Below are 288,358 nucleotides of genomic sequence, written 5' to 3' on the forward strand. Positions count from 1 at the left end.
CCTTACAGAAACTTTTTGACTCGATTAACTAAATGATGAGATGTGCAGGACCTACTGGCTGCAGGGCCAACATCTGGTGCCCGTGCCAGCCCATTCATGATTTCCAGTGGAGGCAGCAAATTTTCCCACTACCACTCTCAGCTGGGAAACTGGCTGCAGCATCCCTCCTTCCAGGCAGACAGTAGGGCCAGTGGGCAACCTCCAGAGAGGGAAGGAGGCAAAGGAACAGCTCAGGTGGGAGAAGGAGGTTCCCATTGCCACAGGACTCTGCCTGGGTGGAAAGACCTGGGTAGGAGCCTGACATTGAGCAGGGACCTGCCCTAGGCTGACTAGATTCTAGGCTAAGTAAATACTGTTTGCTAAATAATTGCATTTTGCAGCTAAATGCCCACAAGTCATCAGTTACCCCCAAACTTAGGGTAAAGTGAGATGAAAGAAGCCAGAAAGATGCAGAGAAACTGACATAATATTGGGAGAAGAGAGGAGGGAGCTCAGTTCCTGAGTGTGTCACCCGAGAACTGCCCTCTCGCAATTCAGTCCCCTTGGGGGATGTCAGAGGGCCAGTTTTGTCCTGATCCCTGCAGGCCAGGCCGAGGGACCCCGCTGGTGCACGAATCCATGCACCGGGCCTCTAGTGTCTCATATAAGTGTTTAAAGTATCATGTTATTTAATCCAATATCCTGTACTAATTTCTTACAAAGAAGAAGTTTGTCCCAAAATCTGAATGGACTGATGGATCCCAAATTTGATCACAGGGGTCCTTAATATGATATGAATGGATCAGTAAAAGACAAATCATTATTGTTAGCAAAATAACTAAAAAATGGGCAGTGGGTAAATAGCATCATGTTTTTTAAAGGATGGTACATTTATTTATTGTGTAAGATGTAAATGAATGAGTCAAATGACTTAAAATATTTAAAGCAAGTAGAAGAGCAATCAAAACTCTACAATGTAGTAGTTAATAGCATCTGTACTCTGAGCCTGGCTAAGTCCACTTACAATGTTACTTAATCTCTTTGTGCCTCAGCTTTCATATTTGTAAGAGGATTAATAAAAGAAACTTCTGCCTGGTGGATAAGATTAAATGAGCTAATATAAGATCTGAGTTAGAACAGTAAGGTCCATATGAAATGTAGCTCATAGGCTAACTAGCCTAAGACTAGTTTACAGAAACTTTCTATAAAGAAAAACAGAGTTATAACAAAGTGGAAGTCATCCTCAGCCTGGCTCTGTAGACTGGAGAGCAATCAACTCCTTGACACAGAGCATGGCTCCATTGTTCTTTGGTTAGAGTCAGACACAAGCTAAAATTGATCTGTGTATATTTCAACCATGTCTATATCCACCCAACCCAAGTGAAAATGAAGACTGCCATTTTGGAAGTAACCATGAGGAAAGAGTGAATAAAAAATAGGATTCTAACTTATTGAGGTGTGAGACCAGAAAGCTTTCCTAATCCATTATCTTCCCCATTCACCCTGAGAATACAAACACGTATAAATTGTATGTTGTATTCTGTATTCTCCTTTAAAATCAAAGAAGAGTCAGAAATGCACACACCCTTTAATTAAGAGGGTGTAACATGCTTCACCAATATCTCTATGAGCCGCCTTTGATCATCTTTCACTTCTGTTCTCTTTTTTTCGAATAGTTTGTCATGAATGTGTACACTATTGTAGCCCAGATGGTTTCCCCCACCAGCCTTGTGAAATCTGTGAGCATCCCTTCCCTACTCCCTTGCGCTACAACCATGTGCTTGAACCAGAATCGGGGTGGTGACTGCACTAGGAGGAAAATGTGCATCTCAAACTTTAGAAGCCAACCATTGGAAATTCTTCAATAATGCATGCTCATTGCACTTCTCTCTGTGTATAGCTTTTGATAGATGGAGTGCTTGGAAGTATTTTCCCTCACCTAATGAATTTTAAAAGGAACAGGCTATCAATGGTAGTATGATCCGGTGATGCTAATAGCTTTACCTTTCTGGTATACAGTAGATGCTCAGTAAATATTTAGTATAATAATAAATGATCAAGGCATGAGCTAAGACATTTCCAAATTATTGAAGACCGAAGTAGAAGAATATTTATACCTAATTATCTTCCAAGAGTAAATTTACATTTCAAACATGACTACCAGGTACTTCACCTTTGCTCTAGGAAGCTCACTGCCAATTATTCCCAAATGTAAAAACAACTTTTGGCTTTTCCTTCTAGTCTTACTCATTGAGCAGGAAGTAAATGTAGATATTATTATATCTACATTTAAATAATACTACATATTATTTTTGTTTCTAAAATCTACTTATAAACTGAACAGATTGGGACTTTTCAAGTGTCATGACTCACAGAAATTCTGTCCGTATTGTTATGGTCAATGATCATTCTGTATCTACTTAATAAACAGTGTTTGGGGTTAACTTAGGGTCTTTTAAGTAGAAGAGAGGCAAACATTTCTCTTTCACTTAGTTGGATGTAACTGTGGTAATAAATGACCGGGAGCCTCATCACGCTGTGAACTCTGACATTCCCAAGTCTTCCCACAGCAGGTACACAAGGTTTCACGGACTTAATGAAATTTTATTAAGAGAAGCTTTACATGCTTTCATCACAAGATGTTAGCTGTTTTATGCAAAGATCAGCTTTCCATGTACATAGTAGGAAATTAAAGGAGACATACACCACCTTTGAGTTTCTCAGAAACACAGTTTGGTGCCTAAGTTGCTCATATTCCTAAATGAATTACATTCCCAACTGCTGAAAAGTAAAGGTTTCCTTGAAGACAAGAGGGGGAAATTGCTAGTTTCTCCATGAGTTCCCCAGGGACACTTCACTTTACTGTAGTCAGCATAGGATAGACTGATTACAGAAAATAAGGTATTTCTTTTCTTATTTGGGTATTTTTAACCCATTTTTCCTGGAGACTTTACTTTCTCTGTCTGGATGAGCCAAGGCCCAAACAATCCAGATGCTACTAAGAGGATGTCACCCTTCTCAACTCAAGGACCAATGCAGAAACCCAGTAAGTTTCCCTTCGGATACCCTAGGGCCATGGTCAGCAAACCGCGGCTCACGAGCCACATGTGGCTCTTTAGGCCCTTGAGTGTGGCTCTTCCAAAAAATACCACTTGCGGGCGCGCACATACAGTGCGATTGATACTTCGTGGCCCATGTGCAGAAGTTGGTATTTTGTGGAAGAGCCACACTCAAGGGGCCAAAGAGCCGCATGTGGCTCGCAAGCCGCAGTTTGCCAAGCCGCAGTTTGAGACCACTGCTATGGAGTCACCAGTTTCCCATTCACAAGCATGAATCAAAAGAGCATAAGACCAGCCATACATTCCTTGCTGTTCTGTATACTTGACATAAAAGATGCAGTTAGCATGCTGTTGCAATGCTTTGCCCATACACTTTTTTTTCATTATTTACGGCATTCAGAGTTCACATTATTTTTGTTTGCAGACAAATCTCAAAGGCTTTCTCCTGAACTGATCGATGGATCTGACTCCTAAATAGGGGGTATTAGCGCTGAAACAAAATCATCAGAGCAGGGGTCTCTCTCCTGCAATGCCTCCGCCCCACACACTGAGGCTGACCTCTTGGACTCCAAGAGGTGAGAACCTGCTCTTCCATATCTCAACCTGCACACTGGGAGACAGGGCCAGCACACAAGATCTAGGCAAGCAATCCCTGTACCCAGAACTTGGCACCACACTCAGAAAGCCTTGCATTTATTCCCCAGACACTCTGGAATGTATTAAAATAGCCATGTCTCATGAGCACCACTAATTACCAGGGAAAGTTGCCCAGACCACTCCTACAAGGACTTTGTTAAGAGCAGAAGCACCAGGGAGGGTGAGGCCACTTATCCTGCTCTCTGCTCTGGCCTAGCCATGCACATTTGCAAGTCTGCTTCTGTCCTTTTCCCCCTGTTTTCATCTGACTTAGCAGAGAGTATTTTTGAGAGGCAGTAAATGTGAGATTGTATGTACTCAAATTCAATGCCTTATCATTTATACCTGCTGATACTCTGAAATTTTTGAGTTTGCATCTTGTAATTATTAGTCTCAAATTTAATCTTAGAATAACTCTCAGTTCACAACAGAAATTAGGAAATATTTTTTCCCTTTAGAGCCGGGTATGTAAGTTATTCAAAGGTCCATCTTTAACCAAATATGTATTTTTCCCAATTCTGCTCCCATGAACCCATGCTTGTGTCACAATGGATAGTGGTTATGTTAATTTCCAAAGGCTGCTGTAACAATTACCACAAACAACAGAGATTTATTATTTCACAGTCTGGATGCCAGAAATACAAAATCAGTATCTCAGGGCTGAAATCAGTGTCACGGGCCATAGTCTTCTCAAAGGCTCTAGGGAAAATTTGTTTCCTTCCTTTTCCAGCTTCTGGTAGCTGTCAGAAATCTCTGCCTCTATTCACATCACCTCCCCTACCTCTATCTTATGTGATGGCATTAAAGGCCTACTTGGATAATGCAGGATTATCTCCCCTTCTCAAGATCATTAATCACATCTGCAAAGACCCCTTTTCCAAGTAAGGTAACATTTACAGGTTCAGGGGCTTATAATTGAGCATCTTTGGGGAAAGTTGTTTAGCGTACCACGGAGGTATAAAGAAAGTGAATAAAAACTACAAGAGGAGATTTACAAAAGTCCCTTTGGGACACTGAAAGTATTGGTTGTCTTAGTGCAGATGTGTTTGTAATACAGGAGACAATGCTTGTGATTCTGGCAGCAAACACTTTGGCATCAGCTGGAGAGATTTCAGGTCCACACATCACACATGAGAAGCCTCAGAACAGCGATCAGCTGGAACGAGCACCTCTCATGTGGACAGCAGCAACCATGATTAGACTGGACATTGGCAATGGCTTCTCTTTTGTCAGACACTATTGTGGCAAAGGCATAATTGGTAGACATTAGTGGCATAGCTTCTGATTCAGACCTCAGAATGAAGAGCAGGTATCATGACAGTGATTTAGAGCAAGCAGAAAAAGAGAGAGAGAGAGAGAGAGAGAGAGAGAGAGAGAGAGAGAGAGAGAGAGAGAATGCAAAACAAAAAATGGTAGAGAAAGCTCAAAAGTTCTAAGGAGACCTTCAAAAGACATAAACTGTAAGTAAGAAGTTCTACACCTATTTGAAAACATTTTAAAGGAAGTCAGATTTCTAGTGGCAGGAAATAGAGCTCAAAAATTCTATTTGATACCATATTTATACCATTGGCTTATTCACTTTGGAAAACACAACTTATATAACTATTGTTCTGATCCTTTGTTTCTATACAGTTCATTATCAGCTCTCTATGTAACTTCATTCTTGGGGTTTTTATATGGTCCATAGACATTCATGATATCTTTAGCACAAATAATTTAGATTAGTTCACTGTGCTATCATGCTGTAAGTCAAGAGAATTTCCTTATATTTCCCGTTGGCTTGTTGCCAAAATCCCCACTTATAAGGATGTTCAAGTATATTTGAATTTCTCAGAAGGGATTTGAGAAATTGAGTTGTCAGTGTGTCCACTCAGCTAGGTCTCTGCACCTTTCCTCACATATGGACTCAACCTAGTGGGAGTGTTGTCCGTTTTGTTCATCCTGGGCATCCGTGACTCTCTGGACCTTGACAGAGTCCCCTTTGTGATTTAGCCATTAGTTCTACAATCTTGAAAAGCTCACAGATAGTGCCACAAGATTCCATAAAAAATTGTCCTCTTCATGCATTTAAAACTCTTTTCATGAAGCATAATATCCTTTCCATAATAAGAAATCCAACCCAAGAATGAGATTATTATATTTGAATTTTAATCCCCAGGGGCTTGCATATAATAGGTACTCAATAAATGTTTACAACAAAGAAATGATTGCACATATATGGTTATGTGCATTGCTGATTAATAGGCTAGATTCTGGAATTAGAAAATCTGAAATTTAACCTTTAGTTTTTCCAAATAGAGAACTATTTGATACCTGGGACACAATGTTTGAAATGGTTAATCTCTGTCCTCATCACAGCTAGATCATAAATAATAATATAAACTTTGTCACAGAAATGCTAAATAGTTCTTTGTAAATCTCTTTTTCTTAATGGGGAAAAGCCCCTTTATTTTTTTTTCCTCATTGGAACTGGTGCCAAAACAAAAGCAACAGATCAAATATGACTGGTCTGGAATGAAGGTGGGATATGAAGCCAAGGGTAGAATATAAAATCAGCCTGGAAACTAATTTGGAGATGTATAGCAAGCGGCAAACTCCACAAAAAAACAATGTGAAAACATAAGTGCACTAATGCGAAAGGCAGAACTAAGGTCAAGATTAGTGGAGAGAACAATACAGTTGGGACCCCAGTGGGACCAGGATTTGGGGCTAAGGAACTCCAGTGTCATGGTCTTACAGCATTCAAGTTTTCATCTTCATCAAGATGCAGGCCTGCCTTAGTAGTTGTGGCATCCTGAGTCTTAAAACTGAGGCCCCCCAGAGCCAACTTGTGATATCACCCACCTTCTGCTTATTTACAACACCATTTGATGACAGTGAGATTTGCTACCACCATTTAGAAAAGGGGACCAAATGACAAAATTTGCCCTGGAGGATGCTGGACCTATGTAAAATTATGGTCGGTCATTCCATTTCCATCCCATAATAACAACATGAAACCAAACATTTTGTTTTCTTTTTTCCCCCTAAAAGAGAAGTATGTAGTTTTAGCTTTTCTATGGGAAGAATCTGGATTAATAATGTAAGACATAGGGTAGTGTCACCCCAGCCTCTGTATCACATGCCCCTCGAAACAGAGCAACTGGTTGTTGTGGAGAAGTCTCTAAGAGGCCCCAGCTTTGCCAAAGCCGGTTTGGCTCAGCGGATAGAGCGTCAGCCTGCGGACTGAAGGGTCCCAGGTTCGATTCCGGTCAAGGGCATGTACCTGGGTTGCGGGCACTTCCCCAGTGGGGGATGTGCGGGAGGCAGCTGATCGATGTTTCTCTCTCATCGATGTTTCTAGCTCTCTATCTCTCTCCCTTCCTCTCTGTAAAAAATCAATAAAATATATTTAAAAAAAAAAAAGAGGCCCCAGCTTTACTATATCAGTATAATATAACTAGTGGCCCAGTGCATGGATTTGTGCACATTGAAAGGAAATTAATTAGAATAAATATTTTAATATCACTATTTTCCCTTTCTCTATAATAACAGTGTCAACCAAATTCATGATCAACAATGACAGATCGAAACACACACATGTGATTGGCACCAGTGAGAGCTTTATATGTATTGTGCATGTATGAGTCAACGTAGCCTTTTATATACATAGAATAAACTTGCTAAATTAGACCTGCTTTATGATTTAGCTAAACTTTTTCCAGCCTAGACAAGCAACTCAACTTCTCTTTCAGGTAATTGTCAGCAACGCAGCAATAAATATCAACATGAAGCAGATTATTATTGAGAATCATGCAGGGAGAACAAAGGATAAAATATTTAACTGCAGCAGTTTTTCGCTATATTCTGTGCAGTGAGAAAACCTAAAGACATTTTCAAGGTCCACCATTTCTTACTTCTTTTCAGTCAGGTCAAGTTTCTAAGCTTTCTAAATCAATGTTTTTTTGGCTAATGAAAAGAAAATAGGATTCCACCGAGTCTCCTATCTACCTACTCCAGGACTTCTGTGAGGATCAAATGAGATGAGGCATGGGAAAATGCTTCACAGACATTTGGTTAAAGTGTAAAATGTTTCCACCTGGCTGTAAAACAAGTTGTGTTCCTGGGCTGAAGAAACTGTAAGGAGGCTAGTCGTCTCTAGGGAGAGGAAGCTGGGTGTTGCTACGTGACATCATTACCTGGTGCCCACAGTGACCGTTTTTGGACTGGGCTGTGCTGTGGGCCACATTTGCGCCACGGGGTCTCAGCGGTGTCAGCTGCTATTTGGTGGGGTGTTGCTCTAGGGTGGTGGTGGGGCCTGTGTCTCGCTTGGGGGAAGCCATGTGTTGCTTTGTAGGCACCAAGTCCGCAGTGCAGTTTCTCTGTAGATGGCCAGTGCACGTCACGGCAGCTCCTGCATTGAGCATGTGCCCCCTGGTGGTCAGTGTGTGTCATAGCAACTGGTTAGATGGTCAGACACTTAGCATATTAGCTTTTTATATAGATAGATAGATGTGTTCCCGAAATGAGTCTGAAATGTGTTCTGATATGGACACAGGGAGGGGTTCTTTGATTGCCCAAACTTGTAGGGGGGTTAGGCTGAAGATTGCTTAAAGAATAATCTAGAGCCCTAGCCTGTTTGGCTTAGTGGATAGAGCATTGGCCTGCAGACTGAAGGTTCCTGGGTTCGAGTCCAGTCAAAGGCACATACCTTGATTGCAGGTTCCCAGCTCTGGTCAGGGGCAAGCAGGAGGCAACCAATTGATGTGTGCCTGAGAGACATGTTGGTGTCTCTCTCTGTCTCTCCCTCTCTTTTCCACTCTCTCTAAAAATCAATGGAAAAAACATCCTTGGGTAAGGATTAAAAAAAAAAAGAAAGAAGAATCTAGAAATGTAGATAAATACTATAGTATCACATGACACACCTAAATATTTAAATATTTAATTTTATGTAGACACCTGCTGTAGAATAAAAGTCTCTTATATCTTTGCACAAATATTACATTTAATATAAACATTGGAACTACTCATGTTACCTTAAAAACACTTTCCTTCAAAATGTTTCACTTTGACCATTGTTTTAGAATGGTCATGATATTGGCAGGTTAAATTAAAATCACAGTTGTCCGTTGTAAAACAAGGGCTAGGTTTGAATCGGAAGTCAGTACCATGTAAATTACAAAGCTTTCTACAATGCAGGTATTATGTTTCCTTGTGGAGCCACATGGACTGCCAGTGTCATTCAATGTGAAACATACCCAGACTGAGGCAGCGTGCATACCTGCAGAGGGTCATGGCAGGGTGTTACGTGGAATACCCAGCAATGCAAGGTAATCAGGCAGCAAGCCAGGGCTTAACTTGCAGTCCAACTACAGGGCGCACATCAACCTAATGGATTGGGAGTTAATGTGCTTTTAATTCCTATACTCTGTAATTTCTGCAGATAGCATTTGACCAGTTTGGAAATCTGTGAAATCTTGAGAAAAAGAAAAAAAGCAAATTAGTAGCTGACTGGAGGGTTGTTGAAGTGTACTTATTGCATTGCATACTGAGATAATTTGTGATTAGACTCCATACATTTTTCATAAATTCCATAGTAAAATAACGTCAAAACTTGTTTTATGTATTATTTTATTTCTGTGGGTTTTCTGATGGCCAAACATTACACTACTGAACCTAGCTGACTTCCCTTCACTAAAAAAAGTCTACTCCACTTGGGTTAGCAACCAAGTAATTCCTCTGCTCTAACTCTCCATGCTGAACTCACCCCTTACTACAACTCTAAATGTGCTTGAGGATTCAGGTACACACACAATCTGTATCCTTGTACAGTGCTGGTTCTGTATTCATGATGCTTTCACCAGCAGATGATGGTTTTCTATATCTTGCCGCAAATTTCAATTCAATTAGACACACATGTATTGATCCTAAGACCCATTATGGTGTGTGACTCAGAGGTAGTACACATTTGTATTTGTAAATAAATGATGAAATGACCATGTACAAATGTTTTCTTAAGTGCCACAGGGAATAGAAGGATACAAAGGATATGATCTTTAATCTTAAGGAAGACATAAGCTACATGAGACAATAGGTAAACAACTGACTATTAAAATCATATGAAATAAACTTCATAATCATGAAGGCAATAGATAAGGCACATTTGAAATTTAAAAGGGTGTATTGCAGGGAGATCAGGGAAGGTTTTCTAAGAAGGTGGCATTTGATTTCTGGGCTTTGACTTTTAAATACAGGAAAAGGCACATCAAGCTTCAGGAAAACTCTGAGCTGTGCTTTATGGTATAAGTATGTGAGACTCACCATGAATCTGGAAAAATTAAAACCCAAGGTATATAGTACATAACCAAGGAGCATTCTTAGTTCCAGCTCTCTGTGAGCACATGGAGCAGCATGGTCTAATTTAATTTCTAGGACCTTAAAGACAAAAATAACTATCCAGAAAACAAAACATTATCAAAGAACACCCAAGAATGTAGCTATTTGAGGAAAGCCAAGTGACAAGCTAAATCACACATTTTGTGTTATGATACATATCTGATGCTGTTAGATACTGGGGCTATAACTGTCAATCAAAAGAATGGGTCTCTTATTCCCATTGATCATAGGATTTATTGGAAAAGAAAGTAAATACATTGTACAGGAATTAATATATAGTTAGAAGTTGTAAGAAGTGCAGTGGAGAAAAAATAAAGGGTCAAACAATATTTCAATTGAGACATAATGAAAGCCTATAGAAGGAACTTAAATTTAGTATTTACTTTAAAGAATAAAGAGACTTAGGCCAATCGGTTTGGAAAAACATTCCAGGTGTTTATGAAGACAATATTTCTGAAAGGAGTTTATTTATTTATTCATTTTTTTAATTTTAATCCTTCCTAGAGGAATACATTTTTGAGTGAAATTCACTCCATAAATACATTAGGAGCAAAAGGCATATCTTCTGACCAGATCCTTGCCACTCTAGCCCAGATATAGTGTCTTAATGAAGGGAAACAAGTTCCATCAACTGTCAACTTAAGGATGTGTCTGCTTCTTGCTGAAAGCAGGATCTGCATGTGAGAAACCAGAAGGAATGAAAGAAAAGCCAGTATAGCATCATCTGTGAGTGGGAAAAGGTGTGGGAGGAATATCTGTATAGTTGGATGAAAGAAAGATTTTAGAGCGTCTTTCAGAAAAGTAAGGTCTTTGATACTAGGTATCATGCATGTCACTGAAGAGTTTAACATAAACAAGTGACATGGCCAAATATATTTTTTATTTGGTTATTTACCTGCACATGAAGCCTAGATTGGAAATCAGACAAAAGAGAAAAGTTAGGAGGTTATTACAAAAGGGGGCATGAGAAAGAGAGGAGGTCAAGAATAACTCCTAGTTTTCTGGCAAAAACAAGTTAAAAAAATTGGAATGTGAACTACAGAGTCAGGGAGTCCTAGGAAAGGACAGCTGTGTAGGAGAGTGGGAAATCAGGGGCTTTGTTTTTGTTGCATTAACATTGGAGATTTCTCTGAGGCGTCCCACACAGACAGTTAGCCAGTTGTAAATAAAAGTGGAGGTTAGGAATAAGGTTCTCAGCTATAGATAAATGTTCAGGGCCCATGAGTATATGAAATGATTCTACTAAAAAAGAACAGTAGCTAGCTTTCATATGAAAGTACAATGTGTATTCTAGAATTTTGATTGCACTCTTTTGATTCAAGATACGATATGTAGTAAATAAATTTGAAGTAAGAATGATTTCCCTGAGAGTTAATAAGCACTTCAAAAGAAATAAAATATATTCATTTTAGGGTATATTGAGTGAATTTTAAAAGCAAAAAAATACCAATTTTTTTCTAGAAAACTGTATTTTGTATGTGCCACTTAAAGGAGTATATCTATATTTTAATACAACTTATGTATATAAACATTTTTAAAAGGAATACTAGTAAAATAAGAAATAAATGAAAACTCTCAAAATGTAAGTAAATAATAATCCTGAATGCAAGAAATTAATTACCAATCAAATAGTATTTATGTTATCAAAGAAGTTGCAATCTGGACTTTTGTATGCAACTTATCTACATAATAACATTATGAAAATCTACATATTTAAAAACAAAATCCAAAATGTTTAAATTATAACAAAATTTTAATTCTGTACCTAATGATAAGTTTTCTTAATATCATGTTAACAAGACAAAAAATGACACTATGTCTATGGGCATATATATATGTCAATTATGTTAACAAGTTATACTGTATAATAAAAACCTAATATACAAATAGACCAAATGTCGGACCCCTGGCAGAACAACCAGTTGCTATGATGCACACTGATCACCAGGGAGCAGATGCTCAACACAGGAGCTGTCCTCGGCTCGCAGGCCTCAGGCCGGCCAAGGAGGTTGCCAGCAGGGGTCCCAGGATCGCCCTGCTGGTCATCCCACAGGCCAGCCCTGATCACAGGCCAGGCCTAGGGACCCTACCCATGCATGAATTTTGTGCACTGGGCCTCTAGTTTTTTAATAATGCTGAAGTCAAAATATTTATTGTTGTTTACAACATGAATACTAAAAATTATCGTGAGCTATGTTTAGTATTTCTAGGTATAAAACTATTTAACATTTCTGTTTGATAGTTTGATCATCCCCATTCGGAGCATTTTTTGGTAAATTTTTTAAAAAAAAATATGATTCATATAGATAAAATTTTGTATGTAAAGTTATACAAGATGGCCATAAACTCTGGAAACAAAATTAAACTAACTTGGTAATTAGTTATTGATATTATATTACATTGCATGATACATTCAACATGTTATCGCATTAAAAAATGCAGTTTCATGTTCTGTGTAAAATTTTAATGAACATGGAACATTAATACAACATTTTTAAATTTTTATTTTTTAATTATAATTGAGTTCAATATAATTTTATATTACTTTCAGATGTATAGCACAGTGGTTAAAATTATATAATTTATAAATTGATCCCTCCAATAATTCAAGTAAGTTCCCATTTGGTAGCATACATAGTTATTAGTTATTACAGCATTTCTATTAATACATAAAGTGTATCTGGCAAAAACAAGTAAAATATTATCTGATGTGTTGCTTCAGATAATTTTCTGTCTGACTTTCAGTGAATAAATATGGGCCTCTGATATATTCCACCAGATGTAAGCAAAGGAAATTTAATCTGTAAAATCAATCTATCAGTCAATAGAAAATAAATTAAAAAATACATATTTCAGGACTCTATGGCCATGCTGTATATGTTTTTATCACTACCACAAATTATGTAAGGTTCTTTTAAGGTTATTATCTATTGTTAAGATGGAATTTGTAATAGCTAACTATTTAGATCAGTTTTGAGAAGACCTGTTAGGTATGCAAAGACTTTCTTGGGCTACATAGGCATGGTGGGGCTAACAGATCTATCCCACACTCTTAACTTTCATATTTGATCTTAAAAGTCCTCTGTCTTAGAACTCCTGAGGTGTAGGTGCAATTCTTGTTTTGTCTTCTCACTTTTTTATAAGGGTCCTCTCTGTTGACAGAATAACATACTTTGATTTACAATGAGTGTTTACGCTCTTTGTTTCTTCCACTCATCACCATGAGAAGAGGATGACCAGTCTAGTTCATTGATCCATTGAGATGTATAGAAATAAATCAGAGAGCCCCACCGTTATCCTAATATTGTGTTCAAATGCATATAAAAATATAAATGTCTATTATGGAGCCTACAAGAGCTCTTCTTTCTCTTTATCTACCAGTAACATGTGCTTGTCCTAAGCAAATAGCAGTGAGAAATGTATTTCCTATTAAATGTTAGTTAAATAAAAAAGTGTTGGAGGAAAATAAAAGTCCAAGCTATTTTTAACTGTCAGAGAAATATGTGTCGTAAGAAAAAAATGAGTTTTAAGAGGGATAAAAGCATACACTCTGGACTTACTAAAATAGATAAAGATCCCTGACTGGGTGGCTCAGTTGGTTGGAGCATCATACTGTACACCAAAAGGTTGTGAGTTTGATTCCGGGTCAAGGCACATACCTAGGTTGGGGGTTCAATCCCTTCAGAGGGTGTGAACAGGAGGCAATCTATTGATGTTTCTCTCTCACATCAGTGTTTCTCTACCTCCCTTTTATTTCTCTAGAATAAACAGACAGAAAAAAATTATCCTCAGATGAGGTTTATAAAATAAACTAGAGGCCCGATGCACAAAAATTTGTGCACTCGGAGGGAAGGGGGGGTCCCTCAGCCTGGCCTGTGCCCTCTCACAGTCTGGGACCCCTCGGGAGATAACGACCTGCTGGCTTAGGCCTGCTCCCGGGTGGCAGAGGGCAGGCCCAATCCCTAGGTGCAGCCCCTGGCCGGGCTCAGAGCAGGGTCGATGGGGAGATTGTGGCGCCACCCCCTGTCATGCACAGAGCAGGGCCAATCAGGGGGTTGGGGCCCCGCCCCCTGTCACACACAGAGCCGCAGGGCGATCAGGGGGTTTGGGCGCTGCCCCCTGTCACGCTGATCCCGGTGCCGGGAGGCATATTACCCTTTTACTATATAGGGTAGAGGCCTGGTGCATGGGTGGGGCCGGCTGGTTTGCCCTGAAGGGTGTCCTGGATCAGGGTGGGGGTCCCCACTGGGGTGCCTGGCCAGTCTGGGTGAGGGGCTGAGGGCTGTTTTCAGGCTGGGAGTGACTGAAGTTCCCAACCGCTCCTTTTTTTTCTTTTTTTTTTTTTAATTCTGGGCCAGCTTTACCTTGAGGCTTGGCTCCAGCTCTTAGGCCTCCGCGGCTGAAAGTAGGTTTCTGGCCTTTGCTTACAATGTTGCGAATCTGCTGGCTGAAGTCCGGTGGTATTTGTTACAATGTTTCTTAAACTGCCCGCTCAGAGGCCTCCAGCCGCAGGCGGGGAACGTTGGTTTCCTCCAATGATCCTCCGTCACTGAGGCAAGCAAGCCTCAAGTTAGTTTCAAGCTGCCTGGCTGCCAGCCGCCATCTTGGCTGACAGTTAATTTGCATATCTTGCTGATTAGCCAATGAAAAGGGTAGCGGTCGTATGCCAATTACCATGTTTCTCTTTTATTAGTGTAGATAATAAATAAGGATAAATAACCATTTTACTAAGATTGATTTTGTGTAACTATCTGACACTCTTTGATGTCTCACCATTGAGAGATGATGATGCCCTAACCGGTTTGGCTCAGTGGATAGAGCATCAGCCTGTGGACTGAAGGGTCCCAGGTTCGATTCTGGTCAAGGGCATGTGCCTTGGTTGGGGGCACATCCCCAGTAGGGAGTGTGCAGGAGGCAGCTGATCAATGTTTCTCTCTCATCGATGTTTCTAACTCTCTATCTCTCTCCCTTCCTCTCTGTAAAAAAATCAATAAATATATATTTAAAAAAAATAGAGAGATGATGATAATGTGACTGAGGTATATATGCCCATATTCTGGAGTAAGAAAAATGGTAAAAAATGACTATAAAACCAAAGGTTATATAAAGCTCACAACTGTTTTTAGCAGCTGGGAGGACAACAAGCCCAGGCTTCCCCCAGTTACTGAGGGCTGCGGATAACGTAGGAAATGGTCAGTGTATTTGTAATATATTAAACTAGGGCCCATAAACTAGAACTCATGGCGCAGACAAATCCTGTCCACTGACTGTTTTTGTAAATAACATTTCATTGGGACACAGCCATGTCCATTGGTTCATATGCTATCTGTGGCCTCTTTTGTACTATTGTGGCAAAGCTGAGTAGGTGCAACAAGATGGTATGGACCAGAAAGCCTAAACCGATTTACTATTTGGCCTTTTACATACTATGTTTGCCCACCCTTCACTCTAATCTATGCTTAAAATGATTTCCAAAAATTAAACTTTGGTTAATGTCCTATATATAATTGAGAATATTTAGGAAACTAGTGGCTCCTTCTTTTGTACATTCTAGTTCAAAGCAGATTATTAAATAAAACTTTAACCCTATATCAGAACTATTAGCTTACAAAGTAACAGTTCAATGTTTCCTAATGCCGTCTCTAAAACAATGCTCACTGTGACATGCTCACAAGTGAACTGTGTAACCTGTGAGTCCTACAGCATTATCTCTAAACAGGACAGAGAGAAAATAATGCATGTGCCATTAATAATTCTTACATCCTGTCAACCAATATGTAGCAAATTATATAAAGCAAATAAAGCATATAAAATCAAATTTGAGTTAAAAGCATTTTCCCCTGTTCTCATTAAGAGCAAATTCTGATGGGAGAGACAGATATTGCTTAAAACGCCCAATAAATCTGAAGTTACAACTGTGCTAAGTTTAGCGATGGAGCAGTGTGTGTTACTTTTAGAACCATTGAGAGAAGCAACTATCACAGACAATGTGAATATGATTAAAGAGGGAAGTGGGTACAGCAAAATCAGAGTTCAAGCCAGAAGCCACTTTCAAGCAGGGGAAGGAGCTATGCACGGAGCACAGCCAAGCGCGAAGTTCAGGAGCCCACAAGAACAAGAAGGGTAGCAAAAGCAAGTACCTGACCCAAAGGCTCAAGACACTGCCTTTATTTCTGAGGAAAACCTCCTGGTACCATCATTAGAAAATAAATGATAACAGACCTCAGTGCTACTCCCTTGATAGGCAATGAACACGCTAGAACACTAAGTGTAGGTAACGGCTTATTTGCAGTATTGTTATTTCAACTTAAAAAAATCTAAGTTAAGATACTAACATGAAATAAAATATGAACTTTAAAATGTTCCATATAATATATGTGCTAGGTGGCATGACATAAGAAAAAGAACGTACTCTTTTAAGCTAATGGACTATGATTTAAAAGCCAATCTGGTTGTCATATGCATGTGATTTAGGTTCCAGGAGCTCAGGGACCATGTCTAAATTTCCCATGTGTCCAGTGCTCAGCAGAATGCCAGCCACATGGTGGGTGCCTGGGAAATATTTTTGAATGGTTCACTGGACAAGTTATTTGCTCTGGTCCTTAATTGGCAATAAATTCCAGAGCCAATATTAAAACCCAGGCCAGTTTATATCTACTCTAAATTAAAAAACAACTATCTTACCTATTCAGTTGTGATGGAAAATAGAATGGAATCATGCTTGGCTGGCCCAATTTATGGGAGTATAATAGGACCAAATATGATGTTATTATATGATAATCTGTTTTGTTAAATCTGAAACACTGGAAAAGTATAAGTCATTGAAAGATGGAAATGTAATAAATTTATATTCTTCTTTTATAGTTAGAGTTAATATTCGTTAGGAGTAGAGAAATAGAAAAAGACCATCTTAAAACATATTTTTCCTTTTATATTGAGAGGTTCTGAAATCTCTAGCATATTATTTCTTGTGTTCATAATTGAGTACTGTAGGTTCTTATTTAATGATATTTTTTTTACCATAAACCTGAGATATGTTTTTTTTTAACATATTTTATTGATTTTTTACAGAGAGGAAGGGAGAGAGATAGAGAGTTAGAAACATCGATGAGAGAGAAACATCGACCAGCTGCCTCCTGCACATCTCCTACTGGGGATATGCCCGCAACCCAGGTACATGCCCTTGACCGGAATCAAACCTGGGACCTTTCAGTCCGCAGGCCGACGCTCTATCCACTGAGCCAAACTGGTTTCGGCTCCTGAGATATGTTTTAATTTATTATTAAAATATAATTTTATATAAATGTATAATATATTTAATACTATTAAATATATCACATATGGTATGTAATTCATAAATATATGTTAATATATTTATTCAACATAGATCCCAACTAAGTCTTTTCAAATTACTTTTTCTCAACCTATTGATGTCTTACACAAAGAGAACATTTGCATTTTGGAAGCCTTAAAATCACGGTTTTTGTTTTTTGTTTTTCCTTTACCACAATATGAACACATCCTCCAGTTTCCTGGGGTCAGTCCTGATCAATAGACATATGACTTCTGAGAACACCACAAATGGTAAGAGTTATTTTTAAGTCATCCTCCATAGTTCACTAAAAATCTCTCTGCTTGAGGCTCTAGTCAGTAAAAAGAAAAAAAATGCTTATGCTTTGAAATAAATATTTGATAAAATATGGAGAAAATGTCTCAAGTTTCTCATCTGAAGTTGTATAATACTTAGTTTTCCTATCATTTTAAACCTATACTTCTTAATTAGCTAATAATATAGAATTTGAGTGTCAAGAAATTTGAAACACTCCATGTACCCAGAATAAAACAAACAAAAACCCACTAAAACTATAGATTTAACTTTTAATTTTTGAGTTGTTTTAAGATCCAAATATACAAATTTTTCATATGTTTGTTTGGGGTTGCTATAGTTTCAGCTGGGCATTATTAGAAGGGCACTTCATGTGCATTCATGATCCACACCATCATTTCAAATTTCAGCGTACACACAGATCAATTACCGGTCATCTTTTGGAACTGCAGCTCTGGATTCCATAGGTCTGCAGTAGGACTCAAGAGTCTGTATTTCTAACCAGCCCTCACATGGTGCCAATGCTGTTGGTCTACAGGCCACATTTCTAGAAGCAAAGACCCACATCAACTCTCAGTTCATTTCCAACCTTTAGACCTGAACCTAGTTCTCCTTGGAAGCTGCCTTTCCTCTCCCCGCCCCCGCCCTCCTCAACCAAGATCAGACAAAACACGGCTCCATAAGGGAAGAAGGCCAGGGTGGGCAGCAGACCCAGGAAGCCATGTCCTGCTGAGACAACACGAAATGAGGACCTCCCAGCACAGGACTGAGGCTACCAGAGGAGTGGGGGAGTTTGGATACTCAAGCGCAAAAAAAAAAAAAAAGTAGCAAATGTTGTTACACACGTGTAATCAACCTATTAAAGTACACAATGTTGTCATACAACTGTTATTGAACAAAAACGTCAGAAAATATACAAAGCTTTTAAAAAAAGAAAATAAATTGTAATCACCTGCCTAAATATTATAGGAGACAGGCTTTCATGGTTAGAGTAAACGGTCTAATGTAAGACCTTTAATTCATTGTTTTATCTTATAACAATTTCAGAATACACAAATGCCGCAGTTTCATCTGAGACTTTCTCCTTCAGGAACAGCTATCCTGTTGTGTGACATAATGATGCTAGGATGTGGGACGCACTGTCTCCTTTCATAGCACTTTTTACTTACTTCATTTAAATGAACATAGCTCCCCCCCACACACACACACACCTTTTTAGTGAATATAATAAAAAGAAAATAAAAAAAGTAGAAAACAGTTAATTTAGAAAAATCTTATAATTTCCAAGATATGGAGATACTTTTTTTAGCATGGACAGCAAACAGTAGCCTCATTGTTTGTTTCCGAAAAATAACAATTGAATAGACTTATTTGTATTTTTGGTAATTTCCTCCTTAAACGGAAACACTTTGGTTGTCTTTACCATGTCTAGTTATTTAAATTATTTTTTAATGTGGCAAAGGCCTTGGAATTAATCAGCCCCATCTGCATACACAAAAGACATGACATAAGGAACAAAAAACGTCTGAGGACAAAACTAGGCTTCCTTTCACAGGCAATAGGGGAAATTAGTGTCATCACTAGGTTGAAGACATAAAGAGATTCAAAATTAAAAATCCTTTGAACGCTTCCAACAAGATTCCTATAATCAGCTGAAAGATAAGTAATGATCAAAGCCCTTTAAAACAGTATTGTTCACTCCATTAGAACTGTTTAAATGTACCCTACTATTCACCAGAAATTATACAAGATTACTGCAGAAGCCATGCTATTGTTTCAGCAAGGCACCCAGATGTTTTAAGGATGGCTTCTCCCACTAACGTAAGGTTAAAAGCCAAGATACAAAAACAGCTGCAGTTATAAACCTTAATTACCAGGAACATCCCACCACATAGGTGCTCAATTGCCCTGACAAATTGATTTATCTTGAAGAGAGTGGGCTGGAGTTGGTGTTTAGGGACTGGGAATGGCAAGTTTGCTCCCTCCTACATGGAATCAAATGTTGGCTAATTCTTCAAACAAAACCTTCCAAAGCCTTCACTAACTTTGTATCTGGGAAATGTTAACCTCTTAAAGATTTCTTTTTCATTTAGTCCATGTTATCCCAGCCCCAGTATGATGGGTGGAAAGAGATAAGCACGTTTTTACACACCTCATTACCACTGTTATTTTATGCATTTGCCCAGGGATATTACACACAGCAGTGCCATGTTGGGATCTGAGAACATTCCTAAGCAGGAATTCAGAATAATGAACATCTGACAGATTTACTAACTCCTTTACTCCCTCATGCACTGTGAGGTTTTAATAACAACATTGTTATTCTTTTATTGATAACAATTTGGAGAGCACATTTTCTGTCTCCATCTTTAAAAGTACCGAAGGGTTCACATGGCATTGTTTATTACCACTAGCTCAAGATGGTAAAAGAATTAGCAGGATTTTAGAAAATGATTACTAGCCATTTTGAAAAAATATAGCAATTTCAATTTTATGTTCTAGTCAATATCAGCTTAAATGTCACACCAAAACTGAATCAATAATGCACAGAGAGAGGGAAATGTTACAAGCTAAGTAAAATCTCTAAAAGTGTGTGAACCAAATCAAAATCAAGTAACATGAGTTGAAATGTGGTGCTACTAAGGTCAGATTTTAAACTTCTAGCCCAGTTCTGAAGATATTTAACACTAGATGTTTTCACCCTCCCACCTTATCTTCAGCTCTCAAATATTATATAATCAAAGCAAGGGTAAAATGAACATAATTTATAACCTCAGACAAGGCAGGAATTCAGAGTTACAGGTAATACTACAGAAGACGGAGAAGTCCAGTGCCACTGGGTTTGCCTTAGAATGATGGAAATGGCTTTCAGAGGCTCCAATACATGCATATTTAACAATTAAACAACAACAAAACAGCCTGCAGCCATGACTCCTGGTAGGCCTCCCTCCCCATCCATCCCCAAGATGAACCTTAGGGGAATCGCAGGGGGATAGCCTCGGTGGCTTGTATTCTGAAGCAAGTCACTGTGAGTTTTGAATATGAGATGCATTAAATTCACCATCAGGAGTTCTGAACCCTAACAACCACAATAATCATCATAACTAGCATTGACTGAGCACCCACTCAGTACTTTGCTAACCACTTCTCAAGCATAGTCTCTTATGAGTATACACATGTTTTAGAAAATCAGAATCTCTGGAGGTGAGGTCCTGGCACCACTCAGATGATTCAATTCATGCTGTGGTTTAAAAACAGCTCTGAAAAGGACATCACTCTCCAGCTAAGTTTCCAAATCCTGAGGATGAGTACAATGAACAAAGCTTTAGGATGCCTCAGAGAAGACCTGGCCCACCCTCCCCCACACCCACAGGAACTTTTACCTGAGTCATAGAAGAGATTCCAAGGACATTTTTGAAAAACATTTTTTTTCCCTGCTATAACCCTGGGCTCCCATACTTCTCTCTCAGTGGTTGTATTTCCAAGTTGCTTAGAAACTTTTGACATACATTGGCCCAGGCTTTCATCCAGCAGTTCTCAACCTGTGGGTCGCTACCCCTGAAAATACATCCTGTATATCAGATATTTATATTACGATTCATAACAGTAGCAAAATTACAGTTATGAATAGCAACGAAAATAATTTTATGGTTGGGGGTCACCACAACATGAGGAACTGTATTAAAGGGTCGCGGCATTAGGAAGGTTGAGAACCACTGGACCGTGTGCATCCAAAACAGGCCTTGTGATTAGCATCTTTGTTGTGTACCAAGAAGACTCTAATCTTTGTTGTCTTTATCTCTAATTTTGTTGTGTTTATCTCTGATTTTGTTGTGTTTATCTCTGATTTGTAGTGTTCTTTGCACCAAGTAAAGAGTGAGCTTTGAATGAAGATCTGTATACTCTACGTTCCTGGCAAAGTACTTCTTGAAATTATTTTAAGAAATCATCACCTTTCAGGCCTTCACATGCTCTGGTTCTTCCATTTGAAATAGTTCTTCGTCAGTCCCAACCCTGTCAGCTGGTAAAATCTGAATAACTTTTCCTGGGCCCTGAATTCTCTTACTGTATTTTAGAGGTGAGATGCAAATTTTGCGGAGAAGCCACAATAGACGATGACTTACTCAAGGGAAGGCAATGATCTCATTTGCTTTTGAAGCAGCTATTCTGACAAGCTTTATTTTTAAACATCTAAAAGTAAAATTTCAAACTCTGCTTATTGAATGAATGAACAAAGCTTTCCGGAGTAACAATATTTTTAGACTCTGGAAACATTTCAAAAGATTGATAAACTTCATTAATAAATTTGCATTCTTTAAAAATATTTTTGGCAACTCTTAAAATTTAATTTTTAAATACAGTATATGGAACTTCATATATTTGAATGATCTAATGTCTATTTAAAAATACTTGGCGAATGTGTTAACTTCGAGGTAGTTTAATCCTTCACTTAGATGATGACAAGCTACATATACCTGTGCATTCTTCATGTATGCCTTCATTAACTAGACTTTAAAAGAATACATAAAATGTATTCAGCTGCATTGTTCTTACTGTTAAAATCACAGGTTGTTTCTAGCATTTATTTCCAGTTTTATTGAGAAATAATCGAAATACATCACTGTGTAAGTCTAAGGTGCATATGAGGGGGGTTTGATTTACAGATATTGTAAAAAGAGCAGCCCAATTGTTTCAGCTAACATCCATCATCTCATATAGAAATAATAAAAAAAAATAATAAAAAAAGAAAAAGTTTCTTATTGTGGTGAGAACTCTTAAGATTTACTCTCTTAACAACTTCCCTGTATATCTATCATTCAGCACTGTTAGCTACTAGTATAGTCACAATGCTTTATATTATATCCTAGTAATTATTTATCTTATAACAAAAGTTTATATCTTTGATCATCATTTTACAATTCCCTCTCCCTCACTTCACTTCTGGTAAGCATAAGTCTGATCCTGGTTTCTTTTTTTTTTTTTTCTTTAGATTCTACATGTACGTGCTTATAGAGTGGCTCTATTAGTTTACAATCCCACCAACAGTGCACAAGGATCTTCTTTTCTCCACATCCATCCAGCATATTGATCTTTCCTTTTGATGATGGCCAACCTAACAGGCATGAGGTGATCTCTCATTGTGTTTTTAATTTGCATTTCCCCAATGAAGAGTGATGTTCTTGACCATCTCTTTATGTACCTGTTGGCCTTTCAATTTCTGGTCATTTATTTCACTGAAATATACCAGCAACTTTAAAGGATTGACTTTGATGTGTACACTAAGTAATGTGAAGATAGCTAATCAAAGAAATCTCATATAACATATGACTAAATAATCTGGCAAAAACACTATGGTGAAAGCTGAAATTCTTTGGAGTGGAAGGCTTCTACATGATACTAATGTGCAATGTAAAGGGTTAACTCAGACTCACCTTTTCCGGCCACTTGTCCATAGGTAATATTGCCAAATCTAAAGGCACTGCTATTTTACTGAGCACCCACTCAGTACTTTGAAATAAGTCATATATTTCACTGCAAGTGAGTTAAAGTGTTTTCGGCATTTGTTCTACATGACAAACTACGGGCAATGTGGAGAGAGCTGGATTTTATTATATGCTATTCACATTAGGCCCCAAATTTTTGATTTTGACTCTTTAAATATATATACACTTCAGATAGCTTCATGATAGAAGAAAATGGCATGTTAAAATCTGTTTAAAGCATACCATATCAAAATGATTGCTACTGGCTGGGCACTTTCTTCATTATTCCATTTTAACTTAACCATGTCATACTCCTGCCTCTTAGGCATATTGGCAGGGATAGCTTAGTGAGCTAAAAAGGAAGAAAAAAAAAAAGAAAGAGGGGGAAAAAGAGTTAATGGGCTAGATCGTTTTGGTAGTCCTGAACTGAAAAAGGCTTTTTTTTTCCAATATAGATTTTAAAAAATAAATATGCTAACATGCCCTTATTCACCTTTATGGAAATCTTGTGTTTGCTGTTATCAAGTATCAGCATTGGCAGCATAATTTCCATGCCCAATTTTGAAAGCCAAACTCTTCTGTTCCTGACAACATTCAAATAGTCACATAAGCATTGAGTTCATAGTTACAAGTAAGATAATCGGAGTATTTCCCTCCATAAAGCACTTTTTCTTTAATAATAAGGAAGAAAAAATGAGAGTTTTATCTCAGAATGAGGTCATTTTTTGAATATTTGGGTGCAATTCCAACCACACCTAGGAATAGCAAACTCCATCACATGCATTATGTCTGCATGCATTTTTTTTTTTACTCATTTTTCTAAGGAACAAGAAACATCTGTCTTTTTCAGTCTCTTCACAGCATCCAACCCCACAGACAGATGTTTTCAAAACCAAGTTGTGTGTGAACATTTAAAGGAATACTATATTTGCATAAACGCTGGGAATTCCAAGCTCCGTGCTTTCCATACTGTTTTAGTTTTTCAAATCAATATTTTTTTGTTCTGTGCCCGTCATTTTGTTTTACTCCTCATAAAGCAGACATTGTGTGCACACATCTGTTAAATCTGGGCTGCATTTATTACAGTTCTGTTCTTCCAGAAACAGGAAGGATTAATTACCACAGGCCGGCTCTAGAAGCACCCCCGTGTTTCTTAACACACAAAATTAATTCAGAGTTGACAAAACTCTTTCAGACACAGCCTGCTTCCTGCTGATGACGCTTTATTAGCATATTCTTCCCAGAAAAAAAAAATGCCTCATAGACCCTTTTTACCTCTCCTCTGAGTTCAATTTGTGCAGCACTGAGTGACAGGCAGCAAAATGGCTTGAATATATCTAAGGCAAGTTGCCAAAATCCTCCCGATAGAAGCACTTTGGAGCCTTTGTTCTGAGCACATTAAAGTCACAGAAGGTCCATGTACTTTAGACAGTGTGGGGCAGGCAGGATGTTCTCAGTAAGACAAAACAGCAGGTGATAAATGACATTAAATAACAGTGAGAATTTGCCACAGACTAAATTAACTGCTGGAGTGAAATGTTCTCAGCTCTAAGGCTATATTAACAGTGAATTTATAATTAGGCGATTATCATACTTTTTAGTGGGTGAGGAAGTCTATATGTAAAAATGATGAAGACAGCTCTATTTGAGTCTGGAGAGACACCGCTGGAAGTGCCTCTGAAAACACTAGAGAATAATTCTTCTTTCAGGCCTTATAAAGTCATTTGTAAAAATAAGTGCTTGAAGTAAATTAGATGGCTGGATCTCTTTCTCTCTCTCTCTCTCCCTCTCCCTCTCTCTTAAAAAAATGCAGCCTCAGAAAAGAGACTGCCAGGAAATCAAACTCTCCAAAATATAGCCCTTGTAGGTATTCCCACAATTAATCAGAAGTTAATTACTGGCATGAGACTTTTTTAAGGTGAACATTAATTTGTGGTCTTCTTTTATTTCCATTAGAAACCATATTTTTAAAATTACACCATTTATTTTCTAATAAAGAATTTCTCTATGTTTCTTATGTGTGTGATTTTATAGGAGCATTTCACTTTGGATTTTACCCTAAAAGTCCTGAGAAGGTAAATAGTAGCAATGTAATCTTCCCCAAAAAATTGTGTCAGGGAAAGAAAATGAGCTGCTAAATTTACCATTGACTGGGTTCTCCTAAAATCATCACTCTGCAATAGTTCTGTCAAATACCCTTAAAGAAAAGGATAAAAACAGAAAACTACAATAACCTTTAAACTGTTTCAACCCGTTTCCCCTTACACGTTATTTTTCTCTCCCAAGCCTAGGCTTAGGTCCCATGAATAGTGTTTCACAGTTTCCTGCCTATCCCTAAGAATCCCTTCCTCAAAGGGGAATGGCCCACATGGTGCCAGGAGCACATATGGGCCTTTGGTAGACTTCTCACCATGTAACATCTTGTGCACTTTCCATGAGGATTGCTTTTAAAGCTAGAACACTTCATTTTTGGCAACCAAGACCCATATGTCTAGACACATTATAGTGCTTGGTTACAATTGTATTTCCATAATAAAGTAGTATCCATTCATTCATAACTTTCTCAAAAAACTCTCCTTTTGGGCTTTAAACACTCCAGGTTTAGCCTCAGCCAAGAGGTGAATATTTGGAAAGTTTCTGCTAAATCCATTTGATCAGATATTGGCTTATATGACTCAAGAAATCATTTTCCATATGTCCACAAGAATTATTAGCCAAAAAGTAACCCATGAGGAGCTGACTTTTATAAAGTTTTGAAAGTGCCTAGTCCTTTGAGAAACAAACTCAAAAGTTGGAATGAAAGGTTCAAATTTAAAACCGAAAATTTTCTGTATAAATTCATATTCCACTAAAGCATAAACACAGGCACACACAATTCCATTTAAAAAGAATTCTTTTGGATATGTCCCTCTATGTGTTTTCCTTTCCACCTATGATTGTGTCTTGAAAATATTATTAGTGAACTCCCACTTACACAATTAGAAGTTTAAGGCTGGTTGTATAACCCCTATATACATGGGGAAACTGTAACATTTTTAACCATGGCTGTATTTTCTAATAGCAGGTTAAAGTCCCCAGACATCCTGGTCCTGTGTGCTGTTCTGCATACGATGCCTCTATCATCCAGGTTACTGTTTTGTGGACGATTTTTAAATTTGTATTAAATTAAGTTCTCCCCTTGCCTTTTTTGACATAATCTAGGAAAATCATAAATATACCACATGTATGAAATAACTAAATATAGTGTTGCGGTCAATATGCTCCTCCAACCCATTTCTTCTCTTTTAATCCTCTCTGCCTCTTTTGGGCACCCAGTGTTCTCTGATTCTCAAGGGCATTTTTTATATTCTGGATAAATTAATGAGAGGTAACGTCATCACTGGATGTACCAGCCCTTCCAATTTGCTTTTGTTTAAAAGAATACAGTAGTTTTCCCCCTTAATCTATGTTTTACTTTCCATGGTTTGAGGTAACCAGAGTCAACTGCAGGTCTGAAAATATTAAATGAAAAATATCAGAAATAAACAATTTATAAGTTTTCAATTGCTTGCTGTTCTGCTCTGCCTCACCTAGGACATGAATCATCCCTTTCCCCAGAATCTCCACGCTGTATATGCTCAGTGCCTGTTAGTTACTTAGTAACCTTGGTTATCAGATGGACTGTCGGGGTATCTCAAGCTTACGTTCAAGTAGCTCTTATTTACTTAATAACGGCCCCAAAGCACAAGAGTAGTGATGCTGGCAATTTGAGAAGTTGTAAGTGCTTTCTTTATGTAAAGAGATGAAAGTTCTGGACTTTATAAGGATAGAAAAAAACGTGCTTATATTGCTAAGATCTACTAAGAATTAATCTTCTAGCCATGAAATTATGAAGAAGGAAAAAAGAAATATGTGTTACTTTTGTTCTTGCACCTCAAACTGCGAAAGTTAAGTGCTTAGTTAAGATGGAAAAGGCATTACCTTTGTAAGTGGAAAATATGAAAGAAAAACATGTTCTGATTGAAGGCAGCATGAGAAAGCACTGAGCCTATAGGAAGACTGCAAGTAAGAGATGCTTACATGGATTCAGGAATAGGTTTGACATTTTACCAAATCACATCAGCACAAGAGGAAAGGTAAGTACAATACATTAAGATATTTTGAGAGAGAAACAACATTCACATAACTTTTACTAAAGTGTCTTGTTATAATTCTTCTAGTATTACTTTTTTTGGTTAACCTGTTATTGTACCTAATTTATAAATTATATTTTATCATATATATATATATATATATATATATATATATATATATATATATATGCATAGGAAAAAACAGTGTACTATCTGTGGTTATAAGCATCTATTTGGGGTCTTGTAACATATCCCCCACAGATAGGGGGATGACTGTACTCATAAAAGCAAGACTAACTCAAGGTGAACAATAAAAGTGATAGTAGAATTTAAGGCACTTGGAACACTGACACTAATGACCCTTTGTTCAAACTGATTTCACAGCAAAACCTTTGTAAATTACTTATTCAATTTCTCTGTGCCTTAGTTTGCTCATCCATGGAGTAGGAAAGATGAGTGTCTACCAGTTTGGCTAATTGTGAAGCTTAAACAACATTATGCATGTTCGTCATCTAGAAGAGTTCTGATTAAAGATGTTCTCAGTATTTGTCAGCATTAATGTTATCATTATTTTGATTATTAAAGATGACTAAAAAGAGCCATGAAAATATCGCTTCTGGGACCAAATCCAGAACTAATAATTATAAAATATTTTTCACTTTTAAATTATGATAATTCTGATATTCAATAAATATTAATTCACATGCTCTGCATAAAATGTTGAGTACACTCACACATAATTCTTTTTCAAACTTACTAAAGCAGATATTAATCACCAATCCCTGTAAATTGCAAATGACCACATATTGCACTTGAACTGCAGTCTAAGGGTATTTCACTGCAGTCACATGATCCAAACTAGCTTGCCCTTGGAGTATATGTGGGAAAACTGGGGTGACATTGCTAATACATCCCAGAGCTCATGTCATTCACTGTAGTAAACCATATTCAATCTCTTCAATATTGACATTTTAAAATTAAAGGCCATATATTACTCATTTAAAAAATTAAATTCCTTCTGGACAGAAGGAGACTTGATTTTGGGGAGTGAACACACAATATACAGATGATGTATTATAGAATTGTACACTTGAAACCCATAAGATCTTATTAACCAATGTCACCCGAATAAATTAAATAAATATAAACAATTAGCCAATATGTATTTTTAGAATTTAAATTACTGCAAAAATAATTCCATATTATTTTTACTTATAAAGAGAAATCATACACAAAATGAACTTAGATATCTTTTAGAAATTTTTTATCTATTTCCAAACCAAAAGGAATCGTTGCAAAAGTTAAGGAAAATGAATTTTTTTTTTTATGATGTTGAGGGAATCTGGTTAATTTAGATTATTTTTATGTTTATAACAGAAGCACTGTATAGATTTTTTTTAGTGTGTAAGCAGAATAAAAGTAGAAAAGAAATACCTTATAAAACTATTTCATAATAGAATCAAAATGATAAGCCATTATATAATGACTCATATGATTATAAGGCAAGTTAGACAAGGATTACTCACTCTAGTGTAGTATATACAAAATTGTCTATATCACACTGTGTGATGCAACATATGTTGTTGTTTTTTTTAAAAGGATATCGAAGGTTTTCCAAATTTAAGAGACCTCTATAGCCTCTTATCAGCATATATATTTTCCTTGCTATACTTTTATCGGTGGCAATTTCTACACCTAAACCTAAACTTAAAATATAATTGAGCAAAAGTTATACATAAAATGTATGTGCCGGTTCTGTTTCGTTTTTGTTTTTTTTTGTTTTTTCCCCTATAGGGTCAGTAATGATGATACTTCAATAACTACCATTTACATAACACTTACTAGTTTATGAAATGTTTCCCAACTCAAGCAAATCATGCCATCATCACAAGAATCCTGAAATGTATCCATTAATAACTTCACTTTACAGCCAAGTTTATCAAACCCCTTCTATACATTACCAGAAACAATGAGAATTGCAATTGAAATGACTCTTTAAAAATGACTGGAGATTTTACCATGTGCCAGGCAGTGCTGTGCAGTTTGTGTCCATTATTTTGATAATTTTCAAAAATAACAAGGACAGATATGAACTTCATGTGTAGCATCTTACAAATAAGAAGTTTCTCAAGATTATAAAACTAATTCCAGAACTGGGAATAAAACTCCAATTTCTCTGTGCTCAGATTTTGTGTACTTGGCCACAATCTTTGAAGAATTACTAAAACATTTTAAACAATCTACTTCATGGGCCTTCATGAAAAATGTTTTACTAAATTCTTGTATTGAATGTGATAATGACTAAGTGTTTTTTGTTGTTATTGTTGTATTTTACTGCTGAGTAGATGGTGTTGGTAAGTGCTATAAGGTTTATTTTGTAGGTCCATATCTTCAGGGCTCCTAGTGAAGTGAGAAGTTGGATATGGGATCAAGGAATCCAAAGAGGAACTAGAATGACCATGTAAATTTCACAAACTATATAACTGCAATGTCATAGAGAATGTGAAGTTCTACAGGGAGAATCTGAGAGAAGAGGCAGTGTAGCAAAATGGTTGGGAATGATGCCACACTAGCTCATTAAAGTCTCTTCAGTGAGCAAATCATTCTGTAAGTGTCTGTTTGGGAGTGAATGTCATAGCCTGGGAGGACACAAAGCATACGGCAGGCTATGAAGAACAATTCTCTGTTTGGGGATCATGACAAGTGGGATCATAAAGAAATACTCAGGCGTGAATAAATAGAATTTATTAAAAATGAAGTACCTGGACCAGAAATAAGGCCAGGGCAGGGATGCACTTGGATGTAAGTAATGCTAAGTAGTAAAGAATAAAATAGTATCTTTATGATCATTTATCCCTTCTAGATTGGATCATGCCTAAGAGCAGGATTAGCTGGAAGTCAAAAAGGCTTGAAGCCAGCAAGTCAGTGCATAAGAGAAAGACATTTCATTAATCTAAATATATTAGTTAGTCTGGGTCTAGACGAGGATTTTATGGATAAGAAAGTAAAGAATGGGGTAATTTAACAAAACAGGACTTGGAATGACCTTTACGGATTTAAGATGAGAAGCATCAAATTTAAATCCTATTTGCATTTGGGAAGAAAATGTAATACATTTTAATAATAAATAAAAGCCATAGCAGCTTATTCAAATTATTCACCAGCCTGCCTCCCTCCTGGAGATTACACAAAAAAGTGAAATGAATGAAATTAGTTATTATTTCTAGTGCCATGGTATAAAGACACTCTATTTGCTGTGTTAATGATCAACTTAATTTCCAAAAAGAGTAAGAAAAGAAAAAAAGGATTTTAACAAATCTGTTCACAATGCTGATAAATTAAGATGCTGATTTTTTAAATATATTTTATTGATTTTTTACAGAGAGGAAGGGAGAGGGATAGAGAGTTAGAAACATCGATGAGAGAGAAACATCGATCAGCTGCCTCCTGCACACCCCCTACTGGGGATGTGCCCGCAACCAAGGTACATGTCCTTGACTGGAATTGAACCTGGGACCCTTGAGTCCGCAGACTGATGCTATATCCACTGAGCCAAACCAGTCAGGGCTGATTTTTATTCTGAATGGTAACTCTGCATTCTATGATCCTTAGATATACTTAGTAAGTCATTTCTAAAAGCTGGTTTAAGTGCCGTAGCCTGATAATTCCAAGGCATCCCAAAATTGAACTAATGCTATGAATTTTATAATACTCTCCACCACCATGTAGGTTTTTTCCTTCACTATTCAGGTTAGCATTTTCAGGTTTTACGGGCTTTTAATACCTGTGTCTGGGATCTCAGGCAGACTCAGCCCCTGGCACTCAGTCACGAGGTCATGTTACATCACATGCAATCTTTCATCACCTGGGTTGTATATGTACATCCTCCTTTCTTTTCTCTTTCTGATCTTGGTTTTCTAAACTTAAATCTTTCAACTTAACATATGACTGCACAAGAATGTGTTAAATGCTCGTATGTCCCAGTCACCTGCTAAACGCAGCTCTGCTCTATAGGGTTCTTAGGTCTTTGGTGAAGTGGAGGCATGCAGTTCTTTCCCAGGAGTTTTGGGAAACTCTATTGAACATGTGGGTAGCTGTTGGGCCTCTGGCACACATGTTCTGAAAAACATTGGAATTTCCCTTAACTTGCTACTTATATTTTTTGTTAAGAAATCTCACAAAACTATAGAGGAAATAATTCAAAGCCCTGTAAATGAAAGGTAGTAAAACCAGTATCAAAACAAAGAGGCAATAATAACATCTTATCTAATAAAAGAGAAAAATGCAAATTAACCATCCCTTTGCTATGCACAAGCCACGCCCACCAGCCAATCAGGAGCAGGTATGCAAATGAACCCAACTAAGATGGCGAAGGCCATGGAGCTGGAGGGAGCAGGTGGCTTGGGTTGCCCCCAGTGATGAAGGAAGCCAAGCTTCCCACCTGCTCTGGCTGGCCCTTGGCTCCGCTCAAGGCTACAAAGTTTCAATTATAGAAGATAAATAAATCCCATATACCTGCTTCCAGCTGGCCATGGCCTCCACTCAAGGAGGGGTTGGGAGCCTGGGTTGCTAGGGGCACCCTAGGCTTCCAGCCAGACCTGGGCTCTGCTCAAGACTACAAAGTTTCAATCATAGAGGATAAATAAATCCCAGTTTTAAAAAAAGGAGAGCCTGGGAGCTTGGGTTGCTGGGGGGCATGGCCAGCCTTAAAACGTCCCTCAGCCCCTCACCCAGGCTGGCCAGGCACCCCAGTGGGACCCCCACCCTGATCTGGGACACACTGATTCAGGGCAAACCAGCAGGCCCCTACTCATGCACCAGGCCTCTATCCTATATAATAAAAGGGTAATATGCAAATTGACCCTAACAGCAGAATGGCTGGGAATGACTGGTCACTATGACACACACTGACCATCAGGGGGCAGACACTCAATGCAGGAGCTGCCCCCTGGTGGTCAGTGTGCTCCCACATGGGGAGCTCTGCTCAGCCACAAGCCAGGCTGATGGCTGCCAGCACAGCGGTGGTGGTGGGAGCCTCTCCTGTCTCCTCAGTAGCGCTAAGGATGTCCAACTGCAGCTTATGTCTGCTCCCTGCTGGCAAGTGGACATCTCCCAAATGCTCCTGGGCTGCCAGAGAGATGTCTGACTGCCAACTTAGGCCTGATCCCCTGGGGAGGGGGCCTAAGCCAGCAGATGAACAACCCCTGAGGGGTCCCAGACTGTGAGAGGGCACAAGCCAAGTGCACAAATTTTTGTGCACTGGGCCTCTAGTTCTTACATAATTTTTGACAAGGGGATAAAGGCTTTTGATTAATCAGTGAATACCCCATGCCCACATTCTGATGACCAAGAAGTACATTAATAAGTATCTACTTTCTATCTGCAAAAAGAGAGAATAAGAGACAAATAAGGTTGTCAAAGTCAAATAAGAATGCAAGAAATTTCAAAATTAAATGTTTTTCTTGAAAACAAGCAAAAATGTTGTCTCTGAAAAGTAAACTCACTGAAAACCACATTGAGAAATGTGTTAAAGTACAAGAAAATACAAAACACTAAGTATATTAAACACTAAGAATATCAAAATTTTTCTTACAATTGCTATAAATACTCTCTATATAAGCATACTTATTTTTTTTATTATATATACAGGAAAAAGTACCCAAATGCTGTTTTAGTGCTGATGTTGGTCCTTAATTTAATTCTGTATTAATCATTAAAAAAAAGAATTGGCATTTTGGATCATATCTATAGTTCATAAAACCCAGAAGTGGGTCTTATGATCTATTTTGTATATGGCATTATTAAATTATTATAAATATACAGTATGGTAAATAGTATTATTTTCAGTTTAACCTGAGAAAGTGAAATCTAAAGGAAGTCAAAGCTTGACTAAGATCACAAAATGAAATTGTTGTAGACATTAAGGAGAACACTGGTTTCCTGGGATTCTATGTCCTTCTATGTCCATATTCAAGTACAGGACTATCACTGAACAAAGGCTGTGCTCCCTCCCATCCCTCACAGGAGAGTTATGGGAGATGAGACCGGGAATACAGTCTATGCTGGGTTCTCCAGCATATCTCCATGAAACTGCAGTCAAGTTTTTGTTTGTTGTTGTTTTGTGAGTGTATGTTTTCTTAATTTATCTTTAGTGTTGAAAGTATTACAAATGTCCCCACCTCCCCCCTTAACTCAGTCCTTCGCACTCCTACACCCTCCTCAGGCCTTCACCACACTATTCTTTGTCCATGGGTTATGCATACATGCATAAAAGTTCTTTGGTTAATCTCTTCCTGCCTTCCCCCTCCCCTGTATATATATTTAAGTGTAATAAATTCAGTGTGCTGGATGTTGTCAAGAACTGTCAGGAAGAAATGGGAATATATGAGTAGTTAGAGAGACACATTTTAGGGGGCCAATATTCTCCAAAATGAATTTATTAGAAATAGCTCAGCTATTTTAACCCAAGATTTCTGATCTCCTCTCTCAATTAGCTACAATCTTAGGAAGAAGGAAGAACATGGCTTACTGGTTACCTTTTCAAACCCTTCAAAACCTTAATAATAAAGCTAACTCTAAACCCAGATTTTATGATTTTGTGTGAAGGTACCTTTGAGTTATAAAATGTGCTTTAACAATTGTGTCCTTTCAGGCTTTAAGAAGACCTATATGGTCTCAAATTACATTCCTGATGTATTCATATTTTTGGAACAGTTACTGTGATTCCATAATTGGGGATAAAATTGAAATGTAAGTATTAAGGTGATTTCTGGGGAAGATGGTGATTTCAAAACAGGAGTGAGTTTGTTTCATCCCTCTCATTGCCAATCCTTTCCCTCAGAAATAAAAGGCACATTGGGGTGGGTTAAGGGTAGGAGGGTATTGCAAGAATGGTTTGATAACCTACACAGAAAGTTTGGGCTTGAAAAGTGGCTTATTAAGATGGGAAGAAGTGGGTGAATTTTTACAAATGAGTAGAAAGTAAAATAATAGTGAAAGAACATGAAGAAGTTATTTTAAAAATAAGAGTTAATTGGCTCACATAGAAAATAATTACAACCCCTTCCTACATATACATTACAATTAAGATATCAAGATACTGTTTTCTATGCCCATGAAATAACAAAGATTTTGAAAGCAAAGATTTGAAAAGACATAAAGGAAATAATATAAACTGGTTTAGACTTTTATATTGTTACTAAGAACCTGATGCATAAAATTCATGCAAGGGGCTTGGCCCTCGCAGCCCTGGCTTCCTCCTCGTTTGTTGTTTGGCTGTTTGGTCTAATTAGCATGTTAGCTCTTTATTATATAGGATTTTCATTATATAGCAAAACCCTTAAAGTGTGCATATTCTCTGATTTGTTTCCTCTTTCAAAATTCATCCTACAGAAATGAGCTGAGATAAACATGAGGTTTGTATATTTAAGAGATTTAAAAATTATCAATAGTAAAATTGGAAACAATCTCTATTACACAGGTTCTTAAGCATATAGAGGTATACACATACAATAGATGTGGTAGCTTTTAAAGATTCCATTGTAAAATTGTAGCTATTAAAAATAAAACAAAGTAGTAGTTATTGGTATCAAAATACTTACAATAGTTAAATTAAAAAATCAAACTGGCATAATGGTCTCTTTAATGTTATGCTTACAAAACAAGTCCTGGAGAGGGGATGAGTGCAGGATGGAGGGAATCAATGGATGAAAAAAGGGGACATCTGCAATACTTTCAACAATAAAGATAAATACATTAAAAATCATATGCAGACAGCTAGAGAGCAAGTGTAAGAGAGAGAAGGAGAGAGAAGGAAAGGTATGTACTAGTAATTAACTTGGTTTTCTAATAATCTGCATCTACATTTTATTTTATTATTATTTTTAAATATATTTTATTGATTTTTTACAGAGAGGAAGGGAGAGGGATAGAGAGTTAGAAACATTGATGAGAGAGAATCATCGATCAGCTGCCTCCTGCACACCCCCTACTGGGGATGTGCCTGCAACCAAGGTACATGCCCTTGACTGGAATCAAACCTGGGACTCTTCAGTCCCCATGCGGACGCTCTATCCAGTGAGCCAAACCGGCTAGGGCCTGCATCTACATTTTATTAATTTTACAATTAGAAGCATATTTTCCCCTTTAAAGTGCAATAACTTTGTGGAAGGCTCTTCCAGTTGCCCAATATCAATTCATGAACAACTTCTTTCTTACTAAAGATCTGCATTTTTTTTAAAGAATTTTCATTGTGCCTAGTTTAAATTACTCACCTGCCCAGAATCCCTTACAGAGAGGGTTTGCCACAATGTGTAAACAATAATAGGTTAATAGATAAATGACTAGTTACATATGCCTTTTGAGCCTTGGCATTTTACTGAATCTTAATTTTTCTCTTGTCTGGAACGCCAACAATATGTGCGAAGATGTCATTGTTAATGAAAACATTGTGAGAGTGAAAAGCTCCAAGCTAAGAAAGAGATTAGAAGGAACTTGGGCTCTTAAAAACTTCAAGTTGTTGCACAAGCCCTCTACTACCTACATTTGTGCTCCTTTTCATGTGAGAGAAAAAAAAATGCTCTCCACTCATGCAAATCACTCTGTTCTTATTTGCTTTGCATGCAACCAAAGGTAAACTTAACTGACACAAAGCAAGAGAAAACATTAATTTACATTCCACTCTAATTTGATGACGATAGAACATTTCTAAATCCAGTAAACTTTGAATCAAGGGATTAAAAATATTAAAGCATTTGGGAGATCTCCAAACTAAGACATTTTCCTCAGCATCTTCACCATATTTTAATGTTTGGGAAACCATCAAGAAATGCTTGATGGTTTAGCATTAGTGTTCTTTTCATCTTGGGGGATACATTTTACCCAAGTTTCCCTTAATAGTTGACTTTACAATGTCATGCAGTTGGATATATTTATCTTTTAGTCCAAAGATGGAAGATAGGAATTTTTATATAGTAAGTCATTGTATGTCAAGTTACTTTAAAAGCAAATTATATATCACCGCATTCAATTTTCAGCTTTTAAAGTAGAGTGATGAATACAATACTGTCAAAAACAAAAGAGAATTTTGACCCCTGAGCATGGAATAACTGAGGGATTCAACCAGGTAGAAATCATGCTTTTGATCTTTCTCAAGACTTAATCTGCCTCTTTGTGTGATTCTTACCTCCAGTCATTTCAAAAGTAACCTGTGTTACAAAAATCTCCATTTCCTTTTTCTTCCCTCACTAGATTATTAACACTAGTGTTTGGCATTGGCCTTATTTCGCAGTCCCTTCGGGACATGACTGAAAACACTCAGCAGCAGAAGCTATTGCGTTAAAATGCATGCGTTTTTCTAAATGATGGCCAATGAACCATAACAAACTAGAACCTCCCCTTTCTGGAAGTGATCAGACAGGTTCAAAAAGAATATTTGATGATATGCCAAGCCAGCACATTGCTGCGATTATAGAAGCAATGCCACCACCCCAAACAGCCAGACTTTCCTTCTTTATTGTGGGCCAGCTGCCTCCCATAGTAAACATGATTTAGCTCAAGATCAAAATCCCAACTCTCTCTTCATGGGTTCGGTGGCATTGCACATGGACCCAGGTAAAACCATTTTCATAAATGATTTGGGAGCGTATCAAGGAGAAATTGAGACCTAGGGCCATGTTTCCAGTATCATTAGACCTTTTCTTATACTACTCTGAGCTGTTCATTTAGAAATCTCACTGAAATGTTGCAAATATGCTGCCTGCTTTGTAAATCCTTCAGACATTCATCCATTAAACAAATACCTATTGAGAATATATACCTAAATATTATGCTAAATGTTTCCTGCTTTAGATGCAAACATTATGTTTTGTTGTTTTTATTGCTCCTTCAAGCAATTTTGTTTTCTCTAAATACCAGTTTTCTGAAACTATATAAGATGAAGCTAGTTCTGACTCACTCTATTGAATATTACATGTTTCATAATATCAGCATGTTAAACACCTAAATTGTATTTCTGCTATTGTATATAATTTAGAATAAAGAAAGTCTTGATTTCTTATGTAAGTGCTAATCAATCTTTAGAAACATACGAATATTATTGGGAAGGGATACAGCATATAATTAACAAAATACTAGAATCTCAGTCAAAATGGACTTTCAAGGTAATCCAGATAAAAAAATTGCATTATAGATTTTGTAATTTATAAGGAAAGCAGTGCTTTTAACTGCTGGATGAATAATGCAATTTTTAGAAAGGTAGTCATTGACATCTACACCTGGTTATTCTTGCTCTGCCTTCAAGATCGACAGAAAAGTCCGACTGTTCTTTCATATAACATTCCCCAAAGGTTTCAAAAATAGTTCCTTCCACACTTGTCAATCCTTCCCTAACCCAGTCTTAACCGATTTATCTGCTTTTCAAGAAAACCTCCTCAGTTCTTTTAACTAATTCTTATAGGCCTTACTCTCATAACTCATCTTTATTCTTTTCCTCTGGATGTGTTTAAGTTTGTCAATGTCCCTGGTAAAGAGTGAACACAAGTTGTAGGTGTAATGTGTTCAGTGGACTCCCCATTCTTCCAAAGGTTGGCTTCACTTATATTTGCATTTTTGGCCTCTGTCAACTAATATTGAGCTTCCAGTATATTAAGGTTTAGGACTTCTGTATAAAGCCTATCAATCCATATCAAACCCATCTAACTGAAATTTATCTTTTGGAATTAGAAAGAATTTCTATAATTTACATGTCACATCCTTAGGCTGACTCATGTTTCCACCTTTTCAAGATCCCCTCAGTTTCTGAAATGTTTTAATATGAGTTAGATAATTTCATGACTCTGCTCAAAAATTTTCAAAAATAAAACTTTTCCTGATTAGGTGAAATACTCCTAAACCTGAATTTCATTCCTTCCCACTATTCCATCACCTAATTTGTCCAGACTCAATTCCAGATTAGAAGCTGCACTTGTGAGTTGCATTGTGTGGCCTGGGTATCACTCCCTCCTCCCACCAGCCCAACCAACACCACCACCACCACCACCACACACACACACACACACACACACACACACACACACACACACACACACACAGCTATTATCAGTTAACTATCTTTTTAGGAAAAGTGATCTGCTCTTATAAAATGCTTCTCAGGCCCAGCTGGTATGGCTTAGTGGTTGAGTATCAACCTATGAACTAGGAAGTCATAGTTCGATGGTTCGATTCCCAGTCAGACCTCATACCCAGCTGCAGGCTCAATTCCCAGTGTGGGGCATGCAGGAGGCAGCCGATCAATGATTCTCTCTCATCATTGATGCTTCTATCTCATTCTCCTTCTCCCCTTCTCCCTTCCTCTCTGAAATCAATAATAAAAATATATTAAAAAATACTTCTCAGCTTTTATATTTTGGGACATCTAGAATTCATTATCACTGTATAAAACTGTTTATTAAGACTTAAATTATTGACATTTTACTTCCTTCATGGAAATGTTTTGCTCTAGCTTATTGTCTAATTTTTTTATATACTTTGTTTTCTTCTTTCATCTTATACTCAACCCTCAAACTATAAATTTACTAAAATTATGTGTTTCACCCTTATTTTGAACATCAGTATCAACTCACATGAAGTAAGTGTTCCATGGTTATTAGTTGTATTGAATTAAATCAGGTGCTTCCTTCATGTATAGTCTTTCACACACTAAGTCAGTCAGAAATCAATGTTTCTGAAAAAGATATTTTTCTATGTTGTACATCATTTTAGAAATGATTAGTTCTCATCTGAAATCCTTCTTTGAAATGGTAAAAATAAAATAAAGCAAAAAAGTCACTCTTTAGAATGAGTTTACCAGGGGCAAAATAATGACCTGAAAGGAAATAAAGAAGGACATGCTCAGTCTTAAAAGGATGACAATGCTCAATGCTTTGTGTTTTCTGGTTTTTAAGATGTAGAGGCAAATCAAGCTGTCTCTAAAATACTTGATTTTCTCTTTGAGTCATGACTCAAGTCATGACTCAAAGCATGATGCATAATGGCCAACTTTCCACTAAAACTAAGTCAGATCAACCAATACATCCCCAATGAAACTGCTTCCATGATCCAGGAAGATGAGAAGCAGAAGTGATGACAATTAAATTCCATCTGTCTATTTCAACAGTGTATGTAAATGTGGGTAAAAGCAGATTTACCTAAAGTAGAATGTGACATTTTCAGTTTGCCTTCTGGCATTGTCTTTCAGTGTAATCAATTTCTTATGTGGCTTATATACTAATATGCACAAGTTATAAATGCATGAAGTTCAGTATTTGTGTTTACAAATTGTGTTTACAGTAATTCACTTGTAACAAATTAATGTGGAAAAAATCCTAATAGAGAATTAATCACTATGCCTCTTTGAGAATTTGAGGAAATCGGGATAATGCATCAAGCCATTTATTTATCCAAAGACCTAAGGTAACATGAATTAAATAATGGAAAACAGAAAAGAAATGTTGGAAGGCTTGGAATAAGACAAGACTAAACATAAATGAGTAAAAAGGGAAAGTAGTGATTATATATGATCTGAAATTATTTCTGTTTACATCATCTGAAATACCACAGTAACATAGATATGCATACCAGTGACATTTTTCACACAGAATAAACAAGATGCCCAGATAATAGATGGTGACAAATCAACAAGAACATACTGGTGAGTAATGCTGAGACCACAGTATTACCTTAATGTATCCATTATTTCCATGTCTTCAGTGACAAGTTCTGTTCTTCTGTTTTTTTTTCTCTTTTCCTGAAATGTGTTTTTCATTATTAGTAAGAGAAGTATCATTTATATACTGTTTCTTCTACAAAATGGTCCTTAGGTTCAACTCCAAAGTCTTATGAATGGGTGTTGGACAGTTATTGATTACATCACTCTGCAGCTTACAGAAATGCATTAACAAAATGAAAGTATTAATGTTATTGAAGCTTCATTGAATCAAACAGAATTTTTAGATTTTCTTAATGTGATACATGGAAATAGAAATGTAATATATACATAAAGTTATTCTATGACTCAATGTCTATTTTAGTCTGGTGATGTTTAATCAAAAGTGATTAAAATGTAAGATTAGACATTTAGCAAGACGTTTCTAAAAATGAATTATATATATGTTAGAGGCCCAGTGCACAAAATTCATGCATGGGTAGGGTCCCTAGAAGCTGCAGCCTGGGGCTTTCCTTCATTCTCTGCCAGCCCCTGGTGATCAGCACACATCATAGAGAGCAATCAAACTCCCAGTATGTCGAACTCGCAAGGGAACACTTTGCATATTAGGCATATATATACTAGAGGCCCAGTTTATGAAATCCATGCATGGATAGGGTCCCTAGAAGCTGACTGCTGCCAGCCAGGGCTTTCCTTCATTCTGTGCCAGCCCCTGGTGGTCAGCGCACGTCATAGCAAGCAATCGAACTCCCAATGACAGTGACCGGTGCACCACCTTGGTCTGGGTGCCTCCACTCACCTGCTCCACCATCCCACCACAGCCAATGCCCACCATGTTCTATACATGCCGCCTAGTGATCAGCACATGTCATAGCAACCGGTTGTTTGGTTGTTCTGCTGTTCGGTCTATTTGCATATTAGCCTTTTATTATATAGGATATAGATAGATAGATGATAGATAGATGATAGATGATAGATAGATAGATAGATAGATAGATAGATAGATAGATGATAGATAGATAGATAGATAGATAGATAGATAGATAGATAGATAGATTTACTCAGCACAAATGGATGACTAAAAAATCACTAGACTTATGAAAATATAATCAAAATGAAAATCACCTTACACTATCAGAGGAAATAGCCCTCACTGAAATGTATTTCTTACAAGAAGGAAGAGTCAATTTAAAAACTGCTTTTTAAAATCTTTCTCACAAGATTCTAAAATCTACTATGTCTATTAAACAATGGTTTACCATTCAAATGAGTAGAGTAGAAAAAATATATATAATTATAGGTTATGAAGATGGCATAGTTATCGTGGTCTTTAAAACTTTAGGCATAGGCATGCATTATGTTTAAATTTGTAAAGAGTAAAATGTTTAATATGGAGGATTTTTTTCATTTAAATGTTGAGCAACATGTTATAAACGTAAAAATATTTCAGAAAATAAAAGAATTGGAAAAGGTGAAAGAGCAATAAATAAATAAACTTCTAATTATTCATTTATCTATTTTTTAAAAGGTTATTTGATAAGACCTTTATTCTTATTCAATTGCCTTTGATTGGAGATGAAGTAAAGTTTTTATAATATTGACTTATAACAAAATTCCCTACCCGAGCCTAGCAATTTATTACTTTTTTTCTGTCTGTCAATCCACCCAACCTGCTTCCTAAATTTGTATAAAACTTTACACTACATGGAGTCCTATATCTCTCTACAAAAGTAGAGAGTGTGTAGCTTTTTATTCCTAAACGGGTTGGCACCCAAAATTAAATCAATGCCCAAAGTGAATTGATTACGTCTTAACCACTGAAGGTTTTAAATCTTGAGCGGACGGTGTAAAGTTTAAGATTTGCATCTGAGATTTTAATACTCCAATAAGTGTCACTATACCTATCTGCAGCGTTGTACTAGGAAGGCTGAATCCAGTGGCTGTATTCTCTGAATTCTCAGAATCTTCTTATACACACCTATCTCCTTGGTAAGTTTTCAATTCTTTCCTGCTCTATGATTTAACCGTTAAATACTCTTTTTTATTTACCTCTTAAATTCTTAAATGGATGCAAAATTAATGAATTCTACTAACACAACAGAACAATAAACTTATTAGAATATCAATAGGAAACAAATGTGTCCATTTCCTATTTTAGAAGCTTTTCATATAAAGAAATTACCTCAGATTGAGAAAACAATTTTCATCCCATCCCCTACTTACCCAGTTTTCATTATCTCCAGACATAGAACTTTAACCAGAATTAAGACTATAATAGAATCCAAGTATACTCAGAAAATAATGGCACAGGAACAGACTTGCTAGATTTATTTATATCAGCAATATTTGTGAGAACTTTCATAGGAATGGATTCTGTGGGTGCTCAAACATTGAGGAATGAAATTAAATTGAGGTGGATATTTCAAGTAGACCCTGGTTAGAGTAGGTTACCTTGAATAGCTGGATATATTTCTAGCTGTTTTAGAGGCCTTTGGGCTAAAAGTTAAGCACAATGGAAACACACGAGGGATACAGTGCCAGAAATCCATCTGATTTAAGGCAGAAAGATGCAATAACTTTGAATATGGAAATCCTCGTGTCAAGATTGTAACCTGTTTAACCATCATTCCTTTTATCAAGATATTATTTAAACTTCTATCGAAAGAGACTATAGGTGAAGGATGACAAAGCAATATAGACCTACCTAAAAACATTAGCATTGGGAGTGTTTGTGTCATCGGAAACCAAAATCTTAAGACTTACTCCCTAGAGGCAAGGGCTGTAGTAGCCCTAACAATCAGTGGAATTACTTTGAGTTCAAAGAACAATTCTGCTTCACAGTATGCCATGGGTAGTTTCCAGTTCATTATCAAAAAGTTCTCCTGCCCCAAATATCTTTATCAGTCAAAGTTTTAAACAAATATATATATATATATATATATATATATATATATATATATATATATATATATATATATAGTCACTGCAGAGACACTTGAAAGCTAGTAGAATCAATCTCAAAGAAACCAAAAACATTGACAGTACTGTAATTTCTGGAATTTATTACATAATGCAATTTTTATGACTCTGCCACACCACCATCTGTTTAGGATTTTTCCTTACTATATATAATTTATATGTGTTGCTTTATAAGAAAACATTTTTGAAACTAAAGTTAATAAAAGGAGTTTGCTCAATTCTGAGTGAAGACAAATTGACAAATATATTTTTATTAGCAATGTGAATGTGAAATAGATTAATTTTAACAAAATTATTTTCACCATATATGGGATGCTAATTCAGAGTATATACAGCCTTCTGGAGGACCTTGTCCTAGCCTTGTGAAGTACAGTCAATGAATTGGTGTTTTAACTGAGCCTTCAAAAGGTCATTCCACCAATCTATAAAGCCAGCTGTTTCAGTATGTTGGAAACCGTGCTAAGACTAGTAAATTCTATGAGTGTAGGCCCACTGTCATTTTTCTTTTGCTACAATGCTGTGTGTAACACCATGGTGGCAACATAAAACATTCTGTAAGTGTATAGTTGGTAATTTTGACAGATACACTGCATTCAGAGAATGCACTTTCTTATCCAGAGTTAAGCGATTATTTCAGTAAGAACCAAATACTGCCACTTCTGTGACAGAAGTCCAATAAAATCAACCTGCCACCGGATAGCTGGTTGATCACCCTAAGGATAGCTGGTTGAACACCTTAAGGAATGGTGCCATATTGGGGACTCGGTGTTAGTCCTTGCTGCTAGCAGATTGGGTACTCAGCAGTGGCTATAACCAGGTCAGCCTTGGAAATTAGAAATCCATGTTGCCAAGCCCATGCATTATCTCTATCCATGCCACCATTGCCATTTTGTTTGGGAGCCCATTGAGTGATGGCTGCAGAAAAAGGTTGAGTAATATCCACAAAACAGGTAATCCTATCCACTTAATTATTAAAATTCTTTTCTGCCTAGGTCACCTTTGGATGAATATCCATGTGGGATACAGATATCTTTATGATTTTGTTTATTCAGAGTGCCTATCCTTACAACTCATTCCCAAACTCCTTTCTCACCAATTTAATGAACATGTTTCTTCTAAGTCCTTACCATCCGGCCAAACCATTGACCCCATCCAACAGGTTGGCACATAATCACCAACAAGGTGGTAGATTTTCTAATGAAAAAATATCTTTTCCTGGCTACCCTGTTGTTTCCTTATCTAGTAAAGTGGCCAAGGCCTCAGAGATAGAAATGTGCTAATGACACAGTAGATTAGGCATTTCTCATCAAGCATGACCCAGATACCATCCTCTAAGTGTCCAGTTTGTCCACACTGAAAACAACTTGAGCGCCTGATGGAGGACCGTGGCTTATAATACCTGTCAACTACATGGTGGTAAGTATATTTCTTGAATCATGGAAAGTGCAATGAGTTATCATCAATGGAATAGACCCTTGTTAATAAATGAATATATTTGTCTTGCCATTTCTGTATCTACTTGCTCAACTATCTATAGATATATTAAATAACTCTATAATCACACATTTATATGTCATTGCTACTGAACAGAGGGTTTATTCAATAACAAAAGATGTAAAGCAGTGGGCATATTACCAAAGAATGTGCTGCTGTTACCATGTACCTTTTGTTGAATGTCAAATGACCTATTGAAAACTCACTTTAGTGCCCATGGAAAGCAAAACTTTCTAAGATCAGTATTCTATGGCATATACCATTTATAACTATACTGGAAAAATATCTTTCAATTCTCATGTACAAAATTCCAGCAATTTCTGAGGTGTGCCCTGAAGGCAGAGTAACTTTGTACTGGATATTGAAGAAAACAAGTCATAAGCACCTAATTTGGCCTCATATTCAAGTACAGAAATGGGAAACCTAGATTCTTCATATATTCTCTTCCTTTCCTGTAGTATATGCGTGTGTGTATGTTATCCAGAGTGTTATGGTGATGGTAATATTACAATTTATTCCATGAATGATAGAATATTGAAACGAGTTCGGAAAAATAAATAGAAAGGGAAAAGAGAATACCCAGAATCCAAGCCTTAGAAATAATTTCAGAAATAGACAATATGTTGGGTATTTTTTTGTTTGTTTGTTTTATTTTCTGAAGAGTGAACAAAATTTTTTATAAGTGTAATTGCATGTGAATGAGGTCTTTTTCCATTGGAACATTATACATTAGAAAAAGGATGTATGCAAGTTTTCAGTAGCAAAAGGGAGTGAGTGATGGTTAGCATGGCCATATTATTTATCATGCAAATTGTGACACGTATGCCAGGAACATATGTTTAACCATGTGGGATATCAGTTGTAAACTAGGATTCCCTTTAGGTAGCCAGGACATATGATCATCCTAATTATAGTAGACATTTTCAAAATGTTTGGCTGTTTAATATTCAAATTCCCTTCTTGATTTTAGGAAATTGTACCTTGCTCTTGGGAGGAAAGAGGAGAAATTCTGCCATTTCTGACCTTCTCTCAATCTAGTCAAAGCCAAATATGCTTCATGAACATTGGTGACAGATGCAAACTCAAAAGAATAGCAATAATGGTTTTACAATGACTATGTCTAATGGAGTTCATGGTGTATAATGATGATGGCCATGGTCCTAGACCGATTTATTGTTTTCTGAACAATTATTGAAAATTATTATGTGTTTTAAATATATTAACTCAGTTAATTATAAGAACAGTCTCTTTTTAGGGACCTGAATACTGGAGCAAAGAGAATTTAAATTACTTGCCCGAGGTCACAGGCCTAATAAGTAGAGCGGGGATTTGAAGCCAGTCAGTCTGGCTACAGAGCACATATTCAGAAGCAATGTCCTCTCTTGCTTCTTGTCTAATATCAGGGTCTTCCATCTGTTTCTGCCCTCTATTATATAACCTCCTGGTAAATTCTTTCCAGTTTTAAATTTTTGTTTATAATACTTGTGATCAAGAATCTCAACTGATATAATTACTATTATGTACCATCATTCCTGTTCTTTACTGTAGTTGTAGTGGCAAAGGGTCTTTAAGAGAATTTATTCTGAGCAACATTTTCAATAAGGATAAAAATTTAACATTTAAGTATAAGAAAATTTTAATAGTTTTGCCAACTCTGATAATGGCAGAACATTTGAAATGCTCTTAATATATACTTTCATTAATTTAGTCAACATTATCCAATTTTAAAACTTGAAAAATATTTATACAAAAACAAAGCATTATCCATCAAGGCAACTTTTACTTTATAAAGTTAAATAGTAATAACTTCTATTTATTCAAAGAACATTCAACTTCCTTCACAGAGTTGTTTTTTCCCAATGTTTAGATATATAAAGTTTAAAAGAGTTTGGTTTAGAATGAGATATCCTTGCACTCAGAGCATTATTTTATTTTGAAACTTTCTAAAAAGTAGCTGAAGGGACTTAAATTACAACCTTAAGGTCAAGGAGCTAAAGCTGAAAATCCATTTGATATTCACTTGTTGACCTTCCTTACAGTGAGTAGTCCTTATTTCTTCCAGCAAGGGATCTGATCTAATGTTTTATATTAAATAAAATTTTCAAAAAATATGTAAAATAATAATGACCATTTATCAATCACTTCCTCTGTTTTGGTAATTGTTATAGTTCTTTTTTGCATTTTCTACTTTATTCCAACAACAAATACTGGTATATGATGTAGATATGGACTCATCTATGAAGAATATAAAACTGAAATGGTTGAATAACTGGCTCAAAATAAAGCAGAAAATAAGTATCTAAAGAAGCACATCTCATTTATATATCCCACTATTTTGTTCCTGACCATTATGCTATTTTGACTCTCACTGTTATAATTACATATTATTAAATTTGAATTCCATTATTCCTTTTTACAAAAATATAGGAGAATGTATAAATGGTAAATGGTAAATGGTATATATGTCTGTATACCTGTATTCAAGTCTATATTTGTAATGTTATAACCTATAAAATGACAGTTATACTCCCTGGCACAAAGCACACTTGGAAGTAAATGGTATATCCCATAGGCTCTAGCCAGTCATTTTTGCACATATTAGATACATTACTGCTCATTACAACCATGGATGATAGGATTGATTTCCCCTTTTTTCCAGATCAATACAGAGTGTAGGGAATTAAGGTGGTTTGCCCTAGCCGACATCCCTAATAATTGGAAGATAAGAAATCTAAGCCAGGGCCTGTTAATTCTAAAGCTTGTGCACCTTCTGTGAAAGCACACTGACTGCCTGGGTATTCATTATCCTGCTGTCCAAACACCAAAAGTTTCTTTTAACTAAGGAAAACTTGCTATTCTATGTCTTAAATTGCCAGATACAATGGGATTTTTGAGGCCAAATCAAATAGAATGAGCTCCCTGCAGCAAGGACTCAGTGAAATGTCAAAGTTGCAGCTGGGCACTGGCAAGTGAAATGTGCTTCTCTTCTTGGACACAGTAAACAAAATAAAAGCACATCTAATACAAAACCTCTAAGCCCCTTCCTAAAGTTTTTACTTAATCTGTATATGATGATAAAGTAGTTTCTAAAAATACTATATCTTTTATTATGGTTCACAGGGAAAAATCTTATTATGCTAAGCTGCTAATGCTATCATTTTATAATAGATTTTATAAATGGGTAATACTAGGATATTGTTATCATAGTTTATCATTGATTTTAAATCCTGAGATTAATATATATTTTTAAATAAAACATTTCATATGTTTAGCTGATTAAGAGGTGTTTCTTTTCCCCAAAATCTATAACCTCTTTCAACTAAAAAAAATACATCAAAAGTACATCTTTGTATCTGGTACATGTTTTGCAGCCTCAATTTTACATATTCAGAGTGAGGTTCTTATCAATTACATTTAGTTGACATATATTTTTTATTTATTACTAGGGGCCCGGTGCACAAAATTCGTGCACTGGGTGTGGGGTGGGGGAGTGTCCCTCAGCCCAGCCTGCCCCCTCTCACATACTGGGAGCCCTCAGGCGTTGACCCCCATCACCCTTCAATCGCAGGATCGGCCCCTTGCTCAGGCCTGAGGCCTCTGGCCCAGGAATCATGCCTGGGCAGGGGACCCCCATCTCCCTCCGATCGCTTGCTCCACCCCCCGCCCAAGCCTGACGCCTCTGACCCAGGCTTCAGGCCTGGGCAAGGGGACCATCATATCCCCCCAATCCCCGGCTCAGCCCCCCGCCCAGGCCTGATGCCTCGGCCAGAGGAGTTGACCCTCATCACCCTCCGATCACCAATCACCGGATCGGCCCCTTGACCAGGCCTGAGGCCTCTGGCAGAGGTGTCCGGCCTGGGCAGGGGACCTCCAGCTCCCCGTGGTTGCAGGCTCCACCCCTGCCCAGGCCTAACGCCTCAGCGTCCGGCTCGGGCAGCGGGGACCGGCAGCTGCAGCGGCCCCGCGATTGTGGGCTCCGCTTTAGGCCCAGGCAAGGGACCCCTAGCTCCCTGGACTGCAAGCTTCAACCGTGCCCAGCTCCCATTGCTGGCTCCACCCCTACTTCCTGCTATCACTGGCCAGGGCGGCAAAGGCGCCTGATTCTCCGATCATGGCTGGGGGTCAGGGCAAAGGCGGCCCCAGGGCCGCCTTTGCCCTGCCCCCCAGCTCTTAGCTCCCCCCTGGGTTTCTGATCACTGTCAGTGGCAGGGGGCTTCTTCCTGCTTTCCCTTTCGCCTCCCTGCATTGTGCCTACATATGCAAATTAACCGCCATCTTGTTGGCAGTTAACTGCCAATCTTAGTTGGCAGTTAACTGCCAATCATAGTTGGCAGTTAATTTGCATATAGCCCTGATTAGCCAATGAAAAGGGTATCGTCGTACGCCAATTACCATTTTTCTCTTTTATCAGATAGGATTACCAGATTAACCTCTGTTTTAAAGATTTTAAAAAATATTTCATATACAAATGCCTCAACTATAGAATTTCTAGAACCACTAGAAGAATGAAAACAAATTTAATACATTCTCAAAGAATAAAAATGTGATTAAGCCATTTTTCCTCTGAAAAACAATCACTGAACTACTTTATTAATCTTTTTATGTATCTTTCTCTCCCTGAATCTTTCTTTGGGGTAGAGTCTAAAGATACTTGAGGGTATTTGACAAGAGCTGGTATGATCATTCATTTATATGACAAATACTCGACAAATATTTATTACCAAGTGCTATGTTCAGTTCTGGGCTCACAGAACCCACATCTTAATGCAATATATTTCCAGGCATTCTAAAAGCATAAGGACATCCTCCTATAGATCATTCTTTGAGTGTTTTTTTTCCTCTCAGATAATAATAATACAGGTAATTAACTAGCCATACTTTGAGTACCACCAGTATAAAGAATTATGCTAGTCTTGGCGTGAACTCTCCAGGGATAATGTCTTTAGAAATCCCATCTGTAAGAACCGGAGGACAGTGGAACTCAATGAAGCTTGCATTATGCAAATCATAGCAGCGTGGGTTAGTCTGGATCATTAACTCCTTTTTATATGGTCATGCTTCCTCAAGACACCAGACCTCAACAAAGGTTTGGAGAGAATTGCTTTGAGGTTTGAAACATAATCAGCAAAGTTTTGAATCTAGAAATAATATTGTTCAAGTGAGTGAAAGGAGTAACTGACAAAGAAATTGTTTCATTTACTCATTGACAACTATGAAGGAACTCATGGCTGACTCTTCATACCATTTGTATCTTGCAGTAAGATAAAGTTCAGTCTTCACAAATGGAGAATCTCAAGCTAATAAAAACATCTTTCCTTGGGCAGTATTGGATAAAAGACATACACATTTGAGAATTGTAGTTGGGAGAGGCAGAATAAAGTGGAAAATTTACCCTCTCACCAAAAGTCAAGGCTACATATAACTGTTCTAGGTACAGGTAGCATAGAGCATCCACAGGCACTGATGTAGCATTTGCTGTTTCGCTCGCTCAGAACTCATCTTAATGGTTCATTATGTACAATGATGTGTCATTTTATTCATATAGAAACCTGAATTTCTGATACTGTGAGATAATGTTTGAAAGTCAGTCACCTCACTAATAAGTAAGGTGACCACATAGACTTTAGATTGATTTTCTTGGTAATGACACATATCAATAATGTGAATATTTTCTATGTGAAATATTCTAAACTGCTAGTTTTGGGGATAGAAGTTAAGGAAAGGTAAATTTTGTGAAAAAATTGCTTCTGGGGCAAAACTAATAAACATTCTGATGAATAAATAATATCTTACCTTGTACTTATAAAATCATCAAGTGCCTAAAGGGATCACTTTAATTCTTTAATTGCATTTTCCTACATTTTATGAAGTAAAGCAAATGCAATAATGTTTTTCACAAACTCAGTAGTTTACAAAGTACATACACATTTCATAAATATCCAGGATCTTTTGTACAGCTTATTTATAAAAGCCCAAGTACATTATATTTTTGGTAATTATATTTCTTCTAAATTATTTTGTTGTTATTTATTAATAAAAAGGAAAATAATTGAATACTGCTAGAAGCCATAATGAAGCAGAAATATACCAGCAGGATATAAAAATTACCTAGGCCTCTATAGGACTTTTAATGTTCACTTGATTTCCATAAAAAGTCTTTAAAATTTTGTAACCCGATGATGTGCAAAAAGAAAAAAAAAAAAAAGATTGACATCATTCACTAAGCCTGGAAAGCTCAAGCGACAAATGTGTAATTCATATAAGACAACCCACAGATTACATTTTTTTACTTTACATCATAATTCCCTCCTTTTTTCCTGTTTATATCGCATTTGCTACCTTATCTTACAATTGCTTTTTGGCACCCTATGCAGGCCAGACGATTTCAGCACTCCACTCACTTAACACATTCTTCCCTGATCTCCAACCAAATGTCCTCTTTCCCACAACGTAGCTACTAAGTTCCTTAAGGAAACTCTGAGTGATTAGAAGATGTTAAAAATATTACTTTACTAGAATTTCATCAGTTGACAATTTCATAAACAAGAGAGATAGCCAACATTCAAAGGAAAGGTTAGTATCACTTTCTTGCCATTTTGTTTATTTGGCTTTACCACAATATCTCCCCATATGTAGGAAATGGTCTCTATAAAGCAAGTACATTCAGCGACTATTTATAGATATTAATATCGTGGGTAAGTGGATTCCTCCTCTGAGAACCAACACAGGCCTCCTTAAAACAAATGAAGAGAATGGCTGCTTCCACAGATCCTTTCAGTCTGGTCAGGAAAACGTCTGGAGATAAAAATACTGTGAGATAATTGTTTCTGTGATAAGCATTTGGATGACAGCTTAACAGTGGTTTGAGAAAGAACAGATAAGTATCTCCTTCAAGCAGATATATGAAATTGATATTTTTATCAGCTATTTCCCTGAGTATTTTACTCAAAATGCACTCAGCTGTTAACTTTCGAAGCAAAAAACATTCAAATGAATGGAGATAATCCTTAGGCACTTGAAACCCACTTCAGCCACTGAACTACGAGCAGCTTACCACTGACCTAAGGTTCTGATGTTGAATCTGTGGGATTTAGTGCACTAATAGTTCATTTTTCTAGTGGGAGAAAAAGTAAAGTGCAACTTGAATCATGATGCATAATTAATAAATTTTACTTTTAAATTAATACACTCTACCATTCTTAAGGTTCAGTAATTAAAGTCAGTTGTCTCAGCTTGTAGAATATACACCAGTAGGAATATGTGTTTAAGACTTTATTTAAAGCGTAAGGAGCAGGTATAGGCAATGCAGAGCAATATTCAGTCCTGAAGGCTGTGGGAGGGAAGCTGAAAAGATGAGGATAATTTATCGTTAAAGAAGACAGATGATTCAGATTAAATTGAAACCAATGGAGGGATTTTGCTATAGATGAGTAGCATTTGCTATACTTTCTTGTACACTATCATATTTAATTTTTAATCTGCTATATGCAGATTTATAGGTGGAGATATTTCACAGATTACAAAACCACACACACACACACACACACACACACACACACACACACACTGGTCAGTAGAGTATGGCAAGTAAATTTTAATCACATTTCAAGCCTAAAATGTTTGAGTATTTGCAATCACAACAGCAAATCCTCTCTGTTCCTTTCTGCAGAGTTTCTTGGCCTTTGCGTGTGTCAACTTCAATGTTTGAGATTGTCATAAAGGTTAGAAGTCATGATGGTGCCATTGTTATCACAAATCATAGACTCAGAAAAATAGCTGTCCCACTAGGCATGACAACACATTACTCCCCTAGTCATGATGACAACAGAAATGTGTGCTAAGCTTTATGAATTGATAGAAGCTATGCATAAATCAGCTATATGTTACCACAAGTAAGCTAAGACCAACATATAGTTTACATGCATATATACATGCATGCATGTATAAACATACACATATGTGGATATGGTTCCACATATGATATAGATGCAAAATGATAAATAGAAATATATTGATAGATATTGAATATGGACAGAGAACAAGGTTCTTTAAAATAATCATATATTCTTTCTTGGTACAGTATTATAAATATATGTGAAAGTTGCTAAATAAGTAAACTTTAAATATTCTCCCAATAATAATAATAATAATAATTAGTAATAAAGGTAATTATGTGAGGTGATGGAGGTGTTAACTAATATTGCTGTGATAATAATTTTCCAATATACAGGGCATCCCCCCAAAATGTATACACACTTTGTCGATTCTATTACATTAGGAAAATGAAATGTATTTTAATAAACACTATCTTTATATTTATTCAGTGTATATACATTTTTTGGGACACCCTGTACATATGTATATCAATCAGCACATTGTAAACCTTAAACTTACACAATGTGATGTGTTAATTATATTTAAATAAAGCTGGGGCCTGGCCAGTGTGGCTTAGTGGTTGTGCATCAACCCAGGAACCAGGAGGTCACAATTTGATTCTTAGTCAGGGCTCCATCTCCAGTAGGGGACATGCAGGAGGCAGCTGATCAATGATTCTCTCTCATTAATTATCTCTCATTATTGATGTTTCAATCTCTCTCTCCTTCTTCCTTCCTCTGTCTGAAATCAATAAAAACATACTTTTTAAAAAAATTTAAGTTAACTGGGGAAAAAACACATTAATTTCGTTGAGTCATTTTCACTAATGTTAATATCTTATTACTGACATCATTGTCCCTAGTTATTTCAAAATATTCGTCACCAAATTTTTCTCACTTGAATGACATTACCAGTCCTCTGCTATCATACTTCTTTATAAAATTCTTTCTCAAATTTCATTTCACATGAAATGTATGGCTTCTAACATGTATATTCATATCACTTACATTTTCCTCTAGACATACGCTAACCTGGCCACATTTGAATGTTCTATGCTACTATGAAGATAAGGGGAATTGTGGAGAGTTTTTTTTTTTCTTCCTTAAAAAATAGTTGCCTAATAAAGACACTTTTATTGTTATAAAATATTTAAACACACATGTAGACAAAAAGTTAACAATAAACCTTTATATATTCATCATTCAGATAAGGCAGATAGCAGGACTTTGCACACCTCCTACTATACTTTGTTTTGTTGATAAAAGATTTTAGGCATAATTTTATACATCATGTTATCTCTATCTCAACCTTTGTACTTCAGTAATAGAGGTGCATTTAATGGAAAACAAAATTAACTAATGCTTATTCCAGCATATATAGGAGTAGAAAAATATAAAATTGTAGGAGAAACTAACTAAAATGTAATGAATAGTGAAAAAAGATAATTTAGATCTATCTATACATTAGAATTGCATAAAGCTATTATTAAAATGATGTAGATCTGTGCATATAATCATATTATTAAGAGAAAGATATATGCCTGTAGATATATAGACCTATTAAAATATGTCCTTTATATATGTGATGATATATAATTACATATACTATCCGATACTATATATAAAAGGGTACATTATATATGTACATGTACCATTAATATACTGTAAAATATATTGTAATATTTTTCTTTTAGAGAAAAATAAAAAACTCTAAATAATGATTGTCTTGAGAGAAAAAACTGGATGGGTGGATAAAGATTTTTTTTTTATTCTGTGACTTTTATAATTCTTAACAGTTTGAATCGTTGTCATTTGTAAGTATTGTTCATATTTTTTTTTAAAGTAGAAATGATTCTCAATTAAGTTTGGCTGTGCTAAAATTCCCACTTTTCCACTAATTGTATGAACTTGAAGAGTTAGTTATTTTCTCTCTTGAAGCATCAGTGTCCTCCTACGTGAGTGATTATTCATTATGTTCAGCTTACACAATGATACAATGATTGGCATAAGGTTAAGATTTAATAAATGTTTTATTAATATTTTTAAGTAATACATTTAATAGTAATACATTGTCTAACACCATTCACCTGTGTAAATATTTTCTATACATAAATAGTACATATTTATTTTAAATATGAATATTTTATTTTGATGATGTTTCTAAAATTAATTATCTGTGTATGTGATTCAAATATACTGAAGTAGCCATTGGATATTGAAAGTGTAAAAATAATTTTTTGTATTTTATTCTAGAAAATTTTTACTTATTTTTATACAAGGTCATGTTTTAAGACTTTCAGAATGCTGGAATGTATATATTTTTATTAAGAATATTATTGTTTCTCCCTAGCTGGTTTGGCTCACTGGATAGAGCGCCAGCCCTCGGACTGAAGGGTCCCAGGTTCGATTCAGGTCAAGGGCATGTACCTTGGTTGCAGGCACATCCCCAGTAGGGGGTGTGCAGGAGGCAGCTGATCAATGATTCTCTCTCATCGATGTTTCTAATTCTCTATCCCTCTCCCTTCCTCTCTGTAAAAAATCAATAAAATATATTAAAAAAAAGAATATTATTGTTCTGCCCTGCTGGTGTTGCTCAGTGGTTGAACACTGATCTATGAACCAGGAGTTCACCGTTTGATTCCCATTTGATTCACATGCTCAGGTTTCGGGTAGGAGGCATGCAGGAGGCAGCTGATCAATGTTCTTTCTCATCATTGATGTTTCTATCTCTTACTCCCTCTCCCTTCCTCTCTGAAATCCATAAAAATATATTTCAAAAAAAAAGAATGTAGTCATTCATATCTGATGTCAAAAGTGCCTTAGTATTAAACATTATGGTAATCCAACAAATATTTTTTGATCTAGTACACTATAAGTAGAAAAAAAAATGGTCTATGATGCAGATGCATTGAAAATATAAAAGCCCCGCTCCTACTATCAAGGAGTTTGATGTAGAAAAGGGTAATTTAGCATGTGTTGTTTCTAGATCAATGTAACCCCTGAAATGGGAATACCAGTGAGAATAATATCAGTACCCAAATAGTCCTTTATCTCACAGCAGGAAGGACATTTCTGATTAAACATAACAACTGTGACTCATGCTTAAAACAGATGTAAAATATTATTAGTGTAGGTACAATAATATGTTCAAAAGACCTAAAATACTATTATTTGAGTTTGCATTTCAATCATGGCTTCATCAAGTTATTGAAGCCTGGGCAAGTTACTCAAACTTGATACCAATATTTATCTTCTCCCATGGTGTCAGTGGTTATAAAGTGTAGTCCTTGGACCCATAGCCTCAGCAGCACCTGGGAGTTAATAAATACCTTATTGCGCCCTCCCCTAGACTATTGAATTTAAAATTCTGGGGGTAGGGCCCAGAGAGCCCTCCAAGGGATTCTGATGTCTCTTCATATTTGAGAACCCCTGTGTGATGTTAGGCTGCCTCTTGGCAATAGTTTGGTCAAAAGTCACACTGTGGAAATCCTCAGGAACCTAAACTTCCCAATGCCCTCAAAAAATAAGTCAAATAAAATAAAACAGTATATGCTAGCGAAGTGAAAAATCATAAAATAGTTTAAACATCATTGCGATTAAAACATTGATGCACACCTTGGCCGTGAAGAAACAGCCATACTTAATCATGCCAAGAGAAATAAAATTTTAAGGTAAATAGAAAAAATATTAACTATACCATCAATCATTTTTGTGAACACAGTAATATTATAATGAAGTAAATCTTTATTTTACACCTTGAGTAACAGCAGAGGAGAAAGGTTCTTTGCCTCCTCAATTGTCCTCAGAATTCCTACATTCTTGGCTATGCCAAAGTCTAAGAACTGACGTTTCCCAGTAGTTAACTTGATCTGGTTGGTATAAGTGTCATCTGAAAGGTTTTGCAGATGATGGCACTAAGTTTAGATCTAATTTATTACAAAAATCCAGGAGAAGCAGTATGGTTATGTGCACAAAGTTTGAATGTTTCCTGCAATCTGTACAAATACAACTTAGTGATTTGGGGATAAGAAGAGCAAGAAGACGAGGAAAGGCGAAAATGGCCTAAAGAAGTATGGAGAGTAGAATTACATATGAAGATAAATTGCTTCTAATAATTGGGTGGTATGTTTTTATACCCCTTGATTCTGACACTACCTTCCCCTCAATCATCGCCAACTTATTACATGGTTTTCTATAAATAGATGTTGCTAATAGTGAATATGCATATTAGCTTGCCCCTCCTATGAAAACTATTGAGGGTTTCACTTTAAGGAACTTTTGGAAGTCAAGACTTCTTTTGGTATTGAATGCAACTAAATGCATTTTGCAGTAAAATTCTACAAAACTGCAGTGTATATAGATTTGCTTATACAATTATTAGAAAACTAGGGGTCCCTCGGGCTGGCCTGCATCCTCTCACAATCTGGGGGATGTCAGGTAGCCAGTTTCTGCCTGACCCCCACAGGCCCAATCCAGACAGGAGGGAGCCTGATCCTGTGTGTTGAGCATCTGTCCCTTGGTGGTCAGTGCACATCATAGCGACCGGTCAACCAGTCGTTCAGTCATTCAGTCACTTAGCCTTTTATATATATAGATAGATAGAAACTTATAGGGAAGAGTGAAAGGAATTATTCTAGAAATCATTATGCTTTTGTTAATAGGTTTATTTCTACGACCTTCAATTTAATTCTTCACTCCTCTGCCCTTTCTTAGCCACATCTGAACAAACTTTAAGATCAGTAATTATCATGTCTATCAACCAAAAATGTAAAAGCTAAACTAGAGATACACCCTCTAAAAATTATTTCAAGTACAATTACATTTATAATAGGACATCACATACAATCACATACCTATGCCACTAAAATGGCTGTACACTAACACAAACTCATACACATTTCATAGTAAATTATTAAGTCATTCAACAGTCCCTTGAAGAGACTTAACACTGTGTTGAACAAAAGCTATTCTGCTGCACTTATTTGAAGAAGGATATAATTAGTTATTCTTTCAGTTTCCTGGGTAAAGATGGCACATATAAAAAATAACAGGCTGTCAACACTCTAAAGGGTTAGGAGTATGAACTCAACAAAGGAATATATTTTAAGACAATAACAGCTTATTTTCCCCTTAATATCAGTGGTATTTTGGGAACTGTTATGGCATGAAAGCATATGTTCAAAATTCAAAGTGAGTGCATTTATATTTATTTTTAAGTCCTAAAATGCTTCTAATCATAATTAATTTTAAAAATCATTACCAATAGAAAGTTTACAAAGTCGAATAACAGAAGAATAGCTCTAAAAATAATTTACAGGGTTCACTTTTACCCATTAAATGTTAATTAATTAGTTTTATTTTTGTGCTTCAAAATAACATATTAATCAATAAAATCTATTGAGGAAATTATCTTTGAATTATATTTTTCATGTAATTCTGAATGAATAAAAATTAAAGAGAGGTTAAAATTAGATGGGTTAATTATAAATTATATCAAAGTTAATGTGGAATACATTAAATTGTTATGATGCAATTACTACTCATTATTTATCTAGCATCTATCTATCTATCTATCTATCTATCTATCTATCAATCATCTATTTATTATTTGGAAGTTTCAAATCAGTATAAAGTGAGATTCTTACCACCATTTGAGTAGCCATTGGCTTAAAGATGTGAAATCTTTCCACAATAAATTGCAGAAAGCAGGAAAAAACCATGACAAGATTCTATATCCAGTGTCCGGGAGTTCCTTTACCAGTGCAGCCACCAGGAATAGCAGGTTAAGAAAAACCACCTTAATTTTGAGAGACAGGATATCATTAGGGTTCCATTTAAATTCATCCAAATGTAAGTAATAGATAAGGTATAGTTGCTTTTCATTTTACATGATATTAACTGTCACCAAAGCAGAGCAAAGAAGCTGATGATCACAGTTGGCAGCAGTATGTATTCTGCAATGCAATTGAAGTCTTTGACTTTTAAGCACGATGTCTTTTAAAATTTCTGCTTCCCAGAACAGGTCACTGTTGGGTTGGGCTCTGATGCTGGCAAGATGAACTAAGGACCGTAAACGTGAGAAACTGATAAAACTTATACACTGCGTGGAGGATGGGAAGAATTCTTCTAATGACACTTTGTCAGCAAGCCAATTTCATCCCACTTAGAAGGTAGTGTGTTCTTATGCTCAAATATATTATCCCTCCCACTATTCAGTCACTTACAATGATAATCTAAGAGGCCACCAAACCTCCTTGAAAGAAGCAAGGAATAGCTTTTAGAGGAAATGAGTGTGCAAGACTATGATATTTCATCAAGAAAATGAATGAAGACATGAGCTGGAGGCTGGGTTGCTCAAGTAGCTCTGCCTGATCTCAGGCTCACAAGTGTCCTGTACCCAAGGAGAGAAGATTCCAAAAGCACACACAGCAAGAGTCCAGAAGAGCATGTGCAGAGAAGACTTCCATAAGGTCTATGTAACTATAGGACATACTAGAGAAGATTCTAGAGAAAAAAAAATATATATATATGATCTTTGAAACCCTAATAGAAACTACAATGTGAAAAATTCAAGAGACAATGAGAAAAATTCTACATATACAGAACAATTAAAAAGAAAAATGATAAAGCAACTCGAGTCCAGCTCTAAAATCTAGGGCAGCAGTTTTCCTGCATGAATATGTGGATGACCCTGAGACTATTGTACAGTATCTGAGAAATCAAATCTATTTTCATCATAAGAAGGCATCTGTCTCTGTTACTGTGTTGACATTGGCCTGGCTGGCGTAAAAGTAATAGTACTAAGACATCAGAAAAGCAGAGACCAATGTGCAAGAAACTACTGTCCTAGATGTCGTCCATGTCTTCAAAACCAGACATGCACTGCAAACAAACAAACAAACACAAAAAACAGTGCTTCCAAGAAGGTACCTGGAGTACATGTCTTTTTAATAACCAATGTGACAAAATCAAACATTTTTGCTACATTCCAAAGTGTAATGGTTGGCTCCAGGAAAAGCACTCATTCCTGAGACAATATATATATATATGATGATCTCCAGTGTTGCATTAGGAATATTATACAGAAAAAATGAATAAATCTGGTTTATGAAAATACCTTTAAGCCTTCATTTTTGTCTGGAGGGAAAAACAACAACTTAGATATGACACAACTTCTGCTTCAAGTTTAATCTGGAAAGAGAAAGCCATATTCTAATCTGGTAAAGTGGTCCAGATGAAGAAAGTAAAACCTAGGCAGCCATGTGACTTGTCCAAAGGTACATTGCTAGTAACTGTCATTGACAAGTCAATAGTAAGTTAGTTAGCGGGAGAGCTAGAATAAGAACATGTTTTGCTCTAACTTTCGGATAATATGGTTTCAACTGTAGGACGATTGTCTATACTTACAAGCCTATAGATTTCTCTGCTTTTTTCTCTCCTTATCACAAGTGTCTTATTTAAGAAAAAAGTCAAGAAAAGCAGCCACAATTTCTTTGTAAACACACTGTTAAACTGAGTCTCATTTTGCAAGATTACAGATTTCTTTTGAATCAAAAATTATAGTTTCTAAAAATAACTCTGAGTCTAAATTGTGCATTTGATTTTTGTATCATGTATATTTTGAAAAATGAAAGGGAATGGAATAAAATCTCTATATCCAAGCTCCTAAGTTTTTATAAAAGTAGTTTGGTCATATTTTTTCATTCAGCAAATATTTAAGCGGTGCTTAATATCTGAATGTATTGATATTTTACAATATTTTAAGGAGAGGGAACCAAGCATTCAGTTTATTAAAGCCAAGCAAAAATGTGTCATGATATTGTCACATCATGGGTATAAGGTATATGAAATATCAATTGAATACATTTTTTAAATTATTAATTGACCTATGGTTAAAAAAAATATTTAAGGGTAGTGCATAATAAAATAGACATCCTTTATACTCATAACATTACTTTCTGTTGCTAATGAAATAAAACCCAGTCAATTTACTTTTAAAAATAGATTACATAATTTTGCTTAAGGAAGCAACAGAGCTTAGAACTTGAAAGTTATATTAAATGACATTTTTAGGGTCCACAGGATATCTTTATAAAGTTAATATGAGGATGATATATAGGATGTTCACATTTAATATGAAGTCTGCATTCCTCAGACTCCAAATTATTCTAAATTCACAAGTCAAGACTAGTTCTGAGACGGTATGGCCAATATAACCTTTTATCTGCTAAAAAGATGTCACTCAGCATCAATAGAGTATGCTCATTTTGTAGTTCAGTTAATCCATAAGCTATGAAATTATGCAAATCTTGGCACCATTTTGAGAAAACTAAGTCATGTTATGTATTGCAAATAGACTGAAAATCCATTAATAATTTTTTATCCCACCACTTGAAATGTGTGTATTTAAATCTATATATAACATGAACTCACCTTAAATTGACACCAAAATTTTAAGCTGTGATTAATGGTATAAACGATGCCCTTATTAAAATGAAGTATTGGCCAGAGAGGTACAAGGCAGGTGCAAGCCAGTGACTGGGATGGGCCTTCTGGGAAACACACTTATTTGGTGGCTTTTTTCCAATATATAGCTTTTAAGTTTTCAGGTTGAAAACTCTACATCTTGTGTAGAAGCCAGATATCATTTTCTTGGTGGCCACACACCAACAAAGATAATAGAATAATGATATTTAGTGTTTCTATTATAATGCAAATATACTTGGTTATAATGAGAGATGAGTCTTCCACAAATAAAAAATACTCTCATCAGCTAGCTATTTATTATTGGGCAGCCCACAATTAATTCATTTATTAAATGGTTGCAAATATCTGCTCTCCCTCACTTATAATATTCTATTAAGCTAAACTAAAATTTATCATATTAAAATATACATGACCTTTCAAAACAGGTAAGATATTAAGCTAAACAGGAAAAGATGTGAAGGGCTGTCTATTGTAAGTAAATGACTAAAGAAATTTTAAGAAAATAGAGACTTATCTGACCTTATAAGAAAAGACATCTTTGTATATGAGTATTTTCTTCTTTTCCATGGTATTGAAATTTTTACATTTTTGATTTCAAGATGATGTTAAAGTGAAATGGTATATTTTCATTATTATCATATATCATTACTAACACTAGATTAAAATACAGTTCTAAGTTTAATGAATACCTTTGGATTTCAGCAATTACATATGGGGTATCTACAGAATAAAATGGATAGCTCAGAACAATATTTCTCACCAAAGTTATATAATCATTAAATAAGAATTTTAAATGAATATAACTCTATGTATTGGTTAGTAGAATAGGGAGGTGTCTTTAAGATAAGACTGAATGGGGCTAAGCCCATTTTGCCACACCAGTGGGCAGCATTGGGAAGCAATCAGGTCTGATAGCAGAATAGTAAAGTGGTTAATAGCAAATGCATAGAAGTCAAACAGACACCTGGAGTTGAATCTTGCAACTGACTTAGTACTCAGGTAATCTGAAAAAGTCACTTCACGTTTTCTTTATCTTTATCTTATAGATACTATTTTTATTTTATTTTTTATTTGTGGATATATACAAAAATGTAGTACTGTAATCACTACATGGCCTGAGAAATAGGCAGTCTCCAACCAGTGTACAATTCCTTCTACTGCTCCCTAGCTCCCCAGTTAATACCCCACAACCACACCTATGACTTTTGTCACTGTCATGTAGTTTTGCCTATTCTTAAACTTCTTTTGAATGTTCACTTAATGCTTCTAGTTCCACTCATCATACTTGATCTTCTCAAGAACACTAGATATCCTGATGTCAAACACCTCAGCATTCCACCTTGGGCTTCCAAAATTCTCTACTTTCCCTTTTTTCTTCTGACCATTTCCTCTCTCTTTTTATATATTATTTTCTGTCCACACTTGGATTTTGAAAAATGCAGTTCTCTTCTCTCTGCTATCCTTCCCTTTGCCCACTCCTGTCTCCTGCTCCAGCACCTTCCTTTCCTCCTTAATACCCCTTCATAGTCTCTCAAAATTGCTTCTTTCCATAAGGGTAAAAAATGTATGAGATTAACTCTCTATAGGGTTAGTACAGTGTTTACATATAATCTATATAAAAATAAGTACTTTTAAAGAATGATCAAAAACATTTTTCTTTATTTATTTAACAATAATTGAATTCTTACTTTGTGCATTGAATCCCAATAGTGGCTAAAGAGAGCCATAACTGAATAATTCCTCCTCTCTAGGAACTCACCATTACAGGGTACCATAGAAATATATACAAACAAGTCCACTGTAAGACTGAATCTGTCTGCAATATAGAGGTGTGAATAATGACTAAGTGTAAGAACACCTAAGTGGAAGATGAGTTTAATATGGCTATAGGGTGGAATTACAGTATAGTCCATATAAGTGGCATAATGAAAATAAAACTGGGGCATCTTAAGGGAAGGTTATGAAATGCTTGAAGCACTATGTGGAGAATTTGCATTTTATTGTACATGTAGTGGAGCCATCAAAGACAGGATAAGCAGGAGACCAAGTTAGGTGATTATACACTTAAGACCAATGTTGAAGTGTTTATTACTGTGCTCTCTGTGATACACAATGTGCTAAATGCTATGGAAGGTACAAACATCAGCTATTTTTCTTTAAATTATCACTAAAGAGATGAAAACTCTCTTTATAGAGCAAGACTTGTAACTAAAATGGAAAGCAATAGGATCCTAAGAGAATCATAAAAATGGAAGCTTGGAAATACCATTTTCTGCTAGAATTTATGCCCCCTGAGGGCAAGGGCTGGTCTCTTTGGCTTGCTAGTATTGAACTGTGATAAAATATGAGATCTTGCATTGGTGACCACTGACTACTTGCTTCTTTTATGGCAAGAACCCGTAATTTCCTCGGAGGGATATTATCCTCCCAACCTGGGCTAGCTTGGGGAGGGTGCAAAGAAGGGCACTCACCCTGCCCCAGACAAATAGGGTCACCTAGGTCTGTTTCTCTCTTTTGACCCTTAAATGGAAGGCTACAAAGAAGGAAACACTCGTGCAGCTGATTCATCCCAGGGGAGGGGACTAACAGAGACTGTAGACTAGATGCTGTATAAGGATGCCCAAGACTCCTCTTTCTCCTGCTGTTTCTGAGTCAGCTTCTGTGTCTGTTTCTTTGATTCTATGACCTACCCCCTCATGTTTAACACTTTAACTTTTTTGATTAAACCAGGCAGATGCAGTTGGTTTCTTTTATTGGTATTTAAAGAACACAAACTGGTACAATACTTAATGTACCATGAGCTTGGTTTTGCTTGTTATATTTACACAATTAAATAATGCATTTCAGCAACTGTCTTAGTTGGCTGGGTATCAGGGCATCATGGGGAAAACATACTCATCTGCATAGGCCAACTGGTAAATGCTGAGTTCTAGGTAGTCTTTACACACTTTTGTTATGGAATGCTAGACAATTCACCAAGACTTTCAAAACTTGGTTTCATAAAAGTTAACATTCTTCACTTGACTAATATCATATGATTCATTATCTGATCATTAGCAAGTGTCCGGGATGTTCTTTATTTTTGAAACTCCATGGAGTGGGAGAATGATTGTAATGGCTTTGATTGTGTTCTTGAAATGCGCCATACAGAGAATGTGAAATACAATCTCTTTAAACCATACTTCACATATGCTAACTTAGGTTGTGTAAAGAAAAAGGGAGGACTTAAAGAGAAATTCCTTTACTAAGCAAAGAGCTCTCTACTGATGAGTAAAGAAAGAAACAACCTATGAAGAACACATTCTTTCTTCTTCTTTTTAATACTTCTGTTCTTTCTAGTATTCTTTTAAATAAAATATTGAAAATCTTCAAAGGAATAAATGCATGTTGATGAGGTGAATGGATTAAGAATGTGTTGGTCAAAAAAAAGAATGTGTTGGTCTATAATTGTAATGTATCTAAGATTTCAGAAGTGAAAAGACCACTGCACTGGGATCAGGGAACCCAGATTCCACATAAACCATTGTTGGTCTTCATTTTTTCCATCTGGAAAATAAAACTAATAACCATGTGATTTTAATCAAAAGACTATCTGGGTCAGAGTAGGAAATTCCCAAGTGCCCATCTCAGATGATTATTGTGACTGACTGGGATCCAATATAAATTAGCAGGTAATTATCCATTGAATTTTGATTTCCTTTCATTCTACATAAAATGGAAATGATGTTTATAAATGGATTTTTATATTTATATTGATTATGAGACCAAAAATTATTTTTTGCAGTCAATCAAATTGTTTTCTTGAACGCTAATTTTTTAGCTCCTTAGAGAAGCTGATAGCGATAGTATGAAAAAGTATTTAGTTAATTTCATCCATCAAGTGCAGAGCATAAACCTTTCATAATCATTGGAGTATCACACATATTTAAAGACTTTAAGAAAGAGAGTTCCTGGACATAATAATCACTGTCAGAATAGATGTTTACATGTAGTCCAAAGACCATATCTTCTTGTTATAGTATGCCTAAATAAAAAAATCATACCATTTGTGAAATAAGTTGACAAAAATATAATCTTTTTTTCTTCTCTAGATTAATACTTCTGGAGTTATTTAATTAAATAAATCTGGAATTAAAATACAAAGCAATAGATCAGGTTCCTTAAAGTCTAAATCTTACATGTATCTCACTATAAGTAAAAATCTATTCAATTTAACTGATATTAAATATAAATTATATTTGGCTTTATATACAGAACTTAATCCAAGTCTTGATCACCTATTATTTAAGAAACATCAAGTAAATGACTTAACCTCTCTAATTCTAACATCTTTCATTTATAAACTCGGAGTAGTAATAATTACACCACAAGATTGGTAATAAATAAGGTAATAAAATGGTACTGTGGATTACTACCTAGATAACTATTTTTATTAATATGGACTCCAAAATAAGGAAATTCATATTGAAAATTAAGAACATCTCTCAATAACTGATGAGAATAATCATTGATGATTTGAGGTTATCATATAATTGATATAAAAATCATAGCATTTTTATTGAGAAGTTATGTAAACTGAATAGATTCAAAAGAAATCATTATGAATATGCTAAAATTAGGCCACAAAATGCAATCACATTGCAGGAATCTATAAATATAAGCATTCAAAAATAAAACCATCTGCAGTTAAGGCATGGTGAATATTGCACAAATAAGCAATATTTCTCTAAGCAGAAATAAAGAATCACAACTTGGCCGCCATTGTTAAATCTAGGTCTTTTAACCTCTGATAAATAGTAATGCAAGAGTCAATCATTTTATTTACTTTAAAGTAAACTCCATTATGAACTTATAAAATTATTATTATAAATTACACCCTATACACAAGTTAATTTTTTTGAAAAAGAGAATACCATAAACTTAGCAAAGTCACATTTCCATTTCTAATGTTTTAAATTTGAATGAATATTCTTGTAACTATGAAATTTTAGGAAGAGTAACTTTATTTTATGCTATTTCGAGATATGGTGGAGATTAGGCCCAAATAGTATATTATTTTATCTATTGTTCTATTTAAAGACTGTTATAATGTAGGATAAAATTGGATAAGGAAACAGAAATGTATTGTTAAAATCCTGTATGAGCATAAATATATCACATAATTCTTGAAAGATATGGTCTCAAGACAAAGAGATATGTATCTGTATTCTATTTTGGGAGTTACAGCACTATGTATTCACAACTAGATACTCAGACCACATATAAAACTGGCACATTTGACCACTTTTTTGCAAGAAAATTGGAAAATGATCATGAAAAATAAAGTCGAAGGTTCTTCTAAATTTTTCAAAGGTATTATTTTTTAAAAGTCTAAGGAAATTGAACTAAGGCATGGAGCAGTTCAAGGTACCAGTCAACATTTTCTCTCTCTCTCTCTCTCTCTCTCTCTCTCTCTCTCTCTCTCTCTCTTTTTCTGGACATTTGTTTATCAGAAATGTTTCTGTTACTTATAATGTTGTGAATTTCAAAATTAAAACAGGACAGAACTTTTCATACTTGCCAACCAGCTCATATTATAATTCCTTCTAAAAATGTTGATACCAGATTACTGAATGTCTGTAAGTACCAGATTGTTTTTTTATATTTATCAATTAAATTAAATAGCATATTATGTCAAGAAGTTAATGGCATATAGTTCATATCAGATGACGAAACAATAAAATATCATAGAAAATTTAAAAGCAGAAAACAATTTTTACCATGGTCATGTGGTAAAATATTTTAAATAATTTGATTTACCATTATAATATTTTAACATAATATTTCATAATGCTATGAAACTTATTAGTGCAAAACTAGATAAATCATTACATGTAATCTACTGTATAGTGTTTTTCCAAATCTGTTGGTACTAAAAAAGATAAAGAATAAATATTCCCTTAAATAATATGTTTTATATAAGAGATGATAGATAAGATGGTAAGTCTTTTTTTTTTCCTTCTCCCTGAGAATTGTCAGAACTAAGCAAATTAGAACAAATTAAATCAATTTACTTTTTTAATCCTCAATTTTCCATAAATTTTATGTTCCTGGGAAGTCTCTCTTTCTCTCCCTTTCTCTCCCCCTCCACCATCTCTTTCTCTCTCACTTTCTATGTGATTCCAATTAATTTGGAAAACATTTATATGCCTACACTTAATTAAGAAGATTTGCTTCTTCACATAGTTGAATCAAATAGTTTTATGTTTATTGAGCACCTACCATACCAATCATTTTTCAGTACTTGGTTGAGTTTTAAAGCTACAGAAACATAAATATAATAGAATTCTTATAGGAGCATATTGTCTAATGGTAAATTAAACTTAAACAAATATTATTTCATGCAATGTGATAAGTGCTCTGAGGAGTGAGCCAGGTGTTCATCTTTAATTTCATTATTTCTATCTTTACTTAATTAGTTAAACTATTTTATGTCACATTGTATTACACTTATTTTTTATGGAGTTATTTTACCTATAAAACTAGCTCTGATATATCTGATACTGTCGCTTTTATATGACATAATACTTAGAACATAAAGCATATGAAGTATAACTAATATTACCTACAACCTATCCAGATATATATTTTAATTCATACATTTTAATTCTATAATGTATATTTTTATAGAGTTTTGGTACTTTGAGCAATGTATTGACTTTATGAGAAAGTTACCTACCAAAGCAAAATATATGTTTTTATCACCTCATTATATATATATGTATTTATAACTCTGTATGCCTCTTTGGTAAGATGCAAAATGTTGAGTTACAAATTATATGTATTTATAACACTTTTATGACTCCTTCTGCTATGGAATCTATAATAGGATATAGTATATATGCTTTGTGTCTAATAACACTGTCAGATGTAAGCCTTTAGTAAGTTGAATTAAAAAAAAAACCTGATAAATATTAAAATACAAATACCCATTTACTTTAATTATTTTTAGTTCAAAAGCTTTAAAATTTTGACAGACATAAATGGCTTTCCTCCTGAAATACTAGAACAGAGTGACACATTTCCTCAATGTTTCTAGATTTTGTAGTAACTGAAGTTACTTTACAAGGTTTTCTAGGGGCAAGTGTTAAATAAAACAAATGTAAAGCAATAAACACAGTTGGAGTTTTGTCCGGTCAAATGGCAGATAGCTATAATTTTACCAGTTAGTCAGTCCTAAAGGGAAAGTTGTAAAACCAAGAAGTATATCTCATTTTCTTGTAAAAACCTCATTGTTCTATCGAGAAAGGTCAGACAATTTCACCCAAAAGAGTATGTGCTAAGTTCAAAGCAGTTAAATATATAGTGCGTGTATACGAAGTTCATCTTGCCATCTGTCTTCATTCTCTTCACAAAGCTAAACTAAGTAGCTATCAGATTGGGTTCAGCATGTGTACCATAGTAAGGAAAAAAAAATGACTGCATTAATTCAAAACATAGTGACTAAGGATTTTGCTTCTGAGTTTTATTATTTGTGTTTGCTATATGGATTCATTGTCAAAATTTGGAAGACAACGCCAGTCATCAAGTAATTAGCACAATGGTAATTATTTTTTTACTCACTACAATATTACAATGACCTTCAAATATCCTTAGCATGTCAATGTTCCAATGTTAGTATTGTTTACGTTTGTCTAGGTTATCCTCTTTCTCCTAAGTGTGAAAATTACTTGCTTCTTTCCTTACTGTTCAGATATAGAATAATTATAAGTTTTTCAACTGCAGAGATAAACACCTGGGTTCAAGTGATTCATGTGTGTGGACGGAGATGTCACTACAGTAGCCTAAGTCCCCACTTAATCTCTAGCTCAGAGAACTCACAGTTCCGTCTTCATGAGGCTGCTGTGAAATTGCAATAATATGTACAAACCCTTTGGGGCAGCGTCTGAAAAATAGTGGATTATCATTATTATAAAATTATTACAGCTGGAGTGTCCTCCTATCACTTTGTAGTTATTAGAGAACTGATACAGTGCATGAGACATTGTAGATTTAAAAGGATTCTAGTCTAGAACAGAGGCTGACAAATGGTGGTCCTTGGGTGGCACTTGATTTGTACAACCGGTGAGATAGAGATGGTTTCGTATTGTTTTTATTTTATTTTTTATTGTTTTCACTGTTACAGACACAACAAGGACAATGCAAACAACACAAAGCACAAAAAATAGAATTGTGTGACAGATGGATCTATAATAATAACAGCACAATATGCAAACTGACCTAACGACAGAACAGCAGAACGACCATCCGGACATGTTCTGGACAACCATGCTATGACATGCACTGGCGCCAGGCCAGCAAAGGTTGGTGTGATGCGATTGGTCAGGAGGCCTGCCATCCCCCTACAATTGCCCCGCGGAGGGAGGCACAGGCCACCGGCCAGCAGGACCATCAATTTGGGGGTGGGAGGGCTCCGCGATTACCCCAAAGAGGGAGGCCCAGGGGCCAGGAGGCAGCCGGGGCTGCGAAAGCCCCAGCAGCTGGGGCTGCGAAGGCCTACCCTTGCATGAATTTTGTGCGTCAGGCCTCTAGCATTAAATAAAATTTTAATTCTATATAATGTCTATAAATCAAATATAGTCATGAATAAATATATAAAGTAAATATAAATAGATATAATATGAATAGAATAACATATAAAGGTCGTTTCCATAAATAAAGCTTGACTGGAATGCAGCCCCAACCACTATTGTGTTTCTTCCACACTCTGAAACAGCAGAGTTGAGTAGCAGACAGAGACTTAGGGCCCAGAAAGCTACATCTGGCACTTCCAGAAAAAGCTGGTTTCAGAAAGATCGCAGGTGTATGAATTACCCGAGTCAATTCTATAAGCTTTCTGTAAAATGTGTGGTTTGAATTAAGTGATTTCTCAGAAATTTCTTGAGCTGGTGCTAAAAAGCAGAATTTTCCCAAACAGAGATTATATCCTCTCTTTCCATTGCTTCCTGAGCTGTGTGGTTGTGGAGAAAATAGTCATTTTTCTGTCATTCTTTTTCACTCCTATCTACTTTATGTGAGTATTTAAAAATTTTAATATTATTGTCAATATGAAGAACTCAGAGCTCTTTAACTGGTATTCAGTCAGCACTTAATAAAAATTTGAGAGTAGGTAGACAGAAGACTACATCAATATATCATAGAAACATGGAATATTTCAATGAGAAGGAGCATTGCCTTATTTTCTATATCAGCTATAAAAATTTCCGAATAGCTAACAAGTCCTAGAAGCAGAATTGGAAATTGAAAATTAAGGCTACCGGCTCTTGATATGTTGATCAGTTTGAGTGATGTATGCACTGTTCTACCTCCATCTACTGATATTGAACCCTAAATTGGGAATTAAGGAAGAATTTTTAATGTGGTGGTTGGCAGTGTTTGCCCTGTGCCTCCAACTGGAAGAAGAGAAATGTGCTAGAAGCAGAGATTTAGCAGCAGCACTGGTATCCAGGCTCTCCTGAAGAAAGGTCTGTGGGAGTTAACAGGTAAAGTTCAAAGTCAGGCCATCTTTAAGTCCACTCCTACCAGAGCTTTCATGTTCAGGGTTTTTTCTCCTGACTTTTATGTAAAAGAGGAAAATGCCAAAATGGCATTGTACTATTGTATTTTTATAAGGCTTTGTAAAATCAGTACACTTTATCAATGTAATGTTTTATAACTTTTACTGTATTGTCTAGAGCCATCGGATTTTTTCAAGAATTTTAAACTACAACAACAAAGATTATTCAGTTGTTTACAGCAGAGCTAAGTTCAACATCAAGGAAATAGAAATGTCAGTTATTCAAAAATATAATTAGCCAGAATAGTACTTTCATTACCTCTTTTATGAGTTTATTGTATCTATATTTTCAATATAATTAATAAAGTAGGATTCCATATTATTTACCAGCTGCTTGTATGCTAAACACACTGGTGCAAATATCTTATGGGGTTAAATTCATGAACTTCATTTTTAAAGCAAGGATCTGGTATGGCTTTCACAACAGTTTGGTTTACTCAACGTATCTGTAAGAAACTAATTTCATGAATTAATGCCTTTTGAAAAGAAATTACTCATTTTTGTTTTCAAAAGTGTCGTTTTGTAAATTGATTAAAAACTAAAATTCATGGGAAGAAACTGAGTTTTAAATCAACATAATGTACTAACTAGGAAATTCTGTATGTTTTATATTCTGTATTGTGCATATTGTAATTGACTTCACTCAGTGTAAAGACAGCTATGAATGAAAAGAAAAATCAAAAGAGCAATATAAAAGTATGAATGATCAAAGATAAACTATTCATTAACACTATATCAAAAGGTGTAACAAGATTGTACTTCTGATACTACAGGACTTGAAACAGTGAGAGGTTTTCACAGTTGTGCACAGCTTTAATCTCTCCTACTCCAATGCATACAGGCACTTAATTTCCTCTTTATTAACCACTAAATTTTAACTGAAAGTATTGTTTTTTTATTTTAGAATTCAATAATTTATGTTTTATCTCTTAGCATAGAGGCTGGGTTTAAATCCCATCTAGTTGGTAAAGTTATATCCTGAGATTTTCTAAGGAAAATGTCATCCTGGAAGTTTGTGAATTTAATTTGAAACCACCTGCTGAGTTCTCAGGGGAGTATACGATAATTCAGAAAACATTTTTCCATTTTTAGGAAGATCAGGGAAAGGAGATAAAACTTCATCTTAAGGTCTATTTCTGACTCTTCTCCCATAACAAATGCATCTAAAATGAGATTTAGGGGTAAATATCACAAAGAAATGATAGAACTTAAGGCAGTTTATTAAAAACATAAGTCTAGCAGAATTTCTCTTCCAAGTTTATCCTAAAGGCTCTGAGGTTAAGAAAAATATCACATAAATAAATGCATGCATCACATTTTGGTAAAGAAAACGATATTCCCAGTGGATACATTTTGACAAATTTGTTAAACCAAGTGTGTATATCAAAGATCCAGGGAATCTTGCTTTCCCCTAACCTTTGTTCATTACAATAATTTCAGTTGTGTTTTATTCTCATAGGAATCCACAGGACATATAGAACTGAGAGTCTATAAAAGATCAAAATAGGATAAAAATCAATGTCTTTATAAGGCAGAAGGATGGCTCAATCATTGGCAGGGATCTAACATGTGCTTTTTATATTATGGTTTCCTTCATTCCTCAAATGTCACTCCAAAAATTTTATGAGAATATTACTTATGCTATCAAAATATATCCTTAGTCAAGATATACATTTTCACAGGATGACCATATATTTAGAAGTTCTCCTTATTGATCCATGAGCATGTCTCCATATGCTTGGCAGATCAACTGACTCCCATACCAGGGAGAATAACGTATCAAATGCTGGAAACTTCTTGTTCCCTATTCAATGTGTATTTGGTCTTCCTCTCTCCCCCACTGTGCATACAGATTACTTTGCTGCTAATGCCTGACATGCTGTCAGAAGACTCGAAATAAGGCATGATACATGAGACAGGAGAGAAGACATACCCGGAAGGAAAGCATCCAAGACAACTCAAAAAATAAACTCGAACCAAACCCTGCTATGGTCTTGGAATCACATGCTGTGAGTGTCTGGTGAAACTATTGTGTGCTATGCTCTTTTTTTTTATCTTCAGAAGTAAATTTCCTGGAAACTAAGAAGCAATGTGAATTTTGAACCCGACTTTACCTATTTTAATTTTCTTCTATTATTCTACTTCATTACTTTCAATATTTAATTAAAGCAAAATTACTCAGCTTCATAAACCTGTTCCAATGTCCCAAACTATCTTCAGATTTTGGGGATTTTAACAGAAATTAAAAACTAACTTAGAAAAACTACAAGGAAAGTGAAAAATACAACAAAACTACCAGTCGTGTAGTCACTGGATTGATTGCCAAAAAACATGCACCATGTCTTCAGTTTTGTGGTACCAACAAAAATTGACAAACAATGTTCTGATTTCAAGGATCTCAGGATGTAATTAAAAGTCAAAATGAAAATAAAACATATCTATAGTATTCTGGGTCATACTATTTGCATACATAAATCAGTACCTACTTGGATCACTAGTAAACTCTAGCTTTCCTAGTCTAAGTTTAGTAACATTTAGCAGCTTCTCAATTTCAACTATGATGTTCCTGCTACATTTTTGGCACCTGCCCTTAAGACATATTGTTTCACTTATGAAATCTCACTCAGACTCTCTCTTAGTGAGTATATTCATTTTTAATTTGGCAAATATAATGTGAGAGTTGAAACCTACTTTATGAAAAGGGAAAAACTTGACCAGCTCATATTGTACAGATTATAATAACTTACTTGACTGTACCATCAAGGTGTTAAATACAGATTATTAAGAAAATACATCATATTTTAAAATATCCTTGCAAAATTCTAGACAAAAAAAACACCTTACATTTAAAAAAATAATTTAAGAATGAAATAATATTTTTACGTTAACATTTGTTGTATCTGTCCTGGGTCAACCGATATATGCCCCAATTTTGAGGAAGCGACAGATGAGTACTTAAATAAACATAATATTTTCAATTTGAAACATAGTAGAGTGGTAAAAATATGCAATTTAGTGTCTGTTATCTGAGGACTTTCAAAAGTTTTATTGATTATTAATATATACCCTAAACAATTTTAAGTTTAATTATTGGGTGAGCTAATCCTCTCCTTTACCTCCTATATTGATTAACTCAGTCACAATTATATTGATTGCACTTTCAAAACAAAACTTATATATAACCCTTCTCTTCCATGTCCACTCTGTATGAGGACCTTCTCCCCTGATGAAGAGACAGCTGCAGGAGTTGTGTAAAGCATCCTTACAGTCTGATACCTGTACAAACAGTCTCAGACTCAAAACCCTCCAATTCCTCCCTGGCTGGTGTGGCTTGGTAGTTGGAGCATTATCCCATACACCAAAAGTTGGTGGGTTTGATTCAATGTAAGGGCCCATGACCAGGTTGCAGGTCAGATCTCTTCCCTCCCCCCGCACAAGCATGTGCAGGAGCCAGCCAGTCAATGTTGCTCTCACATCCATGTTTCTCTCTCTCTCTTCTTTCTTCTCTCTAAAATCAATCAATAAATCAAGCAATCAATCAATTAAAAAACCCTCCAGTTCCAGGAAGATAATAAGAAGCAGGCCCAGCCTTAATTGTAAAAACCTGGAGCCAACAGGCCCTATTGAGGGATGGGCAGATATCCAGTCCTGCCTCCCCACCTCTCCAATCTGCTAAGTCTTAGCCTTGTTTTTAATACCAGCAAGAGCTTGTCTAATCTAGAACATCTCTGACTGTAGACAGTGATACAGGCATGAGTGGAGCAAGGGTGATGGGCCTGGTACAGAAGGTCACCAGGGCGGAAAGCCCTGGCTGCCTAGCAAAGGACAATTATAGGGTGACCTTCCTCCGACAGCATATTGCTGGTTATTTAAGATGAACCACCTGACCTTTCTTCCCTAGCGGTAACATCTAGGCCTCAGTTATATTTCAGCTCCAGGCCCAGAAAAAGGTACAAAATCAGACAAGTGACACCAAGGCTGCCTCAGCACCAGCTGCATTGAATAGTGATCCTCTGCCCTGGAGCCAACCAATCAATCAGTGGAGACCCAGATCCTGGAAAGCTGCTGAATATTCTAGTGAGATCTTACTCTGGATCCTCCCCTAAAACATCCACCATTAAAACCCTTAGGATGGAGGACCCAAAGCACTCTCCCTCCTGGGAGCACTCCCGTTCCCTCCCTCCCCCCTCCCTCCCACATTCCCTTACCCTCAGGTGTGTTACCGTCACCTTCCTCACTCCCAAGCTCCAAGAGCCCTTTCTTTACCTCTATTACTTGTTTCCTAAACTCATTTTTTTTCTACAAATTACTACTTCTACCTCTGTGATTTTCCAAATAAATGCTCTCGTATAGTTTTAGTTTTGGCTCTGAATTCTTTTCTAGCCAGAAGACAAGTACTGAGATTGCTGAACCCAGGTCCAGTCTAAACCCCATCAGTCTTAACACTTGGTGCCCTTCTGCCACCCACAACATGACTACATATCTCTCTTCCTGGTTCTCACCTTGGAATTCCTTTCACCCTTTTTTTCTGTACCATATTCACTTGACATTTAATAAAATGATAAAATTGGTAAATTCAACTGGAACTTAGATACAGGGTAGCCCCTTCAGTGTGGCTCTTCCACAAAATACCGCGTTCGGGCGCGCACGTACAGTGCGATTGAAACTTCGTGGCCCATGCGCAGAAGTCGGTTTTTGGCCTGGGCGAGTCTATTTTGAAGAAGTGGTGTTAGAAGAAGTGGGGGTACGTTCACTGAGGTCGACGCCTCAGATTGAGGACGTTTTTAGCAAAGGCCAGCTTAGGAGTACCCTAATTAAGTTAATAACAATGTACCTACCTATATAGTTTAAGTTTAAAAAATTTGGCTCTCAAAAGAAATTTCAATCGTTGTACTGTTGATATTTGGCTCTGTTGACTAATGACTTTGCCGACCACTGCCCTAGGCTACTATGATTACTGCACTAGAGTGGCTAAGATTGGACTGATGTATTACCTATCACTTCAAGTAGTTATAGCTGATACTATATTTCATCTGAAAAACTAACCATTCTCATGGTTAAATATCAATTTGTTAATGCAAATAATAGTTTTCAATTTACTGTTCTAATATAACCTTTGTGATAAATGCAATATGTTTAAAAGTATGATATCCAAATTTAATTAATGTACTTGTGCACATCAAATAAGTCCACAATGATACAATTTATTTAACTTGTATATTTATTTACCCCTCCAATTCCCTGACCATTTCAGACATTATTTCTTAGTAAAAATAGGATGAGTAAATTCATGAAGACTGAAATAGTCTCTCCCAGAGTATTGTATAAATATGAAACCTTTTTGGGTTATATAAATCATGATTTCTTCATGCTGTTTGAAGAACAATATAATATAGAAAAATTAATATACATATTAGAATTAATAAGTCACCCCTGAGTTTGAATCCCAAATCCATAATTTATGTGTCCCTACACATTTCAATTTACCAACTTTGTTACAAGAAATGGCTTCCTCAGTATATGTAAACACACACACACACACACACACACACACACACACACACACACACATTAGTACCAAAAATGACAATTAGACTGCTGTTCTCCTTACTTGCTTTTAGTGTTTTTTGAAAACATTTAACCCCACTCCCATGGTCTATAATGTGGAAATGGGCTCATTTTCTCTATCAAAAACAAAACAGAGGGAATTACAGCTAGAGTGACTTAGATTAGATAACAAAAAGGATTTCCTGGATGCTTACACTAATCATTCAAAAGATCACTTAAGCAGTGGCTTTTATGTCCTAGGTGGGAATTAGCGAGAAAGAAAAAATTAACTTAAGAGACTATCCGTTCTCTGGGACTATTTTCACAAAATTGTGTGGCTTACTATTTTTCTACTTCCATGGAAGTAGAAAACATATACACATTTTAAAAGCACAAGATGAAACAGAAAACGAAACAGCGTACAAAAGCAAAGTCATGTGATCTAAAAGTAAGCTCTAAGAACACCTTTATTCCATCTATGGGAAAAAAAAAAGAGAAAGAAACAAGGTAGATTTGGTTTTGGTGGCTCACATACCTTTAACTTCTCCCATTTTCATATCAGGATTTACAGTATGAACATTATACTGTGCCTAACTTGTAAGAACATCATGGAAAATGGAGACTTGTAGAGGCCTCTTGCTCCTTTTGTTAATCTGACAAGTGCCTCATGTTGGAGCTAATATGCTATTCTGTTCTTATCTTCCAAAACTCCCATGTCTCAGAAAAGCAGCCCACAGCAGAAAAACAACCTGGATGCTGGCCACATTTCAAGAGCTAAGCCAGGCTTTGGTGCCTGCCTTAGAATTTCCTGACCTGGGAGTAAAAATTCCACCCTTAAGCCCTGCTGTCATTTAGAGGATTTCCATTGTGAAGTCATATCTACAAACTAACATTTTCTGAATAGGTCCTTGTTCCATGTGGTGCTTTCCTGAGGAAGTTTTATCAGGGTTCTGATGTCCAGTAACCTGATAAGCCTTTATTTAGAACCCATATATCACTCCTTAACCTTTAAGGAAGACTGCAGGCAGCCATGTCTTCCCCATTTAGGTAATGAAAAAGCACTCTCCACTACTTGAAGCAGATTAACCAGGTACCTTTTTGACAGAAACTTAGGTTTCAAACTTAGTAAGCCCTCTCTAATAATTACATCGGTCCATGGAGAAATACAATTTATATGTGAGAAGGTCTGGAATCTCATAAAATTTATATATATATATATATATATATATATATATATATATATATATATATATCACATACATACAGACACAAAATAAAATTGAATAGCTTAAAGTGATATGTCATAATGAGAAGGATTTACACTAGTATTTATATGAAGTGAAATCTCTAAGAAAAATTGAGCTTAAAATAAATCAGTCTTTTATAATGACTTTTCCTTATATCTAAGTTATTTTTATTTTAATGGTATATAAATGGATGATGTTCAGAAGTGTTATGGTCAATTTTTGAGTAGTTTGGTGCATTAAGATCTATGTAAAATTTTGTCTGGTCATAAATATCTTATTACTTGGAAATCATGGTATAAAATAAAAAGGTATCAGGTGAACAATGAAAATAGTTGTCTGGTGCAAAATTCAAACTGAGTGTTGTACTACCTGATGGAGCTTCTTGAAGCATCTGAGAGTATTATCAGGATTTTTTTGGATTGCATTATGAAACAATTCACTGTAATCAAACTTTGAAAAGTTCTTATTTCCTGGTTAACAGAAAGCATTTTCCTTAGGAGAAATTTTATTTGAACTTGGCCTTGAAGGGTAAGTGGTCATTTTCCAGGCTATGCGGGGGCGGGGGGGGGGGGGGAGTGAGAATGGCAACCTGGGTAGAAGGAACAGTAAGATCAATGTATGAACAGTCTAAAAAATGATCTAGTTAGAGAATGATCAAAACTGCACTTCAGAAAGGCTGGTCCATTGTTGAACAAGAATCATGTTAGAAAGTGGAAAGAAAGAGTGGTTGGGCCAGATTTGCATATTCCTGCTGTGTACTGCAATGGTGCTTTTGACTTTATTCTGTTAATAGAAGAAAAGTAGACTCATTTTTAATCAGGAGATCAACCTGAGCATGAAATCTGTATCACCTAGGAAGTCATTAGAAGCACAAATTCAAGTGGACCCTAGACTTGCTGAGTCAGCAACTCTGGAGATGGACCTGAGGGCCATTTTTTACCAAGATCCTCAAGTTGATCTTATGTTAGCTTTGATAGAGGTTGTTTAGCAAGAAAGTTAAAAAGAAAAGAAAATAATTAAAAACCTTGCCACAAACTCAGATGTAGACTTCCTGCTCTTTAGTTTACTAAGTACAAAAGCATCTGTGGCCGAAACCGGTTTGGCTCAGTGGATAGAGTGTTGGCCTGCGGACTGAAAGGTTCCAGGTTCGATTCTGGTCAAGGGCATGTACCTTGGTTGCGGGCACATCCCTGGTAGGAGATGTGCAGGAGGCAGCTGATCGATGTTTCTCTCTCATTGATATTTCTAACTCTCTATCTCTCTTCCTTCCTCTCTGTAAAAATCAAAAGCATCTGTGTATAAATCATCCATGCTTGCTTCATGAAGTGAGTCTACTAAATCAAATTTGCCCTATCCTTATATTTAAATACTACTAGCCTTCTTAGGAGTTAATAATAATTAACTCCTATAGTATTTTATGTTTATATTACAAACTGCGAGTGTATATTCATATTTATAGCTATAGATATATAGACCCAGCACAGTTATTACTTAACTAGAGGCCCAGCATGCGATACTGCGAGACCCAGACCTGCCACCCGGTGGGAACCAGACTGACTCCGTGCTGGGCGGGACGTGGGACTCAGAGTCAAGTCCCTGCCCACCCACGTGTGCCTCACCACGCCCGCAGCCTCCTGGTGACCAGTCTTTGGTTATTCCGCCATTACGGCATCATGACCAAGGGCATTTTATGATATAGACTATCAGAAATAAGAGAGTGATCCCTTCAAATATATTTGAACATGAGCAGTCACATTCATTCATGGGTAGTGAAATCACCAAGGAGCAGAGGAGTTTTGGTTTTGTTTCATTTTGTAGGTGAACCTAGTAAAGATAGATCTGGTAGCCGTGTTGTTTCTTTTTTATTTAGCAAAACTGACTTGTATAGTGAAAGAAATTTAGCATGACTGATCTTTAAATTCTAATAGCATCCCAGAACTTGATACACTCATCACAGACATACATAGACCCAAGTGCATCTGGAGAGTGAGGGTAGGGAGGGGACAGCAAAGGAACAATAGCACTGCCTTGACTGAAACACAAAGACACCTGGGGAGAGAGTGAGGGAGGGGAGGGCCCACTGAGCTGGTCACAGTAAAATCAGGGTTTAATTTTCTGCTGTTAACCCTCTATGGCTTGTTGCCTCACTTATAAATGTAAAGTTTAGATTGAATGATCACTATAGCAAAGGACATAGTGCTTTGCTTAGTGCAGGATATAATGTAGGATCTCATTGAAATGAATGGAATTCATGTGCCATCCCCATCTTAACTCAAAACTAGAGAAGATACATTCTAATCTGTTTGTCTCCGTGGATAGAGTGTTGGCCTGCGGACTGAAGGGTCCCAGATTCAATTCCAGTCAAGGGCATGTACCTTGGTTGTGGGCACATCCCCAGTAGGAGGTGTGCATGAAGCAGCTCATCAACATGTCTAACTCTCTATCCCACTCCCTTCCTCTCTGTAAAAAATCAATAAAATATATTTTTAAAAAAACTAGAGAAGATATTTTGTTATAAACTAAGTATAGGCACCAATGTGTCAAAGAAATGACTACTGTTGTGATTTTTAATTGAATTAATTCACTATTTATAGTGCAAAACCCAACACAAATTAATAAAAATTATGAAATAATCAAAGTATGGGAGGTAGGGAATGATGACTAGGTGACCAGTATGTTTACTTCTCTAACATGTTCCAGTGATTGTAAATGCTTCCAAGGGTAGAGAAAGTAAAATGTTTCCAAATACTATATAATTCTATTTTTCACACACAGGTTATAATGTAAATTAGTAGCCACTCAGAAATGTTGTACTAACTTCAATTTTTCTCAACGGATTACAGTGGTTCTCAACCTGTGGGTCATGACCCCTTTGGTGGTTGAATGACCCTTTCACAGGGGTCGCCTAAGACCATCCTGCATAGCAGATATTTACATTATGATTCATAACAGTAGCAACATTACAGTTATGGTTGGGTCACAATATGAGGAACTGTATTTAAAGGGCCAGAAGGTTGAGAACCACTGGTTAGTAGGTTAGCTGTTATAAGTTACTAAGAAAGTTACTCTTAGCTCTTCTCAAAACATGATCGGTGAAATAATGCCAGATTGAAAGCTATTATAGACAGTTATGATATGCATTCAAAATTGAAATTAAGATTTTTGAAACTTTTGTAAACATTTTGGTATTGGCATGACACCCTTCCTTTAGTGGACTCATTTCAGGAAACTGGGTGGAGACTAGTCAAGGTGTGTTAGAACCTGGTGAATTACATGTGTTTGAAGCTGCAAATATGCCATGTGAGCAATTATGTTGGCCCACAAGAGAATAGAAATAGATACAAAAGAAAAGCCTGCTTCTTCACCACAGGCAATTTAGAAAGCACTGATCGCTCTAAATATGTGGTCAAGTGAAGGGTTCATTGCGATAGTAGCAAAACCCACTTCCCATAGAAAAAGTGAGGAAAAGCTACTTATGCTTTTGGGTGGTAGCTGCCACTGCAGCCTAAATTGGAAAGTAAATGGGTTATAGATAAGATTGGAAGTTAAAGGCTTACACAAGTTAAAACCCACCTGAAAGTGAACTGATGATTCAATTGAGTTTTTATAGATTTTTCTGAGAGAGGGTAACTCAAAAATAGGATATAACTCAGCAGCCAATCACTAAATATCATAAGGTTCATTCTATGATTAAGATGTTGTACATTTTTTTTATGTCAAGCACAAATATGTATAAAACATGTATAAGGTCAAATGAGTATAACAAAATGAATCAACATATAGAAAATGTGGGGATATTTTTCCTTTTTTGGAAGATGTTTTGGCTTTGGAATGAAAGTGATTGAGAACTGAGCCCTGGCTCATTCACTCACTATCTGTGCAATCTTTGGCAAATCATTTCTCTATGAAATGGTTTCATCATCTCTATAACATGTGGATAATTATCATGTATGGATTCTCCAAATAACCTAGCTCCCAATATGTATTTAATGAGTAGTTTTGAAAAGTACAACTATTTTTTATGTAATTAATGGTTTCTTTATATTCCAACAAGAACTATTTTAAATATAGGACATCAAAACTTCAAATTTTTGAGAAGCTTCTTATTTTAGCAACATCATTGTATTCTATCTTTGCAGTTCAACTAACCTTGTAAAAATATTTAAGTGAATCATAGCAAGTAAGTTATAGCACTTGATCATAAGCATAACAGGGAAGAAATTTGAAAGTGAATCATGTTATAACAAATCTTAAAAATATTTGTGTGTTTATGTTTAGAATCATGTGCATATGTGTGTATGTGTTAGGATGTGAGCATATTAAAATCACAACAACCTGTATGCATTCATATATGCTGAAGCTTGGAATAAATATTTTTAAGAAATACAACTTCTTTGCAAGTACATTTGTTCATAATTCACAACCACAGAAACAATTAGGCTCCGGTTTTGACATATCAGAGGGTAAAACAATGACATTTTTTCTGAGTTAGAGCTTTAGAATCAAGACTCCATGCACTGTAGACTGAGCAATAAACATCCACAGAGGAGAAATATCTAATTTTGGTTTTTATATTGGTATCTAAGGCCTCATAAAATTGTGTTAAAGAGAGATAATAAAAATAATGTGGAATGTTTAAGATTCTATATTTCCCAGTTCTTACATATTTATATCACCTTAATTTTCCATCAGCACTCTCAACTATACATTTATTAAAGAAATTTTGGTATAAATTAAATATATAGACTCATTTAAGGAATACTGCATCTTTAGCCCATAGCACCTTAGCATGAAATTAAGTTAGGACAGATACCTGCCTTGGGATCTACCAGGTAATGCCTTCAATTAACATAACAAGAAAAGGAGTTTAACAACCATAAAAAGTGGAACTTGTCTGGCTTGTTCTTGAATAGAAATCTTTAGGTCATCTTGATTAGAACTAGACAAAGAAAGAATACCAATTAAAAAAAGTATTCCATATGTAGAAATTTTGCTGTGTTTACAAATTATATCTACTCATCAAGTTTTTTTTTTTACTCCATGTGCCTTTCATAATCATTGTGTCTGACTAATTTCTTTAAAAGTGGAAAGCATTCTTTTTTTTAAGCTTCACTCAGTTCAGTAGTTTAATATATCTAGAAGTCTTTCACATATGTTTATCTTATCCTCCCATTATTGATTTAACTTCTTTGTGGAAAAATATGCTGTGCACAGCAACTATGGAGTATCCAAGGCATAGTAGATACACAACAAATTAATGCTATGAAAAAAAACACCCAAAAATCTTTAACACCAGAACACACTCTATATTTTTTCAGGAATATTTTTCATCAATAATTTTTCCCATAATATTTTTATATATGTATGCATTGGATGGGAAAAAAATTATAAGTCTTATTAGTATATAGTTTGGTTGCACAGGTTTGAGGAAAGAAAATTGATTTTAACTGAATATCTGGAATCCCTATCAAGAGCTGATGATCTGCAATTTTTAGTTATTACCAACAATATATAAAATATATGAGTTATCCTATCTAATAAAGAGGGAATATGCTAATTGACCCTCATGCTGTTGCAAAGATGGTGGCACCCACAGCCAATAAGGAGGAAATATGCTATTTGACTGCCCTGCCCTCAAAGATGGTGGCACCCACAGCCAATAAGGAGGGAATATGCTATTTGACTGCCCTGCCCTCAAAGATGGTGGCATCCACAGCCAATAAGGAGGGAATATGCTAATTGACTGCCATGCCCTCAAAGATGGTGGTGCCCACAGCCACAAGATGGCAGTGTCCAGTCCCCTCAGCCCCGCCGGGGCAGCAGGTGCACGGCAAGGCCGGGCCCACCCCCAGGGGGGGCGGCTTTGCTGCACACCTGCCTCCAGAGTTCCACAGCCCCCTCAGTATCCCAGCCCCCCAGGGCTGGCCCAAGGCACAGGCAAGAGTCAAATGGCGGCTGCCCAGCTGCCCAGGACCACCCAAAGCTCAGGTAACCAGGACAGGCTGAGGCTTGCGCTGCCGGCAGTGGCAGCAGCAGAGGTGTGATGGGGGCATTGCCTTCCCCTGATCACTGGGTCACTTCCCACCCCTTAGGGCTCCTGGACTGTAAGAGGGGGTAGGCAGGGCTAAGGGACCCCTCCTCCAGTGCATGAATTTTCATGCACCGGGCCTCTAGTATATAATAATAGAAAATGATAATTGCATGGTAAGTCTTAGCACATGGCTTACCAAACTCCATGCTAAGACAGAAACTTGATTTAACCAGTGACAGAGCAAGATCATACTTTCAGTTCTTAGGGAATAAAGAACAGAGTAGGGTCTACTAAAACAGCAACGTTAAGAAGTTTTAGGTATTTGATTTGATTTCCAGTTTGTTTCATCTTCTATCTACCTCTACTTTCAGCTCACACTTTCTACATTTTCCCACTCATCTTAAAAAATATTTAGGCCTAGAAGAAGTAGCTTTGAGTTTCTCTCCATATCTAATTATTTTATAGGGAAAAATAAAAACACAAGAAAATAAAGAAAAACTTATTACTACAACCCTTATGAAAAAAATACATCTAAATATAGTGCTAAAGGAACATATAGACCAGTTCTAATATATTAAGAATGCATTCATTTGTTCAATATTAATTCATACATTAGTCACTATTCTAGATAGAGAGTGAAGAATGAAAAAGTTTGTTGCTTTAGCAAATTTGCCATTCAGTGCGGAGTAGATAAGTAGATCATTGACTTACAGCACAGTGAGTGTGGGACACAACCCAGACTGAATGTGCATAAAACAGAGGAGAGCCTTGCCATCATAACTTTGACTATTTAATTTCAAGGGAAACCACACCCCATTTATTCTATAATGTTCTAAGTCTTCCATAGAATATAATAGAATATATAAGCTCTCAAACACAGCATTGAGTATAATGAAGTCAATATTATTAGCCGACTCAAACATTCTTTAGTGAGGTTGTTACAGCCTATTTGAACAGGAGCATTTGATTTGATAAGACAGTGCAGCTATGTAGCTAGGAGACTGAGAAGAAAAAAATAAATAAAACAAAGATCCACTGAAGACTCAAACTAGGTTGAACATATTTAATAGGAACATCTTGCTGCTGGTGAAAATAGGATTTTTTCGTGGAGTCATCAGAAACGCATTTGGGGGACCCACACATAGGACTTGAGGCATAGTGACAAGATTTATTGAGTTGTTCCCTGGGAGATTGGAAAGCCAGGCCTATCTCCCTACTGGGGGATTAAGTCCCTTTGGTGGAGCACGCAGCTGTCCCCTGGGGAGTCTGTGCATGCCGCAGCTCCCTAGCTCATCAGGCCTAATGTCTGATTCCATTTGCTTCCTTCCTTTGCTAACTAACTACCTTCTATAATAATCTTATCAGAATGTCTCTTCAGAACCAACTAGTCGTAACATTCAAAGTGGCTAAAATGCACTTCCAGGGCTGCCCATTCTTGCACCCCTGTCCTTGCTTTTGAGGTCCTTGCCCTCTCCCCTAACATCCATTTCTCTGACTACTCACAGCTCTCTGCTCTAGTATTTTGTCCTGGCACGCTTGCTTTTCCTTTTGTGCCCAAAATAACTTTTCTCTACCAACCAATATTAAAATGTCTATTTCTTAAATGGAAATTATATCAGATATTTGGAGAAAAGTAATCTGATTTTTAAGCCATTTCATGCTATAATGAGGGTGACTTTTCTGTGAGGCTTAAAGTATACCACAGGGCTGGTTGCGTTTTAAAGAGGATGCTTGTAGATTTAAATAAATTTCTACCTGAAAAAAAATGTCTTCAGGGGGCTCAGCTATGTAGCTGCAGTGGAGACTTTGGGTTTTTTTACTCTGTCCTGTGCAAGGGAGCACCTGGTCAGGCAGGCGGGAGCCTCGCCTTGCAGCTGTGCCCTAAATCCATTTAGAAAATCATGAAATGGGTCTAAACATCCACTGTAAACGTGTTATATTTATTTGAACTAGGTTTCATTCTTTTGAAAAAATATAAAGCTCTTAGACCTTTTAAAATTAAGTCAGCATTTCTGTACATACCGCTTCTGACCACTTTAATGTCCAGTTCAGATGTTGAGATCAAAACTCTGTTTTTTAAATTGTATCTTTATTGTTGAAAGTATTACAGATTCCCCCCCCCCCCATTAACCCCTTCTAGCCCCTACTTGCCCCACACCACAGGCCTTCCCCACACTATGGTATGTGTCCACGAGTTATGCATATTTGCATATAAACTCTTTGATTAATCTCTTCCAGCCCTCTCGTCCACTCCACCTTCCCTCTGAGATTTCAAATCAACTCCTCTCACAAAGTTCCCATACATCAGCGGTTCTCAACCTGGGGGTCGCGACCCCTTTGGCGGTCGAACGACCCTTTCACAGGGGTCGCCTAAGACCATCCTGCATATCAGATATTTACATTACGATTCATAACAGTAGCAACATTACAGTTATGAAGTAGCAATGAAAATAATTTTATGGTTGGGTCACAACATGAGGAACTGTATTTAAAGGGCCAGAAGGTTGAGAACCACTGCCATAGATGGACTGAGTCAGAATGATGGCTCTAATTTTAAAACAAGGAAGGACAGCTTCAACATTCTTATGTAATACCTTGTATTCTAGTATTTAGACACTTATCTTTATATAATATTGGAATAAAAGGTCTTTAAACACATAAAATCTAACTAACATATCTTAACTCTCTAGCATCTTTGCATTTATTCATGGCAGGCAATCTATAAATATGTGTTAATTAATTTAAAGATAGAAACTCCTAATGACTTTAACTACTATGCCAGTTTGTTAATAGCAGCTCCAATATTTTAGGGGAAAAAGCATGCAGTACACTGTTAAAGCCTAACTCTAGGTTAAATCTAAATGGATGATAAAAAAAGAAAAGAGAACTAAAATGAATGAAACTGAAAGATATTTCTCTTTGATTGAGAAAGAAAATGTTAATAAAGTAACTTGATTGCAGCAAAACTCTTATTTAGATGATTCTCTCCCTCTTTTATTTATTTTATATAAAGAACAAATGTTTCTGAGTAGGGAAGTTCAAAAGGAAAGTTAAGGCCTTTCCTGTAATTAAATGAATGTCCTGCAAAGAGATGTTATATACATCATGACATGTACCAAAAATAGAAATCCAAATGACTAACTGAATATGGAATTAACAATATTTTACAAATGTTATTACATTTTTTACAATTAACGTGTGTTTTTTTTGCTATTTTAATTCAAGGGTAAAAAAATAGTAATATCAAGGAAGGCAAAATGAGTGAAATTCCTTCATTATTTTGGAAAACCTTGATTTACTACCCAAAGATACAAGATTTGAGGATCAGGTTCTAAGTTTAATTTAACTTAAAATTTGGTTTTATAGACTATCAAACTAATAATTAATAAAATAATTCAATCATTAACTTCACTTACCAAGTCATTATATTAAATACTCAATTGTACTTCAGAATTTGTTAATAATATTTAATGATTTTGTTTGTTTTTATTTGACTTGAAAATTTTTATCTAATTTGATAATAGTTATTCTTGTACACTGATACAAAGGTGTTTACTTTTTATATTATAATGACAGATTCACATCTCATTGATTTATTTTTCATTTTTAAAAATTTAAAGCAACTTTTTATGTAGAGAGATTTGAGAATTTTATACATGACTCTCTATTTTAAAAGTCTTGAATTAACAACCACATATAATTACTGATGGGGGGAGTCCATACATCCATGTTGTGATTTCTGTACTGTATTAACATATGCATTATAGAATAAATAACTTTGGTGTTGATGCAATGACTGCAACTATGCCCTAGAATATTCACTTAAATTATGTATATTAAAATCAACAGTAATAGTTTACCTTTATATGGCAATTATGTAGTTTTAGGCAGTTATCTCAAGTTCTCCCTGGAGTCAGTTCTATTATTATTTACATTTTATAGGGGACCAGTCTTTGAAGGTTTGGACCTTTAGTCTTGCTAGCATCAATAGCATCAACTGTTACAGGTACTATAATTGAAGCAGTGGCTCCTTCAGGGATTACATTGTGTAGTTACCTCTCCTCTCCATCATGGAACATGATGTTAGGAAGATTATTATGTCAATAACTTTATGTTATATATGATTAAAGTAATTTATCTAGTATTTATTTCCCTCCTGGTTAACAAAATAAGGGAATACTATTATTATAGTCATATCTAGAAAAATAACCTAAAAGGAAATATTCATTGAATACATTCAATGAAAATGGAATCCATTCTGTGTAGCAGATTCTATGCTAGATATGAGGGATACAACTGAAAACTAGAGACACCAATGTCTGCCCCCAAGAAATCTATAGTCGCCCTAACCAGTTTAGCTCAGTGGATAGAGCGGAGGCCTGCAGACTCAAGGGTCCCAGGTTCGATTCCGGTCAAGGGCATGTACCTTGGCTGCGGGCACATCCCCAATAGGGGGCATGCAAGAGGCAGCTGATCGATGTTTCTCGCTCATCGATGTTTCTCTCTATCCTTCTCCCTTCCTCTCTGTAAAAAATCAATAAAATATATTTAAAAAAGAAAGAAATGTATTGTCTGGTAGACTTTTAAAAAAATCTGCATATAGAGCAAACCTTTCACACTATTTAGCTTTAATCATTTTTCCTGCAAGTCTTTAGCAAGGTCAGCTATGCACCTTACAATATATTTTCTTGGCAGCAATGTAGTTTAGTTTGTGGCCATATATTTATTAGTTACTCGTTTAGCCGTAAGAACTATAGAAAAGATAATGCTTCCCTCCAGAACACATGGCTTTTGAACTTTCTCTATTAAGTAGGGCACTGATATCCATCATTAAGTTTAGCACAATTTTGTGGAGTTCTCTACTGAATATAACAAAATTCTAATCGTTGCTGATAAACTTGTCAAGGTTTGCTTTTCTAGCCATAGATGCTTCCTCTTTGTTCTTGTTATTTAATGCCCTCACCCCTTTCCCAACTGTACTGTTTGAGAGAAGTCACCCTGTGTCATATACAGTTGAGGAAGGTGGATTAGGCTACACCTCCTTGGAAGTGGAACATAAATTACTGGAAGTTCTTCTGCATGGGAGAATGAAGTCTCTTCACTTTTTTATGTGTTTTCTAGTTTTCTTATATTGGTCTGGATTTACAACATTAATTTTGTACTTTTGGTTATAATCCAGTGCTACCTCGTTCATTTCTTCTCACATGACTACAGCTTTGCCATCAGGGGCCCTTTCAGTTGGTCCCTATACCCTTTGGCATAATCCATCAAAAATGGCAAGTAGGATAAAATATGTTGTTTTACCTGGTTCGTTTGATAAAGCAAGTATACTAATAACTACATTTTATTGCACTAATATTTACAAAACACTGTATTGTATATTTGCACTAAAATCACATAGAGGTAACTCTACCACCTATTTGGCATATAGATGAATACATTGCAGTTAAGAAGGTTGAATGACTCATCTCTAATCACTACTTAAGATCTTAAAGTCATCTTTTTGGTCAGATATCTTTTCCTAACATTTTATTTGAAGGACTCCTATAAACAAAAGGAAATAAAACCTGCATTTGTTATTATCAGACAACTTGTTTTCTGGATGTTTTCAAAATCAATTATTTTTAATATTAGATGTGTGTAACATATATTTCTCGTTCACAAAAACTACCAAAAGAAAAGTTGAACACAATGTTCTATGGAAGTTATAGTACTAGACAAAAAAAAAATCTAAGGCTGCATAGTAATTTTAAAAAAATAGAATATTATCTGTCCTGTACTGTGTTTAAAACAAAAAGCAGAGATCCCTGAAAATTTAGACATAGCTTTTATGGAACACAGTCCTCCTCCTGAAATTTTGTGTGTCCAAAATGAGGCCATCTTGCCCATTAATGGATTAAATCAAAACAAAAAAAACCCCACATTTGCCTTTATTTATTTATTTTCTTGGTTCATTTGCATCTCCGGGATATAATATAAATCTTGGCCTGCAGCATTTCCTGCGGCTTATTAACCAGCTGGACCTCAAGCCATCACCTCCTCTAGGACAACCATTAGTTCCCAGGAAACACTCTGTGCCTTGACCATTATTGCATAATGAAGACCATTTTGTGTTCCTTTAGTGTAACATATCAATTATTGAGGAGAAATATAATACTGGAAAAAATGATGATGTTGCCTTATACAAAAAAAGAACAAGGAAAATGATCAGTTCTAGGAGTTTGCAACTGCCCTTCAAAAGAGAACTGACATCCCAAGTAAGTTACGAAAGATCTTCTTATTTTGATATTTCTATATGCAGATAATTTGGCAAAATTGGGAAATAACAAGGAAAACAACCCAGAAATTTCTTTCAAATAAGTTGTACAGAACAGGCCCAGTCCGTTGCACTGAAAGCTGCAGTGTTTGCATGTCATCTCAAAATTTCAGTAAGCAGGCAAGCTGAGAAGCAAAAACATACTGAGCTCTTTGGGTTTTAAAAATAAATAAATAAAAAGAGGCACTATTTACTTACACACATCCTGTGCAACAACGTCTGCGGATTCAGCCCTCCGTGAACCAGAGGAAGTCAGGCATAAGAAAGGTGAATGAAATATAGGTGATTTAATCAAATTAATAATATTCTGAAGGAAGTAGGAGAATTTTTAACATAGGAAATGGTTCTGATAACTGTTATTGTAATAGGATCTGCTTGTGGCAATGTCTTTTCACAGTACATCCAGATCACCCCCACCTACTCTTCTCTCCTTCACTCCAGCTCCACCAGGAAACTGAAAATGCACAGACCTCACATGAGCTGTGCCGGGAGCCGGTCCATCCTTGCTGTTTCAAGGGACCTGGCATATATGGCATACGGTTCTTAATATGTTTGCTCACCTTCTTGGCGCTGTGTTTTAACCAAGGTCACCTCTCCGAGAAAGGTTGAATCCCCAGGTAGGGATTTTCCCCTGAAGTTAGGGAGGGAATAAAACCCCTCAACTAAGTGCCAGGCGGGTAATTAATCCCTTTAACTACGAACAATCATGCTTAAACTACATAATCTTTTCTCCCTGGAATGGAGATAAGAAACGCCCTAACCTTTGTAATAGAGATTGATAGGATTGAATCAACTGGTATAAATACAGTTGTAACAAGACAGAAACACTCAGAACTTAGAACAGAATCAAGAAGACAGAACCTACACGGAGCCTAGAGACAGAAGAACTTCGCTGGCAAGAGCATGCCGGAGGATCCTGGACAGGAACTGGCCTCGGAGCCTAGAGACAGAGCCTAGCGGGAGAACATGGCAAGGGATCCTGGACTGAACCTGACTACAGAGATTGGCAGGAGAACCTGACTGGAACCTGGACACTGAACCTGACTGGAGAGCCTGGACAGAACCTGGCTGGAGAACCTAGCGAGGGAACATGGCTACAGAACCTCGCTGGAGATCCTAAGCAGAGCCTCTCTGGAGATCCGGGCTGGAGATCCTGGCTAGGCTGCTGATCAACTGAACGCTGTCTCCGTGACATTCCTTCTTCGCCGACTCCGTCCACACCTTTGGGGACCCCTGGACCCGCTGGGGTTTGGACCCCGGCAGAGCTGGAAAAAGTGTTGTTTTGCATTGATATGAGAAAAATGTGGAGAAAGAGCAACTAAAATATGTTTTTAGCTTATAAAGGGGGGCGTAAATGAACAATCTTGTCAAGTTCTCATTTGACAAGGAAATTTTATCAGTATATAGAGTATATACTATGTGTTTGTATTTAAAATTCACACTAATAAAAATCAAGATTCTGAGATATTTGCTTTGAATCATTCTATTAAAAATAATTCTGGAACACTCCCCTAGTGAGTTCTCTACATTATATAGAACTAATGAAATTTACATGAACTTTCTGCACTGAAGTAGTTTTCTCAATATTGGATGGACAAGGTCACTTCCCAGGGGACCCGGCCATTTCCATTTATATACTCATTTTCTCTAGCAGTTTAATGTTATATAAATATATGAGTCAGTTGATGATTTTACAGTGTTGAAAATTTTATCTAGAAAACTTCAAAAACTGTAAATAGATAATGCATTCCTATCGTGAGTGCATTGGTCAAGTAAAACTGAGTCATGATGACCATTGAGATGAGGCCAGAACTCCTAAATTCAGTGTAATTCCCTCAGCATCATCCTGTTGTCTGTCTGTGGTCTTCTAGAAGGGCAGATTCATTGATTTATTTACATTAGAGCTCATTTAAGTGCATTTGTACCTAAAATAGTTGATACAATGTTAAAAGTAATTTAAGAAAATCAAACCTATTAAAACTATGGATTCTTTGATGGATCCATCTCTTGTATTATTGTAGCAAAACATCACCTTGTGCATTATAACCAAAGTATTTGAAATAAATATGTTTCAATTTACTTTTAAAATATTTTTGTCCATAGCTCATCTAAACTTGTTTTGGTGTTAATAAATACTCTATAAAAAGTGCTAGATACTTATCAATATTCACAGACTGCCCATATGCATCTACTTACCAATTTTACTACCTGTGTGTCTTAAAACTCATATGTCCAATGAGTCAGCAAAACCTAGTTCCCCAAATAGAATGGTAGTCACACTCCTTTCCTGCTGGTTCAATCAGATCCTAACAAGTCAGTTGTAGGTGATGATGCATTTTTACCTTTGCCTGTTAGTATCTTCCAAATATGACTGTGAGTTCAGCAGGCATTTGCTTAGCCCTCCTAAATTCTAAAATCACAACCTAAATGTTCATAGCTTCTCTCTTGAGATAGTAAACTGATCTGTAGTACATGTTCTTCATAATATCTGATTGGATACATCACCTGACAGTATTTAATACTTGATTAGATTACAGATGCTTATAATCACAATCTCTTCATCCTTTTCTATTTTAACTGGAATAGATATAGCCTACCAATTGTCAACTCTACATATTAAGCAAATAATATAGATATAGCAATAGCTAGACAGGTAAATAGACATAGGTAGAATAATTTGGATATGGGTAGATAGAATATAAATTATAAACTCCCACATACATTGCCTAGTGCTTATGCTTCATGTTTTTACTCATTATCAGAAGCTTATTATTGCCATTATCAAGGTCACAAATTATATCATCTTGGGCACCTAGATTTCTCCTCTAAAACTTTGAAGGCACACTGTATTATCTATTACTAGTGATTCCATCATTCCTCCTCCTTGAATCTCAACCTATTCTATCTCAGACACAAACCTCATTGCAGTTTGGATAGTCAGCTGTATTCAAGAAACAGAAAAATAGAAAATAGGAGGGATCACTGTACTCCTCCACAATGCGATAACTTGCACATATCATGATAGCCTCAAATAGGTTTAATCATTATAACATGTGGGTCTGTCAAGATATAGAAATTTTTAAGAATCAATGACCCTTAAAAAATGAACTGACAATTCTTATGCACTAAAAGCTGTGTTTTTAGTTTTTTTATTTGGAATGTTGCATTAAAATATTTGCATATATAATGCTAATTTCTTATGGGAGATGAAGAGGTGTCCCTTCAACAGTCATCTCCTAAGTATTGAAACTTGGGAAACTAAGTTCTGCAATTGTATTTTTCCACGTGCTTTCTTGTTTGTAGGTTTTTGTATTGCATCGTAGGGAGAACTTAAAATACATTTCTACCAGTAAATAATTGTTTTAAATATATTTTTAATGATTTCAGAGAGAGTGGGAGAGGGAGAGAGAGATAGAAACATCAATGGTGAGAAAAAATCATTGATTATGTGCCTCCTGTACGCCCTCTATGGGGATCAAGCTGGCAATCTGGGCATGTGTCCTTGACCAGAATTGAACCCAGGACCCTTCAGTCCACAGGCTGATGCTCTATCCACTGAGCAAAACCAGCTAGGGCAATTTTTAATTAAATAATATTGCATTTTCTATCTGATTCTACTTGCACTGATTCTACTTGAGGACAAAGAGAGTACATAATATATGTATTGGTTAGAAATCACATACATTTCATTACACTTGGAGTTTATTTTAATATATTTATATGAAAGATCAGGAGTTGAAAGTCAGATGTACTTCCCCAAAGATAAAAATGGCTAAATGTTTCTTGCATCCAAACACCATTTATTGTTCTTTGAGTGATTATTGATTTCATCATCAATGCTGATCAGTTGCAGTGTAGTTTGAGTTATGGTAATTTATACAAGAGCCAAGATGGGAAGACAATGGGGTTTTCAGATATTCACTGAAATGCTTTATACTTAAAAAACAAGACAGTGTTTTCTCGGTTTGGTTGCAGTATTCTCTCTCATGTAAGTATTGACTCTTTGGTAATACTAACCCAATCTTGCTTATTAACAAGGACAAGCAACAAGTATCATTTGTCATAATTTGGGGTTGTTGGGGACATGAAAGTTGCAGTTAACAGCAAATCTCATCGAACTGCAATATATTTTGCTACTAAAATTCTAACCCTCTGACAACCAAAAGCATATTATGGTATTTTCACATTTCTGCTTTGTTTAGATAGATGTGAGAGAGTGTTTTAAAACCACATTACCATGCACAGCTGATGTCCAGCCTGCATGTAGTGGAGCATGTTCTGACCAGACAGCTGTGTGGCTGGCACTCATCCCTCTACCAGAAATTGAACGCTTTGAAATACTTGTCTACTTATTGTTAAAAAGCACAACAAAGAGCCTGCTGCCAACTCCTCTCCCCAATTCCTGCCACTGTTCTTTCATTCTTAACTTGCCTCCTCTCATCTACCTTGAATCAGCCCATCACCCCTGAGAGAAATCTTCAAAATGCAAATCTGATCTTGTCACCACCACTCAAGGCCAAATCTGTCTAATGGTTTCCCAGCTCTTTGGGGACAGATTCTGGACTTCTTGCCTCATCAAGCCCTTGGCTTCGCTCTGCTGTCCTTTACACTCTGCTTTCTACTCAATCATGAACTTCTTTCCATTCTGGCTCTCTCCTGCTTTAAGGCTTTTCCACTGCCCCCTGCCTCTCATAGAAAGATCTACACACCATGCTCATGTGGTCATTCCCTCCTATAGATTTCTTTTAGCTCAATCAATAATTCTTCTGAAAGGCTTCCCTGATCCCTCAAATTTAAGCCAGCTTTGCAGATTTAGTATCTTTCCTTCAGAATAATCATCTATTTTTGAATCAAGTATAAACTTATTAACTAGGGGTCCAGTGCATGAATTCGAGCACCTTGAAAGGAACTGTGGGCCATGGGGCTGCAGTGGGCATAGGGGCGGGTCTCAGGCCATCCTCCGTACCCTCGCCTGGCCCCTCCTGTTGCAGCCCCTGGTCCCCTGTCTTCTGGCAGCCCCTCTCCCGCTGCCACTGCTCCCATACACTGATGGCGCTGGCCCCACTCACACCAGCTGATGGCACGAAGCGATTGGGGCCAGCACCAGCAGTGTGTGCAAGTGGGGCTGGTGCCGGCATGTGGTGCCCCAATCGCTCCTCAAGAGCAGGGGGAGGTGCAGAAGCCCTCAGGGGCAATCAGGCCCAGCAGCCGCCTCTCGCACCCACTATTGGCAACGGTCCCGCTAGCACCTGCAGCTGGCGCCAGAGCCACCACTAGCACCCACTGATGGTGCCTAGAGATTGGGCCAGCTCCAGGTGCCAGCAGCTGGTGCAAGTGAGGCCGGTGCCAGCAGCAGGTGTGAGCACCGGGTGGGACCACAGCGCACACAAGCAAAGAATTTTCAGTAACTACCAGAGGCTCGCGCCAATGACAGCGACCAGCACCCGCCTAGGTCTGGCACCCCCCACTCACCTGCTCCACCATCCCGCCTTGGCCAACACCCACCATGTTCTGTGCATGCCCCTGGTGGTCAGCGCACATCATAGCGACCAGTTATTCGGTTGTTCCACTCTATGGTCTATTTGCATATTAGCCTTTTACTGTATAGGATGTGACTATTTCCCTAATATTGTCTTTACAGATAAGAAGACTGTGAACTCTATGTGATCAGGAAACTCTAAACATATGAATAGCTGTGATCGTCACCATAAACTCAGAGTCTGGAAAAGTGATGGTTTAGAATACATATTCAATAAATATACTGAGCCAGGCCAGTGTTGCTCAGTGGTTGAGTGTTGACCTATGAACCATGAGGTTATGGTTCGATTCCCAGTCAGGGTATATGCCCAGTTGTGGGCTTGATCCCAAGTAGGAGGTAAGCAGGAGGTAGCCGATCAATGATTCTCTCTCATCATCGATGTTTCTATCTCTCCCTCTTCTTTCCTCTCTGATATCACTAAAATATATTTTATAAATAAATAAATACAGTATATTGAATCAAGGAACACATATTTGCCCTTATCAGGAAGCAGGGTTTTATAGTATTTAATCTTGCAAGCAAATTTTAAGTTGATTTATTGTTCAGTTAAATATGTTCACTCTGAAATTCATTTTTAATAAAAAATAGTGATTGCATTGATAAATAACAAGTGAGTCATAAATATTAACAGAGTACACCAATGAAATATCCTTTTCCATCAAAAAACTTCAAAAACATATATCAGGTTTCCTAGGACTTTTTAAATATAATTTTAGATTTTAATAATGATCATTCTAAAGTGCTAAACTGAAATCCAAATATATGTGATATTTTCAGAGCTCCCATACTACAAATTTAATTTTAAAGAATGTTAACCATCTAGTAAATATTACTGGAATAGCAGAATGTAATCACTCTTGAAAGAATAAGCTTTTTCTCCCTCTAAATCTTTAATGGAGTTCTAAACAAGTCCCTCCAACAAAAAATACAAAAAAATAAATAAATAAATAACTTACCTAAGAATATTGTTATAAATGTTAAATTATATATTGAGCATACATAAAAGTTTGAAGGAAAATGTAATACATTAAAGAAACATTGGATTATATTACTCAGATACTATGAATAAAATTTCAAAATTATTTCTATTTTAGATTTTAAGACAGTTAAAAAAAAGAGAATAGTCAGGAGTCTGCATGACCTTGTATAACTTAAATTTAACCTGCTGTTTTTATATCAAAAATACAATTTTAATAGTTCCAAAGGAACTGAAGATACACACATTTAAACAGATAAGATCTTGCCATTTATTTAACACTTGGTAACATTTCAAAGTATTGCTCTTTTGGATTACTTTTCAGTAACAAGGATTCTATCCAAAGCTTGAAATGTCTTTTGACTTTATATTTGAAAATGCGCATGCATGTGCATTCATGAAGGACAGAGAAATGATAAATGTTCTCATTGGAGTTAGAACCAAACAGTGCAGGCAGCTGCTGTGAGTTTTGTTATTACAATTTTGTCCTGACATATGAGTTGGAAAATCTTGAGACCATTAGTTCCCAGAGTGTTCAGCTATGACTGCCCCCCTACAGAAGACATGGGATCCCACAGAAGATGACTCAGGATTATGCATCCTCAGACATTACTTGATTACTTTCTACAACCTTAATAGATTTCCCAGAGCCTGATACATTTTGCGACACTATTTGATAGCCTTAACTGGTCAAAACCCTGTGACCACCATCCTTTGATGCTCAATTACTCTTCCTACACTCAGATAATTTTTTAAAAGAATGAACCAAGGAGCCATATGTTATAGAAGTTACTTTTCAAAGTCGAAAGACATTTTCTATTTCAAAATGCTTTCCTGATGTTATCAATATAAAAACCGAAAGGAATACAATTCTTTAGATTGACATTGGTCAAATCTTATTTGGATAACTATATCACAGAAGCATTATCTCACCAAGGGTTCAAATTATTTCTTCAGTAAATTGCACCTTCCCATCAAAAGCGACGCTTATCTCACAAAGTCAATAGGGGATTTTAATGTAAACAGAACAGTAGTTTTGGTCCCTATAGGTTTTCTTTTGAAGAGGAATAAAAAGTAACTATTCAATCAATACAAAACCCAGCACCAGTGGAAGAAATATATGTTTCCTTAAAGCACTGTTTTCAAAAACCTCATACCTTCTTCCCAGAGGATCCCTCAGACCCTTTGCATGTCTAGAATCTTTTGGAATAATAATCTATTTTCCATAAATCCCAGTTCCAGAAGATGCTTATTACTGGAATTATGTTACAGTCTCGCTAAAACCAGATTTGGAGAGAAGGCATATGAACATTTTTCAATTAAATACTTAGTTAGCTTTAAATTTTATATGTATAATTTTTCCTATCTTAGATATTTAATACCCAGATGGAATTTATTTTCACACATTTAGCTGTCTTACTTCTGTGCAATTATTACTTGTGTGAATTTAAGAGAACCATAGTATTAAAAAGACTATTTATAAAATTTTCCTGTAGACGCTTATGAAGAGAATGATATTAAACAATCACATTGGCTTGTAGCTCCAGACACTGTTCCACTGTTAACTTGATTGTCCACACATAAAGAATTAAAAAAAAAAATTTAGGTTTATTTAAAATTAGGTAAAGTATATTTGAAACTTTAAGATTAAATTAAATGATTAAATATTAATGATATACAAATTAGATATAGAAAAAAAATCAATAATATGTAGGAAGAGTTAATTATTTTACAAAGATTGTCAATAAACAGCAAATTTAATGAACTATTTGTTGATATAATTTTAAACCATGTAGTATATCAGTTTAACCTGTGATACATTTTATATATTAATTCAGTAATTATTATCTAATCTCTAGAACTTTCTACAGTTCAGTCTAAATCACCTTATAAGAAAATATGAACAGTGTGATTGTAAGAATCAATTTGTTCACTTCAATATGGTTCTCGTAAATGATTATCAAATTTTTAAAAAATCATAAATACCAACAGAAATCTCCATTAAACTATGTTCATTTTGCATAAAATTTTCAAATGTGTCAATGTGATTATTCACATAAAAAAGTAAAACCAATGTATATCTTTTTCATCCAAAAATATTTTTTAAATGCTAACTGTGTACCATAAAACATACTGAGGATACCTAAATTTTTTTAAAACATGCCACAATGCTATTTTGGGACAATACATTTGTTGTTTTTTTTAAAAAAATATTAACACTCAGTGCTATTGCGTTAGTGTGGCAATAGTTATAGTAAAGAATTAATAAGAATATCAATTGATACAAATCTTTTCATAGTAATTTGCCAATATTATCCTATTTTTTAGTATGGAGCATGACTCAACAGTCTAATTATACTCTAATCTTCAGTACTGTGTAGTAAATCTGTGAGTAGAGAATATGGTACTAGATGGATACCTGAGTCAACAAATAGAAAGAGAAATGGCTAGATGCTCACTAAGGCATGCTCATCTTGAGGGAATGACATAAAATAACCTCTGAGAGTGGTTAATTTATATGAGGAAATACTATATAGTTATTAAATGGAAAGAGTAAAGTTATATACCTGAATATGATATAAATACATGTACTCATAAGAATAGACATTTGACATTATATATATATTACAATATCTATAATAATAAAAGTGTAATATCCTAATTAGATGGACATCCTTCCGGACGTCCTTCGGGGCTGCTGCTGCGAGGGCTGAGGTGGCGGCCGGGGCTGCTGCCCTGGCCCTCAGATCCCCTTGCACAAATTTTGTGCATCGGGCCTCTAGTATGTATATATATGCCTAAGCGACCATTATGATGGAATGACTGGAACAACCCGAACAACTGGAATGACCCGAACGACCGGTAACTATGACACACACTGACCACCAGGAGGAAGACACTCAATTAAAGTGCTGCCCCAAACCCACAGGCCCCAATCTCAGATGGGGCCAGCCAGCCAACCTCCCGGTCCCTCCCCCCAGCCAGCAGGCACTGATCATCCTGGGGAACCAGGGGTGGGTGGAAGGGGACAGGGGTGGCAAGAGAAGGAGGAGGCAGGGAGGTGAGGAACCTGATTGGCCCTGATCGCTGGCCAGGCCTAGGGACCCCACCTGTGCATGAATTTTTTGCACCAGGCCCCTACCTCTCTCTCTCTCTTTATATATATAAAGTAATATATATATATAATTACTTTCAGAGTGTAAGATAATATTTTAATTTGGTTTTAAAAATATTTTTCAACTATTAGGAAACAGACAGTTTCTGGACAGAGGTTAGGAGGGAAAGGCCTCTAAGAAATCAGGGTGGCAGGTAGGAAGGAAAGGTCCCTGGGTATAACAAAGTGAGATTTTTCAATGAAGCATTACTTGAACTGGTCTTAAGCTTTTGCAGTGTACAATTAGACAATTGATTTGAAACTTTTTTCTAAAGTGAGAGTATACTTTCTTATATCATGAATAAATGAGAGAGCCTAAAACCCTTGTAGTACTTTATTGTCAAATAAGAGAGTCAAAAGTAAAAGTAAAAATACTACTATGATAATAATAATTATTATCATTATTATGGTGGTGGTTCTATTCTCCCTCAGACTTTCAATCACTTTGAGAACTGTTTTATGTTTGAATGTGAAATTGGTACCACATTACTAATATTTTAGTAACTGTTTCATTTTAAAATATTGCTTATGCTTTTAGTATTTTAATGTTTCTTATTCTTTTTTTTCAAGGGGATATGTCTGTGGACTTTACAAGTAAAAAACTAAAAAATAATTTTTAAAACAGTTTAAATCACACATTTTCATGGGCTTTTTGACTGCTGGCATTTATATTTGCTTTCTGCCTGGTATAATTGCTTCTTATTTAAAACCCTCTCAATTTCTAAATTGAAATATTGGATTACTGTTCACAATGACAGTTTGGAAATCTCTTCAAGAGAAGCACATTTTTCTATTTTTTTTACCTTTAAAGAAAGCTAGTTTAAGCATGTTGTGGTATATATTTCTGCAACAACCAAGTGGTTTTTGCAATTGAACACTCTTTATGCTGTCTTTCAAAAATAAATGTCATTTGGAAAAAAAAAAAAAAAAGCGGTCAAGAACTTCTCTCCCAGACACAAACTATTTCTTCCCCAGGGCAGTATTTCCCAATTATCCTTTCCTGTCATCATCACCTTCTTCTTGTCTGGGCTCATCAACATTTCAGCCAAGTTATCAAGCTGCGAAGTCACTGGGAAAATCAGGACCTCACACCAAGATGATCATCTTTGAACCACAGAAAACCCTACAACGAGGCAAGAGAGACCAAATATTTCAGATAGAAAAGTGGGATATGTGTCCAGATAGGTGGCCTAAATATCTAAGCCTGATTCAGAAAACTATTAAGCACACATTATAACTCGTCTTAATATTGATTCCAAACAAAATATGAAAGTGTCTGCCCTGAACCAAATTGAATGTAGCAAATAAAATATGCCTTAAAACAGGGCCCGTCGTGAATTCAAAATAGCACCTTTTCAGAACAGATGCATTATTTTTCTTTAAATGCATAAAAGATGTTTCTATTTCACAGAAAACCAAGGTCCGTTTTATGCCACTTTTTTTAACACCTACATTTCATTATCTGCCATTCCTCAACAAATGAAATAGTGAAATTACATTCAAAATGTTTGATTTCAATTTTGTTTTAGGCAGATGTGAAAGCGGCTTTTCTGTATATTTGTATAACACGATAAATGTGTACCCTACAGCCAAGGAGAGTATATAAATTTTCCCTGCCATAGCTACTATTTCCAACACTACTCAACAGGATATTTTGTCTTTGCTGTATGTATATATACACATGTTCAACATTCATTAGCATTAGCATTTGTTTTGGTTCCCATTACACCTGTGTATATGTGCTTTTATTTAATAGCATTAGTTAACATTTCCTCTTTTCTTTGTAAATAATGATAGTATAATTTGAAAAGTTTGGCCCAGTTCCCAGACTTAGGTCAAGCTAACATATGAGTACATTTAGTTCAGTTTACTCTCTTATTGGACTTTTTTGTCAAGTGACTTTTTTTAGAAGAATATTTTTCATGTTGCAAGTTCCAAAAATGATCCTCAAGAAGAAAAACCCTTGTTTTCCTTTCATCAACTATAATGTGAAGGTTGATCTAATTTGGAAATTCCAATTTACAATATGTATTTTTGGATGAGGTGGGAGGTTTACAATTGTGTTAGGCACATGGAATTTTTTTTCTAGCTTAGTCTGTGGCATAAAATTATGTTTTTATGTTCTCCATTATTTCTGCTTACCTTAGAATTTTAGAAAAAAATAATAAATGTACAGTGTCTAAAAATAAACCCAATTGCCTTAACCGGTTTGGCTCAGTGGATATAGTGTCGGCCTGTGGACTGAAGTGTCCCAGGTTTGATTCCGGTGGAGGGCATGTACCTTGGTTGCGGGCACATCCCCAGTAGGTGTGCAGGAGGCAACTGATCAATGTTTCTCTCTCATCGATGTTTCTAACTCTCTATCCCTCTCCCTTCCGCTCTGTAAAAAATCAATAAATATATTAAAAATAAATAAATAAAATAAATATATAAATCAACCCAATTTACTTTGGTCATTCTTTATATGACCAGTTTATTCTCAACAAAGCCTTTCTGATGACCTGAATATCATAGTAACCCATCAAATACCTTTTTATACATATTCTTTATAGAACTTAATACAGTGTGAAACTATTTTATATGTTTGACTGTTTTTACTGTCTTATCAATCACATAGGATGTAAGCTGCATGAGAGCAGAGCTCTCCTTTTGCTCACATGAAATCTAGTAAAGAATAGGGGCTCATAAGACATTTGCTGCATAGAGAACTGAGTCCTGGAATATCCTTGAATAAAGTGAATAAGTGACGGGTGATGACAAGAATGCTCTCACATTTTCTTCTATCTAGTATCAAGGTTCCAACAACATCTCTAGCAACTATTTGCTTTCAAATGTTCCAGGTCAACTATCCAGATTGGCAAGCCCTTTCACTCAAAGCAATAAGCAGAGTAGCAGTTTACAAGTTATCATCTCAGTCTTCTATGGCCCAAAAAATCCTGGCTTGGCTCTAGAGAAGTACTGTCCAACAGAACTTTCTGCAGTGATGGAAATGGTCTATATCTGTGCTGCTCAATGTGGTTGCCAGGCTCTTGTGCCCATTGCGCACTTTCAATGTGGCTAGTGCTAAAGAAACAGAATTTTTACTTTTAATTAATTTATGTTGACACATGGCCAGGGGCTACTGTAGTTTTAGAGGTATCTTTCTCCTCTCCTGGTCATATCTTAAAATGTTGTCAAAAGGAAGAGACTAGTCATGTCTCCTATTATAGGTACCGGAGTTGTATTCTATATATATATATTTAAAAAAATTGTATCAACCAGGTTCACATGTTGGGAAACTTTGGGCAAAATCTTAGATTTGCTGGGTAAGTCCAAGAGGATGCCTGGGATTTCCTCATACCTACCTCCCCACTTGGCCTCAGTGCTTTCCTCAGTCCTGTATTGTTGGCCGGTGCTGTGCCATTTGCACAAGGACTGTGAATAAGGTCAACTGTGGGAAGTCTCTTGAGATGGATCGAGCCAACTAAAGGAATGCACCCCATCATACCAACTAAAGGAATGCACCCCATCATGCCAATTAAAGGAATGCACCCCATCATGCCAACTAAAGTAATGTATCCTAAACCCTAATCTTCATAATCCCTCATGAGTGTTTGGTCAGTGAGCCTTCATACAGAATACACTGGGGCTCCTATTTCTGGCCCAGAGGCAGCTAACTGAAGCTACCCACAGCTGTCCTATGGAGTCTAATGAGACAGTAACTGAGAGGTTTATCATCAGACCATTCCATAAATGGCACCCACATAGATATCCCCCAGCTGTATCCGCAATTGCTTATTTCCGGGCCATAATGCTAAATTGTAAACAATGTAAACGCTTCCACTATGCAAACAATCTCTCCTGCCAAAAGCCTGTAGGCTTAATCATTTCTGATTTTTTTATTTCCATAGATTTATATCATAAAATTGGCATGAGGTGTGACAAGCTATGATTTTTAAAAATATAGAAACCTGTACAAGACAGGTCATTCAAATCGAATCCTGAATGTCTACATGTAAGGCCTCAAAAAAATTACCAAACTGCTTTAAATGATTACTCATTTCATATGCTGCCATTTGCAAAGGGATTAAACCACCAAAATACTGACATTGAGTCACTTTCCCAACTTCTGAAAAATGTTGGATGGATCAAACACAGCAGTGGTTTTTAACAAAGTGATAATACACTTGAATTTATCCTAAAATATGTGTCTATAGACTGCATTATTAGGATAAAAATAAAAACCATAAATTACACAGAAGTTCCTAAATGACCAATGTTTGGCTCAAATTTCAAGGACTATTGACATGGGAATAAATGCCAGTTTGAATGAATAGCTTCCAGAAGAACTTCTTCCACCATCGCACCTCTCTCTCTCTGACCTAGGGGGAAAAAATCTCTGCTTTTATTTATTGTTTATTTTCTTATTTATATGAATTTTATGTGGCACTGGTTCTCTGCTTTCAAAGATTCATGTAATTAACAATGGTGCCACCTGCAAAAGCCCTTTTGCTGTGTAAGGTGATATGTTTACAGGCTACAGTGACTAACACCTCACCACCTTTTGAGAACTATCATTCTGCCTACAACAGCCCATGAGAACACAATAAACAGGCATATTTTCTTAAGATTTTTCTACCTTGAATTTCATTTTTCCTGAAATGAGTATTTGAATTTGTTAAGTTTTAGATATTTAAATGTTTGATTCATCTACTTTTAGTTTCTGATGAAAATGAATGCTTACTTGTATATTCTGGTTACTCAAGTAATTTTATTTACATTTATTTAGTAGAATAACCCCAGTTCAATTAATAGACTCTTTAACAACAATGAAAAATTACACATGTTCGCTGAGGATAACTAATATGAAATGGACTTAAAGCTCAATCAATGCCTCATGGAATACTTTGGAAAGGAAAATAATTAGAAACAATTTTCTTTACAAGGCATGCAGTATGCTAATTTTCCCACTTATCCTTTAACAAAGCTAAGGATGGTGGAATGAAAACAAGCTTATTGTCCTCTAATGATGTCATGCCTTGGAACATTATTCTCTCCAGAGACTTGTCGCTAGTTTGTGGCATCAGAATAAAATATTATGAAAATAACTGTGGGGTAAACAGAGTGAAGCTAGACATCAAAGGGTGAGGGATATTGGAACAAATGTATCTTTCATCTTAATCTTGATATCTGTTCAAATACATGAATAAGGAATGATGGGATAGCAGAGAAAATTTTTTCTAAAGGAATATTTTCATCAGATCAAGCCTAACTTTAAAAACAAGGATAGCCAGGCCTATGTGGCTCAGTGGTTGAGCATCAACCCATGAACCAGGAGGTCAGTGTTCTATTCCAAGTCAGGGCACATGCCTGGGTTTCAGGTTCCATCCCCAGTAGGGAGCATGCAGGAGGCAGCCAAGCAATGATTCTCTTTCATCACTGATGTTTTTGTCACTCTCTTCCTCTCTCTGAAATCAATGAAAACATGCATTTTTTTTAAAGAATAAAACAAGGAAAGACAGCAAGTCAATATGCTTCAGCACTTATTAAAAAAAAAAAAAAAGGAAAACTAATTTAGTTTTCTAAATTTTTAAATCTACATTTTCTACAGATAGGAGGATCTGTCATCTTGTTTTGGTATTTAAGCACCATACCATGAAATTCAATAATATTAATGCTAGGCAGAATACTAAAATAGCTGAAACATTTTGTCTTGAACATTTCTTATCATCATTCACCCAGTCTTAAGCTCCTAGGTGCTTCCTGTTGTTCCCTAGCTACATATTCTCCACTCATCTTACAATCTCTCCTGCACTGAAACTATTCTCCCAGGTCATATTTATTTAGGACTTTATTTTCTAATGTCAATAATGAGTGAAAAGTAGCAGGTTTTATAAATTTAAGGTTAGGAATTACATTTCAATTATGATTTTACTATCCTATATAATGAAGAGCTAATATGCTAATTAGACCAGACAGCAGAACAACCGTCCAGAACGACCAGCGGGTGGGGGGTGGGGCCAGTGAGCCAGCACCACCAGGCCAGCCATGGTGGTCCTGGTATCCCCTCTTCTGCAGAGGTGGCAGTACAGGCCTGGTGCTGGCGCCACCCCTCCCACAGGGACGGCAGGGTGGGGGAAGTGGTGCGGTCCCCGGCACCTCCACAGGGGCGGGATGGGGCGTGACTGTGGTGCCTCAGCCTCCCACAGCCCCTCCCCTAGTTGGCCTGCCCCCTGGTGGCCCCCCCCCCCCAACCGGTGGGCAGGGGGCAGGGCCAGTGCTGAAGAGCAGCGAACTTGCCCTCTGGTTGGGCAGTGCTACCACTGCTCAGCCAGAAACTGGGCTCATAGCTGGCGAGTGTAGTGTTGGTGGCCTCTTCTGCCTCCACAGCCGGCGGGCAGTAAGGAGCAAGGGGTCCTGGACTATGAGAGCCCAGGACTGTGAGACGGATGTCTGAGGTGGACATCCACTGAGGGGAGCCTTCCCCTCTCCCCACCCAGTGCATGAATTTGTGCACTGGGCCTCTAGTTAAAAAATAATTAAAGCATATTCAAATGGACTTTTGGGTAATATTCCTTATCTGTCATAGCTCTTATAAAATAAAGTTCTATATTTGTAAAAAAATAAAAAGGAGTATCAGATTTATTTTTATAGTATACAGGGGAATAGATTGAGAAAATTTTTTCTGTAATACCTAATTTATTTTCGTCATATTTCTAAATATTCACAGTAACATTTAATCTTTTGACACTTGTGTTTTCCTAATTTTTGTTGCATGCAAATAGAACCTCTCCATGTCCCTTTATTTCATAGTAAGGATTATTTTCAGTTTTCTATTTCTTGGATGATCTCTTCTTATTTGCTCTCATAATAAATTCCAACTGCTAGATTTTTATTTTGTTAATCTACCTAACCATAATTTGATCCATTTTCTTGTCTGCAACCTTGACATCTTTCCTTACTATATTAATCCTCTAGCTCATTAGAATTTGAGGAGGGAAGAGAGAAAGAGACTGGAGTTATCTTCTTGTTATTCAGAACAAACTATTAGAGAAAAAAATTAATTTCTTAAGGATTATCAAACATGCTTTCTAATATAAAGAAGATATTTTTGTTGCATATTAAGTAGATTATAATGCTCTCATTTTATAGATATTAGGGCTTTAAAATTTATATGCATAGCAATTCAGGTAACTTTTTTTCAGTGTTTTTTTTTTTTTTTAATCACCATTACTAGTTAATAGAGAATGCCTTTGATCCTATGCTTTTTTAGTTTTCTAACTTTTAAATTAACCAACAAAATAAGAAATAGCACATTCATATTTACTATGTTATTTATTATTTATTTATTATATAGAACAGAAATGTTAAAGTACATTTCATCAAGAATTCACCTATATGAATATAATAAAACATCACATACATGTAAAGTCATCCAGAATTCCTTGTACTATAAAACACCACCACCACCAACAACAAAAGCCTTGTGTTTAATAACTGAAGTAGAGCATTATTCCAAGAATAATAGTGATCATATTGAATGTGTGACAAATACACTTTATACATACCAAGATGAAAGATATAGGACTAGAAGAAATGGTGTAGAATTTGGAGTAGGTACCAATACTATGACAAAGAAGGTATTAGCACAAATGTATGATAAAATTTACTTGGAAGATGTTTTCAAGTAGACTGCTAATAAGTTTTCATGCTTAGTAAGAAAAATAAATACATGGGCTCAGAATTTCAAATAAATTTTTCCACTTACTATAAAGTAAAAAAGGGAGTACTTACTGGCTAAAAAGTAGATTATGATAAGTGGTAACATTAAAAAACATTGAATCATTAGTTCATATATATGCAAAATATACACATATCAAAATTCTATTTTATTTATACTAGAGGCCCAGTACACAAATTCGTGCATGGGTGGGTTCCCTTGGCCTGGCTGGTGATAGAGGCCTATAGGGTGGCCAGCCAGCTGGGGGGAGGGACCCTGGGAGGTTGGCCAACCAGCCCCCCGATTGGGACCTGTGGGGGGAGGGTCTGCAGGAGGATGGCTGGCTGGGGGGAGGGTCCACTGGAGGTTGGCTGAGGGAGTGCACTGACCGCCAGGGACAGCTCCTGTGTGAGCATCTGTCCCCTGGTGGTCAGTGCGTGTCATAGCGACTGGTTGACCGGTCGTTCAGGTCATTCTAGTCGTTAGGTCGTAATAGTTGCTTAGGCTTTTATATATATAGACTAGAGGCCCGGTGCACAAAATTCGTGCATGGGGGGGTTGTCCCTCAGCCCAGCCTGCACCCTCCCCAATCTGGGACCCCACTGGGATTGGGCTTAAACAGGCAGTCGGACATCACTTTCACAATCTAGGACTGCTGGCACCCAACTGCTCGCCTGCCTGCCTGCCCGATTGCCCATAACTACTCCCCTGCCAGCCTGATCAACGCCTAACTGTTCCCCTGCTGGCCCAATTACCCCTAACTGCCCTCCCCTGCCAGCCTGGTCACTCCTAACTGCCCTCCCCTGCAGGCCTGGTCCCCACCAACTGTCCTCCCCTGCTGTTCCAGTCCCCCCCAGCTGCCCTCCCCTGCTGGCCTGATCACCCCCAACTGCCCTCCCTTCCAGGTTTGGTCCCTCCCAACTGCCCTCCCCTGCCAGCCTGATCACCCACAACTGCCCTCCCCTGCTGGCCATTTTGTGTCCACATGGGGGCGGCCATCTTTGACCACATGGGGGTGGCCATCTTGTGTGTTGGAGTGACGGTCAATTTGTATATTACTCTTTTATTAGATGGGACTAGAGACCCAATGCACGAAATTCATGCAAGGGGCTCAGCCCTCACAGCCCTGGCTGCCTCTGCTCTCGCAGCCCCAGCTTCGTCCAGAACATCGTCTGGAAGGTCGTCCAGATGGTCATTCCACTATTGGGCTGTTTGGTAGATTTGCATATTATGCTTTTATTGTTATAGATGGGAGAAACAGTAAGATGTTACAACCATCATAAGGGAATTAAAAGCCATATATAGATAAAAATAAATATATTCACTGGGCAGTAAGTATTGCATTTCACCGAACACAACGGTTTTACACTAAAACTCATTTGCCTTCATATAATTTTTTGCAATTACAGAAGTCAAAGAATAGCTCAAAGAAAATGAAAGGCAGAGACATCTTAGAAGACTGTGCTGGACAGGCCATGTTTTTTTCTGCTTTATCTGATGCAATTTTAATTTGTCATTCACGATATTCCTGAGATTGCCACAGAAACATATAGCTGAGCAGCTGAAAAATGATTGTCACTCAGTGAAATTATATTTATAGACATAGCAACAGAACTATTACAGAGCAATTCCTTAGTGATATTTTGCCATACTGATGAGCTATAATCTGTCTACAAAGTAATAGAAGCCATAGTTTATTGGTTTGAAGCAAAGTTAAATTTAGACAAGGCTGTAAAATGTTATTTGTTCTCATTTTCAATCTAGAGTTCTAATCAGAGCTACCTAATCTTTGAACTACAGAAAAGCTACTTACATAAATTCTCATATCTCCAAAATTAAGCAAAATTCTTCAATTTTCTTAAGTTAGGCAAGAACACATTGTAGGTACAATCCAGTGAAAATCATTAATATGTTGTAAATTTATTTGGGAAGAAAGTTCAAGTTAGAACTCTCAATTCTAAGACAAGTAGACTAATTTTAAAATACTTATGTTTAATTTACTTGTATTAAATATTTTTATAATTTATTTTCTTTACTGTAAGTAATGAAAATCATTTATTAATACTGAATGAATTTTTCATAGTGAATACTTTACTACTACAACTGCAATTTGTTGAGAAAAATGTCAATGAGGTTATGACATTTCAATAGTTCTTCCAAAAAAACCTAAATCATAAATCATAGGCATTGTATAAGAAGAACTTGATTTAGTTTGCTAGACATCTTTCAAAAAATGTATAATCAGAACACTGCTTATTTCTAGTAAAACATATATGGGTAATGTATGTTTTAAAAGTACGGTCATTTGTTACTGTTAAATTAATTAAGTAAGGAGGCATTAGACTGAGCTGGTTTTAATGCCCAAGTAGCTACATGACAAATCAAAACCTAAGCCTGAATTGCCTCAAGGTTGAGAAATCAAAACTGAAGGATAACCGATCACAAACAACCAACTAGCCTTTCTTAAATAAGCCAAACTCTTACGCTATATCCAATCAAAAATTCCCTTTCTTTGCTTCTGCCTCTTCTCTCTAAAAGGTTTTCCTCAACTCCTGTCAGTGGAATGCTTCTAAACACTTCCGGTTTGATTCTGCCGGATTTGAATCAATTTTTGCTGAAATGAAGCCTTACCATTTTTTAATATGTTTTGGCTTATCTTTTAACAGTTAATAGATGCCATCTTCCTCACAGGTCACCTTTCAGCTCTCAAGATTGTGTCAGGACAATGGACAATAGATTAATCAATGAATGACAATGTTCTAGCTATTGGATTTTGTAACATAAAATTAGATGTGTCTACAAATTCATGATCAATAATTTCAAAGTTAAATGAATCAATTTGAGGCTTTGGAGATTGAATATTTAAGTCAGTAACCACATAGGCAATTATAATGCAATAATATCTGATGTGCATAAATTTATAAAAATTATATGAAGCAAATCAGTTCTAAAAAAATATTCCAGAACTGAAAAAGTTAACATTGCAATTACTCTTTTCATCTTGGAATTGGAAAGGGGGTGGGGGGTGGGGAATTGGAGAAAAGCCAAGTTAAAACTTTCCTGAGAAATAAAGGACAGTTGAAAGAGTATTCTTTTACAAGTGTCTTTAAGGCTTTAAAAATGTCATTTCACTTCTAAAAATTTCATGAATTTAAAAAGTAAAACTTATGATAAATCTTAAATTAAGCAGGAGATAGAATTTCCCTTTGCTAACACTTACCTCGTTCTGGACATATCCAATGTGATTCTAAGTGGCAATTTGCACTGTCATTTTAAAAGCATTTCTCAGATATTTGTTAGGCATTTTATGGAAGGAGACACTGAGTCAAAGAAGTTAAGCTGCATACTCACAGTTAGATAAGAAAGCAGAAGTTAAGTCAACCTCAGAAACCAGATACCCAGACTCCTCGGCCTTAATTCTTAAGCCACACTCCCATTTAAAATATCCACTGTGGCTTTTTATCACGATAAAAAAAAAGAAAAAGGTAATTGGATCCATGAATGCAGAGCTTTTGGAGGGCGCTATCAGCATTACACATTATCTTTCATCTTGAAATCGCACAAAGCTTTATTAAACTGTTCTAAAAGGAAGTGTTATTGTTCCCATGTACCTCTCTCTCCCCAAAAGATAGCTCAAGTGGATTTATCAGGTGGCTAAATGGGAGTACTAAAGAGGTTAAATTTAATTCAGGGATGGATACTTCCCTTATGAACAGAAGAGCTTTTGTAATGTTGGTGCTAAAATGGTCCCCTTGTCAAAAGACTTATGTACTATAAGTTCCACCAAACAAATTTATAAAAGGAGAGGAAATTGACCACAGAAACTGTGTTTGGTACATTTGAGAACCAAAAGAGTAAATATTCATTCCATGGCACCCTCTATTGAGGGAAGGTTAAAGTGTCTCAGATTGATGAACTAAATTAATCAAAACTGTATTTATGGAAGCAAAGTAAAGGAAAGAATTGGTTTAGAAATTATCTGGGTAATTTAGGCTGGAAATATTACATCATGAACTTTTAAGACATCTTGAAACCTAAACATTTTTTATTAAAAAATATTATATATGTAGATATGTCTATTTTATTTAAGGTAGAAGATAGAATGTTGGTCTTGTTTACATTGGATTATTGACTTACAGAATGTGGGTAGAAAAAGTCTGTATAATAGCTTCAGTTATTCATATTTATTTTGTATTTCTATTTGCCAGTAGAGTGCACTAAAATTTTAAAAACACATGCATTTATATGTACATATTTTAATTAAATCAATTTAAGTAATCATTAGAGGCACTTATGTTTATGCCAAGTTACTAAAATCTTATCTCAATAATTTTCCACATTGGTGTAATCTATTATTAATTTTTAGGACCTTGTAGAGAAATTTTTACTCACCAGTTAGAGAAACCAACAAGAGAAGAAACAAATGTTCTTATCTGAAACGTGCGCATATCAAAACTCACTTGTCTAGAAGTTAGCCTGGGAATATCCAGGCACTGGAATTTCTTACTTATATTTCCCTTCCCCACTTTAAATATTAAAAGAATAAAGACATTTCCAAGTCTACATTTTGAATTGTCAAATAAAGTACATTGAAAGCTATGTGAAAGAATGACCAATGATTCTAATGTTAGTTATATTTTCAATATTCATAATAATTTTCAACCAGTGGTATTTTTAGAGAAAGTGAAAGTGATGCCTTCATCTCACAGCAATATGTACATTTGTTCCAAAACATATGTTTGTTTGTTTTTTGTTGTTGTTGTTACATATAAGGTACTAAAAAATAAGGGAGCTAAAGAGGCTTAACTCACCTTTTTTTAGTGATTTATGATGTGGGTGCAAAAAAGGAAGTAGGTTTTTAAAAAGGAACATTCCTTTACATCATTCTATATCTGTCAAATGGCTCTAGACAGAGCATGAACTCCTTGACCAGCTACAGTCCCAATTACTCCTAATTTCCTGAATCAGCCCATTTTATTCAGTTGTATCATTGGTGGGCCCAAGGCATTTGAATCTCAGCATCATTTCCATCAGGATTGGCTCAACATCTCCAGGTGCCGTTGATTGGTGGCCCCTTGCCCTCGTCTCTCTACATAGCTCTGATATTCCAAAATACTGACATAGGTAAAATATTGTGGTTATAAAAATTATTATTTTCCAATGAATATTAAAATTAAAAAATTGTTCACACCTAAATGAACTAATATAAATATAAAAATCATACACTAAAACATTTTTGAAATTTGCTAATGAAGCATTTTAAGGGAGAATAGATAGTTCTAAAAAAAGATTAATAAAAGCATAGTTTAATAAAAGATTAAATATGACAGAAAAACACCATTTTTAAGAGAGATCTATACCTGGAAAAATCAGACCAATTTTAATTCCTAAAATAGACACATGGATTTTAAAGTAATAGAGGACTATGAGAATTTTTCCCAGAATTAATAATTATGTGCCTTGGACATGAATTCCTTTTCCTGTCAAATTTCATTAAATATCAGTTTAAGTGCTTACATTTTTAGCATTGCCCCAAACCAAAATAGAATCTATCATCCGAAATAATTTTTACAAGATCTCTACTGTTCGGTATTACTTCATAGTCTGTAATGGTAGTTATTATTATGAAACATATTTGGTTTCCTGGTCCTTTCTGACCAACAAGCTAGGCAATGAAGCCAAAATCACCAATAAAACCTCAACTTTAAGTTGAGCTTAGACAGAACAACATCTAACAATACAGCTGTACCTCTGTTTGCAAAGACTGTCGTTTTTTACACAATGTATCTTATACAAGCGCACTCTTCAGATGGATCTTCAGGTTCAGCAGGAGATCACAGTGTGCTACTTTCATTACAGACTATCTGCAGGGTGTTACCCCTGTTTAGTTTCTTCCCCTGTGCAGAAGCTTTGCCTGATATGTGTTCCAAAATCAATTGACATTGAGAAGTGCTGTATTCTCTGTTTCTACTGTGACTGAACAAATCAGGTTTATATTCAGCCCGATTGTGTCACTGAAAACATGGACATAAGCAGTCTTTCTCAAGGGTAGATATGAAACTCTAGAGAGAAAGGACACTCCAGGGCAGCGGTTCTCAACCTTCCTAATGCCGCGGCCCTTTAATACAGCTCCTCATGTTGTGGTGACCCCCAATTTCACTGTTACAAATTGAACATAATTAAAGCATAGTGGTTAATCACAGAAACAATATGTAATTATATATGTGTTTTCCGATGGTCTTAGGCAACCCCTGTGAAAGGGTCCGTTCGACCCCCAAAGGAGTTGTGACCCACACGTTGAGAACCGCTGCTCTAGAGGGAAAGGACACTGATTACATTTTGGAAGGATGGAAATAAAGGAAAAGTGACTCTGTAGTTGTCTCATCCACAGCTTAAATATTCTTTTCTCTTTCCATGGAAGTTAGCATGAAAGCTATTTTACACCAATAAATTTTCCTGTTTTCTCCTGGACCACTCCAGTCCAACCGTGTCCTTGTAGACATGCATGGCACAAACTGATTTGTCCCATGTCCTCCTACTAAACCACAAGAATGAGTGCTTCATGAGAGCGGGACTTTGCTTTGCTATTTCATTATCCCAAGCACCAAGTCATTGTCTGGCATATAGTAGATGCTTAATAAATATTTGTTGGCTGAAAGAAATTAGTAATTCCCCTCAATTTTCAGCCAAACTGTGTCTGCTCATTTGCATGTCACTTATGGCACAGATTGACTATATCACCAATGCACTGATCATTCAGACACTCATTCAACAACCTTTATTGCACACTAATCCTATATACTAAAAGGCTAATATGCAAATTGACTGAACTGTGGATGACCGGCAGTTATGACACTCATTGACCACTAGGGGGAAGATGCTCAACACAGGAGCTGTCTCCTGGTGGTCAGTGCACTCCCACAGGGTGAGCCCACTCAGCCAGAAGCCCTGAACCAGGCTCATGGCCAGGGAGCGCAGCGGCGATGTCAGGAGCCTTTCCCGTCTCCACAGCAGTGCGAAGAATGTCCTACTGCTTAGGCCCACTCCCCTAAGCCATCAGTTGGACATTTCCTGAGGGCTCCAGGACTGCTAGAGGGTTCAGGCTGGGCTGAGGAACCCTCCCTCCTCCCTGCCTGGTGCTTGCTGGTCTCTTTTTCTCTCTCCCTCTGCTGTAAGCTTCTTTCTGTAGTAGAACACTCTCCCAACTTTTCCCTTATAAGCTCCCTCCCTTAAAAAAATGTAGTTTTGTTTCTGCCCTTTTTTACAGTTCTATTTTCCAATTGCCATAGAGAAAGAATAAAAACCAAACACAACAGAGATTACAGAAGTGTGAGAATGTCAGAAGGCACCATCCCTCCTATCTGTGGTTTATAATTTCTGACACATTTATTGGAACTCTTTTAGAATTTTGTATCTACTTGCGAGGGTCTCTGTAACGATTTTTACAAACTGGATGGCTTAAACAGTGGTACTGTATCATCTCACAGTTTGGAGGTTAGAAGTCCAAAATGGTGATGTCAGGTTGGTTCCCACTGGAGAATCTGAGAATCTGCCCTATACTTCGCTACTAGCTTCTATGGTAGCTGGAAATTCTTGGCATTCCTTGAATTGTAACTAGTACATCGCTCCAATCTCTGCCTCTGCCTTCACATGGACTTCTTCCCTCTGTGTCTCTGCATTGCTTCTCCTCTTCCTATAAGGAAATGTTATATTGGATTTGGAGTTCACCCTACTCCACTATAACTTCATATTAACCAACTCTATCTGTGAGACCTGATGTCCAAACAAGGCCACATTCTAATGTTCTGGAAAGGACAGAGAATTTGAGGGGACACTAGTCAACCCAGGACATACTACTTATTTGAACTTTAAATAATCCATTAAAAAAGTCACTTAATCTCACTTCTCAATTTCTTATTTAGCAGAAACCTTTATGAACTCATTCTTTCAGAAGTATCCCTAAAAATAAAGTACATCAGGATAAAGGTAGTCTTTCAATTATGAAAAAATCTCATGACATATTATTTATAATTTTAAGTAAATGAGAATTCTTAGTAAGACATATTTTACAAATTAAAAAAAATAAATTTAAAATTGCCTGTCATTGAAATATCATATTTTCAAATCCAAATGAAGATTACTAAGTTTAGATTTTGGGGCTTTCATATTTTTAGTCAGTGTTTGTAGACTGGCAGAATGTGGTATTGAGCTAAACTATGTGAATTAGCAGATATAATATTGCTGGTTATTTCTTCTTTGGGTATTACATAGAATTGTACATGTCCTCAGTTCCTAAGTGTCCTTAGGAAAGAAAAGAGTTATGTCAATGGTAGCCATTTGGTATTTGCTTTGGCTTTTTAGTATCTAAACCACCTTCATTTTTGAGGGTATCCCATGTTCATCTGATGAGATAGATCTCCATTTCAAACAGTACTCTTCTGGGGAACTGCTCCTTCTGAGTACTGAACTCTTAAGAAACTTTTCTTCCCAGGGAGAGTGGCACATATTAATATGACCACTGTCTTCCTCCTTCAAACATAGTAATGATAATGGGAACAACGTATTCAAGCCTTACTAAGTGTCAGGCCCTGTGAGAATACCAATACATTGAAATATTTCATTTAATCTGTGCCATCATCATTAAGATCTAGAGATAAAGACATGAAAGCTTAGTGTGCTTCTGTTAATAGCTCACAGTCCCGCCCTAACTGGTTTGGCTCAGTGGATAGAGCCTCGGCCTGTGGACTGAAGGGTCCCAGGTTAGATGTACCTTGGTTGCGGGAACATCCCCAGTAGGGGGTGTGTAGGAGGCAGCTGATCGATGCTTCTCTCTCATCGATGTTTCTAACTCTCTATCCCTCTCCCTCTCTGTAAAAAATCAATAAAATATATACATTTTTTAAAAATAGCTCACAGTGCCACAGGTTAGTGGGGGAACTAGGATTTGAATCCAAACCCTCTATCTAACTTCAGAGACCCAGGTCTGAAACACGACACATACTGCCTGTCCCACTCTCAGAAGCAACTATTTCAAATATTTTCAACTCATTAAAACTGTGACCCCTTCATCCAACCCCTTAACTCAGAAGATAACTGTTCCCCCTAGATCATCAAAGAAAAAAGTAGAAGACAGAAAAAACAGATCCCTTATTGTTCCCAATTAAGATCCAGAATCCAGGCCTATCTGCTTCTCTCTCCTGCCTGAGGATAATGTATCCATCCAACGTACCTCTAGATCCCAACCTTTCCTCCAGCAGTGGAAGCAAACTATTGATTAAAATTTTCTCCCCTGTGGATCCTATCATAAATATTTAATATGATTCAACAGCTTAGTAACAAGAATCCTTTGCCCTTAAGGTAACAAGCTCTCTTTCTCTCTCCTTCTCTTTCCTTCCTTTAAAAGACAAATCACTGCTGAAACCGGTTTGGCTCAGTGAATAGAGCATCGGCCTGCGGACTGAAAGGTCCCAGGTTTGATTCCGGTCAAGGGCATGTACCTGGGTTGCGGGCACATCCCCAGTGGGAGATGTGCAGGAGGCAGCTGATTGATGTTTCTCTCTCATCGATGTTTCTAACTCTCTATCTCTCTCCCTTCCTCTCTGTAAAAAAATCAATAAAATATATTTAAAAAAAAGATAAATCACTAAAATGTCTGTATTTGCTATCTCTACTTTGTCATATGTCTATCAACCAATTTCCATGTATCTCATGCTTTAATTGTGCAACTAAATTATTTTGCTATAGTCCATAATTCAATGGACAGTTTTAAGTTCTCATTTTCCTTAACTTCTAAACATTAGAAAAAGTTGCCTGGTCTCTACTCTTAGGTTTCTATTTTTGCTCATATTCTTTGTGTTTTATTATTTTGCTCTGTTTCCTAAATTCAATCCACTTTTACTCTGATGTAATTATTTAAAGTATAACATAACATTGTGACCTTGAAGACAGAAAAATTTTATCAGCCTTACTGAGGCATGGTTGACAGAGTAACTGTGCATATTAAAAATATATAATTTGATAAATTTTGACATGTGAATGTACCTTAAAAACATTACCATAATCAAGATAGTAGGCATTATTTATCATCCCTAGGAGTTTCCCTACACTCCTTTTAATCTCTCTCCCTTTTCCTTCCCCTACTCCTTCCCCTCAACCCTTTAGCTCTCAGAAAAGTGATATCTTTTTGTCATTATATTAATTTTCACTAGAGAATTACATTGATCTTATTTCACGTTTTCTTCTTTTTTTAAAAAAAATATTACAATAATATGTCACTTTTACTTACAAAAATTTTTAAATCCATGTTTTTATATATTCTACATACAACTTAATGAGTCAACTGGAGGAAATTGACATCCTAAAAATATTGAGTCTTCTGACACTTGTAAATGTATACCTATGCATTTCAGGTAACCTTTAAATTTTTTCTGTAGTATTTTATACTTTTTTAACTATACAGGCCTTTCTTGTATTTTCTTAGGTTTACTCCTAAGTATTTCATATCTTATGCTATTACAAATAGTATTTTTTAACCACAGACTGTTTATTCCTGTTGTTTCAAATATAATGTACTTTGTATATTGAGCTTGTATTTGGCAAACTTGCTAAAAATTATACAATAGTTCCAGAAATTATTTTATAGATTCTGTTCAATTGCTTATGTAGCTTATTATATTATCTTCAAATAAAAACAATTTACTTTTTCCTCTTCAATCTGGATGGGCTTTCTTTATTTTTCTTGCCTTACTGTTATGGCTGAAATCTTCAGTATCATGTTAAATAGAAGTTGTGAGACCAGTTATCTGTGTCTTGTTTCTAATCCTAGGTAAGCAATTATAGCATTCAATTTGTTTATTTCCATCTCTCAGGTTACTGTCCTTGGTTGCCTGATGTCCCATGTCTTACAAACCATTGTTTCTAGAATTCTGTCTGTTATTTGTTTGTTTCTTTGTTATTTCATAGGTCAGGGTAAATCTGGTGCCTATTTGTTCATCTTGGCCAGAAATGTTAGTCTGTTTTAGCCTTTTAAATATTCAATTTTGATCTTAGAATTTCTTCTCTTCGGACTAACTGTTGTCTTGCTGGGGAATGTTATATGATTTCATAGCTCTGTTATTTATATACAAATGACTCTCTCATTTATATCTCTAGTCCAGATCTCTGATTTGAATTCTAAAAGGTATTTATTTTTTCAGTCACCAAGTCTACATTCACATGAAAATATTGCAGAAGGGTCAAATATGGCATGTTAAAAATGAACCCTTGCTCACCCCACCACCTATTTAATCTATTGAGTTTCTTGTCTCAACAAATGGCATCATCATCTATTATTCATGTCAGAAACTTGGAAGTCAACCGTAATTCTACCCCATCTCTCAAATCCCACTCAATCACCAAGTCCTGTTGAGTCTACCACCATAAATATATTTAAAAATCTTTTCATGGTTCCTTTCAACTACCCATCATCCCATTTCCTTTAAAAGCTCTCTGTTATGGGTTAAATTCTGTCCCTCAAAAAGATGTGTTAAAATCCTAACCCTTGATACCTGTGAATGTGCTCTCATTTGGAATGGTATCTTTGCAGATGTAACTACATAAGATGAGTTCATTAGAGTAAGCCCTAATCCAATGTAACTGGTGTTCTATTAAGAAGAAGGGGAGAGCCCAGCTGGCATGGCGCATTGGTTAAGCGTCGATCTATGAACCAGGAGGTCACAATTTGATTCCTGGCCAGGGCACATGTCTGAGTTGCTGGTTTGATCCCCAGTGAGGGGCCTGTAGAAGACAGCCAATCAATGATTCTCTCTCATCATTGATTTTCCATCTCTCTCTCTCTCTCCCTCTCCCTTCCTCTATGAAATTAACAAAAATATATTTTCAAAAAAGAAGAGGGGGATATACACAGAAGCAGATACATAGGAAGAAAATAATGTGAAGACACATAGGTAGAATACTACGTGATGTGGTAGTAGAGACTGGAGTGACCTATCTACAGGCCAAGGAATACTAAGAATTGGTAGCAACTGTGCAATCTAAGAGTAAGCCATGGGAGTTTTTTTCTGGAGAGATTTCAGAGACAGTGTGGCCCTGTCAACACCTTGATTTCAGAATTCTAGTCTTCCAAACAACATTATTTTTTTTAAGCCACCAATTTTCAGTGCCTTGTTATGGCATTAAATTCTTTATCACCTCATTTCAACAAGGACCACTTAAACAATTTCCTTACGTTTCACCTGCCATTATTTTTAGTCTCCTTATATGCTACTGTCCATGCAAAAGTCAAAATGGGCTTTTAAAAAGGCAAATCTGATCATAACACTCCTCTTCTTAAAAACTTTTAGTGGTTGCTTAGTATTTGAAGAATTCAGTCAAAGGATTTTAATGTGGCCTCAATGTATCTCAATAGTCAGTCCTCCAAACTTATCTCCCAAATGCTCTACTTTGAGTTATTTTTTTTCTTCTTCCAACCAGTTATATTTTTCTCTGAGTTTTGACACATGCCATTCCCTCCACTTTAAATGCTCTGTTCCCTAAAACCTCGCCTGCTCCATCTGCTTAAGTTGTACATATTCTTCAGGAATATACTGAAATGCTACTTCCTCAGAGAAACCTCTCCAAGGTAACTGGTAATAAAATTGTGCATTTATTTCTCTTTCTTAGTTGACCAATATAGTGACATATATCCACAATACAATGTGCCGACTTATTTAATTTGTATAATAAGTAAGATAAAGCCCAGAGTAGACTTTGGAGGCATTATCCATGTGTGACTTTTCTCTCAGCTTCACCAATCAGTATCAATCACTTTCACACACCTTTTATTTCTTCCTCCTCCCCTATCTCCATGATAGTTCTATATTCCCAGTCTATTCCAAGGGTAAAATCAAGCACCCAAGCCTAAGACCTGTAAAACCTGAGAGTACTAGGTGAGAAGCATCAGAGAATTAGGGCAATACAGGAAAAGATGCAAAAGCAGGAAAATCATGAAAAACAATGGAGTGTATGGAGCAAACCAATTTTGCCAGCTGGCATTGAAAATGTCCCTCATTTTACATTTAATCAATTATTCATCAATCATTTTCTACATTTAACAAATCGATAAATGGACTGGCTCCCTTTTTATGTATATTTATATGTATATTCCTTCTTGTGCACCTCCTCTGTTCCCTTGGGCTTTTGCTGTCATTCTTTATTAAGGTCATCTTGGTTTTGGTTTTGTTTTCTTCCCTAATCTAATTTACATAATAATATTTTTATGGAACCAGCAGATAATATAATTTGTTCATTTTTTTTGTAAGAAGACATTCTGAGTTCTATATTCTGTAAGAGAGATACTGGCAATCACTTTTAATATTCAGTGTTTTTGGAATTTACATTTCAGAAATCATTTACTTCCCTTGAAACTTCTCCCCTCTGTTCATACAAAATGTGATGAGGCAGAAGCTGTGAAACTATTATAGGAGAAAAAAAACAAAAACAGTTTGCAAGATAATAATCAAATACTATGGGGAATAAAGTACATAATCACCAGTAAATTTGAAGTGAAAACCATAAAATGGTTCAACCGATTTTGAAAATATATCTATGCACTATTTTAAAATAAAATGTAAAATATAGTAATGTTAAATATCTGCTTTGATTTGCTCTAAAAGTGAAATATTTAGAGGAAATTGATCATCAAAGGCCTGTAAACACAGTTCCTATAATTGCCTGCTATCTATTTCAACATTTCCGATAGGGGAATGGAGTGACCAGTGTCAACAGGCAACATTTAAAAAGCCATTTCTTAGTGATTTAGAATACTTTTGCCACCCCCGGGGACATGCTTTGAATCTGGCAGGAACATTAGCTGATCATGCTACTTCAGTCTGACAGCTTCGGATTTTTAACAGGAGAAAAAGGCAGAACTAATGGATGTGAATAAGCTTAAAAGCAAGGGAACTTATCAATCACTGTAAACAGCTGTATTTTAGGAAGCTAATAGAGGTACTTCTAAAAACATAAAAAGTCAATAGGTATTTTTCTGGCAACTAATAATTTTGATCAGGTGTCTCACTCCAACCCCCAACCTGCCTACCTTCTTTTTTTTCAATCAGTCTAATATTTTTGTCAACCTTGATTAACATGAAAACATCATTTTACTTGTACTGTTCCACTTTCCAGAAAGGAATAACACAAAATATAATTTTATGAAAAGGTAACTCAAAAGATGAATGAAGCAAATTAAGTTATTAAAAAGATTAGAAGACTTTTTCTGTTCTGATGGTACAATAGAGAACATATATACACAGTGCTACCTATAATTGGTACATTACTGAGTAATGACTATAACTATCTTTTTATTCAACCTCAAGCACATAACACTTTACATATACATTTCAAAGAGTGTGAAAACACCATGATTTGTTTTGCTATACAATTATGTCAAAATAGACTACTATTGTATTCCTCTACAGAGGCCTCTGATTCATTCTTTTCCAGAACAAATTCATTTTAGAGGGGATTACTTGTGTGACAATGATTGAGGGAGCATAATAAAACTCTGCTTACTACACTGGAAAAAATGGAAAACATTTAATTTTATTCTCTAAAGGATTAGGATCAGACGAAGTCATCAGGCCTTAGAAAACTGTGAAGAAAATGCCCTCAGTATGGGACCCCTAAGGCTACAAAGCCTGTTTTAAATACCACAATGGTCTCCTCTCAAACTGAGAGGTCACTTTTCCACTAACATAGCTTCACTATTTTAGGTGGAATTTAAAAGGCATCAGGATTAATTTCCTCCTATGCATGATGCCCTACATCGTTTGTGAGGTATAATGCAACACTTAAGACACTGTCATGCTCCAATGACTTAACTATTCAGTACAAGAGACAAACAGTACAAATACACATTGCACTAGAAAGTGATAAGACCTAGGTACTGTGGGCAGGACTCATAGGATCCTCTGATTAACTATCTATTTGGTGTGTCCAGGACTTTTTCAGTGGAAGGCAATGTCAGAGCTGAATTTTAAAAACCTTTTTTTTTCCAGAAAGAGAGATTAACATGTGCATGTAAATGGATAAAGTTTAATAGCATGAATTCTGAAGTCAGCTGCCTGGATTTGAATCTCTGCTCCAAAAATCTTCTAGCTGTGTGACCCTGGGAAAGCTACATAACCTTAATGCTTCCTTTTACCATCTGAAAAATCTTTGATTTTTATTCTTTCAAAGCACCCAGTATGTGCATTAGGTTTAAGTCAAATCTGTTGGACCTCTTCTATTGGTTAACATTCCAACAATAATTTTCAAAAGAGATGTTTTAATATCTGTAATTGTTAATGACTTTCGTTTACCCAAAGATCAGTTTTTGTTTGTTTGTTTGTTTGTTTGTTTGTTTGTTTGTTTGGTGTGTGTGTGTGTGTGTGTGTGTGTGTGTGTGTGTGTGTGTGATGGTGGGAGGGTTGTTGGTTTTCGTTAACTTTCAAATAGGCTGGACTTGTTTCATATAAGTCCGCAGATATTGCAGTTAAGCATCCACATTTCCCAGGTACTCCCCTTGATTCTTATAATCCTTTGACCTACCTAGCAGCTCTAGTTCAGATTTACCTAGAACAAGGTTACCTAGAGGCTCTTTGTCATGAGTGAGTCTCGGGAAACCAGATTCCATCTCGGAAGTTTGTGCTGATTTGTTCTTTGCCTGAAACATGATGGTATCCAAAAAGTGTGAGCAGTCATTATCACTGGAAAGCAAATCTTATAAAAATAGGGGCCTTATCCACCGTTTCTTGAGTATGAAAGTATTTTAAAATGTTATCAACTAATATGAACATCCTTGATGATGTTCGAGTAGGATTTCCAGTAGAATATTCTAGTCCAGGTCACATGTTAACTGGAAAAATCAGTGTGTCATACTGAGCCACTAATTTAGCTTCTTGCAGATTTAGACTTAAAGTGTGTTCATGCTAGTTCACAGCCTTCCTTAGAAGCTAAATTAAGTATGCTGGTGTGGCAGACAGATTCGAAAGTGACCCCACAACCCCACCTCTTTGTGTTCACATTTTTCTACATGGGCAGGAGCTATGACTTATTTCTAATCAATAGAATATGGAAAAGATAACAAGTTTTCAGTCCAATGATTAGATTACATTGCACAAGACTCCATCCTAGCCAACGGAGGCAAAACTTCTTCACAGACTTCAGAAAACAAATGGCCACATTATAACGTCCTCGCAGTGAAGATCTTTTGAGCGGTCTCTTGGGATGGCAGGCAGTGTACGTGCCTAATGGGGACCTCCAACCTCAGCCAGTGTAATGGTCAGCCCACAGCCACAAAACAATGAATTCTGCCAAAGCCACGGGGATTTGAAAGTAAATTTGTTTCCAGTCAAATTTTCAAATGTGAATGCAGTCCAGCTTGTTGCCAGTGAGACCCTGAGCACTGGGTCCAGCTAAACTCTACCTAGGACTCCTGGTCCATGGATGTTATGAGCGAATAAATGCATGATTAAGTTTCCTGGTGATTTGTTACACAGCAATAGAGTTATACAATAGATAATCAAAATGCTTCCTTTTGCTTGATAACTTTTCGTCGATGAATTATTATCTAAAGCTATACAGTCATATGCATGCTACTTTGTGAGGTGTTTTCATAGGTAAAACAAACAGTGGAGATTCAAGAGTTCTTTGAAGTGCTTTGAATTGATAGTGAACTTACGTAGAGAAAATCAAAGATTAATTTATTTCAAACAGTAATAAACCTTTCCTTTTGCCATTGGTAAAGATCTATACATGTGGTACATAGACTATTATAATTCAACCAATACTGCTGATTTCACCCTTCTTTGCTTTTACAAATCATGTTATTGTGTTGGGGAAAATGCTAATGATTAAAATATCACTCATGAATTTTGATTAATTAGTCTGAAACCATATTTTCAAAGACTATTAATAAAATGAGAAAAACACTTCTGAGTTATGATTCACCTTCTTCTAAAAGAATTCACCTTCTAGAATTCACCTTCTACAACTTTGCATCTGGTGGAGTCAACCAGAAAAATGGAAATAATTAATTTGTTCAGATGCAAAACTAACATCATGGGGGGAGGGCGGTTGGATAATGGATTGTAGTTGAAAGTATCTGGTCAATAAGTGATAAAATGCCATTTTTATGCATCCATCTGGCCTGTGGATTACCCTTTTCTTTGTAAATGTGCCACAAGGTTCAAATGGACTTTTGTTAATAATATGCTAAATCTGCCTGTGTCTGTGGAATAATACAGACAATTTGCACAGCTTACCTCAGCAAAGTTTCTTCAGTCTGGGGTGATTTTTGGTAAGTATTTCTAGATAAAAGAATAATAAAAATAAAAGAATGATATGTCTTTTGCTCTATGAGATTATAACTCTGTAGAAAGTGTACTTGATCCTCAAGACAATATCTATCGATTGTAGATCTTATTTTAAGGATGGAATGCTCTAGTCTGTAATTTCTAACCATAATCCAATTGTATTGTAATATATACATATATGATATTTAATATACAAACTATATATTTAAATATTTTAAATATATTGGACTCCATTTTGTTTTAAGACAGTATAATATTTTAGGAATCACAGCTCAAGGAAGCAAAGATTTTAAAAAAAGAGCAAAAGCATGTCATGTAAGCAATAAACAATACACTTATTTGGACTACTGGATTTTGTCTAGCTATTAAACTTTTCTAAGCTGCTACTCACTCAATTGTGAAAGAGAGATAATACAACAATTTATCTAATAAGTCTGTCAATGAGTTAAAACCTGAAAAATATTTTTCCCCAATCTAGTACATAGAAAGAGCTCAATAATTGTTAGCCACTGTGGCAGGATTGCTATATGTAACATATTATGAGTTAAGAGGCACTGTGCTTAATAGATTAGATATGCTACTTTGCATGTGCTTAGAAGGTTGAATAGTACTGTGCAAAGATTTATATAAATGTAAACCAGGTGTCCCACACTTATTTAGCCTCCAGGGGTGAGTCATGCTTCCCTTTAATGCCTAAATAGCAATAGCCCATGTCCCTTTGTGTATTATGGCAGAAAATCTAGTCTTTTATGGGGTTCTCTCCCCAAATGTTTCTGAGGATCCTTAGAAAATGCTTACACATTCCCCTTTGTGTATCATACTTGCTGCTTGCCCTTTAGGGGACCATCTAACTCCAGGAACCTGTAGGACTTTTCCACACTCATCATTTGTTTTCTTTGTTCTTTCTTCCTTGGGCAAATGCAGCTCCCACCCACTTCAAGGTGGGACCCTGTCCCTTGGTCCCCAACAGCACAACCAAAACCAGGCTTTTTTAAAGCATAACTTTAACAGAATAGACATCCATTTAGAAGGCACTTTATTATTCAAGACCTCACTACATAATGCTGCTGTATAAACAACCACAAAGCTCAGAGACTTGAATTACGTTGGTCAGCGGTGGTTCGGTTAGAAGCTGCTGGGATTGGCTGCATGTGGTCTAGCTCAGCTGTATACATCTTCTTATTCTGAGACCCATGGTGACATGGAGCATGCTCTTCTCTTGACAAGTAGCAGAAGCATATGAGCCAAGACATATCACAGAGGTTCAATAGAAGCCTCTGCCCACATCATGGCTGCTAATCATGGGCCAGAACAAGTCAGTCAGCAAGGCCAGAGGCAATGGGTAAGGGATGCATAGTCAACATACATTCCTGGAGATTCTGCAAAGTCACAGGGCAAAGGGGTGGAAGTGTCCTCCTATTACGGAAGGGCATGACGGATTAAGAACAGTAAACTGAAGACTGCATGTAACTGTTCTAAGATTTCTTAGGCTAAGTCTCCTCACCAGGGGTTTCAATAATGGTCATTTCTCTCCTTACTCCCAGTTTTTTCAGCCTGTTGAAAGGGCTAAATTACCAGAGGAATTGCCCTTGACAGATTTCTTACCAAAAAGCTATTTGAAGTGTACAGAGGAGGGTAAATGGTTTCCTAAGGGAAAGTATGCCAAGTTGAAATTGTACTAACAATAAAGACAATCTTTACAGTATTTAACAGATCATGGTACGTGTTATATATCTGATTTCTTCTCAAACTGACACGTTTCTAAAAACAACATTTGCTTTGTTCTGTATAACCAAATAACTCATTCTTTTTGTTTTCTTCTTTCCAGAACAAAGGAACAGTGAATTTGTAATGATCAATTCAAGCTACCTTGGTGGTAGCTGTTGACTAGCTCAGTTGGCCGTCTTTCTGTACTTCCAGTCATTGATAAGTCATAAAATACCACCGAATCTAGTCTCAGACGAACTTTCCATTGCAAAATGTTTCAAGTAATAAAGTTGCAAAAGGGTTTGGCTAATTTAAGAAATCGGCAGCAAATAGGTTGATGGAAGCCAGCAAAGATGGGTGAGAATCAAATGCTATATGGGTGATAACTCCAGACACTGTCCTCTAGTGATGGGGAGGACTTTTGCTTTTCTGGAGTCCTTAGGAAACGAGCCCATCCACAGTAAAGTTACTCATATGGAGAGGTCTTCTGCACAGAAACATAAACAGAGACACGGGTGAAAGATGAAAGAAGGTTCACATTAGCATGGATAATTCTGCCAAAATTATAAAAGTCTGTTTAATAAAAATGGTAGTTTAAATAAAATACAGGAAGTCTAATATAAGTTTATTTTCTGATAACATGTTTAAAACTACTAAGTTATAATTTTGGCATCTTACGTGTTCTCCAGTGAGCCCATTCACGTTGCCTAGTTGCTTGTCCTTCCTTATTCTGTCAATGATACATGAACACCTGGAGTAATCATTTTGGTAGCCGTTAGTAGTATTACACTGAGTCATAGTCAGATTTACAGAGAATATGATCATTTGCTTCATAAACTAAAAGATACTGAAACCAGCCAAATTTTTAAAATATATGTGGCAAAATATTGCAATAAAATAATAGAATTTTATCTTTATTTTGTTAAATAGACGGGGGTGGAATGATTTTGGGTTATTCACATATGCACTGGGGACAAAAATCAGAGTGAATAGTAATAATATTTAAATTTTAGAATATCTATAGACTAAAATCAAGAATCATGTAACAGAAAATTTCATACAAATGAAACTATAAATATTTACCTTAGCAAAGCTTAATGGAATTTATGTTAAGAAACATATTAATATTACTCAGACAATTTTATTTATATATTTTCCCACTCACAACAAACAAAAGCACAGAACAGTTAGTACTGAGGTCATTTAGTTTTAGTAAACTCTCAGGTGGTTTTCCCAGAATCTGATATACCTCTTGGAAAATAATAAGGCAAATAGTTTTGGGCTCCAAAACATAAGTGAATTTTATAAGATTTGTTTTTAAAGTCTCCTCCAGGTGTGGTTCAGATCTCCTGGAAACTGCTCAGGAAGACCTGGGCTGGAGTGAAGAGGGCAGGGAGTGGCTCAGCAGGAGGCATGGTTGGCCTCTGGAAGATCCCATAGTTACTAAGAAGTGGGACAACTAGAAGATTGAAGCAAAGAAATAACCCAGGATTACATTTTACAAAGATAGTACAGGTAGAAAAAAGTTTAGTAGAGGGAAAACGGTGTCTTAAGTAAAAAAAAAAAAAAAAAGGGTGGAGGTGAGAAAAAATGACTAAAAGAAGGAGGGGGAGAATCCTGTTAAGTTTTTATTGTCTCCAAAAACAAATCTTTTCAACACTAATATCCACTCATCCATATTCTCTATGTCTGTGCCAATAGAACACTCATAGCTCTAAGAGATGGGTGCCTGACAGCTGAACCCATGATATGAAGAAACACGTGGATTTTAATTGTAATTTATTTTCTTTCTTTCTTTCTTTCTTTCTTTCTTTCTTTCTTTCTTTCTTTCTTTCTTTCTTTCTTTCTTTCTTTCTTTCTTTCTTTCTTCCTTCCTTCCTTTCTTCCTTCCTTCCTTCCTCCCTCTCTCCCCCCTCCCTCCTTTCCTTCCTTTCTCTCTCTCTCTCTCTCTCTCTCTCTCTCTCTCTCTCTCTCTCTCTCCTTATTTATTTTTATTTTTCCCATCACCATTTATCCCCTCTATGCCCTCTTCCTTTCTATATTCTGGGGAAACTTGAATGGGCTGTCTGCTCCAAGGAGCTAGTCCCTAGTGATGGTGGCAATTTGGTGGAAATCAACAATTAATTGTAACTCACCTGGTGAAAAAATAAAACTACCTAGAAAAATAAAAAGACATAATATATGAACTGCAAAATACAGAAGCAAAGAGGCTGCTTTCCATTAATTCACCAGGGGGATAAGCAAACTGCATTTCCATACGCCAGAATGCTAAACACAGCCCAGAGTCTAGGCAGCTGAGGAGTCATCTATTCTTCTCCCTTTGAGAGGCAGCATCAACTAACTAAATGCATGTAATTTATGTTGTTTAGGACACCAAGAGCTTTCCCCTCATCTGCAAGAGCAGTTTCTTCCAAATCATGATGTTATACTTTCAATTCTTTCTCTTCTTTGTTTATCAAAATGTCCATGTTTGATAAATGAATCCTTCAGTCATAGTCCCTCCTCTCTCTCTCACCTCTCTTCTCTCTCCTCTTCTCTCTCTCTCTCTCTCTCTCTCTCTCTCTCTCTCTCTCCCCCCCCCTCTCTCTCTCCCCCCTCCCTCTCTCTTCCCCTTTCTCAGCTTTCTTTTTTACTTATTCTTCAAATGGACTTTACAGTTCCTTGAGTGACTTGTAAAGACATTTCCAAAATCATCTTTTTCCTCATGCTAACATAATTTTACATTGAAGTTTGTCTCTCAAACGATCCCCCTTTCTGCAATCACGTTTCTTTTCCCTCCTGCTCTAGCTAACATTCCCAAAGGAGAACATCAGGTTTCACAGTTGATTGTCTATTGACTATGGACCGAAGTTTCCCTGCATTGTTCATTGTGATATTTGCTGCATATTTCAAACTGGTAATTTTATTCAAAGCCATGAGAACAATGTTTTATGTGTATAAAAGTGTCCTCAATGGAAGTGAAAATGTATGTCAGAAACTCTTTCTTCATGGTTTTTTGTATGCTTTTTCAGAGGTGGGAAGTAGTTACACATCTCTCTGCATTGTAATTCATTTATTATTTTTAAATTCCATATGACAAAAATATTTTTTACGAAGAACACCCAAGTCCAAAGAAAGTCTCAAATGTGACATCGACTACCCACAGTGTGTGGGTAAACTTAACAGTTCTTCCCCCGGATTTTATATAGTGTCTTAATATCCTCATATTAAAATAGTTTCTCATATAAATGTCTAAATTCAAATGTATGTACAATAAAACTAAGTTATGAAGAGATTTAATATGCTTGATCTCTATTTGAAATTAGAACTTTTGATGGTTATTAATTTTTTTCAATCACACATCTATGCCCTCTTCTTAGGGTCACTGAATCCCATTTTTCTCCAGAAGAAAAATATTTTAAAAGTCAAGTAAATAGTTTACACTAATTATCTATTTATGTATAAATGCACATATGTATACAAATGTTTATATGCACATATCAAAATAATACATATTAAAATTTTTAAAAAATAAATTATTAGCCCTAAACAACATTAAATATATACAAAATTTTAATAATTCTTGAAGGTATTCATTAATAAAAGTAAACCTTTTTGATGAAAGATTTTTCAATGAAATATAGAAAATTCCTTTTAAATTGTGAAAAAGTGGTAATTCATACTTAAATGTCTTGAATAATTCAGGACAAAAACTATCATTTAAGGGTTCTGCTTGTGCTCTAAAAATGTCTATAATAGAGTTTAGTGCACCTTGTATAATATTGTATGCATTGCATTTTTTACACTTATTATACAAATTGAGATGAATAATAAATAGCAGTTTTACATTCCATGAATATTTTTTAGTATTCTTCAGCAATAGTTAATATGCTAACCAACTTTATTGAAAGGCATACAGATGTGGAAGAAATCTATCTGGGGACTTTAATTATCACCTTGTCAAATTCAAATGATAATCTTTGAGTTCATTTCCATAAAGTATCCATTTTGCTGTTCCACAATTTAACATATGTCTACTTTTTCTTATCTTATTTGTGTCTAACTGGAGGTTCCAAACCTTTCAAATGAGATAGTTCTCTGTCACACTGTGATCTTTGCCATAAAGGATTTGTTCAAATAAATGTTTATTAACACTTTATTTTGGCAGGAGAAAGGTCTGTACAATGTATAAAATATCCTTACTATCAATAATGCTCCACAAAAGAGACCGAAAATATTTTCCATAAGCTGTATCAGCTTAAGGGCTATATTGTAAAGAAGAGACTATGAAATTAGGTATAAGTGAAAGACCATCAGTGCTGCACAGTTATTTTAGGAGTTAGAAGATTTTCAGTACTTAGATGACTAAGAAATGGATAGGCTTGGTAATTTATGCTGAGACATCTTTTGGTGAGAAGTGTGAGTAGAGGCAAAAGAAATAATGAAATTTATGTTTCTTTTCCCAGGTCAGAATCAATGAATTTCTAGACAGAGAGTGAGGATGAGAGGTTGGGGAGAGAAAGGTAAAGACTTATAGGACCAAAAAAGAAAACAAAAAAAACACTTTAGCTAATTCCCTAATCATTTATAAAGGGTCAGAATTTAACATACTGATTTACTCAGTTTATTAAGTCTTAAAATATTTATCAAAATTAAATCAAAAGTTGGTACACGTTTGAAAGCACTGGGGAGCTTTTATAATAAGATAGCTAAAAATAATATCCTACTTTGACCTTTACATCATTTGAAAAGCTTTCATTGAAAAGATTTCCTGTTATAACAGAATACCCTCAATAATTACTAGAATATGTTAAAGTATATCTTCAAATACTTCAATAAACATTACACCTGGCATGCACCCCATCCCTAAAATTTACAAATGAAAAAATTTAACTAGTGAGGTGGTGTCAATAAATGAGTGGCTGAGAGAATGATCACAACCCTACCATTTCCAAACTCAGAAATATATCTCATCTCCAAGGGTTTATTACAAAGGCTTATATCCTTAATTAAGTCCCTGAATCGGGACTCAGTTTAATATTACTTATGACAGAAGAGTGCATATCAGGCAAAGTCTCTTATGTCAAGGAGAATAACATGCCCCTCTGATGAGAGTACCTTAAAATGATTGGGGGAGAAAGGCCAGAAAGATTTCAGTTAGGAGAAAGCAAGTCAGCCAACAGTAACAAAAATAATAAACCAGACAAAATCAATCTAATTATTGGCTGTGAAAAGGACTTAGCTGTTAGCACTTTCATTTACCCTAGTTCTTCCCTGGCCATAATTAGATTTCCACTTCAGAAGTATATCTGGAGAATATCCATGTTTAAACTGATAAATCAATGTAATGAAAATATTTTATATAAACAGGATAATCATTAAAAATGAGTCTGGTATTCTATATCTTTTGCTAAAACTAACATATTTCTCTTTACAGAGTACTTATCGAGCAGAAGCATGTAAATGTCTACCGTTATGACCTGCCTATTCAATATTTCTTCAGTTTTATAAGTGTGTTTACTCGCATTTTCTCTCTATCATTTTTGAGAAGTTGTCCAATTATCTCAAATATTATTGAATTAGCTGCTATGTGATTTTTCTCTTCGTGCTGCCTGTCATTTATGAGCTCCCTCAGACCTCCAGAGTAGCAAAAGTTAATGTCACCATAGTTGCAAAGCTATTATTCTGACCAAAAAACCAGCCAACTTCCCTACAAAGTCGCATATGCGGTATTTTTTCAAATTAAAAATAAAAATAAAATAACAACAATAAAATGAAACAAAACAAAACTCTCTTCCTGTTTGAAAGTAAACCAACACAGGGCCACTACTGTACACAGATTTGCTATGTTTTTGCAAAAGGAACAGCTATGTGAATTTGGGCAACAGCTGTCATGTCTTTCTTACATTTTCATTTGAAAATATTTGTGTATCTTGCAAATTAAATTTCCTTTAAAAAATCCTGCTATTCCATTTTCTTAATCTGCCTCCTCATTTTATTATTTCTTTTTCCTCTCTTCCAAATTTCCAGACCCTCACTGATTTCCTCCCTGTTGACTCTTACATTACCAATGGAGAAACCAGAGCCTACATTTGCAACATGTTGAATACAATGAATAAACCGATGATGAATTGTAAACAAACAAAACTAATATTAGGCCTGCAATCCAAAACAAACAGGAGAAGAGTTAAAATGGGTCATACCACAAACTTTTGTACCTACTACTTTTTGTCACATCCCCAGCAATTGAAATTAATTTAAAACCATTTTATATGTATATAAAAATAACTTCAACTTTTATTCCTCTGTTATATGTAGAGGGAAACAATGCCAGTAGGGTATTGAGTTGGACTAGATTAAGAACCTAAGGCTACTTTGAAAAGCATTTCTGATGAGAGGAGATGACATGAGGTTCAAACGTTTTTTGTTGCAATTTCCCTAAGCAAAGCAGGGCCAAAGGGGGGTGAGGGTGAAAAGTGTGATTCCTTAATTTAATTTAACCTTGATAGGCATTTGAGATATTTATCGTCAACAACATCCGAGACTAATAATTACAACAAATGGGCATATACGGCTGAGATAAATACAAGCAGATGTGGGTGCATCTAAATGTGCAAAAATAATAGAGCTGTCACCTGTGTCTATTTTGAATTAAAGCTTTACTAAATGGAGTCCTTTGAAATTCTGAGCCAAGTGGTACTTTCGGGGCACATGCTGAAGGGACAACAATGAAATGTTTAATCCACATTCAGAGTACTGATAGCTTGCAGTTTGGCCCACACCTTCGCTCCTCTATGGTGTAAAGAGAACCATTGATTTCTGCCAACTGACAAGCAATCAAGCACAAAAAAAACTAGTAGCAGAGGCACACATGAAGCAATTTCTGCAGATTCTTCCCCCAGGGTTCTTTCTGTAAGGAAGCCATTGATTTTGACTTGTTTGGTGGATTTTCCAAAGTAACCTCTTTAAAAGAAAGTTTATATTCCAGACTATGTTGAATAAGGAACCCAAATTAAGTTGCATAAAACTGGTGGAACAAATCAAACTTCTCAAGTTTTCCAGGCAGAAATTTTGCCTTAGGTTTTTGTTCTGTTTAAGGAGATTTAAGACAAATGGAGGACAAAAAAAGTACAAAAAATTTTCCTATGTATAATTTATGACCTAAGAATTATTTAAAATTAAGTGTATGATGAAAATAAGCCAAAGTGGGAAATATATGACTTATTCTATTTTAACGTAAGAATGAGTTTAAATGAAGGGTATGATGAAATAATTGAACAGCAAATATGACTAATACTATGTTTACATTTGATACTTTTAAGAAAGCAAATCAATACAACAGAAAATATTTATGAGCAATTAAGTATTTGTACAATTCTAAAGAAGCACTTTAAAGGATATGCAAAAGAAAAACAGCAAAGCTCCAGTAAAAACAAACAAACAAAAAAATCCCCACTAAAATAAATAACATTAACTGAAAAAAATACTGTATTCATTTATATGTACCTCTGGGATATAAATAAATGGTTCGGTTTAAAAATGTAAGAAAGAAGATTTGAGTTTTGTTGTTTTTCATAAATTATTTATTTTCCTTCTTCACACCCACATAAGAAGTGTCAAAAGAGTGCTTTAGGACATCAGTTTGGTTGGGTTGGCTAAGAACAGGGAGAGTGCAGGGTAACCTGTGTTAGATAGAGACAGGCTAATAATAAGTAGAAAGCAAGTACCATTCAAATGCTATAGAACTTATAATATTTCTCCTATAAAATAATTAAGACATTTGTGTGAAAATAGGCATAATTTGAGTGATTATACCATGTGCCAGGCATTACAAGTGCTTTATATGTTTATTCTTCACAATGATCTTATCTAAGGTACTATAATTTTCCCCACTGTAAAGACAAAGACAATGAGCTCTAGAGAAGGCACAGAAAGTCTCAATGCAAGCCAGCCATGAAGTGGTAGAACTTAAATGTCAAAGCTCCAGGTAATCTGACTCTTGCTATCGAATTTTTGCATTAAAATAGCAGTTTTCAAAGTATGGTCCCTGGACCAGCAGTATCAGCTTTATCTAAAAACTTGTTTAAAAAAATTAGAGGACTTCCCCGCAAATCTACTGATTCAGAACTCAAGGAGTGGTGTGTAGCATAGGAAACTCTCCAAGTGATTGTGTGATAAACTCTGCCTCAGATTTCACTGCCACCGAGTAGAGTATAAGGAAACTGGTTATTTTATGAGTTCACTGATCCAATTAAAATGGCTCTTCACTAAATACATTTTTTTAAAAAAACCACTAGATTGGACCTATTGTCAATCAGTGTAATTCTAATCCTACTTAAATATCTCACTACCTTCTCCTTAAATGTTTCACCATTCTCTCTCTCTCTCTCTTTCTCTCTTCTCTCTTCTCTCTCTCTCTCTCTCTCTCTCTCTCTCTCTCTCTCTCTCTCTCTCTCTCATTTCTCATTTATTCTGTTTCTCTGGAGAACCCTGACTAATATACCATCCAAGATAAAAACTCCTTTTGATGATGACCCATTCTCATTTAGTCAGTTTTGTATGTCCTGTCACCCAACACAGCTCCTAAAACCCAGGCCATTAATAAATATTTTTTGCCATGAATCGCTATAGCTCATATATGACTTGACCTTGAGAGAACCACTTGAGCAAAAGCAAGAAATTGTAAGGCTGGGAAAAGTCCATATAAGCAGAGAGGCCTAAAATTGAATCCAGAATTCACATTGGCCACACCCAGCCGCATTGAGTTGGAGTAAATGAGCATCAGTAAGAGTGACTGGAGCACCATAGCAGCTAAGCACATCTTCATTCTTGACATCAAGCCTTAACATCCTCATAACGTTAACCCTAAAAACATGAAGGATCAGAAAAACTATGCCAAAGTCTACACACAATTCTCTTTATCCTGACAACCACTTAATCCAGTACATATTGTTTTCCTTAATTACTAAATGAGGAGTATATATTCAGTAATGTTAGGCAATTTGCCCAAGGTTTCCCACTAGGATAAGATTAAAATTCATGTATTTTTAATTACAATTTTTCTGGTCGTGTGCCTCCAGGAGATGAGTCTATCATTGTGCCTCTCCTTGGGTCCATCCCATCAGTTTTCATTCACTGGCTGTCCAGCGGGCTAGTTTGACCTGTGAAATTGGTTCAGCTGCTGACATTAAAAAGAAGGAAACACTTGAAATAATACCCAAGTTCTAATGGGGAATATAGCTCAGAATTCCTCTCCTAATTAACCTCTCTAATTTGGTTCACATGTGAAACTGGGGTTTTCAAGATTAGTTTTTAAAATGTACTTAAAATATATAAATGGCTTTTTAAAGGCTGGGTTCCAATCTTTAGGATTGATTTTTACATAATTTATACAGATCACTTATGTAAAGGCCAGAGATAATGTAACACTAAATGCACACACATGGATGAATGGGGGGAAAAATTTAAAGCAGTCATCTTAACAAGAAATATAATTGCTGTAATATCTTTAGATCAACAAGAACTAGAAGTACTTTATAACAAGGAATAGAATTATTTTTATGTCTTTAGAACAGCAATCAAAAAAAGAATTGCTCTATAAAATATTTGTTTTATGTTCACATTTTTCTCAGTTGGCTGTGGCTCTATTATACTAGTCAAGAATAGATTTACTTTTTTTTCCCCATTTGGGACATTGCTTGGAAAAATGTTTAATTAATACAAATTTTATTGAAAACCTTTGGGAATCTGTGTAAGATAGTAACACCTTTTAAATAGAAAATGTGAGCCCTGACCGGTTTGGCTCAGTGGATAGAGCGTCGGCCTGCAGACTCAAGGGTTCCGGGTTCGATTCTGGTCATGGGCATGTACCTTGATTGCAGGCACATACCCAGTGGGGAGTGTGCAGGAGGCAGCTGATTGATGTCTCTCTCTCATCAATGTTTCTGACTCTCTATCCCTCTCCCTTCCTCTCTGTAAAAAATCAATAAAATATATTTTAAAAAAATAAATAAATAGAATATGTGAGATTGAGGTCTAAATTTTAAGCCCAACTCTATTTACTAATTGAATTTCCTTAATCCTTTTTGTGTCTCTGACTCTATAAAAAAAAAAAAAAAAAAAAAAAAAAAAGGAGTAACATCCAGGTTACAGTTTTGCTTAGTGCAGTTATTCCCAAATACTGTCACTCATTAGATGCCCCTGGAGTGACATAAAAACACCATAAAACAATCAAAACACCATCTCTGTGGCTGTGCCCAAGCCGGTTTGGCTCAGCGGATAGAGTGTCGGCCTGTGGACTCAAGGGTCCCAGGTTCGATTCCGGTCAAGGGCATGTACCTTGGTTGCGGGCACATCCCCAGTCGGGAGTGTGCAGGAGGCAGCTGATCGATGTTTCTCTCTCATCGATGTTTCTGGCTCTCTATCCCTCTCCCTTCCTCTCTGTAAAAAAATCAATAAAATATATATTTTAAAAAGAATCTCTGTGGTTGAGACCCAGGCATTAGTATTTTTTAAATCTTCTCACTGCTTCTAAACCTTGGGTTCATATCCTGATAATTTAGGAAAACATGTGTCCCAGGTGCACAATTTGAAGACCACTCATTAGAACAGTGTTTCTAAAACTTTGACCTGCTTAAGGATTATGTCAGATTTTGTTAAAACTCAGATGTTGATCCATCAGGTCTGAGGTGAGCCTGGGATCGTGTATTTCTGGCAGTCTCCCAGGTGCTGCTGCTGCTGGTTGGTAACCCACACTTTTGAGCATCGAGGGCGTGGATGTGGATCATATCCTCCAGCTGGTTCCAGATGTGCAGAGATATCGATCCCTCATCCTCAACTGGTCCCTCCATCCACACACTCGTTCGTGTGTGTTGTGCCAACATCCCCACCTTCTACCTATATCATGATATGAAGAGGTCTGGGAAGTCTAATTTAAATTAAGAATGCAAAATATTTAAAACACTTAGAGCAGGTCCTTGACTAGCACAGTTTTATTCAATGTCATTCAGTTATGATGTTGATGAGAAGAAATATTAATTTTGTCTAGGGCCACTGTCTGTAGGAGTTGGCATGTTCTCCCTATGTTTTTGTGGGCTTGCTCCTGGGACTTCGGTTTCCTCCCATATCCCAAAGATGTGCATTTTTGAACCAGGGTGTCTAAATTGTCCCAGTCTGAGTGTAGGTAGTCCTGAAACAGAAAAGTGTTCTGTCCGGGGTGGGTCCCACCTCACGCCCTGAGTTGTTGGAACAGGCTCTGGCCACTGGTGACCCTGACCTGGAATAAGCAAGTGGAAAATAATGAGCTAACTTGTTTTTATTCCTTTCTATTAAATGTATGTATAGCTTACATTTGATGTTTAATATTAGAAGTGTTTTGGGTCTTTTTTGTAGAAGTTAGGTGATGTTTTTGTGACCAAAAGTATGCAGCAGAAACTTAACTCTTGTTTACATCATTTAGCCTAGGGAAAAATTGGTCTCCTGTGTGTTTCTTTGCTTAATGTCACAATTTCCAAGAACCTATGTATGCCATTAAGTGAGGACATACCATCCTAGCACATAGTGGTTGTTTAATAAATGTCCATTAACATAAATGGAAAAGTTTGCCTTCAAAATCGAACCGTAATTACCCCCCCCCCCTTTTTTTTAACCCTGGGCCCAATACAACCCAACCTGCCTTCCCCCACTCCAGTGATTCTACAGGTAGTGAGGTTTCCTTTAAACCTCAGGGAAGGGTAGGGGTAAGACGGGGAGATCAACCAAAGGACTTGTATGCATGAATACAAGCCTAACCAATGGACACAGACACCAGGGGAGTGAGGGCATGAGTGGGGGGAGGGGGCAATGGGGGATAAGGACACATATGTAATACCTTAATCAATAAAGAAGAAAAAATAATCATGACAGAGCTAGGAGGAGCCCAAAGACTCTCATTTTGTTCAGTGTTCTGGGAGCTCTGGGATCCCTGTGAGCTACCTCGAAATACCTAAAATTATACTCTTTATTAAAACCTTTCTTAACAAGAGATGTCTATAATTAGAACATTTTCTCCAATAAAGCTTGAAAGTTATATCCGCAAGTATAGTTCCCATTGAGGAGTGTAAATCCTGAAACTTCCCAGGGGTCTCAGGATTGAAGAGGAATATCCAAGTAATCTTGAGGTTCTGGTGATAGCTCTAAAACTAATCATATATGTGTGTCCTGAGATAAATTATGTAACTTGTTGAGTTCTCAATCATCTCATTTGTAAAGGGAAAGTACCATCTTCCCTGAATAATCCATAGGAATAGTATGGCAAAAAAAAAAAGCAGATATAGTAAGCCTGAAAATTAAAGAGTGCTGCATAATAATACAGTGTCCTTTTCATTTATATTATTTATACTCAAACAGAATGGAATTAGCATGATCTTTAAACTGGTTTCTTCTAGTTGCTAAATATATTTCTAGGATTACTCTGCATCCAAATTACTGTTGCTAAATAAAGGTTGCATAATTGTGAAGATAAATCTTTAAATTTAAGTTTTTGTGATTAACTTTTGCTCCACATAAATAATAACCTTTGCTGAGAGATTAAACGAATTGCTAATGTATTTTACCTTAAACCTTTGCTTGATAGTTTCAGAGCATTTGAATGCCTCATATTAAAACTGCCAAGTTACAGGCAATTATTCCCGTTTAAAATAGAGATAAACAAATTAAGTAATTTAAATGACATTTAAGAGTCATATTTCCAGAAAATTCCTAAACTAATTTTAAGTTTAGAGGTAGATGGTAAGAATTAATTTTATAATTGACTAGATAAACTAAATTCTTAATCTTTAGGGGAGTAGCACAAATGTAATGTCTATATTTTCTTACATTAAGCATTTTTACATATAAACACATCTTTCAAAATCGAAAGAGGTAGATCCAAGGATCTCACAAGGGTAAAGCATGTTTTTAAATGTTGCAATAATTTCATTGTTATACTTCCTCTTTTTCATATAGCATCTTACTGTTCTTATTGCTGTAGCATCAGTCCAATAGTTATGCGCAAACAATAACTCCAATGATAAGCAAGAATGGGGAGTTAGCAGCGGCTTATAATTTTGATCAATTAAAGTAAATCTTCCTCAAAATTTAAAAAATGGGGTTTTGTAAACAAATAAAATTCCCACTGTGTTTCTATGAGCCTGACTAGTTTACATACCTCATATAAATGCAATCGTGCAGTATTTATCTCTCCAGGACTGTCTTAACAAAATGTTCTTCAAGTTCACCCGCTTGTCGAAGGGACTGATGGGAGGAAGAAATGGAGAATAGCTGTTCAATAAGTTTCTATTATGCAGGATGAATACTTTTTAGAGATCTGCCATACAACATTGTTCCTGTAGATAACAACACTCTATTGTGCGCTTGAAAATTTGTTAAAAGGTTAAATCTTATGTTTTCTTAACAAAATTTAAAAACAAGTTCTCTTGAAACATTTTTTTTTTTTTATTTCAGTAATGCCTCTCTGCAAGTTGATTCAATTGGAAAATAAACTCGATTGACAATTCTCAGGAGACCTGCCCCTGGAGACTCCGTTGACATGGCTGGAAAACGTTTGAATAATACATCAGATGTACATCCTAAAATACACTATGAAGAATCGTCTCTGAAGCAAGACACACTAGGAATAAGTAGCAACTCAAGTTTCCAGGAATATGGAAAATACCGAATAAACCAAACACTTCTTTTCTTGAGAAATCATTTCATTTCGCTTGGGTGATTGTAGGGCTTCTTTAGCTCTCAACTGTGACTTTCTTTTTCTCTTTCACCTGAGCCTGGATACGTTTGGCATATAAATTAACAAAACTCACACCCTTTCTCACTATCCTTCTTGATAGGAAGAAAATTTAAATTGTACATCCCGGCACTGAAACCCCTTTTCTTCCACTGTGCATGCCCAGTTATGCATCTGAGGCTCAGCCAATCAGTTGCCCCAGCAGCTGGTGACACAGGGAAGCAGGACAACCAAGAGGCCTCAGAGATGACAGCTTCCAGGTGGAAGGGAGTGTGTGTGTGGTTCATTAGGGGCTGATCTGATGCACTCACTGAAGTTTGAATTTTGGCTGGTTCTTGCCCCTTGCTTTCTGGTTTCTCTGTTATGTGCAGAATCTTTCCCACCAGCCTTCCTGGAGATTTGTGAAATCTCCAATAACCTTTCAATAAAATCCTTTCCCACTAAAATTGGTCAGAGATGGTTTTTAATGTTTGGAACTAATAATTCACTAAAATCCTTGCTCAATACATTGTTGGGGCTTGTGGGTAGGGAGTGGGGGATTGCCTTTCACTTGTATCTTGGTGTCCTGGAGCATGGGTACAAATCAAATTAAAGTATTATATTTCAGCAAATCTCAGGAAGGAAATTCGTGCATTTCCAGCAAACTTCCACATACATGGCCATTTGCTCTCGATGGTTCTTTATATGCTGTGTCAGACACAATCCCTGGCACAGAGATTTAAGTCATTAAATATTAACTAAGGCTATTTGAAAATTGTCTACTATTTTATGGAGTTATGCCTGCAAAAGTAGTTCCCAGTGAGGAGAGTAAATCCTGAAATTTTAGTTATATTGTCTTTTCTTGTTTCTCCAAGTGATCTCCCACAGTTACAATTCTTGAGTATTTGATAAATATCAAAATTTACATCTCAAATATCAATTTTTTTTTGTTAAAACCAGATGTGTAGACTAAGGAGCTCAAGCAGCTCTTCTTGGCTCTATTTTTTATTGATAATTAGTACTTCACAGAGGGGCAGAGCGTACTCTTTCCATCCCCATAGAAATAAATGTTTGCAATTACAACAAAGCAAGAATGTTGTTCATAACGATAAATAATAACTAAAATAACGAATCTCACAGGTGGGCTGCAAATTAATAATACAAGAAGTTATTATAAAGTACTTTCCAGATGTAAAATAAAGAAAATTTTAAAATTATAACAATAATTTCACCTACCTTAGATTCTGGGGTGGGGGAATCATTTTACTTGTTTCAATGATCTCAGGAGTTTCCTATACCTTCCCTTCCACAATTCACATTCACATTTATAGGAGTCACATGATTAATTCTGAGCATCATAATGACAATTTTTTTTTTAATTTTAGATTTCTATTTTCCATGTGAGGATTATTGCAAGTTCAGTGTGCAAGCTTTCCTTTATTTGCAGGTTCCCAATATCTTGACTTCACTTAAAAGCTAACCCGGAAGGTGGCAACTTTCAAAGAGATTCATAGAGAAAGTTCCAGTTACTTTCAAGTTTCTCTCTTTTTAGTAGTTTCCCAGCAGTCAAAGAGATAAGTGCTGTGCCAGGAGCAAAGCTGTGGAAGCAAAAGCTGGGGTGAAGGCCCCCTCTAATCCTACTACCTTCCAATCTCAACCAGCAAAGGAAGCTGATTCCCTACATTGGCAGGATGTGACAGCCCTGGTCACCTGCTGGCCTCTCTCATACAACTTAGTAGGAAAACATACACACACACACACACACACACACACACACACACACACCAAACAACAACAACAACAACAAAAACTAAAACAAGAACAACAACAAAAAAAAAACCCTGAAAAACAGTGTAATGTGTTAATGCATCCTAGATTTATCCATTGTATTATAGTGAAAAGTTGTTTTTCCTTCCTCCCTGTATGGTTCATTTATTTAGCTTAATGTCCTCCTTTGCAGAAAAACACAGAGATGTGTATTTAATCACTGAGAAGATTAAAGGCAATACTTAAATAAAAATATATATTTTTTGTTAGTCTGTCTCATTGTTAAAAGTACCCTCAGAGTTCCCTTATGTGTACAGATAATTATGCATGGTGGTATGCCGTGTATAGATACCCCAGTCTCAATTAAATATTATGACTACTTAATGAATGGCAACAGGGATTTTTGCAGTTAGTAATTATAACCATAACCTGGAACTGAAGCTCTCAATTCCCCCTCAGACGGCTTAATAAGTTAGAAAATGAAGTGGTTGTGGCCTTTATGTCTCTGAGGGGGCATGTCATAACAGAAGAATAAGTGTAGCATGAAGAAAATATCCTACAATTGTTTTGGTAAAGGCATGGAAAGTTTTCTTTTTCTATCATTTCCCTTTCCCTAGTATCATAACAATATATTATTTGATATTTTAGAATTATCCGGCATTTATTATTTGTTACAATCTCATGTAAAATTGAAAGTACTTTTCCTAGTAATGCACAGATTGTTAAGATAAAAAGTACTTATTAATAGATCAAGAGAATTATTTTCTTCATAGAAAATAAAACAATATATATAATATATAAAATAAGCATAAGTTTAAATTATTCAAGATTAAGAATCTTGGAAATTAAAGAAAAAGAAGTTAATGGTAAATTATTTTATCTTTTATTTTTGCGATAATACTACTACAAATTTTAAAGTATAACATAGCATTTTGTTTTACTTAGAAAGGCAAGAAAAGTGCTTTAAAATAGGATTTCAACAGAAGTTTTTGATTTTCTGAGATAAAGTTGCTCACAAAAATCTCAGAATGTCATGACTGAAGCAAACTTAAAGTACATATTATCTAATTCCTTAACCTATACCTGAACTCTTAGACCTAAATCACTGATTAGCACGTTGTTTCATAAAACTTCCATAAACAAAAAGAACCCCAAATTAATAGAAGTTTTCAGGGAAGGGATAATTCTTCCAATATCCAATTAGTTGTTTAATTAATATAGCCTTTGACCTGTCCCTGACTTATAATTATCTGCCTTAGACTTTTCCATTACAGGGCAGAGCCCTCTCTGATATCCAAAGGGCTCTGCCATTTTGATAAGTGAATGAGGCAACGTTTTTGGACAAACTTGTGATTCAATAGATCCATGTGAACCACACAGTACAATATTGTTTTAAATTTCTTTTTACAAACACTTTACTTAGCACTTGTCCATTGCCTGGTAAGTTTATCATTAAATGTTGCAAGTTTAACTTACAAGACCGTGTTTTTACTTTTATTTTTAAGTTTTCTAAGGATTCTAACCTAAGTGCCTTCCTATATTTCTGATCTATTTAGAATATGTTCGTATCTACTTGTTCTATTCCTCTTGAACTTAGAGCCACGCAAAAACTTTTGTTATTAAGCTTTTGGATTTTGTTAGCAAAATGTTCCCCCAACCATGTTGTTATTCATTTTCAGGGAGCTCTTAAGTAATTAACAACAAAAATTCTAGTGGTTCTTTTTAAAAAGATTTTTAAAATTCTTTTTAAAGAATTTTTTAAAAGATATAAAGGAAACAAATAAAAATAAGAGACACTACTAGTATGTAGAATAGAAGGGGAATCCCTGAGCTAGATGTTGCATGTTGACACTGCTCTAGGAATGAGGCTCCTGGAGTCAAAAGGAAGTGAACAAAAGAGGTCCCTCGCCATTCGGTGGGAATGGGTGGGGAGTGTCTTTCATCCCTTGGGAGAAGGCTAATGGGCCTGTCCTTCGCCATGCCCATTCTGAGTATTATCTAAGTACACCATTTTAGAGCTGGTGCTGTCACAGACTGAACGATCTGGATGAAATCCCTTAACCAACATGCATCTCTCTGTCCAGCTCTGATGTTGGCATGCTAATACCTTTCAAGCTCCCAGGATAATTATGGTAGATCCATGAGATGGCTTTTGTGACTGTCTCTAGTGAACTATAAGTGCACTATCTGTGCAAAGTATCATTAATAATAAATGTTTAATAATAATTGAACCTTAAATCTAACCTACCAGCATTAGAATAGAAATGTGTGATATTTAAACACTCGCCCCAGATGACTTATTTCCTTCAAGTTACAGCTGCATGTGTATGCATTCCAGAATAAATGGCTTATTTCACAAGGAAAATAAACCTCATGTCAGCTTTGCAGGCAATCAAATTTCAAAGGAACACACTTCTCTTTAGTGGAGGGATATGTTTTTGAAAGCTTAGTGAGATACGATCAACAATAACTAGAACTATTAAGTGTAGAAAGAGCTAAAACATGATTTTACGAATTTTAAATATTTACTATGCATATCATAGTAACTTCATCATAGGATAAAAATGACCTTGCATGAAAAATGTGGAAACAGGAATAGAGTTACCTGCAAATGAAACAGACATGGAGGATAAATAAAAGATTTCAGCAAAAGCTAAGAAGACAATAGGAGCCCTGTCCTGTTCCAGCCAAGGAAATTACCTGCACTAATAGGATTTGATATACCTCAGTGAGAAGCCATTGCCTTTAATTTCTCTATTTCCTCCCCTCCTCCCTACCAAGCTATACAGTGTATTTAGTCAGTTAAGTGGTTGGAATTAAATTATTTTTGTATTTTTCATCATTTTCAAAACAAGCTGAGAGGCATTTGATATAACACATATTTTAAACTATATTTCCAAAACAATCATTTAATTAATTCCTTGAACATTGGTTTAACAACTCCATATTAAATTCATAGTTTTATTCATGTTTATTTAACCTGGAAAATGAGCAAAGATAGAATCAGAAATTAACTTACTCATGTCATCGAAACTCCTTACTTAACCTCCCCTTTTTGAGGGGCAAACTCCTGTTACTAAAAGAAATACAAAGTAGATCACTCCCAGGTAATAAAAAGTCCTTTAGTAACTTTCATTCCTGAGAATCCTCTTATTTTGTTCATCATAATTCCCTGTACTCTAGAAGACTCAAAACACCAATATGTGTTTACCGTTCTCTTTACAAGTTTGGCCAATGGAGTGGGCAAGCAATAAACTTTCCTATTTTTAAACCTGTCTCCTGCCCCTTCCCCCACATCCCAACAAGATGGTGGCTCTTGCAGGACTGAAATGAAAAGGGTTATGGGGCAAGAATGGTCCTACTGACGCTTGTAAATTGCTGCCTCGTTCCGCTGAAAGAAATGGTGAATTATCCTGGGCACACTTGGAACTCTGTGAGGTCTGCTCCAAATGGCTGGGGATTCTTTACAGGTAGTTCTCCCAGGCAGATTCAATGCATCAGCCGTGGTTGCTTTCCTGAGCTTTCTCCTTAAAAACTCCTGCATCTGGTGATGTTGTTCCAAGCCTCTTTTTGCAGAGGCCCCTTCGTTGACCAAGGCCTTTTTATTTATTTTTATTTTTAAATATACTTTATTGATTTCAGAGGGAGAGAGAGAGATAGAAACATCAATGATGAGAGAGACCCATTGATCAGCTGCCTCCTGCACACCCCACATTGGGGATTGTGCCCACAACCTGGGCATGTACCCTGACCAGGAATGCAATGTCTTCCTGGCTCAACCACTGAACAACAATGGCCAGGCAACCAAGACTTTTTTAGATGAGACCTAAGACAATCCCAGGCTGAACTCTCACAAAGCTCACATGTTACTCATAAGAAAAGTGCAGCGTGGCCTGCTGTCTGGCAGAATGCACTGATTTCCTAGCCGCAGCCTTTTCTCTCATGCTGTGGACCCCTGGGCCAGCCTCTCTCATCCTTTAATGCTTTCCGGAGCAAGTCAGACACTCTCTGTCCTCTTAGGTCCAGGGACATATATGTAATTTATATTCTGTAATTGCTGTAATATCGGATTTTTTAACGGCTTTATTTTCAATACTTTTTGTTTTTGCATGTTCTTTTTTTCTTGTTTCTTTAGTTAAATTTGACCGTGAGTGCTCATTTGAATTCAAGAATGAAGGTGAGCCTTAGCCAGTTTGGCTCAGTGGATAGAGTGTCGTCCTGCAGACGAAGGGTCCCAGGTTCAATTCTGGTCAAGGACACATGCCCAGGTTTCAGGCTCCATCCCCAGTAGGGGGCGTACAAGAGGCAGCCTACCAATGATTCTCTCTCATCATTGATGTTTCTCTCTCTCTCTCTCTCCCTCTCGCTTCCTCTCTTAAAAAAAAAAAGGAATGAAGATGAAATGCTCCAAAAAAGATGTATATTGCCTATGTCATGTTAATGTAACTTTAAAAGAAACTCTAAGTTTTTGTGTTATATTTTCATTTTCTTTATTATGCAAAGAGTGAGAATATGAGGTCCAACTTGTTCTTTTTCTTTCTTTTTTCTCAAATATTTCTAGGAGGTGTGTGTGTGTGTGTGTGTGTGTGTGTGTGTGTGTGTGTGTGTACACATTTAGCTTTACCTTTCATCACCTGGAGAAATGGGTTAACAAGTTTCAGCTCACAACAGGTTTAGCCTTCTGATGTTCCCAGCTTAGTCAGGGTAGTTTTCCAAATAGACTCCCATATTGTTTGGGCCTTGATGTTCCCTCATGATTTTTGCTTTCTGAGAGACTGTGCAAACCAGTTTGAAACATATTAGGCAGATTTACTGAAGTTCAAACTTTTTATAGAATTTTACTTCTCTCTATAAGTTGGTTTCTCTCTCCTCAGTTTTTCAGTTTTCAAATGAGAATTCTTACATTTTCTTTGTGCATTGATTCATTTATAGAGCACACATTTCAAATGACTTTTCGGCTGTTTCATTTTCATGAGACAACCAGAGTATCTAGTCTCTCATATTGTCAGAAATGAAAAATTGTGATGAGAGAAATTTAATTTAGAGACATTCAATGAAGTCTTGCCATTTAACAAATGCTTCACAAAAATTAGCCTTTGTTTGCCCATTGCCCCTCACCTGATTTGTTTGTTAATAAAATAAAATAATTGCTTGCTTCTATTCCCCCAATCTACTTAACTGATCTACGGACTTGCAATTTAACACAGATTTGGAAATAATTCATGTATTTATGTACTGCTTTAAAAATCTTCTATAAGTATCCTGAATAATTGACATATGCAGGTTTTAACAGCAACGGTACTATAGTGAGGGTAATTTATTGTATAATAATGACACTCACTGCATAATTCTTAACAAATAAGTACCGAATTTCCATTTTATTAATTTAACAGATTTTTTTTTAATGGCAGGGTGCTTTTTTATGAGTTTACTTGATTGATTTTAAATTAGAATATTCTAATTGTTTTCATTATGGGCATTTTGAACAAAGTCTTATGGATTCCACTATACAGAATTCATACTTTATGGATTTCGTGTTTATAGCTTTAACAATGCTGCCTTTCCACACTCAAAGAAGAGAAGCATTGGTATTAAACTTAGCAAGTTTTCTCAACATCGTCATTCATACCACTGAGGGGTGGTAAATGTTTATAGACTGAGGAATCTGTGTAGTCAATCTTAATTTCTGATTGACTAATGCATTTGGAGGGGAAAAAAGATCCTATCTGGATCAAGTACTTTATTATGAACTTATGCTAATCTCACACAAGGTTGCCTTCAGACTTGACAATTATCTCTGTGACATTATGGATGGACCTACATACTAGTATATTCATGGTATGTGTTAAGACAGAGAATGTCAGTCCCAGTCAGAAGCGATCCTTTCTTAAAACATATCAGGAAGCAGATAGAGTGAAATGCAGACTAGTTGTTGTTGCACTTCTGTGAATTGCCAGCCTGCTCTAAACATTGATAAAGGGGTGTAATTGGCTGAATGCAGTAAATGCAGATTATATGTAGGAGTATCGAAATTGCTGTACAGGGCAGACTCTGCTAAATGTGTGCATGCTACAGCTTGGAGTTTCTATGCAATGTAGCTGCTAAGCTACATTTCCTGAAGCTCAGCAAAATGAATCAGAAACCTTCCTGCATAGAAAAGCATTACCACACTCCATATTATTCTTAGGTTAAAAAAAAAATCATGATTTGTAAATACAGTTAAATGAATGTGCATTTCCAAATGAGACCGCTTAAACAAAGTTCTTTGTAGGAAAACTCATATTCTGTGTTTGGCTTTATTACACACCCTCTGCCTCATTTTTCCCCCATAAAATCTCTAATAAAATGGTGCCTTTAGTGTATCTCTGTTGCATAATAGACTACATAACTCTTTAGAATATAATAGCATTTTTTTTGTACCACAGAGTCAATGGTTTTTATTCTGTAGTCAAGTCACAGCCATTTTCTAATGTGGAAAAACACTAGATGAAGCTAAATTTTGGTAGTTGAAGCTTATGGGTCTTTTTTAGCATGGAATTTAAAATCTCTGCAATTAAATTTTTTAGTAAATTACTAATTCTCGTTGCAATAATTTTTACATTTTGTAAAACAATTACAACCCAGGTCATAATTAGACTTTAACTTGTACAAGAACTAGGGAGCCATGTCCCCCTTGAGGCTGTGTGCAGATGTGTTTCTTTTTGTTCAAAGTGTCCTAGAAGGGAGGAGTCTGGCATTAGCTGAATGCTTTCATGTGATACATACCTTTACCTTTTCTCATTTAATTCTCCCACCAATAATACCTAGCAAATTCTTGCTGCCTGACTTTAAGTTCTTCACAAGGAAGGTCTTGCTGAATCTTTACAATCCCTCTATGGTGCAGGTGATATTTTTTTTTTTTATTCTATAGATGACATGTGACCAGGGAAGCTAAGTAGCATGAATGGAGCTTTTAGGCAGCAAATATGGGATGAACCTTGGTAGGTTTCTTTCCCTACACCCTGAGATAACAAGATAGAGTGTCAGAAAAGTTGACAGTAAGATTATGTGTTTATGGATTTTAAATGGAAATCCCTGGATTTGAGCCCTGGTCTCAATTACCTCAAAGTCTTTTCTCTTTTGGAGAATGTTGGAGATCCTAGGTTTGGGACTCTAAAGTGTCATATTCACCTCCTAATAAGAAAAACTGACAAATTTCACTAGAATTTGACACATGTGACCTACTTCTACCTGACACTTGGTAACAACAATTATTCTGCTTTACTTGTTAGCAGAGACATACTTATCCATGGCTTCTTCCAAACCACATGGCATGGCTGAAAGTCACTCTGATAGTCAGTTGGCAGACAGACTGGTCTGGAATGTCCAAGATAGCTGCTCTCATATATCTAGCACCTTAGAAGGACAGCTGGAATTCCGGGCTAGGCTGGGACTATAGATCAGAATGCCTCCAGGTACCCTCCCCACAGTGGCAGTATTGGGGGTTTGGGAATTCTTAAGTGGCAACTCAGGCCTTACAGAGAGAGTGTCCAAGAGAGCTAGAAAGAAGCTACAAGATTTTTATGACCTCATCTTAACGATCCCAGAACCTAATTTCCCCCCACATTTGATTAGACAAAAAGTCATTAAAATGATCCCATATTCAAGATAAGGGAATTAGCCTTTATATATTTTTAAATATATTTTTATTGATTTCAAAGAGGAAGGGAGAGGGAGATAGAAACATCAATGATGAGAGAGAATCATTGATCGGCTGCCTCTTGCATGCCCTCTAGTGGGGGTTGAGCCTGCAACCAGGGCATGTTCCCTGACAGGGAATCAAACCGTGATTCCCTGGTTCATAGGTCAACACTCAACCCCTGAGCAATGCCAGCTGGGCTAGCCTTTATATTTTAATAGAAGGAATAGCAAGATATTTGAAGCAATCTTTAATTTCTCAGGGGACAAAAAATATTATCAATCTATCAGTAAACAGAAAATTGCACTCTTGGTTATATCAAAGTAGCTGCAATAGGACTAGCCTTTCTGCTATAAACCACCATTAATAATTATGATAATTTTTAGAATTATTAGTAACTAGAGGCCCCGTGCATGACATTTGTGCACTGGGGGGTGGGGGGAATGTTCCTCAGCCCAGCCTGTGCCCTCTGGCAGTCTGGGACCTCTTGGGGGGATGTCCGTCTGTGCCCTCTGGCAGTCTGGGACCTCTTAGGGATCCTTATCGCTGCTGCAGAGGCAAGAGAGGCTACCGCCACCGCCGCTGTGCTTGCCAGCTGTGAGCCCTAATTCTGGCTGAGCAGTGCTCCCACTGTGGGAGTTCACTGACCACCAGGGGGCAGTGCCTGCATTGAGTGTCTGCCCCCTAGTGGTCAGTGCATGTCAAGTGATGGTCATTCTGTTGTTCAGTCGATCTGCATATTAGGGTTTTATTATATAGGATAATAATGATAAGAAATGCAATGAATTTTAACCCATCAAATACTACCTTACTAGAATACTTACTTTAAACCTGTCAAGACAGTGTAGTGGTAGCATAAAGATAGACATATCCAGCCAGGCCAGTATGACTCAGTGGTTGAGCATTGAACTATAAACCAGGATTTGATTCCTGGTCAGGGCACATGCCCAGGTTGCAGGCTTCACCCTCAGTAGGGGGTGTGCAGGAGGCAGCCGATCAATGATCCTCTATCATCATTGATGTTTCTATTTCTTTGTCCTTCTCCTTTCCTTTCTAAAATCAATAAAAATATATATTTAAAAAAGATAGACATATCCATCAATTAAAGAGTATAGAGTTTCCATAAATAAAAATATGCAAATATTGTTAGAATTCAATAGGAAAAGGGCAGGAGAAGAACAATTTTCTAATAAATGGTGATAGAATGAGAGCCCATCCAAAGGGAAAATGAAAGCTAATTCTACCTCATACCATGCAAAATATTCAAAATTAAACATACAAAAATTTAAAAACTGTATCATAAAACTTCTGAAAGAAAATCTAGAAGAAAATTTTCAGACCTTGGTCTAGGGGTAGACATTTCTTAGTACATAAAAGCACTAGTCTTAAAAAATAAAATAAAATAAATACACTTCATCATATAAAAACCCTGCTTTACAAAACAGACTATTGAAAAGACAAGTCACAAACTAAAAATATTTGCAAAAAAAAAAAAAAAGAAAAGAAAAAAAATGTGTGTGTGTGTGTGCACGTGTGATAAAGGACTTATATCCACAATATGTAAAGAACACTTAAAATAATAACATTGAGACAAAAAATTAAAGTAACCAAAGACCTCATATACATATATGCGTAACCAAAGGACACAGACAGTAGTGTGATGAAGGGTATGGCAGGGGCTGGGAGGAGAGGGGCAAATGTGAGGGAGAGGGGGAGATTTGGGATATTTGTAATACTGTCAACAATAAAAAATAAATAAAAATTAATTCTCCATCAAGCACATTGCAAAAGAAGAGATATGGCTACTAAGTACATAAAAAGACATTCAACATCATTATTCATCAAGAAAATTCAAATTAATACCTACCTACTAGAATGACTCAAAGAGCTTACATTGCTAATGGGAGTGAAAATTATACCACTGTTGGGAACTAGCCCCCCCGCCTTGTCTCTGCTACAGCTAAATACTTTATGATTATATGAAGATCTAAACCTTAAAACTAATTCATAGTGACAGGTTTTGATCTGTGGGGAAAAATTCATGTGTTTTGTCTCAGAGATGGCAGTATTTGAGATGTATCTTGAGCCTTTCGAGTGAAAATGTTAAATATTCACTTAGATAAATATTAATTTGTGAAGGAACAACATTTAAGGATAGAGGCTAGTCTGGAACAGAGGCAGAAAAAAAAAGATGATATAGTTGTCACTGAAGTGAAAGTTGGAAATATTTCATGAAGGCTGGAATGATCCAAGAAGTTAAATATGAATGGGTATCCTAGAAAACTGAGGGCTGAAAAAGCATCCATTGCTTTTAGAGACATGTATATCACTAAACACATTACAAACTTTAAGTGCATGGAGGAATTGAAACACAAGTAAAGAAGGCTGAGGAGGTCATGGGAGCTGACAAAATGTAAATGGAAAAAAGAAAACTGTTTGCAAACCTTGTTATAAGCAATAGGGACATGTTAGATGCAGTGTTTAGTAGGATTTGGTGTGGCTTTCAGTTTTTGCTTTAATTGAGAGACTGCTGCATTATTGAAGCTAATGGGAATCACACAGGAAAGAAATTAAAGCTTGTAATTCACTCAATAGCTAAGGAGAAAATAGGATAATTTGTTTTTGTTTTCTTCTTTTTCCCCCCTATGAAAATAAATGAACTATTAAAGCTAACATATATTGATAAAAAGCTAAGAGACTAGATGGAGATTGAATTTAAATCTGAAAATATTATATTTTTTCATTTAGTTTTCCCCAAATCTCAAAGGCTTACAATAATCATTGACTCCTTAGTCATTTTGAATTTCTGCTGTGGGTTGGCTATGGTTTTGCTCTGAATGCCTTTCTACTCTAGAATCCAGGAAGGTGAAACCTCTTTTTGGAACATGTGGCTCTTAGACAAATGGGAAAAGTACCCTAAGAAGAAAACATTAAATGTGTACCCTATTAGAGCTTAGACAGGGTGGCTAACATTATTCATTTTTGGCTCTTTGATCCTTCATATATGTGTATGTATTGTATTTTATTCTTTCAAATTTAGGTTGATCAGAATGTATTAGATTTCAAACTTTATGTTAGAACCACGAATTAAATAAACTCAAGATACAAAGTCATTTAAACTTTATTTTGATAAATATTATAAATGAGAATACAAACTATAAAAATTAGCTAATCTCCTGACTGCTTTAGCCCTATAATGAAACAAAACTTAACTGTGACAGGCAAATCATTTGGTAAGCGAAAGTGCAGGTAAAGAATCAATTCACAAAAGCATCCAAAGCTACCTGATCCCCTGACCCAGAGTAAGAGTAAGATTCTCAAATCACTTAATATATCAATTAAATATATTTTAGGTGCAATTTCCAATACAGCAGTTTAATGCAGATTTCTAGTAACCAGCTTACATCAAGTAGCAGCTATGTTTCACATATCATTTTTAAAAACTTGGGCAGCTTCAAACTCTTAAGAATAATTAAGTGGGTAGAAAACTTCTCATATATTATCTTGAGTTGGAGGACACTGATCATTGCATTACTTGGAGCTTCAAGGTTTCTTCAGTAATATTTTACAAGTATTGAATTCATGATATTCAAAATTTAGGTTGAATTTTATGAAACAGCAGGAATGTAGACGTGATATAATGAGTGTGAGAAAATGTCACAAAGTATTCACATGAGCAGAGAAGTTGTACCAGTGCATGTCTTTGAATATTAAAAGCTCGATATCAAATCCTCTCAACTTGAAAGTTTTGTATCTGCTGTTTGAAAAATAGGATCTATCACACATTTAAGTTCTACATTGGATTATATAATCCCCCAAATCAATGGGAATAGGAACATGAGACCCCAGAACTCAGAGAAGTCTCTTACTATGCTGAGTACTTAATAAATTAATAAAAATAATTTTCCATTTTCATAGGAGAATTCAGTTATATTAAATGTCACTTTTTCCCCTCCTTATTTATTTATTTGGCATCAGGTCTCAGTCATTTACTTAGAATAAAAATATGAAGTAACTTTTGACTTCCATTTATTCTTCCCATCCCCTCATGAAACCGCTAAGAACTGTTCATTCAGGCATCTTGACTTTTTTTCACATTCATACCCTGCCAATACTCTAAAGTGGTACATAAGACTGACACCTGCAACAACCTACTGACTGGGGACTTACCTCCAACCCTCAGTACATACCAGGTCATTGGTACTAGAATGCTACTTCTCATCTGTTGAGTCCATTCTCAGAATCTTTCAGAGGTTCTACATTACCTGCAAAGCTTAGATTCTTTAATATTATTTTAGTGACACTGCAATTCATGATTTAACCACTTTCAGGCATTAACTTTCACTATTAACTCTGTGAAAGCTCCGTTCCAACAATTCCAAATTATTGGAACTATCATGAATATTTGTTAATCCTTACACTTCACCTAACATTTCTTGCTCCATATTACCTCCTTTGAAAATTACTGATCTTTTAAGATATAGCTGAAAAAAATAACTATTAAAAAAAAAAACAGAGAAAATTTCAGTAGGAAGTGATACTTCACCGTTCATATGGCATTCTTATATAGTACTAGAGGCCCATTACACAAATTTGTGCACGAGTGGGGTCCTTCCCAGCTGATCGGGGCCCATTGGGGTCAGTCGTCCAGGGGGAGGAACCATGGGAGATTGGCCAGCCATGGGAGGTTGGCTGTGGGAGTGCACTGACCACAGAGGGCAGCTTCTGCATTGAATATCTGCCCCTTGGTGATCAGTGGGCATCATAGCTACCAGCTGGTCGTCTGGTTGTAAAAGTAACTTAGGCTTATATATATATATACTAGAGGCATGGTGCACAAAAATTTGTGCACTCAGGGGGGAGAGGGGGTCCCTCAGTGCGGTCTGTGCCCTCTCGCAGTCTGGGACCCCTTGGGAGATAACAACCTGCTGGCTTAGGCCTGCTCCTGGGTGGCAGAGGGCAGGCCCAATCCCTAGGTGCAGCCCCTGGTTGGGCTCAGAGCAGGGCTGATTGGGGAGTTGGGGCGCCGCCCCCTGTCATGCACAGAGCAGGGCAGATCAGAAGGTTGCGATGACACCCCTAGTCACGCTCAGGGTAGGGCCGATTGGGGGGTTGGGGCACCATCCCCTGTCACACTCAAGGCAGGGTTTATAGGGAGGTTGCGGCACCACCCCCTGTCACGCACAGAGCAGGGCCGATCAGGGGGTTTGGGCACTGCCCCCTATCACGCTGATCCTGGTGCCAGGAGGCATATTACCCTTTTACTATATAGGATAGAGGTCTGGTGCACGGGTGGGGGCCGGCTGGTTTTCCCTGAAGGGTGTCCTGGATCAGGGTGGGGGTCCCCACTGGGGTGCCTGGCAAGCCTGGATGAGGGGCTGACGGATGTTTGCAGCTGGTCACACACCCTTCAGGGTGGGGGTTCCCACTGGGGTGCCTGGCCAGTCTGGGTGAGGGGCTGAGGGCTGTTTTCAGGCTGGCAGGTGACTGAAGCTCCCAACAGCTCCTTTTTCCCTTTTTTTTTTTATTCTGGGCCAGCTTTAGCTCTGAGGTTTGGCTCCAGCTTTTAGGCCTCGGCTGCTGAAAGCAAGTATCTGGTTTGTTTGGGTTCTATAATCAAAACACTGTTTCAACTCCAGCTCTGAGATCCCAGCTGGCTGAAAGCATGTTTCTGGGGTTTTGTTTAGCTTCTATATTTGTAACAATGTTTCAAACTACAAGCTCAGAGGCCGGCAGCGGCAGGCGGGGAACGTTGGAGTTCTCCATCACTGAAGCAAGCAAGCCTCATGTTCGCTTCAAGCTGCCTGGCTGCCGGCTGCCATCTTGTTTGGCAGTTAATTTGCATATTGCCCTGATTAGCCAATGGGAAGGGTAGCAGAGTGACACCAATTTGCAAGTTTCTCTTTTATTAAATAGGATAGACTAGAGGCCCGATGCACAAAAATTCATGCAAGAGTAGGCCTTCCTTCCTCCAGCTGCCAGCACTGGCTTCCCTCCTGAACCAGGGACCCAGGCTGCCAGCATCAGCTTCCCGGGCTTTCCTCCTCTGGCTGCTGGTAGGCACCAGGACCTGCGCTGGCTTCCCCCAGGCTGCCCGCAGGCACCCGGCATCCTAGCTGGCTTCCCTCTGGCCCTGGCTTCCTCAGGAAGAACTTCCAAAATGATGTCCGGAAGATGTCTGGTCTAATTAACATATTGCATTATTATTATTATAGATTCTATTGCAGTAATTTGGATTTCTTAATTTCCAAAATAAAAATTTCATTTGGAGGCTTGTGATCAATTAATTTTTATTACCCTTAATTGCTTTTCAAAACAAAACTTAAATATATATATATGTATATATAATCATATCTCATCCCCAAATAAACATTATTAAAACAGCTGTTAGCAGCAGTCAGAAAATGATGTTACTTTCAGGTTTTAACCATTTTTTAGTATAAGCCTTTTGACTGAGAGGCTCAGATAGTAATAATACGCAGTAAAAATAAGCATTATTAATGATATCTTGAAAGGTTCTTTAAGTTAGGATTATACAAAAAATATAAACATTAAATAAGAGTAAATTATCTCACTATTAGATGAATATATTAAGTATATTATTATATACTAGAGGCCCGGTACACAAAAATTTGTGCACTCAGGGAGAAGGGGTCCCTCAGCCTGGCCTGTGCCCTTTCTCAGTCTGGGACCCCTCGGGGGATGACCACCTGCTGGCTTAGGCCTGCTCCCCAGGGGATTGGGCCTAAGATGGAAATCAGACATCCCTCTGGCAGCCTGGCAGCCCTCGGGGGATGTCCACTTGCCAGCGGGGAGCAGACCTAAGCTGCAGTCAGACATCCTTAGCGCTGCTGAGGAGGCAGGAGGGGCTCCCACCACCACTGCTGTACTGGCTGCCGTCAGCCTGGCTTGTGGCTGAGCAGAGCTCCCCCCTGTGAGAGCGCACTGACTATCAGAGGGCAACTCCTGCATTGAGCATCTGCCTCCTGGTGGTCAGTGTGTGTCATAGTGACTAGTCATTCCCAGTCTTTCTGCTGTTAGGGTCACTTTGCATATTACCCTTTTACTATATAAGATAGAGGCCTGGTGCACGGGAGGGGGCCGGCTGGTTTGCTGGCACCAGTTTCCCTCTGGCACCCAGGACCCAGGCCTTTGCTCTGACCACTGCCTCCCACCTTCTCTCCAGGGCCCGGCGCCACCTCCTGCCTTTGGTCTGGGGCCGGGTGCCACCATCTTGTGATGGCCATCTTGTGATGACATTAGGGCGTGATGCATGAGGGTGTGATGACCACCTAGGCTATTATTAGTATAGACTAGTGGCCCAGTGCACAAAATTTCTTCCCCAGCCTAGCCTGTGCCCTCTGATAGTGCGGGAGCCCTGCAGTCGATCTCCCCAAATAGGTAGGCCCCACCCACCCATCTGGGGCTCCTCGATGGATTGCCCCAAAGAGGTAGACCGGAGCCAGGGGTCCTGCCTCCACAGTGGGTGCTAGACTGCAGGAACCCCAGCAGAAGCCGCACGGAGCAGCTTCTCCTCTGCACGAGGCAGCGGGAACTCTCCACCACTACCCACCTTCCCCGCCCGAGGTGGCGGAGACACTGGGACCTGCCTTCTCCAAGCCACACAGAGCCATGGGACCTCCAGACCTCACCAAGTGGAGCAACCACCTGGCCCCGCCTCCTCTGTGCACGCAGCCTTCTTGTGACAGCGTGAGGGCATCCAGACATCAGGGTGTGATGACCACCTAGGCTATTATTAGTATAGATAGACTAATTAATGATTTCTGATAGAGGTCTTAGCCCAGTACCTGCTGTATAGACTCTGTAAAAATTAGCTGTTATTATTATTTAAGCCTAATCTATATACATTGATGGTGAACAATAAATAGTGGAGTTATGACCACAACCTTTAGGAGTAGCTTACCAAGAATTCTGGAGAAAACACTGGTAGGTATGAGAAAGGAAAGTCCTATTAGGTACAGTCTAAATTCAGTTTTTAAGTCCTACTGATATTTTTTAATCACTTATTCTATCTCTAAATTTGTCTGCACATACATATGCACACACAGAAAGAATCAATAATGCTATATTGGAAATTCTTAGTTCATACTTATATAATTGACTAAATTCTAATTTTTGTAACAGATATTTGTCAATTATTTTTATGGAGGCTTTTTCCTGATATCAGACTGCCAATATTTCCACAAGCTATGAATTACTGTTCCCCCTACCACTGTCCATGGAGTTCTCCATACAATCTCCACTTACCCTTTGGGGATCTGTCCTTTTCCATGATAGAAGAGAAAACGTGTCTTTAAACTTCCCTAATAGAGTAATATCTGGACTGGAATCAAAGCCACAGTGAATATCATTGAACAGAAATATGAAAGTCAAAACCACACAGTCCCTAGAAATCATCTATCTGTCCTCTACCACTCTAATCACTGTATTTGTTAAATTTTCTCATTTGTGATCATCTTTCCATTACAGGCTAGCTCCATTCACTTTTTTTTTCAGTTTATAGAGTCAGTTCTACTGTGAAAGACTTAATTTGCATTTTCACACTTTATTAAAAAATTCCTAACACTCTACATTGACTAAGATTTGGTTTTTCTTCAAGGACATTTCTCTTCTTTGAGAGGCCCTCATTTTTTAATAAGAAATATTACATGGTCTTGTCGCCCTATTTTTGCTTCCAAACTCTATTACCAATGTATTTGTATACAGAACCTTTTCTCCTTAAGTTCTCTATTCTCTTTTTCCATCAGTGGTATTGATTGAACATCATATAATCCTTTGTTTAGAAAAAGTTATAGTTTTTCTCCTCACTTTATTCTGTCAATGTTTAGATCCTAGGATCTCCACCTTTACTGAACATTATAATGACACAGAGAGATTTCTTAATACCTTAATGCTTGAATTCCACTGAAAGAAATTATTATTCAATTGGTCTTATATGGACTTTACATAAGCAAATACCTTTAACTACCCATATAAATTAAATGTGCTGAGTTAAGAAACATTGATTTGGACTGACTTCACTGCTGTCAAAGTATTATCTGGTGGCCACAGTTCCAAATTACATTGCCAAAACATCCTTTGTGAATCTATGTCAACTTACACTTAACAATGAACGTGGAAGTCATTTGTAGTGGATTTAAGTGAATTGAGGGATGATTTGGAAGTTGCCGGGAGCCGGTCCATGCTCGCTGTTTCAAGGGACCTGGCATATATGGCATACTGTTCTTAATATGTTTGCTCACCTTCTTGGCACTATGTGTTTTAACCAAGGTCTCTGAGAAAGGTTGTTTCCCCAGGTAGGGATTTTCCCCTGAAGTTAGGGAGGGAAAAAAAAAAACCCTTAACTAAGTGCCAGGTGGGTAATTAATCACTTTAACTATGAACAATCATGCTTAAGCTACATAATCTTTACTCCCTGGAATGGAGATAAGAAACGCCTTAACCTTTGGAATAGAGATTGATAGGATTGGAATCAACTGGTATAAATACAGATGCAACAAGACAACAAGACACAGAACTTAGAAGGCAGAACCAAGAGAGACAGAACCTAGGCACAGAACCTACACAGAACGTTCTCTAGAGACAGAAGAACTTCGCTGGAGAGAACATGGCAAAAGATCCTGGACAGAAACTGGCCTCAGAACCTAGAGACAGAACCTAGCGAGAGAACATGGCAAAAGATCCTGGACTGAACCTGACTACAGAAATTGGCAAGAGAACCTGGCTAGAACCTGGTGACTGAACCTGGCTGGAGAACCTGGACAGAACCTGGTTGGAGAACCTAGCGAGGGAACATGGCTACAGAACCTGGCTGGAGAACCTGGAGAACTTAGCAAGAGAACATGGACACAGAACTTGGCTGGAGATCCGAAGCAGAACCTCTCTGGAGATCCAGACCAGAACTTGGCTGAAGATCCTGGCTGGAGATCCTGGCTAGGATGCTGATTAACTGAACACTGTCTCTGTGTCCTTCCTTCTTTGCCGACTCCGTATACGCCTTTGGGAACCCCTGGACCTGCTGGGGTTGGACCCTGGCAGGAAGTGAGAAAGCTGATACAATCAGAACAGATTTTTAGAATTGTTGCCTTTGAGAGAAGAATAAAAAGAAGAGTAGAGGAAGAAGAAAGAAAAGAGGCAGAGGAAGGGAAGTGTAATAAGTTAGAAATAAAATAAAATTGTAGAAATTTATTTTCAATTTTTTTAAGTAAAACTTGATTGTGGTTACTAACTGAGGGAAAAGACCCAGTAGAGTGTGAGATGTTGGTGATTTGAAATGGAGGGGCAATGGCTATTGAAGCGTGATTCTTAAAGCAGTGAAAGAGGTTGAAGTGGATTGACATAGAAAAATAGACAGGGAGATAAAATGGAATAAAGAAGGAGGATATAAATTGGTGTGGTTCTAATCACATTTGCAGTTGAGAGTGTTCCTTCCCAGCAGTGTTTACTACCTCTAAAGTAGTAGGTAAATTTCATTTAAATCTCAGGAAAGGAGAGTTTGAAAATAAACTTTAAAAATTAGGAAAGGTATAACCACATAGGAAAATCACAGCAAATTCTCACTGAGTATAAGGGGGAAAAATCTGCACAGCACTGTTTACTCAAGAAAGGTTTAGATGGCAAGAATTAGAACCAATTCACATAATTGCAGCTTGTGTTTAGTAACATAGGTGTGGAGACCAAAAGGAGATCATAGGATTGTTCTTGATGTGTAATTTTCAGGGTCAGGTAGAGGTAAAGGATAAAAGGTGATGGAATCAATTATGTTGACAGGAGAGAAATGATTGGTACTCACTCTATTCAGGCTGAGAAGAAAAGAAAAGGCTGTCTGGATGAACTGATAGCTGATAAGAGTGAAGAGATTAAAAAAAATGGAGGACCTGATATAAAAGAGTTTATCTGTTTTAAAAAATAAAAAGATACTTTGTTTGGAAGGTAAATTGTTAAAGATTCTAGAAATGATCTGAAATCGAGATAATGGAATTCTAGTCTTGACACAGTAGCCAGCTAACAACTGTGTGACCTTGAATAAAATCTGACATACTCCCCGCACCTCAGAATTGTGATATGTGAAAATAGAGGATGAGGCTTAGAGATCTCCAAAGAAATCCCAGCTGCAGTAGTGTGATTCCAAGAATCAATAAATCATTTCTTAAAAAAACAACAAAAAACCAACAATAAAATGTTCAGTTAATAATACTTTGTTCACAGGAGATTGTGACTTCAAATGTGAAGTTGCTCTATATAATGACTAGAAATGGACATAGCAACATTTAACAAAAACATTGTTGTTTATTTTGCTTGGTATCTGCTTATTATATACTTTGCTAAGTCCCTTTGCTTCCACCAGGTAGTTCTGTCCTAGTTTCTCTCCTATTTCCCTGACCTTTCATTCTTCAGCTCCTTGATTGACTCCTTATCCTTAATTAATTCCTTAAATATTGAGCATTATCCAAATTTCTTCTATTTGCTTCCTTCTCATTCAAAACACCCTTCCTCAGTGACCTCATTCATTCTCATTGTTTTGACTGCCACACTTACACTGACGACTCTCAAGAAAATACTTCACACCCGTAGTTTTTATAGGGCTCCAGACAAATATAATAAGTTGCCTGTTGGGCCTCCATGCAAAAAAAGTCTCACACACTTCATACTTAAAATATATGAAGTGAACTCATTTCTTTGTGAAGCCTTTTCCGTCAAGTACAATCTCTGTTTCTATCAATGCACTACACTACTGCATATCAACATACTAAATGAGAAAACAAGATTATGTTTTTCTGCTTCTCATTTTCTCATCTACTATATTTAATTTTCTTCCAAGCCCTATAGAATCTGTCTACTAAAGAGTTCCTGAATTTGCACCTCATCAAACCTACTTCTGCCTCCTTGGTTTGGACTTCATCAATTGGATTTTGGAAGTAGCTTCCATACTGCCTCATCAATGTTCTTACTATACCCAGGTGATTCTCCACACTATTGCCAAAATGAGTCCTCATATAGGTGAAAACAATAATGTTCATCTATGAAAAATTTTATTGTGGTGTTCCACACATGATGAAATACATCTCCAGATTTCACTTGGGTTATATACTAAGACCCTTCAAGATTTAATTCCTACCGGCTATTGCTTCACCTTATCCCCTCATACTTTTGGGTCAAGCAATAGAGTGACTTGACGTTCTTTGAAAATGCCATTCTATTTGGTTCTTCTTATGGCATTACACTGCCCACTGCTTTGAAGTCTTGCTCCCATTATCGGAATGGATGATCCCCGTTCATCCTTTAAGAGTCAATGAGACAGACTTATAGATAGAGAGCAGGCAGATAGCTGTGGGATGAGGGAGGAGGTTGGGAGACTCAAGTATTGAGCTAAAAAAATAGTGAACTCATGGACATGGTTGCTGGGGTCCAGCCCCAGTGGGTCCAGGGTTTCCCAAAGGTGTGGACGGAGTCGGGGAAGAAAGAATGACATGGAGGCAGTGTTCAGGTGATCATTATAGCCAGGTTCTTCTTTTTTATTGTCATCTAGCATCTGTATTTATACTATTTGGTCCCAATCCTATCCATTCTATACAAAAGGCCAGGGGGCGTACCATCTCCATTCAAAGGTTACTCTATTGCTCCACTAAGCTACAAGGAAGTAACTGAAGGAGGTCACTCCAAGCAAAGATCAAAGCGACCAACCACCCCTCTGGGGAAACAACCTTTCTCAGGGAGGTGGTCCTGTTTAAAACACATAGCTGTTAAGAGGGGAGCAAACATATTAAGAACAATATGCCATATACGCCAGGTCCAGACCTGGTCAACAATGTGGCTATTGCAGGGGTAGAAGGGAGTGGGTGGAGATGGTAGAGGGCATAGAGGGGATAAAATGTGATGGAAAAAATTAAATTAAATTATAAAATAATAAAAATAGATTTAAAAAAGAAGAAAAAGAGTCCGTGAGAATATTAATGCTTTTTGGGAACTACATCCTACAAATATATTCATATCTGTATTTCCTAGCCCATTGTATACACCTTCTCATGATGGTATGTGGGAAGGCAAACACCAAATATAATGTTAATTCTGTAGCTTTAGAAATGAATATGGGTAAAGGCTTAAAGAAGGACAACCAGGCATAATTACTATGTTGGCATGTTGCCAATGATTTTCATCAAAGGGAAATGTGGTTATTTGGATGAACTCTGAATCACAGAAGATTTTCTATTTTAGTGAAACAAAAAAGTAGAGGATGTGGGGCCAGCAAGTCTCATTTATAATCATGATGTTTTTATTGTTTGCTTCTCAGCATGTATCTCCCAGTCGTTTAGAAGCATTAGGTTAGTTTTGTTCAGGGAACCAATCCTCCACAACTTGAGAGCTGTGTGTTTTACTAGTAGGTGAAACTCTCTCTACACAGAGGATTCTAGGTGAGCCAATTAGCATATTAGTTTCACTTGGTCATAATGATTGGTTCAGGGGTGTGCTTGTGGCCTAAACTGTCCTATCAGAAATTTTCTGACTCAAAGATTTTGGAAAAATATACTCACTCTTGCACAGTGGATGCCAGTGAAGAAGCACGTGCACTAGAAGGTGCTAGCAGCCATTTTAAATGCATGTGAAGAGCCAGCCTTCCTACAGAGCTTCCATCAAAGAGTGGACAGCAGATAGCTGGATAGAAACTATCTGTATTAAAACTGATACACTTGTTTGCCATTAGATTGATGAATGACATTGCAAAAATAAGTTTGTCTTGTTCCTTCTGACTGTACTCCTCAGAGTAATTTAGAGTCCAATGACATTGGGATTTACTTGTGCTGTCAGCACAAAACTAATGGATATTTTTAGGGCAAAAAAAAATCTTTGAATGAGTATCAACACTGTTTGGTGGGGAAGGATATTTGATAAATTACTTCTTCCAGCTGAGCATGCACTGACTAAAGAGGAATTTTGCACAAGAAAACTAAGAAATATTACATTTCCCCTGAATCCTCTGTTTTTCATTATTTAAGTGTTCTACTGGTGGGAACAAGGCAATATGAAAATAATCAGAGTAATAGTGGCTATTATGAATGCAGCAAATGCACTGGCAAGATAATCAGACCATGTCAACAAAACCTAATTCCATTTTTAAGGTAATTTTCTTTTTACCAAGTATTGTAGCTACATAAATCAGGAAAAAAAACACGTCTTTACTTATTGTTTAATAAAATAACAGTTTTATATGAAACCTAAGAAAAAAAATTTAGTGAATAAGAAATTGCTTCCACCCAATTTAAGATATGATAAAAACAAAAGGAAACCAAAGGTAAAAAATATCAAATGCCCATGATGTACCTACACTTTCTATGAACAATTGAACAAATCCTTCCTGACAATTTTGTTTAATTACTCATAGAAATATCACCTTGATAATTGAAGCTGCACATCTCTTTCTATGTAATCTATGTTCTTTTCTGTGTAAGTCACTAAATTTTTAAAGTTTAATTATTTAGCCCTAACCGGTTTGACTCAGTGGGTAGAGCAACGGCCTGAAGACTGAAGGACCCCAGGTTCAATTCTGGTCAAGGGCATGTACCTTGGTTGCGGGCACATCCCCAGTAGGAGGTGTGCAGGAGGCAGCTGATCGATGTTTCTCTCTCATTCATGTTTCTAACTCTCTATTCCTCTCCCTTCCTCTCTGTAAAAAAATCAATAAACTATATTTTTAAAAAGTTTAATTATTTAACCAACTATGCTGCTCAGATGATAAATGATTAGTATAAAATTTTCTAAGTAATTAAGAAATTGGGATTAATTCTCCTGCCATTCTTAGCATTATCCATTCTCATTGCTTTTATTTGTTCTATTTTTTATGTGTTTTAGGCAATTACATTTACTTTACTCTTCATTTCAGTAGCTAATTTTGGTCTGGTAAAATTCTCCTATGAAGTTTTTGAACTTTTAATTTACATGACTTTCTTTTCCTAACATGAGTCATGTCCTTTCTCACATTTAACAGTGTTTCTTAAAAATGTCACTCAAAGACTTCTTTCTAATCTACATACTTAATGAGAATGTAACTAGGGTTTTACCTTTCAGCTCATTTGAGAATGCTGGTGAGGAGAGTCCTATTTTTAATGCTAGGTTGCAATAGATTACTTTTGATGTCCCTTCTATTTAATAGAGTTTAATAATAACTTGAAAAACTAGGTTAGATAAATTAAGTGATCTAATGCCTCAGTGATTCAGTCCTCACATTTTAATCATCTACTAGTAATAGATGTGATTATTATTACTGATTTTTTTTTTTTGAGCCAGCTTCTAAAACAGCCACTTTCTATAAATAAAGGCTGCTTCCCTAACAGGGAAATGGACATAAGAATATAATATTTAAAAGTTAGTTCATAGGTTGAAAATAATCCTATATAATAAAAGCCCAGCGACCTAGCAGTTGAATGACCAGAACGACCAATTGACCAGTTACTATGATGCGCACTGACCACCAGGGGGCAGATGCTCAACACAGGAGCTGCCCCCTGATGGTCAGTGCACTACCATAGTGGGAGTGCCGCTCGGCTGACCAGGATGAGCTGCTGCTCCTGCTTTGAACCCTGGACCAATGGGCAGGAACCCTGGCTGTGATTGTTGCCTCCTCTCCCCAGCCTCTTCCTTCTTGCTCCCTGCCACCTCCTCTGGATGCCCGCAGGCTGAGCAGTGCTGCTGCCGGGCTTGCAGAGCTGACCCTGGAGGCTGGGAGGGGGGTTCCTGGCGGCCCGGGGACTGAGGCCTACTCCATTGTCTCTTAGTGCTATTGTCTCTGGGCCCTGCCCTGACCAGGTCCCCTGGAGAGACAAGTGCTCTGGTTCCATGGAAGATGCCGGACCAGGAAGGAGGTGCTCAGAGGGCAGGTCCACAGCCGCTTGGCTGACTGGGATGAGTAGTGCTCCCACAGTGGGCCAATCCCCACAGGCCACGCTCCCCACCAGTGCACGAATCCCATGTCCCGGGACTCTAGTATATCTATAATAGAATTTAAGAGTGTAAAAGGTAGGGAAAATATTCTAATGTTACAAAAATAATATTAAGAAAAATAACTTTATATAATTTATAATTTACAACATAGGAAACTATAACTTAAAATTCTTGCTAATTTTTAATATAATAGTTGTCGAAATCTCATAAGGGTTTTTTTTCTTATTTTTGTAAAAGTAAATAGTTTTCTAATTTTCTTGTAGTCCAGTGCCATCAGTGAGGAGAGCTCTTTGTTGGCCATTCAAGGGACCAACATAAATTCAATAAATATATTTGTGTCAATGTATACATGGTGGCTAAATATAAGGGTATTCTTTTAGTTTAGTGCCTCTGAAGATATGAACAGTAAACTAAACAGGATTTTATCATCTAATAAATGCTAAATATTCACTTCATATAAGAATAACAATAACAACAAACTCTTACTTTCTCTAAATCAGTAAGAAAAACTGTCAGAAAAAAGCATTATGATACCTGTAAATAAGTGCTAAAATCTTAAGTTTTCTATGTTTATCCATTAACCAATTATATACCAAATTATAATTAATGTGGCTTTTGTTATGTGAATGATTGTACTTTCATTAAAGATAATTAAATCATAACCAGGAAGAGCCAGGCCAGTATCCTTATCGCAATCCCCAGTGCTTTTTTCCTTTCTGGTAGTAGAATCCTTACTTTCTCCAGCCTGTGCTAAGACACATTGGTCCGGCTTGGAATGCTTGTTTCTTCATTCTCTTCTACTTGAACATCACTTTTTCAATCACCAAAGTTATTTTGGTTTTGACTATTGCATACTTTCTTAAGTGACAAGCCTAATTGTTAAAAAAATAAAAATACATTTGACACAGACAGCTTAAAGTTTAAGTAGGTCCCTGTACTTAATGATTTTATATGAATGACATAGAGTTTCCAATACTCCAATAGCCTTACCAGGGCTTCTTAATGGGTGGTATGTACCTCTCCAATCCTCCTCTTTGGACCTAGTCAAATATCTCTCCATAGTTGGCTTGCCCTAAACTTCTGTCTCTGCATTAGAAAAACATCTGTGGGGTGGTTTGCTCCTATCACTTCAGTCTGTGCCTCAGAAAAACATGATGAACCAAGGTCAGCCAACTTGCAGGCTGAAGTGATCTATCCACCCAGGTAAACCAAGTCAAGAGTAACTAAATCCCAACCAACCAGAATAAAGAGCTTGAGAATGTGTTTGTTGTTTTCAGTAGTGACATTTTGGGATAGATGATTATGCAGCATCATTATGGCAATGTTTGATAAAGAAAGACTTAAAGCTGCAAGTTCTGGCTTACATTTTTAAAACTGAATCTTCATCCCCTGTAACTACTTGATATATATATATATATATATATATATATATATATATATATATATATATATACACACACACACACACACAGATAAGTATTTAGCTCTGTCAAATTATCTGACTAGTTTAAATTGCCTATTCATTCTGTCTGACATCATCTAGTTTTGTATCTTTCCACCTTAAACTATAATATCAGTAATTTGGAAGATTGTCTCCCTTCCTTGCCACTATTTTTCTATAAGCCATATTACATATTACTATGAATCCAATCATCCTAAAGCTATAATAATGTGATGATGCCCCTAGAGAGGTGAAGGGAAGAGAGCATTTCATTATTTTACTCTCAAAACCCTTTACTAGAGGTATATCAAAGATGCATGAAAAGGGATTGAGGAACCAGAGCTGGACTGCCTAACTTAAGATTCTTTCTTCCATTAAGAAAATAATCATATCACTTGTTTAAGTCTATTGGCATATATGGTACTTATAGCCAAAAATATTCCTAATTGATATGGATGTCTAATGTATGGCACAGTCCACATAACCCTGATGTTGTTTTCTGAGTATTCTCATATATGGGATATTGTAATCAAGACACACCTTCACTGCAGTCCCCAATATCTCTTTCATTCAAGACTGACCATGAAATGCCTCGTTGACCCAATATTATGGAGTGAACTTGGAGACTGAATTGTACTACACTTTTCCTTTGCATATATTTGATGTCAACCCTCATGATCTGAGTGATGGCAATTGCTACTTTATTTTTATTCCCTTAAATTTTCCAAGGATATTTTGAATTTCACCAAAGTCTATTATGTTTCTCTCCCCAAAAAACTGAAGGATTTTTTTTTTAGGGTTCACTAATATATTCAAAATAAATGTTTTCAAATGGTTCATTTTCTTTGTTGTTCCTCAATTTAACCTTTCAATTTAATAATGATATTATTAAAAGCTATCTTTTTTATCTTATAAAGAAAATAAGATGTAAACAGTATTAATATTTCTTCTAACAAATGAGATGGACATCCTAAAGGCCAAGGATTTCTAGGTATTTGCAGAGAGCACTCGATATATTATCTCATTTTATGTTAATAATGTTACTATAGAAGACAGAAATACAAAAATTAATTTGTTAATATTTTACAAGGCTACTTAAATACACTCTAACTTTAGAAAACATATTAAATTTCTTATTTGGCTAAATATCCTTTTGACTGGCCTTATGCAGGAAAGTGATAAGCAACATGTTTCCTATCAACTTTTAACACATTTTATAAAGTACCGGACTAGGAGTTAAAAAAGCATAGCCTTCTCTGCCACTAAAGCATATTTAACTTTGGATAAATGACTTAAATGGACAAAAAATAGCTTCTTCTTGAAATTAAGAAATCACACTAGATTGGTAGAATTTAAAAGAATTATAGGAAATTACTTTCAAAATCACTTGTATTTATTCTACCTAGAAGGTCAAAGTGAAGTCCAGGAATCTTTAACTCAACCCCCTTGATAACTCTAAAATACATCTCTATTGGAAAATCTATTAAACTTTAATCACTTCTGACTGAGGTCTTGGTCAGAACACCATTTTATGATTTGGAGCTCACTTCTTTGCAAGGTAAATAGTCTGAGATGCCAGTTCACTCATTTACCTTTAAATATTATAAAACGTTAGTGTCCCTTTGTGGGAGATCAAGATAGTCAAAGCAAAATTCTTACATGATTCAGTGGCTGCTTTGGATCAGAAAAAGCAGAGCGATTTAAAAAAGTAATCTAAACTTGGGAAAGGGGGGTATTCAGAATTGACTGTATAAATATTCAGAGTGGAATAACATTTGAAGAAAACCCTCTACCAAATTTTAGCAAATACTTTTCAAGCACTTTAGTCTGGCAAATCACTATAATTATTCTTTATACAAAAGAAGAATGAGGCTTTATCCAATAAATGAAAAGAAAGTTGAAAATCAGAGTTCTTCTGGTGATAGCTTTTTCTTACAGCATTCAATCTTTGACACTGAGACCATTTTCCCTGAATACATTCCAAATCTAATATCCAGGGGGAAATGCACATAAAGGATATTCTTATCTGTGTTAATTTTTATGTTTGTTTATTCTTTGAGTAGTTTATTTTGTTGAAAGAACAGTAACAATGGCTCTCTAATGACGGTATAAATTCAATAACTGGTTAATTTTATTGTTAGGTGAAAAACAAAGGAGTCTCAGATTGTTATTCTTCTGCAAAGACAAAAGAACATTTAATATGATGCCTAGTTGGGCCCTGAGGAGAGGCTTGCTACAAGTTAGCTAACAACATATATTGTGCCTGGATAAAAACTTAGGGAATTTCTTAGAAGAGGAGTCTGGCAGTATCACAATTTGTGAAATGTTAAAGGCAGCTTTTCAGTTTTATATTACATTGTAGGAAGAGAGAAAATGATAAAGGGTCAGTAGGGACCCAACACCTACCAAGAGTTCCAGGACCCTCCACACCAAGAACACATTCATATTTAATGCATTACATTATGGGCTCCCAGAGTAAATATTTTCCATTCCCCCATCGCTATATTCCCCATATGTAGACAAATTAATGAAGGTGGCTTCTAGAGCTGTCCATAAATATTCAACCAGTGTCTGTATTTATACCCCAGCTTACAAATAACTAATGGTCGCCTGAGCCAAAATAATCATATATGCTAGACATGTAGGAAGGATTGCTGATTTCATTTATTATACCACCTGTGAACCTCCTAGGGGAAGGGCAATCTAGTGAAATATTTTGATGTGCTGACACAATTTTGCACTTGTTTATGAGGTTGCGCCAGCCTATTCCTAATTTCTTGTTGTAATTCTTTGCTTCAAAGGCCAAGCCCACACATGGGAAGAATATTTTCTGCAAACAATCTTCTCACAGCTCTGCTATCTCTGTCTCCAATTGCCTCTCTGGGTCTCCTAGTCCCCTTTATACTTGTAACAGTCATGAGGGATTTAAGTTAGCATTGGGGGCAGAGCAAAACCAATGGCAATGGAAGTTTTAGATTGCTTTGTCTAGTATTGATTTTGGTTCTTCTTGAATACCCTGGAAAAAAACAACAACTCCCTTTTCTAATTCCTGAGTGACAAATGACACTGGAAAGAATTTTTACTCTAATGCATTTCACCAAAAGATCAAGCAGAGATAAATGATCTTGCTTTCAAGCTCACAATCTCACCACACACCTGTTTCTACCCTAGAGCAAAGTATTGATGTAATGTGGATAGCCAGGAAATATTAGACTATTCCTTTAGAAGGCATTGACAACATCTCCTGGGGGATTCATTATTGCACTTTTTAAGGTTTCTTATTAAAATGTGCTAACCCCAGCTGGGAGGCTCAATGTTACCAAAACTGGGCAGCAATGGTAGTTATCATAGCTATCAGAGAATACCTGAAAGATTGTATATTCTTATGACTTCCAGCAGTAATGTATCTTTTGTTGTTCACTAAATACAATTTATCGTTTATTCAGTTTGTGCCTATATACTTAGTATGAATAGTTATAGCTTGATATTTTCATTTTTGGATGTTTGCTGTACCTTAAAGATTGATAGATATTTAAAGAGAAGAAAAATTTTTACCCTGAAAATTTAGATTTCCAAAAGGTCAAGAACAATGTGCCAATTCAATGAAACGCACTGCTCAATGAGAGGCAAAAGTAGAGCAATGAGAGATGTCATTGACCTTTCTGAAGGTATTGGACGAGTTAGAAAGCTATCTGCCTGAACCAGTTTGAGTAGGAGCAGGAGAACAGAATCAATCAAAATTATTTCCAAAGTCCCCTAACTGCTGACGAACTGAAAGTATTATATTAAACAATAAGCAGTTTCAATGTATACCAACTCTTCATATACCAAGCAAATTCTCATATCATAATAAATAGCAAAGATCTTAATAATGCCTGGCCCAGGAAATAAAAAGAAGTTTAGAAAGAAAATGCAAATGCAAATAAAAATGATAATTAGAGTTCAGAGGGCACATTGATTAACTGATAATTTGTTTGTTGTGCTTAAATATTGCTAAGGTTTCTGGTATGAGCATCATGCAGTACCATATGTGATTCTGTTTTATCACACCAAAACAATTATTGCCTGGGCCATTGAATCAATCTTTTCTTTTCTTGTATATCGCTAATGATCATATTATTAAAAAATATCAGTATGAGTGGGCAGGCTAACATTAAGTATATGTCTTCCTGACCTGATTTTTTTTCTTGTAATGTATACATTTTATCAATCTTTGAATGTTTAAGGTGTATCTTCAGAAACCAAGCCTAAAGAAACTGAACTCTTTTTTTGTTTAATCTAATTATCCAATAAATTAATACAACAAGGGAGCTCATTAAATGCAAACGAGGATGACAGAAAAGGTGTTGCTAGAACTTAATTAGCAAGATACAAAGATACCAATTAACACCTATAGCTCAAGAAAAAAAAAACTTTTTTCATGTAGCAGCATCAAAAAATAAAATCACAGCTGGTTACACATATTAAGTGGAGTGCAGATGAATCTTAGTCTTAGTCTTAAGGACTCAGAAGCAAAGAAGAAGCAGGGAGTGGGAAACAAGAGAGAAAATTTCTAGGCTGCTAATAAAGCACCATGTTGTTAATTTGAATGCCTTCTGTTCAGGTGTTTATAAGAGTCTGCATTTTAAGAAAAGATTATACCCAAATTTCAAGCCAATAACATTTCTTTTCAATCTTTTGTATAGGCATCCTTTGTAAAACTCACTCTAAATAGGTCATTTATATTGGTCACTTCTGTCAATTTTATATTTTCTCAAATCTAATGATTTGTTTTGATAAAATAAACATCAAAAGACGTACATCTTCATGGTTTCTTTAGTTTGCTAAGTATACATCAAAAGAGGGCTTAGTTTTGTTTAAGTTTCCAAAAGGACTGTGAGTAGTTCAAAGTACTATCATATCAATCTGACTTCTTGAAATGTAACATTTTAAAAGGCAACTAGATAGCACCTAGAATTTTGCATTTATCAAGATCATGTCAATTGGATGCCCATACTTACACCTGCCAAGTAGATAAGTAAAGCAGAGGGGTTAAGCTCCAAGTATAAAACCAGATGTTGGGTAGATTTCAATAAATAACAAGAACTTTGTAAATATGTATTAACCTAAAATAGTGTTATGCTAATCTTCCCTGAGGTGATATTTTTTTAAACTTTTATTTGCAGATAATTTCAAGATTACAGAAAAATTGCAAGAAGAGTACAGAGAGCTCCCTCCCATAAATACTTTTCCAAGGTTCACTGATTATTGCATCATCCACGTGTGATGCACATATTGTGGATGTGCATGTGTGCATTCACATATAGCTTTGAGAGTAAATTACTGATAGCATGTCTTACTTCTAATATTTTAATGTATATGTCGTAAGAATAAGGGCATTCTCTTTATTAACTATATTACAGTTATCATTTCAGGAAATGTAACATTGATAGAACATTTTGATCTACAATCCCATAGGCCATTTTTGCAAATTCATCAAATAATGAATAATGTCCTTTATACCACATATTACATCACATGCTGCATTTGGTTAAAATGTTTCTTTGAGTCTCCTTAAACTTGGAAAGCATTCTCAGCTTTTATTTTTAATTTTTATTGGTGAGAGTATTACAGATATTCCCCTTTTTATCCCCTATTGCCCCTCCTGCATCCAATTCCTGCCCCACTCCAGGCCTTTACTACCCTATTGTCTGTGTCCATAGTGATGAGGAAAATAAGACATTTTTTGGGGGGAGATCAGCAGCTGACTCTTCACCTGGTTAATCAGTGCATTCCTGTTAGCTAATAGTCTAACTGCCCCTTCCTTAATTATCTGGTCTTGCAAGACCTATTTACCTAAATACTCACATTTTACAGAGACCATAAACCATGAACAATACACAACCCCCGGAGGGGATTATCAGTGCTGGCACCAGACTAGGCCTTTCGGTATGGTTTCATGTCCCCCATCCCAACACATGGGGCTTTTTGCAAAACCTGTGAAAGATCCAGAAGTCTGATCCATATATGGAGGACAAAGAAACCAAAGGATATAAAGAGAAAGCTTCCTCCATATTGGCTTACTCAGGATTTGGAGAACTGACCCCCTGAGTCATTGTACTAGTACATGTAAAACATCTGGAAATAAAGGGTTTTTTTTCCTGTATCTCCGGGTATCCTGTGTATTTTTCGGTTGCCTGGTAAATTCTGTAACAGTAGTAATGCATATATGCACATTAGTTCTTTGGTTAATCTCTTCCCACTCCCCCTCCCCTTTCCCATTGAGATTCATCAGTCTGTTCTATGTTTCCATGCTTCTGGTTCTATTTTATTCATCAGTTTATTTTGTTCATTAGATTCCTTGTTTATTTATTTTGATTTTTAGATTCAATTGTCTATATGTATGTATTCATTGCATTTTCTTCTTCTTCTTCTTCTTCTTCTTCTTCTTCTTCTTCTTCTTCTTCTTCTTCTTCTTCTTACTCTTCTTAAAGAATACCCTTCATATTTCATATCATATTGGTTTGGTGGTGCTGAACTCCTTTAGCTTTTTCTTATCTGTGAAACTCTTTAGCTGACCTTCAATTCTAAATGATAGCTTTGTTGACGAGAGTAATCTTGGTTATAGGTCCTTGCTATTCATCACTTTGAATATTTCTTGCCACTCCCTTCTGGCTTTGCGAATCGAACCTGGGACCCTTCAGTCCGTAGGCCGACGCTCTATCTACCGAGCCAAACCGGTTTCGGCTTCTCTTGTTACTTTTAAGATTCTATCTTTTTCTTTTAAAAATTTTTCCATGAAAATGGAAATGAAAAATAAGCTCAGTAGCAATACTCATATCTGACAAGATAGACTTCAAACTGAAGGCAATCACAAGAGACAACAAAGGTCACCACATAATATTAAAGGCATCCATCCAACAAGAGGACATAACCCTGGTAAACATATAAGCACCTAATATAGAAGCACCTAAAAACATATATTAAAAAAAAACAACAACGTATAGAGGATTTTAGGGAAGAGATCACAGCAATACAGTCAGTGTAGAGGCCTTTAACACCCCACTGACTTCACTGGATAGAACTTCCAGACAAAAAATTAGTAAGAATTCCAAATGACACACTGGATCAGATGGATTTAATTGACATTTATAGAATGTTTAACCTTTAGCATTTAATTATGATGTGATGTGTCTTGGTGTGGGCTTCTTTGAGTTCCTCTTGTTTAGGACTCTCTATTTCTTTCATCAGATAGGGGAAGTTTTCTGTCATTATTTTTTTGAATAGGTTTTCAATATCTTGCTCTCTCACTTCTCCTTCTTGCACCCCCATAATCCAAATGTTGGTAAGCTGAGGTTGTCTCACTATATTCATATTTTAGGATTTTCTTTTTCTTTTTGCTCTTATGATTAGGTTTCTTTGCTTCCTCATATTCCAAATTATTGATTTGATTCTCAGAATCATCTACTCTACTGTTGAATCCCTGTAAATTATTCTTTATTTCACTTAGTGTATGCTTAATTTATGACTTCTCCTTTTTCCTTGTCTTTGAAATTCTCACTAAGATCCTTGAAAGTGTCATTAAGTCCTATGAAACTCTCATTAAGATTCCGGAGTATCCTTATAACTATTGCTTTGAACTCTGTACCTAGTAGCTTGTTTGCTTCCATTTAATTTATATCTTTTTCTGGAAATTTCTTCTATTCTTTCAATTGACATATTTACTTGTCTCTGCATTTTGGCTGCTTCCCTATATTTGTTTCTATGTGTTAGGTGGAGCTGCTATGTGTCCTTGAATTGGTAGAGTAATAGGTGTCCGTAATGGTTCGGCTTCCACAATCACCTGAGCTGGGCACTCTAGCTGCGCCCTTGTGTGGGCTGGGTGCACAATCTTGTTGTAGTTGAGCCTTGAATATTGTTGGCATCGCTGGGAGGAGTTGACCTCCACGCCAATTGGCTTTGAGGACCAGCTATGACTACAGTGGAAAAGATGCTGTGTAGGAGATACTCCTATGGAGCAGGTCTTGTTTCAGTGGGGTTTTGGTGCTCACTGAGTCTGCCCTTTGAGTGTGTCACTTATGGATGTGTAGAGTTGTAATCTGATACAGTATGAAGCTGTCCACTGGGGACACTGGCTCTGGGGCCTCCTGGGAGGTGCAAAGTCAGCCACCACCTGGGGCCACCTGGCAGGAGCTACAGAGAAATCTGCAGATGGCTTCTACTTGCCTTGGGCTTGGAAGTACTCGGGTGACATCAAGCTGTGAAGCAATACAGGCTGCTGCTAGTGCCAGATCTTGCTGATGCCAGCTGATGCTTGTTTGAGAGATTTTAGGAAAGTCTGAACCTGAGCCAAGACAGGCCATTCATATGGAAAAGCCACTGCAAATAGCTTGGGTGGGGCTGCAAATTGGATGGGGTGGTGTCTCAGGGAATCATCAGGGTGAAGCAAACAGTTTGCCTATCAATCAGCTCCGTGATGGGGGAGGTCTCAGCACAGGAACAATGATGGCTGCCAGCACCCCATCTAGGAGAAAGCCACAGCTTAGTTCTTGTTCCTATGTGAGACATTTCCTCCCCATATGTCCCTGGATACCCCCCAAGTAGCTATAACAGTGCTGGAATTCAGAGGGAGCAGAACTGTGTAAATTCATGTGCTGGCCCTTTAAGCAAAACTGCCTGTGTCTCCAACAGCCTCAGTGTCATTCAGACACAAACCCCACTGGGTTTTAACAGCCTGAAGTTACAGGAGCTTCTCTTCCCAGTTCTGGAACCCTGAACTGGGGGTCTGGTGTGGGGCTGGGACCCCTTATTCTTCATGGGAGGCCTCTGAAGCCAAGATATCCCTCCAGATTTAAAAACAAACAAACAAACTCTACAAGTGGGTGTCAGACCAGCACCTCTGCCCCTCTTACCAGTCTCAACGTGTTTTCTTCTTTGCTTCTCTCGTTGTAGGACTCCCATTCAGCCAGCTTTCAGGAGGTTCTGAATAATGGTTGTTCTGTATTTTAGCTATAATTTTGATGTGGTTATGGGAGGTGGTGAGTACTGGTGTTTACCTACACTGCCATCTTGGTTCTCCTCTTCCATTCTCAGCCTTTCTTTGTCTTTCAAGGCATTGACATATTTGGAAAAAAAAATAAGAATAGAATATTCTTCACTTTGAGTTCGCAGGATGTTCCGTAATGATTTGGTTTGGGTTATGCATCCTTATCATAATACAGCTTACCTGATGCTGTGTCTCCAGATTGTAACTGCTGGAGCCACACAATCATCCATCTGCCCTTATCAATAATGTTAATTGTGATTATATCAATTTTGTCTAGTTTATTCACTGTACAGGCCTATAGGATCATTTTAAAGCTGGTTACATTTTGGTTAATGATCAGAATGACTTTAAATACCACATTATATATTGAGATGAGTCATGATTCATGTCTCACACGTTAATCAAATTGGACATATTTGTACTGTTTAGACTTCTACTGGAAAATCCACAACATCCTAATATTAATCTTAATTCACATTCAGCTAGATAACATTTTCAACATTTTAAATGAAAATTCAGTTTTTAGATTGTAAAGAATATATTTCTTATTTGCTATATAAAACTTGTACCAATTTAAGCTGTATGTTATTCCCTAACAGAGCATGATAACAAAATCAGACACTTATCAAAAGACTGACTATATTTCTTTACTATCAAAAGAAACTTTATGCTAAGTTATCATTAATAAAAATGATGAATATGTAGCTTATGGTCTGGTTGGGAAGATAAAACAAGTCCATATAGTGTAGGGAAATGTAAAAAGCGGTAAATTATAATAGTAGAGGTAAAGCTAATATTCAATAACTTAGCCAAATTATTATCATTATTAAAAAACTCAGATAAAGAATCAAAATGACCCTGATTACCCTCTAAGTTATGCTATATTTTGTTTGCTATATTTCACACATTCTTCTTGATATATAAACCATTGTTTTAATCTGAACCAAGTGACATCTAGGTCTTCTAAAAATTATTCTGAAACTTCCTATTGCTTATATCCCAGATTAGAACCACTGCTTCTTGGGTCCCCATATATTCCTGTTTTCTTTGTCACCCCTTGTTTTGCTAAAAAACATATTCAAACTATTTTTTTTTTTAGAAATTATATTAAAAACACTTACTTAGTTCTACGTCTAAAACTCTCATTTTTTTTGTTCTTATATCAGAATGATAATTTATCTAAATAATGAATTCTTAGAATTTTACTGTATGATTATTTTTCCTAAGCATTTTGCAGACAGCATTCCTCAGTGCACTTCCCCTGCTTCAATATCTCACCCATACTGTAGATGTGGTATGCTACTTCCATGTTAGCTTTAATATGCTTACTGTTTTATAACTCAACAGAAATTTGATAACATAAGTAAACAAACATGTATTTTCAGTTTGCCATCTTGAACCCAAATTTGCACATAAAAAGTTAATTTTAGTTGCATATGACTTGAATTTTAAAACACCCGAGATATTCAATCTCTTCCAATTACATCCATCAAGCATCTATCAAATTATTGAATACTTATCATGCCCTGAGTGCTATAGTGCATCCCTTTTATACATTTACCTCTCATGCTTAATACTCTCATTCTAAGTATTTCTATACCATACAGCCATACTCTAAAATTTAGATATGCATTTGAAGTTATTAGAGCCCGGAGAGAATATCTTTACTTCAGCCCAAGAGAAAATGTTAAGATCACATAGAGGAGGATGTTGGATTGAGTGCTGAAGGTTGAGAGAAAGTCTGGAAGGCAAACAAAGTGAAGAAGGGAGTTATAGGGAGAGGATGCAGAGACAAAATTGCTTGTCTGGGAAATGAAAAGCCTTTTAATGTGGTTAGAAAACAAGATGTGTGGGGGGAAAACTGTACCAGAAAAGATTAGAGAAATAAGCACGAATTAGAACAAGATTAAGGATGTTGGTTTTTATTCTATAGCTTAAGGCACAACCATGAGGAAGGAGGCCAGCTGAAGATGAAACTGTCTGGTGCCCCCAGTCTGCATGGTCACTTTCTATTATACAGCTTCCTTTAACAGCATGGGTCTAGGAACTCTGAAAGTACATTTTGTAATTGTCAAGATATTTATAACAGGGTGGCTGAAGATGAAAGCGGTGGCACTGGGGGGTGGGGGAGAAATCTTTCTACGAATGCTATGAGGAAATGAATCAAATTATGGGCTGGCTGCCTAAGGAAAGAAGAAGCAAGGGGGGGCGGGAGGGAAGACTAACTTTGAAGCTGCATAGAAGCCATTAGGAAATAAAAAAAATAATGAGAGAGAGAGAGATGATGTGATTTACCAGTTGCAGATATTGATCTTTCATAGTTCAGAGAGGAAGAATATCCAGGTACTAACACAGTCCTAGCTATAGCCAGGAGAGTGAGAGGCAGGAGGGTGTGACATTGAAGATTATTGAGAAGGAATTGGGAGACAAGCAGGGATTGGGAAACTACATGATTCACACTGGAGTGTGAGTCCCGTAGGGGTCTGCATGTTGCTAGATGCTAAGGGAATATTAATTTGAAACCTTTACTCATTAAATTAAAAAAATTGTGAAGTGTTATTTGAACTATGTATTGAAGAACTAAGAAACAGGAAAATCAGCAAATGGATAGTGATGGTGTGTGATTATAAGAGCTATTCTGCAGAAAGTAAAATTTTGGCAATAAAATGGGAATCAATACTACAGAAGAAGAAAAACAGCACAATATAACTTCAACGTTTTTATTTCAGCCTACTGGAAGAACTGTGGTACCACTGAAAGAAATTAGACTACAGAGAAGGGACTCTGGAATCCGGCGAACATTACTAAGTCTATTAAAACCAGTTGTGAGTGTGGGAACACACAAATGTATTACATCAATGGAACCTGAGTTAGGCAAAGTAAGCAGGAGCAACGTGTGTGCACTTTTTACCATTTGTTTTGTTTTCAGTGAAATGACTGGTAGACTTTGCCTTTCAACATAAAGTATAAATGTAATAAGAGGAAAAATAAAAACCACAGCTTTTATTAGCTCTTAGTGCAGGTATTTGGTGAAAAGCATTGAGGACTTTCTGTTATTCAATTTTCTAGAACTTCTACACAAAAGGCTTGTTTACCCACCTTTCACAGTTGGGGTTACTGAGTTATTACCTAGGTTCATACCTCTAGGTAGCACAGATAGAAATTAAACACAAATGTGGTTGACTCTAAACTCCATGATTTAATCTTTCTGCCATTCACAAAAGAATATGTAATTCTAGAAACTCATAATGTGAATGTTTTAAACAGATTTAACAAACAGGTCTTTGTAGGATTCCCCCAGAGTTCAAGTTGGCAAATAAATGTAGAATGGCAGTAGCTAAGAACATAGACTTTATTTATTTATTCTGTTTCTGAACTTGAGAATCAGATTTGTGCTTCCAATTTATTTGGCTTATATCTTTACTATTTGGGAACAATTGGAAAAGCATCGGCTTTATTGTTGTAAATATCTGGGTTTAACTTTAAACTCTGTAATTTTTTTGCTATATAACCTGGGAAAACCACTAAACTTTGAGACTTAGTTTCCTTGTTTGTAAACTAAGAAAAATAAAAAATGCCAACCTCATATGACATTGTGACAGATGAGATAATGCATATCATTATCTTTAGTTTTTCAGTATTTATTTATTTTGCAGATATCCATACAAAATCTTTCTACATGATTGTAATCAAACTAAGCATTCCTATAACTGCACTAAAAAGAGATATGTAGGTTATAGTGATTATAACATTTTGATCTATACAAATTCGACACAAAACTTTTCTGAACTCATCCATTGATCTTTAATATTGCAATCTAAACCTTACAAGACTGCAGAGAACACCTTACATTTAACATACAGTTATTAATATGCGGAGTAAGTTGCAGACAAAGCACAATCTGATTAAAGTTTGTCTGAATTTCTTTTAGACTACTCCTCACAATCAACACAATTAATTGATTACTAATGAGAGAAAGCATTGGTTTTCTTTAGCATCAGAATTAAGAATGACCAAGCTTTGTGATTAAACTAGGTTAATTTGCCCTTTGGTCATGATGCTGTTAACTCAAAGCTGTTACTATAAGAATTGAGACCACATAAAGCTAAAGTTAATGAAGACAAATTTTGTAAATAGCAGAAAACTGAACATAGGACTTTAAAATATTCTTAAGATAAAATGCTTGAATACTTTGGTTTGAATGGTTAGAGGGCAGATATAATTATTGACCTGACAGTTTGGGTATTAATGTAACTGAGTAATGATGGTGGTAACACTCTTCCCTGAAATCCCCATGGCATTTCAATTCGAAATATCTCTATTCCTATATGCCTGCAGGGTTTGTCTTGCAAGAAGGGCAAAGGACACTGTGTCCTATAAGGGAACAGTTCTTTAGAGAAGCTCAATAATTTAGCTTAAGTAGAGTGGAACAAAAATAGATTCATATAAATAGATCACATTATCCTTTTTCCACTGAGAAATCTAGTTTTTCTTTCACTGTGTCTCTACTCCCATTTTCTCATTATCTGCAATAGCCTCTCTCCACCCACTCAACTGCTACACAAACTTTTCTAAAGATATGAGAGCTCCATTGGTAGTGGAGTCACTAACAAAAGATTGTCTTGGGCACTATAATATTTTACTTCCCTGTCTTTAGTTGGTTTGGGCTACTATAGCAAAAAATGTCATAGACTAGGTGGCCTAATAACAAAATTATTTTTCACAGTCTTGGAGGCCAGAAAGTTCAAGATCAAGGTGCAGGCTTGCAGAATTTCTGGTTTGCAGAATTTCTGGTTTGCAGATGGGTGCCTTTTTACTGTATGGTAGAAAGGCAGAGATAAATCATCTCTCGTTTTTTTTTCTTATGTGAGCACAAATCCTATTCATGAATGATCCACTCTAATGACCTCATGAAAACCTAACCATCCCCTAAAGGTCCTTCCCCCTAATACTTTGGGAATGAAGGCTTCAGCATATGAACTTTTGGGGAGACCCAAACATTGGGTCTATAGCACTCTCTGTCATCCAAGGGAAGGTAAATTAAGGGCAATCATTTGCACCAGGCAGGCAGAGGCAGCATCAAGTTGGTCTGTATAATCCTGGGGATAGCTAAGTCAAGACCTCAGGCACAGGAGAAATAAAAAAGGTAGGCTTTATCTAATATAATAATAGAGGAATATTCAAATTAGCCCAGAAGCCATAATGTCATGACCAATTTACAAGTGGAGGAGAGCTACAGGAGGGCGGGGCATCGAGCTAGGATCTGGGAGAGCTACCATCGGAGGTGGGTGGGGTGGCCAGCTGAGGCAAGCGGCAGCGAGCTACTTGTGCACAGATTCGTGTGCAGGGCTACTAGTGTCTGTATAAAAAGATATATCAAGAGAAGAAATGTTGAATTTCAGATTCATAAAAGGTTTAATTACCAGTACATGTATGAAGCCCCTGCTTTCTAGAGCCTGGTGATGTATTTCTATTATCAGGTTTCATCCATATCACAAGGGTTGAGAATCCTGACTCTGAAGTGCTTGGTTTCTTGTAGAGACATGATGCAACTTTTCCAGCCCTGTTACTGAGCAAGCACCCAAGAAGTGCCCAGCTCCAGTGCTGAGTCTCAGGAGTCCTGGGCTGCCCATGGCAAGAAACTTAAACCCTTTTCTGTCCAATAGAATAGGATTACCTTTTTTTCCAAAATGTAAACCTACTAAAAAATAGATACGTAGCTTTTGATCAGAAAACAGATATTATAAGCATAGAATCACTGCTTTCTATAGTATGGATTTGAATCCTTTAATTTATATACAATTGCAAAACGGTATTTCTTAATTGCAGACACACTTCATTTTTTTCCTGTTAGGATATAAATTCTAACGGAAAGTGAATTACATAACTAAAAGAGGGTGTGGCATAGTATGAACAAAAATCTTGGAACAAAACATAAGGAGGTGTCCCATCTCCACCTAGGCCACTGACTAGCTATGTAACCCTGGTCACACAACTGAAATTCTCAAACATTTTGTTTCCTTAGCAGAAAAAAATGGGGACAACAGCAACATTAAACTCTTTGTATTATAGTGAGAACTGTCTAAGAGAATGCATGGGAAAGCACTTTTATTCTACAGAATAAAATTATTACATTTTTCAGTTGATGCCCTCACTTCATGCTGTGAACATGAAGATACTTAAATATACACCCTCCCCCAAAGTGTATGGTTATTGCTTTGGCATTTACACACCATCTGTTTCTCTTTGCTCAGATCCTTTGCATCCTTCCCCCATTGCAAACTTGCCATGAGAAATATTGTGATTACTCAGCCACAGGTGCAACCATACAGCATGACTCTCATTAACATTGGCATTGAATAGAAAAGCAAATAACAGTAAAAGTTATTTTCATACATTTAAATGTAAGTGTATGAATTCTATTGTTTTCATCGACTATTCTAGCTTCTATGATAATTGCTCTCAACTTTGAAGCTTCCCCACTTTTGGGAATGAAGAATTAACAACTCATGCTTTTTCTTGAGAATCATTTATCACAAGATTAAATTTATATGGAGAGATTTAAATTCATCTGAACTTCTTCCTCTCCTTTGATTTGCTTGTGAAACCATGTTTTGTTAAGTCATCATTGGCAGTTTCTAATTTGTAGCACTAATTGCATCTACTTTGAATTCTCTATGAAATCATCTTCATTAAACAGTGTAATTTACTGTATCATATTTATATGAGCTTTCCATCACCTTCCTTCTGTTTTATATATATTAAATGGCGAAACAGATTACAAAAAGAATTTTTATTTCTATTCAATAACTTGATATTTATTAGCCTTCTTTATTAAAATAAATTATTCAAAAATATTGAGCTACATAGTGAATGTTTTTGATACCAAGTACGTTAGCAGGTATTAATTAAAAATTAAGTATATTTCTAATTATTCACATAGTGCTGGCTATGATCCTTTTCTATGTGTGTTACATAAAACTCAAAACAACCCTGTTATACAGGTACTATTATTATTTAAATTTCATAAATGAAGAAACTGAGACTTAGAAACATGAACTAAATTGCTCAGTCACACCACTAGTATTTTACAGACCCATACAATCATAAATAGTCTGGTTCTATACTTCTTGCTTTTCAAAATAATTTCAGTGGTTCTTAGCTTTAACATGTATATGAATCATTTCAAGAGTTTGTTAAAACATAGTTTTCTGGATCCCAGGCTCAGAAATTCAGAGATTTAAGGTGGGACTCATGAATTTTTGTTTCTAACAAACTCAAGGATGATGCTGATGCTGCTGGTCCAAGTACCACACTTTTAGAACCACTGGACTAATCGCCTTGTACTCTTATGAGGATATTGAAAGATACTAGGACACAAACCCAAATAGTGTTTGCTATTTATACCCTGAAAATTCTAAAGCTATGTTTTGTTTTTAAAGAGATAAAAGTTAATCAACCCATATATTATATCTACTACTAATATTTAGCCTTAAATACTATGTAAAAGCACCTTTCAGTAGAGATTTAGAGTCAAATGGTTTTATAATCCAACTAGGGTCCCAGTGCATGAATTTGTGCACCTTGAAAGGAACTGTGGGCCATGAGGCTGCGGTGGTCATGGGGGCGGGTCTCAGCCCATCCTCCACACCCCACCTGGCCCCTCCTGCTATGGAATGGAGCGATTGGGGCTGGCGCCAGCAGTGAGTGCAAGTGGAAGCTGCTGCCTCGATCATTTCTCAGGAGCAGAGGGAAGTGGAGAAGCCCTCAGGGGCGATCGGGGCCAACAGCCACCACTTGCACCTGCTGATGGCGCCAAGCAATCAGGACCAGTGCCAGGCACTGGCACAAGGTGCGAGCGGGACAAGTGTTGGCATTGGGTGTGAATGGCAGCTCTGCCACCAGCAGCAGGTGTGAGTGTTGGGCAGGACCATGGTGTGAGGGAAGAAAGAATTTTCAGTAACCACCAGAGGCTTGTCCTGATGACAGCAGCCAGCACCCCGCCTTGGTCTGGCGCTCCTGCTCACCTGCTCCACCATCCTGCCATGGCTGATGCCCGCAAGTTTCATTCTCTGCCACCTGTCGCCTGCTGCCTATGCCCACCATGTTCCACATGTGACTCCTGTTGGTCAGTGCACATCATAGCAACCAGTTGTTCAGTTGTTCTGCTGTTTGGTCTATTTGCATATTAGCCTTTTATTATATAGGATTCTTTATCTAGCAGTCATGCTAGGATAATGCTGAACAGATTGCATATTTTTCCTGAACTTTAATTTTTCAAGTATAAAATGGGCATAATATTTCCCTCACTGAGGTTTTGAGCAAATTAGCTGAGATATTATGTGTAGCATCTACCATAAGAACTCAGTAGTTGCTTTGTTAGAAGTTATTTTTTTTCTCAGGTTATTCTAGCCAGGTAAAAATAAGAAATTATTCCAATTCATCAATTATACCCTGTAGAATATGGAGAATGAGCATAAAAAGAAGAGTCCAAGACATTGGAGGTTTTATATTGACAATCTTCTTGTTTTATTCAATTGAAAATTCAACCAATCTTAAAGCAAAATTAAAAACATTTCCTGAAAAACTTTAATACTAATAGCTTGAGTGAAGTACTTAAGTAATTATATGCTCTTGACATAGTCATTTTTCTGTAAGAACTCACTAAGCACTTTAAACTGTGAGATATGACTATAGAGAATAGAATACTAGTTGTTAAAACTAAATATTATATCTGAAGTGACTGAATTAATCTTTCAATATGCTCTTATATAATGTTCTAGTATAGTGGTCGGCAAAGTCATTAGTCAACAGAGCCAAATATCAACAGTACAACGATTGAAATTTCTTTTGAGAGCCAAATTTTTTTAAACTTAAACTATATAGGTAGGTACATTGTTATTAACTTAATTAGGGTACTCCTAAGCTGGCCTTTGCTAAAAACGTCCTCAATCTGATTGAGGTACATTCACTGAGGTCGACCCCTTCCAACTCTCCCATCCACACTCGTCTTTTATACTTGTTTTGTCTATCTCCTTTCATTCATCCTCTCTATATGTCCACCCCCACTTCTTCTAACCCCACTTCTTCAAAATAGACTCTCCCAGGCCGAAAACCGACTTCTGTACATGGGCCACAAAGTTTCAATCGCACTGTACGTGTGTGCCCGCACGTGGTATTTTGTGGAAGAGCCACACTCAAGGGGCCAAAGAGCTGCATGTAGCTCGCGAGCCACAGTTTGCCAACCACTGATTTAGGCATTTACTTTGGTAAATCTAACGTTGGCCAAAAATAGTGTAGGAAAAAATTGTGGAAATAATTCTTTGGCAGTCATCAAAACACAAACTTCACTTTCAACCTGGGTGACATTAGCAACTTCCAAGTACTTTCAATAATAAGGGAGAACATTGTTCTGTTAAAACTGCTTTGAGGTATTTGATTTTCTTCTGATTCTTTGTTGATACCTCTTGGCTAATGATTGATAAGGGGAAAAATGTAAAGTCACACGTAAGATCTTCTAAAATGGAACTGATATTCGCATGGAAGAGTTGTCTTTGAGAGAACAGACAAGGCTAATCTATGGTGTTAGAAGGCAGGATAGTAATTATCTTTGGAACGGAGCATGAGAGGGCCTCTGGAATCTGGTAATATTCATGTCTTATTTTTACCGGCATGCTGGTTACTGTATATGGGTATGTTCACTTAAGATCTGTGAAGCCTATGGTTTATGATTTGTATACTTATTTATACATACATTTGTTTTTAATAAAATATTACTTAAAAATAAAATAATGTCCTAAATTCAGTGTATTTTCCCATGCTTCAATATTCCCTGTTTAAAGAACAGGCTGGGAAAAAGACTAAATCATAAAACCATTTATTCAGTCTTAAAATTTTTATTTTTAGTCTGCCATTCAGAGTGGCATTAAAAATACAACTTTTTCTTGAACAAAGTATTTTTATTTCATGGCCTGTATAAATACACATTTCAAAAGATTGTAAACTTAGTATTGTTTTATGGTAGTTCTTAGTTTCCATTTTTTTATAGAAATAAAAAAATATCTCTGGATAAAAATCAGTTACCTAAATTCAGAGGCATGATCCCAGGCAAACCCATCTAGTGCTTGAAAGATAAAAATCACCATCTTCTAGATTTATTTATCTTATTACTATGCTCCAAAAGCATCATTTCAGTTTCTAAAGACTTTAGAATAATTTACTTTCTCTAAACCAATTTGTATCATGTCAAACTGAAATTGCAATTTTATAACCACCTGGGGGAACAAACAATCCCCTTCTATAAATAAAAAAAAAAGTGATCTATATACATATGTACTAAGATATCCCTGTAGACTAGGAATTTTATATGTGGAAGAGGTGTGAGTGGAAACAAAACATGATGTAAGGCAAGTTACAAATTTTATTTCATTTGCCATATTCTGATTGTATAATAAATTAATATCAATGCTGAGAACAGATTTGTACAACCATTCATTTGGGATTAGAGTCAGTTTATTTATATAAACACATATCTTCCCACTGAACTATATGTTCCAAGGTAGAAACTTAGAAAAGAGTTCTTCAGCAAATATGAATAACATGATATTTGAAAGAGTCAACATGTTGAATTTGAAAATCCAAAGTTATCTTGCATTATACTGCTCATCACAGAGTGCTTTTACATTAACCAGTCCTAAGTCTGTTTTCTTTTTCTCTGCACCTGATTTATATTAAGCAAACAGACGTGCAATAGATAAAGCAGGGATGAACACCTTTCCATTGACAAGCTGTCAGGATATGGAAAACTCTATTGCCAATGAGAGGAAACAAAGCATGTATATTAAAATAAATGTCTCCATTAATCCTTTTCCAAAAATGGATGGTGCTTTGAGTATTTAAGCTAACACTCAAGTGAAAAGCTACCCTTGCAGCATCTGTATTTTGCAAATGTTCTGCAGTGTACCCTTTTCCTCTCTCTTTCATGTTGTGAGCTACATAACTAAACTGCATCAGGAATTGGAAGTTAGCTGTGATTATACAATCACCTTGAGCAAATGTAGCCTCAATTAGTAATCACTAGCATTGCATCAAACTAGGAGAGATTTGATTGTGAGTTTCAAATATTTCAACAACTGCCCTCTTCCTACCTGTTGCATCTTCTAGTCTCTTAAGGACTACATCACTGTCTACTTCATATATATCATGAACACTTCATTCACTTTATCGTACAACACATTTCATGTCTCTAAATGCTACTTCTACTTGTTCAACTAAAACATTTTTACCTTCTTCAAAATACTGGTTATATTCTTTCAACTGGGAAATCTCCCCAGTTAGCTTTTATCCTAGTGAAAAAGTAAAAGAGAAGATATATTTCGTTAATGTGATTTTAAGCATCAGAAAGTGCTCAGTTTTCTGGAAAATGTGCTGTTAGTTGGCTAATGTCATAATTCTAACACCTTAAAAGGAGCTTTATCAGTTTTGACCATTTTTATTCATTAATACTAAGCATTCTTTAAATGTCATGGGCCGTTATTATGTGATAAATTAATCTATACAAAGAAATAGAACATGCTCCTTGCCTTCAGTCTCATCTCAGCCTAAAGCAGAACACAGATGTGTGAGCTCCTAATTGCACTAAAAATATTTTATAACTAAGAATCAATGGGGAACCAAGAAGAGAGCAATTCATTCTTCAGAGAGGAATACTTGACTTAGTTATTAAATGTTGAATCAGAATTCACACAGAAATGAGGCAGGAGAAGGGAAGGATTTTCTACGCAGAATGAAAAAGCAGTAGCATTTATTTGTGGAGTGGGAGTAAGCGTGCTTGATTTAGAGAAATGTAACAGTTGAGAGTCACTGGAGATTTGGGGTAATTACAATCTGTGGATAATTTTTTTAAAATATGTTTTAATGATTTTAGAGAGAGGAAGGAAGACGGATAGAGAGAGAGAAACATTGATCTGCTGCCTCTTGCATGCCCCCTATTGAGGATCGAGCCACAGTCTGGGCATGTGCCCCGACCAGGAATTGAACCTGTGACCTCTTGGGTCATGGGTCAATTCTTAACCACCGAGCCATGCCAGCTGGGCTCCATGTATAATTTTCAAGCTTCAATTTGCTTCTTTAATCAGTAATACTGTTTATTTCCTGTTAAAATTTTAATGCACCCAAGAAATATTTTAATAGCTAATTTAAATTTCAGTTGATCTAGGATTAAAAGGGAAGAAGGAAGAAGAGGATCTAGATGGGAAAAAGAAGGAGAGACCTTGAAAGTGACAAATACGGTTTCTTTTCTTTACACATTTTTCTTAGTATTATCCTGTTTTATAAGCAGACTCTTTCACATTAGAATTAGAAATAGGAACCTATTCATGAACATGCTTATTGTACTTCATCAGCTTATTGATTATCTTGGGAGAGCTTTAGAATAGCAAATATATTTGAGCCTCTCTGGTCTTTTCTAAAGCATTGGGTTTTGGAGTCTTCATTTAAGACTGTAGACTTTTAAAAATATTTGACTAAATGATATAACAGTTAAAAAGGCTCCCAGGCATTAGAAACCTCATATTTAATTTAGAGTAAAGCCAACTCAAGATTTTCTGAGATTGACCTGATTATCAATTACACTTAAATGTATTACCTAAAACTTAATATATATATTTTTTAACTTTCCATTTATTGTAGCAAATTTGTTAGAGTGTAGCAGGGGGAGATGATATATTTAAAGATGTTGATCTCTTTCTTTAATACTCCACTTATATTTAAATAATAAAACTTGTGATTCACTGGCATTATTATTATGGGTTAGTAAAATAAGGTATTGGCACCTCTTCATATATAGGAGAAAAATCTAGTGAAAAATGGTTATCTTAAGTACCAAGTCATTTGGTGTGCATCTTAGGTTTTCAGAGAAATTTAAAATAAAATACTACTCTTGGCTTATACCTTGACTAGCAAATACATGTTAAAATGCAGGACTAAATTATTAATAGTTAAAACTTAGAATTTAAAAAAATTAACTTTATTTTATGAATGATAATTTTTTTAAATTGTACCTAAACCTTCACCAAATTTCACCTAACATAATTCTCTTCTGGAATAAAATTTTAAAAATAATATATAATTTACTCAGCTCCAACAAGTTCAATTTATAACCCATTTTTCTTACATTCACCCCCAGAAAACACCCACAAAAAGGTGAAAGGTTTTAGCACACACCATATTGAAGCATTGTCTCTGCTGTGGCCCTCGGCTCTGGTCACATCGAAATGCCTGTATTTGTCACTTTGTTCTAGCATGATTGTGTAGATGTGACTCAAATATATAATGCATTCTTTTCCAAGCAATTAATTCTTTTTTCAGTTAGAGTAGGCATAGTCTATTAGGCAATTAACTGTGGTTAGGTCAATTACAGAAAATATAATTCATCTGGTTTAGAAACTTAACTGACAAGGCAAGTGAACCTTGGCTAACCTCAGTGGGATAGGAGTGGAAAGTAACAAGGCCAAAGGACCCACTTATACCAGAAGAGAAATCCACACAGTAACAAATTCCAGGGTGAACAAATGGGTTGTGAAGTGTTTTAAAATTTAGTATGATTTGTGTTGCAAAAGTTATTAGGGGAAAAAAAGAGAGAAAGCTTTCTTTTCACCAGAAAGTGTAAGTAATTCTTTCTTTGGGAGAAATAATATTACATGTGCGTACATTAATTATTGATAAAAATCATCTTGTATTCACCAAACCCCCACCCAGTGGTTGTTTTACCACTGTGAATTATGAAACATTGTATATTTTCTGTAATGTTTGATGAAAACTTCTCACTATTCATTTTTGCCGGGAGCCGGTCCATCCTTGCTGTTTCAAAGGACCTGGCATATATGGCATACTGTTCTTAATATGTTTGCTCACCTTCTTGGCACTATGTGTTTTAACCAAGGTCACCTCTCCGAGAAAGGTTGTTTCCCCAGGTAGGGATTTTCCCCTGAAGTTAGGGAGGGAATAAAACCTAACTAAGTGCCAGGCCGGTAATTAATCACTTTAACTACGAACAATCATGCTTAAGCTACATAATCTTTACTCCCTGTAATGGAGATAAGAAACACCCTAACCTTTGGAATAGAGATTGATAGGATTGGAATCAACTGGTATAAATACAGATGTAACAAGACAGAAAAAACACAGAACCTACACAGAACTTGGGAGACAGAAGAACTTCGCTGGAGAGAACATGGCAAAAGATCCTGGACAGAACTTAGAAGACAGAACCAAGAGAGACAGAACCTAGGCACAGAACCTACAAAGAACGTTCTCTAGATACAGAAGAACTTCGCTGGAGAGAACATGGCAAAAGATCCTGGACAGAAACTGGCCTCAGAACCTAGAGACAGAACCTAGCGAGAGAACATGGCAAAAGATCCTGGACTGAACCTGACTACAGAAATTGGCAAGAGAACCTGACTAGAACCTGGTGACTGAACCTGGCTGGAGAACCTGGAGAACCTAGCAAGAGAACATGGACACAGAACTTGGCTGGAGATCCGAAGCAGAACCTCTCTGGAGATCCAGACCAGAACTTGGCTGGAGATCCTGGCTGGAGATCCTGGCTAGGCTGCTGATCAACTGAACACTGTCTCTGTGTCCTTCCTTCTTCGCCGACTCCGTCCACACCTTTGGGAACCCCTGGACCTGCTGGGGTTGGACCCCGGCACATTTTTATTTATAGAATTTACTTTCCCACCACATGAAAGGTCAAAGTAAAATTTTAAACTCTAAAATATATGATTAAATTTGTGACAAGAGTAATATCCCAAAAACTTTACATAGAGATAATTCAATGTACAGGGTGTGACAAAAACAGTTTTATAGTTTTTCTATGGAAAATAATACAATAATTATGAACAATAACACAAAAATAAACACTGTTTCACATAGTCACAACTATAAACCTACTTTTGCAGCACCCTGTATATCACGTGTGTTTTTTTTTAAAGATAGAAAAACTAAATTACCTTGCTTTTTTAAAGACAACATTTTTCATGTTATATTAATTCAATAATTTTTTGCCCTCACCAGTTTTGTTCAGTGGATAGAGCGTTGGCCTGCAGAACAAAGGGTCCTGGGTTCCATTCCAGTCAAGGGCATGTACCTAGGTTGTAGGCTCTTCCTCACCCCGCCCAAAAGGGGAACATGCAGAGGCAACCAATCGATGTGTTTCTCTCACATTGATATTTCTCTCTGTCTTTCCCTCTCTCTTCCACTCTAAAAAATCAATGGAAAAATATTCTTGGGTGAGGATTAAAAAAAAAAAAGCTCAAAATTATATTTGTAAAATTCAAAGTACAGTTGACACTTGATCAATAGAGAAACTAGGGGCACCAAACCCCTCCATGGTCAAAAATCTAGGTATAATTCTGACTCCCCAAAATCTGTACTGCTAGTAGCCTATAGTTGACCAGAAGCTTTACTAATAACATAAACAGCCAGTGAATTAATGCACATTTTGCATGTTATATGTATTATATACTATAATCTTATAATAAAGTAATAAAGTAAGCTAAAGAAAATAAAATGTTATTAAGAAAATCATAAGGTGGAGAAAATACATTTACAGTACTGTACTTTATCAGTGGCAGAAATCAATGCCATCTGTTTAAAAGATTAATCTTCTGTCAGTATTTCTATCAATATTATCTTATATGATTCAAAAGACTGTAGATGTTATATATATATCAGCAATACTAGACATCAAAAATTAAAACTATAATGTGAAAAATAAATTAATATTATTTACAAGTATAAAGATGTATGCATTGATAATAAAGAAAGAACAATATGATTGTTTTATGGTAGGCTAGAGTAATCTATATGATTGCTTCACAGTAGCCTAGTCTACTTCATGCTAATGATAAATTGTTATAAACTTTTTATAGCATGCACTATTACAATCATCTTTATAATACAGTGTCATAAACATTATTACATTTTATTAAAAACGACAGCTGTGGCAGGCTAATATTCAGTTTCTCCAATTACAAGAGAGAAAGGCATACTATACAGTAATCTAACTCTTTGAAAGCAAAGTTATAAAACAGTAAGAAACTTAACACATTATTAATTTAATGTTAAATATCAGCCTCCTGACTACGTAAAGATAGGCTATCCAGTTCAATACCAGTGTTGCACATGATGTTCTGCACAATAAATACTTAGGTGATGATGATGATGGTGATGACACAAAAACCTTTCACACAGTTCTTGCCTTACTATTATTAGATTTTCACATAAAGACACACAAACAGTTACTTTCTTAGCTATATGGCATGATGATGATTTACTATTAATTAAGTGGAAGTGGATCATTAAAAAGGTTTTTATCCTCCTTGCAGTCTTTCTGTTGAATAGGCTGAGGAGGAAGAGGAAGAGGTGGAAGAGAAGGCAAGAAAAGCAGATACACTTGGTGAAACTTTATGGAAATGTATCATAATTTCTGTATGACATTTTTGTTTTTGCATTTCTTTAACATTATTTCTGCACGGTACCATTCTTTTTTCCACTGTTTGTTTTAGTTTCAGTGTTCCTAGCATAGAAGGGTCCATGTCATAAAAGTAGTCAAAAGGTGTACTGAGTAATCAGAACCTTTTTGCCAGATTGTCTAAGTCAATTTGTTTTCTAACACCTTAAAAGGAGCTTTATCAGTTTTTCTGTCTTCTTCCTCATGGTCTGGCTCTGGTTTAGAAACACTCATCTCCATCAATTTGTCTTCCATTAATTTACCTTCCTCTGGTGTGTGTCTATTTGCTTTTGAATTTCTTCAAGATCCACACCTTGAAATCTATTATCCCCCACCTTTTTGCTTTACCCGCAATCTCTTCCATTACTTTCTTGATTAGCTCTGTTGCAAATCCTGTGACGTATCAGCAACATCTGGACAGTTCTCTTCAGCAGGAATGTATTGTTTCAAGCTTGATGGCCTCCTGGCTTCTATAACAGCAATGGCATTTTCAATACTTCAGTCCTTCCAGACTTTCATGTGCCATCCAGGTTCTCTTCCATAGTGTTGCCAATCCCGTTCCATAGAATGTGTAATGAGCCTTAAAAGTCCTTATGAGCCCTAACCTAGAGGCTAAATTAGAGACATTGTGTTTGGGCCAAGTGGACCACTTTGATGTCTTCATTGTTTAACTCATGAGGTGGCCAGGGTCATTGTCCAATATAAAAAGAACTTAAAAGACAGTCCCTTATTTGCAAAGTACTTCCTGACATCAGGGACAATGCATCTATTAGAATTTTTAAAATTGATTTTAGAGAGGGAGGGAGGGAGGAAGAGAGAGAAACATTGATGTGAGAGAAACACGTTGTTTGGCTGCCTCCCATAGACACTTAGACTGGGAAACAAACCCACAACCTTTCAGCCATGTCTGGGTCATCATATCAATGGAACCAATTCAGAAAAATGGGTTTCATTGCCCAGGCCTTCTTCAAAAGACTGGCAGTTGGTGTTTATCTTTTCCCTTCCAGATTTAAGGATTAGCAGCTTTATATGTAGACTAGAAGCCCGATGCACAAATTTGTGCATGGGTGGGGTTCAGCTGGCCAGCCCCGATGGAGTGGGCAATCAGGGCCTGGCTGGCAAGGGGGAGGGGCCACGAGCAGTTGAGGGGGGCAATCAGGGCCCTGATTAGGCCAGCTGACCACTGCAGTGCAGGTCACAGTGAATGGTCATTCCGGTTGTTCCAGTCGTTCTGTCGTTCTTGTCACTTGGCTTTTATATATATAGATAAGGGCAGTCCAGATCAGAAACCCAACAGCACTTACATAAAACTTAAGTTAGCATAGCCCCTTCTGTTTTAAATCCTAGTTCTTGCTTCTCTCTTTTACTAATAAATGTCCTTTGTGCAATTTTCCCCCAGGAATATGACACTTACTTTGCATTAAAAACCTGTTCAGGCAGATATCCTTTCTCCTCGCTAATTTTCTTAATGGTTTCTAGGAACTTGTCTGCTGTCAATTGGTCAGATGAAGCTGCTTCTCTTGTTATCTTGACATTTTTTAAGCCAAACCTCTTTCTAAAATCATTAAACCATCCTTTGCTGGCATTAATTTCTCCAACTTTAGATCCCTGTCCTTCCTTTGGTTTTAAGTTTTCACATAATGACTTAGCTTTTACTTGGGTGCTATTAGAGGCTACAGGTATGTCTTTCTTAGAGTGATACTGTACCCACATAAAAGCTGTATTTTCTACCTGAGATAAAAACGTACTTCACAAAAAGTACAAGGTTTTCACACCTGCTGAAGTGGCTGCAGCTACGACTTCACAATTTTTTTCTTTTTCATTTTTAAAATGATCCTCACACATATTTGTTTACCTTGAAATGGTGGGCAACCTTAGCTGAAGACCTCAGGCTATGGCACATAGAAAGCAATTTAACTTTTTCTTATACTGTCATGACTTTTCTCTGCCTCTTTGGAGCACTTCCGGCATCTCCAGTGGCACTCCCCATGAGTTTTGTGGTATTATTCAAGGTTTATGGCATTGCACTAGACAGGGAGAAAAGATATGCAAGAACCAAGAGATCACATTTTACTGTGATTCCCAGTTACTAAAGTGACACTGATCATGCGGAGATAGTGTCACACAGTCTTTTACAAGGAAACTCACAACACCTGAGCTCATGCAATAGCGATTAGGTGGCTACAAAATGATTATACTAGTAGGTTAGATACTACATTTCATTTTATGCAGTTACTAGAGGCCCGGTGCACGAATTCATGCACAGGTGGCATCTGGCCGGCCCACACTGATTAGGGTGTGCCAGCTGGAGGGAGGGGTCATGGGCAGTTGGCAGGCTGACCCCACCTCTTGGTCGAACTCCCGGTTGAACTCCAGTTTGAACTTGCAATGGAGGGGACAATTTGCATATTAGCTTTTTATTATATAGGATAATTTAATATTGCATCTTTACTTTTTGTTACATTTCTTTCTATTGTAAATGGCACTTTTTAGTCTCTAGGTATTGGTTGCATACATATTGATAAATTTTAACTTTTTATAATAGGTTTGTATATATTTTATGGTAGCAAATGATAAAATAGACTACTACATACATATATTTTATGCATTCATGATGAACCTAACTTTTTTTGTTCAATATTGTTAAGCTATGTGGTTAGTCTGCAGGTTTTTTCAAATAGTTGCAAATCTCCAAAAAATGTTGCAATATATATTGAGAAACATCCACATATAAGGGACCCAAACAGTTCAACCCTGTGTGGTTCAAGGTTTAACTGTAAATTCATAAGTTTCAAGGGAAGAACAGCTACACAAAAATAACAAATATCCAGTTACCACTTAACAGTTTATAAAATAATTTTTGCAATTTATTGTGTCCTGTAATTTCTATAGTACTAAATGTCACAAAGAAAATAAACAAATAGTCAAATCTAATACCAAATAGAAAGAGCAGGGGATAGAATTGATGTTTCCAATACTGTTTTTCTTAGGTTAAATTTCAGACAGTCCTTAGTACCTAAAATAGTATTAAGTATGTGAACACAGAGTTGCAATAGTGCATTAATGTTAAAATGGTGGATATTAGTGGGGAAGAGGAGAATGTATGTTTCTGATGAGGGTAATCTGAGATGTTTCTAACCTCCACAGCTAAATTGTGAATTCCATCTTCAGGGTAATAAGTGTGTGTTCTTTGCATCTTTGTCTCCACTATTTATCACAGAGCTTGATATATTACATGCAGAATGCTAGGCAAAAATTGGCAACTTATTGAATTTAAAAATAATATAATCAGATCTATTTGCATGTTTTCCTAATTCATTTTATAACATTTATTAGAATTATGTAACACTTTTTAATTTTGCAATTTCTATGCCTTTATTTTTATAAGTTAGTTAGGTGTTTATGCTTCCTCTCTATGTTATTTTTTCTTTGCACTTTTTGTGACAACATAATTGATATAATCACCTGCCTAAACTTGCTTATTCATTAGCCAGTTGGTTTTGATTGTAAACGTTTTCTATGTCCAGTGGAATTCTAATTGGTTCAATATTGGCCTATTCTCTTTCTTAACCTCTATTTCTTGCATATGAAAATCTACACGAGAAATACATAATTACTTTACTTAGACTTTAAAAAAATATATACTCAAACTAATCAAATTGGATTAGTTGGCAACCAGTTCATGAGCTTAGGACTTACACATTTAGTTTACAAATTGTGCAACAGAGAAATTAAGAGTAGGTCAGTAGAAACAGTTTAAAAATACATTAACAAAATGAATCAGAGGTAGTGCCTAGACATCTAAACAGAAAGTCAAAATAGTCAGATAATCATAATGTGGAAAGAAACTATGGCATAAGAATTTGAGGTTTTGCCACGGAGTAGTTGTAAGGCTTTTTTTTTTTCAGTCCTTATCTTCAATTTCTTCATTGACATATAAGGCAATGGATTAGGAATATCTAAAACCTAAATTCCCTTCAAATATAACATTTTATGATATATTGGCATTTTGTAATATACCCAATATTTTATATTATGGAAGTAAATATTATATGAATTACTATGTAAGAATAAATTTGTCCTATGTTTATTATGAATCAATCAATATAAAAAGAATATCTCAAGAGATTATAGCCTTCTAAAACATCAAATGATAATTTCCTCTTCTTAGACATTGAAGCACTTCAGTAAAATGTTCCTATTTATTAAAAGCTTAAACTTTTGAGGTATAAAAAATAGTTGGTGTCATATAGAGAAAATAACAGCATCCTTTTTAGTTATTTCACCTTTGCATCCAAGGATCTCTGTGCCTTCATATATACCCTATGATATTTTGTTTTTCTTTGTTTATGTATGAAGTTAATCAATGGGAGAATAAAATAGTGCTTTAAGTCAAGCTTAGAATAAGAAGGTGCTAACATTTTTCAGCCAGCATTATATATGTGCCTGGCATTATATCAAAGCTAGCACATGGTTAGCTCAGTTAGGTATTATAGAAAGCAATGGTCAGTAATAGCTCTTTTAAATAATCACTGTAGCTGACATGGACCCCACTATAGGCAGAGCAAGTTACATGCTTATATTGTTAATTGCTCTCCATAGTTTTCAGTGTGACCAGAACATCACTTTTCTAGTTATTTATTGCTTCATAACTAATTGCCTCCCAACAATGCTTTAAAACATATTTTATAACAATAATTTTATTATATCTCTGGATTTTATGGGTCCAGCGCTAGGCAGGTGCTTGCCTTGGCAGGGGACAGCTAACCTTTTTGTAGTCTTAATTTGGGCTTCCTCACAATATGGCAGTCAGAGTGCTTATATGACGAGTAAAGGCCTCAAGAGCAAGTATTCAGTTCCCAAGGCAGAAGCTGCATTACTTTCCAAGACCTAAACTCAGAGTCAATTCTATTTGCAAATGAATCACAAACATGCCCATACTGAATGTGATAACAATTAGATGATACCATTTGATAGGGTTCTACTTTTTAAAAGGCATATGGTACAGAAGACATTATGGCAGTGATCTTGTCTAAGAAATAACTACCACTCTCAAGTAATCCTTTCTAGAAATATTCCTTGCAAAATGTTGGAAATTACTAAATAGAACTTGAAATACAAATCCCTTTTAATAAAGAAGTATACAACCCCAAACAGTCATATGTACTCATTCATTTTAACCTTGAATGGATGATTGTTTCTTTGTACTATAATTTCCTTTCTCTCCTCTCTTCTCTCCTCTTCTCTCCTCTTTCCTCTCCTCTCCTCTCCTCTCTTCTCCTCTCCTCTCCTCTCTCCTCTCTCTCTGTCATTTATGCATGCATACACAGAGCTCCTTGAGGAGGAAAAGTGTTTTATTTATATAATACCTAGTTGATAAAGTTATACTATGTATATGAATTTGTGAATAAATAAGTTAATAAAATCATTTATACTTAGAAATACCTTTTAAAAAGTAATGTATTGATTCTCCATTTCTTTAGCAAATTATCACCATTTTAGCATAATTAATCAATATATATTAATTATCTAAGTTTCTATGAGTCACAAGTTGCTATACAAATTGACTGGATCCTCTGCCAATATCTTACCTCATGAGCCAAAATCAAGGTGTTAGGCAGGGCTGTGGTAATGATTGTTCTACCTGGTTCATGGCACAATTTATTCCTTTCAGCATTGAAATGCACAGTAGCCCCCTTATTCAGGTTGTTTTGTTTTTAAATGTATTTATTGTTGAGAGTATTACAGGTGTCTCCCCCTGTTTTTACTCCCACTGCTTTCCTCCACCAGAATCTGAACTCCCCCAGGCCTTCACCATCCTGTTGTCTATGTCCATGGATGATACATATGAATACAAGTTCTTTGGTTAAGCTCTTCCCTGCTCTCCTTTCCTCTTACCCCTTCAGATTCCTCAGTCTGCTCCATGCTTCCATGGAGCTAGAGGTTTCAATATTATTCATCAGTTTATTTTGTTCCTTAGATTCTGTATTTGTTTTGATTTTTAGATTTAATTGTTGATAGATATGTATTTATTGTCATTTTACTGTTCCGATTTTTGGCTTTTTCTTCTTCTTAAAGAAGACTCTTCAACATTTCATTTTTCATGCAATACTGGTTTAGTGGTGATGAGCTCCTTTAGCTTTTTCTTGTCTTTGAAGCTCTTTATCTGACCATCAATTCTAAATGATAGCTTTGCTCCCTAGAGTTATCTTGGTTGTAGATCATTGCTTTTCATCACTTTGAATATTTCTTGCCACTTCCTTCTGGCCCGAGAAGTTTCTGTTGAGAAATCAGCTGACAGTCATATGAGTGCTCCTTTGTAGGTAATGGTCATTGACCTCTTCTAAAGGCTTACCTGATTAGACCAGACCCACCCAGGAAAATACCTCTTTTATTCGAAGTTAAGTCAACTGATTAGTGTGTGTAATTATTTCTGTGAAATGTCTTTACCTTTGCATATCAGTCAACATATTCCACTACCTTTGCCATTTTCTATTTGCTAGAAGCAAATTACATGTCCTACCCACACTTAAAATAAGGGCATAATTGGCAAGGTCTACACCTTTAGTGTCATCTTAGAATTCTTTCTACTATAAGTAACAACATTTGAAATTGAAGTTTAAATGTCCTCAAAACTGCAAAATAGCTTAGAATGACTATAACTAACTGACAGCTTCTTTTACATGTGAATTCTGGCGTTGCCTCTCTTATTTCACCACATTTTACCAGTCAGACTCCTGTCTAAAAGATTTGGTAGTGCTCAATTGATGATTTGTTTAATATATATTATTTTTATAAACAGATAAAATTGAATTATTTCTGAATACATTGGTAAATAACTTTAAGAATATAAAAAATATGTAAAATAGTTTTTGCACATTTTCAGGATGTGCAGGGAAACAGACACAAAATAACATTGAGGGAAAGAAAGATCTTTTTGAAAGGCAAAGGCAATGAATAAAAATTAGCTCCAATGTCACTCATTATGTCAGAACAAGCATATTCTAAGGAGAAAACTCTGATTGATTTCCACATAATCACTCTGATTGTATACAATCAGCCTCAGCCACACGTGCCATCTTTTCCACTTCGTCTGTTGGCCGTGCCTGCAAACAACCAAGAAAACATAAATCAAGAAGAGGAAATGACTAAAGTATAGATTTAAATGTATCTATTTTTACCAGACCTTAGGCTCCACATATCTGTTGACTATTTCATTGATACCTGAAACAGTTTGGCCATCCTTGCTGTCTATGTTAACTTTTTCTGACATTTATGAAAAGCATTTTGTACCTTATAATCAGTAATTATTTTATCTAAGATACTCTTGTCTTTCATTAATAAGACAGTCATAAAAAATGCATTTTTTGCAGTTTAAATGAATACTGTTTTGCCATGAAAAATTCCCTAAATAAAATTTGCTGTAAATTATACAAAATTTATATACAAATATAATAACTAGAGGCCCGGTGCACAAATTTGTGCATGGGTGGGGTCTGGCATGCCCTCATCTGGGCTGATCGGGCTGGGCTGGCCAGGGGGAGGGGCCATGGGTGGTTGGAAGGCTGGTCTCACGCCCTGGTAGAACTCCTGGTTGAACTTCAGGTTGAACTCCTGGTCAAGAGGAAAATTTGCATATTAGCCTTTTATTAATCAAATATATCTTAAATGTATATAGCTCAATTAAGTAATCTCAGTATGGAGAAGAGCAAAAACTAGCACTCAGAAATAAATATTCTCAAATTCACTGACTGGTTAGCTTTGTAAGGTAGGTAGAGGGGATATATATATATATATATATATATATATATATATATATATATTCATTATTCATCTGATATTAACATTTACTGATCACCTCCATATGCTAAACATAGTAGTGCATAGAACATTTAATGCATTGTTAAGGCTGATATATATTCCTCAATTATAATTTTAAAATAGAACTCATCTTTGTTATTAAAATAACTCATAAAGACTGCATAATTTATTTTAGAAATTTGAACTAACATGAAAGAACAATGCAATTCTATATGTTATAGGATTCATTAACTTTTTTGTTAATGTTAGTGAAAATATCTCAGTGATTTTATATATATCTCAGAATGCTAAAAGTCATAAACAGCCCATTATAATGAAAATAGGTGATTTGATCATTGTGCATAAGTACTCAATAAATATTTTGAAAGTCATAGACTTTTATAATTTAAAAGTATCTTAGTGCTTATTTAGCTTAACTTTGATCTTATCCTGAGAAAATTTTAGAGATGTGAAAATATTTTAGGGAAGGAAAATAACTTGTTTCAATTAGTTACCATAAGCAATTATTCCTGTTTAGGTTGTCACTCAAATATTTTATTTGTGGAAAGAATTCTGCTTTCCCACATTTTACACAATGGCAACTTCTGAATCAGAGCCTAATTCATCATAAGTCTCCTTTCTTTGTGTAGGAAAATGGAGTTATTGATCCTTAGACTTTGTTTATCTCAGAGTAGATGGTTTTTGTAGGATACCTGAAAGATAGGTCATTCTCTAATTTTAGCCTGAATCCGACTCACTACTTTTAAACTCCTTCCCCATCACTGTAAAGAGTAGAGCAAAGTTTTGTTACTCTCAGTTATTTATTCCCTTTGAAAGAAAACTGGGCTTTCATAATTTTCCAAGAAAATAAATTCTCTTTTTCAACTAATTCATACACATTTACTGAGTGTGTAAATATCATGACTTGTACTTGCATTTTGTAGTAATGAGCAGACTTTCTTTTAATCCCCTAACTACATTGTAAGACCACTGTCAATAATAAATCACAGGTCATAGAAAATATTTTAAAAGTCATGAAATTTACTTGCTCATTTGCTTGTTCATTCATTTATTCATTCATGCAATAGAACTCATTAGGTAAGGGGAAAAATGTCCAAATTAATGAATCTCCATAGGAAAAGTGGCTGTTTTAAGGTATGTGTTGGTGGGATAATAGAAAGGATTATGAAGTGATCTAGAGAGTCTTGAAAACCTCCACTCCATCCTAGTTACATGGTAATGTAGAGTAAGGGACTTCTGAGCTACATTTTAAGTAATGGATATGCTATAACCAGGTAGATCTTCGTGTGTTAAAGAGAGCAGAGATCATTCCAAGACTAAGGAAGAGCGTGAGTTAAGTTAGGGCAACATCAGTATCCTGAGGCCAAAAATGCAGGGGAAGGCTAAATAGAATTAAGGGGAAAAGTATCAGTTCAATTTTGGGATGTTGAATTTGAAATACCATTGGGAGGACATGCAAGCATAGTTGTCATAGCAAGCAATTTTACATAGGATTCTGTGTGGAAGGAAAAGAGAAATCACTGGACACCGACATATTATTCAAATAATAGTGCAAAACATCTGAGAAAATAACATCATCTCTGAAGGACAGGAAATATTAGAGGGCTGTGATGAAATTTTAGAAAAATATAACACTTGCAAGATATTTAAAGAATGAGTAACAACAACAACAAAAATTTAAAGTTTGGAATGGAGAAACAGTCAGAATCCCAAGGAGAATACGGAGTTGAAAAGGGCAGATAGTTCAAAAAGGTTGGTCAAATCCACAAGAGTAAGCCAGTAAAATAAGCAACAAACATTTTCAATGGATATAATGATGGGAAAGTGTACTGATACCATATTCTAGTGTATTTTTAGTTATAGGAATACTAGTGATCTGGTGCATGGATTTGTGCACATTAAAAGGAAATTAATTAGAAGGTGGCCATAGAGTGGGACTGGGCGAGACAGGCCAGACATGCCCTGAAGCCAATCTGCCACGGTCCCCCCCTGGCGTCTGTGGAGTAAGCAGGATCCCTCTGGCAGGTGGGGTTCCTCAGACTGGCTTGAGGGGTTCATGCCAAAACCGGCTCTCTGACATCCCCTGAGGGGTCCCAGAGTACGGGCACGCTGCAAAGTTGCTGTCATAAAGGGTGTGGAATGCAAACTCAAGTGTGCAGTAAACCAGATTTGGGGCCGACAGTGCCCCAGCAATAACATAACCCCCTGCCAAAGGTGGAATCACACTGCTGGGCGAGGAATTGGGATCCCTCCTCTCTGGTTTTGGGGTGTGTCACCCAAGAACCACCACTGCCAAGTCACTGCAGCTCAGCAGCTCCTGCATTGAGAGCCTGCCCCCTGGAGGTCAGTTCATGTTATATTGACCAGTTGGATGGTTGGACACAGCATATTAGCCTTTTTTATATAGAGACTAGAGGCCTGGTGAACGAAATTCGTGCACCCGGGGGTGAGGGTCCCTCAGTCCGGCCTGTGCCCTCTCACAGTCTGGGAGCCCTCAGGAGATGTCCAACTGCCAGCTTAGGCCCGCTCCCTCTGGAGAACTCTGGGGAGCGGGCCCAAGCCGGCAGTCGGACATCTTTAGCACTGCCACAGAGGCAGGAGAGGCTCTCGCCACCACTGCTGTGCTCACCTGCTGTTATCCTGGCTTCTGGCTGAGAGGATCTCCCCCTGTGGGAGTGCACTGACCACCAGGGGTCAGCTCCTGCATTGAGTGTCTGCGCCCTGGTGGACAGTGCATATCATAGTGACTGGTCATTTGGCAGTTTGGTCAATTTGCATATTAGCCTTTTATTATATAGAACAAGTGATTTGGTTTGGACATGAAGATGGAATAAGTGATGAAGAAGTGAAGAAAAGCCAAGTCCAGAGTGTTCTTTTGTCAAACTGGTCTAAAGAGGAAGAGGGAAATTATGGGGTGGCATGTGAAGGGAGATGAGATTTCCAGGGAGTACTGTGGGGATTTATTTGTAGAGGATTATGTTATAGAAAACACATCTGAAGGAAAGAAATAAGTGGTTTGAGAGAAGCTAAATATAAAGAGAAAATGTTGAACCTTGATCAAGCCAGGTGATGGAAATTGGCAGATTTCTTTTACCTTGGGCAACCAAGCTCCTTCCTTTGTTCATTGTTGCTTTGTGTGATACCTTAAATTGTTGTCATCATTCTGCTAGCCTCAGGATGCAGTCAATATTAAAGATGAAAACACAATTACAGGCTCTTGCAGTATTATTGAACTGGTGAATCAACTAGCTCTGAATCAGAGTTAAACTTACCTTCATTTCAGGAATGTGAGAATTATTTTTTAATTTTTAAAGCAGTTTGATTTTTGCTTAGAGCTAAACACATGCTAAATGTCCTAAGTAAGAAAGATACTCATTTTTACTAAATTTTTATAGTTATGAGCTCCAGGAATAGGATACAAATTAAAATCTCATCTCCAATCCCACCACAAAATGGCACTGATAAGAATTTTGAAGAGGAAATATTTCTGGTGCTTTCTAGTTGTGAGCTAAAAACCAGTCTGTTGACAGTGCTTGGGGAGCCATTTTTCTATGTTACTGTCATGAATTTAAATTTTAAAGCACTGTTATAGTGTGCTTCAAGTTCCATGATAATATTAACAATAACTATAATAAATTATTTTAATATTATTTATATATTGACATATTCATTAATATACACTGAGTGGCAAGATTATTATGACCACCCCATCAGTACTTCTTTGGGCCATCTTTTGCCTTCAATATTGTGGTGATTCTTCTTGGCATTGACTCCATAAGATGTTGAAAGGTGATGTAAGGAATCTGACACCATGCCTGATGAATAGCACTGTCCAGTTTTGTGAGATTTGATGGTTGTGGAACCAGCTGCCTGATGGCTCTTTTAATTTTGTCCCACAAATGCTCAATTGAATTGAGATGTGGTGATTGTGGGGGCCACCTAAGCAAGGTAACCTAGGGTAACTTCATGTTCTTAAAACCACTCCTGCACAGTATGAGCACCGTGGCATTGCGCATTGTCTTGTTGGAAGAAGCCATCTCCATTGGGATACGCCATCAACATGATACGATTAACTTGATCAGCAATGATACTTAGGTATGTTGTGCTATTCAGATGTTTATAATGATCTGGCCCTCTAGCAACTTCAGTGTGAAATTATAGCTAATTTTCCTACAAACATCAGGTGGTCATAATAATCTGGCCACCCAGTGTATAGTTTCAATCAATATTTAACACATTGTTTGCGGGTAGTTTTTATCGCACTCTAACAGGTGGCGCGGGCCATTTTTGCTAATTTTTTGTGCAAATGGCAACTTTCAGTAAAATTACAATAACTTTAGTTTACGTATTTATACGTTACCCACATTCTACCGCTAGTCTATAAAAAACGTATTAATACGTGTCCCTCGCAGTCAACATAAAACGTATAAGTAAAAGTATAAATACATTTCCCGCATACAATGTATTAAGGTAGACACTATGATTCTTCTTATTAAAACACTAGTATCCCGGTGCACGAAATTCGTGCACATTAAATGGGAATTAATTAGCGGGAATATTTTAATATTGCTATTTGCCCTTTCTCTATAATAGAATTGTGAGAGATGAAAGGAAATTAGTAAAATGTATATGAAAATAATATATAGGTTTATTAATAAATAAACATTAACAAAAGGATATAATAACAAGAGAGGCATGATATAAAAATGACAAAAACATGATATGAAAACAACAAAAACATGATATAAAAACAACAGTGATGCAAACAATGACTGATAAAGTGATTAAACTTATTCTAATATCTCCCTGTACAGCACAATAAGAGTGAAAACACTTTTAGAGTGCTTTACTAATTTCCCTTGTGATGAAGTACTTAGAACTTTAACTGTAACATCACATGCTCTTCAAACTCGAGAGAAAGCAACATATAACTGACCATGTGCAAAAATGGGTTCACGTAGGAATATGCCTACTCTGTCTAGAGTTTGTCCTTATGATTTATTAATAGTCATCACAAATGCTGGCATCATGGGAAACTGTCATTGAATCAATTTAAATGGGAACCCAGTGTCATATGGGGTCAAATCAATTCTTGGAATCAGAACAACATCTCCCTCTGCAGATCCTGTTAATACTTCAGCTTTGATAATGTTAGGTTGTAATCTTTTGATACTATATCTGGTATCATTACAAAGACCCCATTTACTATTGAGATTTCTCAATAGCATGATGATTGCACCCACTTTCAATTTTAATTTATGACATGGCATTCCCAAAGGAGTAATACAATTAAGAAATTCGATGGCAAAATTTTCCTTTTCAGCATCATCTGTTGAATCATCACTCAAATATGTGTGAAAATCTCCATCGAGTATATCCAAAACGTCTTCATTTACTTTTTGAATGTGCTCATTTTTTGGACAAAGAATTGCACATTTAGATATATTTTTAATATTATCTATAGATATAGTATTTCTAAAGGTAACTTCAATAATAGATCCATTACAAATCATTTCATAGGGGATTTCAATAATATCCATTCCTAAATGAAAACTGCTATCAAGTTTGCCATCTCCAAGTTTTACTAACCATCCACTATAAGCAGAATCCTCTGATCTCATATTTGTTGTAAGAGACAACTTTCTGAAACATCCCTAAATATTGCAGTACTTTAAACTAGTTTGTCCTATGGCCAATCGCATAGCGTACGGTACAATACTGAGACATTGTCAAAAATCCCCTCTAAGAAGGAGAACTTTCCCACCAAATTCAACATTCAAATTCATAATTTCTCTTAGTAATCTGTCTATGGCATTTATAGCATGACTGGATGCCATGGTGCATTCATCAATAATGAGAAGTTGGGCCTTTTTAATAGTTTTAGCAACTTTACTCTTTATATTGAGTCTAATTGAAGTTTCATTTAATGAAATTGGTAATTTATATTGGGAATGAAAGGTGCCTCCACTGAGAAGTAAATTTTCAGCAATTCCTGTAGATGCTGTGGGTAAAACAGTACCACCACAACCTCTAATATAATCTATTAAAACTTTATACAGATATGTAGGTGAATAGGATTCCTAGCTGGCAGGCCCCTGACAGCAAGCTGGCCACCTGTCAATTCCGTGAGGAATGGGGCTCCCTCCTCCCTCCTGTCAGGGTCATGGGTGCAGGTGAATGGGGTTCCTGGCTGGACAGCAAGCTATCCAACAGAAGATTCTGTGAGGAATGGGGCTGCCTCCTCCCTACTGTCAGGGTCTGGTTTGAAGGCTGGCCACGCCCCCTGTTGGGCAAGACTCAGAGTTCTACTACACTGTGGTCTCCGCCTCAGCAACCCAGGACTGACTGCTGCTGGGTGCTCCTGGTGCTCTGAGGGTGGGTTCTTCCCTCAGGCCTCGTGGGAAACAGCTCGGGGAGGGCGCAGCCCTTGGAAAGACGACCCAAGACTCAGTATTTCCACACTCCGCTCTGAGGGAGGGTTCCTGCCCGAAACCTCAGCCTGAGGGAGGGTTCCTGCCTGAAACCTCACCCTCAGGGAAACAGCTGGGGAAGGGCACAGCTGTTTCCAAGACAAACCCTGCAGGACTGACTGACTTCTGGTTGGTTGAGCTTCAGGACTTGATGTTACACCCAGGGTTTTTATATAAGTAGATAATTATGTCAGGTTATTTTTTTTTAAATGAAAGTTAAATGTATAATAATGAAGGAACAAATGTTCAATTATGAGAAAATGTCAACTGGAATATAATTCATCAAAAATTATAATTATTTTATTTGCATAGCATTAAAATATGTCTTTCTTATTTTGAGTTGGAAAAATACAAATCTTATATACAGAATTATCATTATTATTTATCCAATTATTTCTCTATTTGCTTATATCCAATGTATTCATTCACTTGTCTCACCACATCTAGAGTATACAGAATGTAGAAACAACATGCTAAAATATTAGCTCTTGCTAGATGGAGAGATGAGTGATTTTTTTCTTTGTTCATATATGTCTATATTTTTAAAATGCGTACTTTATGATACTAAAAAACAGATAACTGTTGTCAATAATAGGCAAGTTCTAGTTTCCCCTCTGAAAATAATCATAAACTTTCTGTACTTCAAACATAACAAGTAGGGAGAAAGACATAGATTTTTGTTATTACAAATAAACACACACAATAAACATTGGAATACTTCAATAAATATTTAAAATAAATATCAATGAAATATATCCAAAAATTCTACCAACACCTGACTTTAAATGAACTCCAAAGAAGATTCACACTCAAATGGACTCAGAATGCATAATTTTTCATTTAAAATGTCAATCCTGAACTTACTTATACTTTTATTTCAGCTTACACATAACATAAAATATAATCCATTTCATTCAAAGAGATTTTCCTTAATATGCTAAAATGTTCCCAAAATGGGCTACTTTGTAGCATATTATAAAAATTTTCCTCTTTCTACTCACATCCTAAGTCAGGTAAAAACCTCACTTTTATTTTACAAATGCAAAAATAAATTCTTACCATATCTCACAGGCCAACTCAATGGCTTTCTGGTTTGGTTTGAATAAGAAAGAGCAAGCCTTGCAGGCAAAACAACAGAACTGAAGCAGATGTGGGACATTAATGAAAACCAGTCCTCTACCTCCTTCTAAAACCTGGTGATTGTTGCCTTTGCTTCCCCCACCCCTCCACATACTGAACATAGACCTTTGTGAGCAACCTTCTGCCACCTGGTAGCATCTGGGTGTGGCTAATCATTGCTTATTTTCCATCAATAACAGTTTTTTTCTATAAACCTGTAAGCAGCCTTTCACAGCTGAAAGTACTCAATAAAGTCATAGTTAATATTGACCTTTTGTTTTCTTCTTTAAGCTTAGAGAACCCATTAAAACAATACTATGGGAAGATACTTTTTGCTGTAACCGGTTTGGCTCAGTGGATAGAGCATCGGCCTGCGGACTGAAAGGTCCCAGGTTCGATTCCGGTCAAGGGCATGTACCTGGGTTGTGGGCACATCCCCAGTAGGAGGTGTGCAGGAGGCAGCTGATCGATGTTTCTCTCTCATCGGTGTTTCTAGCTCTAGCTCTCTCTCTTCCTCTCTGTCAAAAATCAATAAAATATATTTTTTAAAAAAGAAATCTTTAAAAAAAAAAAAGATACTTTTAGCTAATTTCTAGAAATGAAGAATCTGAAGATCAGAGAAATTAAGTCACTATTCCAATTCCATACAAAATATTTAATATGACAATACAAGACACCCAGTGCATGAAACTTGTGCATGGGGGGGGGGGGGGGCCATGTCCCTCAGCCCAGCCTGCACCCTCTCCAATCTGGGACCCCTTGAGAGATGTCCAACTGCCCGTTTAGGCCTGATCCCGGTGGGGTTGGGTCTAAACGGGCAGTCAGACATCCCTCTCACAATCCAGGACTGCTGTCTCCCAACTGCTCGCCTACTTGCCTGCCTGATTGCCCCTAACTGATTCTGCCTTCCAGCCTGATCACCCCCTAACCCCTCCCCTGCCAACCTGATCGACACCTAACTGCTCCCCTACCGGCCCGATTGCCCCCAGCTGCCCTCCCCTGCAGGCCTGGTCACCCCTAACTGCCTTTCAGGCCTGGTCCCTCCCAACTGCCCTCCCCTGCAGGCCATCTTGTGGCGGCCATCTTGTGTCCACATGGGGGTGGCCATCTTGTGTGTTGGAGTGATAGTCAATTTGCATATTACTCTTTTATTAGATAGGATATATAAAATTGTATAGTAAATAATAAATTAATATCCAGTCATGTTACCAAGATGTCAAGTTGACATTACTCCTTCATTGGAGACTTACTAGTAATTAAACTTGGTTCAAACTCTCAATTTTGTCTTAGTCTTCTTGTGATTTCTGCTAATTATCTGGACTTACTCTCTTATCATTTCTTCGGCTTTCTACTTCAATATGTGCCGATCCTGGAACAGCCAGTGTTGACTCAAATTCAGCCCTATTTTTGGTTATCCCCCCTCAAAAAAAAAAAAAAGTTCACTCTACTCACTGGAAAGCAATAGTGAATATTGTAAATTTTACTAAGGATTTCACAGAAGAGGAGGTAATTCCACAATATAGAACCATTATAAGAAAATGCAGTTCTCCCCAAACTAGCTTCTAGGTTGGCCCATTACCAGTGGGTGCTGGTAAATGCCTAGCTACTGGATCTTTCTGTGGTCCGGGAAAAATCCTTATTGGTAGTGTCTGCCAATTTCTATGGTGTAAATATCCCATTGTGGCCATTTACAAACTATCAATGTGACATCACTGAATTCAGAATTGGGACTGAGAAAACTTGGGGATAATTGGCTCTTGCAAGCCACTGCTCATTACCAAAGGTTTTTCTCATTGGGCTTCTTCAATGGTGTCCCGGCTTCTCTTACTTCACTTGCATTGCATTGAATTATCCATCACTACCAGCCACAACCCTTGGGAATTTTAGTCTTTCCTCGTGAACACAGATCCTCTCAGCCTTTGCACACTCTATAAAGTTTTAAAACCTGTCCACAAATTCTTGGATTTACCTCCCATGGATATAAATGTGGTTTATATTCCCTTCTCTTGAAACTGAACCAACCTCAGCAACTATCTTATAACCAATAAAATCCAGCAGAAATGCATCTTTATAATTTCCAAAATTGGTTAAAAATAGGCCATACAGCTTTCACTTTGCATTACATTGGATCATTCCTTCTATGGTATGCCAAATACCATAAGAAGTTCTGCTACCCTGAGACTGCCATGCTAAAAAGGCATTTCTGGATGAACTCCCTGCCAACAGCCAGCATTAACTGCCAACCATGTGAACAAGCCATCTTGGATGTCCAATCTAGTGAGACTTCACATGATTGCAACTTCAGCCAACATCTGATTGTACCCACTGAAGAGACTCCAGCACTGCCCAGCCAATTTCTTCTCAATTTTGGGCCCACAAAATCATAAGCAAGATAAAATTATTTTTCTAAACTACTAACTTTTTGCCTTCTTTCTAATTTGTCCAAACTCATAGCAATTGGAGTTATGGAGAGAAAATATATACTATTAAAGAGGCCCTGTCTGGAGAAACTGGACCTGCTGAGATTTCTCTCCTAGATGCTACTAGTATCCCTGGGAGATTTGGGCCTGACCAAAGGAAGGCGTGAAACAGAGTCAGCACAAAGTATGCTAGGCAATGATGAGACAATAGTGAAGAAGCCCCCTCCTTCGAGGATTGCATAGAATTTGAGCCAAGCTAAACTAGTAAAGCTTAGCTAGGAATATGCATTATACATATGCCTAGCCTATATACATATATATATATATATATATAAAGGCTAATATGCTAATTAGACCAATGTCCTTCCTGACAAAGCCAGGGCCAGAAGGGAAGCCAGCCCAGGCTCCCGGTGCCTGTGGGCGGCTGGAAGAGGGAAGCCCGGGTCCTGGGTACCTGAGGGAAGCCAGTGCTGGCAGCCGGAGGAAGGAAGCTCTACTCTTGCACTAATTTTCATGCATCGGGCCTCTAGTGTATATATATATATATATTTGCAAAATATTTTATCACTAATAAAAATGACTGACTGAGACATGGGTAATGTAATATTCTTTCCTGGGAAGACACAGAATAAAGAGAAGTTGAAAGTGTGGAAGAGAGAAAGTTAGCCTTATAGAAGAACAGGTTCTCCTTCTGCAACTGGTGCAGTTTTACAGTGCAGCCTTAAATAATAAAGGTGACAAATCTAGCTATATTCACTATTTTTCACCCCAGATTTGTGGTCAATTAAACAATTTACATGTCGAAACATCTCCCAGGATTGATGGAGAAGATGGAAAAACTCTAGTGCTATTGCTGAGTGAGATTAATGTCAGTAAATGAAAGTGGATGGCAAATACATATTTATTTTTTTGTTGCAGGAGAACCCCAGACTGGGTAAAGCAAAGTGATTCTTCCAGTTTGAAAATTTACTGGCACACTCTCTTCCTCATAGGTTTTCTGGTACTAAGCTTCTTGATCTTTGTCTTATTGAATTCTAATTAGTCTTTTAAGTCATTCTTTCCATCTTAATTCAAAGGAAGATTTCCTTTGTTCTAGCTGTAGGATCACTCTCAGCCTGTGAAATTCCCAGATGAATGAAGACAGAAAAGTTTCTTACATTGTTTATGGAGAACCTAGTTAGCTACACTCAGAATGTGATCTACAGTAGGCAAGGCTTCCAGTTTCAATGCCCACAATCCTTTATCAAAAATGGCATACATTTAAACTGGAACCTAGCCAGGTCCTACTGTTACCACTTGAACCAAAGACTGTAACCCAGTGTGTGAAGTGAAGGAGTCCCATATTTCTCTGGTAACACAGCCTGCAGAATGCTCATGATAAGTGGCAGAAGCTCCATTTCCATAAAATAACAATGCCAAATTAATTCTAATTATCCTGATCATTGAACATTTAAATGAAAATGAAGACATTAAGGTAACTAATTACTAGGAAGGCCATTTCTGAGAATGAATTATGAAAGATTTTAAACAAAGACATTATAAAACAATGGGTTTCAACTGCCCAAATCTTGTCAGCTTGTTTATTTGTACTGATCACATTGAATTTACACACCAGAAAATTGGGAATTATTTGGTTATTAGAAGAATGTAGAAAAGGCTCTGTGGAGAAGTGCATCCTCATTTATGTTTCCTACAATAAAAGGTCACAGTTAATAATTTCTAAACTAGTAGCTTTATCAATTTTCAGATCCAAATATAAATTAGAAATAAAGGGTATGAAAAGTGTGAGAATTGTTTAGAAAACTTATTTATGAATAGTTGTTGATTTCATGAATTTGGCATTATTGAACAATAAAGTGATAATAATTCTATAATTATTATCATTTAAAGGAAAGAAGGATAATCTCATTAGATGGCTATTTATGATTTGTAATAAGATTAAATTATACATTTGTCTAACCACTAGATTTGAAACTAATATAAAACAACATTGAAGGTAAACTGTAATTGAAAAATAATTTTTAAAAAAGGAGAAAAAATAAAATTTGGTTTGAAATTATATATATAATTTGTGAAAAACCCAAAGTTGATAATATATTGTCTTCCCTTTTTAGTATAGAAGAAAAATTTTCTTATTTACATTTCCTCCATTTGTTTTACAGAATTAATTCAACAGGAGCAGTATCACCCTCTAGGAAAGGAAATAAAGCTTAACTAGGCAAAACTTGTTTTATTAAACAGTTGGGCAGTAATGTAAAATGTACTTTTCAAAACTTGGTTTGATTCAGTTCAAACATATTTCCTACCTATGATTGAATAACTTTCACATTATAAAGCTTCAGGCCCATGCAGACATTTATTTGTGAGAAAAAAATTAAAGTAAAACAATAAAAGCAATTCTTTGCATTGCCAAATTGTGATTGGACAAAAAATCAAATATTGGAAATACTAACAGGCGATATGTTAATTTTCAATTACTTGTGTGCTAAATTGCTTAGAGTCCCCTTGTTTTAAATGTAATACATAAATTATTTATTTAATTAAAGGAGACAGGAAAGAGTTGCTGCACTTCTAAGCTCTATGATAATTTTTTGAGTTTAACAATACGGTTATGGGACAGCCACATAAGGACATTTTGGTCAATTATAGACCAAATATACAAAGGTGATCCCATAAGATTATAATGGAGCTGAAAAATTTCTATCACCTAGTGAATTTGTAGCTGCCTGAATATCACAGAGCAACACATTAAAATTGCCTAGAGTATTCAGTTAGCATGGTGTACCTATTTGTTGCCTAAGAGCAAAAGGCTATACTAGATGGCCTGGGTGTGTAGTAGGCTATACCATCTAAGTTTGTGTTTGTACAGCAAAATCACCTAACTAAATTTTTTCAGAAGGTATCCTATCATTAAGTGACACAACTAAATACTCTCAGATGCATTTTTATGCATATACTTTATACTTCTGATACCACCCTCTGCTAAAATTCTTGCGTTAGTTCCTGGTTTCTTGTGAAACTGAATTAAATTATTTACAATTAAGGAGCCACTGAGGGACTTAAAATATTGTTTATGATTCACTCAATGTGATTTTCTTTTTCTGTGCTATTCCATTTCACATTTCCTATTTAGATAGCAGCATCACTTAGTATAGTTGAAATAAATGAAAATAACATTTATGTAGATAAAAAACTATGGAATAACAAAATCATAAGATTGAACCCAGAACATAAAAAGAAGCTATTTCTATTTTGTCCACTACTATATTCTGAAAGCCTATTATTAGTGTACTATCACATACAAAATGCTCAATAATCACTTGCTTAATAAATGGAATTTCAAGTCATTGCTTATTTTATGTTACTCTTGCATATACTCTTTCAAACCTTTACTTTTTAATTTAATAAGATAACAATATATTTGGTTGATTGGGAATTATCAATCAATTGAAAAGGAAACTTATTATATTGGAAGAGTATACATTATCAAAGATAATTAGTATAAAATATCTTAGACCACAGAAGTGAGATGGGCCAAGAATCCAGTTCAGTTTAATCTTGATCTACTATAGCAGAGTTATCCAAATGAAATTAAATTGGGGCCTTTCACCATCTTAATGATATCATAACAGTGCAAATGAGGTGCATAGTGAATTGAGACGATTATACACAGGGCTTGTTGGCTACACCTTAAGGAAAGATCAGCAAAAGAATTTGGGAGAAGTTGGTGCTGTGAACAAAGGCATAGCATAAACCAGTGTGTTTGGATAATGCTGAACTTTTGTTTTTCCCTCTGAATCCAATTAAGGATTGTGACTTAATACTGTGATTATTACTTTCATTATGTCTCTATGGTTCCACATACTCAAATCACTACCTGGAAGGAACCAGGAATTATGAAAATGTGAACTGTCATTCTCATAGTGACTTAAAGAAGCCCTGTCTGGAGAAACTGGACCTGCTGAGATTTCTCTCCTAGACTCTACTAGTATCCCTGGGAGGTTTGGGCCTGACCAAAGGAAGGTGTGAAACAGAGTCAGCACAAAGTATGCTAGGCAATGATGAGACAATAGTGAAGAAGCCCCCTCCTTAGAGGATTGCATAGAATTTGAGCCAAGCTAAACCAGATAAAAGAAAAATAGAATTCTAGGGAAGAGTGTTGGAAGTAGAAGTTGTTGACTTGACTAAAATTTCCATAAGTAATTAGCATGCCCACCTTGTAAAAAAGAGATTGACAGAAATTGGAATACTAAGGATGAATTTTAATCACAAGTTTCTAAAAGTGCCTGCCATGTGAGAAACAATTTTAAGTGTTTAGTCGTTAATTATAGGAGGAAATATCTAAAACCTAGGTGGAGGATTTAAAGAAATACAGCTACTAAGTGGTAGAAATTATATTTAAACTTATGTTTTCAATCAACATTCTCTATTTCTTCTTTATAAGTTCAGATGTAGACTCTGGAGTCAGGCAAAGTTATGTCCAAACTCATTTTTCCTTGGACTAGCTATGGGACCTTGTGTACATTACTTTAATTTTTTGTATTTCACTTTCTTCACCTCTAAAAATGTGTAATAATTACAATTAACTCACCAGACTGCTATGAAAAAATTAGAAAAATCTCACTAAATTATTTAACATAAGATCCAGTTTATACTACGTGCTCAGTAAATGTGCTACTATCTTAAATTGTATGAAATAGTAATGAAAACCAATTAGAGTCCAATTGAGCTATAGGTATCAGTAAATTAATTATTTTCCCTTATGAATGTTGATGTTTTGTTGGCCCAGAAGTTACTTTCTTGTAGCAACAGAAAACTGAATACAGCTTAGGGTAACCACCGTCTTCCCCACTTAGTTCAGGCTGACCATATCCCCAGCCCCAGGAGAGGGAAGCAGTCTGTCAACCATAGGACTCCAAAATATATTATTTTCATAGGCTTAAAGACACAAGCAAGTTCGAGAATCAGCACTTTCCAAGTCTCCTGCCATCATGATTGGCTCTGAGATGGGCACTTTCACAAATTGGGCTAATCAGAGCCCTCGAAGACTCCATTCTGATATTTCAGTTAGGGACACTGCGAAAGTGTCATTTTCCATTGCTATGTGCTAGAGCCTTAAAATAGAGCTCACACAGATGAGCTTAATGAGTAAATATAAAATGAAATCAACCATGTTCTGGTGATGATCTTTGAGCCCTTAAATTAACCCTACTTGAAGATCTACTTATGCATTGTTACACAAGCCAATAAATTTTCGCATTTTGCTTAAGCAAAGTAGAGTTGGGTTTTCACTCACTCGTAACAAAAAACATCCTAGCTGACTCATAGTCATTGACACATTCTATAATTGCTATTGATCGGGACTTCTACTTAAAAAGTTAGTAGATCAGATCTCTCAGCCTCATCTAATTTAACATGTGCAAGTGCTTCCTAAGAGGGTTGTATAACCTAGCTCACATTTGCTATTGACCACTTGCCAACTTGTCTGATTTCAATGTGTTTATTTTTTTTTGTTTTTGTTTTTAAGGCAATAGTAGATAAAATAGTGGAATCAGAAATGCAAAAGTATTATCATGAGATTTTAAATGGAACTACCATTTTAATTATCTCTTTAAAGAATTCTAAGCTTAGGGTAATATCCCCTCATTTTTTTCTACTTTAGAAACAAAAATAGATATTTATATATGTGCATGTGATTTTTCTTCATTTTTATTTATTACTTTGAGAGAGGAAGAAAAATATAAACTTCTATTTGCTGTTATAATTATTTTTGCATTTATCAGTTGATTCTTCTATGTGCCCTCTCCAAGGATAGAACCTACAATGTTGGCATATTGGGAAGATGCTCCAGCCAACTGGTCAACCCAACTATGACCTTATATATGTGTTTTCCTTGATACTAGAAGCAATGGAAATATATGTTAACTTTAGTAAGTAAATGTCTGCTTTTTGTCAGCAAAACACCTTAGGGCTTTAGTGATAGGTATATGTAAATGTCTGTCAGAATGGCTTTCATCAATAAATCAACAAACAACAAGTGCTGGGAAGAGGGAACCCTGGTTCACTGTTGGTGAAAATACAGACTGATGAAGCCACTGTGAAAAAACAGTGTGAATTTTCCTCAAAAAATTAAAAACAAAACTGCCTTTTGATATAGCAATTCCATTCTTGGGAATATATCCCAAAAAATCACAAAACACTAATTTGAAAGAATATATATACCACTGTGTTTATCGCAGTGTCATTTACAATGGCCAAGATGTGGAAGCAGCCCAAGTGCCTATGAGTAGATGGGTAGAAAAAAAAGCTGTTGTATAGTTACAATGGAATACTACTATGCAGTCAAAAAGGAAATCTTACCTTTTGTGACAGCATGGATGGGTGGTCCTAGAGAGTATTATGCTAAGTGAAATAAGCCAGTCAGAGAAAGACAAGTACTCTATGATTTCACTTACATGTGGAGTCTAATAAACAAAATAAACTAACAAATAGAAATAGACTCATAGAGACAAAGAAAAGACTAATAGCGTCAGAGGGGAGGGTTACTGGAGGGCTGGGTGTAAAAGGTGTGTCTACAGGATTTGCTTTAAAAAGGATCCTATGTGTGAGCATCAAACAAAGCAGAAAATAAGTCATACACATGGAATCTCCTACAACCAGGTCCTTCCTTCCCCTTTTAAGGGCACTGCTCTTCCAGTTCTCAGTGACTTGGACTCATTATGCTCTAGTGTTTCTAAGTGGGTGATGTAAGGAGTCACCAATAGCAACCAGCATTTCTGTTCTCACCAGTGTGACATAGGCCATCATCCCTCCTCTACCTCGCAGGCTCTCTCCCCAAAGGCCCCTTGGCAGTCCAGCCAAGAGCACACTGCACAGTGTGCTGAGCCCCTGGTCCCATCAGGATGAACCTCCAGAGGGGCTTTAAAGTCTGCATGCTCCATAAAGTCACTGTGCAGTTTCCTCCTGGCCCTCTGACTCTCTTTAGAGATGAACTCGGTTCCTTTTTATCTAGACAAAGGAATAATATTTTGTAAAACAAACTGATGGAACAAAGGGATGAAATCCACTGTGAATGGAGCATTAAGAATAGTCTATATATATGAAACACGGAGACAAAGTAAACAGTATGGTGATAGAGGGAAAAGGGGATGGGGTGGGTGAAGGTGGGCAAAGGGGAAATGGCGACAGGAAGAAACTTTGCTTGGGGCGATGGGTTCAGGATGCACTATGCAGATGATGTTTTGTTGAGTTGTACACTTGAAACCTCCATGGTTTTGATAATCAATGGCACCCCAATAAATTAAATTTAAAAATAAAAATAAAAGTAGCATGGAATGGAAATAGGTTAGGGTTCTCTCCAAGAGCAAAGCTCTTATCCCTAGGATTCTGGTCAAATTCTACACCAGCAAGTGTGCCATGCAGATTGCAATCGTGTTATCTCATTTAAAAGCAAGACTCAAAGAAACTACATCCTCTCATGCAGTGTTCTTGTGCCTTATGCTAGTTGACATTAAAATTCCAACATACCAAAGGCAGAGACCTGTTTGTCAACACACTGTATAAAACCGAGATGCAGGCTCTACCTAGGGGGCTTGTAAACTTGAGTTCTAGAAATAAGCTAACCATTCCTACATCCTACAGACCACCTCTATGTGGGAGGAAAGGATTCATGTTCTGTGGTTTCAGGTGGCCTCCATTTATCTTACGTCCTTTAAAGTTCATATGGTAACTAAAAATAAGAAAAGAGTTGGATTTAATAACAAGCACACTAAGTAGTGTTAGGAGATAAAGTAATTGGTTTCTAGTTAAAGCATTCATAACTAATTGCACTCCATTTCTTCTGCATATATAAAAAAAGGTATTGACTTATCCATTCCAAGAAAAGACACCAATGAAAGATGGGATGTAGCAGGAGCCAGAAAAAAGGGGAAATAAATGAGTACTCAAAGACATAGATTGAAAACCAGTAGAACTTAAGATTTAAAAAAAAATAAAGATGGAATACTTCAGAGAAGGTATGAATTATAACATGAGAGAAAGCATTGGATCTTGTTATAAAATTGTTCTTGAAGATTTAAGAGAAGTTGTGGCAGAAGGATAAGGCAAACTCTAGATTGAAAGTGGTTATTTCAGAATTGAGTGACTGGCCATTTGGTATAAAAAATGAGCATAAACTTGAATGATTTCAGAAAGTCTTCCAGGAAGTTTGGAGATGTAGGGTGAAAGAGAAATGGCACAGTAAAAGTAAAGTAATTAATAATCAGACTTAAATGGCAGCATAGCATGTTCTGACATAGAGGATACATTCCCAAACTTTGGATCCTAGGTGGTGTGAAGGAAAACTTACGCTCAAGGGTTAAAATAGAGAATCTTCCATATTAAAGCAGTTTCAGAGCTACCTGCGAATTTCTAAAACAGCAGCAAACCACTCCGTCATCACCTTCAACTTCGTGCATATATTGATAAAGTTCATGACAGGCCATTTTTTTTCTCTCTACAAAATAGCAAACTCATTTATTTGGTTTCAAACTACTGTTCAATATGGCAAAATTGTCTAATTTGAGTAAACAGTTAATTGAAATCTTTTATTAGGATTTCAAATATGCAGAAATCTGCTTAAACAAACATTTTGGGGTAATAAATTATTGAATTATAATTATAGTAACAAGTCAAACTGAAAAAACATGTTTTGTTAGTAATTTGGAATATACACTCAGAAAGTGTATGGTGTGTTTGACAAAGAATAAAACACGTACAATAATATCAATCATATCACTATCAGTAATAAAAAGTGGAACAAAATCCTCCTCCCTTATTTTCTAAGACAAAGAGCTAAGATTTCAAAAATAAAATAGCTTATGTTGTGTCTATTTTTAAAAGAATAAAATACATTTTCTAAAAAATGAACCTAAAACAAGACTTAATTTTTCTTTTTTTCTTTCAAAAATATTTTAACTGAGCGTATTGCCACTTGGAGAGAATACTTTAAACATTTTTTAAAGCTAGAAAACACCCAAAAAAATGGAAGTGGGCTTTGTACAATGCACAGATAAATTTAGGGTGAGGAAATAAAATGAATGTATCATGCAAGACATGGCCACATGTTTCTTATTCCTAGAGCTGGCCAATCAGCTTTAGTATGTTCTGTATCACAGACCATAGCTGTCTTGTCATCCCTGCTCCTCATCTTACAGACATGTGTCTTTAATCCCAAAAAGAGCCAGTAGGAGAATGCTGGTGTGTAGCTGCCAGGGATGCCACCTCAGCCCTGCTAGAGAACAAATCAGAGTCATAACCTATGTAACATTTGGTCTCTCAGAAACCAACCCAACCACAAAGTATAAAATTTTAAAATCCCACCTCCCGCTTTTTTATTTATTTATTTATTTATTTATTTTGCTTTTCTACAAATATTGGCTGGAAAGTAACCCATTAACTCACTGGTAACCTAAAAGGGCTAACTTAATAAGTCATAAGATTCTCCCAGGTAAATAATGCAAAGTTTTATATATTGTGTTTGCATATAGCCTAAGGGCTCTCAAAGATGATAGGGAACCCATTTAATTTTTTTTTAATTCCTTTGTTCATGTTTTCCAAATTCAAAGGCCTGAGATTTAAAATTAATGAGTGGGTCTGTAATCTTTCAGAGAGATCTTAACGGCCCACTTTCACAGAGTCACAAAGAGAAGGCCAAGCTAAAATTCATTTTTCTTCCTGCAATGTGCTTGATGATTTAAACTCATAAAGAAAGAATTTTTTCTTAAAGAACAAATAAAAGCTTTCTGCTCACTCTTTCTTCACATTTGAGTGTGACTCTCATACCATTGCTCTAAATGAAATTTGTCATGCATCCTTACACAGATGGATGCGGGGTTTCTGTTGTGGAAAAGTATTTATCCCGTGTTAGCATAGAACAGGCTGGTATTTAGATGGAGCCAAAGGTTCCAACCCTTGGGAGACATAAGACATGGAGTGCACTGGCTTTGCACCATAGGGAAAGAGGAAGAACAATATTTAACTCATAGAACTGTGCATAAGCCTTCATGAGAAACATCAGCCACTTCCTCTGCCCTTGAGCACATGCACTCATTAAAGACTCACTTCCTGCACTGGCCGGGTAGCTCAGTTGGTTAGAGAGTAGTTCAGTTGTGGGTTTGGTCCTCAGTTGGGGCACATACAAGAATTAATCAATGAGTACATAAATAAGTGGAACAAAAAATCTCTCTCTCTCTCTCTACTCCCTTCCTTTCTCTCTAAAAATCAATTAAACACACACACACACACACACACACACACACACACACACACACACCAAAACAAAACAAAACAAAACAAAACAAAACAAAACAAAACAAATTAACTTCCCACATAGACCATAAAAACCATCCCTGATTGAAGTCCATGCCCATGTAACCTCTCAGAAGAGGAAGTCTGCAGCTCCTCAGTAGAACAACGTAGGGTCATTTGTCCAAAATTGAATCTGTTGATATAAACAAGGAATCCTCACCCACTCCACTAATGAGAAAGGGAAATCAGGAGTTTATTCATGACTGTCTCCTGGTGATAGGATGTCTTATTTAGAGATCAGTATGTACCTATGTACCTTATCACCCTTGAGTTTCTCCTTCATTTTTCCAAAGAAGCAGATGTAAATTGGAAAAAAAAATATGTTATTGTATTTCTGGGTTCAGAATTGACTTTTAGAAAATTCCACTTGTTATTACTTTCCCTTAATTAAGAAAAACAACAATAATTTTTAAAATCCTCAATTAAAAATATAAAAGCAAACCAGAGCCAAAGTCATTTAGTCATCAAAATATGTGGCTATTAAATATTACCATCTTAATTTTGAAAAAATGATCAAGTTTTTTAGATAGTTTCAATGCCTTAACTTCAAGATCAGATAAAACATAGTAATGAAGAAAGAAAATGAATCAAGATTGTGTAACTTCCCAGTCAGTGACCCATATATGCCAGGAGTTAGTGTTCTAAATATAAAATAAGAATCAGTGTCACTCCATGGAGAAAAATGCCCATAGATTTTAATAAAGATAATCATTTGTAGCACTTATGATTATTAAGTAATTAAAATTTATAAAAAACATATATATTCCATTATTATTTTTATTTCTTGACCTTACACTTCATTTTCAAAAGTGAGAAGCTTTCTTTTGACCTTCTCCTATAGTATATTCTTGAAATGGGCTCATCAACCTTCTTAAATACTATAAATTTTATGTTTTATAAAATTTGAAAGAGCATATAATTAGCAATGCAAATTGTGCACCTAAAACCTGAAAGTTGTGCTGCCTTTTTCAAGTATTTATCCTCTGAAATGTTCAAAATAACATATTGACAAAGGTGTATGCTGTAGAGAAGCTTTAGCAAAACATCTGTGATATGATTGCTGCTATAGCAACTGGTTTATTAAACATTAAAATTAATAACTCCAAAAACCACTTAGGCTGACATGAAAGGAAGAACTGCATAAATGTAATTGAGGTATAATAAGAAAATAATCTCAGAGCCGAGGGACCTCCTTCATGCTGCCTTCTGGGACCCGAACAATCTGCAGGAAAATGTCATGACTGGTCCTTGGGGGCTGGGAGAATATGAGAAAGTGAATTGTGGTAGAGCCCTGGGACATCTTAAAATATTTGTGTAAGTTTTTATTTTTTCCCAGGTCTTTATAAGACTGTCATTTCCAGGTTTATGTCCCAGTCAGTAACCTCCAACCAGGGTCACATTATAACCTTTGTGGGTCTTAGGAAAATTTGCCTTCATTGGACCTTACCATGATAATATTATCAATATTAACTTTTTTATGACATAAATTTTGTTTCTGTTTTAGGTACAATTTAATTGATGTTTATGGCCTTGAAAATTGCTTTTTATTCTGATGTGTGAAAAAATTAAAACTTTTTTTTCTGACCCTCAATTTATTTATCCTTTTGATTTTAAAATAAATTAAAATATTTTCGTGGGCCCAAGGTACTGTACCTACAGTGCTGATGAATAAATCTACAGGTCCTCTTCTCACATGTGTATTCTTCACCAACTTCATCTGCATACATGGCTGCAATTACTACCTATATACAGATGTTCACAGTTGTCTGTCTGCAAGTCAGTATCTGCTTATCGAGAAGCCCAATACCCTCTGGACATCTCTTGAATGTCTCATTGGTATATCACACTCAAGGTGTCTAAAAACCAAATGTGTGCAGCAGTATGACTCAACAGCTCATGCTTTTATTAGGATTCTCACCTGTTAATAGACCATACAACCCCCCAATTTACCATAAAGGACAGGACTACAGAAAATCTCAAGTTACCTGTGGTTGCTGGACTAGGACAGGATTTCATTTTTATTCACGTGTATCTATGTAACTATGATTTACAATTTATCTTCCTTGTGTACTTTCAGGTAAGAACAGATACATTTCATTAAAACTGACATACCTGAGAAAGATAAAATAAAAATAGTAGTTAACTTCTAGATACTTTATTATGGGATAGCAAACTCCTGTCTTATACTAAGACATGATCAGTTCAAAAGGAAACATGTTGAAACACTGAAATTTATCAACCCTTCTTCCCATATAACTCTGGTTTCAATTAAAATGAAGAAACTATCCATCTTATGACATAGTGAAATCTTTCAGGTTAAAAAAAAAAGGCAGAGTTGTTTACTGAATTTATATTTATTGAAATGACATTTTTAGGGACTAAATTGTGTCCTCCATGCCCAGATTCACATGTGAAAGTCTATACCGCCAATGTGACTCTTTTTGGAAATAAAGCCTGGAGGGAAGTAATAATTAAGGTTAAATTAGGTCACAAGAATGGGATCCTGGTCTGATAGGACAGGTGCTCTTATAAGAAGAGGCCCCACAGATCCCTCTCGCCCCCTCCTCACCTCCACGCACAGAGAAAAGGCCACGTGAGGTCACAGTGAGAAGGTGACTACAAGCCAGGAAGAGAAGCTGCACCAGAAAGCAGCCCTGAGTGCACCTGATCCTAGACTTCCAGCCTCCAGAATTGTGAGAAAGTAATTGTCTGTTGTTTAAGTCACCCCATCTGTGGCGTTCTATTATGTCAGCCCAAGCTAACTGAGACAGTCACTAATAAAATATTTTGTCTTACCATTGACTAATCATTGTGATAATTACCACAGTCATCTCAGCAGGCTCCTTCCCAATAATTTAGTTTCACACCAGTTTCTAATGTGTTCAAGAAATAAGAACCAATATTCTTTGATTTCGTCCTGTGTTAAGCATTTTCAAACTCGACCCGTAATCCTAAAAGGTAAATGCCATTATTATCCCCATTTTCTAGCTGAGAACACTGAAGCACAGAAAAGATATGAATCTGCATGAGGTTGTACGGCACATAAATAATGGAGTTACATTTGAAAGCGTACCACTCTGACTACAGGAGTTGTTTCTGCTTTGCTAACACAGAATATTATATGACCAGTTAAAGAGTAGGGGTGATTAGAAAATATTGAATATCAAATTTCTAATGCAGAGTTTTGAATAGGTTGATTTCTTGTTTCATAGTTGAGTTATGATAAGGAGGAAAAAGTATGTACCCTTCCTATCTGACAGCATAGGTACTGCTGTGCCCGTAACAAGGACTAATATGAAATAATAAAAATAACCAAATCTATAGCACTTTAATGTGTTTTTTAAATGCTTTTTGTTGAAAGTATTACATATGTCCTTTTTTCCCCCATTGACCTCTTCCATCCCACCCACATCCCCCATACCAACTCTTCATCAAACTATTATCTGTGTCCATGGGTTATGCATATATGCATACAAGTTTATTGGTTGATCTCTTCCCAACCACCCACCCTCCCCTGCCTTCCCTCTGAGTTTGACAGACTGTTCGACTTTAATGTTAGGAGGGTCTTTCCATCACTTTGGCCCAGCCGTTTCACTGTGCCCCTGATAAGGGGGCCCTTGGAGATACAGAATGGCACTCCCAGCAGCAGCCATTTGCAGTTAGGTCTGACTTCTGGATGGATAGCCCAGCATTCTTTGCAGGACACCATGTGTTCGTCAGATTTCTTGCTGAATTCATCTTTGAGCCCTCCTAGGAAAAAGACTAATTTTAATCAGACTGAGAAAGAACTGCAAGTTAGTGTGGGTGTGCTTGGAAAGGACTCTGCTCCTAAGTTGAAGAGGCTGTTATGTAGGTAGTAGAAGCTCATCAGTCTCTCCTCCCACCTGGTCTGGACCTTCCTCTGGATCATAGGATGTAGTTTGTATCTAGATGACAGCTACCCAAGATGTGTTTTTGTTTTTGTTTTAATCCTCACCCAAGGATATGTTTTTATTGATTTTTACAGAAAGAGAAAGGGAGGGAGAGAGAAAGAGAAAGACATTGATGTGAGAGAGAAACATTGATCTCTCACCTCCCGTACGTGCCCAGACTAGAGATCCCACTTGCAACCTGGCTATGAGACCTGACTGGTATTGAACCCATAACCTTTTAGTGCATGGGACAACACTCCAAGCAACTGAGCCACCCTGCCAGAGCTTACCCAAGATGTCTTATGATGAGTCCTGTTAAGATCAAATACCAACCCTTTGAAAAATGAGTACTTCTGTTAGAAATTATACACACACTTAAGATTATTTATTGTAGACTCATCAGTATAGGTTCCCTCATGTTAGGGAAATCTGGTAAAATCATTAACTGAAAACTCATTACTGTTCAGTGATTTTTAATAAATAGAGCATTTCCTTTGAGTGTCAAAACAAAACAGCATCTTTCATGTGTGTCAAAATAGAAGAACTAGATGGGGGCTCTAAATTCCTATTATCACATTGGTTTTCAAATGTAAACTCACTTATTAAAAAATTGCTGCAAATCACTGAAGCTATGATAACAGACCTCAGTTTCCATAACAATATTTTTGCTCACAGCACTGAAGAGTCCTTTTGCACATTTTAATGAAGTATTTGAAAGAGTTGTGGGCATCTAAGCAGAAATCCCACATTCTGCTACCCTGACACGCACTGTTTATTTTTAATAAAACTCTCTGTATGACAACAGGCAAGGTTAACTGGGTAGTTTCCTATTTATAGGGCAATCAGCACTAGGGTGAATATGAAGACTTTTTTTTTTTTTAATCTTTAGCACTGATGCAACAAGTCAGCAGAAAAGCTTCCGCCCCAACTCTGTTAGGTGTTCTAAGATCAAAAGCATAAAAGAAAGCAAATATCAGATACCCACACACACTTGCCACTTGAGTGAGATTTGCAATCACTCACATTTCACACTCTGCTCTAAAATTCTGTTGCTCATTTTCCTTAAAAAAAGATTCTTAAGTCCTGTAGTTCCTTATTCTACATGTGGCTAAAATGTCTATTAGCTGTGGAGAGAAACATTCAAAGCCCTCAGCATAACAAAGAACATGTGGTTAATTATCATTTCTTTTAATTTATGGCAGAGGGGCTTTGCCTACCAGACAACCAAAAACCAATTTGAAAATGAAAGAGGTGAATTCTTGATGTGGTTGTTGTTAAGGACAACTAATCATTAACATACCTTAATTAAATGCATTGGCTCTACCTTCTTTTTTTTCTTCAATTTTGTTTACTTTATTGTCAAACAGAAGACTTAACTGACTTTAAGTTGGTAAAACTAGTCAGACAAATGTTTTCCCACCTAAGTTCCCAGAAATACCTGCTCAGTGATTGGCCAGAGTGATTGATGGCTCTTCTGGGCATGTGGCCTAGCCAAGCCAACTGGGGTCACTTCCAAAGTTGGACATGGCCAGACTGCTCTGAAGAATGTTGCTTTCTATGGAGCCATTATTAGCCAAATATGGGATTGTCCTATAGCATTCAACAGTCTGCTAACATCATAACCCAGATGAACTAACAACCACCAAACCAACCTTTCCAGGGGTATCTCTGCGTCACATCCCGAACTAAGCATTTAACCTCTAGAGTGGGGGGTAAGGGTAGGTAAAATTATAAAAGATCAAATGGAGAGATAGAGAGCAAAAAGAACATCTCAATTACAAATTGTGGTTCAGTTATATTCTTATAGATGCATCTAAATTTCTTTTAGAAATACATTATATACAACAAAATTAAACTTTGCAAACAGCAATTTGATATATTTTGGCCTAGGTAAAAGGAATTTTAGCAATTATATTAGGTTCTTGTGTTTGACTTTCATCCTCAAAATCTTTTACAACCAGTTACCTATTTTGCTTTTTGAACACTTACTCTATGCCAGACTCAGTTCTATGTCCTGAGGATTTAGAGATGAGAAAACATATTCTCATTGTCATGAAGGTCCATTCAGTTGGTGAAGACATACAATAAATGAACACATCCATATTATGTCAGTGATAGGTGCATTGAACAAAAATGTAAAGCAGGGTAGAAGTGTGTGGAGTAAACCAACAGAGCATGGTGGGGGGGGAGGTCAATGTTATTTTGAATAGGGTGCTCAAGAAAGACCTCTTAGGTAAGATGATGTTTAGCTGAGACTTGAGTGAGAGGTTTGATATTGGAAATAAAATAATTTTTTCCGGAGAACATAGTATGCTCAAAGGCCATCAACCACCCACTGGGTAGTAGAAATTATGTATTTTTAAGGGGGTGGTGAAAACAGAAGTCTAATTCATGTGCAGACATAATTAAAACTCTAATATTCACCAGTGAATCCTAGACCATTCTCAGTAAAAACATCATCAAAAATAATTTTATTAAATTTGAGACATAATACAAGTATTCATAAGGGGTGCAATGGTTCCAATTTGAAATGGGATCCAAATTCAGAATAATGAATAATTAAAAATGGGGCCAGAAACAAAATTAATCTCAATAAGAACAAATTAATAAAGAATGCAAATAACAACTTGAGAAGTAATTTCATGAATTTTATTAAATCTTCATAACAGCTCTATGATGTTGGAATTTACTGCTTTACTCGCATTGAAGAAGTCATGAAAATGAGATTAGTGAAGAAATCATACCAGGCAAAAGTCACACAGGTGCATTAGGTTAGAGATGGTGAAGTTTCTGGTGAAAAGTGAATCGAACTGGCCTTAGTAACTTGCTTATGCAATGAAATACATCAGAAGAAACTTTCTGGGACTTCCAGGGCTAGTCAAAAGCAGTTTTGCATCTGATTTCCTGGAAAACCCTTACTGGGTATCCTAAGCTGGCATATAGAAGTTCCATTAGCCTAAAATTGCCATGCTCAAGTGGTCACATGCATGTATGACCAGGTGGGCCCAATCTTCTAGCATCCCTTTCAAGGGCTACTTGCACCTTCCAGACAAGCTTATCCACCACCTGTACGTCTCTGAGTGGCCTCCATGAATACATATAGAACCGAAGAGGCACCTGACTGTGTCCTTTCCTGTTCTTGACCCATAAAATTAAGAAATATAATAAAATATTTGTTGTATAAAGCCACTATGTTTGTGAGGTAGTTTGTGAAACAATAATAGATAACTGATTCACCAGGTGGTAAATGGATCAAATATGAAATTTAAAATAAAGTGTATAACAGTGTGGTTGAGAAGGTCCTAGTAGAAATAAATCATGAAATTGGGATGTCTAAATAACAATATAGGACACCTATGCAGACTTGAAAACTGAAATACTAGGACAAAGAAAGAAAAATCAGAGAGAAAGGAATTTGTCATTTTATACAGCACTGAGTGTGGAAGACATTACAATTTTAGGGAGTTATTTTAAGGAACTCTTAATACTAGGGTGAGTCATAAATTGAACTTACTGTAACTTGCTGTAAAATCCTTTAAAGATGGTTTCCGTAGTAGTTCTGAAACACTTAGGTTGGTATCTTCCTATACAGCTCTTGAAAATTTCTTGAACGTGAATTTTATGTCTCAGTCTTCCTGGACACAAGTAAACTGGAAGATATAAAAAAGTAAAATAAATAAACATCTTTGAACTCATAAAATCAAAGGACAGAACTCCAGAGAGGCACGGGGTTAACTACACAGGATTATGACTACATTTGGAGCCAAATTATCCTATGTAATAAAAGCCTAATATGCTAAGTGTCCAGTGGACCAGTAGGCCACTCAACCAATCAAAGTGTAATATGCTAATGATATACTCAGGCCGCTCAACCCCTCACTATGACGTGCACTGACTACCAGGGGGCAGACAGCTGACTGGTAGGTTAGTGTGCTGCTGGAGTCTGGCTGATCAGTAATGAGCGAGATGGGCCAGACACACCCTGGAGCCCTCTCACAGTCCCTCCCTGGCTGGCCAACCTCCCATGTCTCTCCTTGCCCTGATTATGCACCGGTGGGGTCCCTCAGCCTGGCCTGTGCCCTCTTGCAATCTGTGACTCTTCAGGGAATGTCAGAGAGCAAGTTTTGGCCTGATCCCACATGCCAGGCTGAGGGACCCCACTGGTGCATGAATTCATGCACTGGGTCTCTAGTTTGGCCAATAATTTACTTAATAGCAAATAAATATTTTCAATTTAAATGATTATATTCAGTAAAAGGTCAAAGAATATATATATATTTTTTTAGTTTCAGAGTTTGAAAAAATCTGGTCTAGTTGTTTGCCTTTGTTTTTTTTGTTTTTTTAATTGGGTTGATATTACAGACAGAGTATTTCTTGAATACCATTTTTATACTGTCAGAGGCACAAAGAGACCACAGTGATAGTTCAGAGGATACCAACTGATATGTTTACCACGTTAGAGAATTGTGAGGTAAGACCGAGCCTCTTAGGAAATGTAGTTCTCCTAACCAGCAAAGAAATTAGAAGTACAGATAGGCTTCACATGAAAAATATATCCTTGGTTCTGTAATTCTATCCTGTTTCTTCTGTGCCCAGGACAAAACCCAGCATGCAGTTTCTTGAAGGCCCTAAATGAGGGTCAGCCTCTCTGCCCTGCAGTTGTAATTGAGCTGATGAATGGTCCCTTCATTATCTTTCAGTCCAAATACCAGGGGGATTGTCAGGAGGCAAACTCGGTAGGTAATTGCAGAAACACCCACTTCGTATCATCCACTTAGTTTTAATCAAACTCTTGGCAAGGCAAGTTGAAGACCTACCAGGCAGTGGGAATACACCAGCATGGTATCTTGCCGTAAGATTAGTAGGTGGAGTACATTTCACAGGAAGACACCAGCTCCCATCCACCATCAGTTGACAGCGTTCAGTTTTTTCTATGATAAAGGCTGAAGATTTACAGGCATACACATATAATTCCCCTCAGGTGGCTCCCCTCTATCTTGCTGGTATTTTTCTAGGGCCAATCAAGTGGTGCTTCTGGACTATGGCTTTGAGAGCCTCCCCATCTTGACTCTACATCTAGTGACGGTCTGTAAGTAGCTTGGCTGTACTCCCCATTCTCCTGATCCTCTGATCTCAGGCAGTGCCCCTGCCCACTCAGTGTTTCTGTCTCTAGCCTTTTCTTCTCCCGAGTTTTCATCTCTATCCAACACTTTGTTCCTTCAGGCATTACAACTCCTTGCTGTGCTGTCCAAAAAATTAACTGGGAATTTATCAAAGACAATATAAATATCTGCTGGATAAATTATTTAAATTGAGCCAATAGTGTGTTAAAATAATTTAAAAATATAGTATTGTTCTTTTATTGTTTAAACCAGTTTCTGTGGGAAGGACCAATATTATAATGACTTTCAGCTTTTATCTTTGGTATTTAAGAATCTTAGTTTTCTGAAATCATAGCTCTTTTTTTAAAAATATATTTTATTGATTTTTTACAGAGAGGAAGGGAGAGAGATAGAGAGTTAGAAACATCGATGAGAGAGAAACATCGATCAGCCACCTCCTGCACATCTCCTACTGGGGATATGCCCGCAACCCAGGTACATGCCCTTGACTGGAATGGAACCTGGGACCTTTCAGTCTGCAGGCCGACGCTCTATCCACTGAGCCAAACTGGTTTTGGCAATCATAGCTCTTTTAATTGAATTTTCTTATAGTCAATTTCATTTAGATTCATTCTGTAAAATGGCATTTCCAAATTTTGGCTAGTGACTTATTGCCCAGATAGTTACTTTCTGACTTTTGTTCATATGTCCAACTGATGATCAATTGGCCAACAAATCCTGCCTATGTTCTTTTTTTTTAAAATTTTGTTTTATTGCTTAAAGTATTACAAAGAGTATTACATATGTCTCCTTTCCCTTTCCCCCCCCTTGACATTCCCACAGCCTCCCCTACCCTCCATGTCTTATGTCCATTGGTTATGCTTATATGCATGCATACAAGTCCTTCGGTTGATCTCTTACACCCCTCCTGCCCCCCAATCCTCCCCAGCCTTCCTGCTGTAGTTTGATAGTCTGTTCGATGTTCTTTTTATCTTTTTCTCCAATTACATAATCACAAGTGATCTCCACAAGGACGATTGAAATCAATTTTGTCTTGCTTGTCCCTATTACAATCTATTCTTTCACTACCAACAAAATATATTTCTAACCCAAAATGGAATCTGTTGCCTCTCTAACAACTTTGGCTTCCCCACCCACCCTCCAGCTCAAAAGTGAGGCCTAGTATTTTGGCATACAGTGGGAAAACCTCTAACACCTCCACTAACCACCTTCTTCGTGCTCATCCCTTCTCCCATAAAACTTTGCCTCCAAACACACCAAAATCAAAATATGTCAGAATTTAACAAACGTCCATGCATTTACTCAAGCTATTTCTTTGCTTAGAAAGAATTTCAAGACTCCAAATAGAAAGCCCTATCTTCCCTGAAGCTTTTTCTAGCTTTATGTAGGTATCTCTCATGTTCCTACAGGACTGTAATCACACACCTCAGAGCACTCATCCGATGATGCTGAAATGATTTCATTGTATATATCTTACCATCACATGGCTGCAAGCATCTCAACAATAGGTAGCATTCTTCTCACTGTGGAGGCTCAATGCAAATATGGTGATAGTGTCTTTTCTTTTAAGTTGAAATATTCAATTATGAATGGACCTTATTTCTTCTAAGCAATATAACAAACTTCATGGAATAGTCTCTCCTTGCTATTTGTATTCATTGAGTTTGACCCATGGCTTTTTTTTTTTTTAAATAATCCCTCATGCATATACAGGACATAGCATGTACATGTTTTCCCCGCTATTGAAAAGTAGTGTTCCTATGAAAACGTTCATAAGCCCAAACGGCATAAAGCAAAGATGCAATTAGCATTAATTTATATAGAAACATGTTTTAGCAATTCCAGGCCCCCAAAATAACCTATCAAATCATATCAAATATGCTTAATTATATCTAGATTTAGGCCAAGCTTAACACTCTTATGAGCACTTTCAGGCTTTTCTGATACCTTAGCACACACCTTGCTGATCTTCCTCACTGGTGCTAATGGAGATAAAGCACAGATATTCACAAACACAGTTCAAATCTATGGTGCTTGATGTTGTGTTTTGCCTGGAAAAGGAAGTTGGCTGTGCCAGTTTTTGATGGGGGTGCATGTTGCCTGTGTCACAGCTTTTTACCTTTTTCTCATAAAAGCGAAAATTCTCTTCTGATATCTTTTGGTTATCGAAAACATATACTAACGTAGGTCTTTTGTAAAAGAAAAGTGCTGTAGTGAAAACTTTGGAATAGTGGGGGTCACTGTATTTGGATTTCATTCTTTTTTTGAATAAATAAGTTTCTCATATTATTTTACAAATGAAATGTTAAATTTCATAAAATATTCCCAAAGTTTAACATATTTAAATCTACATAATAATTAAAAAAATATAAGGTTGCGAAAACACCAAGGGCATATAATAGGTCCATTTCACCAGAAAAATTTCATTTTGGCAGCAGTGCAAATCGTTAATTTTGTTATCTCATTGCACATTTGAGAGTAGGTAGTAGATGATTTAAATTTATGCATTTCAGTGACTTTCATCAAAGAGCCTATAATAAAATATACTTTATGAGAACATTATCTATTTAACTATTTGAAACCTTGTTTACACTTAAAAAAAATCAGTACACAGTTCCTTATTTATATTTTATATAAGAAAATAGTCCCTTTAAACAAAAAGGGAACCTATTGCAGAAAATTATTTGAATTCCCCTGGCCTTTACCCCAGCCCACCTACAGACATTGCAACGACGTCCACTTGGCATGCAAACTCCATTAGGAGGAAAAATATTCTTCCTGACATTTATGGGTTTATTTTTTAAGGAGAAATTATAAAACTTTCCAAATATGTAGAAATCCATTAAAAGCAATGGTGTGCTAGAGGCGGGACTCACTTTTATGGTATTGCATGTCATTGAATCACTGCTCTCACCACGTAAACCTTATTTCCAATTAGACCGGGTACCACAAGAATCAGGGCACGCATAAACATCCTAAACACATACTGAACATGCCACTTGAAATTTGCCACCAGCCTATTACAATATATCCATCAAATACTCCAAGGAGGTAAGCCACACTACACTGCAGGGACATTTAATAATGTTTCACTCAAACATCAAGTGCTTTAAAAACATCGCACACCCCTAATGCGGTAGATAAACATTTTATCTCTCTACTTGGGATGGCATATAATTTTCAGCCTTTGATCTAGTATAATTTAAGGTGTGTCAAGATGGATTTTTGGCAGAGCAGCCTAGTGAAAAGAAAGGTTTAGCACTTTGGTTCCTGGAGATGCACATCCCAGACACGGGCTTTGGCAAGAGTGAGGATCATACAGCCAGTTTGACTGTAGGAAATAAAAGAGGTGCTATTTGAGGGAAAGAACTTGAGTTAAAATGGAATTGCTGCTGTAAAAGATGTTCAACTCACATTGCCATATGGATTTTTTGGAAGCGTTCCCATGTATATTAGCTATATTCTTGGCACTTGGAGCAGCATTTGGATCTGCGACATGCTTTCGCTGCTTTGCAGCTCACTGAAGGTAATGTCATATTGTCACACCTTCACAGTAAAAATCATTGACAATTTCAATAATAAGGTCTGGATAAAAGCTCAATAATTTATCTTGTACCTTGGAGTCCATAATAACAAATACTTCATCTAATACAGTTAAGTGTTACTCCATAATTTGACATAGAGGTATTTCACTAATTTACATTGACAGTGAGAAAAAGTATTTATTTTTATTTGGAAAATTTACATAAAATAAATACAATATGTGTCAAATTTTGATTAATTTGAAAAATACTGCTATATTACCTAATGCTTCTGTGCAAATATATATATATATATATATATATATATATATATATATATATATATATATATATATAAAAGCCTAAGCAGCAGAACGACTGAACAACCAGTCAACCAGTCGCTATGATGCACACTGACCAACAGGAGGCAAACGCTCAATGCAGGAGCTGCCCCCTGGTGGTCAATGTACTTCCACAGCAGGAGTGCTGCTCAGCTGACTGACCTGTGCACCAGCAGCCCACCAGCTTGGTGGCAGCCACTCACTCCCTCAGCAGTCCTGCAGGTCCAATCTCCGGAGAACAGGCCAGGCACTTACAGACCTGCACCACTGGCCTACAGCACTGCCAGCCTCCTGGAAGTCAGCCTTAGGCACCACGGCCGCTTCCCCTACCTAGACAGTCTGCAAAGAAAAAATGATAAAAAAGCAGCTAACAGATGGTTCCCAACAACCGGAGGGAACATCAGTGGGACATATCCAGATCCCAGGCTGGTAAGGGTGTCCCATCGCCCGCCTGGAGGGCTGATCCTATCCTGGTCCTCCCTACCCCCCTTGGGAAGGGCGCCAGATGCAGGGCTCACAGCTGGCAAGTGTCGCTGTTGTAGCACGAGCCTCTCCCAATTGTGACTGACTGGGCATGAGCCCTTGGCAGGCCCAGCAGGGCTGGGATGAGTGGGAGTGGCAGGCAGGAGCAGCAGGTGGCATTGTACTGCCCATTTCAGCCTGATCCCTGCAGGCCACCCCGAGGGTACCCACCAGTGCACAAATTCATGCACCAGGCCTCTAGTCTACAAATAATTCTCAAGTGAATTCATTATCATACTAAGAATCTTCAAAGGCAACATGCATCATTCATTCACTCACTCATTCATTGTTTTATTTATTTATTCATTTAAGAACTATTTATTGAGCATATGTCATATACTAATCACTGTATTGAGTTTGGAGGATTCATATCAAGTTTAGTAAAACAACTACATCCAATTCTTTTCTGGTGGGTTCTCAATATTGCCACATTTCATAGAGCCCTAAATGACTAGAATTTTTTTTAAAAACTAGGATATAGAGGTATTACATAATATAACTAAGAGGCTGGATATCGTAGAAAGATCTTGATTTAAATTCTCATGCTTTTGGTCAATATTCAGATAGTGTGGAAAAGGTAATTAGGTCTCAGTACTTTAATATAATCCTGTATAATAAAAGTGTAGTATGCAAATTGTTCTCTTGACCAGGAGTTTGACCAGGGGATGGGGCCGCCTGGGAGGAGGGAGGGAGTACCTGGCCAGCAGCCGGCAGCCATAGGAACCCTACCAGTGCACGAATTTCATGCACTGGGCCTCTAGTTATCTATAAAATGGAGATTCTTTATGGCAGTATTTTAATGTGGGCACTTTTTAACTATGGAGATATTTTATTTCTAACTATGTTTCCAACTGAAAAATTGCATTGCAACAATTTTTCCAAAATCTATTTATTTTGGGAATACTAATATATGTGAGGCAAGATTTAAAAGATGCAAAGTGATAAAAAAAAAAAAAATCAAGTCTCTTCCTTGGTAGCTATTTCCAAACATCTGGTTTTTCTCCATATGGACAATCACTTTTTGAGTATCTCTCCAGAGATAATCACAGACTTTGACACATATGTCTGTGTGTTCATGTATACACAGATATTTTTCCACACAAATAGCAATGTGTGCACTGAAATTATAGATTACTCTATATGGATATGTAAGAGCTGCCTTATTCTTTTTAAGGCATGCCTAATATTTTATTGAACAGATGTCTCATAACTCTTATCCAATCATCTATATTTGCATGAATATATTTCTATGATGTCGGTAGTACAAATAAGGCTTCAGTAATTTTTCTTGCTCATAATTTGATACATGTGCAAACATACTTATAGACTACACACAAAAAGGTAGAATCAGTAGGTAAAAAAGTTATGAATTTTGTTTTGATGAATATTGTCCTATAGTCCTTCATATAGATTATGAATATTTACACTCATGTGTAAGAGTCTGTTTTCCCACAAACTTGGGACAAGGAATATCACTAAAGGCTTCACTTTTTGCCATTCTAATATGTGAATTACTGTTGCCTTGATTTTCACACTTCTCTTGATATGAGAAAGCTTGAGAACCATTTTACATATTTGAAAAACTTTTCTAGAAACTTTTTGTGCATATCATTTGCCCATGATTCTAGTGAATTATTTTTCTTTTACTAGATTTTTATAATTTATTTAATATATTAAAGTATCATGGGAATTAGGCATTTGTTTAATGAATGTCTCAGTTTCCCCCAGTTTGTCACTTTGTTTTAACATTTTATGTTTTTACACTACAGACATTTCTAACTTTAGGTAGCCAAATATCAGTTTTTTCATGGATTTTCTGTTTTATATTATACTCAAAATGCCTTTTCTGACTACATACATGATCATTAAAAAACACACAGACAAAAAACAAAAACAGCAACTCTCATGTTTTCCTCTAGTATTTTTGTTTATATTGATACTTTGATGTTTGAGAAATACTATCTAATAAAAGAGTAATATGCAAATTGACCATCACTCCAACACACAAGATGGCTGCCCCCATGTGGACACAAGATGGCCAGCAGGGGAGGGCAGTTGTGGGCAATCAGGCCAGCAGAGTTTGGAAGTTGGGAGGGACCAGATCTGCAGGGGAGGGCAGTTGTGGGGGAACCAGGCCTGCAGGGGAGGGCAGTTGGGGGATACCAGCCTGGTAAGGGAGGGAAGTTAGGGGCAATTGGGCCAGCCAGGGAGGGCAGTTGGGGGTGACCAGATCAGCAGCTGAGTAGTTAGGCATTGATCAGGCTGTCAGGGGAGTGGTTAGGGGGTGGTCAGGATGGAAGGCAGAAGCAATTAGGGGCAATCAGGCAGGCAGGTGAGTGGTTGGGAGCCAGCAGTCCTGGATTGTGAGAGGGATTCCAGTGGGATCGGGCCTAAACTGGCAGTCGGGCATCCCTCTAGGGGTCCCAGATTGGAGAGGTTGAAGGCTGGGCTGAGGGACACACACCCCACCCCCATGCATGAATTTCGTACACTGGGCCTGAATAAAAGGTATGAAGTAGAATTCAAGATTCATTTTTCAGATGCTACATAGTGTTCTTTTACCATTGATTGAATAATCATTTTCCTACTATATAAAATGTCACAATTAGCTTTTAGCAAATTACTTTATGTATTTAAGTACATATCTGGATTTTATGTATGGATCTCTTCATTTTTCATATATTCATTCACTTGAACCTCATAGTTTTACTTATTATCCTATATAATAAAGAGGTAATATGCAAATTGACCATCACTCCAACACAAGACGGCTGCCCCCATGTGGTCAAAGATGGCCACCCCTTGTGGACACAAATGGCCGGGGGAGAAGGGCAGTTGGGAGGGACCAGACATGCAAGGCAGGGCAGTTAGGGGTGACCAGGCTGGCAGAGAAGGGCTACTGGGGGTGACCAGGCCTGCAGGGGAGGGCAGTTGGAGGGGACCAAGCCTGCAGGGGAGGGCAGTTGGGGGTGACCAGGCCAGCAGGGGAGGGCAGTTAGGGGATCAGGTCTAAACAGGCAATTGGACATCCCTCAAGGGGTCCAGATTGGATAGGGTGCAGGCTGGGCTGAGGGACAACCCTCAGCCCCCCAGGAACAAATTTTGTGCACCAGGCCTCTAGTAACCTTATAAAATGCAATAATATCTAGTAAGGTTATCTTACTCTTATAAGTCTCTCTGTAATTTCCACATTTTGGGGACTTAATTTTTTTTTTCTTTTTTCCTTAACTCTTTTGTGAAAATCTTTGCTTATTCTTTAAAAAAATAAATATAAATCTATTTGCATTTTCTACCAACACAATTATGTACTTTGTGAACAAGAACAATTTTACTTCATACTTCCCATACTTATAGTTTCTTATTTTTTACCTTAGTATACTAGCTAGCACATTATAATACTGCATGTGAATGAGAAAAACAGACATCCTCCCTTTTCTTGAATTCAAAGAAAGCTTTCACTGTATTAGAGTTATAATGCTGGCTGTAGATTTTTTGGAGCTTTATCTACAGAGTAGAAATGATCTATTTAGTTTTCCAAGTGACTTTTATAAAAACATAAATGGATAGTAAATTTTATCAAATTTTTCCCATCATCTACTAAAATATGCACACTTTTCATCATTAGTCTATTAGTGTGATGAAGTATAGTAATTAAATATATAATGTTCACCTACAGGCTTTCCTGGAATAACCCAAAGTTGATTGGTTGTTTAATTTGTTGTAAGATGTACTGTTGATTTAATTTACTAATTTTTGTATACATGGTTGTGACTAGTATTGGTGCATAATTTTTTTTCTTCTATTGTCTTGTTAAGAGTTAGAATCATGTTGTGCCAGCCTCATGAGTGAAATAAAGTCTGTGACTTCTGTATTTATTAGTGTGTTTAAAAGTGAAGTGTATGTGTGTGTATATGTATACTAGTGTATATAATGCTTGATATAAGTATTCCTAGAAGCCATAGGAAATTATTTTTTCTCACAAAACAATTTTGATTACTGATTCAATTGTTTGAAATGACAGCACTATACTGTTTTGAACCTGATTTGAGTAAAATGTACTTAGAAATTCATTTGTGTAAACTAAAATTCTAAGTTTATTGACATACTAGAGGCCCAATGCACAAAATTTGTGCAAGGGGCTTGGCCCTCACAGCTGCAGCAGGTTGCCTCAGCCCTCACAACCCCGGCTTTGTCCAGAAGGTTGGCCGGAAAGACATCCAGTCTAATTAGCATTTTACACCTTTATTTTTATAGATGATTTTTAGAAAATTTTCTACTTTTTTTTTTAGTATGCACAACATTTAGATCCTTATTTTTACAGATATTTGTGTCTCTCTTCTCTCTTTATTATAAATCACCCTATTTTTGCCAATTTTCTCGATTTATTCAAAAAAGCAATTTTTCATTTTTTTATTCTTTCACTTTTTTATTTTGAACTTCATTAAATACTGCTTTTGTATCTAAATTTCTTCTTTCCACATCTTTTGATTAATTTTGTTCTTATCTTACAATTTCTTAAAATGAATGTTAGGATGCACTTGTTATGTACCAAACTGATTCAGCTGAACTTTAGTTCCCAGAATTGCCTTTCTCATATGTTTCCAGTCAGGGTGGAGATTTTTTCAGGGAGATTTTCTTGGGGAGATATGGGATAAAGAAAAGTAGTCACCATGTGTAGCACATACTTTCTCCTGGCTATTTGGTTAAATGCTAATCTGGATGCTGCTGGGAAGGGATTTGCAGATAAGACTGAAGTCTCAATCAGTTGATTTTAAGTTGATCAGATGGAATATTATAATATTATTCTTAATCAGATAGAAGCTCTAAAATCAGGCAGCACCTGGGCCTGTGATTATTCTCTCCTCCCCTTTCTTTTTCCCTTCCTTATCTCCCATCTGTAGACTTCAAACTTCATCTCATGCTCTCGATAATTCTCCACTCTTCACTAGAAAATGATAATGTAGGATTTATTATTTATTATTTTATAGATGAGGAAACTGGAGATCAGAAACAATGTACCCTACAGTATCCAGCTGAAAGCCAGAATTTGAACTTTTATCTGTCTATATTGCACTCATAATTTGAATATTAAAAAAAACACATTAGAATGTTTGCTTAGGAAAATATATCATTGCCAAATGCACATATATTTCAGCTTCTTCTACGCTTTGCTGGGTAGTTTAAAAAGGTTGCTGCAAGAAGTAACCTCGCTAGACAATATGGTGTGTCTGGTAATTTATCAATTTGTTTATATGTTAAAGTTCTTTTATTATTGATGTATTTGTTTATAAAAGCAACAACATCAACCTTCTCTAGTCTTGAAAATGGCACTATCAAATGTCACTCTCAAGTCTGCATGCCTAAGAATGCCTTAATGCAGCATCATAAACTACCTTAGACAATCTTACTGAGGACATTTCTATTTTTTCATCATTTTGGCAAAGTATTTTAGGTGTGAGGAGGCAGAAATTTATCTGGGAATTGTTTTGTTTTTTCCACCAAAGGTAAGTTTAACTGTTTCACTTAGAGCTCCTCAGTGACTATGAAAATAGCTCTGTGTGTCTGTCTACCTCATGGGCAATGCTGAGTGTGCTAGTTAGCATAGCTGTCAGAACTTTAACTCCTGGACTGTTTTTCTTCCCTATGTTTAAATTGGCAACTTTAATGTTGCTTTACTACGCTTTAGTATCTAATTGCCTAGAATTTTATATTAAGCAAAAACGTAATGTCTTTGGAAATATGCATTCAAAAATATATAGACAATGATATCATGTAGAAAGAATTTGCAAAGGGCAAAAAAAAAAATTAGCAGTTAATGTTTAGCTTTTGAATTTTATTTTCCACTAAAATGATTTTACCCTTATGACTAATCAGGATTCCAGTTTAAAAATATATTTCTAGAGGGACTTCTGCATATTTTAGTCTAATCTTTTTAAAGAATCAAATGACTGTGTTCAAAAAATATTTCGGGAAAATATTTAAATTAAAATGTAACAAAATTAGAAAATATAAAAATTGCATGTTATTAGAAGATTTTAAACTATGAGTTCTATGCTAATTCACTCAAAGAAAATAATTCTGGTTTAAGTGGTTTCTCATAGCTTCCAATTATAAATTAGATTCATTGGAAGTCACATGAGTTCTTTTTATTTATTAGGGTACCACTTAATTCACTAAGTAGGCCCTCAAGTGTCCAAAAGAGCTAATTCAGCAACCAAATTTATTTACCCAAAATTTGGAGAATCTAAACAAAAGGTGCATCTGCCCCATTAATCAAAATTGATTCTACATAGATATGTTATTGTTTAAATAGCTTTACATCAATGAGGAATGGAGCAACTCTCCATTAAAATAAAAATCAAGCTAACATCCTATATAATAAAAGGCTAATATGCAAATTGCCCCCTTGACCGGGAGTTTGACCAGGGGTTGAGGCCAGCTGGCCAACTGCCTTCAGCCCTTCCCAGCAGGTGGCCCTGCCCCAAATTGGATCCCCACTCCCAATCCGCCCCCCAACCATGCACAAATTCATGCACCGGGCCTCTAGTTAAATATAAAGTGCACTAGGAAATTTATAAATTTAAATCAGTGCCAAATGTTTAGATTTTTTCCAAACTATTTGAGAAAAAGTTTTTCTTATTGAATATTATTGAAAAAAGTTTTATTTTGTATTCTGTGTATTTATGACTGATAAAAATTTTAAACACAATGAGGATTATTCTATGTCCTTTCAATTTTATATAAAATCATCAGAACCTGACACTCTTCTTTTTTGTAGCTGTTTGATACAGATGCCAATTCTAGTGTTTATTTAACTCATAATATCCCATAATACAGACTTGAATTTAATTTGTAAAATGCAATAATCGTTATTATATTAAATTTACAGCAAAATGCTAGGTAAAAATTATCAAAATTTTGACTGCAGGTAAGTAAATCTGATGCTACATGCCCTTTTTGATAAAAAAAACAAACAAACAGCCTTAACTGGTTTGGCTCAGTGGATAGAGTCTCGGCCTGCAGACTCAAGGGTCCCAGGTTCGATTCCGGTCAAGGGCATGTACCTTGGTTGCGGGCACATCTCCAGTGGGGAGTGTGCAGGAGGCAGCTGATCGATGTTTCTCTCTCATCGATGTTTTTAACTCTCTATCCCTCTCCCTTCCTCTTGTTGTAATATACCCCGCGAATCACAGAAGGACGCCTCAAGAAGTCGAATTAAAGAGTCACATTTATTGCAATCCGGGACTATGATTGGCCATTCCCAAATCTCATAGCCATAAGATGGTGGCAAAACCAGACTTATATAGACAAAAATCACAAAGGTATTGATTACATCCCAGGGTTTGGAATGTGGCACCTGGATCCCAAAAAAGCAGATTACAGAAGCAGAATTAAGCATGTTAATTACAGTTTTGGGTCTCGGGGTCACTGAATTGACAGATATACATTATTTAGAACCCTTGGGTAACCTGGGTTAAACTTAGGCATGTTATCTAAATTACAGTTTTGGGTCTCCGGATCACTGATTTGATAGAAACACATTATCTGGAGCCCTCGGGTCTCCCTACCACTGAGTTGTTAGGACAATTTAGAGTAATTGTGCTGTCCTGGTCTCGGGACCACTGAGGCAGCTGGAACACACCACCTGTGGCCACTAAAACAATTTAGGGTAATTGTGCTGTCCTGTTTCCTGGTACAGTAGAATGTGCTCTCTAAGATCAGTATGATAACAATCAATTCAATCGATAAGGCATTCAATCTAATGGGATGACTTATACAATTCAGAAAATCAAAGTAACTTTTATATTGTTAAGCCAAACAACAGTGTTGGAGTTAACCTACAATTTCCACCGGAAATGGTTGCTACCATACTTCATTCTCTGTGAAAAATCAATAAAATATATTTAAAAACAAAACAAAACAAAAATAACCCAAACAGTTGTCTGTTTATTTTTTCACACAATCATTAATTTAGCTAAGATCTTGAAGGTCATCTTGAATAAGTTCCCACTCAATATTGCAATCCTTTTGTTCTTATCAAAGACTGATGGTTACTGAGTCATTACATAATTCCAGTAATGAGAAACTACACTTGAAAAAAATTAATCATTGTGGTTCATTAGTCAACAGATCTATTTTTATATATTCCTTTACATTATTCCACAAAAATAAAAATCATTATCACTCTTTTAAAAATATATTACACCAATAAAATTTTCAAAAAGTAATCTCTAGCTCAGTGATTTTTATTGATGTAAGGAAAGTTTTAAGTAATCCTCATTCAAATACATACAGAGTGAGAAAATGAGATAAAGCACCTTATTCCCCATGGATATATGAAGTCTGCCTTCAGAAATAAAAATATACATTATCACTTCTATCAACCCTTTAAAGCAAATATCAACAATTTTGGCCCTGGCCCATGTGTCTCATTTGGTTGACTGTAGTCCTGTGAGGTCACCTATTAGATTTAAGGTCAGGGCACATGCCAGGGTTTCAGGCTTGATCCCCAGAGGGGGCAGGAGGCAGCTGATCAATGTTGCTCTCACATCAATGTTTCTCTCTCTCCCCCCTTCTTCTCTCTCTAAAATTAATAAAAACATATTAGAAACGATGTTAAAGAAGGGGGTCATCAATTTTGTTATTAAGCATTTGAGTATCTACGAAGTGTAGGAAAGTGAGATTAGAACAAATCTACACTTGAATATTGATACTTTCTTTTTTTAATGAAAAGAGACAAAAAGCAGTCGTCTCTCCCAGATGGAGACCATATTGGGAATATGAGCACATGGTTTTAGCATGCTCAATTTGGGTTAGTATTTTACTATATAGCCCACTCACTGCCAACAACAGGCGAGTAAACAGCCACAAGAGAATCTCTACATAGACCCCCAAACTTGAAGGAACTGATTTAAAGACCACCCTTCATGATTTTGGTAGGTAACACAGGAGAGAACAGTTGATAAATCATTTTCTCTATATGTATCCATTCAAGATTTAAATACTTAGTTCCTTCTAGTGCAGGTTTTTCAATCTGAACTGCTAGGAGCCAGCACTGTACCAGGAGGGGAGATGGGGGAGGCAGGAGGGGAGATGGGGGAGGCACGGGGGGAGGGGTTTTGGTGTCTCAGCATCTGGAAGAAGCCTGATGAGGTGGGATCTGGCACTGCTATCCTCTTCCCAAATGTTAAATAAGAAATCTCCCTTTTTATGCTTTTGTTTATATGCTAGGTTTCCAAGAAAAATGTGATTTGGAAGAATTATGTTGCTCCCTTAAACATTTGGAATGGCTCCTGCATTTCCCTATAAAGAACTTTAGCATTTCCAGATAACAGGTCCTTCATTATCATTTAAAATCAAGAAACCTGAGTCAGAAATGGCATCTAATTTCTGTCTTCTCTTAGCTTAAGTATACAGATATATCCTGGTGAATGAATCACAATGATCCATTTATATCTGGTATGGTGATAATTAATTTTTATTTTATCATACTTCTGAGTTTCTTCTTTCCTGCAAAAGCATCTTGTAGATTTCGTTCTCTCAGCAAAACCACCAATGGTTAAAGAAGTTCAGAAAAAGTAGAAATTGAGAATTCTTTTTATAAACAAAACACACAGGGGCTTAGAATTTAAAATTAAGGAAATTGGAAAAGCAAATAAACAAAAACCAAAGAAGTAGCAGTCTCAAAAACCGAACTATTGGGGGAGCAGGATAGAGGCCATAAAATAAGTTTGTTAGAGTTATTTGGCTTCAGAGTAAATGTGGGGTGAATATTCATGGTAGTGGAAAATTTTTTTTATCTGAGTCCATACTTTTATCCCCAGCCATTACCTTCTATTGTTCAAAGATGAGGTTGTGTAGGATAGATTGACTGTGGAGACACAGTGCAGACCCAGCATAAGAATTTATTTGCTGTAACCCTGCATTCTTGTAATGTTTCTGTGGGTGCTTTTCAGAATAAAGTGGAAACAAAAACAGTAAAGTGACTCATTTCATGATAAATGAATATACCCAAAAACATGAGCCTGTAATACCAGCTAGAATTACTGATTCAGGCTTGTCAAGAATAACATGAAAGAAAAGAGGAAAGGGTTTTTTACAATGCCAACTTAATCAAAACCTTTGAACATGATAATAAAAACATTTGACGGGGAGAAAACAATGAGGATACTCAGCTATTTTCCTGAGTGGAATGAGATAAAATTTGAAAGAAATGTGGATTCTGTCATTAAAGGATATAGATATTCAGTCTTATTTGCTTTGCACCTCAAAACCAGGTCTTTAAAGTGAATTATAATGCCAGTATTTGGCTCTCAGTTTACATGGCTTTTATGAAATTAATAGAATCATTATTTTTAAGAAGACATCAACTACAATTTGAGGGTTTTTTTGGGGGGGGTGGGATCTGGGACTCAGCTCTCAAGTTATTTGCATGCATTGATGGATTCATAGGAAGAATTATTCCATATGTTGGTCTTTTTTTGGGAGAGGGAAGAATTGTTTGAAAACAAAGAAAGGAGTTTGATGTACTGGGGAGGTATGGCAGCAATTGAGGTGCCTAGTGAAGCAATCACTCTCCTTTTTTTGAGGGATTGTTTTGAGCATGAATAGACAGAAAGGCCAAAATGGGAGTTGAAGTGGTTATTTTCGTGATAGATTTTTATGAGTCTTCTGAAAAAGAAAAAGTGCTGCTCTAGGGAACAGGTGATGAAACAGGGCACACTGTATAGGAAATCGGTGTTTTCCCCTCCTGTGTATGAGATCAGATGTCACTTCTCAGATCAGGGGTGCTTTGGGACGTGGGAACCTGTGGCAATCATGGCCTAAGGACCAATGCTATTCATATGAGAATAACAAAGGAATAACAGTGAGACTGAAAGCAAGAGGAGCCTATGGGAAACACTCTCCAAGCAACTGTCAGGAAGAAGTGATGGATCTGCAGTGCACAAGGCCCTGCAGACACACCTCTGGTTCTTTAAGTCGAATTCTATGTTGTTTTACCAAATGTAGGTATCCTTCTCTGCAGACCTTCTCTGATGATTTATTTGGTGTCAGTTTGTCTAGAGCACAGTACCCAGGAAGTTGATCAAACCCACCAGTTCAGACTTTGTTATGAAGTTATTTTTAAGAGAACATTTAAATCAGTAGATGCCAAGGAAAGCAGATTGCCCTCCAAAACGTAGATGGGCCTCATCCAGTCAGTTGAAGTCCATAGGACAAAAAGATTATCTCCCAAGGAAGAGGGAATCCTGCCTCAGGTCTGCCTTCTGACTCAAGCGGCCTTATCAGCTCTTCCCTGAGTCTGCAGCCTGCCAGCATGCTCTGCAGATTTCAGATTTGCCAGCCTCCTACGCATATTATCAGTTCTTTTTCTACGAACTAGAACCCTGTCTAAACCCCCTACTATGTGTTAGGCTCTTTATGCACATACTTTCTAACCGTCTGTCAAGATATTTGAGAAAATTGATGCTCAGAGAAATTAAGCAACTTAACTAAATCATAGAGCAAATAAATTGTGGAGTGAAATTAAGTCCATGTGTTTCTTTGTCCAGAATCTAAGCTTTCTCCATCTGCTACATGTAATAAGTATTTTACTAAACAAATGTTTATATCTCTATAAAAGTCCCCAAAGAATATATCTTTATTCTTACAGATACTATAAATAACCTTTATTACATTAGGCTATGTAAATTAATGTAATTCATTCAAGAAATTCACCAAGAGATGCCAAAAGATCAAGCAAAATCAAATGAATAAATAAGGTGATTTCTCTCCCCCGCCCCCTAAATTTATAGTGCTATTTTAAGGAAATACTCTATGTGAGTCTAATGAAAAGAAGATGCTAGACTGCAGAATGGGTAAAACTACCTTTATATTGTGTTAGTTAAAATTATAGTTTGAACTTTTTTGGAAAGAAACATTTTTCATGGAAATGATCAATCCTCAAGGGGGAAAAAAAATCACCCTTTTAGATGTATTATGTACTATCTTCAATCATCTGGATCTCCAACAGAATTTCTCATGTTAATATTTTATTTAAATTCCATAAATGAAAAATGTATTACAGTAAATACAAGTGACATGATTACCTGCAACCTAGAGAATTGTATGTTATTGTCCTTCAGTCCATCTGAGTGTTTACAGAAATCATATATATATATACATATATATATATATCATATATAATATACATAATTTTAATTCCTCTTTTATGAGAGAAGGTACAAACACAAGTTTTATGAAATTTACAGCTAACATCATGCCTTGATGATCACAGGTCCTCAGGTGAGGTTGGCTGATTGAATGAATGATCTATTTCTGTAGACATGCATTTCTCAGTGTGAACAGAAAATTGGCACTCATGACACAATAGATTTTATGTCTTTCTACTTTTAACCAAACTTACTTTAAAAGGAATCAAAGAAAAATTATATTGTCATAAATCAAAAAAATTATGATTGCATGTAATATGCATTTTATCTGTTACTAAAACATTTTCATAGAAATTAGAGGAAATATCCTACTTTAGCATATATCTCTTTAAATTTTTCAAGATGTTTAAAATATTTAAATTTAGAAATATTTTTTAAAATTTAAAAGTGAAAGGAAAGTTTTACAGAAGAATGATGGCTAATAAATATGAAGGGTATGACAAAATTAGAAATATCACCATTTTCAATCCACAGTAATAACTTACTTTGGCAAGAACTGACTATTAGATGTTGAAAACCATTGGGCAAAAGTTTTGGGGATAAAGGACGTTCACATTGCCAACATGTAACGACATTTTACTTTTTTTTACAACAACAACAATAATAATAATAATGATAATAATAATAATATATTTTAAAATAGAGATAACCTGGCAGTCACCATTAAAACCAAGTCATCAACTTTGTCACCAGTCAAATTTAGCAAATCCCACCAATAGCGGGTAACATGAAATTATGTGTCTCTTATTACATGCCCTAAGTACACAAAATCACCTATGTAATGTTCTTACTAAAAATGTTTTATTGACTATAAACATAAAGACACAATGAGGTAAATCCAGAATGTGCCGGGAGCCGGTCCATCCTTGCTGTTTCAAGGGACCTGGCATATATGGCATACTGTTCTTAATATGTTTGCTCACCTTCTTGGCACTATGTGTTTTAACCAAGGTCTCTGAGAAAGGTTGTTTCCCCAGGTAGGGATTTTCCCCTGAAGTTAGGGAGGGAAAAAAAAACCCTTAACTAAGTGCCAGGCGGGTAATTAATCACTTTAACTACGAACAATCATGCTTAAGCTACATAATCTTTACTCCCTGGAATGGAGATAAGAAACGCCCTAACCTTTGGAATAGAGATTGATAGTATTGGAATCAACTGGTATAAATACAGATGTAACAAGACAACAAGAGGCAGAACTTAGATGAAGATCCTAGAGACAGAACCTGGCTACAGAATCTGGATGGAACATGGCAAGAGAACCTGACTAGAACCTGGTGACTGAACCTGGCTGGAGAACCTGGACAGAACCTGGCTGGAGAACCTAGCGAGGGAACATGGCTACAGAACCTGGCTGGAGAACCTGGAGAACCTAGCAAGAGAACATGGACACAGAACCTGGCTGGAGATCCAAACCAGAACTTCGCTGGAGATCCAGACCAGAACTTGGCTGGAGATCCTGGCTAGGCTGCTGATCAACTGAACACTGTCTCCATGTCATTCCTTCTTCGCCGACTCCGTCCACACCTTTGGGAAGCCCTGGACCTGCTGGGGCAGGACCCCAGCAAGAATGCAGGGCATTACAAAAACAGTTGTTATAAACTCTTAAAAAGTCAGTGCTGTAAAACCAAACTAAACCAAGCCACCACACAAATAAAACTATTGAAAGAGATGAAAGAGAGCTCAATGAAATTTTTAAAATGCAATGTATAAACCTTTATTTTTATTGTGGATCCCAAAAGAAGCAAATTCCTATGAGGAAATTTGTGTATTAGATGATATTATTAAATGACTATTTATTTTCATATATGTGATTAGAGCACTTTGGTAATCTAAGTGCATGTCTTTATTCTTAGGAGATGAACATCAAAGTATTTAGAAATGTCACGATTCCTACAGTAAACATTTAAGGGGTTTCGAAAAAATATGCAGCTGTTTGTGAGTGTGTGTGTGATACACAGATAATGAACATGAAAGCAATAAAAATAAAGAGGCAATGCATCCAAACTGAGATAAAAGGGAGAGAAATGAGCTTTTTACAAAGAAACCATAATTTTGCTTGGTGATCTCACTTATAATTTTAGGAAAAAAGTGGCCGAGGAGTCTCCAAAGTATTTCTCTGAAAGTCCTCTGCGTGTGTGAGTGAGGAAACCAGCACATGTTTTTGTGTGTGAAGTTTGGTAAGGGCTTCTCATGGAGTACTCAGAGAACAAAGTCTTTCTATCCAGTCTTTCCCCCCACCCCTCAGTCTCACCAACAGAACCACTAGTGAGAGGGCAGGAGTTGGTAAGCAGACTGGAGCCTCCAGCACTTAAAGAGAATGGAACTCAGTCACTAGCTTCAATTTGTACCAAGACAAAATGCTCTATTCCTAATATCCTGGGTTATGTATTGAATGTCAACCATTACCGGTCATAAAGGGCATCAAACAAGTCATAAGGTAAAGCCTTATGACTATAACTGCATGTGGGAAAAGTGAGCTTACTCAGGTTGTACACCTACTGAGAAAGTTTATTATTTAAGTAAGCAAATCTACTGAACAAAAAAGGCATGATAACAGCTAGAAGCAGCAAAGAATCCCTCTAGGTTTGGGGAGCCCTGCAATTCAGCACCATCTATCAACACATTCCTCAAAATCAAAAATATACTCAGGCTCATAAAAGCTAGAATCAACATACTTGGAAGGGATGTTATTACTCAGAAATATGTCTGTCAGCATTTCTATTGATAGAGAGAACAGCTTACATTGTTATCAATTTAATGGGAAAATTTACAACTTTAATGGTCATTTTGGGCCAGATCCAAACATTAAAAACTCTTTTTAGTTTTGCTTTGTTTTGTTTTGTTCTTATTATTTATGTTGTATTTTATACAAGTTGATTTACAATGCTTATTTAAAACTAGTTGTCTATTATTGAATACTCATTAGAAATTTAAGTATTCATCAGCTTCCGTGTGATAAAATAGATAGGTGACACAGACAATTAGTGAAAATCAAAGAAAAAGGATTCTAAAAAATGTTATGTTCTCTGAAATGACAATTTTTCTGTGTATTCCTCAGAATCTGGTATCTCATTGTCATAGATATATGGGGATCAACAACACCAAAGCACTCTTGAGATGGTCTCTGCACTTCCATCTCAAACACGAAGCCAAGAGACTATTTCCTGATGTAATTCAATACATAAAGCATTTCAAATACCATATATTTCAGGCTCACAGAAATGAAGAGATATAGATTATACCATCTGGTAACTTGCCCAGGTCTTTCAAATGCATTCAGACACATACCTGAATTTCCCAGCAGCACCAATTAAATATGGTCATTTTTCATTCTTTTTTGTTGTTGTTGTTGTTTCATATCACTGGCAATCATTAACAATTGCCAATATTGACAAATTTTCTGCGTTGTGTTTTAGAAGCATCATCCAACACTGAGATCATAGCCCATAATGTGCTTTACCAAATAATCAATTCTGAAAAGATAACATTACAATTATGATTGCTTCCCATATTCTTCAGTCAGGCAACAATGCAATCATCCTATATAATAAAAGCCTAGGTGGCGTCACGCCATTGTGTGACTCCCTTGAGTGATGTCATCACAAGATGGCCACCACAAAATGGCCACCCTCATGTCATCACAAGATGGCTGCCACAGATGGCTGGCAGGAGAGGGCAGTTTGGGGTGATCGGGCCTGCAGGGGAGCAGTTAGGCATCAGTCAGGCCAGCAATGGAGCAGTTAGGGGGCGATCAGGCTGGCAGGCAGAAATGATTAGGAGCAATCAGGCAGGCAGGCAGGCGAGCAGTTAGGAACCAGCAGTCCCACAGGGACCGGGCCTAAACCAGCAGTCAGACATCCCCCAAGGAATCCCAGATTGGAGAGGGTGCAGGCTGGGCTGAGGGACATCCTGCTCCAGTGCACAAATTTTGTTCACCGGGCCTCTAGTAAATTATAACAGTCAACCTTTAGAATAGACATAATATACATTCTTACAATGTTGCCAACCAAAAATGTAAAAATAATTGCAAATATATAAAAATAAATTAGTAGATATTAGTAAGTAGTAAATGCAATTTATTAATTAACCAACTTAATCTATAAAATCCTGAAGTAGTTTAAAAACTCACATGAAAATATGTGCTAAAGTGCTGAGAGAATAGGGTAGAAATTTAAAAAGTAGTCTTCATGGTCTTATCTTTTTTATTGCTTTGAACAAATTGTGATTAATTTATTTCTCTACTCTGACATGATTATCATTTCCCCTCAAACAACCAATCAATTGACCAAAGACCCACAATATCCAAGAACCCTATTGTTAACTCATTTCCTGGTAATCTTTCATCTTTAAATGAGAGAGAGCACAAAGGATGTGGATTGTTGCTCTTTGTTTGTTTGTTTTTTCCTCGAACAATGGCTTCTAGTGCTGCCAGGTAATGTTGCTGTTGAACCAGGAGTTGCCCCCAGTGTGAAGGTTCACTTGTCTTTTCTGAGTTGGCCCCTACAGATTAAGAGTTGCCATATACTTTGGCTCCATAGTTAAAACTCTTTAAATTTACATTCCAATGCTTATGCATTTTCCCCTCAAAGAAAGATAAACCTGAGTGACTGGTGCTCAGCTTTTCAAAGTCAGCAACACTGTAGACCAGAATTAGCCTCTCCTAAGCACCATCAGACCTCATGTGGAAAACAGGTATCAAACAGACTATTGTTATGCTCCTGGTGAGTCCTCCTGACGCCGCTGGGTCATACTCTTGGAGTACTTCTGCCAAGTGATAGTCCAGTCCATTCTACTACTTTCCCAAACTTCGGATTGGATCACAATCATTTTACTCCTAGAAAACCCCTGGGATCCTTGTGCAAATGGGTGCATTATCTCCTAACCCAGAGCCCCAAGGAAAAAGAGAAAAGATCGTGTGATCTCAATGCAGGACCAAAATATAAGGGGGATCACTCAAGTAATCCTCTCTCTTTCTCTTTCTCTCTCCTTTTCACATTAATAAGAAGAGTCTGTTCTAATCTGTAGCTATATAAAACTTTTAAATAGTTGGCATATTTTTTAAAAACTCTATTTGCCCAGATGTCCAGTTATTTAAACATAGAAAAATAATAAATCATTGATAAGGCTCATACCAAATGTTATTACTAAATGATACTACACAGCTGCTAAAGGTTGACTAAAAAAGGAAGTCTCCATTTCCAAAAAGATGTAGCAAGGATGAAAAGGCAGTAAATCATAACTTTTATGATATCCATAAGATGAAACAAAACCGTTGTTTGGGCAAAGAGCAGTTTCTTCTTTATAAAAACAATTTGCTTATATAAAGAGAAAAATATATGTGATATAGTGGATTACATTCTTGAGAATGCCTACTGAATAGGTACAAAAATAAATTTTATGTGATATAATCAATAAGAGTATACTGAAATGACATATGAAGAAATTAACATATTGAAAAATAAGCAACCTTTAATTATCCATCCCTGTCAAAAAATACATTATCAAGAAATGTGAAGGGTTGAACATTTTGCCTTACTGGCAAAATAAAAATTCAGGCTGCCACAGTTACATGGATGTTGTTTGGAGACAATGAGACTTCTGGGTCAAAGATAAAGGACCATTTATTACTCCCAGCAAGAGCAGTGGCCACAGTATCAATATTTTGTGCTGGTTTTCCAGCTCTAATTTCCACAGAACAACATTTAGAGGACCAGAAGGAACCAGCAGTCATGAGGGTTACATTATAGGAGAGGAATCTGAGCTCAGGGAACCTACATTTTTATAATGGGAAGTAAGCAAGCATCTGCCCTTTGCTCCACATGGAGACATAATTTCTCTTTTCTAAAGCTGCTCACTATATAAATCTCCTTGAAAAGATAGTCCAGAACAAAAGGGCAGTCAGTGTCTAACTTGTAAGATGTACAAAAGTGTGAGGAACCAATTGTCTCCCAATAGTGATATAACAGGAGGTCAAACTAAAGATCTTCACTTCAGAGGCGAAAAGTCAAAAGAAGTTAAGAAGAGATACCTGGAATTGTGTTAATTTCATCCTATGGCAGATAGAATTATATTGGAAAATTATGAAGCATACTAATCATCCACTGTAACGCTATAATGAGATGAATGCCTCTGCTAATTTATGGCAAATCTTTTCAATTGTCCAAAGTAATATTATTAAGAGAGAGCACCTGTCCTGGCATTTAAGTTAAGGTAGGCCAGTGATTCTCAATTGGGGATGAGTTTTCAATGTCTCAAAATATCTGTGTTTGTCACAACTGAGAATGCTACTGACATCAATAAGTAGAAGATGAAAATACCCGAACCCTACAATGTATAAAATAGTTTCCTACAACAAAGAAATAGTCATCCCAAAAGTCAATACTGCCAAAATGGAAAAACCTTAACATACACTGTTCTCCTCTCAATAATTTTACCTAATTTCAAATAATCTGGAATAATGTTGTTTAGACTATATGATCATTGGAAAAGTGTTGACCAAGAGGATGTGCATTTGTTTCTAGTGAGCAAATAAAAATATACATTTTATTTTACTCAAATAAAATAACAATTACAAGTCACTTTTAGAAATACTTTGTATATAATCTGAATGTAATCATTTAAGTAAAGGTTATTTTCCTATTCCTAATTAGATGTCCCGTTAGTAAGGTGCGCATTGCAATGGGATGAAAAATCCATGGTTTAACTCTCAATCTTTTGGAGATTAAATCTTAGAATCACCTCTAAGTAGCTTTATGACCTTGGAGAACTGACATACATTCCTTAACTCTCAACTTATCAGCTTTCAAAGGGACAATTACCATATGCGATATTAATATGGACTGCAAATGACATTGTGAGAATTAATTGAAATATGGAATAAATGGAGTACTTGGTAAATTCTAAAGCTACTAATATCAGCTGAGATTTTAAGAGCATTTTCTTTCCTTGACATCAAAGAGACAGAGCAATGACAAATGGCCTATTCTTTTCCTGCAGGATCATTGATTTTTGAAATCCTCAAGGATTATAATAATCATCTTTTTATTCTTCTTCAGTGGGTTTTAGTTTACCCTATTTGGAAGGCCAGGTATGTGCGATTGTATAGAATAAGCTGTCAAAAACTAGACTAGTGTTTGATGTAGCTTCACAGCAACATGTTCCATGAAATGTCTGAGAGCTGACTGGGCAAGCCTCTCAAAATGGGGAAATTCAAGATTAAGCTTGTACCAGAGCCCACTCGGAAAAATAGAGTTACATATGTCATTTTCATCTGCTGGTGATACCGTCCTTTTCCTTTTCATTCCAAGAGAAGTAATGTCTTGACTGCCTCGTGCATTTGATTAACTAAATATATCTAGCTTAAATTCAGTTTTTACAAGAAAGGGGTGATGGTAAAAGGAACAAAGGCAGCTTTTAAGACAGTGGCTGATACAACTTACAGGGACTAATGCACTGAAAAGCTGTAAAACCTAGATTCTTCCTTGGTAAAATATCAGTTGTCCAGATACATTTTTGTTGGTGTGAGCACAAGAATAGCCTACACAGCTTGCAAAGAAAGATTACACTGACTGACCACACATTTTCTGTGTTACTTCTAGTGGCTGAGTACAAATATTTAAGAACTGTAGAACATAGGGCTCTATTTTCAAAATTCTGTATAAAAAAATCGGTTCACTCTATCTGTTCAAAGGATGGTTTCAGCTGCTCTTTAAACTGAGGTCCAGAGTCAATCTACATAACAATGAAATGGGAGTGACTGTTTCTATCTGTAAAAGTTGCATGCTGGTTAATTTGATTGACATTGAGTGAGAGAAGGTTCTTGGTATCATTCTACCATCAATTGTAGGGACAACTTGAATTTATAATGACCTAATATTAACCATATTTTTTTTCTTCCTTTTTGTAAAATTCTCCTTATATTTATACTTTGGGAGCCATTTATGATAATTAACAGGATGAGATAAAATAACAAAAGATAGGTGAGGATTAAATTTACATCACACAGATACATTTATGTAAAAAGGAGGTAAAAGTTTGGTTAAAATTCTTACTTTGAGAAATTGTTTTAAGGAGCACATGCACTGTCTTTGCACATAAAATTGACACACAAACTGATTATAATATGGATAATTGAATTCTCTTAACCCATTTATTCTCCTTATATTTTATTAACTTACAGAATTTAATGGGACAATGGCACCCACGAACTTACCAGTTCCCTTAGGAGAGAACACTTCCTATTTCTTTTTTCTCCCCAAATGCCTAATTATGAATTATAGGACCTGAACTGAATTAAATCGACTTAGCTCTGAATTACTCAAAGTACTTTTCAGGTTTGTGGAACCAAAGCCTGATCTAAACAATAATTCATGACAATCAACAATATTGATTAATAATAATATCTAGACTAAATACCATCCTGCTTTTATAGAATTGTATCTGATTAAGGGCCATCATTTCAAAAATTTCAAATGGGTCTTATGTCCCATATCAGTGCAATATCATGATTTTTGTTTGAGATAGAGGTTGATGATGCTAGTAAAGAATAGTAATTGACGTATAGTAAGGTATGGAAAATAGCCTATGTATACAAAGAAGAGTGAATTATCTTTGCAGATGCCCTGTTATAAAACCCTTTTTTTTATGTAAGTCTCTTCACTGATACATACAGGCTTAACCTTTCGGATCCTAAAGAGGTTAAAAAGAAGTTGTAATTTGATTTTTTTATGCTACAGAACAAACAAAAACAAAACGAACAAACAAACAAACAAAAACAACAGGCCTTAGCACTTTGAATCTCTCTGAAATACGAAGTGACAGCCTCCGGTAGGGTTCAGTCAGAGACCAGGGGTGGTTCCCTTGCCGCCTGTACCAGGGATTTCTAATATTGTTAATGCACCAGCCCCGAGGCTCAGGTCCAGCTGACAATAATGAAGATTCTCAGCTCTATGTGGAGCACTGAAAGCAGTATCCATGGCAGCTGTGGGCAAACTACGGCCCGCGGGCCGGATCCGGCCCGTTTGAAATGAATAAAACTGAAAAAACAAAGACCGTACCCTTTTATGTAATGATGTTTACTTTGAATTTATATTAGTTCACACAAACACTCCATCCATGCTTTTGTTCCGGCCCTTCCGTCCAGTTTAAGAACCCATTGTGGCCCTCGAGTCAAAAAGTTTGCCCACCCCTGATCCATGGTGTCTGTAGGCTGCTGCAGGATTGCATCATGGGATTGAAGTGCAGTATCTGGCTCAGAGGGAAGTAGCACTGACATACAGTGATGCAGAACTTCACAGGTTACTAATATGATGACCACTGATAAGTACAGCTCTTAAAGAGTGAAGGGAGTGACTGAGACTAATAAAGAGAACAGATGAACAGTGGAAAACATTTCCTGGCCATGGTGAATAATTTAAGGCCATTTAATAACAGATTGACTTTTGTGGAAACACCAGATCAAATATAGAAAATGTACTGATCTTATGCTGAAATAAAAATGTATATTCTGCATATTGTAATTAGAAAATAAATAATCAATAGTTAATCACCGGAGGTTTTTCTTTTAGATGAATTCTAGAAGCCTAGCATTCATTAGTTTAGTTGCTTCTTAGACCAAATTAAACAATTGTACCCATATACACTTCAGGACCACAGATGCCTATATTTGAATCCAGTTTTTCATAAAGGAATCTTCTTTTAGGCTAAGTTTCTTTATCAGAAAATAAGTGAGAATGAATATATTTTACCTTGAAATGCAATGACTAGGTTTAACTGTGATAATATATGAAAATGCCCACTGTTATTTTCTTCTTTCAAATATAGGAGACATCCAATAATTAATAGAAAACTTTAGTATTCCCCTAAAATATTTATGCATTTTGTTCATAGTAGTGAAATCTGAAGCTCTGAATAAGTTTAGAGAGTAGAATGGGCATAGCTATCATAAAATAAAATAAAATAATAAAATAAATTATATGCTAAGTTATATATCCTATTAATATATTTTTATGCTTATGGTAAAGCATTGCTACATAATACCTGCTGCCCATCATACAGAGATTATACAATAATATACTGAATAGGCTGCTGCACTTTAGGGGCACAAATGAAAATTGAATAGCAACTGTAATCAAAACAATCCCTTGTGCTTGTACAGCAAACAGTTTGAAGCCTGTTGTGGTGCAATACACATCCTTTCAGGGCTCCTTCAAGTCTCCACGGGCTCTTTGCCAGCTCCTGAACACTGAGCACTGTGATTACTTTCCCAGTGACACAGAGCTTCTCAAAAGGTGAGCAATGGGGTGTAGCTGAGCAAGCCACAAAGGTGAGGGAGGAGAATATGAATGATGTGTGATTCCAGCCCGCGTGCTCCAGTCCCTGGCAGAATGCTTAAAGGTGTGGTGGAGACAAACCTGGAGGACCACCCTGGTTAAACGCCATCCCACCTCAATAGCCAGCCCATTTGACTGGCAAATATGAGTCAACAAGTTTTCCTTTAATCAAATGTTTTTATATGCTGAGATTTACCATGAGGTAAATTGTTCTATTCAATTAAAACCAAGTAGGAATCAGACAATGGAAATTCGTTGACTGGAAGAGAAGTTGGAGAACATAGAGACATTCCAGCCTTGGGTGGGGAGTCTCCAGCCTCTGGAGGCAGACTTGAAGCTCTGGTTCTTAACTTGATACAGATTTATTTCAGATTAAATACACTGCATTTTTTCGTCATTCTTAAGTTATTACATAATCAATAAGTTTGACATAATCAATAAGTTCTAATATTTAAACAGAAAAAACTCAATGGATATATACTTTTTTTAATTATAAAGAAATTTACTTGAATGAAAATGAAAATCTTCTGGAGTTTCTGAAATGTCTCTTAAAAATAATTTGGTTCTGATGGGTTTGCTATAGATCAGTGGTTCTCAACCTTCCTAATGCTGCGACCCTTTAATATAGTTCCTCATGTTGTGGTGACCCCCAACCATAAAATTATTTTCGTTGCTACTTAATAACTGTAATGTTGCTACTTTTATGAATTGTAATGTAAATATCTGATATGCAGGATGTATTTTCATTGTTATAAATTTAACATAATTAAAGCATAGTGATTAATCACAAAAACAATATGTAATTATATATGTATTTTTCGATGGTCTTAGGTGACCCCTGTGAAAGGGTCGTTCAATCCCCAAAGGGGTCGCGACCCACAGGTTGAGAACTGCTGCTATAGATCAATTTATGGCTGTAAGCTAGATTCCCCCAGAGCCTTGAATAGAGCTAGTGTGAATTATGTATCTTTGCAGTTTCCTTCAACCATTTCTTCTGGGTCTCTCAGGCCCTCTTTAGGGTCTGAATATTCAAACATATTTTGCACATGTGGGTGTTTAGAAAATGCTATTTGATGATAATGATGATGATTTCCTGAGAGTGGGGGTTTTTCATCAGAGGGATGTGTGACTGTTGGAGGCTTTTGATTAGATTCTCTTGATCTCTTTTAAAAATAGGTTAAATTTGCTCATCTGTTTGGGACAGTTAAAGAATAGTCTTGTCTAAAGGCAGAGGAAAGATGGGATGACTTCAAGGTCCCTTCTAATTTTATGAGTCTAAGAAGTAGGATCATTTATTCTGAAGAAAAGGCTTGAAGGTTTAGTGTATAGAAGATGGTGACCAGCTGCTCTCTCTCCTCACTGATTACAGAGGAGGAAATGTGTTTAAATTTGAACATGAGCGATTGATGCTTTGAGGGAAGAATTTCCTGACACCAAAGGTACGTCAAAAGCTAGGACATAAGAAATGAGAAAAATGCAGTCAGTTCACTTTCTTAACTAGCACTCAACTCAAGGTTGTGGTGAATCCTTTAATAGGCAGGCGAGAGTGCACCTGTATTTTTTTTCTCTTTCTGTCTTCCTCAACACCAGCCTTTAGGACAAGTTACAGCTCTATGATTTCTTCAAAAGAATCCCCAGGGAGCATGGTGATTTAGCTGGACCCACAAAGCTCTGGGTTGAAGCTCATTATTTTGGATTTGTTAAAAGTTACCTAAGAGTTTATGGGGTGCAGCTAGGACCCACTAGACATGACTTTAATGTGCTCTTATATTTCTATGTTTCTGTGTATCATAAGACTGACCATATGTTATGAATTGCACTAATTTTATTAATTTCAGATGTATAAACGCAGACATTAAAAAATTCTATTAAAGTCACTCCTCTTCCAAACTTTCGCATTAGCTAAAATTACTATATGAATTAATATTTTAAAACTACTTTTGCTTGAGGTTTTTAGACACTTTATTTTAGAAATATTTGAAAGTAGGAGTCAATTATCTAGAACTATACCATTGGTAGGGAATGCTTTATGAGCCCTCTGGAAAAAAGAGAGTAACTGGTAAAAAAAAAAAAAAAAAAAAACTATTAACTTTTGGTTATTATAAGGCATGAGACAACATGGAAACAACCAAATGATGAAGGAAATCTATAAACCCTGTAGGGAGCTGATAATTCAGAATATTATTTCCTTCATGTTTGGGAACTCAAAACATCTAATATAAAATATTAATATCAAAAGAACTATATAACTTAGCAATTATCCTGTATGGAGAAAGTTAGGTCCATATGAGCAAAATATTTATTGATAGATGAATTTATTGTGACATTATTAAATCCTTCAAAATGTCAAATAGCATAAAAGGCTACCATTAGAATCTAAATTAATTTTTTCCAAATATTACTTAAGAATATTACACACACACAATATTGCTTGAGAAACTGTATTTTATTCACCGCACAACCAAAACTTGAAGTTTTTTTGAATGGGTATACATTTCAGAATATCTACATGTGGTCAACTGTATTGGTTAGCATGCACCAAGCTACAAATGATAGAAAATAATTTAGCAAAGAAGGAAGTGTGTCATCACTAAGGCTCCTCGGGGAGGGTGGTTCTGGGTTGCCTGTTCTCACTCGGCCACCCCAGAGGTTGGCTCTTCTCATGCTCTGGAGCGGCTCTAGCTCTCCAGCTGTTCCATGCACCCACGATTCTTTCCAGCAAAAGAAAAGGAACTATTTCTGCCCCGATCTTCTATTTTCCAAAAAGAACCTTTTCTGAGAAGTCCTTCCCCTCTCATTGGTCAGAACAAAGTGAGCGCCCTGTCTAGTGCACTAGGATTATCCTGACTATTTTTGCATAGTCCGGATTTACTCCTGGGCATGGGTAGCATCACCTTCCATAAACACATGGTTATACAGAGGAGGGTGCCAGGAAAGAAAAAGGAGACTGTTGAGTAGGCAATGAGAAAACATCCAAAATACACATATTTTTCTGTTTTATTTGTTAAGCCAAAATACGATAGAAATGTCATATTTATGTATATCCACACATATACCAAAAAAGTGAAAGCAGTAATAAAAGCAAACCAAAGAAATTATACTAATCATAATCATTTACATCAAGAAACAGACCAAATCTCTCCTAATTCCATTTGCTTATTGTACCAGCCAGATGGAAACTTGCTTTTAAATTATGCCAGACTTTTCAAAAGATCACACCAAGATGTAGTTACCATTTTTTCTATGCTTTGCATAGAAGTAAAAAAAACACAAAAACACGCACATAAAAAACAAAAAAAACCTTAAAGTTTAATCTTAATAAAACAAAACTCTAAATGTTAAATAGTCACTAAACTGGAAAATAGTTTTTAATAAAGAAAACTTTGATGTTTTTGGATATTTTGTCTAAACAATATGTTTACAAATTTTAATATTTCATCCATATAACTATGTGTTACTATAAGATTATAATTTGATTCTGATTAAAGAACATTTTGTTCTTAATGCAATATGCTATTTAGTAATTTTTCTATAAGCCAAAGAAAACAGATTGTTTAAAATTCAAATAAATTTGAAACGTGTTTATATTTTACATGTGATTGGCATGATATTTGCTCTAAGTTCCATGGATTTCAACACTACTCTCATTCCTGAATATGCATGGGGGTGGAGGGTGGATCAAGAATGGAACTTTGATGATTTTACTACAACCTGATACTTACATTTGTGGTTGGGAAATAAATAGACACTTGTTTTTAACTAAACTGAGAAAAATACAACAGAATTAAAAGTAGACTTAAAGTGATAGAGTAACCAATATTACTATCATATATAGAGAAAAGGTTGCTATAGATATTAAATTAATATATGATTGAATTACCAGTGTAACCATTGATATCAAATAACTTATCATAGCAAAGTTCCAGAATCAGGTAATACAATTCAGAGGAGCACTTAGGCAGAGTGTCAATGACTATTTATTTTCTTCTTAATTCAGTCCACCCTACTCAATTGATGGAATGCAATTAGCCTAACATGGCGCTCATGTTCCCACTTCCCGAGCCTTTTTCATGTAGGCATGGCCAAATGACCCATGTTTGCCAACAAGATGGAAATGAAATATAAAAGGATGACTGTCAAGAGGGTTTCTAGAAAGGCTTTTTGCTTTTCTGATGAAGCAGAACTTCTGGCCCTTTCTCTTTCACTCTTCTTTGCAATTTGGGTATGATGTCTAAAGCAACAGCAACCTTTGCATTACAGTCATAGGGAAAAGAACAAGAAAATAAGGTGTGGTGGTTTTGACAATGTAGTCACTAATCATAAACGCCAAAATCTGCTTACATTCAGGGGAAAAAATTGAACCTCATTTATTAAAAGTTAAAACAAAAAAACTGAATCACATTTCCTTTTCCTTGTAGCTGAAAGTTTTCCTAACTGATACAAATAGTTATAACTATAGAGCTATAAAAATACAAGAAGCATTGTGCATTCATCTAGTTATTTGAAAAAATGTAGATATAATCATCACAGATCAAATTAGAATTGATATTTATTTTGAATATACTCACATGCAAACTGACCCTCCTAATATTGAGTCTTGAAACACAGAAAAAATAGTTATAAGTGAGTTTATTTAACCGCATCACCAAGTTATTTATAAAATAACTAGAGGCCCGGTGCACTAAAATTTGTGCACTCGGGGGGGAGGAGGGGTCCCTCAGCCCGGCCTGTGCCTTCTCGCAGTCTGGGACCCCTCGGGAGATAATGACCTGCTGGCTTAGGCCTGCTCCCAGGTGGCAGAGGGCAGGCCCAATCCCTAGGTGCAGCCCCTGGTCGGGCTCAGAGCAGGGCCAATTGGGTAGTTGGGGCACCGCCCTCTGTCACACTCAAGGCAGGGTTGATGGGGAGGTTGCGGCGCCACCCCTGTCACGCGCAGAGCAGGGCCCATCAGGGGGTTTGGGGCTCCATACCCTGTCACACACAGAGCAGGGCCCATCAGGGGGTTGGGGAGCTCCACCCTGTCACTCACAGAGTAGGGCCGATAGGGGAGTTGGGACACCGCCCCCTGTCACACACAGAGCAGGGTGGATCAGAGGGTTGGGGCACCGCCTTATATCACCCACAGAGCAGGACCAATCAGGGAGTTGGGGCGCTGCCACTGTCACGCACAGAGCTGCAGGGCGATCATGGGGTTGGGGAGCTCCCCCTATGAGGCACAGAGCAGAGCTGATCAGGGGGTTGGGGCACCTTCCCCTGTCACGAACAGAGCAGGGCGGATAAGGAGGCTGTGACCCCGCCCCCTGTCACACACAGAGCCACAGGGCAATCAGGACATTTGGGTGCTGCCCCCTGTCACACTGATCCCGGTGCTGGGAGGCATATTACCCTTTTACTATATAGGATAGAGGCCTGGTACACGGGTTGGGGCCGGCTGGTTTGCCCTGAAGGGTGTCCTGGATCAGGGTGGGGGTCCCCACTGGGGTGCCTTGCCAGCCTGGGTGAGGGGATGATGGCTGTTTGCAGCTGGTCACACACCCTTCAGGGTCGGGGTCCCCACTGGGGTGCCTGACCAGTCTGGGTGAGGGGCTGAGGGCTGTTTTCAGGCTGGCAGGTGACTGAAGCTCCCAACCTCTCCTTTTATTATTTTTTTTTAATTCTGGCCAACTTTAGCTTTGAGGCTTGGCTCCAGCTCTTAGGCCTCTGCTGCTGAAAGCAAGTTTCTGGCCTTTTTTTACCTTCTGTATTTGAAACAATGTTGCGATCCTGCTGGCTGAAGCCCGGCGGACTAAAACAGGTTTCTGGGGTTTTGTTTAGCTTCTATATTTGTAACATAGTTGCTTAGAGTTGCAGCTCAGAGGCCTGCAGCGGCAGGCGGGGAATGTTGGAGTCCTCCATCACTGAAGCAAGCAAGCCTCATGTTCACTTTAAGCTGCCTGGCTGCCGGCCGCCATCTTGGCTGGCAGTTAATTTGCATATTTCCCTGATTAGTCAATGGGAAGGGTAGCGGTCGTGCGCTAATTACCATGTTTCTCTTTTATTAGATAGGATAATTTCATATTTGACTTTTATTATATTATTTTGATTATTTCCTGAAAACAGACCACATGGTGTTTTCATTACTAGAAGGCACATTTTCTGAAAGGCTTTTTAATCTTTGATGAAACTAAGAAATTTTAAAATTGTCACCTTGTCTAACACAATTTTCTCTAAGCCTAGAATACTGCCTCTGGCATTTGCATAACAAATATTTAGGGAAAAATATAAGATATTGTCAATACTTAATAAAATACAAATTACACAATTTCTTGGAGAGAACAGTAACCGACTGACCACTTAATGATTTATTTATGATTAAGAGGTGACATAGGAAAGTGGTCAAGAGTTAGGCTCAGGAATTAGACTTTTATTCATGTGACCTTAGGCAAGGAATTTGCCTTTCCGGGTCTCATTTTACTCTAAGCATGGAATAAAAGTACAAGAAACTACTTTAAATGTTTGGGGGTATTAAATGTGTATAGTATTTAGAACAATGACTATTATATTAATAATTAGTAAGACAATAAAAAAGACAGCTATTTTAAAGAGCAGAAAGTATTTTGAACTGATCAAGTTAAAAGGAAGACTGGAGTCCTTTTAGAAACAGAGCTCTTCCTAGCTGGTTTGGCTCAGTGGATAGAGCATTTGCTTGCGGACTGCAGGGTCCAGGGTTTGATTCCAATCAAGGGCACATACCTCAGTTGCAGGCTCCTCCCTGGCCTGGGCCCTGGTCAGGGCTCCTGCAGGAGACAACCAATTAATGTGTTTCTCTCTCATCCATATTTCTCTCTGTCTTCCCTCTCTTTTCCACTCTCTCTTAAAACCAATGGGAAAATATCCTTGGGTGAGGATTAAAAAACAGAAAGAAAAAGAAACAGACCTCTTTTCATTAGACAAAACAGACTTACAGGCATACTCATTTATGATGGAGATGCAGTCTGTGCAAAGCCTAGGTAAAGTAAATGGATTTGTTGAAGGAATGGTATTGACAAGAGAGGGGAAAATAAGAAGGAAGGGAGGGTTGCTTAGAAATAGATAACAACGGAGCCTCTACAGATGAGGCAAACATAGACAATATAATAAATAAAACAATATCAAGAAATAAAGTAGATATCTAAGGAGCAGGAAAAGGAAGTGCCCATGAGAACATGAGCCTTTGGCAGATACCTTGGTGGGAGGTGTGGCAATGCAAATTTGGAAAGAGGCTTTGGCTTCCTGTAATGCATGGCCTTAGAAAGGAGGCAGTAGTTTTTTCTATATTTTTATATGAACTGGAAGGCTTATCATAGATGGCTGGAAATACTAAGGGATTTCTAGGCTGGAGGAATACAAATTTGTTTACATTTGTATATATTTGTCTATTTATGACACTAATTTACTCAGTGATTTCCAGTTTAACTTCTACCATCATCGTGTAGATTTTTCCCAAATAGTTACTCTTGACACCCCCGTTCTATATGGACACTAATCATTATTTTAACTGCTGCTCATGATAGATATTTCTTTTCTTGGGCCTTTTCCTTGTTTGTTTTATCAGTCATGCATTTACCTGAACTTCCCATGAAACATGTAGACCAGCTAAATCAGTCATAATAGGAAAATTTGTATTTTTAAATGCCTATCTATATATATCTATATATATATTTATATCTATATCTATATATATTTATATAGATATAGATATAGATATCCTATCTAATAATAGGGAATAATGGCAATTAGCCATAACTTCACTACCCTTCCCATTGGCTAATCAGCGAGATATGCAAATTAACTGCTTCAGCCAGGCAGCTGAAGCGAACATGAACATGAGGCTTGCTTACTCCAGTGATAGAGGAAGTCAACATTCCCTGCCTGCCGCAGCTCAGCTCTGAGCTCCACATGAAACAATGTTGCAATTATAGAACCTAAACAAACCCCAGAAACCTGCTTTCAGCCAGCGTGGCCTCAGAGCTTAGAGCAGCCAGTGATGGCAACAGAGTTCCAATTATAGAACCTAAACAAACCCAGGTACCTGCTTTCAGCCAGCAACGGCCTCAGAGCTGGAGCGTGCTCTCAGCTCCAGTGACAGCTATAGAAGGTAAATTAATCCCAGAATAAAAAGAAAAAAGAAGAAGAGGCTGGGAGCTTCAGTCGCCCACCAGCCTGAAAACAGCCCTCAGCCCCTCACCCAGACTGGCCAGGCACCCCAGTGGGGACCTCCACCCTGAAGGGGGTGTGACCAGCTGCAAACAGCCATCATCCCATCATCCAGGCTGGCCAGGCACCCAAGCAGGACCCCCACCCTGATCTGGGGCACCCTTCAGGGCAAACCAGCCGGCCCCCACCCATGCACCAGGCCTCTATCCTATATAGTAAACGGGTAATATGGAAACTGACCCTAACAGCAGAAGGACTGGGAATGACTGATCACTGTGACACACACTGACCACCAGGGGGCAGACGCTTAATGCAGAAGCTGCCCTCTGGTGGTCAGGGCGCTCTCACATGGGAGGAGCTCTGCTCAGCCACAAGCCAGGCTGATGGCTGCCGGTACAGCGGTGGTGGTGGGAGCCTCGCCTGCCTCCTCAGCAGCGCTAAGGATGTCCGACTGCAGTTTCGGCCTGCTCCCCGCGGGCAAGTGGACATCCCCCGAGGGCTACCGGGCTGCCAGAGGGATGTCTGATTGCCATCTTAGGCCCATTCCCCTGGGGAGCGGGCCTAAGCCAGCAGGTGGTCATCCCCTGAGGGGTCCCAGACTGTGAGAGGGCACAGGCCAGGCTGAGGGGCCCCTCCATCCCCCCCGAGTGCACAAATTTTTGTGCACCAGGCCTCTAGTATATATATAAAAGCCTAAGTGACTGTTCGACCATTCGACCAATAGCTATGACATGCACTGACCACCAGAGGGCAGATGCTCAACACACAGGCATGGAAACATGGAACAGACTGATGAATCTCAGAGGGAAATGGGGGGAGGGTGGGAAGAGATCAACCGTAGATCTTATATGCATACTAGAACCCCGGTGCATGGATTGGTACACCAGTGGGGTCCCTCAGCCTGGCCAGTGGGGATGGGCCAAAACCTGCAGTCTGACATCCCCTGAGGGGTCCTGGATTGTGAGAGGGCTCAGCCCAGGCCAAGGGACCCCTCCAGTGCATGTGCACTGGGCCTCTAGTATTAGATAATATTAAAAATCTAAAATTAATGACCAACAATTTTATCATAAGGGGAAAAACACATAGTAAAGTAAAATAATAAAAGGAAGGCAATGATAATGGTGGAAATTAGTAAAATAAAATAAAAAAAAACAAATAATGGAATGTTATGAGCAAATTTAAGTCAGTACATTCAGAAACTACCATAGGAGTCTACTATGAAGAGTTAGTGTATGGGGTGTGCTGCTTGTCCAATACTTCTCTTATTTCCACAGAGTGGACAGAACTTCCACTCTCCAGGATAAAAACAGGCTTCTTGTCCCCACCTCACAACCTTTGAAGCTAAGAGTTTACTTCCTTTGTTGAAAAACAAAATGGAGCCTACTTGATTCAGTTCCACCTGGTTTCACTGTCTTTTGAAACATTCTTTTCATTGAACATTCACATTTTTTACCAATAAAGAACATAAACTTTTAAAGACCAACATTTCATAGTCATTAGGGAAAAAAGCCTGCTAATTTAAAAATATTGGTACGTTTAACTAAAGAAGAAAAAAAGGAACTCCAATTATATGATTACAGTGGTATGCTGTATTCCCCAATTCAGCTTTATCAATAACAAAACTGGTGTTTTTGATCTTCATTATTCTTTCTTCAGATGTCCTAAATTCAAAAGAAGAGAAAAGACTCCAGAGGGTATTATGCTAAGTGAAATAAGCCATTCAGAGAAAGACAAATACTATATGATTTTACATATATGTAGAATCCAATGAACAAAATAAACAAACAAAATAGAAACAGACTCATAAATACAGAAAACAAACTGAAAACTGTCAGAGAGAAAGTGGGTTGATAGGCTGGCTAAAATAGGTGAAGGAATTAAGAAAAAAACAAAACACAAAATTTATAGACACAAATAACAGTATGGTGATGACCAGAGGGAAAGGGGGATGGGGTAAGTAAAAGAGGATAAATGGAGGATAAATGGTGACAGAAGGAGACTTGACTTTGGATGGTGAACACACAATACAACATACAGATAATGTATTATAGAATTGTACACTTGAAACCTATATAATTTTATTAACCAATGTAACCCCAATAAATTCAATAAAATTATATACATTTCAGCAGTAGATAAGTCAGGTAGTCTTATTGTCCTGAAATGTTTTGCCCTTCTTTGTCTTGGTCCTTCATCCTAACTTTATTGATGTTGCCTTGCATAAATCTACTTCTGCTTTCCTCTACAATCTCTGAGATTGTAAACTCACTCATTGCATAAAGTATAGAGGAGGAGAGAGTCAGGAAAAAGGACATAGAAAGTTACTCTAAGGTGAGCCTAAGGGCTTTATTAGAACCCTCACCAGCTTCAGGCTGCTGATAACTACCAAAACATGAAAAGCAGGGAAGGATCAAGATTTAATTAATGATGCCAACATTGAACCAGTCTAGTAATTATGAGAGCTTGCAGTTACTATGACTGCCTACATAAGTATAATATATATATACTAGAGGCTCAGTGCACAAAAATTTGTGTACTCGGGGCGGAGGGGGGTCCCTCAGCCCGGCCTGTGCCCCTCTCACAGTCTGGGACCCCTCAGGGGATGAGCACTTGCTGACTTAGGCCTGCTCCCAGAGGGATTGGGCCTAAGTTGGCAATCAGACATCCCTCTGGCAGCCCGGCAGCCCTCAGGGGATCTCCACTTGCCAGCGGGGAGCAGACCTAAGCTGCAGTCAGACATCCTTAGCACTGCTGAGGAGGCAGGAGAGGCTCCAACCACCACCACTGTACTGGCGGCCGTCAGCCTGGCTTGTGCCTGAGCAGAGCTCCCTTATGTGAAAGCGCCCTGACCACCAGAGGGCAGCTCCTGCATTGAGCGTCTGCCCCCTGATGGTCAGTGTGTGTCATAGCGACCAGTCATTCCCAGTCTTTCTGCTGTTAGGGTCAGTTTGCATATTACCCTTTTACTATATAGGATAGAGGCCTGGTGCATGGGTGGGGGCCGGCTGGTTTGCCCTGAAGGGTGCGCCGGATCAGGCTGGGGGTCCCACTTGGGTGCCTGGCCAGCCTGGATGACGGGCTGATGGCTGTTTGCAGCTGGTCACACTCCCTTTAGGGTGTGGATCCCCACTGGGGTGCCTGGCCAGTCTGGGTGAGGGGCTGAGGGCCATTTTCAGGCTGGCCAGTGACTGAAGCTCCCAGCCTCTCCTTTTTTTTTTTTTTAATTCTGGGATTTATTTACCTTCTATAGCTGTCACTGGAGCTGAGAGCCGGCTCCAGCTCTGAGGCCCTGCTCCAGCTCTGAGGCCAGCTGGCTGAAAGCAGGTATCTGGGGTTTGTTTAGCTTCTATAATTGAAACATTGTTGCTTAGAGTGTAGCTCAGAGCTGGGCCACTGCAGGCGGGGAACCTTGGCTTCCTCCATCACTGGAGCAAGCAAGCCTCATGTTCGCTTCAGCTGCCTGGCTTCCAGCCGCCATCTTGGTTGGCAGTTACTTTGCATATCCTGCTGATTAGCCCATGGGAAGCATAGCGGAGGTATGGTCAATTACCATGTTTGTCTATTATTAGATAGGATATATATATATATATATATATATATATATATATATATATATATCTTTTAAAATCATCTCCATTTTTCATTTGTGTGGTGGAATTGCAATTGAACTGGGTTTAGAAAACACGGTGGGAATCTACTATGTGGTAACTCAGAGTGTGCAAAATGAAATTGTCAAGGTAAGCCATCCCCACAAGACTAACATTTACACTTTGAAGGCAGTAGAACACTCTTTTGGTGACTTCTGAACTGCCAGTCAATTATCAGGAGCTGGGGTGGGGAAACATTTTTCTGCCAAGGGTCACTTAGATATTTATAACTTAATTCCTGGGCCATACAAAATTATCAGTTTAAAAATTGGCCTGCTATATTTGGTCAAAGGTTGAATGAACTCACCCCTAGTGCCTTGGCAGTGGCAGACCAAATGATTTTCCAGGCCTGTAAGTTCCTCACCTCTGATGGAGCCTGCAGTGTTAATGCAGATCACACAGGGTAGCATTTGTATCCCAGTAATTGCAAAAATTACAATTTCAGATCATGCATTAATGATTCCAGTACAAATTGAGGTGTTTCAAGAAAAGGTGAATCTCAACATATTCTACAAACAGCTGCTCAACAAACCCAGATGTGGCTGATACCAATGCAATAACAAATCAAAATATTTTCCTATAAGAAAAATTGGTAAATGTATCAATATTTTTATTACTGTTCAGCTTTGCTTAATTTCCTATTAATATACCATTTAATGGAGCTGGTAAAGGGACAATATGATGCTTCTGGATGATTACAAACATATTTAGCTGTTACCCAAATATTGCACTCAAAGCTACACTCAAGTTGGCAGAGTTGTATGTATGCAGTATGCATTTAACCACCTGTTTGTTTAAAAGTTAGAAGCATGGCAGTTTTCAGATCTGCATGGCAAAGATCTGGATAAAACTGACAAAAAAAGGAAAATTTAGAGTTAACCTTGTCACGTCGTATTTAGAAACCTTCTGACATAACAATGAAATAAAACCACTAATATTTAATGTCATATTTGTAAATAATATTAAAATGTGAAATTGCTCTGAAATGTGAGAGCTACTATTATTGCCCCCAATTTATTTTCTACTTCTTATCTACGATTTAGAGTACTCTCACAACAAAAAGTAATTTTTACAAGGCATAGTCAGCCATTCAATTGTAGACTTGATATGTTTGATGGCACTGTATTATCTAAGGCAGAACGGAGTTGAATCACAAAACACATGGAAAGCATTTCCATCAGTTGACAGGGCAAAAAAGGTGTCCTTGGATAGCTCAGCTTGATGAGTTTAAACTGAACATCAAAAAATTGATCTCTAATGCAGGTGTCTTTCATTTAACTTTTCTTCCAAAGTAAGGTAATTTATGATCTATTGTCTAATATTGTGAGGGAATTAGGGTGTTACAAAGTGTTTCTTCTTCACAAAAATCCTATTAGAATCTACTACTTCTTTCTATAAATAGAACAAAGGTTATATTATAGTTATAGTACAAGTATGATAGAATGAAATGATGCGAATTATCCCCTTAAGCACTTGTGAATAATGTTAACACTTGAGGGCACAATTGTTAACAGTCAAAATCTTTCCATTCTACTTTTATTTTAAAGAAAAAAATCAGAGAATTTAGTGCTTTTAAAAAAATACATGTTATTAACAACTGATTTTTTTTAAATCCTCTCACTATGAGTTAAAGGCAAAACTATAATAAATATGCAATAGCATAGAAACAGTAGATGTAGTAGTATGTATAATAGTTGCATTTGTATTATATAATACATGTTTGTACATATACATACATATATACAAACATTACCTATACACACATGTATGTGATATGTTTTTTTTCCTGTTCTCTAAAACACACTTTAAGTACTGAAGGGAGGGTTTTACTTCAGAAATGTAGAAATGTTGGTATCAGAAAAGGTAAAAAATAAATTCTATTTAAAAACTCGCAGATTTATATTAATTTTCCTGGTAAATATCTTTTTTGTCTTTAGTATTTTTTAACCAGGTAAATATGTCTTTGGATCTTAAACATTAACAATTATTCCACATTATTTTGGGCATGGTTGACATTATTAGTGCTCGTCAATATTTGTAAATATCTATTTCTTGCACCGATGAGTGAATTCTACTTCAATCCCTTCCCAAGGATAGACTTAGATGTCACCAATACATGTTTTGGCCAATAAAATGTCAGCAGAGGTGATGTGTGTCATCTCTAAGAAGAGGTATTTTAGAGCCAATTCTTGATCATCTAGCTCCTTCCCCATGATTCCTAAAGCATTGTGTAAAATGGAGATGCCACCTATTATAGCATCCAGCTTATCTGTGCTGACATGTGCACGACAATTAGTTCTCTATGTCTCTAGAACACAAAATGGTTAGTATGTGAGCCAAAATTATTTTTGTTTTATTAAGGCTCTGATGGTGTGTTTGTTTGGTTTTTATTGCAACTTAACCAATCTTTTTCTAGTCCAACTGATCCAATCCCTCCTTTATTTTGTTAAGATTTTAAAATAATTTATTCTTATAGTTATTCTTGTGTGCATGTAGTAAATCTAAACCAGCCTTAGAATATGCCTTTTTTTTCATAAATAACTATGTATGAATGGTGGATGAAAAATGGATAGAAAGATATATGGATGGGTGAAAGCATGAATAGAAATATGTACAGAAAGATGGATGGATGGAATGATGGATGGATGGATGGGCTAACAGGATACTGGCTATTTCATTATATGTATTAAGTAAATAAAACTAAATCTCTGAGACTCCTTAGCTTACAAAGGATATCTCTCTGTTCTTTGAACTTGAAAGACATATGTAGTTTTATTATTTAAATTTTAATCCTATTTTAAATCAAAGACATTGTTTTTAAGCAGTGTTAGTAATTGGGTATTATCTCTTTTATCATCTAGACTAAAAATTAGGAAAACGAGAACTATGTACTATATATTTATGTTATACTTCCCTGAAAGAAGCTACATGGCATCAGAGAAAGAGTAAAGAATTTGAAACCGGTAAGAATTAGATTCAAATTATTGTTATTCCACACTTGTATTTTGTGGCATATTTAAATCCTAGAATTAAATTATTTAACTTAAGCCTCAATTTCCTCATCTAAAAGATAGGAAATATTTGCCCTAAATATTTTGTTTGTTTGTTTGTTTTTTTCCATGAATTCTTTCTCTTTATTATCTCCTTTTCGCTCAGTCTCTCCATACCCTCCCCAACACTCCAACACCAGAGCTGTCAGTCTGCTCTCTTCGAGTCTGTCCCTATTTTGCTTGTTTGTCAAGTTTGTTAATTAAATTCCACATATGAGTGAAATCATATGGTACTTTTCTGTCTCTGACTGGCTTATTTTACTGAGCACAATGTCTCCAGGTTCATCCACACTGTTGTACTGGGTACATTTTTCTTCTTTCTTATGGCCGAGTAGTATTCCATTGTGTAAATGTACCATAGCTGTTTTATCCACTAATCTACTGATGGATACTCAGGCTGCTTTAAAATCTTGGTTATTGTAAATAGTGCTGCTGTGAACATAGGGGTGCATGTATTCTTTCGAATAAGCATTTTGGGTTTCTTCAGATAAATTCCCAGAAGTGGAATGACTGGGTCATAAGGCAGTTCCATTTTTAATTTTTTGAGGTAACTCCTAATATTTGTTTAAGTATAATGTAAAGCACATGGCACATCCTATATATAATAAAAGGGTAATATGCAAATTGTCCCCTCCACCAGGAGTTCAACCAGGAGTTCAACAAGGGGGTGAGGCCAGCTGGCCAACCACCTGAGGCCCCTGTCCCTGGCCATCCTGGCCTCTGATTGCCACCCCCCCCACCCCAATCTGGGGTGGGGCCTGCTAGCCAACTTTCCACTGCCCCTCCCCCTGGCTTGCCAGGCCTGTGGGACCCCACCCATGTATGAATTCATGCACCAGGCCTCTAGTATTAGATATTATCAAATGTTAGTTTCTTTCTTAGTACACCCTTCACATATATGCTTTATACAAAGTAATGTCTTTTAAAAAGTTGTATTAATAAATGTATTAATGTTGTTACTTAATTCATCATCATTTGTGAACTAATTTATTATTTGAGATAAAATGCTATTGTTGAACAGATGGTTGTTGGTTCAACCTAATCTCTGAACTATAAATATTATTTTTCTCACTAGGGATTTCCATAAGTGTTTAATGTGTATAAATTAATTGCAAGATTTAGAGAAAAAAAATTTCAAAGAAGAATTGAGAATTTTTGCATCAATTCAAAATTTTTCATAGGAAATAATACCTGTATTTTATGCAAAAGGATGAGCATAATTAAACCTAAAAGCGTTCCAACACTAGAATTTCAATGTCAATTTCATATTTTTGGTAACCTCTTGAAAATAGTATATTTTTTCACAATAAAACAATAGAAACAGGTGCAGAAGATATTCAATTTTGCTTTTATGACATCATAAATTAACTTAAAATACCTCCCCCCAGAAGCATAGGGTAAGATAGAATGCTAGTTTGGGGGAAAATTGTCAGATTGATTTGGTGATCAAATTTTTATACACCTGGCCAACAATTCTACAACCTCTTAATTCTACTGAAATAAGAACAGAATGCAATATTATAGAGAAAGGCTTGAATTGGGCCAGTGATTTGAGAGGAAGGACTAGGGAAAATTCAAAAGAACTTCTGGAGTTAGAATTCATACAACAGTATTATGAATTCATGTCAAGAAGCAGGAAGGGTCAGTTATGAAGTTTTGAGGGCAGGTAGTTGGGTTAAATAACTGCTTTCCCATATTTCCAAACTCTGTTAAATTATTTGGCCTCAAAAGTTTTCTCTTTGGACCTTCCCTATCTTTACTGGCTATTCCCCTATATTCTGTAAAGAGTTAGCAGGATTTAAAGTGTAAAAACTGGATCAACTGACAATAAAAAAAAAGCATTTTAAAAAAGAATGTGTGTTTGTTTGTTTGTTTGTTTTAATTTAAAACAATGCACAATCATTGGTTAGCAAAGGGGAATGTTTCAGACTATGTTTACCTGGATATTATCTGAAGGGATGAAATGCAACTGGAAACCCCCCTCTGCAAAAAAACAAAACAAAAACCTCCATAAACACAAAAATCATTAAATAATCATTCAGCTGCCTTGTCTCCAGGAGAAAGTCCATCTATATCTGCAATCACGCTTTATGGTCTGGATTATGCAAACCATAAACTATTTTCATGAATTTAGACTCTTCTCATCCTCATACTTTACTCACTAATGATAAGCTGTGGGTTACCAACACGTAACTACTGTAGACGTGGAATTTTAAAATTAAGTCACTGGCTCAGTGATGTACTAAAGAGGGCACATACTGCTAACACAAACCAATTGTGCTCAGAATTTAATGATGTAAATGTGAGTAACTTTAAATCAGCCACAGTAGGAATATTTAAACCAGAGAAATTGGCAAATGCTATAAATCAGGCTTTCCTAACCAACCATCACTGCACAGGCCACAGATGCAAGAGTTCCTTATGGCCATTGCTTCCATTCCAGGTAGTTGATGACAGATATCTATAATTAATCCCAGACTCCATTAGACTTTGCCTGCACAAAAATCTTTCTAAATGCAAGGCTCCAGGTTGCCACTAATAGGTGATTAGAGTTGGCTCCTAAACCAAGGCCTGCTTGATATTTTAATAGATCTACAATATTTACAAGAGGCACGGACTTTATTGGATAAAAAATGAATATCTATGTAGTCAGTAGAACAAAGATTCTTGACCTTGATCCAAAGGAAACTTCTCTGTTTTATCTTCTTAATAATATCCAAGGTATTTTAATTTCATAAAGAACCAGAGGGTCTTCCATAGGGCTTTCAGGTTCAAGAAATCAAGTTTTTTGCATTTTTTTAGCCTATCTGGCAATGACTTTCCTCTAGCAGTTCTAAAATAAATCCATTCCAACAACATGGAAGTTCCTGGGAGTACGACCTTAGTCATTTAACATTATACACTTCCTTTGATTCTTGTAAATGCAGTCTCTTTGGTAAAGAGATTTCTTAGAATCTCATATTGTGTAGTCAGCTCACAAATTCCATGACAACGAATAGGAGAAGAGGGGTATTTCTTTCTTCTCATGGCGTGATCCCCTGCCCATATTTCTATCACTAATATTTTTATTTCTTTTGTACTTCAGATTAGTTACCAGAGAAATATATATTCTTTCAGAAATGCAAAGAATAAAATGTTGCACTAGAAAAGTGAATCGAGATGGGAAAATTGAGCTGTAAAATGCATTATACTTTATTTTGTATCCCACTTTAATTGACATAATATCTTAATATAGAATTCTAGGTTCACAAGTTTTTTCTTCTCTTTTTTAACCAAAGCAAATTGAAACTTTTTTTAAAAAAATATGGTTCAGGAAAGAAGTCTAATTGTTATTTCTTTTGGGGCAATATTTTTTTGTATCGTAGTTTTTCCTATTATATATCTTTGATGCCTTCAATTTTAATAGTTTGTACTTTTGTGTGGATTACTTTCATTTATTTTTCTCAGAACTAGGGATGCACATTCAATCTGAAGACTAGTGTTTTGTTCATTTGTGAAAATTTTCCCACATTAAAAAAATATATTGCTTCCCCAATAATTTCCCCTCTTCATTTTGAACTTCATTGAGTATATGCTGTAGTTTCTTATCTGCCTCAATATCTCTGAATTTCTCTTTCTGTACAATATGTGTTTATGCATCTATGTGTACATACATGTGCACATAATTCCTTTGTATAAGCCTTAGCATAATCTCTATACTACATTCTGGGTGAATCTTTCCTGACTGTGTCTAGTCTAGAAACTCTATTTACTACAAAGTTTTATGGCTATAACTTATATTTCATTTCTAACATATTTACTTTAATTTTTCTAACAGCCACAAATTTATTCCTGCATATGTTTATTTTTAATACTTTGTTTTGTTTTTATGTTTTCTGTAGTAGACAAATCAAGACCCCTTCTGTCCATTCCAACACCCAAAGATGTACAAGCCATAGTACCCAGAACTTAAAAATATGTTATCCTGCATTGCACAGGGACTTTGCAGATGTGATGAGATGACGAATCTTAAGATAGAAAGATTAACCTGGATGATCTAGGTGGGTCCAATGTATTTAGAATCTTTATGAGGTAAGTGGGAAAATGAGAGATGAAGGGTAAATGTGATAAAGAGGAGAAACAGAAGTTGGAGTGATGCGTATTGAAGATAGAAGAAGCCACAAGCCAAGGGATTTGGGTAGCCTCTAGATCTTGAAGCTGGAAAGTGGAAGAAAGCAGCCCTCCTGGCATCTTGATCTTAGCCCAGAAAGACCTATGTTGGACTTCTAATAAATCTGTGTTGTTTTAAGCTATTAAGTTTGCTACAGCAGCAGCAGCAGAAAATGAGTATTGATGGTATGTCTTTACTGATTTTTTATAAAGATACTTGACATATTTAGAATCTTTATGTATTGTTCTATTATATTTATTTCATCTCCTTTTTCCTCACTCCTACTCTTTCTTATTAAAAATACGAATCTTAACAGTTTTGATTCTGCCTCCATCCTGCCTGCCTGATCTCTGGTCCAGAATTATTAGGGCAGTGCCAACCTTTTCATTGTGATATCAGGATAGCTCTGGTCCTCTAATATATCCAACAGTCAACTTAGCCCCCTCGTGGCTATACAACAATGTCAGCTTCCTTCTTTCCTTGGGTAAACCTCACTACCTACGCCTTAGTCCCAAGCAATGATCAGCACAGAAGCATTTTCTTCAAGCATCATGTCTCTCGTTGGGTAGCACAAACCTAGTTTATTATTTTAAGCAGTGAACTGTTCCTCACCTGGTATGTGATACTTATGCTCCCCAGTAGCTCAGAGGAGACAAATGGGCCACTGCTAATGTCTGTTTTCAGAACCTGGGGCCTGGTGCCCCTGTGGCTTTACCTCTGCTCATCGCCGCCTTTTCTTTCTGATTTCTGTCTCATTGACATGTTCATGTTGTCCTTATATTCTATATCTTATTATCGTTGTTGTCGTTGTCTTTAGCTGGGGAGTAGGAACTTAAAAAAATAGCATCACAAATAAGCACCTTCACAACTCATCGGTTGACAATAGTTTTATTTTAAAAATAAAATAAAAACCTTGATAAGTGACAAAAGACAATAAGCTCTGTTAGCCAGGCGAAATAGTTCCCTCTTCCTAGCCAATGAAGATTAATGGTAATGCTTCTTGGAGCACCGTGCTGAGCAAACTCCCTAGCTTACACCTGTTCTTACTGGAAAAATACGCCATCCTTTGTTAATGATTCCTGCTGTGAGTGTGGAGGGATGGTGTGACCTTCATTCACTTAAGATATTTGCCATAATGCACAGCATACCCTGTTGCAACAGCTAGGGTTATTCAGCTTTATGCAGCATAATCAACCCTGAATAAATTAAGTTTAGAGGGAAACTTATTACAAAGAAACTAAAAATTCAGGATCAATAGAAACTGGGTAAACATTCTTTGGGTGGAATGTTAGACCTATGCAAAGGGAAGTGGGTCACCTTCCCACTACTGCTGCTGGCAGTTTAGTGAAGAGTCACCTTGACAATAGTTACAAAAGTGGTCTTGTACAAGAGTTATTGTATTATCTTCTACAAGGCAACATACTTTATGTACAGTCTGAGATTCAATGGGAATAATACAATTTAAAATTTAAAGTATCTCAAACATGTACAGAAGTCCAATATCCATATTTCATGTCTTTTACAGCATTCCACATGGATCCTAAAGAGGATGCTCTAAGTACTTTAAATTTCTCTTTAGCCTTATTAAACAAATAAAAGCAACAAGATGCGGAAATTTGGCAGACCTAGGAACATAAGTAGGTCTATAAATAAAGGATATCTTTTGTGGTCTGGCAGTTTTAATATACTTTACACATTTAGTATATATACTTCTATGGGTCTTTAGAGATGAATACATTTTTTAATGTATATGTATCTATATGTAGATACATCTATATGCCTGTATCTATACATGTAATTCAATTTAAAATATATACCAATAAAGAGATTAAAATAATTTAGGTGATATTAAAATTGCAGACTGTTCATTCTTATTTGGGGAATATAACACTTTTATGTACAAGGAATCATGTGAACATTGATTTCAAGAAATAAAAATAAATAAATTGACCCCTAACTTAAATGAGCATTGACTTAAAAATGTAACCTAGGTTGAAAATTTGCTTAACAAAAGTTTAATTAGTGTATTTCCACTATGAAAAGTGTTTTAAAGATAATTAAAATGTATAGCAAATGCCAATATTCTAATAATTCATAGCATGGTGATGGGAAATTTACAATTATAGTAATAAGTAAAGACTTTTAGAAGGCCAGTCTATTCATTTATTTGCAAGTTCTCCCTGTTTGCCAAGAACCCTGAAAATGAAAATTACTTGCTTACAACTTTGACTTGACTAATATTTAAGTGATAGCATATGAGGAGCTTGTGTGCAAATGTTTCAATTAGTTAAGAAATGTTATTTCTGTTTGTATTTTTTACCATCTTATATATATTTTCACAATGCACTGGGTCATATTAATGAAGTATTGATTTAATATCTCTAATTTGAATGTATGTTTCCATATTACAAATCTAATCTCAAGTTTGTCATTTACTCTTAGACAATATAAATTCTATCCACAAAGAAAGCAGCCTTGGCGCTCCCTTCTTTCACACACATGCACAGAATTTATTTTTCACTTTTGCTTCTCAAGGCCAGAAGCATAGAAAAATCCTAATTAAAATACAAGGTTTAAATCAGTTCTCTTCAAGGATTACTGAAGCAAAGAAAAGGAACAGAATGTGGATTTAAAATAATTATCTGAGTCCTAACAAAGACTCCCTCAGAGTTTCACACTGTTAACTTTTCTCTTCTCTAACATCAGGCAACTTAGGAGGAGGAAAAGGGTTATAGAGAAATGCTGATGAATGGCAACACCATGCAAGCTAGTTTAATGCATAAAATGCTTGTACTAGTTCAGTGCACATATGCTTGCACTAGCTTAGTGCATACATGTTTGCACTAGTTCAATACATACATGCTTGCACTAGTTTAATGCACACATGTAAATGGGAATGGAATTGTCAAACAAAACGTCTAAGGAATGATGCATGCAGAAAAGGGCCTTTTCACCTACTGATACTATGGAAATAAGCATATTATGCTCAACTGTATGCCTGCATATCCTTACAATAGAAGTTGGATTTCTACCTCTGAGAATATTAGCCAAGAAAAAGTACATACTAGTATTTTCTTGAGCTACAGATCAGGGCCAAGCTCAATATAATAACATCTTCATGATGTTGAATCAACAATTCTGCTGAAAGATTGTCTCCTTCCTTCCTTCCTTCCTTCCTTCCTTCCTTCCTTCCTTCCTTCCTTCCTTCCTTCCTTCCTTCCTTCCTTCCTTTTTTTTCTTTTTCTTTCTTTCTCTCTCCTTCTTTCTGTTTCTTTTCCTTTTACCCTCCCTGTCCCTCTCCCTCCCTGCCTTCTTTGCTTTCTTCTTACCTTCTTGATCTTTTCTTCCTTGCTTTTTCCTTTTATTTTTCTTTCTTTCTAGCCAGTGAGACTGCATATATATCAAAATAAAAAGAAATGCAATCCTGTGTAGTAACCCCTTCAAAGTGGTTCAACTATTAAAAAAATCATACTGTTGCATTGTTATGTCCTGATCTTAGTGTCTGAGTTTTTCTGTTTCAGTCCTTTATACTAATGAATGCTCAGCCTTATTTTGTCAAAAAAGGCATACTACTAATGCAGAATAGAATTATCTGTACCTTGATATCATTAGTTTGTATTATCTACATTTCCCTAATTTTCAGTAAGCACTTTAAAATAAAACCAATTATTTCCACTATGTTTTTTTTAAAAAATATATATTTTATTGATTTTTTTACAGAGAGGAAGGGAGAGGGATAGAGAGCCAGAAACATTGATGAGACAGAAACATCGATCAGCTGCCTCCTGCACACCTACCACTGGGGATGTGCCTGCAACCAAGGTACATGCCCTTGACCGGAATCGAACCCGGGACCCTTCAGTCCGCAGGCCAATGCTCTATCCACCAAGCCAAACCGGTTAGGGCTCCACTATGTTTTAAAGCTCTATTTCCACTATGGAAATGTGATTCATTGAGAAAAACAAACAAACAAACAAGAATTAGCCTTATTAAAGTGATAGTCTCACATGGTCAACCACTGTAAGAAAAAAAATACATTTAATTATGGACAGCATATAGGAGAATGATATCAACAAAATGACATCGAGAAATAAACTTGAGTACCTTTCAAGTTTTCATCACGATGTTTAGCTTCATAGAAATCTAGCCTTAGAGTTGCATTGCCACTCAGCCATTCACCAGGGCCAGTTTGCTCTTCCTCATCATAAGGATTAGAGTGATATTTTATATACTTGACTCTTTGATACTTTTGAATTACTTAAAGATCCTATACAATAAAAGCCTGATATGCAAATTGACCAAAGGGCAGAACAACCAGTGGAACGACCAGTCACTATGATGTGCACTGACCACGAGGCAGACACTCAATGCAGAGCTGTCCCCCACCCCGCTGGCCCCAGGCTGGCTAAGGTGGATGCCAGCAGGGTCCCCCAATCACCCTGCCAGTCGCCCTGCAGTGGGAGGTGACCAGCTGTGGCAGAGGGGGACAGGGCTGGTGAGTGGGCAGCACCAGGTTAGCCATGGTGGGTGGCAGCAGGGGGCCCCCCTGATTACCCCACCGGTTGCCCCATAGATTGGCCCTGATCTCTGGACAGGCCTAGGGACCCTACCAGTGCATGATTTTGTGCACCGGGCCTCTAGTACTTGTATAAGTTTGAATTTATATTTATTACCCAAATTTAATTTCATTATACATAACCCTAAAACCAAAGGTGAAATCTCTATAAAGGACATGTTTGAAGCTGTGTTCATTCATTTTCACAGTCATAATTGGATGAAAATACTTTCTTCTATCAGAACAGAAAATGCCAAGCTTCACATTCTGCTAAAAGGGAAATTTCTAACTCAGAGGTTAAATGACAAACCCATAAGCATGCACATAGTAAGATCACTTTGCAGGAAATCCAGATCTCCTAGCTGCCTCTCTCAAGATATAACTACAAAAACATACTGTCATCAAGGATCACATGGGCTTTAAAATACATCATGGTTAATTAATTTTAGAATTTTTTGCAGTGATAGCTATCCATTTTCTTAAAATTTTGTAAAATCCTACAGAGATGGTCAAAAGCTATATTTAATCAAAACAGATAAAAAAATGGAAATTAAGTTAAAAACACCCACTTCATTGACATTATATGAATAAAGCACATGTTCTGAATGGTACCCAGAATTGTGTGATGTTCTTGCAGGTACTATCTGTTGTCAGACACATTTTTTTTCTCTTTTCCTTTCACGTTGGTGCAAGCATGTCTTCTTGTATTTGTCCAAGCAAATCTCTTTTCTACTACCTGTCAAACTCAATATTAAGTAGTTCATCAAAGCAGGAGCAAGTAAGTGAAATTTTGGCATTTAATCAGCCCCCCAAGAACCTTTATATCCATTAATAAATTTTTATTAAGCAAGAAGAGTGATTTGAAAATGCCACAGTGCCTAGTAATGAAGAACTCTCATCTCAGGCATAGGACAGTGAAGAAAATCGCAATACTGGAACTCACTTTCTTTTCCACAGAAGGCAAGGGTTTGCCAATTTTTGAAATGACATGGGACACTTAATCAGGACCTTGCAGAGAAGAGTTACCAGTCTGGATTGCAATAAAGCTCAGGTGACTTTCCACTTGCAAAAAAAAATAGAGTTATAGCATTTCTCATATGACAGCATTAGACATCTACCCTAAATAAAGCTATGGGATGTCATAATAGCTAAGTCTATGGAGGAAAGTTCATGCTCGAGAAACATGAGTAGGGACCTTGGAAAGTAATGACAAAAAATATCTAACTGTCTCTCAGCAAAAATCAGCACCATAATGCTGGGCACCTATGTGGGCACGGGATGGCAGCCAGTCAGGATCAGCTTTAGGACCACAAGAGTGATCTCAGCCCATCTAATAACAGGAAGTAGAGAAAGTGCGCCAGGCATAGACTAAAAATAAGAAAGGCATAGCAGACACAGCCGGCAAAAGTGTATTTGGAGCAAGAATGAGCTAACGACTAGTTCCTGCTAGGTTGGGGAAAAATAGATTACCAACGTTTAAGTAATTTCAAGGCTAGTAACTTAATACAATATTGATTTGATAGGAAATCCATTTGGAGTTATTGTTTACAAGCTGAATTCGAATAGAACAATCATATTTTGCAAAGCTCTGATTGTGCTTATTTACGGCGATTTATATTGTTTGGATAATCCAATCCATAACAAGAGCCCAGTGACCCAGGCACATACCTGCATTTCTCCTGCTGAGGTACAATTGGATAGATGTTGTGATTCCTTTTCCAAGTTCTTGCAGGACCCAAGTTTACTGAGAGTAAATATTTCCTCCATAAGCATAGCTATCCTGGCATCCCCTGAGGTGCTTTATTTAGGGTGAAATGTTTAATGCTCTTATACAAGAATTGCTGTAACATCTGAATGTTTCCTAAATGGAACGCCACTTTAGTCTTCAACTCTATTCAGCCTAGTTATTCTTTTTCAAAAAGCATTTAAAATGCTATTCTCTCTCTCTCTCTCTCTCTCTCTCTCTCTCTCTCTCTCTCTCTCACACACACACACACACATACATTCATCTCTCTGCACAATTTTCTCATAGTAATTGTACTTTTTAGAAAAGGCAAAGACAACAGAGTTGTATAAAGACTTTGTTTTTAGGTTTGGTTGATCATTTGTCATTAGAACCAAGATTTTCTGAAAATAATGATATTGATTCTAACACAAGGAAGCAATCAGTCCCATGCATAATTGTATGGAACATGAATAATAAGTGACCCATAAAAGGTAAATTATTGGAATTGAGTGAAGTTAGAAGTCACTGGACCCTGGCTAAGAGATTTCACCAACTCATTGAGGAAGAAAATCTGGAAGTTAGTATCAGAAACTCATTCTATGTAATACACAGTCAACATATTAAAACAAAATAATAAAGTGTTTGGAACTCATATGACTTAATATGGATTCAATATGTCTAAAGTTATTCACTTGTGATCTATATAAAATCCTTAGCAAAGATGCCTTCAGTTACATATGCATATCTGGACTTTGTGGCTGTCACCTCACTATGAATGATTTTGATGCAAAGTTTGGACAAAGCATATTAGTGACATCCCTTAAAGAAATTTCCCAGAGCTCACTTTTATTTAAGCATTCCTCAAACAGTCCCACTACTATTATAGAATAATTATTAATACCAACTCTTTTTACTCTCAATTTTGTTCTGATTGGAATATAAATGATGTGGCAACTACACTCAGATCCAAACATTTTCATGGTGCCTTCTCTTCACACTGAGGATAGAGAAAAGCTTAAATAGCTATCTCTGGCTTGCAAACGTGAAGCAGGCAGAGAGTCACCTACTGGTATATAAACTGTTTCAGTATAGATTACTGGACTACAGTCCAATATGATGTAAACAGTTTGAGGAGAGAGGAATTGGGAAAGATATGGAGTAGAAAGTACCAGAAATCTGTCTCCTGCATAGACAAAAATCTGTCTGATATAAGTTTTGGAACTCTGGAATCTATGAAGGCTTGCAACATCCAGGGGAGGGTTTGGACAGTAAATTATATATAATTTCAGTCAATATAAACTGAGAGCCCTGTAGCAGAGAAATGTTTGTTCTGCTTATAGTTGACATAGTTGTTCACATTAAAAACCTCTAAGGAGAAATGTGAAGTTATAAAGATTCTAAGTTCTTATTGAAAGCATCTTTAGCCCTGGCGTGTGTGTCTTAGTGGTTAGAGTGACATCAGCCCAAACACTGAAGAGTCATGGATTCAATTCTGGACCAAGGGCACATAACTGGGTTGCAGGTTCAATCTCTCTCTCTCTCTCTCTCTCTCTCTCTCTCTCTCTCTCTCTCTCTCTCTCTCTCCCTCTCCCCCTCTCCTTCCCTCCCTTTCATTCTGTCAAAATCAATGGAAAAATAGCCTCTGGTAAGGATTAATAACAAAAAAAGTAAAGAAAGTATCTTTATAACATGAGACTTAGAAGCTGGAGTATATTGGGGAGGAAATAGCTAAGCATTCTGGGTTTCCTAGTATTACTAAGCTGTCATACAAAAACTGGGAGGGAGGAGTTGGGGGAGGGAAAGGAAGAAGTTGAAGAGAAGAATCAAGCGCAATGAATAGTTGCAATTACAAATTAGCTAATTGGGCATGGAAACATTTGCTTTAATCTGAATACTTTGAATTCTAAATTTACTACTCTATTTGTGTCAACGCATCCCTATTTCTTATTCTTTAGTTGCTTTAAAAATAATTATCTTCAGCTGGAATAAGATAGTGTATGTGATACATTACATAGAGGAAACCACATCATATATAACCGTATCATGAAAAATCTTTGTGTTTTGGTTATTATACATTATAGAAAGACTAAAAAAAGTAAAAAGAAATTCTTATCTCCTGACAAAGAAATTGATGACTCTGGAAATGATGGAATAAACCTTTCATGTTATAGTTGTAAAACTAGAACCATTAAATATATTTCAAGTTAAATAATTTTTTAGTACAACTGTATTTTTAAATATGATTCCATAAAAAATTGGAGAAACTTCAGGCATACTGAGGTGAGACTGCTAGAGGAAAAACATCCTTGAACTAGAATTACTTTTAAAAATATACTTAATAACCAAGGATAGCTAGAGATAAGTTAAGACATTGAAAAATGCCTTCTACATGAAAAACTCTTTGTAAAAGGTGTTTCCTGAGCTTGCACATCACATGAAATATATCTAATGCTAGCCACGTTCATATTAAAAATTAAGTAAAAAGAAGTGTTTCATATTATAATTATGAATTTAAATAGTTTGCATAGTTGGCATGTACCATTCACTTAATAAATATTAAACAAAGCAATATTAATGATCTGTATCTAAATACATGGTCCTTGACAAAAATTAATTATTTCTATTCCTAGAGATCCTTCTAAGAATCAACATTTTCTCCCAATGCATGCGTATTGCCTTAAGAAAAATAATTTCTGTTGTGCATATATTTTTTTAATTCCTAGTATCATAATAGAAACCACCAAATGTTAGTATATATATATATATATATATATATATATATATATATATATATATGTTTATGGTTATTTGCTTTTAGCTAGATACTGATGGAGATATAAACATGGATTTTTATATAAGTTTATAAATAATATTGTACATATATACAGATGTAGGAAAGCTACCATGTAAGCCTGATATAGTGTGCATGTGGTCTGCTTTGGGTATGTGGGTACTATCCAACAAAACATAATTCTTAGAACTACACACAAAATCTCATGGCATGCATCCCAGCATCCCACAGTGGCAAAGTGCTAAAATCACAACATTTTATATATATATCACATTCTGAGGATTGATATGTATCTTCTCAGAAAACTCCAACTTGCTCAAAAGTTTACAGAAAACCCACTTGCTGTCCACTGGGAGGCCAGGTCAATCTGCCCGAGGGAAAGACAATCAGCAGACATCTCAGACCCTGTGCGTGCCAGCACAGCCAAGGATTCTGTGAGCTTGAGGCAGGGGGTGGGGGGCAGCGAAGGATTAAAGAAAAGACAGACAAAGAGCACATAGCTGGGGCTCAGTGGATCTCCTGTGCCTGGATGAGGCCATAGAGAGGGATCCAGCCAGCAAGCTGAACCTTTATTTTATAGCCAGAGGTAAACAAGGTAGTGGTCAACATAGTTACAATGTTCTTGTGAGTTTCACTTGTTTTGGAAGCACTTGCGGCACCTCCCACAGCCTATTAGCTACCCAGGAAGGATCCAGGGAGTGGTCATAAGGTCAAGCTTAATTATGCTAAGAGGGCTCTGCCTCCTAAGCCGGGACTTATTTGTGGCTTAACTCTAGAGCTGCTCCCTACAAGACCCCCACCTCACTTTGCCTCTGAAATTATGGAACAGGCTAGGTCTTAATATATCTGAAGTTCTAGGCTGTATTTTTCCCCTGATGATGCTGTGGTCATTCAGATGCAAACAAAATATCAGCCTCAGTAGGAGATTCAAAGATAGGGAGTTTTAGGGGAGATGGGAAGAACTAGCGGAAGAGCAAAGTGATGCTGGTAAAGGTGAGAGAAAAGAGCATGGTGTGATAGAGGCGAGAAAGGCGATCTGATATAAACTGTATGCCTCTGATAAGTTTACTTTTCTGTAAGACACGTGCTACAATTCATAATGTAATAGTTGCATAAAACATGGGAACAGGGAATGGGGAAAACATGGCAACCTCTCTGCAAATTATCCCAGGCCAATGGCTTCTTCCATCCGAAAGAAGTCACAATTTTCAGGACGCCCCAAATGAGCTTTCAATTATTCTAAATCTCAATAGTGCTTTCACGCAAAGTAATTTTATGTCAGAAATTTAGCAGATTATCTGTTAGCCATATCAGACTTAAAAATTTCACTTAGTTCCATACATGAGTAGCAGGAGGATGTATGTATATATATGTGTGTGATTATATATATATATATATATATATATATATATATATATATTTATACACACTAGTGGCCCGTTGCACAAAGATTCATGCAATAGGCCTTCTTTCCCTTGGCTGCCAGCACCAGTTTTCCTCTGGCACCTGGGACCCAGACCTTCACTCTGGCCACTGCACTTCCATCTTCGCTCTGGACACAGTCTTCGCTGTGGCTGGAGCCTTCAGTCTTTGCTCCTCGCTCCAGCGGGAGTCTTCAGCCTCTGGCCAGAGCTGCTCCTGTAGCTCCTTCTGCCCCCCACCTTCCTCCTCATAGCTTGATTGCTGCTTGGACTGCAGACCTTGCCAACGGGCTCCTGGGTTCCAGGGTGCCGCCTTGCCTGTGGCCCAGCTTTACGATCACGATCACGGGCCACAGGCAAGGTGGCTCCTGGGTCCAGGGGTGCTGCGTTGCTTGTGCCCGGCTTTCAAATCACGATCACGATCACGGGCCACAGGCAAGGCAGCTACTGGGTCCCGGGATGCCACCTTGCCTGCATCCCGGCTTTACCATCATGATCACGGGCCACAGTCAAGGCAGTTTCTGGGTCCCAGGGTGCCGCCTTGCCTGCGGCCAGGCTTTCTGATCACCATAAGGATCATAGGCCGCAGGCAGGGCAGCTCCTGGGTCCCGGGCTGCCGCCTTGCCTGCCGCCCAGTTTCCAATCGCGATCATGATCACAGCCACAGGGTCCCGCCGCCCAGGGGGGCACACAGGGGTCCCGGCTGGAGATGGGGCTTAGGCAGCACATGGGGGCCCGAATGGCGGCTCACGCTGGCCCACCCTGCCTACAGTATGCAAATTAGCCGCCATATTTGTTGGCGGTTAATTTGCATATCATGCTGATTAGCCGATGGGAGGCGTAGCGAAAGTATGGTCAATTACCATGTTTGCTTATTATTAGATAGGATATATATGTATGTATATTTATATATAACTGACATAATAGGAGATTAACATATGTTGGTCAAATATCATTGAATTTAAAATAATATAAAATATATGGGAAATATAATGTTTAAGATTGAGAATAAAACAGTGTTCTAAAATGTGGAAACAATAGAAATATTAGAAAACAATAAATGTTCCCTTTAGTTGCAGAGTTTTTCAGACTGATATTTATGTTTGATATGCAATGTATAGTTTCTGCTTCTAGGCATGTGTATCTCTCAAATCTCCTTATTTCTTAGTTTTATCAATTCCTTAGGCATCACACTGTAAATAAAAACTACATTCAATATCTCAGCATAATTATTGATATTTTTGTCTCAATAATGATAGATCCACTGCAAAGATCAATAAGAAATCTAATACATAATTGTCCTAGTTCTCAGAGTTAGTGAATGGTTAAAATTTGAACCTCTGTATCCCTTTCCCCAAAGACCCTCTTCTTCCCACTGCCCATGCTTTCTCTCATGGGGTCACCTATTAAAAACGTTTTGAATACCAAAGGATGAAATATCAAAAACAAAACAGGTTAAAAAGATTAGATTGATACTAGTCTTACCTTTAAGATTCTTCAAGTTGAGTGAGAATAAAAGATTTACCTGGATTAATCATAGGCAAATAAAAGATTTACTTGGATAATCATCAATGCTGCTGTTAGAAAACGAGCAAGTTAAGGATCACAGAGTTCAGGGAGGTGGGATGGCTTCCTGGGTGCTAACGACTACCCAAAGATGTTATGCAGAATTTAACGTTCATCAATTTCTCACTAGGTGAAATACAGGATAATTTGCTGGTAAAATGGATTAGCCTTTAGAAAATACCACTTGATAGTCATAGACATATGGGGAGGGCAGAACATTTATTTGGGGGTCCAAAATGCATGGTGTCATTACTAGAAATAAGGAAGGAAACCATTTGGGGAAATATGTGTTTTTATCAAAAATATAATTTCCAAAGAATTACTCGTGAAATTTTAAGGGAGAATTTTTTATAGCCGTGATGGGATATGCTTCCAGTTGTTTTGAAATGAAAGTTTAACAAAAGCAGAAACTACTTTGTAACCATCATTGCTCTCTGTCTGTCAGCAGCACACTCAGGTGCTTTCACAGGGGCAACATCTTGACATTAACCATGCTGAGAAAGATGAAGATATCCACCCTTCCTTTCTTAGAGAGACATAGGCTTTTCAAGACCAGTGTGAAAAAAACAATTGAATGTTAGTAAAGGTCAAAAGCCAGGGTGAGCAGACATTGTGATTAAAAGCCTTCCCTGAAGGCAGCAAGCCCTGTCCCTGTTCTCTAATTCAAACATAAAGACATTTAGCTCATGCTAGTTTTCTGGTTAATTTTTCAAGAATATGGGTTGTTAGGGATCAGAATACTGTATGAGCTTCAAAAGACTCGAGAGGCTCTGGCTGGACCCAAACAGTTTGAATTGCGCCTCACTGTGAGTGAAACGCTCATTCTTTCCTTTAATTTCTGCTTGTCTTCATTCTTCACATTTCTTTCTTACATCCTTCATGCTTTTAAAAGACTCATTTTTAGAGCCATATTATTTAAGACAAAGAATTTCTACAAAGCCTTGGAGGGGACCTGAGTAAACTTTCCAAAGAAGCTAGCCATAAAACATTTTTAAAAATCAGTGGCCTTGATATACGAACCTCAAAAAATTTTAAAGGCTTAATTTTTATCCAAGCTACCTTCGTGCAGAAAAACCTCAGAAGATCAAGTTTTCATTTTATATT

The sequence above is a fragment of the Myotis daubentonii genome, chromosome 2 (assembly GCF_963259705.1).
Source record: "Myotis daubentonii chromosome 2, mMyoDau2.1, whole genome shotgun sequence".
NCBI classification, from domain to species: domain Eukaryota; kingdom Metazoa; phylum Chordata; class Mammalia; order Chiroptera; family Vespertilionidae; genus Myotis; species Myotis daubentonii.